Here is a 215774-nt window from a genome sequence, read left to right as displayed (position 1 = left end):
TATGGTCAGCCCTCCACCCTCCTCCACCCATATCCCCAACCACCCGTTACACATAGAGACACTGCTATGGTCAATCCTCCACCCTCCTCCACCCACATCCTCAACCACCCGTTACACACAAGACACTGCTATGGTCAGCCCTCCACCCTCCTCACCCACATCCCCAACCACCCGTTACACACAGAGACACTGCTATGGTCAGCCCTCCACCCTCCTCCACCCACATCCCCAACCACCCGTTACACACAGAGACACTGCTATGGTCAGCCCTCCACCCTCCTCCACCCACATCCCCAACCACCCATTACACACAGAGACACTGCTATGGTCAGCCCTCCACCCTCCTCCACCCACATCCCCAACCACCCGTTACACACAGAGACACTGCTATGGTCAGCCCTCCACCCTCCTCCACCCACATCCCCAACCACCGTTACACACAGAGACACTGCTATGGTCAGCCCTCCACCCTCCTCCACCCACATCCCCAACCACCCGTTACACACAGAGACACTGCTATGGTCAGCCCTCCACCCTCCTCCACCCACATCCCCAACCACCCGTTACACACAGAGACACTGCTATGGTCAGCCCTCCACCCTCCTCCACCCACATCCCCAACCACCCGTTACACACAGAGACACTGCTATGGTCAGCCCTCCACCCTCCTCCACCCACTCCCCAACCACCCGTTACACACAGAGACACTGCTATGGTCAGCCCTCCAACCTCCTCCACCCACATCCCCAACCACCCGTTACACACAGAGACACTGCTATGGTCAGCCCTCCACCCTCCTCCACCCACATCCCCAACCACCCGTTACACACAGAGACACTGCTATGGTCAGCCCTCCACCCTCCTCCACCCACATCCCCAACCACCCGTTACACATATAGACACTGCTATGGTCAGCCCTCCACCCTCCTCCACCCACATCCCCAACCACCCGTTACACACAGAGACACTGCTATGGTCAGCCCTCCACCCTCCTCCACCCACATCCCCAACCACCCATTACACACAGAGACACTGCTATGGTCAGCCCTCCACCCTCCTCCACCCACATCCCCAACCACCCGTTACACACAGCGACACTGCTATGGTCAATCCTCCACCCTCCTCCACCCACATCCCCAACCACCCGTTACACACAGAGACACTGCTATGGTCAATCCTCAACCCTCCACCACCCACATCCCCAACCACCCGTTACACACAGAGACACTGCTATGGTCAATCCTCAACCCTCCACCCTCCTCCACCCACATCCCCAACCACCCGTTACACACAGAGCCACTGCTATGGTCAACCCTCCACCCTCCTCCACCCACATCCCAACCACCCATTACACACAGAGACACTGCTATGGTCAGCCCTCCACCCACATCCCCAACCACCCGTTACACACAGAGACACTGCTATGGTCAGCCCTCCACCCTCCTCCACCCACATCCCCAACCACCCGTTACACACAGAGACACTGCTATGGTCAATCCTCCACCCTCCTCCACCCACATCCCCAACCACCCGTTACACACAGAGCCACTGCTATGGTCAATCCTCCACCCTCCTCCACCCACATCCCAAACCACCCGTTACATACAGAGCCACTGCTATGGTCAATCCTCCACCCTCCTCCACCCACATCCTCAACCACCCGTTACACACAGAGCCACTGCTATGGTCAATCCTCCACCCTCCTCCACCCACATCCCCAACCACCCGTTACACACAGAGCCACTGCTATGGTCAAAAAGAAGATACTTTTAGTCAAAGTGTCAGGATGTGAGTTTACAGGGGAGAATGTGCTGGGTGCTGTTGTGTGTTTAAATGCCTCACCTCCGCCCTATGGTCGCTCTATTCTCCTGTCTGTCTGTCTGTCTGTCTGTCTGTCTGTCTGTCTGTCTGTCTGTCTGTCTGTCTGTCTGTCTGTCTGTCTGTCTGTCTGTCTGTCTGTCTGTCTGTCTGTCTGTCTGTCTGTCTGTCTGTCTGCCTGCCTTTCTGTCTGTCTGTCTGTCTGTCTGTCTGTCTGTCTGTCTGTCTGTCTGTCTGTCTGTCTGTCTGTCTGTCTGTCTGTCTGTCTGTCTGGGGTTGATGGGGATGAGCTATCTGTGTGCTGATCGATTGCAAATGAGAGCCATTCAGAGGGAAAAGCGCCATCTGTCCGCGGAGTGTGAGAGAGAGAGAGGAAGGGAGGGAGGGGGGAGGGAGGGAAAATCAATGAGCTGTTGGAGTCTCCTCTCAATACATGTCACAACCAGACCAATTCTAAGCTGCCGAATGGGAGGTTGTGTGCATTTACATATATGATTCTCAGATAGCAGGCGGCACGTAGCCTAGCGGTTGGGCCAGTAACCGAAAGGTCGCTGGTTTGAATACCTGAGCTGACAAAGTGACAAATCTGTCAATGTGCCCTTGAGCAAGGCACTTAACCGTAAGTTGCTTCAGGGGTGCCATACCACTATGGCCGACCCTGTAAAACAACACATTTCACTGCACCTACCTGGTGTATGTGGCAATAAAACACATTTTTTGTTGTTAATTTAGGAAGCCAAATTGTTCAGGAGGTGACTCTACTTAAAGTTGTGAATTTTGGAAATTAAGTAAGCTAATGAAAAAAGACATACGCACAATTTGTTTGTGGCAGGTTGTTGGTTGAGTTGGAAGATACTATCGTTACCTTTACACTAACCCATAAATGGAGTGCAATTATTGTAACCATAAGGACAATTGGAGCATGGAGGTGTCCTCATAGAAAATTGGGAAGGGGGACCTCATGTAACCATGGCAACTTGAACAGTATCAACCATCCTAGGTAGGCGGGGCTATCTATTGTTCTTTCTGAGCTAACTAAACCCTCAATATATTTGACTTTGCATCCATCTAAAAGGAGTGAGAATCCACTGTTTCCCATGTATTTGGCCAACAGGATTGACAGTCTGAAAACACTGAAGACAAAGAGGGTTGCAAACTTGCCATCTCTTGTAAAGTAACAGATTGTCATGCCCTGACCTTACAGAGACGTTTTATTTCTCTATTTGGTTAGATCAGGGTGTGATGTGGGGTGGGCATTCTATGTTTTGTATTTCTGTGTGTTTGGCCGAGTGTGGTTCCCAATCAGAGGCAGCTGTCTATCATTGTCTCTGATTGGGAATCATACTTAGGCAGCCTGTTTTGCCACCTTAGTTGTGGGTAGTTGTCTGTGTTAGTGGCCTGTATAGCCCTAGTCAGCTTCACGGTTGTGTTTGGTGTTTCGTGTTTTGTTGGCAACATTCTTAATAAAGGATAATGTACGCTCACCACACTGCACCTTGGTCCGATCATTTCCCTGACCACGTTCGTGTTTTGTTGGCGACGTTCTTAATAAAGGATAATGTACGCTCACCACACTGCACCTTGGTCCGGTCATTTCCACCCTCCTCCACCCACATCCCCAACCACCCGTTACACACAGAGACACTGCTATGGTCAGCCCTCCACCCTCCTCCACCCACATCCCCAACCACCCGTTACACACAGAGACACTGCTATGGTCAGCCCTCCACCCTCCTCACCCACATCCCCAACCACCCGTTACACACAGAGACACTGCTATGGTCAGCCCTCCACCCTCCTCCACCCACATCCCCAACCACCCATTACACACAGAGACACTGCTATGGTCAGCCCTCCACCCTCCTCCACCCACATCCCCAACCACCCGTTACACACAGAGACACTGCTATGGTCAGTCCTCCACCCTCCACCCTCCTCCACCCACATCCCCAACCACCCGTTACACATAGAGACACTGCTATGGTCAGCCCTCCACCCTCCTCCACCCACATCCCCAACCACCCGTTACACATAGAGACACTGCTATGGTCAACCCTCCACCCTTCTCCACCCACATCCTCAACCACCCGTTACACACAAGACACTGCTATGGTCAACCCTCCACCCTCCTCCACCCACATCCCCAACCACCCGTTACACACAGCGACACTGCTATGGTCAATCCTCCACCCTCCTCCACCCACATCCCCAACCACCCGTTACACACAGAGACACTGCTATGGTCAATCCTCAACCCTCCACCACCCACATCCCCAACCACCCGTTACACACAGAGACACTGCTATGGTCAATCCTCAACCTCCACCCTCCTCCACCCACATCCCCAACCACCCGTTACACACAGAGACACTGCTATGGTCAGCCCTCCACCCTCCTCCACCCACATCCCAACCACCCATTACACACAGAGACACTGCTATGGTCAGCCCTCCACCCTCCTCCACCCACATCCCCAACCACCCGTTACACACAGAGACACTGCTATGGTCAACCCTCCACCCTCCACCCTTCTCCACCCACATCCCCAACCACCCGTTACACACAGAGACACTGCTATGGTCAACCCTCCACCCTCCTCCACCCACATCCCAACCACCCATTACACACAGAGACACTGCTATGGTCAGCCCTCCACCCACATCCCCAACCACCCGTTACACACAGAGACACTGCTATGGTCAGCCCTCCACCCTCCTCCACCCACATCCCCAACCACCCGTTACACACAGAGACACTGCTATGGTCAGCCCTCCACCCTCCTCACCCACATCCCCAACCACCCGTTACACACAGAGACACTGCTATGGTCAGCCCTCCACCCTCCTCCACCCACATCCCCAACCACCCGTTACACACAGAGACACTGCTATGGTCAATCCTCCACCCTCCTCCACCCACATCCCCAACCACCCGTTACACACAGAGCCACTGCTATGGTCAATCCTCCACCCTCCTCCACCCACATCCCAAACCACCCGTTACATACAGAGCCACTGCTTTGGTCAATCCTCCACCCTCCTCCACCCACATCCCCAACCACCCTTTACACACAGAGCCACTGCTATGGTCAATCCTCCACCCTTCTCCACCCACATCCCCAACCACCCGTTACACACAGAGCCACTGCTATGGTCAATCCTCCACCCTCCTCCACCCACATCCCCAACCACCCGTTACACACAGAGCCACTGCTATGGTCAAAAAGAAGATACTTTTGGTCAAAGTGTCAGGATGTGAGTTTACAGGGGAGAATGTGCTGGGTGCTGTTGTGTGTTTAAATGCCTCACCTCCGCCCTATGGTCGCTCTATTCTCCTGTCTGTCTGTCTGTCTGTCTGTCTGTCTGTCTGTCTGTCTGTCTGTCTGTCTGTCTGTCTGTCTGTCTGTCTGTCTGTCTGTCTGTCTGTCCTGCCTGCCTTTCTGTCTGTCTGTCTGTCTGTCTGTCTGTCTGTCTGTCTGTCTGTCTGTCTGTCTGTCTGTCTGTCTGTCTGTCTGTCTGTCTGTCTGTCTGGGGTTGATGGGGATGAGCTATCTGTGTGCTGATCGATTGCAAATGAGAGCCATTCAGAGGGAAAAGCGCCATCTGTCCGCGGAGTGTGAGAGAGAGAGAGGAAGGGAGGGAGGGGGGAGGGAGGGAAAATCAATGAGCTGTTGGAGTCTCCTCTCAATACATGTCACAACCAGACCAATTCTAAGCTGCCGAATGGGAGGTTGTGTGCATTTACATATATGATTCTCAGATAGCAGGCGGCACGTAGCCTAGCGGTTGGGCCAGTAACTGAAAGGTCGCTGGTTTGAATACCTGAGCTGACAAAGTGACAAATCTGTCAATGTGCCCTTGAGCAAGGCACTTAACCGTAAGTTGCTTCAGGGGTGCCATACCTTTATGGCCGACCCTGTAAAACAACACATTTCACTGCACCTACCTGGTGTATGTGGCAATAAAACACATTTTTTGTTGTTAATTTAGGAAGCCAAATTGTTCAGGAGGTGACTCTATGTAAAGTTGTGAATTTTGGAAATTAAGTAAGCTAATGAAAAAAGACATACGCACAATTTGTTTGTGGCAGGTTGTTGGTTGAGTTGGAAGATACTATCGTTACCTTTACACTAACCCATAAATGGAGTGCAATTATTGTAACCATAAGGACAATTGGAGCATGGAGGTGTCCTCATAGAAAATTGGGAAGGGGGACCTCATGTAACCATGGCAACTTGAACAGTATCAACCATCCTAGGTAGGCGGGGCTATCTATTGTTCTTTCTGAGCTAACTAAACCCTCAATATATTTGACTTTGCATCCATCTAAAAGGAGTGAGAATCCACTGTTTCCCATGTATTTGGCCAACAGGATTGACAGTCTGAAAACACTGAAGACAAAGAGGGTTGCAAACTTGCCATCTCTTGTAAAGTAACAGATTGTCATGCCCTGACCTTAGAGAGACGTTTTATTTCTCTATTTGGTTAGATCAGGGTGTGATGTGGGGTGGGCATTCTATGTTTTGTATTTCTGTGTGTTTGGCCGAGTGTGGTTCCCAATCAGAGGCAGCTGTCTATCATTGTCTCTGATTGGGAATCATACTTAGGCAGCCTGTTTTGCCACCTTAGTTGTGGGTAGTTGTCTGTGTTAGTGGCCTGTATAGCCCTAGTCAGCTTCACGGTTGTGTTTGGTGTTTCGTGTTTTGTTGGCAACATTCTTAATAAAGGATAATGTACGCTCACCACACTGCACCTTGGTCCGGTCATTTCCCTGACCACGTTCGTGTTTTGTTGGCGACGTTCTTAATAAAGGATAATGTACGCTCACCACACTGCACCTTGGTCCGGTCATTTCCCTGACCACGTTCGTGACACATATGTTCCTCGGCAGTTGGAAGTTATACATTTTGGAAATTGTATGAAATGATGATCTTTCATTGTATTTGAAATATGACTTTATATTTAGACCAAACCCATAGTCTGCAAAAACAATCACGAGTCTTTAGAATTTCCCTCGCCGCATGGTTCTCCTTGTTCACAACCGCGCCACAATTGTTTAGAGCACTGACAGCTCACGAGACAATTATGTAGGCCTACAGCTGAGTAGGCCTAGCTATAGTTTCAGCATGTTTCAACCTCCCATGTGAACATGCAGGTCCGGCTATAAGCATAGGTGACAAAAGCGACTCCTTCATTTTTTTATATCTATTTTTTTGTGTGTGTGGGGGGGGGACAAAGTCGGTTTTCAAAATACTGTTGAAAGTTAAAATATTAGAAGACACAGGTTTTTCTCTTGTTATGTCAATAACTGACAGTTACACATGTCACCTACATTTCTTTTAGATTGGTCAATTTGTCTAGCCAGCTATCTAAACTTGAAGTAATCATGTTCACATTACTGACAGGGCATGCAGGGCACGTGACAGAGGCCCTGACCTCCAGAGGGGCCCCCAATGATTGTGTTAGTCACTCACTCAGATATCATATTAACATGGCAAAATGTTAAAAATGGCAGAACATTTCCTGTGAAAATGCAAAAGTTTCTCTCCAGCCCAGGGCACAATGAGTAGAATAGCATGATTGATCAAATAAAAAAATATTCTCTCCACCCCATGCATGGCATAATGTGTAGAATTGCCGCAAACTTGCTTTAAAACAGCAACATTTCCTCTATGCCTTAAGGGTCCCCAAAAGTCTAGGGGAAAATGTCCTGTGAATATGAAAATGGCAACTCCAACTCTGTTTCTGAATGACTTGTTCCTCAGTTTGTCCTGCCGCACTCTCATGGCAGCTCTCAAGGCAGCTCTCATGGCAGCTCTCATGGCAGCTCTCAAGGCAGCTCTCATGGCAGCTCTCATGGCAGCTCTCGTGGCAGCTCTCAAGGCAGCTCTCAAGACAGCTCTCATGGCAGCTCTCGTGGCAGCTCTCATGGCCAGACACGCATCATCCACAAGGTCTATGACGAGGACTACTACACCCACATGATGGAGGAGTGCTATCAGCTCTGGTCTCAGCTGGAGAAAGAGGACAACGTCAAGCTGTACAGGTGAGTGGCATAAGCAAAGTATATGGTCTGTCTCAGTAAGGGGGAATCAGCGTTAATAGAACATTGTAAAAACGTTATACCAGAACACTAAGATTTGTCGCATTCAATGTGTTTCGCCAGTGTTCAAGCAGCAACTCAATCTATGTGAGCTATAGATGGATGACTTTCTCATTACCTCGCACGTCACTGAGTCACCCCAGACAGCTCCCTGCCTGCCTTTGAATGTGAAACAGGGATTTTTCAGCTCAATAAACCCCAATTCTCATTCCCAGAGTGAGGAGGGTTTGTTCTTGTAAATACTACAGCAGGATCAAAGTTAGAGCCAGCCAGTCAGAGCCTTCAACCTCTGCCTCCCCACCTAAAGCTTCCCTGAACCATTGTCTTAGTTTGAAAGCCCTTTTGGTTGTCAGTATCAGTCAGCTGCATAACACATTGATCATTATACTGTTAGATGACTGATAGATCAATCACCAGTCTTCTACCCCACCCATGTTATGTTCGCAAGGCAAGCACACAATAGCTATGAAGCTCTCTCCCTTGGAGCAGCCGTCCACGGCAGATGACTGATCGATCCCCACACTAAGGCCACCTGTGCCCTTGGGCTGGCAAAAACTGCAGCACAATGACAAATGTTGATGCTATGGCTGCGTGAATCTTTCCGAGCAATGCTTTACGCCTCTGTTGTTTCTCAGCCCTGGGGATAGACTTTGAGATGGGTTGGACGATAACCAAAAGCCCTTTGGCTACAGGCTATTCTGTGTAGCGCTATGGCCAAGCACATACATTTCAACCAGAAAACCAGCGTCACTCAGTCATCACACAGCGTGACATGGGTGGCATGGAAGCATGCATCATGTTTAAGACCTTACATGCACTCACGCTCGCATGCACACAAACACACATCAACGCACACACACACAGTGGAGAGCGAGACACACTGGTAAAATGTTCTGATGAATGGGTAAGGCCGTTAGCAGGTGTTGCCCCATGCGTCATGTCCGTTGACAAACGTTGGAGCCTTTAGAAAGCACTGTATTCATAGGGCAGGCCATCCATCAACCATACTGCTTCATTAGGGCACCCTGTGTTTCAACTTTCACTCTGAGACCCTATCATTTTAGAACATGGATTATTCTCAGTGTACTCTGTTTACAAATGGTTGTTTCTTCAGATTGCTTTCATTAGATTAGATTGTAAAAGGCCATCTGTGACCTTATTTACAGTATACTTACAAATCAAATTAAAACCAAATCAAACTTTATTTGTCAAATGCCGAATACGACAAGTGTAGATCTTACCGTGAAACGCTTACTTACAAGCCCTTAACCAACAGTGCAGTTCAAGAAGAGTTCAAATATTTACCAATAATGAGGCTATATACAGGGGGTACCGGTACCGAGTCAATGTGCGGGGGTACAGGTTAGTTGAGGTAATTTGTACATATAGGTGGGGTGAAGTGACTATGCATAGATAATAAACAGTGAGTAGCAGCAGTGTCAAAACAAATGGAAAGGTGGGGGGGTCAATGTAAATACTCCAGTGGCCATGAATGGAATACATGAAAGGAATACTTGAATGCAATACTTTAATGGAATACTTGAATGGCAGTGGAGGCTGCTGAGGGGAGAACAGTTCATAATTATGACCGGAACGGAGCAAATGGAATGGCATCAAACATATAAAAACCATGTGTTTGATTTTATTGGTCACCATCCACCCATTCTGCTCCAGCTGTTACCACGAGCCTGTCCTCCCCAATTAAGGTGCCACCAACCTCCTGTAATGTGTGGCAAGCTGTTGATTGATTGACAAGGCTTTCTGTATGTTGCAGATGTTAAGGTTCAAACCCAGTCATCACATTTCTAAGTGGTTTGAACCTGAATCTTCTATGTCTGACATCACAGGAGGTTGATTGCACCTTAACTGGGGGGGACGGGCTCACAGTAATGATTGGTTATTCATCATGTGAGCATGGATCTCTGAACCCCAATGATTTTATCTTAGGGCTAGATTCAATCCATATCGCATAAGATCCGCGTTATAGTGCAATTGAAATGTAAAGGTAAGTTCTGGTTGAGCCGACATATGCAGTGTATACCGTGAATGCAGTCTCTGTAAACGTGGAAACATTGCTTTTACATTTGAATTGCGCTATTGTGCGGATATTCCGTGATACAGATTGAATCCAGGCCTTAGTTTATCTTTATTTCCACAAATGAAATGAAGGCTGCACACTGAAACCGGTACAGGTAAGATGCTGTACGCTGACCGCACACTGAAACCGGTACAGGTAAGATGCTGTACGCTGACCGCACACTGAAACCGGTACAGGTAAGATGCTGTATGCTGACCGCACACTGAAACCGGTACAGGTAAGATGCTGTACGCTGACCGCACACTGAAACCGGTACAGGTAAGATGCTGTACGCTGACCGCACACTGAAACCGGTACAGGTAAGATGCTGTATGCTGACCGCACACTGAAACCGGTACAGGTAAGATGCTGTATGCTGACCGCACACTGAAACCGGTACAGGTAAGGTGCTGTACGCTGACCGCACACTGAAACCAGTACAGGTAAGATGCTGTACGCTGACCGCACACTGAAACCGGTACAGGTAAGGTGCTGTACGCTGACCGCACACTGAAACCGGTACAGGTAAGGTGCTGTACGCTGACCGCACACTGAAACCGGTACAGGTAAGATGCTGTACGCTGACCGCACACTGTACAGGTAAGATGCTGCACGCTGACCGCACACTGAAACCGGTACAGGTAAGATGCTGTACGCTGACCGCACACTGAAACCGGTACAGGTAAGATGCTGTACGCTGACCGCACACTGAAACCGGTACAGGTAAGATGCTGTACGCTGACCGCACACTGAAACCGGTACAGGTAAGATGCTGTACGCTGACCGCACACTGAAACCGGTACAGGTAAGATGCTGTACGCTGACCGCACACTGAAACCAGTACAGGTAAGATGCTGTACGCTGACCGCACACTGAAACCGGTACAGGTAAGATGCTGTACGCTGACCGCACACTCTAAACTATACAGGTAAAAATCACAAACAGTTTGGTATGTATTTCTTACAAATCTGTAAAAGGCATTATGGATTATATTTGCAACCTAGAAGAGGTCATTATTATTAGATGCTGTTAATTGATTGGCCTTGCACCTTTAACCCACATTGTCTCAGTGCTACTTCTAGGGTGTGATAAGACCTCCATAAAGTACAGCTCTCCCTTTCCTTTAGTGCTGTTCTGTTAATCCTTTACATTACCCCAATGAGTGTCAGACTCTGTAATGATCATTCATTAGTGTTTATCAGCAGCTAGGTAATTAGCCATTATGTACTGACCACTAATTAGGAAATACTTGATGGCTTGTACACACAATTTGGGAATACTGTATATGGCGTCAGGGAGACAAATAAACAAAGAACATATGAACTGAACAATGACATATAGCTCTCATATACCATATTTAATTCATATGCCTCGGTACACATACTACAATGAGAAAAGTAGTGTTTTTCAACAATGATAACAACCTACACAGGAATTGTTTCAAGCATTGAATTCAGTGTTTTCAGACATTGGCAAGGAGAAACACTGGAGAGAAACAGCCTAAAAACACCATCTGAAACGCTTTGTTATTTTACTGCTGCCTCGGAACAATTATCCTGTCTTGTATTGATTGAACAGATTTGTCCTCTCTTTTGTGCCGATCAAGCATAAAGCATACATTACAGCTTGTCATTAGTGGTGATAATAGATGTTTCTACAGCCGCCAAGATTACCACCATGCATTCTCATTCTGTCTGAATGTCTAGTTTCATAACATCCTATCATTCTGTCTCACAATCTGCCAGCATCAATCATTTTCTCCTTGATGTTTTGTGAAGGGGCGGTCTGTGTCTTTGAGAGTTTGCACATGTGCATAACCTTGAGTGTTTTTCCAATATACGTGTGCTAACTGTGTGATTATGAACAAACTACTCTCACAAGCCAAGGTTTCTTATATCTCAGTCATGTTAATACCTCTAACTGGACTTCCAGCATCAACAGCAGTTCTGGGAAAGACTGGTGTAGATGTCCAGCTTGGCTCTCTCAGACCCAGCTGTTACCATGTGGAGACAGACAGACAGACTACCCTTCTCTGACTGTATCATTCTGGGCCTCCTTGACCTTGTACCTTTGTACACAGAGACTTCTAGACAACTCCACCATTCTGCACAATAACTCACCTGTCACAATGCCTTGGATGCTTATATACTGTAAACTTCACTTGCACTTTCATGTATTTATATGTTACCTGATTGATACTATTCCAATTTAGTTACAAAGGTTCCTCTGTGTCAGTTTGGTCTCATTCGTTTTGAACACACCTTGCTGTACCTCACACTACAGTAACCATTCTCTTTCTCCATCACCAGGGACAGTTCCAAAACTGGGGGGCATGATTAAGGATGGACAGAAGGTGATTGACATCACACCGGGCTCTGTGGTAACGGTGACGACAGTCAGCGGGGTATACATAGCTATGAGGTTGGTGATCACAGCTGGACCCTGGGCCAACATGCTGCTGTCCCACACAGGCCTTCAGCTACCACTGCAGGAAGGCTACTCACTGTAGAACCAGTCAACTCACTACCTCTAACATGAGCTCACACTCTAAGGCACTCCAGTGGAATGCAGTCCACTACTGTCACACCAGGCATGCTATGATACGCTCCATATCTTTGATATGGTCAAACCGCACTGTCATACATGTTATGCACTAAAACACAAATAGACAGTATGGCAGTTGCAATCAAGCTTTACGTGCATGTATTTGACAACACAGGATTTAAGAAAGGATTTAAAGCAGAAAGGATTTAAAGCTCTATTCCAGAGTTCAGCATGCAACCATAAAACCCATACCCCATCACATCATTAATGTCAGTAGATAATGGCAACATTTTGTCCAACCTCAGGTCGAAAACAAGTCCAATCTCCCTAAATATAGCCTCCCTCCCCCAGGTTATAAGCAGGGGGGATGACTCGCCATAGCTCTGGTTGTTTCACAGCAAACCAAGAGGGAGAGTCTGCAGCCCAGTGATGGAACACTCTGTCTACTATGATGGATAAACAAAACAACCATTCCCATCTTTTACACAGGGTGCTACGGAGGGATCGAGCCAAGCAATCTCAGAATATGTCACCCACCCAAAAGAAAAGCTGATGAAATACTGGGCGTTATTTAAGTCGAGAATTGGAGTTTGTATTGAAATTGCATTATTTAGGATAGCGAGACGGGCCCGTGGAAGCCATGCCTGAGTGAGCACATAGAGAAAGTATGAGGTATGAGTTTGCCTCAAATACTGCTCTCTCTCTCTCTCTCTCTCTCTCTCTCTCTCTACTGAATTTTGATGGTCCCCAGAATGAGATGGCTGCCTGTAACTTCATTAAACTGAAAGCTAGCATACATTGTATCCTTATTACCAAGTGCTGGGAAGATGTGATTTGTATGAGTGTGTACGCATTGGATTAGATACAACGATGGTAATGGGTAACTAGAGGGAGGTGAGGTGGTAGGAGTGGGTGGACGGGGGAGGGAAACATCTTGCCAAGTGCAAGGATCTTCTTTCTTTCTGTCTGTCTGTCTGTCTGTCTGTCTGTCTGTCTGTCTGTCTGTCTGTCTGTCCGTCTGTCCGTCTGTCTGTCTGCCTGTTGCTCCTGTCGTTGTATTGGTTAATGTGACTCTTGCTCATAGAATGATTACAAGTTTCTAATTACGTGATTAACTGAATCATTAACCTGGGGCACCATGGGAAAACTAGTTTTTATTGAGTTTCTATTTCCCAAATTAACTCAAAGAATATCAGAATATAGATTTTACAACAGCCGATAATTAACCAGTTGCCTCTATCAGTCTCATAATCTGAACGTCGTATAGCCCTTGAATCTGCACGGACCCGGGTCCCACTAATTAATTTGTACCACACCAATCTTAATTTAATATTTATTTACTAAAAAGCTACAATGATGATTAAAGATATACATAGACAAAACACATTATAGGCTATTGATTAGAACTTAGTATAACGGGCCAACACACTATGGCGCATGTTACCCACAATGGGAATTTCAAAAGAGAGAGAAAAAGAAGTACACAAGAGAAATATACATTTGGGTGAATTTGTCAGCTATTATATTCTAACCCTAGTCTGCCTCAAACTGATGCTCTTATGGGTCAGAATATAATGATGTAATTACGTGGGGGATGATCTCCGGGGATTCTCTGGGTGGACCGTTCCGCTGTTCGATGACGCACTTCTCCTGCGCACCTCGTTGCTCGTCCTCCCGGTGTCCGTGTCCCTTTTGGCTTAGGAGTCTGTTCCCTCACCCTTTGCTCTGGAAGGGGTCTTCTGAGGACAGACAGCTCTGTAGCTCAGAGCTCACAGCATAGGAATGAAACCCTTTAGATACCACGATTCGATTGGTAGACGGAGGCTAGGTGGTTCGACTTGAATTCACCCGCTTAGACACAGCTACTCATCCGTAGCTTGGGTAGAAAAGGATTTCTTTGTCCTCAAACTTGCGTTGCGTTCTGGGTTGGTTGACTTTTTCAGATCCTGCTGCAGCTGGGGTCACGTAGTCCTGTTGTAAATTCTATACTAACAGGTTTTATACCCTTGGGTCAGAAGTGGGAGTAGCCGCCTTTAGGGCAATTCTCTGGGTGTGCCAAGTTAATGAGACAAGGGCTAGATTTTTCTCAAATCCCATTTTAGACAACTAACTTAACATTTCAACTTCCCCAAAACATTCCCTTTGATTTGGACATTTTCCACACAATGTATAATTGTATAAACATTGTATAAACATCACACATATACTAGGAAAACCCTTCATGTTATAACGTTTTCGTAATAAAGTAATCTATTAACCTTTAATAACAAAACAAAAATGACATACATTCTCATATTCCATCTATCGTCATGACCACCATTGTGGCTGACGGAAACCATTTGTTCCAAAGTCCCTTTATTTCATGTTTAATGATCTGAGGCTGGTTCTCCATAGTAACAGGACAAAAGGAATTTGTCTGTGGCCTGAGATTTACCAGGGACGTGAGGGGCCATAATACCCCCCACATCATCAGACCCCTAGATCTCTCCTCCTCTGTTGGGGTTGAGAGATAATCTGTAGGGTTGTGGTCTCCTGTAACCTGACCTGATCAAGACAGCCATGACACTCCCCTGGTTAACTAGGTGATAAAGATGAGTGTGTGCTACTGGAGGGAGAAAATCCCTGGCTCCTACAACGTCCAGCACCGCTTCCCCTGCTTCATCCAGCTGGAGTCAGAGGAGGCCAAGAATGACATCTACTGCCTCCTGTTCAATGAGTACCCAGGCCTGATGAAGGTTTGGACTTGTCGATACCATAATGTTCCACGCAGGATTCAGTGATGCATTTGCTTTAGGTCTCAAGCAAGGTTACTAAACACACAAGCGTAGTTCACCAAACCACCTCCATTACACCGTTTCCTAGTTTTATTGTGTCGAATTGAAATAGAAATAGATTAAACAGAAGTAGGGCAGCAACACTGTCTGCCTCCAGAGTTCTCCAACACTTCCGGATACATAATCACAGCAGAATTCTGACTGTGTTGCGCTTCCATTTTCTATTCCATCTCTATTTTGAGCATGATGGCGAGCCAACAGGAGTTGGGAGAGTAATAGCAGCACACGAATGCAAAGGAGATGGACAGATGGCTGTGCCATATCACATCATTCACTCTGTGGTGTAGTCAACAGTGCTTTGTAACCCATGTACTGTAGATAGATGGCTAATGCTCAGGTCAGGCTAAAGCATTTTATTTACCTTTCAAAAGAAAATGTTGCCACACTTAATTACCTTTCAAAAGAAAATGTTGCCACACTTAATTACCTTTCAAAAGAAAATGTTGCCACACTTAATTGCCTTTCAAAATAACACTTCATAAAACATTGCATTTACATGACATAGGCGTTATACTATTCTGCATACAGTTCAATACAGTTTTACATAAAAGGTCAGTTGATGTTGTTTTGATATCACACGGCCCTGAGATGGACCTTGACAAGAGGAACAGACAGACGGACCTATTAATACTCTCAGGGCTGCATGTACCAGGTGAGTATTAATACTCTCAGAACTGCATGTGCACAGTGAGTATTAATACTCTCAGCTGCTTGTACACCGTGAGTATTAATACGCTCAGAGTTACATATACACGGTGCGTATTAATACTATCAGAGCTGCATGTGCACAGTGAGTATTAATACTCTCAGAGCTGCATGTACACAGTGAGTATTAACAGTCCTGGAGCTACATGTACACAGCGAGTAGTAATACTCTCAGAGCTGCGTGTACACAGTGAGTATTAACAGCCATAGAGCTGCATGTACACAGTGAGTATTAACAGTCTTAGAGCTGCATGTACACAGTGAGTATTAATAATACTCTCAGAGCTGCATGTACACAGTGGGTATTAACAGTTTTAGAGCCGCATGTACACAGTGAGTATTAATACTCTCAGAGCTGCATGTACACAGTGAGTATTAATACTCTCAGAGCTGCATGTACACAGTGGGTATTAACAGTTTTAGAGCCGCATGTACACAGTGAGTATTAATACTCCCAGGGCTGCATGTACACCGTGAGTATTAATACTCTCAGAGCTGCATGTACACAGTGAGTATTAACAGTCTTAGAGCTGCATGTACACGGTGAGTATTAACAGTCTTCGATCTGCATGTACACCGTGGGTATTAATACTCTCAGAGCTGCATGTACACAATGAGTATTAACAGTCTTAGAGCTGCATGTACACAGTGAGTATTAACAGTCTTTGATCTGCATGTACACCGTGAGTATTAATACTCTCAGAGCTGCATGTACACAGTGAGTATTAACAGTCTTAGAGCTGCACGTACACAGTGAGTATTAACAGTCTTAGAGCTGCATGTACACGGTGAGTATTAACAGTCTTCAATCTGCATGTACACCGTGAGTATTAATACTCTCAGAGATGCATGTACACAATGAGTATTAACAGTCTTAGAGCTGCATGTACACAGTGAGTATTAACAGTCTTTGATCTGCATGTACACCGTGAGTATTAATACTCTCAGAGCTGCATGTACACAGTGAGTATTAACAGTCTTAGAGCTGCATGTACACAGTGAGTATTAACAGTCTTAGAGCTGCACGTACACAGTGAGTATTAATACTCTCAGGGCTGCATGTACACAGTGTTTATTAATACTCTCAGGGCTGCATGTACACAATGTTAACATGTGAACATCTCTGCTGCCTACTGTATCACAGTAGTGGCCATATTAAATTGACCCACAATGGCAATTTACTCTGAATCGGTGTACAATCAGTGTACCATCATCCTTTCAGTTAGACTTTTTTTTAAATGATAAATAATTAAGCCTATTTTAATATTTGATCTTCCCACTATGGCAAGGTATAGAATAGAAACATGATTAGGGTGGTTCTGGAGTTGAAAATGCAGAGAGAGAACCATTGTCCTGTTTGCCATGCCAATCACATCACATGCTGCACGACTGCATTACCTTTGGGATTCAAACTCTAATGGAAAACATCACAGACACTGAATATCATTGGAAACCACATGTCATTCCTGCACCGTAGTCAGAGTAGCCTACTGCATGGAGAATTATTAAAGCACTGTAGAGGAGAGTGGGATAAGTTGAGACAGTTTTTATATTCAGCATCACTCCATCAAGGGAAATATAGATATTGTAACAAAGATATCTACATATATTTCAGGATGTTGTGTATCCCTGTAAATTCATGTAAACATTACAGTTTTGAAAACGTAGCTTGTCCAAAAAAAGTGGTCTCTTGGCAGAACAAGTTGAGCCGTGGGACAGGGTAAATTAAGCCAACTACACATTTCTGTACTGAATGAAATATTACCACACATTTTTAAAACCATGTCTATCTTTATTTCTCAAACACAATTCAACACAATCACAATCACTTTTAGTGTTTTAATCATTTTAAGTATATTTTAACACAGGCTTAACACCTAACAAATACTTTGTACTTTTTACATAGGCCAAGCCCTGTTGTTACCTCAGAAAACGCTTCAATTTGCTCAACTTGCCATTGGCTCAACCATTGGTTCAAGTTACCCCAAGGTAAACATTTTGACTATATTAGCACACGCAGCTTCAAGGATGCACTATCTTGCTAGGTTTAGGACCTCATATTGAAGCTTATTGAGACTGAAACTGATGTATAGAACAATCTTAATTTTGTGTATGTGGATGAGCAAAGCCCAAAGAGTTTGGCTTTAAAAAAGAAATTCACCACAGAGACCAGGCACACACTCAGGTCCAGAGTGGTGCTGAACATCACAGAGCCCTCTGAACCTACTTCAACACCATGTGCTGTAGTTGTGTCTTAGAGTGCGATCTTACACGGGACAAGTCAGACAACTTTTAATTAGACAGTCTTTGAAGCCGGCTGTGAAGAGTTGAGCTTTGAGTCCAGACCTGTTTTATTCACTAATTAACGTCTTTGTGGTGCTCTCAGGCGCCAGCGGCCCTCTCTGTCAGCTGTCTGTCTGTCTGTCAGAGAGAGAGAGAGAGAGAGAGAGAGAGAGCGAGAGAGAGGGGTCCTGTCTTCTCCCTGTCCCAAAGGGCCGACGCCTGGGTCCTCCTGGCTCCTGTTCCATCTGCTCTGATAGCCGCCTCCAACAGTATTTGTGTGTACTTCATTTCCACTTGTAATAGATGCTAAAGGACCTGGCTGGCACACAGTGCAGTTGGCTGGTGAGAGAGAGAGAGAGAGAGAGAGAGAGAGAGAGAGAGAGAGAGAGTGCTACTCTATAACAGGAAGGATTAACTCCATTTGAGAAGCCACATAATCAATACAGGGGAAAGTATGAATTGAAGTGGTTTGCTTCTGAACCCATTGGTCCCTTGGTGGTGGAATCTGGAAAAGTAACCATAATAGGATGATTGTTCATCACGGACTATTAACCTGTTCCACTTGCATGTATCATATCATCAGTGTTTTAACATGTGTTCTAGTAAAGACTGTGCAGCACTGTGCTGTGTTCAGTCAGTGCACAGGGATAATCGCAATACTACAAAAAACTTGCAGCTTTTCTGCCACCTCCCCCTCCTTCTCCACTTGAGGTATCAAAAGCCATGGGCACAAGTCCTGGGGGTTGCCATGGTTACAAAGGCGCCCAGTGGGTTTGGGCATACCATCGAGGGCCCCTCACCTCTTCCAACAAAAAACGAATATCAGAGTGGCATACAGTTTGTTCGCTATAGCCCCGGACGCACAGTGCTGAGGCTTTTATGACTTCAAAGCTCGGGAGCTCTGAGACCTTTATCAGGCAGAGAGAAAACTAAAGCAAGGCATTCTTAAGCCCGGTTGACATTCAGAGTTTTCCTCCCTCCCTCAGACCCATAGCAACAAGAAGAATTCACCTCTCCTGACTACAGTGTCTGTTTCCTCATCTCACCCATAGGCTGACAGCTGACGGCATGCTCATCGCTGAAAGGAGGGAAAAATCTCCTTAATTTTGCTCTTGCTTGAGCCCACTTAAATGAATAGACGCCCTGTTATGGTCAGAGCAATAGCTTCTGTCCTCTTTAATGTGCTCCGTCATGCAGGGCTCAAACAGGCTGCCTGACTCAGACAATGGACCAGAAACACACAGGCTATTTATAGAGGCCCATTGTGGTGTTCCACAAGGTGCAGGTTATATATTTCAGTACATTATAGACTCTAGGCCAACCTGAAATTACGCCCTTTGCCCGATTTAGTGCACTATTTCCCCCCTTTATAGTGCCTATATAAAGCCTTATTAGTGCCTAAATAAAGCCTTGATAGTGCCTATATAAAGCCTTTATAGTGCCTATATAAAGCCGTATTAGTGCCTATATAAAGCCTTATTAGTGCCTATATAAAGCCTTTATAGTGCCTATATAAAGCCTTTATAGTGCCTATATAAATTCTTTATAGTGCCTATATAAAGCCTTTATAGTGGCTATATAAAGCCTTTATAGTGCCTATATAAAGCCTTTATAGTGGCTATATAAAGCCTTTATAGTGTCTATATAAAGCCTTTATAGTGCCTATCTAAAGCCTTATTAGTGCCTATATAAATCATTTATAGTGCCTATATAAATCCTTTATAGTGCCTGTATAAAGCCTTATTAGTGCCTATATAAAGCCTTTATAGTGCCTATATAAAGCCTTATTAGTGCCTATATAAAGCCTTATTAGTGCCTATATAAAGCCTTTATAGTGCCTATATAAAGCCTTTATAGTGCCTATATAAAGCCTTATTAGTGCCTATATAAAGCCTTATTAGTGCCTATATAAAGCCTTTATATTGCCTATATAAAGCCTCATTAGTGCCTATATAAAGCCTTATTAGTGCCTATATAAAGCCTTATTAGTTTACATTTACATTTAAGTCATTTAGCAGACGCTCTTATCCAGAGCGACTTACAAATTGGTGCTTTCACCTTATGACAGCCACTTTACAATAGTGCATCTAGGTCTTTTAAGGGGGGGTGAGAAGGATTACTTTATCCTATCCTAGGTATTCCTTAAAGAGGTGGGGTTTCAGGTGTCTCCGGAAGGTGGTGATTGACTCCGCTGTCCTGGCGTCGTGAGGGAGTTTGTTCCACCATTGGGGGGCCAGAGCAGCGAACAGTTTTGACTGGGCTGAGCGGGAACTGTACTTCCTCAGTGGTAGGGAGGCGAGCAGGCCAGAGGTGGATGAACGCAGTGCCCTTGTTTGGGTGTAGGGCCTGATCAGAGCCTGGAGGTACTGAGGTGCCGTTCCCCTCACAGCTCCGTAGGCAAGCACCATGGTCTTGTAGCGGATGCGAGCTTCAACTGGAAGCCAGTGGAGAGAGCGGAGGAGCGGGGTGACGTGAGAGAACTTGGGAAGGTTGAACACCAGACGGGCTGCGGCGTTCTGGATGAGTTGTAGGGGTTTAATGGCACAGGCAGGGAGCCCAGCCAACAGCGAGTTGCAGTAATCCAGACGGGAGATGACAAGTGCCTGGATTAGGACCTGCGCCGCTTCCTGTGTGAGGCAGGGTCGTACTCTGCGGATGTTGTAGAGCATGAACCTACAGGATCGGGCCACCGCCTTGATGTTATTTGAGAACGACAGGGTGTTGTCCAGGATCACGCCAAGGTTCTTAGCGCTCTGGGACGAGGACACAATGGAGTTGTCAACCGTGATGGCGAGATCATGGAACGGGCAGTCCTTCCCGGGAGGAAGAGCAGCTCCGTCTTGCCGAGGTTCAGCTTGAGGTGATGATCCGTCATCCACACTGATATGTCTGCCAGACATGCAGAGATGCGATTCGCCACCTGGTCGTCAGAAGGGGGAAAGGAGAAGATTAATTGTGTGTCGTATGCATAGCAATGATAGGAGAGACCATGTGAGGTTATGACAGAGCCAAGTGACTTGGTGTATAGCGAGAATAGGAGAGGGCCTAGAACAGAGCCCTGGGGGACACCAGTGGTGAGAGCACGTGGTGAGGAGACGGATTCTCGCCACGCCACCTGGTAGGAGCGACCTGTCAGGTAGGACGCAACTCCAAGCGTGGGCCGCGCCGGGAGATGCCCAACTCGGAGAGGGTGGAGAGGAGGATCTGATGGTTCACAGTATCGAAGGCAGCCGATAGGTCTAGAAGGATGAGAGCAGAGGAGAGAGAGTTAGCTTTAGCAGTGCGGAGCGCCTCCGTGATACAGAGAAGAGCAGTCTCAGTTGAATGACTAGTCTTGAAACCTGACTGATTTGGATCAAGAAGGTCATTCTGAGAGAGATAGCGGGAGAGCTGGCCAAGGACGGCACGTTCAAGAGTTTTGGAGAGAAAAGAAAGAAGGGATACTGGTCTGTAGTTGTTGACATCGGAGGGATCGAGTGTAGGTTTTTTCAGAAGGGTGCAACTCTCGCTCTCTTGAAGACGGGAGGGACGTAGCCAGCGGTCAGGGATGAGTTGATGAGCGAGGTGAGGTACGGGAGAAGGTCACCGGAGATGGTCTGGAGAAGAGAGGAGGGGATAGGGTCAAGCGGGCAGGTTGTTGGGCGGCCGGCCGTCACAAGACGCGAGATGTCATCTGGAGAGAGAGGGGAGAAAGAGGTCAGAGCACAGGGTAGGGCAGTGTGAGCAGAACCAGCGGTGTCGTTTGACTTAGCAAACGAGGATCGGATGTCGTCGACCTTCTTTTCAAAATGGTTGACGAAGTCATCTGCAGAGAGGGAGGAGGGGGAGGGGGAGGAGGATTCAAGAGGGAGGAGAAGGTGGCAAAGAGCTTCCTAGGGTTAGAGGCAGATGCTTGGAATTTAGCGTGGTAGAAAGTGGCTTTAGCAGCAGAGACAGAGGAGGAAAATGTAGAGAGGAGGGAGTGAAAGGATGCCAGGTCCGCAGGAGGCGAGTTTTCCTCCATTTCCGCTCGGCTGCCCGGAGCCCTGTTCTGTGAGCTCGCAATGAGTCGTCGAGCCACGAGCGGGAGGGGAGGACCGAGCCGGCCTGGAGGATAGGGGACATAGAGAGTCAAAGGATGCAGAAAGGGAGGAGAGGAGGGTTGAGGAGGCAGAATCAGGAGATAGGTTGGAGAAGGTTTGAGCAGAGGGAAGAGATGATAGGATGGAAGAGGAGAGAGTAGCGGGGAGAGAGAGCGAAGGTTGGGACGGCGCGATACCATCCGAGTAGGGGCAGTGTGGGAAGTGTTGGATGAGAGCGAGAGGGAAAAGGATACAAGGTAGTGGTCGGAGACTTGGAGGGGAGTTGCAATGAGGTTAGTGGAGGAACAGCATCTAGTAAAGATGAGGTCGAGCGTATTGCCTGCCTTGTGAGTAGGGGGAAGGTGAGAGGGTGAGGTCAAAAGAGGAGAGGAGTGGAAAGAAGGAGGCAGAGAGGAATGAGTCAAAGGTAGACGTGGGGAGGTTAAAGTCGCCCAGAACTGTGAGAGGTGAGCCGTCCTCAGGAAAGGAGCTTATCAAGGCATCAAGCTCATTGATGAACTCTCCGAGGAACATGGAGGGCGATAAATGATAAGGATGTTAAGCTTGAAAGGGCTGGTAACTGTGACAGCATGGAATTCAAAGGAGGCGATAGACAGATGGGTAAGGGGAGAAAGAGAGAATGACCACTTGGGAGAGATGAGGATCCCGGTGCCACCACCCCGCTGACCAGAAGCTCTCGGGGTGTGCGAGAGCACGTGGGCGGACGAAGAGAGAGCAGTAGGAGTAGCGGTGTTGTCTGTGGTGATCCATGTTTCCGTCAGAGCCAAGAAGTCGAGGACTGGAGGGAGGCATAGGCTGAGATGAACTCTGCCTTGTTGGCCGCAGATCGGCAGTTCCAGAGGCTACCGGAGACCTGGAACTCCACGTGGGTCGTGCGCTGGGACCACCAGATTAGGTGGCCGCGGCCATGCGGTGTGGAGCGTTTGTATGGTCTGTGCAGAGAGGAGAGAACAGGGATAGACAGACACATATTTGACAGGCTAGAGAAGAGGCTACGCTAATGCAGAGGAGATTGGAATGACAAGTGGACTACACGTCTCGAATGTTCAGAAAGTTAAGCTTACGTAGCAAGAATCTAATTGACTAAAATGATTAAAATGATACAGTACTGCTGAGGTAGGCTAGCTGCGTTGTTGACACTACCCTAATCAAGTCGTTCCGTTGAGTGTGAAGTTTCTACAATGCTGCTTTTCGGGGGCAAGCTGGCTAGCTAGCAGTGTTGGTTACGTTACGTTGCGTTAGGAGAACGACAATAGCTGGCTAGCTAACCTAGAAAATCGCTCTAGACTACACAATTATCTTTGAAACAAAGACGGCTATGTAGCTAGCTATGTAGCTAGCTACGATCAAACAAATCACACCGTTGGGACTGTAAAGAAATGAAATGAAAATTCCGCATTCCGGAATGCGACCGGAATGCGAAAGTTCTATTCAGTAGACGTTGGCTAGCTATTGGCTAGCTAGGAGTGTCTCCTACGTTAAGGACGACAAAATAGCTGGCTAGCTAACCTCGGTAAATTAAGATAATCACTCTAAGACTACACACTCTAACTACACAATTATCTTGGATACGAAGACAGCAAAGACAACTATGTAGCTAGCTAACACTACACTAATCAAGTCGTTCAGTTGAGTGTGATAGTTACTACAGTGCTACGGTAGACGGTGAACGTGTTGGGCAGATAGGAGACGACGAAATACGATAATTACGCAATTATCTTTGATACAACGACGACTATGTAGCTAGCTAAGAAGAAATTGCTAAGATTAGACAAATCAGACCGTTGTACTATAATGAAATGTAATGAAATGTAATGAAAAAGTTATACAACCTGCAGACCGAAGCGCGGATGCGACCGGCTCGCTCCAACCCGGAAATAGTTTATTAGTGTCTATATAAAGCCTTTATAGTGCCTATATAAAGCCTTTATAGTGCCTATATAAAGCCTTATTAGTGCCTATATAAAGCCTTATTAGTGCCTATATAAAGCCTTTATAGTGCCTATATAAAGCCTTTATAGTGGCTATATAAAGCCTATAGGGTGATTGAGGGCCTACCTGCCTCACTCACTGTGATTGGTTCTCCCCTCAGGTCACAGATTTAAGTTTGGCCCAATCGTTGGCAAGCTGCTGTGTGAACTGAGTCATGGGAGAAGTGCCCTCCTATGACCTCTCCCACTTCAGAATCAGACTCTTCCAAGCCCACTCCAAGTCAGCACTGTAGGATCGGGTTCGCTGGCTATAGCAACGAAGATTTCAATGCACCAAACAGCACAAAGAATAACTGAAAGATACCAATGGTCTTAACCATTTTCTCGGGAACCAGATCTTTAAAAAATGAAGAAATGTAAGGTTTTCATACCAGTGTGGCTGAATCCTACACAAACAATGGCCGCTGGCAAATAAAGACTAGCTTTTCTAGATAATCATTGAGAAATCATACTCTCATAGCCTCTACTTAGACCTGGGACCCATTCTGCATCATTTCAAACCAGACCAATAATAACAATAGTAATAATAATTTATTACATTTGTAAAGCACTTTTAATTATACAAGAATCATCTCAAAGTGCACAAAATAAAAGATAAAATAACAAAACAAACATCCATTATCTAACCACATCATGAAAGCAACAATCAAAGTCTAAGAGGAAGGCCATAATGGGAGGTCAGCTGATAGAGGTGAGTCTAAAGTCCAACTATAACATTGTTATAAGACTGTAAACGCGTTAATCTGTGACAAATGGTCTTAAACTTAAAAAACGTCACCCTTATTGGCTTGTATGATTTTATGCATCACTACCTCCTCCCTTCTCACTCCCCCGAATGAGGCCTTTTTGAAGCGAAGCACATAGTTAAAAAGACATCAGCCGGGGAACCATTTGTCTTTGCGCAGCCAGCTGTGTGTGCAGTGTGTGTGCAGTGTGTGTGCAGTGTGCAGCCTTCAGGGCTCGTGCGTGCAGTGTGTGTGCAGTGTGCAGCCTTCAGGGCTCGTGTGTGCAGTGTGTGTGCAGTGTGCAGCCTTCAGGGCTCGTGTGTGCAGTGTGTGTGCAGTGTGCAGCCTTCAGGGTTCGTGTGTGCAGTGTGTGTGCAGTGTGCAGCCTTCAGGGCTCGTGTGTGCAGTGTGTGTGCAGTGTGCAGCCTTCAGGGCTCGTGTGTGCAGTGTGTGTGCAGTGTGCAGCCTTCAGGGCTCGTGTGTGCAGTGTGTGTGCAGTGTGCAGCCTTCAGGGCTCGTGTGTGCAGTGTGTGTGCAGTGTGCAGCCTTCAGGGCTCGTGTGTGCAGTGTGTGTGCAGTGTGCAGCCTTCAGGGCTCGTGCGTGCAGTGTGTGTGCAGTGTGCAGCCTTCAGGGCTCGTGTGTGCAGTGTGTGTGCAGTGTGCAGCCTTCAGGGCTTGTGTGTGCAGTGTGTGTGCAGTGTGCAGCCTTCAGGGCTCGTGTGTGCAGTGTGTGTGCAGTGTGCAGCCTTCAGGGCTCGTGTGTGCAGTGTGCAGCCTTCAGGGCTCGTGTGTGCAGTGTGTGTGCAGTGTGCAGCCTTCAGGGCTCGTGTGTGCAGTGTGTGTGCAGTGTGCAGCCTTCAGGGCTCGTGCGTGCAGTGTGTGTGCAGTGTGCAGCCTTCAGGGCTCGTGCGTGCAGTGTGTGTGCAGTGTGCAGCCTTCAGGGCTCGTGTGTGCCTCTGCCTCTACCTATTTTCCCATGTAAACATTTGAATCACTAACCAGCCAGCTTGTTACAATGGTTGCCAACCACTTCCATCAGTGGGAATAAGAAAATAGTATAGCGAGACGCAGAGAGATCAGCGATCAGATCACCACTCAGTCTCTTGGCTCTAAGTGATTAGGAGACCATTAAACATGCAAACGCAAATATTCACCCAGCAATATTCAGGGGGAAAGGACACACTGGATCATCTATTTCCAAACATGAAGCTAGCCAGCTTCATGGTTCTGGGTCCTAGCGCCTTTTTTTGTCACAAATACAAGTTCATTTCGCTACACTCGCATTAACATCTGCTAACTATGTGTATGTGACAAATAAAATTTGATTTGATTTTATTTTATGTAATTTGGTTGAACTATCCCTTTAAGCACTTGTCAAATGATAATGATGGTCTGTCAGTGGGCATTTAGACTTTAACCTCAGGTAATCAGACATAGGCCATGTTATAGTATAGGCAGAGAAACCTGTGCTGACAGGAAAGGGGGGCTGGTGGTTCTGGAATGAATGTAGCCTGAGAGGACAAGCCACCATGAGGAACCATAAGCTCACCCTTGTTGCTGCCAATACAACATGGAGAAACAGGGAGAAATGTAGCTCAGAGAATGACAGGAAACTCACACTGATAGCAGCTTTTTCCACATCACCACACTGCTAGAAGGCGGTAACACAGACAGATAAACAAGAACTGTTTAAAAATGATCTCCTCTCAGGAGGGTTATTTGTCCTATCTGTCAGGTAGGTTCAGAGGTTAAGAATGGTGTTCCTATCAGATAGAACACCTGCCATGAATCTGAAAAGATGTGCTTAAGGGTCTTAAGGTTTTCATCTCTGATTTGCATATTCAAATATTTTTCTACCACTGCTTCAATGCCAATAGAGCGATGGCTGATCTTTTCCACCAATCAGAGCTCTGTCAGCTTCCATGTAAGATAAAACAACTAGCATAACACAGATTCCACTCAGTGTGTTTTCCTTTCATCCCCCCCCCCCCCTCTCTGTCTGCTGTCTGACCCCATCTGTCACAAGCCTTCTAAACAGGCCCAGATGTGTCAGAGTCTTAAGAATAAAAACAAACGTGTGAGAGTCAGAAAGCACAAAATGACTGTCAACTCTGAGAGTGAATGCTAGGTACAGTGCTGTGAAAAAGTTTTTACCTCCTTTCTGATTTTCTCTATTTTTGCATATTTTTATACTGAATGTTATCAGATCTTCAACCAAAACCTAATATTAGATAAAGGGAATCTGAGTGAACAAATAACACAGTTACATACTTATTTAATTAATTTAATAAACATTTAATAAATTATGAAACACCCAGTGCCCTTGTAAAAAAGTACTTGCCCCCTTGAACTCAATAACTGGTTGCACCACCTTCAGTTGTAATGACTCCAACCAAAAGCTTCCTGTAGTTGTTGATCAGTCTTTCACATCGCTGTTGAGGAATGTTGGCCCACTCTTGCTTGCAGAACTGCTTTAACTCAGCGACATTTGTGGGTCTTTTCAGATCCTGCCACAACATCTCAACTGTGATTAGGTCTGGACTTTGATTAGCCAATTACAAAACATAAAATGTGTTGCTTTTCAGCCATTTTCATGTAGGCTTGAATGTGTGTTTTGGACCATTGTCTTGCTGCATGACCCAGCTACACTTCAGCTTCAGTTCACACACGAATGACCTGACATTCTGCTGTAGAATTCTCTGATACAGAGCAGAATTCATGATTAGTTCAATGATGGCAAGTCATCCAGGTCCTGAGGCAGCAAAGCATCCCCAAACCATCACACTACCACCACCATTCTTGACAGTTGGTATAAGGTTTTTACTGCGGAATGCATTGTTTGGTTTTTGCCAGACATAATGGGACCCATGTCGTCCAGTTCTACACGCAAAATTGGACCACAATTCCTCCACCGCGATGAGCGGGACTAAATGTGGCACAACCAGTTATTGAGTGTAAGGAGGCAATTACCTTTTCACACAGGGGAATTGGGTGTTGCATAACTTTGTTTATTAAATAAATGAAATAAGTACATTTTTTGTCATTGTTCACTCAGGTTCCCTTTATCTAATATTAGGTTTTGGTTCAAAAAATAGAGAATCAGAAAGGGCAAATACTTTTTCACGGGACTGTAACCATGGAAATGGAATGGTGTGAGTAATGAGGGGTAGTCTAGGCACCTGTCTGAACTACTAACAGATAACATCTTCCTCTTCATTACCTGTTATCAAAATAGCATCAAGGTGACAACTGGAAACAGTCCCCTCATACTGAAGACCAGATGGGGGGGAAATAAGTAATGCTATAAGACATCCATAGGCTGGTTACATTTAGGTTTGTTTTCATTTAGAACACATGATAATGGAAATGTTGTGTTTACCACACGATAAGCTGTGATTTGGCCTTTAGCACGTACAGGTTGTGTTTACCACACGATAAGCTGTGATTTGGCCTTTAGCACGTACAGGTTGTGTTTACCACACGATAAGCTGTGATTTGGCCTTTAGCACGTACAGGTTGTGTTTACCACACGATAAGCTGTGATTTGGCCTTTAGCACGTACAGGTTGTGTTTACCACACGATAAGCTGTGATTTGGCCTTTAGCACGTACAGGTTGTGTTTACCACACGATAAGCTGTGATTTGGCCTTTAGCACGTACAGGTTGTGTTTACCACACGATAAGCTGTGATTTGGCCTTTAGCACGTACAGGTTGTGTTTGTCTATTAATATTCAAATGAATTTGAGTGTTTCAAGGGCTACTCTACTTCACTTAAAACAATGACCTTTTGGGTGGTAGTCATTCTGGACTTGAAAGATTAGTTTCGTAAGCATACTCCGCTTGCTTGGAGCTAATGTCATCAGTTGTTGTTTTTACAAACATAATTATATTTGACATTAAAATGCAACATTATCAAGTGTTAAATGAATCCAACGTTTGAATTAACCTCATAACTCAAAAATGTACAAAGTAACTTCTAAACTTATTGCATAGTGTGGCAAATCCATATTTTGTTCACCATTAAGAAATTAAATGTTAGATACTCCACTGTGAAGATCATGGTATAAAAAGGTCAGGTGAAACTGAGAGAAAATGCTATTTCATAATGTAAACTGAGGAACAATCCCAATGAGAAGTTAAGTAATCTTAAATACGGTGAAATCTGTGCAGTAAGTACAGTATTGTTTTGAGACCTTTTGATGACCTCACCACCATCTGTAATGTAAAAAGCATAGTCCTTTTGAGGTAAACCACTGCCATATGGTCAAGGCCCTCCCACACAAAACCCCAGAGGTGAGCATTGGCGTGGGGTCAGTCTTCCATGCAAAGCTCCAGGCTCCAAGCATGGCGTCAGTTGGCCCACCTATTTCCATGATTAACAGTATCCATGGGTTACTGAGCTGCTGGGCATCCACAATCCATCCACCCACCATGCCCTGTTAGGGACCTACGGGGGAGGAGGATGAAGCAGGAGGGCAAGGGAGAGGTCTCCAGGGCATGATGGTTGTGGGAGGTTAAAAACTCAAGGCATTCTGCCTGCCTGCAAACAGAGTGGGAGGAATCACACACATCCATGTGGTGAAGTAGTTACAGGAACTGGACAGAACAATACACATCTAGGGAAAGGCAGGGAATTCCAACTCACTGTTTGCTGCTCTTAGCCCAAGGGTGATGTTTCAATTCAGCTCATTTGATAAAGCCAGGTTGGTCAGCATGGGTTAAATTGAGAATTCAGAGGTAGGGTCGCGTTACTTGGGCGGGTCAGGAGTAAGATTTAGCCAGCTTAGGGTTGGGGTTTGGGTTGAGACTAGGGCTAGGGTTAGGGTTGTGGTGGAGGCTGGGGTTAGGGTTGTGGTGGAGGCTGGGGTTAGGGTTGTGGTGGAGGGTGGGGTTAAGGTTGTGGTAGGGGCTAGGTTTAGGGTTGTGGTGAAGGCTGGGGTTAGGGTTGTGGTAGAGCCTGGGGTGAGGGTTGTGGTGGAGGCTGGGGTTAGGGTTGTAGTGGAGGCTGGGGTTAGGGTTGTGGTGGAGGCTGGAGTTAGGGTTGTGGTGGAGGCTGGGGTTAGGGTTGTGGTGGAGGCTGGGGTTAGGGTTGAGGTGGAGGCTGGGGTTAGGGTTGTGGTGGAGGCTGGGGTTAGGGTTGTGGTAGGGGCTAGGTTTAGGGTTGTGGTGGAGGCTGGGGTTAGGGTTGTGGTAGAGCCTGGGGTGAGGGTTGTGGTGGAGGCTGGGGTTAGGGTTGTAGTGGAGGCTGGGGTTAGGGTTGTGGTGGAGGCTGGAGTTAGGGTTGTGGTGGAGGCTGGGGTTAGGGTTGTGGTAGAGGCTGGGGTTAGGGTTGTGGTGGAGAATGGAGTTAGGTTTGTGGTGGAGGCTGGAGCTAGGGTTGTGGTGGAGGCTGGGGTTAGAGTTGTAGTAGAGGCTGGGGTTAGGGTTGTGGTGGAGGCTGGAGGCTGGAGTTAGTGTTGTGGTGGAGGCTGGGGTTAGGGTTGTGGTGGAGGCTGGAGTTAGGTTTGTGGTGGAGGCTGGAGTTAGTGTTGTGGTGGAGGCTGGGGTTAGGGTTGTGGTGGACGCTAGGGTTGTGGTAGAGGGTAGGATTAGGTTCGTGGTAGAGGCTAGGGTTAGGTTTGTGCCAAAATTATGGCATAACCCTAACCTTTGTCCACATCCCAGATCAACACTAACACTGGCCTCAGACTCAACTACAAACCCTAACCCCAGCCTCCACCACAACACTAACTCCAGCCTCCACCACAAACCTAAGTCCAGCTTCCACCACAACCCTAACCCTAGCTTCATGTCCACATCCCAGTTTCACCCTAAACGTAGCCTCAACCACAACCTTAACCCTCATTTGGAATAACCCTTACTTTGGTTTATCCTACTTTTATTCTACTTTTGATCCTACTTTTCTCTTGCCCCAAGGTGCAGGAGCCTGACTCAATTTAACCACTGTTCGTCAGGTTGATGAATATGTTGAGTAGTTTGACTAATATAGCCTAAACGCTGTTGCTTTGCCTGCCTTCAGAGAACCATGGGGGTGGATGGAGTGGTTTATGATGTCATAGTTTACTCCTGAAGGGGGGATGGATAGGGAAAGGAGAACCAAACCATAAAATAAGAGCTTCAGATTAATATCCTAACAAATACTAAGAGGACTGGCCAAGTACGTATTGATGGTGCATTGATTCATTGATCTTGGTGTTTATGGTGCGGTGAGGACTGCACTGCATGGTGCAAAATGGCCGATCAATATATTTTTTGTTGCTTCCAGACAACACTGACCACCACACAGAGACAGACCAGGCAGGACCACACAGTACTATTCCTCCTGACCGTCTCCTCCCTTCTAGTTGAAGATGAAACATTATCGAACAGCTTGCATGTCAGAGGAAATGACAGTTGCGCTGGGCAGTGTGAAGTTGATGTGGCAGGGGGGTGAGAAGCAGGGGTCACGAGTCAGCCAAAACACAAGGGCCTGTCACGAGTCAGCCAAAACACAAGGGCCTGTCACGAGGAGGCCCAGGAGGAAGGGGATACAGCAGCATTTGGAAGTGTAATGAGCTTGGTGGCACTGTTGCCGGGAGACAAGGAGAACACTGAAGGCATTAGATGCTTTTAGATCTCCTTATCACCACCAAGGGTAGGAGCCATGCTCGCCTCCTATTCCCCGCCAAACCTCCCTCCTTTCCTCCCATTCCCCGCCAAACCTCCCTCCTTCCCTCCCATTCCCCGCCAAACCTCCCTCCTTTCCTCCCATTCCCCGCCAAACCTCCATCCTTTCCTCCCATTCCCCGCCAAACCTCCCTCCCTCCTTCCCTCCCATTCCCCGCCAAACCTCACTCCCTCCTTCCCTCCCATTCCCGCCAAACCTCCCTCCCTCCTTCCCTCCCATTCCCCGCCAAACCTCCCTCCCTCCTTCCCTCCCATTCCCCGCCAAACCTCCCTCCCTCCTTCCCTCCCATTCCCCACCAAACCTCCCTCCTTCCTTCCCTCCCATTCCCCGCCAAACCTTCCTCCCTCCTTCCCTCCCATTCCCGCCAAACCTCCCTCCCTCCTTCCCTCCCATTCCCCGCCAAACCTCCCTCCTTCCTTCCCTCCCATTCTTCGCCAAACCTCCCTCCCTCCTTCCCTCCCATTCCCCGCCAAACCTCCCTCCTTCCTTCCCTCCCATTCTTCGCCAAACCTCCCTCCCTCCTTCCCTCCCATTCCCCGCCAAACCTCCCTCCTTCCTTCCCTCCCATTCTTCGCCATCCCTTCATCTTATTTCTCCCGCCCTTCCTCCTCTCTCCCATTCCCCACTCTCCTGTCCCCATCTTATCCTTCCATTCCCACTATCCTTTCCTCCCCTCTTCTTTCTCTCTCTGGCAAGGGTAACTACCAAATGAGCACTATTTTGGGCACTATTTCACTATTCTAATGAATAGTGTGCTATACTGATTCAAGAGGTGGGAGTTAGTAATCTACTGGACAGAAGTGGGTTATTTTCCAGTCAGGGAAAACTAGCTCTAGCAATAGCAAAGAATCCAAGAGAGTAACCTCCGCCTCACACACATTTCAATTCAGTTCTATCTCAAAAGAGGGAGAAATATAATTGCAGGAAGGCCCCAAACGTAAAGTTTTTTAAATTAATGTAGAATTTATTTTTAATTTGCTGCCTGCCATCCAGAAACTGTGCAACACATCCCTTCCGATGTAAATCTAGTTCTACCCATTATTGCCTCTGGCTACTGTAGCTACAGTAAGAGGTGGCTTCTGCTCACGATGTCGAATGTCTGGATACCCGCTAGTTTAGGGAAGTCTTTCTGAGAACTCCCACTGAGCAGGAGGAAGCAGAATCACTTACAAACACTGGCACACATTTGACCATTTCCTGCTAGCGGGCTGTTGGTGGGATTAGCAGGGAGAAAACGGGGAAGATCTCAATTGCATACTTCTCGTATCCTCTCTCATATCCTTCTCAAAACTCATTTGAGAAGGAGACGAGGATAGAGGACGTGAGGAGTATGCAATTGAGATCTTCCCAGGTAGTCTGAAATGAGGAAGCCGTATGGTACACTGTTAAACCCAGGAAGAGGACTCTGCATGACACTCTGCTAACACAAATCAGAGTCCACCCACAGGCCTCAGCGCCAGTCCAAGAGTGTGTTCATACGTGAGACAATTAGAGCATGACATAACACTAATGTTGTGCCTTAAAACGGTTTGGCAGATAAAGACATTGGATTAGCGAGAAGCATCCTGTAGCATAGAGGGGATGCCATTCTGGAATGTCTGAATTCTGGACGTCATTGTGGAATGTCTGAATTCTGGACGTTATTCTGGAATGTCTGAATTCTGGACGTCATTCTGGAATGTCTGAATTCTGGACGTCATTCTGGAATGTCTGAATTCTGGACGTCATTCTGGAATGTCTGAGTTCTGGACGTCATTCTGGAATGTCTGAATTCTGGACGTCATTGTGGAATGTCTGAATTCTGGACGTTATTCTGGAATGTCTGAATTGTGGACTTCATTCTGGAATGTCTGAATTCTGGACGTCATTCTGGAATGTCTGAATTCTGGACGTCATTCTGGAATGTCTGAATTCTGGATGTTATTCTGGAATGTCTGGATTCTGGACGTCATTCTGGAATGTCTGGATTCTGGACGTCATTCTGGAATGTCTGAGTTCTGGACGTCATTCTGGAATGTCTGAATTCTGGATGTTATTCTAGAATGTCTTGATTCTGGATGTCATTCTGGAATGCAAATGTGGTACTTAGACATTTTCAAGAAATTATAAAGTATTACCTTGTCAAACTGGGTTTCAGGACATCAAACAAGAGCAGGCTTTTAAAACTGTTAAAGGTATTCTTCATACATAATTGTAATTTTATAAGATCTTTGTCATAATTCCTCTTTGATCTTGATGAATGAATCTCAATAAGAACATTCCCTACCAGATGGTACGATGACGAAGATCAATCAAACTGAAATAACGGCCTCACAAGCTTTCCCACTTATTACAGTCTATAATTATTTGCGATTAAGTCTTAATTCCAAACACACTCACAGGAAAAGTTTAACATGAGAAATGTACACTGTTATTTCATGAAAAATAATAAGCATAAGTGATTCATAGCTTTTTATATTTTAAATGAACATTTCAGTTTCAATTAAAGCTTCTGATGTGTGTGAACCAGATACGTCAAGCATCCATTTAGCACCTGCCATCTAGTGGCATTTTACTTGACATTAACAACCTATTAATACACATCATGTGTCAAATAAATCACTGCTAAAATGCCATGGGCATATTGATAGAAATAATTTAGTGATTTTATGTAGGCTACAGTATTTAGTAATGTTATGACTGACTAAAGGCCTATAACATGGCACAACACCAATAATCAGAGATTTACATTTACATTTAAGTCATTTAGCAGACGCTCTTATCCAGAGATGTCATCCTCTTTGCTTTTGATAATTACTCATTGGCTTGGCTGAGAGGCAGTCATTTGTGCCCTAAGTGCCCCATACCTTTTATACAAAAACAAAGCAGACCTGTCGCCCAGTCTTTAAACTCATTAACATGAGATGGAATTGGTTACTTTGTCATTTTGTCCTCGCATCTTTCCTGGAACAGAACCTCTAATGGCTGTATTTCTGATCACAGCAGGAGAGGAGCCACAGAGTTAAATGAGGGGTACAATGCATGGCACAATCTACGCCCAAATCAAAATATGAGATTGAATATTGAGCGCTTGACAGATTAGATATTGCTCCTCCTCAAATGTAAATCCATTGTCCTTCTAGCAATTTCCAGAACAATTTCTATCTTGTCAGCAATTCTCAAAGACCAGACAATTATATGACAGTGCTACGATAGAACAAGGCCCATCATAAAAATATTGCTCATTGACATTCTTCAGTTATAGTGTTCCCCTATATAGGTCCATGGAGAGTTATGTCTTGTGTGCTGTGTATTGCAGCATTTCAAAGACAATTATGTGTGTGAATGAAAAGTACAGTACATTATACTAGAGTTGTATCATATTTTAGTGCTGAAGGACATTGTGCGACCACTTTTCAAACACAGTCAACTACAATGAGAGAGACAGTGATTGAGTGGCTACTTTAGGAACTAGAGTGCAGTAGCCCTGTTGTAGAGAACATGTATCGATTCTGAACAATGGTATTTGGAAGGTGCAGGATTAAAAGGTCACCGTGGCAATGTGGGCATGGCTGTCATATTTGATAATGGTGGAAAGGGAGATGATGATTTCTGTCAATGGTTATCTGTTGGGACATACAGTAATGTAATGCTACAATGAGCGTCTACCCTTTTGTTCTTCGGCGTTAGCAGTAATTGGCTATCTGCTGCACCGTGCCTCCAGTTACATAGAGAGGTGATGATTGTCAAAGACTAACCAAGGAACCTTCATGTTTTGGTACATACAGTAATTGTAATTAAGTACAATGGGCTTCCATTGGTTCAGTTCAGTACTCGGCTACCAGTTGCATCTTGCCCCTACAGTTACGTACAGTACGTAGAATGCTAACATAATGGTGGAAACTGATGGCATTTACCGTGGTGGTTGTGGCGTCTCCCACACAGTAATCAAAGTTTCCCTGCTAATAGCTGTTGTGTTGAAGATGATGAAGAAAGCACTATGCTTCGTAATCCATTTCTCTTTGCTCTGATAATCATTTGCCATCAAAACATACACAAGAGAGGGAAAAGATTTCTTTGGAAACAAGATAAAGGCCAAAGCCAATTGAACTTGTGTTCCTGATTTGAAAGGCCTCAGAGTCAGGGTCAGTGATACTGTTGACATTTCTCAAATCTGTAGAAAACAGTGGATGCATCAGAGAACAGAATTTATTTTGATTTGCCTTTCATTAAAATACCACAATATGCCCTCCAGAAATGTTAAGTGGGAGACTATTTTCTAATGTGCATATTTAAGTCTGAAAAGACAGATATGAGCTTGGAGGCTGAAACACCAATGCAGAAAATGTCAAACAAAAACCCACAGAGAAAATACAATTACAGTCTGAGTCATCATTTATTTACAATATATTAAACTGTAATGCAAAATTACTCATAATAAGTGGTCATTTTGTTCAATAACGAAAATAAAAATATACTATTTTGAAAGCTAGCATGAATCAGTACAGATATTTATATAAATATTAATGTGTACAGTCAGCAATGTTATGTTGGCTCATTTCTTTGTTTTGCCTGGTGTTTACATGGTTTAAGAGTATCATAAAACAAGATCATAAAACAGTTTACAATTTCTTTTAAAACTCATGTTGACTGCATAGAGCAGGGTTTCCCCAACTTGGTCCTGAGCCCCCCCCGGGTGCACGCTTTGGTTTTCCCCCTAGCACTACACAGCTGATTCAAATAACCCACTCATCATCAACCTTTGATTATTTTAATCAGCTGTGTAGCGCTAGGGCAAAAACCAAAACGTGCACCCTGGCAGGCCCCAAGACCGAGTTGGGGAAACCCTGGCATTGAGGAAAAAGGTGATAGGTGTGTCTTTAAAAAGCATGTATAATACAAACGCACCAAACTTCTCCCTTCACGCAAAGTATCAACAAAATCCTTTCAGCTCCACTTGCCATGTACAGGTGGATAACACACATGTTGGCAGGCCTGCTCAATTCATTAACGCTAATTCATAAATACTAAAGAGACAGCCGAAGGGTTCAATGTAACACCAAGCAACCGTAAAAGCATGGGTCTTTAATATCTTCCTGGTTAAACTGCTGCTCTGAACAGTAGCATTGGTTCAGGACAGAATACTGATGAATCCTACATGACAAATAGGCTTCAGAGACACTGAAAAGGATTTGAATGCATTCTATCCAGTTTACAGAGTGGTGATGCAACACAGGAGGATTTAACATGCGCGTTGAGGAACCTAAATCCTCACCATGTGTAATCCAGTATGGTTTATCAGAAAAAGAAAACATGTGGGTGTTGAAGTATATATAAACTAAAGGCAAACCACCATAAAGCATGGTGTTCAATATCGTTCCCTTTGGAAAGCAAACATCAAATAGAGAGAACAAAATGAGTGAAAAGCACGAGAACAACAACAACCACAACGACAGAGAGAAGAAAGAAAAACAGCTGAGCCAAAGACTCTCACCCCAAAAGCATTTCTGCAAAGTACTTAGTTCAATTCAAGTTGAAATAAAAGGCAAGGCATTTCATAGGGTATGCTACGCTCCAACCTCCTGGAAATTCATTTTCTTGATGGCAGGACTCTCGAAAACAAATGATCTTCTTTGAAACATCAAAACAAAAAGATGGAAAAAAGAAGAGAAGGGCTAAACTTTCATCACAAAGCAGTTTGGTGCTGCAGCTCTCTTCTGTTGTCTTCCTGTTAGGAACATTATTCTCCTGCTAAAACAAGCAATACAAAACAAGCAGATGAGCCGATGAAAGCGTCTTCTTTCAGGGGGGGTGGCGCGGCGCTGCAGCCAGAATCTAAGCACAGCTGTAGAGGACCCTATGTACTGTATATCAGCGGCACTTCTCCCAAAAATAAACTCTGGTCTTTTTACCAGGACTCAGATAAGCAATAACACAGTGTACACATATACTTGATAAGCAATAACACAGTGTACACATCTACTTGATAAGCAATAACAGTGTACACATATACTTGATAAGCAATAACACAGTGTACACATCTACTTGATAAGCAATAACACAGTGTACACATATACTTGATAAGCAATAACACAGTGTACACATATACTTGATAAGCAATAACACAGTGTACACATCTACTTGCAACAAAGGCTTTTTTGGTACTTATTTCCTCTGTCTTTTTTTGTTAGATTTTTTTCTTTCTGGTCCCCCGACGCAGTGATAAAACACAAGGGAACATAGCTAGTTCTTTGGCTCAGTTACAACCATGATGACGATGACAGAGTCTAGGAAGTAGGAGACGATGGCACCAGCCAAGCAGCAGCTGTCCTCATGCAGCCAGCAGAGACAGGAGAGACAAGACATTATTAATGGAGGTGCTGTTCAACTGGAGGGGCCAGATCCAAGATGGAGACATTGTCACATGTGACTGGTGAAATACACTAAGAGATGGTTGGCCCAGTGGAGAGTGAGAGAAACCATTAGTGTTGTGTACTGTACACTGACGTACTTCTCTAGACCTTAGCAATGCAAGCTGCTTTGTAACAGTAGAATAATAATGATAGTGTATAGTATCATTGCCATGTTGCAGAGTTAGAAGAACAGTAGAGTGGTTGTGTGTGATGACAGCACCACAGGGGCCCTCTCAACATGCAGGGTTTGTTGGCTGGTGTGTGAACTATGTTGTCTCAGAGGGCTTGTCTTCGCTGTCACTGTTGTTCAGGTAGCTGCCCCGTGTGTTTCTGGAGCGGTAGGACCCTCGGGACACACCACCTTCTTTTTTTCCTTCCTCTTCTTCGTCAGATTTGTCAAAGCAGAACCGTCTTCGGCTAGGAGGACTGGAGGGAGAGAAAGAATCAATGACAGGCCCTGAGGATAGTTACACAGTGGAGCATGATCATTACCAAACATTGATCAAATGTTCTTATCTTTTATGTAATGTTACACATATTGTGCTTCAACCAACTAAATGTGCACAAACACATGGACGGATGCATACTACCATAGCTCTAGTTATAAAACTACATTTTTAGACACAAAAAAGTACACTTATTCCACAGAGAGCATGTGATGGAGTATGGTTCTGGTTTGTGGTTGAATTAATCTGCTATGCACTGTGGCTTCCTCTCCAAAAACAGAACAATGGCACACCTACAGTGCACTGCCTGGCCTCACAAGTGTAGAACAATCAAATACCGTTCAGTTTAAACAAAAAAATACCAGTGAACCTTTTTTCACTCTAATGACTTCTAAACAATAGAGCAAATCTTCCGTATGAATTGTCAGTAGAGCAACTCTGACGTACCCTCTCTCTGTCTTTAGATATTCTACCTGCCTACTGCTACTGCGTGTTTCAACCTGATGTAACATTCAAGCCCAGTTAAATTATGCAAACCTAGGGTTAATTTCTGTCAATCGTGCATCTTAAATGTACTTGCTGATTGTGTAAATCGATGCAGTGGGTCTAATTACGGCCAAAGTTAAGAGGGTTGGAGGGGGAAATCTATGGTGGCCGTCGTAATTGACGACACCTGGTATTTTCTTATTTCCGGCGCCATAAATCAGGCTGACACTTGGGTGGAGAACTAGCAAGCAGCACTATGGGTACATCCACGTGAGCTTAGCCTTTTCCTAGGCTCTAACATCCCTGCTACTAGGCGAATCGACATTGTAATGCATCCACAACACGCTTATACCCTTCTCTCTCTATCTTTCCCACCAAAATACCATAACGGAATTACAGCAGTGCAAAGCAATGTCACAACTGCCATTGAAGAGATGTAGTTGCTTTCGGATGAGTTCCTGTGAATTAAGGACCTCAATTACTTCAATTAGTATTTAGGGATGGAGTGTAATTAAAAAACAAAAATGTCTTAAGATGAACCAAGTGAAGTTTGAAGCCCTAACAGGAATAAGTAAATAATAAGTCAAAGTGATGTATTATTCATAACACAGCTGATGTTTTCAAAAAGTGACTGGGTTAGATTATAAAGGGGGGTCCTGCTGAATGTGAGACTCAGCAGAAGAGGATTGACTGAGGAAACTCTCTCTGTGGTTGGCATCATCACACCATGCAGTAGACACAGTACACACCAGGCAACACCTACTGCCAGCCTCAGTCACTGTCCGGTCTGTACAGATATTTCATCATCAGGTTGTCCACTTTCTTCTTCCTATTCTTCTCCTCCTTCTTGTTAGGAGGGGGCTGCCCCTCAGCAGGCGTCCCCGCCTCCCTCTCCCCCTCTGGGCTAGAGGCCTGGCGGCCAGGGGCTCTTTTCACGCTGTTGGTGCTTTTGTAGGAGACGGTGGAGGCACCTGAACTGGAGCCAGACTCTGAGTCAGACTCTGAATCTGAAGATGAGGAAGAAGACTCCCTTTTGGACTTCTTGTCCTTCTTCTTGGAGCTGCCCTTCCTGCTGCGGTGGTCATCATTGGAGCTGTCTGACTCGGAGCCGTGGCCCCTCCTCTTCTTCTTCTTCTTACCTTGGCTCTTCTTGCCGCTGTTGCTGCTGTGGCTGTGGCTGCGACTGCGGCTGCGGCTGTGGCTGCGGCTGTGGCTGCGACTGTGGCTGCTCATGCTGCTCGAGGACCTCCTACAGTCCACAGCCGACGCGGACCGTCTCAGACTGCTGGTGCTGCGCCCGCTGTCCACCTCCCGGTCGCCACTCCCCCTGACACTAAGCACACCCTTCCTGTCATCCTCTGTATCATCCTCTTTCCTCCCTGCCTCGGCCTCTGAGTCTTCCAGGCTGGTCCGTTTGAACTTGATGGGTTTGAAGTTCAGCACCTCGTTGATGGCCTTCTCCAGATCGGGGTCCAGGTAGTTGCGGTGGCCGACGGTGGCCGGCTTGACGTCCGAGGTGTCAGGGAGCTCGTCATCATCTCTGTAGGAGGAGCGGGCGTGTGGCGGGGGCATGGACAGGCTGCGTCCCGTGGAGGAGTGGGAGCTGTAGGCCGAGGAGCGCTCAGTGAGGGCCACGCTGTGCCTGTCCTCCATGTCATCAAACTCGCTCAGGCGGCAGCTGCGGAAGTCAGATATGCGTGAGTCAGCACAGCTCACACTGCCAGGGCTCCTGCCCCCAGAACGGCGACTGAGAGAGGTGCTGCTACGGCGGCTCAGGGGACTGGGAATGGTGTCGTCTGGGCTCAGGCCACGGCACGTGGTGGCGACGGAGGCCCGGCTGGGGACCATGGAGGACACGGTGGACTCTTTGTCGAAGTCTCCCCAGCGGCTGTCCATGCCCTTCCTAGCCCTGCTGGTGGCTTCAGTGTAGGCCTGGGAGATAACCGAGCCACGGTCATCATCGTTCCCAGTCTGGGACTTCCTCCAGGAGCTGGAGCTGACTGAGTAGGAATCATCTTGGGGTAAGGAGCCTTTGGGCTTGGCCTTACGGAAGGAGGAGATAGACTCCTGGGACTCCTTGAGGGAACTGAAGAGGGAGCTGTCGTCCCCTTTACCTCCGATGGAGTCATTGATGTTGGAGCGCTTCCTGTAGCTCAGGGAACTCATCACAGACACCGGCCTGCTCTGATCTACCGCTTTCTCTTTGCCCTCTTTCCATTCCTTACCCTCTTTCCACTCTTTCCCTTCCTCTGCGTCTACGTTTACGGCAAATCTAGACAGAGGATGGAGGCAGGAAGGAGGAGAGAGAGAGAGGGAGGAGTGGCAGGACAGAGAAACATTGATGTACATGGAGGAAGAGAAAGAATGATAGATGGAATTACATACTTAAAAGGAGAGAGATGAATGATACTTAAAACAGGAATTGGATAAGCAACAGATTGAAATCAGTAGGAAGAAAGTAAAGACAAGTAGATAGAACAACGATTCAAATGACTGTGGGGTAGAGAATGCCTGTTTGGATTCACAACGCAAGATGGACACAACAAAAACAAGACATGTACTGACTGGAGAAAAACCCTCAAACAACATGTGCTGTCTTGTCCTAATCAATTCCTTTATGCAAAATCAAAGTCTCTGTATTTAAATAGTTTAGTATGGGGGTATGCATTTGAATTTGTTGTATGTAAATGTTACACAGAATTCTAGTCAAGCATCTCATTGTGGTGAAATATGTTGAGTGATTCAGCAAGGGTGCTGGACACACACGTCCCAATTGTGTGTGTGTGTGCACGTCTTAACCAACACACAGAGCTGGGATCAAGGAACTGAGCTCTTCTGAAGAAAGGGAGGGTGACCGTGGAGACACACAGTTAAGAGAGATTTAAAAACTCTTTAAAAGTTATTCAAAGTTGTGAGCGGCTGAAGGGGGGGGGGTCGGGGTTGGGACAGTTAAATATTCTGGTAAGGAGACAAATCTATCAGCTGGCAGATACATCCATTAATCTCAGGGAGAGGGGAGAACGGGAGAGAGGAGGTGAGGGGGAGAGGGGGTGTAGGTATGCATGCCAGCTGGCATCCGGGCTTGTCGATACATCTGCCAGGGAGGCGGCTGTCATCAAGGCAGTGACAATAAAAGACAAAGAGGATAAAGGAAACACCAGTAATAATAATAATAACACCCCCCTATGTCTAGCCAAGTGTTCCCTTCCAATTGTTTTATCTGCATTGGAGGCTAAGTGCTAGGCTGGACCACGTAAAATCCTGATAGGGGATGACTGGATACTAAAACCAATTTGGTCTGCGTTGTAAGCAGGGGGAATGTGCGCATGTGCGTGTTTGGCAGTGGTGAAGATAGGACCCATGGGGAAGGAGGAAGGGGGTGCCATACTGACCTGGCACTCTTGAGGCTGCCGTCATCTGAGAGGTTCTTGGTCGAGCCTTTGTTTTTGGACAGCCAGGACTTGACCCCGTCCACACGGTCTTCCACCTCCGAGTCAGATGAGTCTCCCTCACTGTGTGGAGGGAGGGACAAAACACAACATCAGTGGGAGAAGAGAGTAGAGAAAAGTGAGGTGGGGAAGAGCTGAAAGAGAGTGATAGAAAAAAGGTATAAAGAGGAGGAGTTGGAGGGAGGGGTGAGAGAGATGGAGTGAAGTTGAGGAGAGAATGATGGAGGGAAGAGAGAAAACGACAGGGAGAGAAAGATTCTATATTGTGTTATTGAGGAACCCGAGGAGGACCACATCTATTACTTTGGAAGAGAAGCCAGCAGAAAACCACATGCACTAGATCCTAGAAGACCTAGGAAACACCCCCCCCCCTACACTGGTTATCACTGTGGCCCTGTGGTTAGTTGGAAATGGGGCACAGTGTGTCGCCCAAAGAGGGCTAAATTCCATTCACTCTGATCCAAAGCCACTCGAGTTAAGACAGAGCACAAGGAGAGAGACCAGGAATGGGATGAAGTGGAAACTGAAGAGAGTGGGCACTAAATGGAGAGATTTTCACTTTCATCGCTCTCACTTATCTATTCCCTCCACAGTCTCACAAAATTGCAGTTGAGCTCTTGACAAAATGATTTTGTGCACAGCTCGGTTGTTGAGCTGTTTTCTCTCTAAATTATCATTACGGCGTCGCCTACTGCGAAGCGTGAGGAGAAATGGAGGGTTGTTAGAAATTTGACACGGTTGAAAAGAGCATGACACTCATTAAGTGCCTTCAGAGCCCAACACTCATGTGGTGCTGCGAAATTAAGGTGTTACAGCTTAATAATAAAACTGAGACATGGCCTGGGGGTGGGGGGTCAAAATACCCACATCTGCTTTTAAAAACCTATTGTCTTGCTGTGGAGTAGAGAAAGAAAATAGATTTTCAACACTTTATTTTTATTTTATTTAACTAGGCGAATCAGTTTTTCAGCACATAATCTGGCCCACAACCACATACAGTAGCTACAATTAAAATCATTATGAGGCAGAGATACAAGAGTCTCCCCTGATCGCTGAAGAAACTATTTCATTATGGGTTTGGTCATAACTAGCCCACTCTGTTTTAAACTGTACAATAACTTCAAATACTAGGCACTAAAATGGCAGTGTTAAGAAGGGAAGGGTTGGGAGTCGAGATAAAAGCATTTCTCTAGGAGGGAGGCTGTAATCAACTTTGTCTAATAGGCCAGGCATGGCCTGCAATGTGGGGAACGTCAGTGAGAATTGTTATTGTGAGTGAGCGGCTGGCTGTCTATGGCACAGAGGCCTTGTCAATAAGGGGAGTAAACAAAGAGTGAAGGAGCCCTGGGAAAAAGGAGCTAATGTTAGCTAACCGGAGCAGACAATTCCACAGCTGTTTACTCTTCTCGTCTCCTCAGAGAGAAAAAACAAACACGTGGATTTGTGTGTTTGTTGGGCTTTGCAAGTCAACACCAGACCAGCCTCTTAAGATGAGTCTTTTATCCGTTCACTTATCTGGCAACATACTGCTTAAAAGAACTATAAGCCGCTCCAGGAATACTAAGAGCACTGATGTTGCTTTGAAGAAAGAAAAAAAGGCTGCTATTTTTTTCTCTTGACCTTGATGACATTGCTTGAGTTCCCCAGGGCAAAATTACATTAGCTATCATTATGCAAAATCAATGTCGAAACCCTCTCTACAGAATAGTCATAATTCCATTACCTCATGGAGAGAATTTCCTTAAGCACTCATTTTTTAAATTCATTTATACAAGTACAATCCTGTTGAGATTCAAATGTTTTTTTGGGGGGAGACCTATCCACAACTTGAAGGATGTGCATCACTTTCCCCTTGTGCATTTTGTCCAAGGAGGAGCCAGTGGGTAAATGGAGGCGATGTATTCAGATCAGAGGCCTTCCCTTCCCAGGCTGGGGCCAAACAAAACCGACGGGATGACGGACCCTTTGTAATCGAGCGCTTCACACATGGTGTCACACACAATTTATATCTTTGACCGCCATACCATTAGTTAAGCCGTGCCGAGAGCCCAGGGGAGGCAAACAAACACAGCGTGTGGAGGGAGACATTAATTGTCTGTGACAATCTGCCTCCAGTGGTTGTACATCTCTGTTACACACTATTACATTCATCATTAGCTCCCATGGACCCTCTTCTGCTTCCTCCGCCCTGCTCCTCCTTGGTGTCCCTGGGTGTTGATTCCCAGAATATTGGGGCTTCTATTAGGCAGCTCAGCCTAGACAGCAGCTCCCTATGGGGGTTCAACCCAGCCAGCCAGGCATACACATCTGTTCAAAACCTATTAAGACACATATGCTGGGAGAATTGCTGTGATCTCCAATGCCAGATTAAAAAGGGGAGATTGTGACGCAGGTTTGTTTTGTTAAAGCGACAGGAAAATGATTTCATCCTGACGTTGTTCATTTAGTCTAAAATGACTTGCCGCCTGTTTCGTGATCAAACAACGACAGACATGGATTACATTTCCAATCTATTTGAAAACAGAAATTAAAGCATAGCATGTTGAAATAACTCAATCCTGTGTCAATCAATAGTCTCCAATTACTTCTATGTATTGTGTGCGTGCCCATCTAAACGTGCCCATCCAAACAAAACATGTATCAAATCAGTAGCTATTAATGCCATATTACTATTACTGCCTAGTGCTGGTTATTATGATTCAATAACAAAACCCCTGGAAAGAACAGCTGGGGTCTCCCATCCAATTAATACCGAAGTTACATGAACTTCCCAACACTGTATTCTCTACTGCAGTGGTTCCTAAACTTTTTATAGTCCCGTACCCCTTCAAACATTCAACCTCCAGCTGCGTACCCCCTCTAGCAGCAGGGTCAGCTGTACCCCCTCTAGCACCAGGGTCAGCACACTCTCAAATGTTGTTATTTGCCATCATTGTACGCCTGCCACACACACTATACGATACATTTATTAAACATAAGAACGAGTGTGAGTTTTTGTCACAACCCGGCTCGTGGGAAGTGACAAAGAGCTCTTATAGGACCAGGGTACAAATAATATTATAATAATAAACAATAATTCTGCCCTTTATTTAACCATCTTACATATAAAACCTTTTGTTAATCGAAAATTGTGAATAACTCACCACAGGTTAATGAGAAGGGTGTGCTTGACAGGATGCACATAACTCTGGAATGTTGGGTTGTATTGGAGAGTCTCAGTCTTAAATAATTTTCCACATACAGTCTGTGCCTGTATTTAGTTGTCATGCTAGTGAGGGCCGAGAATCCACTCTCACATAGGTACGTGGTTGCAAAGGGCATCAGTGTCTTAACAGCACGATTTTCCAAGGCAGGATACTCTGAGCGCAGCCCAATTCAGAAATCTGGCAGTGGCTTCTGATTCAACTCAATTTTCACAGAACCGCTTTTTGCAATTTTGATGAGGCTCTCTTGTTCAGATATCGGTAAGTTGACTGGAGGCAGGGCATGAAAGCATGAATCCAGTTTGCATCATCCGTTTGGGGAAAGTACCTGCATAATTGGGCACCCAACTCACTCAGGGGCTTCTCTATATCACATTTGATATTGTCCGTGAGCTTGAGTACATTTGCTCACAAAACATCATACAATGATGGAAAGACCTGTGTGTTGTCCTTTTAATGCAGTCAGAGAAGAGCTCTAACTTCTTAATCATAGCCTCTATTTTGTCCCGCACATTGAATATAGTTGCGAAGAGTTCGGGTAATCCTCGATTCAAATCATTCAGGTGAGAAATAACATCACCCATATAGGCTAGTCGTGTGAGAAACTCGTCGTCATGCAAGTGGTCAGGGAAGTGAAAATTATGTGTCAATTCTTTGCTCCTTGATAACCAGCGCACTTCTGTATGTTGTAAAAGCGTCACATGGTCGCTGCCCATATCATTGTATATTGCAGAAAATACACGAGTTCAGGGGCCATGCTTTAACAAAGTTAACAATTTTCACTGTAATGTCCAAAACACCTTTGAAGCTGCCAGGCATTCCCTTGGCAGCAAGAGCCTCTCAGTGGATATTGCAGTGGACCCAAGTGGCGTCAGGAGCAACTGCTTGCACGCACGTTACCACTCCACTATGTCTCCCTGTCATGGTTTTGTGCCATCAGTACAGATACCAACATGAGCAGCAGCTACGTTTGGCTACATACGGACCGTTATGGGAATTCCCACGAGAGAGTAACAGTTAATGTGATTGGATGTTAACTATTTGACAAGGCTACCTGTATTTGACATTGGGTTGTTATTTCGCTGAACACAAGATAGTTTACATTTTATTTTTGTCAGTGAAACGATGCTACTCGGGAGAGAAAACTCCCCCAAATGTATTGTCCCGTTGGAAAAAAAATGGACGGTTTGAAATGTGAAGAAAAAAAAGAGGAAAAAAGTAAAGAAATAAAATGCACATTTTTATTTGGCGGACCCCCGACGGCATTGCGCGTACCCCTGGGGGTTTGGGAATACCTGCTCTACTGTAATGTACAAGTCCGTCATTAAAAGGTAGCGAAATTACGTTACCACGAGCAGCACCACAGATAATGAGATGTGAGATGCAAAACTTCGCTCTCAGACAGTCACATACAGTGTCTGTGCATGTGTGCACGAGTTTACTACATGCTGTCCACAGGACCAAAACAGCCGAAAAGTTTAACCTCACGCTTCAATGCTCTTTGTTGTTGCGGAAAATGACCGTCTACGTCATCTACGTCATTTTGCTGAGTCTACCTTTAACATTCAAAACCCTTTAACAAAGCTTTAACAAGAAGCAGCACTTTACACAATACTGCTTAACAAGGGTTTAACAGCAGAAACGTCAGTGACTGCTGTAAGGGAACATTGACATGGGACTGAAATGGCCCAGAGCCAGAGGTTAACACTACGTGTGAGCTGCTTCCCAGACTAGCAAATAGCTTTTTGTAAGACATTTGAGGGTCCTGCATTATACAGTGAGTGTGAAAGATTGATGAAGAACACACCCTTCGTCTTCCGTCGTCAGAGGCAGACAGTCACGTCTCACATCCACCCCAGAGCAAGGCTCTGAAATATTCAGTAGGCCCTGAGAGCAGGGGGTGGCCGCTGGGCACATTACGCTGTTCAAACAAGGCATAGTGGTGTGCGACAGAACCCCGGAGGTCCAAGAACTGAGCCCTGGGGGACACCACAAGGACTGACCAGCAACACATTTACCCAGCGATGGATGCTTACTACACTGTTAGGTATTATGTGTTACCCTCAGTTGAAGGGGTTACTGGATGAATAACCACACAAACACTCTGGGGAAGGGGATGTTTCATGCTTGGTTTAGAAAAGCATGTTGTCAATGGCATTCATGCAGTTCAGCATGTGGCGTCATGCAGTGAAGAGTGGAGCAAATTAGGTTATGGGGGAATAGCTGAGCCCTGGAATAACGATGCAGTATCACTGAGCTTGTTCGTTGAATGGTATCCCATAGTTCAGTCCTTATTCAGTGACATATGAACTACGTCATAAGTCCTAAACTTGAATTTATATGAGATGGCTTGAACATTGACAATAGATTTGCTGCTTGATATTGCATCTTTTCCAGTGAAGGGCAACAGACTATTCCAAAACAGCAGTTAAAACACACAATGTCAGACATGAGCTCAAGTTCCTCACGTTTTGTTCCTTCTTTTCTGATACTTTGTCACCATGTCTTGTAAACTGGTCATGATGAAGGATGACAGACAGAGACACAAAAAACAAAGAATACAAACACAAAACAAACAAAAGAAAAGTGAGACAGGAAGTTGGTAGGTACAGTCCAAGTAAACCAAAAGAACGTGATGAATAGGATAATGGTTGAAGGATCTACATCCTAAATCATTGTGGATATCATGGATGGTGGTGATGATGATGATGACCATAGAGATCCTATTAAGTATTTTAAACCCCAATTCTATGATGATGACCCTGAGTGATTCAACCGCTGCCTATTGCACCCCACATCATCCTGATCCACATCCTGTTACCGCATGGAGAAGAGTACACAGTATACTCAAACCTGACTCACAGAGCTATTTACTTCTGGGAGGAAGAGAGGGAAGAAAGGCCTTCTCCCCGGGACTGCACTCATAAACAAACCAGGCTTGGAGGGAGCACAGAGCGAGTAAATAAATAAGGAACGTGAGGAGACAGAACTCGATTTCACTGACGTAGCTTTAGCTAGCAGCCTATCTCATCAAATACAGGAGTAATATTTCAATTTAAAAAATGCCCAAAAATTAAGCCCAGCAGTTTTCAGGGCATAAATCTTTCAGAGTGTGTGAATAAGAAATGACGGAGTCTGGGGAGAGTTCTCTGATCGCTTTATCCAAAGCCTCTTTCAATGGAACATCCATCCTGACTGGGTCATTCTCTCTCCATCTCCCTCTGCTGCAAAGTTTATCTACAGTTTAACTGTGTAACAGTAGCTACTCTATATGCTGAGTGCGTGCTCTCTTGCTGACACTTGCTGTCATGAGAGGACATGAGGTAAATTCAGCAATTCTATTAAGTGAATATGTTCGAGCACTAAATAGACAACTATACCTGTTGATGAGGTCCTCGTTGTCGTCACTCTCCATCTCATCTTCGATGGCAGCCTGGAGGTCACCAATCCTCTTGAAGGCTAGTTTAAGGTCCGCCTGCAGGCTCTGATTGGCTGCCTCCAAGCTTTCAATATCCATTTCCTGTTGGAAGAGAGTGAGAAAATCTAAGCTAAGGTCCCAGCATTACACCTACATCAGACCATTTCTGAAGTCTCTTTGTCAGTCTCATTTCCCTGAATGTCTAATACTCCAGAACAATGCAAGGTTGATGGGAATTGCATCCGTTATTTAATATCTTCAAAGTGCCCCACTTTAAAAAGGCAGTCTGTACAGTGTCCCAGTCCCCTCGGCCCATTTGTGACTTTGGGTCTTACCAGCTCATGTTTCTTGCGGCTGGCCTCTCCCTCCTTCTTGGCCAGTTCTCCCATCTCCTCCTTGATATCTCTGATCTGTCTCTGGAGCCGCTTGTTCTGCTCCTTCTCCCGGGTCTCGCTGGTGCTGCGGTGATCCCGCTCCTCTGTTAGCTTCTCAAGGTTCTCCTTCAGACGGGCCACCAGGCTCTGAATGACCAACAGCAAACAGGGGCCGTGTTAGAAGAACCACTGCACTGACAGGCTATACAGTATCTGGCACAGGTCAGAGACCTTATCATGCATGCAGCTATGAGAGATACTCCATATCTAAAAGGGGATTCAGGTGAGGAAAAACCTACACTTCCTTGCCTTGAGATATTTCCTCAAATAAGGGCAAGAAACTTGGCCTACTCATTAAGTAGTGGTTTCAAATGCCATGGGTAGCAAAAAGACATGGCTAAATACGACCTTAAAAGCCCTTCTAACTCTGGATGCATCTCTACCAAAGCTGAACAATGCTTAGCCAGTCTTTCTATTATTCCAGCCAGTGCAGAACATTGAAAGATAGGAATTATCTGAGAGAGTTAAAGCAGTGTGTCTGGCTGTCTGCACATTGCTGGTAATTACAAGTCTAAAAGTTGCCAAAATGAGCAAAGATGCATTTGTCAGAAAGGCAGAAAATTGATTAAAAATGTTCCCTGGCTGTGTGCGAACAGTAACCTTTATCCTTCACGTAAACGTTTGTCGCAGAATGTAATTTGAAACTGACAGAATAACAAATTATATTGTGGAGTGAATAGAATATGAGCTAGTCCGATGACGAACAGACCAGATTTTCTAACTAACTGTGATATGCTAACAGTCCGAGCTAGAAGAAGGTTATGTGAGGCTGAACCCAGCACTGAGGGGACAAAACTTGCATGTTATAACAGAGGTGGGTGGAGGTAGTAGGAGTCAATCGTCTTGAGGAAATGGTTTTCATTTGCTCCCCAAAAAGTTGCCCATTCATCCCCTAGGCAATTCTTCAGCAATGACCTTCCACCCCCCATACACACACGCTGGGTAGGCTGCCAGGCAAAAACCAACACTCTTCCTCTAGAATGCCCCTCAGCCCCCCTGACTGCTTTCACCTCCAAGCGTTTGACCTGCGTCTTCTCAAATTCCATCTTGGTCTCCATCTCTCGGATCTTGGCCTCCTGCCTGCTGACCAGAGACTTCTCCACCATAGAAGTCTCCTGGAACTCCAGCTGGCTTTGCAGTGCCGAGAGCTAAGAGTGAAACACACGATTAGGAACATACACACAAGGCAGAGTTTTAGAATAAACAACATACCGTAGCAGCAATAAACTGATATGACAGTATATTATGTATATACAGTATACTGTATTTACAGTTTATTCGGAAGTATTAAGACCCCTTGACTTTTTCCACATTTTGTTTCGTTACAGCCTTATTCTAAAATGGATTGAATTGTTATTTTTCTCTCATCAATCTACACACAATACCCCATAATGACAAAGCAGAAATAGGTTTAGATTTTTTTCATATTTCAGAAGTATTCAGACCCTTTACTCAGTACTTAGCTGAAGCACTTTTGGCAGCAATTACAGCCTTGATTCATCTTGGGTATGACGCTACAAGCTTGGCACACCTGTACTTGGGGAGTTTCTCCCATTCTTCTCTGCAGATCCTCTCAAGCTCTGTCAGGTTGGATGGGAGCGTTGCTGCACTGCTATTTTTAGGTCTCTCCAGAGATGTTCAATTGGGTTCAAGTCAAGGGCCACTCAAGGACATTCAGAGACTTGTCCCGAAGCCATTACTGCATTGTCTTGGTTGTGTGCTTAGGGTCATTGTCCTGTTGGAAGGTGAACCTTCTGCCGAGTCGGAGGTCCTGAGCGCTCTGTAGCAGGTTTTCATCAAGGATTTCTCTGTACTTTGTTCTGTTCATCTTTCCCTCGATCCTGACTAGTCTCCCAGTCCCTGCCACTGAAAAACATCCCCACAACGTGATGCTGTCACCACCATGCTTCACCATAGGGATGGTGCCAGGCCGGACGCTTGGCATTCAACCCAGAGTTCAAACTTGGTTTCATCCGACCAGAGAATCTTGTTTCCCATGGTCTGAGAGTCCTTCTTGTGCCTTTTTGCAAACTTCAAGTGAGATGTCATGTGCCTTTTACTGAGGATTGGCTTCCGTCTGGCCACTCTATCATAATTGTTTTTTATTTAACATTTATTTAACTAGGCAAGTCAGTTAAGAAGAAATTCTTATTTACAATGACGGCCTACCCCGGCCAAACCTGGACCACTGCACTACTCGGATGCCCACAAAGGCCTGATTGGTGGAGTGCTGCAGAGTTGGTTGTCCTTCTCGAAGGTTCTCCCATCTCCAAAGAGGAACTCTGGTGCTCTGTCAGAGTGACCATCGGGTTCTTGACCACCTCCCTGACCAAGGGGCCCTTCTCCCCCGATTGCGCAGTTTGGCCAGCTTTAGGAAGAGTCTTGGTGATTACAAACTTCTTCCATTTAAGAATGATGGAGGCCACTGTGTTCTTGGGGACCTTCAATGCTGCAGACATTTGTTGGTACCCTTTCCCAGATCGGTGCCTCGACAAAATCCTGTCTCGGAGCTCTACGGACAATTCCTGTGACCTCATGGCTTGGTTTTTGCTTTGACATGCACTGTCAACTGTGTGACCTTATATAGACAGGTGTGTGCCTTTCCAAATCATGTCCAATCAATGTAATTTACCTCAGGTGGATGCCTATCAAGTTGTAGAAACATCTCAAGGATGATCAATTGAAGCAGGATGCACCCGAGCTCAATTTCGAGTCTCATAGCAAAGTGTCTGAATATTTTCTAAAACCTTAATTATGGGGTATTGTGTGTAGATTGATGAATAAAAAATGTTTTTAATACATTTTTAATAAGGCTGTAACGTAACAAAATGTGGTTAAAAGTAATGGGGTCTGAATACTATTTGAAGTGCACTGTATATATAAAATGTAACAATTTTAAATATTTTACTGAGTTACAATTCATATGAGGAAATCAGTCAATTGAAATACAGTTGAAGTCAGAAGTTTACATACACATTAGCCAAATACATTTAAACTCAGTTTTTCACAATTACTGACATTTAATCCTAGTAAAAATTCCCTGTTTTAGGTCAGTTAGGATCACCACTTCATTTGAAAAATGTGAAATGTCAGAATAATAGAGAGAGAATGATTTATTTCAGCTTTTATTTCTTTCATCACATTTACCAGAAGTTTACATACACTCAATTAGTATTTGGAAGCATTGCCTTAAAATTGATTAACTTGGGTCAAATGTTTTGGGGAGCCTTCCACAAGCTTCCCACAATAAGTTGGGTGAATTTTGGCCCATTCCTCATGACAGAGCTGGTGTAACTGAGTCAGGTTTGTAGGCCTCCTGGCTCGCACACGCTTTGCCGAAGGGAGGGTGGGGAAAGGCCTTGTAGGCATCTCGAAAAAGGAAAGTAGCAGTGATCTAGTGTTTTTCCTAAGCAGGTACTAGAGTCAATGTGTTGATAAAACTTTGGTAGCGTTTCACCAGCTACAATAAATGCGGCCTCAGGATATGTGGTTTCCAGTTTGTATAAAGTCCAGTGTAGTTCCTTCAGGGCCGTCATGGTATCGGTTTGGGGGAGAAGGCTGTGACTATAACTGAAGAAAATTATCTTGGAAGGTAATACGGTCGACATTTGATTGAGAGGTATTCTAGGTCGGGTGAACAAACGGACTTGAGTTTCTGTACGTTATCACAATCACACCATGAGTAGTTAATCATGAAGCATTCACCACCACCGCCTTTCTTCTTCCCGGAGAGTTCTTTATTCCTGTCTGCGCGATGAACTGAGAACCCAGCTGGCTGTACGGACGGGGACAGTATACCCAGAGAGAGCCATAATTCTGTGAAACAGAGTATGTTACAGTCTCTGATGTCTCTCTTGAAGGAGATCCTCACCCTGAGCTGGTCTGTTTTATCGTCCAGGGACTGAACTTAGCAAGTAATATACTCGGAAGCGGTGGATGACTAGAAGTCCACTCCAAACACCTCTTCTCTGCCGGCGGTAACTTGGAGCAGCCTCTGGGATAAGTTTGATTTTCCTGTTGGGTACAAACAAAGAATCCAAATCGGGAAAGTCATATTTCTGGTCGTACTGCTGGTGAGTTACCGCCGCTCTGATATCCAAAAGTTATTTCCGGCTGTATGTAATAACACAAAAAACGTTCCGGGCTAATAACGTAAGAAATAACACACACACACAAAAAATACTATAAAGTTGCTTAGGAGCTAGAAGCAGAGCTGACATGTCTGTCGGCGCCTTCTTGCTGATGGCCAGTTGGACTTACTGCCAAATTCTCAAAAACAACGTTGGTAGAGAAATGGTAGAGAAATTAACATTACATTCTCTGGCAACAGCTCTGGCGGACATTCCTGCAGTCAGCATGCCATTTGCACACTCCCTCAAATCTTGAGACATCTGTGGCATTGTGTTGTGTGACAAAACTTTATTGTGGCTTTTTATTGTCCCCAGCACAATGTAATGATCATGCTGTTTTATCAGCTTCTTGATATGCCACATCTGTCAGGTGGATGGAATATCTTGGCAAATGAGAAATGCTCACTAACAGGGATGTAAAGAAATGTGTACACAAAATTTGAGAGAAATAAGCTTTTTGTGCATATGCAACACTTCTGGGATCTTTTATTTCAGCTCATGAAACATGAGACAAACACTTTACATGTTGTATTTATATTTTTGTTCAGCGTATATTGTGTTATCATATATGAATGCAACAGCCTACAGTAATAGTGCTAATGTTCTCAGAACACTACTAGTGTTACAGCCAACCAATACCTTAGGCCTGAGGGCTACTCTCTATAGCCACACCAAGGCCTTAGGCCTGAGGGCTACTCTCTATAGCCACACCAAGGCCTTAGGCCTGAGGGCTACTCTCTATAGCCACACCAAGGCCTTAGGCCTGAGGGCTACTCTCTATAGCCACACCAAGGCCTTAGGCCTGAGGGCTACTCTCTATAGCCACACCAAGGCCTTAGGCCTGAGGGCTACTCTCTATAGCCACACCAAGGCCTTAGGACTGAGGGCTACTCTCTATAGCCACACCAAGGCCTTAGGACTGAGGGCTACTCCATATCCACACCAGGGCCTTAGGCCTGAGGGCTACTCTCTATAGCCACACCAAGGCCTTAGGCCTGAGGGCTACTCTATATAGCCACACCAGGACCTTAGGCCTGTGGGCTACTCTCTATAGCCACACCAAGGCCTTAGGGCTACTCTCTATAGCCACACCAAGGCCTTAGGCCTGAGGGCTAAACTCATCAAACTAAACTCATCACAAAAAGAAACGTCCTCTCACTGTTAACTGTGTTAATAATTTTCAGCAAACTTAACAAGATTCAACAACTGAGACATAAACTGAACAAGTTCCATAGACATGTGACTAACATAAATGGAATAATGTGTCCCTGAACAAAGGGGGGGTCAAAATCAAAGGTAACAGTCAGCATCTGGTGTGGCCACCAGCTGCATTAAGTACTGCAATGCATCTCCTCCTCATGGACTGCACCAGATTTGCCAGTTATTGCTGTGAGATGTTACCCCACTCTTCCACCAAGGCACCTGCAAGTTCCCGGAGTTTTCTGGGGGGAATGGCCCTAGACCTCACCCTCCGATCCAACAGGTCCCAGACGTGTTCAATGGGATTGAGATCCGTGCTCTTTGCTGGCCATGACAGAACACTGACATTCCTGTCTTGCAGGAAATCACGCACAGAACGAGCAATATGGCTGGTGGCACTGTTATGCTGGAGAGTCATGTCAGGATGAGCCTGCAGGAAGGGTACCACATGAGGGAGGAGGATGTCTTCCCTGTAACACACAGCGTTGAGATTGCCTGTAATGACAACAAGCTCAGTCCAATGACAACTTGCTCAGTCCACCGCCCCAGACCATGACGGACCCTCCACCTCCAAATCGATCCCGCTCCAGAGTACAGGCCTCGGTGTAAAGCTCATTCCTTCGATGATAAACGCGAATCCACCGCCAACCGTCACCCCTGGTGAGACAAAACTGCGACTCGTCTGTGAAGAGCACGTTTTGCCAGTCCTGTCTGGTCCAGCGATGGTGGGTTTGTGCCCATAGGCGACGTTGTTGCCAGTGATGTCTGGTGAGGACCTGCCTTACAACAGGCCTACAAGCCCTCAGTCCAGCCTCTCTCAGCCTATTACGGACAGTCTGAGCACTGTTGGAGCGATTATGCATTCCTGGTGTAACTCGGGCAGCTGTTGTTGCCATCCTGTACCTGTCCCGCAGGTGTAATGTTTGGATGTACCGATCCTGTGTAGGTGTTGTTGTTGCCATCCTGGACCTGTCCCGCAGGTGTAATGTTTGGATGTACCGATCCTGTGTAGGTGTTGTTACACGTGATCTGCCACGGCGAGGATGATCAGCTGTCCGTCCTGTCTCCCTGTAGCGCTGTCTTAGGCATCTCTCATACCTCCTTGCAGCATGCCTAAGGCACGTTCACGCAGATGAGGGACCCTGGGCATCTTTCTTTTGCTGTTTTTCATAGTCAGTAGAAAGGCTTCTTTAGTGTCCTAGGTTTTCATAACTGTGATCTTAATTGCCTACCATCTGTAAGCTGTTAGTGTCTTAACGACCGTGCATGTTCATTAATTGTTCATGGTTCATTGAACAAGCAGGGGAAACACTGTTTAAACCCTTTACAATGAAGATCTGTGAAGTTATTTTGATCCTGAAAAAGGGACGTCTCGTTTTTTGCTTGAGTTTATTTGCTAGGTATAACAATTTCCTGAATATTGACTTTGGGACATGCGTGGGCGGTCAGACGAGGCCTCTTTGTTTCATCTGAAACCAATAAAAGAACATCTAGTTTTATACCCTCCAGTCCAACTCAAGTCTTTAAATAGGCCATAATCTTTAAGGAAAGAAAAGTTGACCGTTTTAAAACATACTGACTATATAATTATTATTATGATGTGAAGTGAAAGAAACTGTCCTTTACAAGCTCCTGTATGAGGGAGCCCTTGGGAGCTGACTGACTAGGCATCAGAGAGCAAGAGAGAGTGAGAGAAAAGGGGGGGATTTGGACACGGCCCTCTTAGCCTGATGATCTCCCCCAGCGACAGCGGGGTAATTGTTCCGAGGCCAGGGTCATGCTACAACACAAATGTCCCATGTCTGGGTGCTGTTATGGGGCAACAGACAGAGAGGTAAAGGTATTACAGACTTGATCCCATACAGGGTCACCTTGATTTGACGTTGACAAGAACAGCCACAGACTGTGACCACACTACACAGCACTAGACTGAAATCACTAGGACTGAAGGGTGCATATGCTAAAGCTGGAGGCTACTAAAGTTAAACACCCGACTGGGCACCGCGACAGTCTGACAGACGTTCTCCATCTTCAACTGTCAAACGGAGTTGACCAATTCTGTTAATCTGATAGACACATCTCTCCAAAATGACACATTGATTATACCATGTCAATCATTTGTAAGGACTACCACGCAAAGAGAGGGGATATCTAGTCCTGCTCAATGAGTCTCATTATGTTGTTCTAAGTGCAGACAAAGTCCTGCATTAGGGAATAGACAGGACTATCCTATACCCTCCCGGCTAAACAACTATGTCCCAGTGAACTGTACCTTCTCCTGGACATCCTGCTTCTCCTTGAGGGCCTCCTCCAGCTGGGCTTGTAGGTCAGAGATCTGGGCTAGGTTCTGAGTTGACTACACACACACACACGCACACACACACACACACAGGTTAGCTACTGGTCTGTCTCACCGGTTTAACACTAATTTATCTCTACAGTGTACTGCGTGATGTCTCCTTTATTAGCACAGTATAACATGATATATTCTTCCCATTTGGTCTACACAGACAACAGATTGATCAACAACCATAAACAAACATGTTGATGGGGACAATGTCACAGGGACATATTTTTAAACGCACAAGCAGGGAGGGGAGACATCAATACATCTCATTGTGAAATCACTTATCAGAGATGAGTGCTTTTTCTGCTCCATGAAGCGCTCAGCATAGCGAGCCCAGGGGAACAGCTTTCTCACTTTAGACGGGATACATTCATTTGAATCTAGTGGAAGCTGATCACTCATATTTCCACCAGTGTCAGACAGACAGAGCTCACTTTTCATTTCCACTTGATAGCAATCTGCTCTACACATATACATTAACACTAAGCTGATTCCAAATACTACTTACACCATTGAAATAATGCAGAATTACCAGAATGTGACTGTGTGTGTGCGTGTGTTACCTGGGAGACAGCTGACTTGTGCTTCTTCATGAGCTCGTTCATATCCTCCTGGTCCTCCTCCATACGAGACTGCAGATCATTCTTCTCTCTCTGCAGCCTGCTCAACTGCTCCTCCAGCTGAGAGAGAGAGAGAGAGAGAGAGAGAGAGAGAGAGAGAGAGAGAGAGAGAGAGAGAGAGAGAGGGAGAGAGAGAGGGAGAGCCGGGGGGGAAAGAGAGAGATTTATAGAATGTGTAAAATAGGATGCTGACTTCTGTAACTGTACATTCAATTTTGTGAAACGTATATTGATCCAACCAACTGACCATAGAATAATTGTTTCGGGATATATCCACAATATACTCCATATGTTATAAACCATAAGAATGCTCAGCAGTACAGTTTAATATTGTAGAATCTTACAGTGGAGGCATATTACCCCTCCCACAAAGACTGTTCCCAGTCACCTGGGGTGGCAGGTAGCCTAGTGGTTAGAGTGTTGGGCCAGTAACCAAAAGGTTGCTAGATTGAATCCCCGAGCTGACAAGGTAAAAAAAATCTGTTGTTCTGCCTCTGAACAAGGCAGTTAGCTCACTGTTCCTAGGCTGTCATTGTAAATAAGAATTTGTTCTGGTTAAATAAAAAAAACGGATCAACTGAGCCAATTACCAGCTAATGCTCACAGGTTGCTCCTAACTGACTTCTGTGGGAATATCAGAGGTGTAATCCCATTTCTATAATTACTTCAACAATGCTGAGAGGGGCAGCAGGAATATGAGAGGGGCTGGAGACAGTCAGGGGATGTATTAATACATGATGAATAATGTGGATATCAGAAAAGGATCATTAATCCTTTAGTACATAGCTGAGAGATGACAGGATTTGCAGGCACAATGACATCCGTCTTGTTAACATGGGGCGAAAAACAGACCAGGGGAATGGATAATGGACTGATGAATTTCACCAAAATAGAACCAACAGAATTCCTTGGAAAGGAATTGCAAGATTTCATACTGGTATTAATACCCATTCAATGTTTATTTCCTATGTTAGACCAAATTTATACCCTCATTTCCCAAAAATATGCACAAGTAAAGTAAATATCAACCCCAACGTTGATATGTTTGTTCCTGTTGTACTTCCATGCCAGGAAAACATGAAATAAACCATAGACAATCATACCATTAAAAAATACATTGAGACTGATGAAAATCAGGTTGTGTACCGCAACCTGCAAAACATCTATCCATTCATCTCTCCCAGTATCTGTTGTTCCTGACCTGCTGCTATGTGAACTCAATTACCTTTCCCTCTCTCTGCAAAGATAATATTCACCCAATGACTGCTGTATTAAACTGGAATGGATTTCAAGGTGATATGTCTTGTTCAAGTTAGAAATGTTGATGAAACATGCCATCATGGGCAGAAATCATTTCCCTGCACTCATAATGGCAGTCGCAGTGGTCCATCTCACAGGAAGAGAGGTGAGGACGGGGAAGGAAAGAAGGAGAGAGATTCCCTCCACTGGCTTCCAGTCAAAGCTCGCGTACACTACAAGGCCATGGTGCTTGCCTACAGATCAGCAAGAGGAACTGCACCTCCCTACCTTCAGGCTATGCTCAAACCCTACACCCTAACCCGAGTATTCCGTTCTGCCACCTCTGGTCTCTTGGCTCTCGCTCAGCCCAGTCCAAGCTCTTCTCTGTCCTGGCACCCCAATGGTGGGACCAGCTTCCCCTTGAAACTATGACAGTGGAGTCCCTGCCCATCTTCCCAAAACATCTGAAACCCTACCTCTTCAAAAGAGTATATTAAATAATCCCACAGCACTCTTCCCCAACACCTTGCGTGCTCTGAATAAAAGTGATGGTGAATGTAATAGGTTAGAGGTAGGAAGGAATGGTGAACTGTACTGACAGCCTGTTTGGCTTTGGAGATATCGTCCATCTGCACATGCAAGTCCTCAATCTCCACCTCCATAGATTTACGGGCCTTCACTGCTGCCGCGCAAGTGAACTCTGACTCCTCCAGCTGAGAGAGAGGGATAGAGAGAGAGGGAGAGAGATAGAGATTTCATTTCCAATATCGAAATTCTATTGAATTCTTATTGTGATGTTTCTTGACTTTCCCAGTATCTCTGTGGTGTGTCAGTATCTCCGTGGCGTGTCAGTATCTCCGTGGTGTGTCAGTATCTCTGTGGCGTGTCAGTATCTCCGTGGCGTGTCAGTATCTCCGTGGCGTGTCAGTATCTCCGTGGTGTGTCAGTATCTCCGTGGTGTGTCAGTATCTCCGTGGTGTGTCAGTATCTCCGTGGTGTGTCAGTATCTCCGTGGCGTGTCAGTATCTCCGTGGTGTGTCAGTATCTCCGTGGTGTGTCAGTATCTCCGTGGCGTGTCAGTATCTCCGTGGTGTGTCAGTATCTCCGTGGTGTGTCAGTATCTCCGTGGTGTGTCAGTATCTCCGTGGCGTGTCAGTATCTCTACGGCGTGTCAGTATCTCCATGGTGTATCACTGGGCGAGGGTGCTAGGGGTCGTACCTACCTGGTTTTTGAGCTGGGCAATCTCTCTCTTGCTGGGGGCGTTGTTCTTCATGTGGTCCAGCATGATCTGGGCGTCGGCCAGCAGGGCCTTGGTGCGCTTCAGATCCTTCCTCAGCCTCTTCTCTGTCTCCACGTCTCTGGGGTTCACCTGGGGACAGCAGCAACACAACCAGATTACGACCCGCTCAACATATTACACCACACACTAATCACAGTACCAACAAAAGCCTGCATAATCTGTAACTATCCAGTAGGAGGGTTGACAACCACTGGACATATAACTAGTCTGGATAAAGACTGTCCAAGGTGGACTGGTAGTGGGGTGTCTGACAGTACCTGGTCCTGGGCAGACAGCAGCTTGGTCTCCAGTTCTCTCCTCTCACGTAGGACCTTCTGTTTGTCATTATACTCCTCCTCCAGCTGGACTTCTATCTGCTTCAGCTGACAACACAGGAACACACTATATGTGACCTAGGAAATGTGATCCAACTGAAAGAGACGTGTTTACATAAGTCATCGTTTATGTTTGTGCTTTGGTGACGAAACCAGCTATTTGTGGCGACTAAAGTCACACATTGTCACAACTAATCATTTGCCTTTAGTTATATAAGGTTGCCGGTTGCCGGTGTGTGCTGCCGGTGTGTGCAGTACCTTCTTACTGCAGGACTGTCTGATCTCCTCCACCTCCTCATCTTTACTCTCAATCTCCTTGGAGTGTGTCTGGCGCAGTCTCTCTGTCTCCATCTCCAGACGCAGCTTAGCCTGCACAACACAAAGACAAAGTATATATGAGTGTCATCCTCAGTAGAGTGTGTGTGCGCGCGTCTGCATGTGTGTGTACAAGTGTGTGGGTCTCTGTGTGTATATATAACTCTGTACCTGCTCCAGCATCTGTATAGTTCCGGCCTGTTCATCCAGCTCCTCTTCCTGGTCTTTGACCTTGGCCTCCAGGTCACGCATCGTCTTCTTCACTTTGGACAGCGACGCCTCATCCTTGGTCTCCTGGGACGACAGGTCCAGCAGCTCCGCCTCCAGCTGTTCTAACTTCACATTCTGCGCACACATCTCCAGGTCCTTGTCCTATAGGGAGAGAGGAGACACATTAAAACACACATATTCCTGTCCTTGTCCTATAGGGAGAGAGGAGACACACATCTCCAGGTCATTGTCCTATAGGGAAAGAGGAGACACATAAAAACACACATCTCCAGGTCCTTGTCCTATAGGGAGAGAGGAGATACAGATTAAAACACACATCTCCAGGTCCTTGTCCTATAGGGAGAGAGGAGACACACATCTCCAGGTCCTTGTCCTATAGGGAGAGAGGAGATACAGATTAAAACACACATCTCCAGGTCCTTGTCCTATAGGGAGAGAGGAGACACACATCTCCAGGTCCTCATCCTATAGGGAGAGAGGAGACACACATCTCCAGGTCCTTGTCCTATAGGGAGAGAGGAGACACACATCTCCAGGTCCTTGTCCTATAGGGAGAGAGGAGATACAGATTAAAACACACATCTACGGTCCTTGTCCTATAGGGAGAGAGGAGACACACATCTCCAGGTCCTTGTCCTATAGGGAGAGAGGAGACACACATCTCCAGGTCCTTGTCCTATAGGGAGAGAGGAGACACACATCTCCAGGTCCTTGTCCTATAGGGAGAGAGGAGACACACATCTCCAGGTCCTTGTCCTATAGGGAGAGAGGAGATACACATTAAAACACACATCTCCAGGTCCTCGTCCTATAGGGAGAGAGGAGACACACATCTCCAGGTCCTTGTCCTATAGGGAGAGGAGACACACATCTCCAGGTCCTTGTCCTATAGGGAGAGAGGAGATACACATTAAAACACACATCTCCAGGTCCTCGTCCTATAGGGAGAGAGGAGACACACATCTCCAGGTCCTTGTCCTATAGGGAGAGAGGAGACACACATCTCCAGGTCCTTGTCCTATAGGGAGAGAGGAGACACACATCTCCAGGTCCTTGTCCTATAGGAAGAGAGGAGACACACATCTCCAGGTTCTTGTCCTATAGGGAGAGATGAGACACACATCTCAGGTCCTTGTCCTATAGGGAGAGAGGAGACACACATCTCCAGGTCCTCGTCCTATAGGGAGAGAGGAGACACACATCTCCAGGTCCTTGTCCTATAGGGAGAGAGGAGACACACATCTCCAGGTCCTTGTCCTATAGGGAGAGAGGAGATACACATTAAAACACACATCTCCAGGTCCTCGTCCTATAGGGAGAGAGGAGACACACATCTCAGGTCCCTGTCCTATAGGGAGAGAGGAGACACACATCTCCAGGTCCTTGTCCTATAGGGAGAGAGGAGACACACATCTCCAGGTCCTTGTCCTATAGGGAGAGAGGAGACACACATCTCCAGGTCCTTGTCCTATAGGGAGAGAGGAGACACACAGGTCCTTGTCCAGGTCCTTGTCCTATAGGGAGAGAGGAGACACACATCTCCAGGTCCTTGTCCTATAGGGAGAGAGGAGACACACATCTCCAGGTCCTTGTCCTATAGGGAGAGAGGAGACACACATCTCCAGGTCCTTGTCCTATAGGGAGAGAGGAGACACACATCTCCAGGTCCTTGTCCTATAGGGAGAGAGGAGACACACATCTCCAGGTTCTTGTCCTATAGGGGAGAGGAGACACACATCTCCAGGTCCTTGTCCTATAGGGAGAGAGGAGACACACATCTCCAGGTCCTTGTCCTATAGGGAGAGAGGAGACACACATCTCCAAGTCCTTGTCCTATAGGGAGAGAGGAGACACACATCTCCAGGTCATTGTCCTATAGGGAAAGAGGAGACACATAAAAACACACATCTCCAGGTCCTTGTCCTATAGGGAGAGAGGAGATACAGATTAAAACACACATCTCCAGGTCCTTGTCCTATAGGGAGAGAGGAGACACACATCTCCAGGTCCTTGTCCTATAGGGAGAGAGGAGATACAGATTAAAACACACATCTCCAGGTCCTTGTCCTATAGGGAGAGAGGAGACACACATCTCCAGGTCCTCATCCTATAGGGAGAGAGGAGACACACATCTCCAGGTCCTTGTCCTATAGGGAGAGAGGAGACACACATCTCCAGGTCCTTGTCCTATAGGGAGAGAGGAGATACAGATTAAAACACACATCTACGGTCCTTGTCCTATAGGGAGAGAGGAGACACACATCTCCAGGTCCTTGTCCTATAGGGAGAGAGGAGACACACATCTCCAGGTCCTTGTCCTATAGGGAGAGAGGAGACACACATCTCCAGGTCCTTGTCCTATAGGGAGAGAGGAGACACACATCTCCAGGTCCTTGTCCTATAGGGAGAGAGGAGATACACATTAAAACACACATCTCCAGGTCCTCGTCCTATAGGGAGAGAGGAGACACACATCTCCAGGTCCTTGTCCTATAGGGAGAGAGGAGACACACATCTCCAGGTCCTTGTCCTATAGGGAGAGAGGAGATACACATTAAAACACACATCTCCAGGTCCTCGTCCTATAGGGAGAGAGGAGACACACATCTCCAGGTCCTTGTCCTATAGGGAGAGAGGAGACACACATCTCCAGGTCCTTGTCCTATAGGGAGAGAGGAGACACACATCTCCAGGTCCTTGTCCTATAGGAAGAGAGGAGACACACATCTCCAGGTTCTTGTCCTATAGGGAGAGATGAGACACACATCTCCAGGTCCTTGTCCTATAGGGAGAGAGGAGACACACATCTCCAGGTCCTCGTCCTATAGGGAGAGAGGAGACACACATCTCCAGGTCCTTGTCCTATAGGGAGAGAGGAGACACACATCTCCAGGTCCTTGTCCTATAGGGAGAGAGGAGATACACATTAAAACACACATCTCCAGGTCCTCGTCCTATAGGGAGAGAGGAGACACACATCTCCAGGTCCCTGTCCTATAGGGAGAGAGGAGACACACATCTCCAGGTCCTTGTCCTATAGGGAGAGAGGAGACACACATCTCCAGGTCCTTGTCCTATAGGGAGAGAGGAGACACACATCTCCAGGTCCTTGTCCTATAGGGAGAGAGGAGACACACATCTCCAGGTCCTTGTCCTATAGGGAGAGAGGAGACACACATCTCCAGGTCCTTGTCCTATAGGGAGAGAGGAGACACACATCTCCAAGTCCTTGTCCTATAGGGAGAGAGGAGACACACATCTCCAGGTCCTTGTCCTATAGGGAGAGAGGAGACACACATCTCCAGGTCCTTGTCCTATAGGGAGAGAGGAGACACACATCTCCAGGTCCTTGTCCTATAGGGAGAGAGGAGACACACATCTCCAGGTTCTTGTCCTATAGGGAGAGAGGAGACACACATCTCCAGGTCCTTGTCCTATAGGGAGAGAGGAGACACACATCTCCAGGTCCTTGTCCTATAGGGAGAGAGGAGACACACATCTCCAAGTCCTTGTCCTATAGGGAGAGAGGAGACACACATCTCCAGGTCCTTGTCCTATAGGGAGAGAGGAGACACACATCTCCAGGTCCTTGTCCTATAGGGAGAGAGGAGACACACATCTCCAGGTCCTTGTCCTATAGGGAGAGAGGAGACACACATCTCCAGGTCCTTGTCCTATAGTGCGGTTCACATAATGTCTAGTGCAGTGTGAACACTCAAAAAAAAACTCTGACCCCTCAAAAGAGCCCCTGAAGCAAACCGACCTGTGACCATCTCCAGAGGGGGTCTGAGTTCAGTTCGCTTGAATTCCCAAGTCCGGTTCCCTTTTTTAGGGTAATGTAATCAAAAAGCTCCCCAGGTTCGCTTGTCATTATTCCCGCACCACAGACTATCAAGGGCATTAATATAGAGTTGGTCCCATTTTGCTGCTATCACAGCCGCAACTCTTCTGGGAATGCATTCCACTAGATGTTGGAACATTGCTGTGGGGACATGCTTCCATTCAGCCACAAGTGCATTAGTGAGGACGTGCGCTGATGTTGGGCGATTAAGCCTGGCTTGCAGTCGGGGTTCCAAGATGTTTGATGGGGTTGAGGTCAGTGCAGGCCAGTCAAATTCTTCCACACCGATCTCGACAAACCATTTCTCTATGGACCTCACTTTGTGCATGGGGGAATTGTCATGCTGAAACAAGAAAGGCCTTCCCCAAACGGTTGCCACAAAGTTGGAACCACAGAATCATCTAGAATGTAATTGTATGCTGTAACGCTAAGATTTAAATTCACTGGAAATAAGGGGCCTAGCCCGAACAATGCAAAACAGCCCCAGACCATTATTCCTCCTCCACCAAACTTTACAGTTGGCACTATGCACTCGGGCAGGTAGCATTCTCCTGGCATCCACCAAACCCAGATTCATCGGACTGCCAGATGGTGAAGCGTGATTCATCACTCTAGAGAACGTGTTTCCACTGCTCCAGAGTCCAATGTCGGTGAGCTTTACACCACTCCAGCCAACGCTTGGTATTGCGAGCTTAGGCTTTTGTGCGGATGCTCGGCTATGGAAACTCAATTCATGAAGCTCCCAACGAACAGTTATTGTGCTGACATCGCTTCCAGAGACAGTTTGGAACTCAGTAGTGAGTGTTGCAACTGAGGACAGACAATGTTTACGCGCTTCAGCACTTGGTGGTCCCGTTCTGGGAGCTTGCGTGGCCAACCACTTGGTGGCTGAGCCGTTGTTGCTTCTAGATGTTTCCACTTCACAATAACAGTGCTTATAGTTCAACGGGGCAGGTCTAGCAGGGCATACATTTGACGAACTAACTTGTTGGAAAAGTGGCATCCTATGACGGTGCTACGTTGAAAATCACTGAGCTCTTCAGTACGGGCAATTCTACTGCCAATGTTTGTCTATGGAGATTGCATGGCTGTGTGCTCAATTTTATACACCTGTCAGCAATGGGTGTGGCTAAAATAGCAGAATCCACTCATTTCAAGGGGTGTCCACATACTTTTGGCAATGTAGTATATTTGATGAGAATCACATTGGGGACAAAATCAATTCTAGCTCTTAAAGGGACAGAAGTCGACATTGGGTGTACAATTTTCAATTGCTGCATTATTTAACCTGCAGTTATTCTGCTATTTATTCTCTTACCAATAATATTGACATGTTAATAGTATATTCTGATTACAATTATTATGTCTCATCTTTAACTAAATGCAATCTATTAGCTTCCAAAATGTATGTAGGAATATCTAGCTGTCCGATAACACATTCTGATGGAAGGGCTTGTCCTGCAGTGTATTGAGTGAATGTTGGAAAAAGATCTTTCTAAACATAACAATGTGAATGCAAAGAGGACACAGACCACAAAATAGGTGAAGTGAACTGGCAAAAGAGTTGAGTCCTCATCAAAAGGCAAGGGCAGTGTGAATACAAAGAGAACTGAGTTATTTTACCCCAGAGTTCACTTTAAAGAGGACTGAGATCAGTTATTTTAAAGAGGACTATGTGTGAAAACATCCTAAACACACATATCCATGTCCTATAGGTGCATACACACACAATCATTTTTTAAAAAATCATTCAAATAGCTGTGCTTGATTGAGCTTGCCATGGAGCCACTAGAATAGTCACAAAAAGTCTGTCACCTGAGACTTCGGGAAGACTCAAATTCTCAAAGTACTTGAAAGACTTCAAATACTATTTGAATAAATGTTTGGCACACACGGAGATGTGGTAGGCCAGTAGAGTACAGTACCTGCAGTTGCTGTCGTAGGCTAAACACCTCTCCAGTCAGCATGTCCTTCTCTCTGCTCAGCATCTCTCTAATATTCTTCTCCCTCTGAACCTCCTCCTGAGACAGGTTCTGCTCGGAGTCAAACCTGACACACACACAGACATGTTAATGCCCTGTCTGGCTAGACACACACCCTGCCGTGAGTCTCCTATCGACATAGAACAACAGACTCGCACGGGGGGAGTGTTTGTCATTCTGTTTACTTAGTGAACTAAAGGGGTTAGACAGCAGGGGCCTCTAACCAGCACAGCGAACTTTAGAGACCACACAGTGTGTATGTGTGTGTGTGTATATGTTTCTCCCCCCTGAGTTCCAGGAGACGTCCATGGTGAAAAAGTCTCTGGTCAGCAGGCTGGAAGCCAAGTGTGTACACACACACACACCAAACATTTGCAGTGTGGTTGCGGCATCCCAGTAAGTTTCCTAGACTTTACTGATCTCATAGATTCATTTGTATTATAAACTGGGTGTTTTGAGCCCTGAATGATGACAGCAGTGATATATCAGACCATATACCAAGGGTATGGCAAAAAATGTTTTTTTTACAGTTCTAATTACGTTGGAAACCAGTTTAATAGCAATAAGGCACCTCAGGGGTTTGTGATATATGGCCAATATACCACGGCTAAGGGCTGTATCTAGTCACTCCACTTTGCATCATGCTTAAGAACAGCCCTTAGCCTTGGTATATCGACCATATATCACACCTCCTCGGGCCTTATTGCTAAATTATATCTCCCCTACTCTGCTTCAGTGTGACATCACTCAGTGACCATTACCACAGGGAGAGCGAGAGAAAGAAACAAAGAGAGAGCGAGAGTAAGAAACAAAGAGAGAGCGAGAGTAAGAAACAAAGAGAGAGCGAGAGTGAGAAACAAAGAGAGAGCGAGAGTGAGAAACAAAGAGAGAGCGAGAGTAAGAAACAAAGAGAGAGCGAGAGAAAGAAACAAAGAGAGAGCGAGAGTAAAAAACAAAGAGAGAGCGAGAGTAAGAAACAAAGAGAGAGCGAGAGTAAGAAACAAAGAGAGAGCGAGAGTAAGAAACAAAGAGAGAGCGAGAGTAAGAAACAAAGAGAGAGCGAGAGTAAGAAACAAAGAGAGAGCGAGAGTAAGAAACAAAGAGAGAGCGAGAGTAAGAAACAAAGAGAGAGCGAGAGTGAGAAACAAAGAGAGAGCGAGAGAGAGAAACAAAGACAGAGCGAGAGTGAGAAACAAAGAGAGAGCGAGAGTAAGAAACAAAGAGAGAGCGAGAGAAAGAAACAAAGAGAGAGCGAGAGTAAGAAACAAAGAGAGAGCGAGAGTAAGAAACAAAGAGAGAGCGAGAGAAAGAAACAAAGAGAGAGCGAGAGAAAGAAACAAAGAGAGAGCGAGAGTAAGAAACAGAGAGAGAGCGAGAGTAAGAAACAAAGAGAGAGAGCGAGAGTAAGAAACAAAGAGAGAGCGAGAGTAAGAAACAAAGAGAGAGCGAGAGTAAGAAACAAAGAGAGAGCGAGAGAAAGAAACAAAGAGAGAGCGAGAGTAAGAAACAAAGAGAGAGCGAGAGAAAGAAACAAAGAGAGAGCGAGAGTAAGAAACAAAGAGAGAGCGAGAGTAAGAAACAAAGAGAGAGCGAGAGAAAGAAACAAAGAGAGAGCGAGAGTAAGAAACAAAGAGAGAGCGAGAGTAAGAAACAAAGAGAGAGCGAGAGTAAGAAACAAAGAGAGAGCGAGAGTAAGAAACAAAGAGAGAGCGAGAGTGAGAAACAAAGAGAGAGCGAGAGTAAGAAACAAAGAGAGAGCGAGAGAGAGAAACAAAGAGAGAGCGAGAGTGAGAAACAAAGAGAGAGCGAGAGTGAGAAACAAAGAGAGAGCGAGAGTAAGAAACAAAGAGAGAGCGAGAGTAAGAAACAAAGAGAGAGCGAGAGTAAGAAACAAAGAGAGAGCGAGAGTAAGAAACAAAGAGAGTAAGAAGCGAGAGAGAGAAACAAAGAGAGAGCGAGAGTGAGAAACAAAGAGAGAGCGAGAGAAAGAAACAAAGAGAGAGCGAGAGTGAGAAACAAAGAGAGAGCGAGAGTAAGAAACAAAGAGAGAGCGAGAGAGAAACAAAAGAGAGAGAAACAAAGAGAGAGAGAGAGAAACAAAGAGAGAGCGAGAGAAAGAAACAAAGAGAGAGCGAGAGAGAGAAACAAAGAGAGAGCGAGAGTAAGAAACAAAGAGAGAGCGAGAGTAAGAAACAAAGAGAGAGAAACAAAGAGAGAGAGTGAGAAACAAAGAGAGAGCGAGAGTGAGAAACAAAGAGAGAGCGAGAGTGAGAAACAAAGAGAGAGCGAGAGTGAGAAACAAAGAGAGAGCGAGAGTAAGAAACAAAGAGAGAGCGAGAGTAAGAAACAAAGAGAGAGCGAGAGTAAGAGAAACAAAGAGAAACAAAGAGCGAGAGAAAGAAACAAAGAGAGAGCGAGAGAGAGAAACAAAGAGAGAGCGAGAGAAAGAAACAAAGAGAGAGCGAGAGAGAGAAACAAAGAGAGAGCGAGAGAGAAAGAAACAAAGAGAGAGCGAGAGTAAGAAAGAGAGAGCGAGAGAGAAACAAAGAGAGAGAAACAAAGAGAGAGCGTAAGAAACAAAGAGAGAGCGAGAGTGAGAAACAAAGAGAGAGCGAGAGTAAGAAACAAAGAGAGAGCGAGAGTAAGAAACAAAGAGAGAGCGAGAGTAAGAAACAAAGAGAGAGCGAGAGTAAGAAACAAAGAGAGAGCGAGAGTAAGAAACAAAGAGAGAGCGAGAGTAAGAAACAAAGAGAGAGAAACAAAGAGAGAGAGTAAGAAACAAAGAGAGAGCGAGAGTAAGAAACAAAGAGAAGCGAGAGAAAGAAACAAAGAGAGAGCGAGAGAAACAAAGAAACGAGAAAGAAACAAAGAGAGAGCGAGAGAAAGAAACAAAGAGAGAGCGAGAGTAAGAAACAAAGAGAGAGCGAGAGTGAGAAACAAAGAGAGAGCGAGAGTAAGAAACAAAGAGAGAGCGAGAGAAAGAAACAAAGAGAGAGCGAGAGTAAGAAACAAAGAGAGAGCGAGAGAAAGAAACAAAGAGAGAGCGAGAGTAAGAAACAAAGAGAGAGCGAGAGAAAGAAACAAAGAGAGAGCGAGAGTAAGAAACAAAGAGAGAGCGAGAGTAAGAAACAAAGAGAGAGCGAGAGAAAGAAACAAAGAGAGAGCGAGAGTAAGAAACAAAGAGAGAGCGAGAGTGAGAAACAAAGAGAGAGCGAGAGTAAGAAACAAAGAGAGAGCGAGAGAAAGAAACAAAGAGAGAGCGAGAGTAAGAAACAAAGAGAGAGCGAGAGTAAGAAACAAAGAGAGAGCGAGAGTAAGAAACAAAGAGAGAGCGAGAGTAAGAAACAAAGAGAGAGCGAGAGTAAGAAACAAAGAGAGAGCGAGAGTAAGAAACAAAGAGAGAGCGAGAGTGAGAAACAAAGAGAGAGCGAGAGAGAGAAACAAAGAGAGAGCGAGAGTGAGAAACAAAGAGAGAGCGAGAGTAAGAAACAAAGAGAGAGCGAGAGTGAGAGCGAGAGAGACAGACAGACATACAGACAGACAGAGAGAGAGAGAACAGGGGAGAGAGAGAGATTGAGAGAGTACTGTGGTGTTTTACCCAGGACTTTAAAATATTTAAAGTTACAGTGAAGATCTAAGGTAGTGAGCTCGGGTTTCTTCTTCAGGTCACAGTGAGGGTGAGTGTATGAGTAATATCAGGCTGTAGTTGCAGATCTGAACGTACTGTATGTGTGTGTGTGTGATGCACACCTGTGTGTAGGTGAGTGTGTCTGCATAATAGACTCAGATAGACATTGCATCATTCCATTTGTCCTATTATGGCGTCAAGGAAAGCACAGGCAGCGCCATTCAGGACATCTTCATTTTGAAGTAGACCATTTTCTTTTTCTTCTACGGAGTTGGTAAACAAACTGAAAGGGTGCATACTGCCACCTGGAGTGTGTTGTTTGAACAGGTATAAATACAGGGTTGGCGATTTACTGCCAACTGCAGTTAAGGAATGTTTAATTCATTGGCTGATCCCTCCTGATGACCTGGATGGAATTATGTGATCCTTTCTTAACCCATTGGAAGTCCTACGCAGTTGATTACTTCAAAATGGTGAAAGTCCTCAATGGCGCTGCCCATGCTAAAACAGACTTTTGAGTACTATAGTCCTCTATCTATTTCTATGGTCTGTGTGCACATGTGTGTTTGTCGCCCTACAGAGTGTGTGCGGTATGAACTGAACTCACTTCCTCTGTTTCTTCTCCAGGTCATGGTTGCGGCTCTGCTGGCCTTCCAGGTGTAGCTTGGTGTCCTGTAGCTCAGCCGTCAATCTCTGACACTTCTTCTTCAGCTGCTGGGCCGTACGCTGCACCTCTTCACTGTCTGCCTGGAGGTCACTTAGCTGGAGGGGGACGGAGGGAGATAGAGAGAGAGATTGCTTATTTTGAAAAAAATATTTTAAATGTTACAGAGGCATGAAATAGGTCAAAGTGTCTGTTAGCTTCTGTCAAGCTGTCTGTCTGAGTGGCCGACCAGGTGAGAGAAAGAAAAGACTACTTATTGCTTCACTGCTCCTTTTACGTCTCACTGAGTGAGCGCTCAGGGAGTGTAAAGCTTTATTTGACGTTTTATGAGAAAGCTCAGAGGAGTTGTCAAAAACAGAGAAAGGGGCTGAGAAAAAGACAGAAAGAAAAGCCAGACAGAGATGGACAAAGACAGGGATGGGCAGATTCCTTTCCTCATTGCTGGGCAGGTGAGAGAAAAGGAAAGAGAGAGAGACAGACAGACCCACCAAGAGCAGTAGTCAACTACATCTTGACAACTCAGGAAGGAATGAAGGATATGAGAAGTATTTTAGCCTGTGTGCGTGTGTAAATGAGGTAGGTGTAAATCCTAACGTGCAAGTGTGTGTAAGCAGGAGGAGGTTGAGTTAGAAGTGTGTGTGTCCGATGCTGCCTTACCCTCCTCTCCAGCTGTCAGAAGTGTGTGTGTCCGATGCTGCCTTACCCTCCTCTCCAGCTGTCAGAAGTGTGTGTCCGATGCTGCCTTACCCTCCTCTCCAGCTGTCAGAAGTGTGTGTCCGATGCTGCCTTACCCTCCTCTCCAGCTGTCAGAAGTGTGTGTCCTACGCTGCCTTACCCTCCTCTCCAGCTGTCAGAACTGTGTCCGATGCTGCCTTACCCTCCTCTCCAGCTGTCAGAAGTGTGTGTTCTACGCTGCCTTACCCTCCTCTCTAGCTGTCAGAAGTGTGTGTCCGATGCTGCCTTACCCTCCTCTCCAGCTGTCAGAAGTGTGTGTGTCCTACGCTGCCTTACCCTCCTCTCCAGCTGTCAGAAGTGTGTGTGTCCTACGCTGCCTTACCCTCCTCTCCAGCTGTCAGAAGTGTGTGTCCGATGCTGCCTTACCCTCCTCTCCAGCTGTCAGAAGTGTGTGTCCGATGCTGCCTTACCCTCCTCTCCAGCTGTCGTTTGTTTTGCTGCTCAATCTCCAGCTTGTCATCAAACTCCTGCTGGAGCCTCTTCTTGGTGAACTCGATCTCTCTGATGGCTCTCTCATACTTCAGTCTCCACTCTCCCCCTAACAGACACAACATGATACAGCACAGTTAGCAGACAGGTCATGGACAGCACTACAAGAACCACACCAGTTCACAATTCAATCACAGGAGGTTGGTGGCCACCTTAATTGGGAAGGACGGGCTCGTGGTAATGGCTGGAGCAGAATGGTATCAAACACATGGTTTCCATCCACTCTGTTCCAGCCATTATTATGAGCTGTCCTCCCCTCAGCAACCTCCACTGCATTCAATATGAATATCTAGTTTGAAAGGAAGTCTGTTAGACCATGGAAGGGGTTTGCATTAGTCAGGAGGTAATGTATCAAGCTGTATTGAAGCCATATTAGAGTCGGTACTGTACTGTTATGGCCTGTACATGTACAGTATGTACTAAAGTATGTGACACCCCTTCAAATGAGTGGATTCGGCTACTTCAGCCACACCCGTTGCTGAAAGGTGTATAAAATCGAGCACACCGCCATGCAATCTCCATAGACAAACATTGGCAGTACAATGGCCCGTACTGAAGAGCTCATTGACTTTCAACGTGGCACCGTCATACAGCCACACAAGCTCACAGAATGTGACAGCCGAGTGCTGAAGTGAGTAAAAATAGTCTGTCCTCGGTTGCAACACTCACTACCGAGTTCCAAACTGCCTCTGGAAGCAACGTCAGCACAAGAACTGTTCGTTGGGAGCTTCATGAAATGGGTTTCCATGGCCCAGCAGCAGCACACAACCCTAAGATCACCATGTGCAATGCCAAGCATTGGCTGGAGTGGTGTAAAGCTCACCTCCATTGGACACTGGAGCAGTGGAAATGCGTTCTCTAGAGTGATGAATCACGTTTCACCATCTGGCAGTCCGACAAATGAATCTGGGTTTGGCAGATGCCAGGTATGCCAGCAATGTTCCAACATCTAGTGGAAAGCCTTCCCAGAAGAGTGGAGGCTGTTATAGCAGCAATGTTCCAACATCTAGTGGAAAGCCTTCCCAGAAGAGTGGAGGCTGTTATAGCAGCAATGTTCCAACATCTAGTGGAAAGCCTTCCCAGAAGAGTGGAGGCTGTTATAGCAGCAAAGTTCCAACATCTAGTGGAAAGCCTTCCCAGAAGAGTGGAGGCTGTTATAGCAGCAATGTTCCAACATCTAGTGGAAAGCCTTCCCAGAAGAGTGGAGGCTGTTATAGCAGCAATGTTCCAACATCTAGTGGAAAGCCTTCCCAGAAGAGTGGAGGCTGTTATAGCAGCAACGTTCCAACATCTAGTGGAAAGCCTTCCCAGAAGAGTGGAGGCTGTTATAGCAGCAATGTTCCAACATCTAGTGGAAAGCCTTCCCAGAAGAGTGGAGGCTGTTATAGCAGCAACGTTCCAACATCTAGTGGAAAGCCTTCCCAGAAGAGTGGAGGCTGTTATAGCAGCAACGTTCCAACATCTAGTGGAAAGCCTTCCCAGAAGAGTGGAGGCTGTTATAGCAGCAATGTTCCAACATCTAGTGGAAAGCCTTCCCAGAAGAGTGGAGGCTGTTATAGCAGCAATGTTCCAACATCTAGTGGAAAGCCTTCCCAGAAGAGTGGAGGCTGTTATAGCAGCAATGTTCCAACATCTAGTGGAAAGCCTTCCCAGAAGAGTGGAGGCTGTTATAGCAGCAATGTTCCAACATCTAGTGGAAAGCCTTCCCAGAAGAGTGGAGGCTATAGCAGCAATGTTCCAACATCTAGTGGAAAGCCTTCCCAGAAGAGTGGAGGCTGTTATAGCAGCAATGTTCCAACATCTAGTGGAAAGCCTTCCCAGAAGAGTGGAGGCTGTTAAAGCAGCAAAGGGGGGACCAACTCCATATTAATGTCCATGATTTTGGAATGAGATGTTCGACGAGCAGGTGTCCACATTACCTTTTGGTCATGTAGTGTCTCTTAAACAGGGTTTTCTATTCCACTTAAAATGTGGGGTGTTGAAAATTAAAAACAAAACACTGACACAAAATCTATTCTCCATTCAGAAGAGCCAAACAAAGACTGCTTTCGCAGTCTAGCTGGAAGTCTGTTCGGCATGCAGTCGAATATAATTTGAGGACACCTGCTGTCTTTTATAATCCATTTCTACGCCATGTCTTACAAACCTTTTGTCTCCTCATTGATTTCAGGCAGCCACATCAGTCTACAGGGTGGTCAGCTTGATTCCACCAACCAGAAACAGCCTACTTCCATCCTGATCTTGGGGTCTACCTTTGTGTGCTGGTTTTCATGGTGTTAAGTTGTCACCATGGCAACAGTGTGTGTGGTTTGGTTTTACTATCCTTGTGAGTCCTCACAAGGATAGTACAACAAGGAAATTCAGACAAGTGGGGTCATTTTGCCAGTCCCCACAAGCAAAAAGGCTATTTTAGGCTTAGGGGTTAGGTTTAGGGTTGCAATTAGGGTTAGAATTAAGGTTGGGTTAGGAGTTAGATTTAGGAGTTAGGTTTAGTTTTAGGGGTTTGGGGTTAAGGTTAGGTTAAGGGTTATGTTTAGGGTTAGGGAAAATAGGATTTTGAATGGAAATAAATGTTTTGGTCCCCACAAGGATAGTAAAACAAGCAAGTGTGTGTGCCGCTGACCTGTGTCGTCGTCGTCCATCTCTCCGTTGAGCTCGGAGGCTCTGAGGAGTCTGGTCTCCATCACCTCCATCTCCATAGAGTCCATAGACTTCTTCATCGAGTCAAACTTAGTCTGGGGAGAGAACCACAGGCCATGCATTAATACACAAACACATTATACCAAGACAGAGATAGAAATACTGACAGATAGGCCTCACATTGCTCTCACACACACACAATCGCTCATTTCTAGAAGCGAGGTCATTTGTACCCAGCCCAGCCCATCAGCATGTGCAATCTGAACAGTCAGTGGAAAAATCTATCCCAGCTAGTTGGAACACCCGGAAAAAAAACATCATGTCAAATGTCAAATAGAAAACTAAAGGCTGGGGAAGGCAGGGTCAACAATCTGATGACACCATTACGTTTCAGCCAACAGAACTGGCAAGGTCGTTATTGCAAATCAGAATCGGTTTTCCATTTACCTATCTGGTTCAAATAATGGGTTGAATGAATGAATTGTGTACATCCTACAACAGTTAAGGATGTGTAATTTCTCCTTGGCAGTGTTTACCTGCAGGTCCTTCATGTCTTTCTCCAGTCTCAGTCTCTCTGAGGTCTCAGACTCCAGCAGCTGAGAGGCCGACTCTCCTGTGTTCCTCTCGTCTGCCAGCTCCGACGACAGCTCTGTGATCTGGCATACACACAATCGCAATTAGCAAGATGGTTACACATGCACCCGGTCTTATGCATATAGTGCAATACAGTTCAACTTCATGACATACTTACAACCTTCATCTGTTCATCCTTTATTTATAGAGACAGAGCTGCTGGTACAATGTCTTCTTATATTAGTCTGCAGCGCAGTGTGTGTGTGCGTGTGTGTGTGTATGTGTACCCGGCTCTCCAGGCGGTCACTGTTGAGTCTCAGCTCGTTCCTCTCCTTCTCCACCTTCTCCAGCCTCCCTTTCAGCTGCTGGATCTCCTCCTGGGAACAGATAGACAGAACGAGAGAGGGAGGGGGAAGAGGGAAAACGTATTACAGTATTAGAGGGAGCTAAATCTGTATAGTCTATAAAGCAGGGGGAGGGAATCAAATGCAGGGGTGTAATCATTACTCCAAACAGTTGCAAAATATTCAGTTTTGCAATGAAAACTAGCATTTCTATTGGACAGATTCAGTTAGGTCCATCCCTGTTTGCTGAACCTGCCCAATATAAACGCGAGTTTCCATCCCTGTTTGGCGTAATGACTACACCCCTGATCAACAGTAGATGGAGGGTGTGTATAGTTTGTGTACTCACGTCTTTGCCACGTATCTGCTCCTCTGTGAGCTGGACCTCTATAAGGGGGCGTACTGTGGTGAACACCTTCCACCAGGCCCAGCCCTTCACGCCCTTGTTCTTCTTGATGTTCTTCTGGATGCAGCGGATAGCCAGGTCCTGGATCTGAAACGCACGCAGAGGAGCAGAGGGTTCTTACAACGAAGGAACCGGTGTGTGTGTGTGTGTGTGGGTGTTTGTGTCTGCAGTTGTCTGCCAACATATAGGATTCTTCAAGTTCTTTGACATGGATATAAATATGTATCACAAATAAGTATCAAATATGTAACTTTTGATAAAGAAAATAAAAAATGCCATTGCTTAGGGTCATTGTCTACTGGCACGTTAACGGGCACTTGCATCAAGTGTGACAATTTGGGCGAGCTAGAATCAAGACATTCCAAAGATCTTCTGGGTTTAAGAGCTGAGAAAGAGCTCTTCAGAGAATTCAAATCAAACATCAATACCACTTTGGCAGCCTGTTAAAAAGGCATTAGGAGGAGCTACATGCTCCCGCTACATGGGCATCTCCAATAAACCACCCATTATCTGGCAACCCAATTAGAGCAGCACAATGCAACCGCATCCAATGGGGTTGTCATGACAAAACACGATACGTATTTGTCACGCCATGAGAGCACCTAAATGCCTCTTAGCCATCCTAGTCACTGACTGAACAGGCATACAGGTTATGCCCTCTAAAGATTGTTTGTCATGCTTAGACCTAAACAAGTTTAACAAATCCTGTGTAGACTCAATAGGGGGGGGTCCCATTGAAAATGTCAGTGTTGATCTTTCTGTTACTCAGCCATACAGAGAGCTCATCTACACCACTAGAGGGATTTAGACTTGGATCTTGCAGCCTTTGTTTAGAAATAGGATCTGTGTGTGTCAAACAGGTATTGATGGTCTTAGAGAGACACAGGAACAGAATGTATTCCTTTCTCTTTGTCTCACTCTCCCTTTTTACTCAGACTTTTGCCTCCCCTTTTACAGAGCTCGTTTTGAGTGTCTGTGCAGCAACATGGCCTTTGCTGAGCACACAGGGCTATAGATGTAACGGATGTATGCTCTGACACACACCTGTTCCCAGTCGGGGAAGAAGCTTTGTCTTAAGGCAACGATTTAATTAGACACTATGGGCCGACTGTCTGACGGAGGAATCACCCATGTTCTGCTTCGCCATGCCGTCGCTAGTTCATTCCACAAAATGTCAAAGAGAGAGCAGGCTGTGGGCTTCAAACGCCATGCCGGATCCCTTCTATTCATCTATTCCCCCATGGTGAAGCACCGTTTCCGAGCAGCGTCACTCTTTCCCTCGCGCTTTTCTCTCATGCTTTCTCCGCCTCTTTCTCTCCCTCTCTTTCTCCCTCAAAGCGCTTTGAAAACAAAATCCCTGTGAGGGTTTGGCTCAGGCTGGGAGGACTTCAAGGTGTGGGGAGCCCCCCGGAGCAATCAAACAGACAGAGAGAGAAACAAACTAATATATATATTTTGGCAGAGGGGGATGTCAGTGTTCAGACGAGGAAGTCAACACTTGCATGGTCATGTCTTGTGTCTGAGAAATATAGGCCAAAAGTTCAAGTGTAACACCCTGCACTGCCTTGTAATCAAATGCGAGTCTGCATGCTTAGCTGTTCAATGCTGGAGAACATTTTCCTGTAAATATCAAACCAGCTTACCTCGATACGACACAAGCCTCAGATATTCACCAGTACCACCTCAACACACATTTTCCTCTTAAACATGCCTTGGCTTCTTAGCTGGAATGGTGCAAAGTCTTCACCGTGTGTGGAAATAGATACTTAATCATTGAGTTCAACTTTCAATAAAACAATATTCAACTTACTCTTTCTGTCTCAACTTCCTGAGAATCAGATGATCAAAATTAAAACACATTGAACTAAACGTAACCAGTCCAACATCTGGACACACCTACTCATTCAAGGGTTTTTCTTTCATTTTTACTATTTTCTACATTGTAGAATAATACTGAAGACATCAAAACTATGAAATAGCACATATGGAATCTTTGCACACACTTGGAATTCTCTCAACCAGCTTCTGGAATGCTTTTCCAACAGTCTTGAAGTAGTTTCCACATATTCTGAGCACTTGTTGGCTGCTTTTCCTTCACTCTGCGGTCCAACTCATCCCAAACCATCTCAATTGGGTTGAGATTGGCTGATAGCCCTTACACAGCCTGGAGGTGTGTTGGGTCATTATCCTGTTGAAAAACAAATAATAGTCCCACTAAGCGCAAACCAGATTGGAGATCATATCGCTGCAGAATGCCTTGTACTTTAGAGTAGGTGTGTCCAAACTTTTGACTGGTAATCTTTCATAACTGCTGGAGGGTAGGGTACTGTACTGTACACAGAAACACATTGTAAAGCAGAGCTTTGGCTCACAAAAGCCTTCTGATAAGTGTTCTAGAGCCAATAAGTTGTGATATTGTTCCCCTCCTGCCCCCTGGGCCTCGCAGTAGGGGTCTTCACGGATCCACCTGTACCCGAATACCTGAGAATACCCAAGACCCAATCCGGGACCGTAGCAGGTCTGGATCCAGAATTCTAAATAATGTAAAGCGTCTGGGTCAGAAGTGACATGATTGTCAGCGGTCTCGGACTTGTCCAGAAGGGCCCGTACAGATCTGAATGTGGCTGCTGCAGCAGAGAGAGACTTCTTTCCTTTATCCTGCTGCTCTTGCTTATCACGAGAGTGGAGCAAGGCGCGTGTAGCTTGTTGTTGGCCAATCATAAGTCATCAAAGCAGCAATAGGCTACAGTCATAGAGCCTCCGCATAGCAAAAGTTAGAAGATATCTAATCAATGAAAGATTAAATTAAAATGACGGAATTAAAAGTTAAAGAAGGATAGGCTACAACGACCAAAAGCCAACAGATAGGCTGCTAATTAATATTCTGAATGGCGTTGTTATTTGTAACTGTAGGATGGGAAAGCACATGTACTGTAGCCTCAATTAGCATAGCTAGCTTAACTTGCTTCTCCCGGTTTGATGTAGTCAAGACAGGTACTAAGTAAACATATTTCATGATAAATAACCTAGCTATGGCAGCTATAGGTCTACTTTAGTGCGCAGTCTCTCTTTCCCTCCCTCCTCCCCGCCTGCTAGAGCGGCTACTCTCTTTCCCTCCCTCCTCCCCGCCTGCTAGAGCGGCTACTCTCTTTCCCTCCCTCCTCCCCGCCTGCTAGAGCGGCTACTCTCTTTCCCTCCCTCCTCCCCGCCTGCTAGAGCGGCTACTCTCTTTCCCTCCCTCCTCCCTGCCTGCTAAAGCGGCTACTCTCTTTCCCTCCCTCCTCCCCACCTGCTAGAGCGGCTACTCTCTTTCCCCTCCTCTCACATTTTATCAGCTCCGGTTAATAAAGTATCCCTCACTCGGATCCAGACCAGGTCTATATGGAACGGGTCTAGTTGTCCTCGGGTCTGTCCGGGTCTCTATATTTAAAAAATATATTTAAGCATATCGGGTCAGGGTGTGAAAGCCCCAGGTCCATTTCGGAACAGGTCCAACTTTTTGAACCCACGAAGACCTCTACCTCCCAACATTACACAACACTCTCCAGTCCTGACTGACCCTCAGCCAGCCACACTGTGAGGAATGACAGTCACTCATAGTGGAGACGTTTACAACTACAACTAAACACGTCTCCAACAATGCAAACTATCAATATCCTAATCCTAAATCAAAACAAACAATCAAGGTAAACAACTTACAAAGAGAGGCAGCAATCAAATGAAACCGTCAGGACTCCTTCACAGGAGGCAGAGCAATGAAGATAAGCCCACTGTCCTTGAAAAGCAATTTACAGACAGCAACCTTGAGCCCAATAACTACCAGAGATGGGGATGGCAGGGAAGACACAGTGGTCGAATCCCAATCTCTCCAAACACACATGGACAATCCAAGACTCACATGTTACTGCCACACACGTACACATTGCATACTCATACACAGGTCTATGTTAGTTCACACATGCTAACCACTGTCTCTCCCTCACACACTCAGACAAACACAGAGACAACATACACACAGACAAGCACACACACACACACACAGACAAGCACACACACACACACACACACAGACAAGCACACACACACACACACAGACAAGCACACACACACACACACACACACACACACACACACACACACACACACACACACACACACACACACACACACACACACACACACACACACACACACACAGAGCTGAACAGATCCCCACCAGTGGATCCAGTCACTCAGTGGAGGGTGTTATATTCCTGGTCGTCTTGATCACTCTGGTGTGGTGGCGCATGCAGGGTGGACTGTTGTCATCCGCCAAACACACACACACACATACATACCCACACAGCCCTGCCCCTGCCTCTCTCCAGTCCCAGACCTCCCCCTCATGACTGGAGCAGGGATTATGACAGGCGTCTACAATAATAATCACACCCTGTAGAAAGACCAGTCCCACTGTTTACCCCCTCCAGTTGCCCCCACAACCCAACTATGCCAGCCACCAAGAACATGCTTTGACAGAAAGATTGTTGGGAAAGGCAGGGTACAGGGGCTGATGTGGCTATGCCAAATGGTTGTGGGCTACACCAGTTCATTTAGCAGACAAGATTGGCTTATAATTCTGTGGCATTATTTTTATATTATTTTATTGTATGAAGAATAAAATTGAACAAAGCTGAATAAAATTTTAATTTCTCCAAACGATAAGGGAGTGAGCACATCCTATATGTTTAATGTAGAGTTATTAATGTAACTTTAGTTGTTCTACAAACGTTGGGCTATATGTTTTCATTTTTAATACATTGTAAGGCTGCATGATACGACTAATGATGATTTCAAAAAAGTTGCTTGAAAGGCATGAGCTCTGTTTTTTGTTTTTTTGCGCAGGCTGTACACACTCCAATAGTCTCTCATTCACAATTAGACAAGCACTTGATAATGCCTCGAATTTCACGGCGACATCCCCTTTGTGGCCTAAAAAATCCATGCCTTTTGCGGCCCAGAGTGCTACGTTGTGCCCTTCTCTCTGAGTGTGCTGCGCAATCCGAAGTGCCTCTCACTCACATGGCTCTCCGTCACATGATCGGGTCTTTCTCACAGGCTACAAGTTAAGACAGACACATCGGGGATGCAACTGCGGATGTCCTTATACAATTCCGAGGTGCATGTTGAAGATATTTTTCCGTCAGCCAACAAGATGAGTAGGCAGAAAGAACAGTAAAATCCCTAGCCTATGTCAATCCCCCACTGTACGAAAGTCAACCTATTCTATTCTGTGTAATAAATAAATATTCCAAACAGTCTGGGACAGTTGTGGGTTGTGATAGATCCCAAATGAATGCAAACCTTTTATATGCAATGTGGCTGATGCAACAGATCAGAATGTTTAGCTTAAAATGTTGATAAACTACTAGGCTATTTCTTCACATATGCGCAGCAATGCGTACATGGTAGTAGCCTATAAGCGCAAATATTCCATTAGCGGAAAACACGATTATCCAAAGTGACCGGAAACGCAATTATGCATGTAATGCTTTAATTATAATGGCACATTTTTATTGTGAAAATTATCTTCCCCAAACGTGAAACTCACGCGCCACAGTCATGGCCAAAAGTTTTGAGAATGACACAAATATTAATTTCCACAAAGTTTGCTGCTTCAGTGTCTTTAGATATTTTTGTCAGATGTTACTATAAAATAATGAAGTATATATCAAGCATTTCATAAGTGTCAAAGGCTTTTATTGACAATTACTTTGAGAATTGTGTGTTTGTTCTGGTGTGGTGATTCAGGGAATGTGGGGGTCCCAGAGAAGCAGGAGGATACACAGTTCTTCAGCATCGGCTTTGAGTGTAGGCATTAGCTACCTGCACTGTGTGACGTGATCGAGCGGCAAGAAACGGTCAGTTTTACTGATCTATAGTTAGTTTTGCTCCTTTTGTCATCTAATCTGAGCTGGGCTTTGGGTTGGTAAGGACTACTTGCCCGGGTTGAGAGCGCTCACTCACCTTCCTCTTCTTGAAGGCCTGTCTGGCCAGGTATCCTCTGCAGGCAGCCTGGAACATGGTGATGTTGCGTCTGGTCTGGACGTCCCTCTGCTCCTCCAGTTTGGCCAGGGTCCCAGCTCTGAAGAACACCTGGAGAGAGATATACAGTTAGATGCTGATTAATCAGGACACTAATGCTCGGACATGGAGCATATGTGTGTGTGCAAGGTTGCACAATACTATGGAATAGGAGTATAGTAAACATACAACTTTTTCGTTTGGGGTCATTGTGGCTTACAAATGAAAAATTACATTAATTTGTTTTTACATGATTCAACGTTGCCGAGTTGGAATCCGACTAAAAATCTGCAACCATACATCGGGGATTCAGGGATTGCATATCAACTACATCATGTCCTGCTTTTACTTTGCATTTCAATGGTGTTAACAGTGCGGACGTTTAATTGAGTTGGATTACCTCAAACACTTTAGTCATTTCCATTCTCTGATCTGCTCTGGGAGATTGGGTGGGGAGCTGCTGGTGGACTTCCCTACAGTTTCTCAGGCCAGAGCTGAGAGCTCATGAAACTCTTTGAATGCTGCCTTAATTGCATTAGCATGCTAATAGTGTTCGCGGGAGAGCTATGCTTAACTTCACAAAATCCTCATTAAAATCCTTTGTGTTACCAACATATGCGGCTGCCACGGTTACAGAAAGTAAACTAACAAAGACAGGAAGTTTCTGGGGAAACTCTAAAACGACAGGGAAAGTTTATGGTGAAACTTCTCTTGGATTTAGCCATCATCTCCAGTTAGTCATAGGCACTGTGTTTTCTTCAACTAAAAAAAAAAACTATTGTGATGGTTAGTCCATAGAGTGTTTTGTTCAGATTTCACCAAGCGGCTCCTGAAGATAAGAGCTGTGGTGGTGTTATGCAGCAATTTCATCATGATGCATCAGGATTGATCTATCACAGTACTCCAGGGTCCTTAACCACCTATTATCCTCTATCAGAGGCACAGGAGGAGAGAAAACACTACCCTGCACAGACAATCAAAGCTCAGAGCTCTTAGGGAAGTGTGTGTACAGCCAAGCAAATATCACATGAAGGGAGTGGGCTGGGCACGGCAAAAACACACAGCACCAACACACCCACACTTCTCTGCCGTAGGGCAAGGCATGCAACTGCAGAGGGATGTCTTCACCTCCAGAGAATAGCACATCGGCTTGAGTTTGATACCTCTATTGTCAGGTGTAGAGGACTTTTCATACACTGTATGGGCATTCTGTTAACATACACTGTACGGGCGGCAGGTAGCCTGTGTGGGGCCAGTAACTGGAAGGTTGCTGGATTGAAATCCCCGAGCTGACAAGGTACAAATCTGTCGTTCTGCCCCTAAGCAAGGCAGTTTACCCACTGTTCCCCGGGCGCCGAAGATGTGGATGTCGATTAAGGGAGCCCCCCGCACCCCTCTGATTCAGAGGGGTTGGGTTAAATGCGGAAGACACATTTCGGTTGAATGCAATCAGTTGTGCAACTGACTAGTTATCCCCCTTTCCCTATTCCCGATGCGGTAGATTGAGTAGAACACAGACACACTATCACATCATGATGAGGAGCTGAGAGAATACTCTCCAGCCTCTGACTTTCCCACCCACCATCACGACCCGCAAGTGATGCAACCGCTGAGAAACGCCAATGGGATGTGTGATGTGTCACAGTAAAAGGCCCCGTCACACAGGCCTTCCCCCCTAGCAGGATGACCTTCTGCATAGCAATGACTGTCAGCGTGGGCGAAGGAACATGGGGAACATATTGGACCTCTTTGTCTCTGAATGCAACTCTAAAGGTCGGCTGAGGTCATTTGGGGCTTATTGTTTTGTCAGTCGTCCATTTTTCTCAGCATGATGAGAGATGGGAAGGAACGCACACACACACACACACACACACACACACACACACACACACACACACACACACACACACACACACACACACACACACAGCCAATGTCAAACTTCCCTAAACACCCTTTTCCTACTGTTTACTTCAGAACAATACTTCTCACTGTCCTCTATTCCGGAGACATTCAGAAAAAGCCTCCTATGCTAATTAGCAATTTATCAGGCTGTCTTTTACTTTGGATTTTCTCTTTTACATCTGAAAGGTTTGACTCTTACTGTGCTGATTGGTGTTTGTGGAGGGTTATCGGCGTGTCACGACGAAGCGCCACAAACAAAGAGAGCTATCGCATGCCAAAATCAATGGCTACAGGGAGCAACAGGAGGGATTTGGGGGGTAATTGTCTCCCAGTGTCGCCAACCGCCAACTAACAGACAAAGGCTGCCAGCCCAGGGAACCAGCCAGGAACCAGCGCCACAGCAGACGACCCATGATTCCAGTGAGAAGGGCATGCTGGGTAAACAGATGGTACACCAGGCAGTGGTGTAAAGTACTTCAGTAAAAATACTTTTAAGTACTAGATTTTTGGGGTATCTGTACTTAACTATTTATATTTTTGACAACTTTTACACCACTACTGTACATTCCTAAATAAAATAATGTACTTTTTACTTCTTACATTTTTCCTGACACCCAAAAGTATTCGTTACATTATGAATGCTTAGCAGGACAGGAAAATTGTCTAATTTACGCACTTGTCACGTGTGTTCCCTCTCTGGCCTCAAGGTCACCAGGCTGCTCGTTATGGAGCACACATGTCATCATCATTACGCACACCTGCGTGTCAGACTCACCTGGACTCCATCACTTCCCTGATTACCTTCCCTATATACAGTGGCTTGCGAAAGTATTCACCCCCCTTGGCATTTTTCCTATTTTGTTGCCTTACAACCTGGAATTAAAATATATATATTTTTAGGGGGGGGGGGGCGTGTATCATTTGATTTACACAACATGCCTACTGTACCACTTTGAAGATACAAAATATGTTTTATTTTGAAACAAACAAGAAATAACACAAAAAAACTGAAAACTACATACAGTAACTATTCACACCCCCAAAGTCAATACTTTGTAGAGTCACCCTTTGCAGCAATTACAGCTGCAAGTCTCTTGGGGTATGTCTCTATAGGCTTGGCACATCTAGACACTGGGATTTTTGCCCATTCTTCAATTTAAAACTGCTCCAGCTCCTTCAAGTTGGAAGGGTTCTGCTGGTGTACAGCAATCTTTAAGTTATACCACAGATTCTCAATTGGATTGAGGTCTGGGCTTTGACTAGGCCATTCCAAGACATTTTTTTTTTTCAATTTAAAGTTTTATTAAGTTTTCTTGTTTTTCAATCAATCAACCAACAAAACACATTCCACATTCACAGATGTGACAGGCTTTAAAAAAAGAAAAGGTCAAAAAATAATAATACATTTGAAAAAATAAAAAATAAAAATACAATTAAAATGAATGATAAAGTCAAATAAAAGTATTTATTTTTCTTAATCTATTTATTTTCCTTGGTGCATATATATATATATATATATACATACATAATTACATACATACATACATACATACACACATATACATACACACACACACGTACTCAAAAACTAAATTAAAATAAAAACACACAAAAAAAACATACCACTTGCAGCAGCACTATCAAGGTTCTTATCAGCTATTTCAAGCATTCGCTGAGACGATGGGCCAATAATTCGTTTTTAGGTTTTACAGTACCTTACACAACATGTATCTGCGCATTTCCCTAGTCACCCCATTCACTCTGTCCAGTTTGAAATATAGTTGAATAGTGGAGACCAGAGTCTATCAAACTTGGGCTGTCTCTTGTGGAGGTCATAAGTGAGCTTTTCAAGAGGAAGAAAGTCAACAATCTGGTCAATCCACATTTTAAATGTAGGAGGGGTATTAGAGGCCCACAATAGAAGAATACATTTCTTAGCAAAGTATGTAATAGTCATAAGCAAATTTTCTCTGTCAGGATCAAGAACAAAGTCCTGCTGGGCATTAAGAAGATAGATACACGGGGTCATATCAAACTGTACCTCTAGTATTTTCTGTGCAGCAGTATGTACAGATTGCCAGAATCTGGCAATCTCTCTACAGCTACAAAATACATGCATATAGGTTCCACTTTCAGAGGTACATCTTTTACAGTTAGGAGACATATCTGTTTTCATTCTATGGAGTCTCAAAGGAGTATAATAAAATTTGTACAAAAATTTGTAATTAGATTCTTTCATTTTTACACTGGTAGAGGAGCAGTATACCCTGTCGCAAACCTCCGCCCATAACTCATCACTGATAGGCAGACCAAGGTCCTTTTCCCAAATTATTTTCAAAGGAGTAAAGGAGGAGCTTCCTTTCTCAGAAAGGAGTCTATAGATGTAAGATATTTTGTGCTGTGACAAGAAGGGTTTCAACTTCATTCAACTGAGTTCTAAACCTCCTCTTGGAGGTAAATGAGGAAATTACATGTCTAATTTGAAGATATTTAAAAAAAATGGGATCTTGGCACATCGAATTCACTGCAGAGCTCTTGAAAGGATTTCAGTGTAGTGGTTTTCTGATGAAATTCCAAGACATTTAAATGTTTCCCCTTAAACCACTTGAGTGTTGCTTTAGCAGCATGCTTAGGGTCATTGTCCTGCTGGAAGGTGAACCTCCATACCAGTCTCAAATCTCTGGAAGACAAACAGGTTTCCCTCAATAATTTCCCTGTATTTAGCACCATCCATCATTCCTTCAATTCTGACCAGTCCCTGCTGATGAAAAACATCCCCACAGCATGATGCTGCCACCACCATGCTTCACTGTGGGGATGGTGTTCTCAGGGTGATGAGAGGTGTTGGGTTTGCACCAGACATAGCATTTTCCTTGATGGCCAAAAAGCTACATTTTAGTCTCATCGGACCAGAGCACCTGCTTCCATATATTTGGGGAGTCTCCCACATGCCTTTTGGCAAACACCAAATGGGTTTGCTTATATTTTTCTTTAAGCAATGGCTTTTTTCTAGCCACTCTTCCATAAAGCCCAGCTCGCTGGAGTGTACGGCTTAAAGTGGTCCTATGGACAGATACTCCAATCTCTACTGTGGAGCTTTGCAGTTCCTTCAGTGTTATCTTTGGTCTCTTTGTTGCCTCTCTGATTAATGCCCTTCTTGCCTGGTGAGTTTTGGTAGGTGGCCCTCTCTTGGCAGATTTGTTGTGGTTCCAAACTCTTTAAAAAATGTAATAATGGATTTAAATGGTGCTCCGTGGGATGTTCAAAGTTTCTGATATTTTTTTATAACCCAACCCTGATCTGTACTTCTCCACAACTTTGTCCCTGACCTGTTTGGAGAGCTCCTTGGTCTTCATGGTGCCGCTCGCTTGGTGGTGCCTCTTGCTTAGTGGTGTTGCACTCTGGGGCCTTTCAGAACAGGTGTATATGTACTGAGATCATGTGACACTTAGAATGGACACAGGTGGACTTTATTTAACAAATGATGTGACTTCTGAAGGTAATTGGTTGTACCAGATCTTATTTAGGGGCTTCATAGCAAAGGGGTGAACACATATGCACGCACCACTTTTCCGTTTTTTTAAAGTTTTTATTTTTTGAAACAAGTATTCTTTTTCATTTCACTTCATCAATTTGGACTATTTTTTGTATGCCCATTACATTAAACCCATATAAAAATCTACTTAAAGTACAGGCTGTAATGCAATAAAATAGGAAAAATGCCAAGGGGGATGAATACTTTTCAAGGCACTGTATGTCACTCCCTTTGGTTTCTTCCCCAGGCGTTATTGATTCTGTTTCTGTGTCATGTCTGTGCGTTGTTTGTGTTTTCTTGTTTTGTATTATGTTACGTTTATTTATTAAAACACTCACTTCCTGAACTTGCTTCCCAACTCTCAGAGCACTCGTTACAGCACCTATCAAGAGAACATCTGAACACAAATGCTTAGTTTGTAAATTGTGTCTGAGTGTTGATCTGTGCCCCTGGCGATCTGTAAATTTAAAAAGCAATAAAATCGTGTGGTCTGGTTTACTTAATATAAGACATTTTAAAATGATTTATACATTTGATACTTAAGTACATTTAAAAACAAATACTTTTGACTTTTACTCAAGTAGTATTTTACTGGGTGACTTTCACTGTTACTTGAGTCATTTTCTTTTAAGTAAAGTAAAGCTTTCTTTTAATCTTTATTTTTACTCAAGTATGAAAATTGGGTACTTTTTTAAATCACTGCTCCCAGGCAGAGATAGAACACCTTGGGCCTGATTTAGACTGTGCTAAGCCTTCACACGTATTGTCAGCGTCACTTGCCATAACACTTTTGCGAAGCATTTATTAATGGTTTATACATAGTTCATTATTAGTTTACATATTCTCTCCTAATGTAAGTTCTCTTAAGTTTTGAGACATAGATAATGTGTGTTTTGAGATGCAGTGTCTGTCTCTGTGTGTGTGTGTGTGTGTGTGTGTGTGTGTGTGTGTGTGTGTGTGTGTGTGTGTGTGTGTGTCTTACCCTGCTCAGGCCCATGTGGTAACTGCTCTTCTCCAAGTCCAGAGACTCCAACAGCTCCTCCACAGCCTGAAACAAACAGATGGACAGACAGATCAATGAAGAGAACGGACAAACAGACAGACAGTGCTTTGGTAAAGTCAGCTCCCCTCTGTCGTCGCCCCAAAGGACTGCACATAGCGTCATAGCAACAGGCACGCTCCCCTAACATCAGCCTATCCAACAGGAGACTGCAGACCAAAACAACCAGTGAACAAAGCTACAGCTAAGGCACCAAGCAAGCTATCTGTAACCTCCCTGTCTCTGTTTTTACACTGCTGCTACTCACGGTTTATTATCTATGCATAGTCACTTTACCCCTACTTACATGTACAAATTACCTTGACTAACCTGTACCCCTGCACACTGACTTGGTACCGGTACCCCCTGTATATAGCCTCGTTATTGTTATTTTATTGTTGCTTTTTTAAATCCATTTTTTACTTTAGTTTATTTAGTAAATATTTTCTTAATTCTATTTTCTTAACTGCATTGTTGGTTAAGGGCTAGTAAGTAAGCATTTCACGGTAAGATCTACACCTGTTGTATATAGGCAAATGTGACAAATAAAATTAGATTTGATTCAGGTCACTACTGTGACAGAAGTCTAAATATGGACTGTGTACTGTATCTAAATCAGTCTCTGGAGAGGCAGAGGGTCTTTAACGTTTGAGTACAAAGTTAAGTTGGAACACAGCTGTAGCCTCGAAGGGAGGGAGTTGAACTGAATTAGCTGTTTTAAAGTAACTGTCCAGTGTTTCCAGAATTCAATGAAATATGACCTAGAATGAACTATAATGAGTGAAATAGTTTCTTCCAAAAAATTGTAATAAAGTATGTTAAAAAGCAGTTTTTCTGTGTTCTCCTCCCAACAACAGAATGATGTGGGTGTATACTGGTCATTAAAAGTATTCATATGAGTAGCCCACTGATTGGCCAGCTTATCCTCATCAGGAGAATGACATCCTCTCAGAGGAAATGGCAAGCATTTGTTAAACAGCCTGTATGAGGCGTTTTTTTAAAGTATTTATTTTATTTATGGTTTGGCCACAAATACGATTATAGGATGAGTCAACCACATTATTTGGGTTTGAGCTAAAAGAATACTAACTTTTAAAAGTGGACAGTTACTTAAAGGACTTTTGACAAAGATGATCTCAGCAAGAGTACTGGGTCTGGTAGGTAAACAGACTCAGTGGAGGATGAAGTCACTACAGCCACAGTAACACAGCAACAGTAAAACAGCTACAGTAACACAGCCATACAGCCCAAACTAAGAGGAAGTGACAGACAGGCTTCCAACTCTGAGAAAGGGTGCTTTGTTTGAGTTCTCTATAACTCCCTCTCTCCCTCTTGGTTTATCTATCCTCAGAGAATGAAGTACCTTTTTGTCCATTCATTATTTCAGAGCAGGCTATTCTTCCTTTGCACGTCTCCAAGGAGTCTGGTTTCCTCTTTAACTCTTCCATAGCTCACTGTATGTTTTAGCTGTGACAGTGGACCTCTTTAACTGCCCTACTTCAAAAACACAACCTCCTTACACAACAATGAAAATAACAGCCAAGATACTGTCTATTCCATTTCTTCAATTCCAGCTACATCGGTTTCAGATTTCTTTTTGCTAGACTCATAACTTTTAACCACACATCTGAGTAGGTAGGGTAGGTTAATAGCTTTTTAACTATTACACTATACAGTTGGTACTGAAGACAGAGAGAGCGGAAGAAGAGATGAAGGGGAGGACAGAGTTAGAGAGAGCGAGAGAGCTCTCTGTGCTGCACGTAAATAATCAGTACACCAGCCATATGCTGCCAACCAGTGTAATCATAATTAATTACACACAAGAGCAGATCTAGGAGGGGGGAGGGAGGGAGAAGAGCGGGAGGCTTTTATATTATCACTCGTTTACGAGGTGGAGGGAACGTCTCGACACTCACCCGCTTCTCGTCTGTGACGATGTAGTGGCGCCCGTGCTTTTTGGTCAGGTGGGGTGCCAACACATCGAATCGGCGACGGAATTCAGAGAACACCATGTGATCAGGGTAACCTTTTTGGAAAAGACAGCACAAGGTCAACATTTATTTAATAATTTTGATTAATTATACAATTCAATAAGAAGAATTAAGGGGGAAAATGTCCCTCCCATGACTCAGCTTGACTTGTGTGGTGTCCCTCCTATGACTCAGCTTGACTTGTGTGGTGTCCAGTCCTACCTTGCCTGTAGATGCGCAGCGCGTCAATAATCTTCGATCCACGGAGCTGAGCCCTCAGAAGGCCCACATCCAGCTGCATGAGGCCTGAGTCGCAGCTTTCTCCGTGGGCCACACGCGGCTCCCCACCCACCCCCACCGCATCTGCCTTGGGCAGTAGGCAGTGGACAAAGTGAACTCTGGACCTGCGTACTGTGTCCAGCAGAGCATCCTGGAGAAACAAGAGGACAGGGAGTTAAAGAATTTCCACTCACACACAAGCATAAAAACAAAGACTTAAGTTTGTGCACATTTGTATGTATAAATATAAATGTTTATATACAGTGGCTTGCGAAAGTATTCACCCCCTTGGCATTTTTCCTTACAACCTGGAATTAAACTGGATTTTGGAGGGGTTTGTATTAATTGATTTATACAACATGCCTACCACTTTTAAGATGCAAAATATTTTTTGTGTGAAACAAACAAGAAATAAGACAAACAGAACTTGAGCGTGCATAACTATTCACCCCCGCAAAGTCAATACTTTGTAGAGCCACCTTTTGCAGCAATTACAGCTGCAAGTCTCTTGGGTTATGTCTCTATAAGCTTGGCACATCTAACCACTGGGGCAAAACTGCTTCAGCTCCTTCAAGTTGGATGGGTTCCCCTGGTGTACAGCAATCTTTAAGTCATATCACAGATTCTCAATTGGATTGAGGTCTGGGCTTTGACTAGGCCATTCCAAGACATTTAAATGTTTCCCCTTAAACCACTAAAGTGTTGCTTAAGCAGTATGCTTAGGGTCATTGTCCTGCTGGAAGGTGAAACTCCATAACAGTCTCAAATCTCTTGAAGACTGAAACAGGTTTCCCCTCAAGAATTTCCCTGTATTTAGAACCATCATTCCTTCAAATCTGACCAGTTTCCCAGTCCCTGCTGATGAAAAACATCCCCACTGCATGACGCTGCAACCACCATGCTTCACTGTGTTTGCTTATTTTTTTCTCAAGCAATGTATTTCTTTTGGTCACTCTTCTGTAAAGCCCAGCTCTGTGGAGTGTACGGCTTAAAGTGGTCCTATGGATAGATACTCCAATCTCCGCGATGGAGCATTGCAACTCCTTCAGGGTTATCTTTGGTCTCTTTGTTGCCTCTCTGATTAATGCCCTCCTTGCCTGGTCTGTGAGTTTTGGTGGGCGGCCCTCTCTTGGAAGGTTTGTTGTGGTGCCATATTCTTTCCATTTTTTAATAATGGATTTAATGGTGCTCCGTGGGATGTTCAAAGTTTCAGATATTTTTTTATAACCCAACCCTGATCTGTACTTCTTCACAACTTTGTCCCTGACCTGTTTGGAGAGATCCTTGGTCTTCATGGTGCCACTTGCTTGGTGGTGCCACTTGCTTAGTGGTGTTACAGACTCTTGGGCCTTTCATGTGACAGATCACGTGACACTTAAATAAAGTCCACCTGTGCGCAATCTAACTAATTCTGTGACTTCTGAAGGTAATTGGTTGCATCAGATCATATTTAGGGGCTTCATAGCAAAGGGGGTGAATACATGTAAATGCACCACTTTTACATTTTTTTTTTTTTAGGTTGTAATGCAACAAAATAGGAAAAACACCAAGGGGGATGAATACTTTTGCAAGACACTGTACAATCAGTCCATATATATTTGGACAATGACCAAGTTATTATTATTTTAGCTGTCTACCATAGCATATTGGAAATGAAATTAAATAATGAATATGAGCTGAAATCAGCTTTAATTTTAGGGTATTTACATCCAAATTGGGTGAACGGTGTAGGAATTACAGCACTATCTAAATGTGGTCCCCCTTTTTAAGCGACCAAAGGTAATTGGACAATTGCCTGCTCAGCTGTTCCATGGCCAGGTGTGTGTTATTCCCTCATCCGTTCATTTACAAATAAGCAGATAAAAGGTCTTGAGTTGATTTTTGGCATTTGCATTTGGAATCTGTTGCTGTTAACACTCAATATGAAGCCCAAAGAGCTGTCACTGCCAGTGAAGCAAGCCATCATTAGGCTGAAAAATCTAAATATACCCAACAGAGAGACAGCAAAAACAATAGGTCTGGCCAAATCAACTATTTGGTACATTCTTAAAAAGAAAGAACGCACTGGTAAGCTCAGGAACACCAAACGGCCCAGAAGACCACAGAAAACAACTGTGGTGGATGACGGAAGAATTCTTTCCCTGGTGAAGAAAAACCCCAGTTGGCCAGATCAAGAACACCCTGAAGGAGTGAAAGTCGAGAAGACTTCACCAGAGTAAATACAGACAGTTTACCACAATATGTAAATCATTGGTAAGCCTCAAAAACAGGAAAAACAGATTCGTTTGCCAAACAACATCTAAAAAGCCTGTACAGTTCTGGAACAACATCCTATGGACAGATGAGACAAAGATCAACTTGTACCAGAATGATGGGAAGAGACGAGTATGGAAGAGGGAAGGAACTGCTCATGATCCAAAGCATACCACCTAATCTGTGAATCATGGTGGAGGTAGTGTTATGGCGTGGGCATGTATGGCTGCCAATGGAACTGGTTCCCTTGTATTTATTGATGATGTGTTTAGGGCTATATTATCTGCTCAGATTCAGCCAAATGCTTCAAAACGCATTGGATGGCGCTTCACAGTGCAGATGGACAATGACCTGACGCATACTGCGAAAGCAACCTAATACTTTTTAAAGTATTGAATCCAATTGAGCATGCATTTCACTTGCCGAAGGCAAAATGCCTCAAGGACAAGCAGCAACTGAAGACAGCTGCAGTAAAGGCCAGGCAGAGCTTCACCAGGGAAGAAACCAAGCATCTGGTGATGTCCATGGGTTCCAGACTTCAGGCAGTCATTGACTGCAAAGGATTTGCAACCAATATTAAAACTCACAATTTAATTTATGTTAGTTTGTCCAATTTACTTTTGAGCCCTTAAAATTGGGGGGACCACATACAGAAAGTGCTGTAATTCCTACACCTTTCACCCGATTTGGATGTACATACCCTCAAATTAAAGCTGAAAGGATGCACTTTCAGCTCAGCTCATGATAATAACTCAATGTCCAAATATTTTTGGACCTGACTGTAGTTATATTTGTATAACACTTAATTGTCATACAAAGATCCTAAGAACAACTCGGACTTAAACCCTCTCAAAGAGGTAGGAAGAAACATTGAGAAAAGACTCCGCTCCACTCACCACTTGCAGTTTGATCTGGATGCAGAGGCTCTTCTTCTTCACGGCAGCCATGCCGGTTGTGAAGGTCTTCCTCATGCTAGTGGCTCTGCGGAGGGCCAGCTGAGATCCCCCCTCCAACCCTGCGATAGAGCCAGACAGCACTGTGGGCCCTCCACTACGACTAGAGAACAGACTGCTGATGTTCTTCCTGTTAGAGAGAGAGACAGACAGACAGAGAAAGAGCGAGAGACAGAGACAAAGAGGTAAGTATATTTTCTTTGAAAAAGTGCTACTATGGAGAACAATCAGTGAATTAAATGTGTACTTCTGTGAGTCCTGCAGCAGAGTGGCAGCATTCTGGGAGGCGGGGTTCTGCTTGGCGTGGCTCAGCCAACCCTGAGCATCGTACTCCACCCAGTCCGTCCCGTGGCTGTGGCCCAACAGGAAGTGATGCGGCTTGTCGCTCTTCAGGAGCAGGGCGTGTCCTTTGTTGTCCCCCTGGTCAGGGCCGTAGTAACTGAAGAGTCTCTCCAGCAGAGTGTCCTCAGAGCCCCCTGGCTGCACAGCCTCCTCCTCCATCAGCCACAGCAGACCTCGAGCCTCATCTGTCCTCGCCAGGGTGCGTACCTGGGAGCCCCACAGGAACACACACACAGGTTAGAGAGGTGGGGATCTATCACTTGAGTCTAACACAAACACAAGTGAAGCAGCTGTGCAGAAAGCTTAGGGCCACAGCTCAGTCCAACATGCAGGTGCAGCATTCACAATAACCTCAGACACTCACATTAGACCACCACAGCACAGAGATGCTCACCCATCTCCACTCCACCAGTCATCCACGGCTCCTGTCATCCATCCAATCATGACATTGTTAACTCCATACACACCAACACTCTCCAAAACCAATAAAGCAACCTAGTGTCTCCTATTTTTTGTACTCATGGTGTTAAAAGTCCCAACACGGCCTTTATCCCTGGCCCAGTGTTGCCATAACATTACACCTGCTTAGCTGTGACACTTGTAGAAACTTCTAATTATGCACCAGCAGTGTTCAAATGGCCTAATATGATTCAACATCTCTGTTGTACATTTCTGTCACAAAACAAGTCATTTTGTAAAGGCAATCGTAACGTTTGGTAAATAAGAATCTATAAGAAAGATGAGTCTTTGCCAATGGCTTCCTCATTATAGAGCTGGTACACAAATCCACTCCTGGGCAGTGGAGCATTTAGAAACCTTGCTCTCTGACAGTCCACGTTGATAATGAACGGTGTTATTAGTCTATGTGAGAGTGTAGACTCTTTGGTGGACTCATTACATCTCTCTGTGGATGAAGGGAGGTGCAGACAGGGCTACTTCACAAGCAACTGAAACTATAGCCTTTTTTTTTGGCCAATTTAATTATTAAACTGCTAGAAGCACTGCAGATATGTTGTACTGTGTTGGTAGCAGTCAACTAATTAACTGCAAAGTCAAGTAAATCTCAGATCCTTTTCAGAGAGAGATGAGAGATCATAACCTCTTATTCAGAACGATCCTATGCCTTTACAGTATTTGACACTGCAGGCTGGAGGTGGATGACCTGTGGATATAACTTGGAATCTAATATTGCATTTTGTCAGGCGCTCTTCATTTGGATCTATAGCTCTGTTGATCTTTTCTTGATGTTATTTTTGGGGAGTTTGAGCTGGTTTCCAATAAGTCTGCCTCTGTTTCAATGCTGTTTGTTTGCTTGTCTGACTTATATCCGTGTTTGGCCCTGTGTGCACTCACTCATTCATACACACGCACGCAAACCCGCACACACACTAACACAAAACAGTTATTTACTTTTGTCTCAACTTTCGATCAATTCCTGTGTGACCCCATCCTCATTCACTGTTGATCTAATTATGGTAAACGTCACTTTCGCGGGCCAATACACATCAATGCAACACATTCCTGTTAATAGTGCGTGCCATGCAGTCGTCTCATAAATAAACTGAATTAGAAGCCAACCCTGTCTGAAAAAGGCTCTCAACTCAACGAGGGGGAAAGGAATCAAACTTGACTGTAATTAATGAATTTGATGATGTGAGATTAATTATAAAAAAGAAATTGGTAGGATAAAAAGAAATAAAAACAAAAGAACAAACAATCAAAAAGTTAATTGGATGGAGGTAATAATCCTGACATGGTTTATACACAGTCAAAAAGTTCAAGACTCAATTTGAATTAGGGGAGCAAAGAAGGGTAAGTGTAAGAGTAAGTAAGACTGTGTTTAACCCCACGTAACGCTCATAGCATGATGAAATCCAAGATAAAGTCCACAAGCAAAAGGGGCACAGAGAGATTCTCCTTACCAGCGCTTGAGTAGATGCTTGGTCTATAGCTGCTACAGACATTGAGGTACTGGACTCTATGTCATCTAATGCAAGCTCTATGTTTTCCTAGATGGGAACAGAGGGGTTGGTTAGGTGTGATTGGAGTCAGTGATTTTCAGATCTGCTTATGTAAGAGTCTATAGAATGACACATTCTGACAACAATGACATTACAATCAGAGAAGCTAAATCAGTCCTATGTTGTTTTCACACTGAAACAATACAGGGTAGGGGGGCAATATTTTCACCTCCGGATGAAAAGCGTGCCCAAATTAAACTGCTTGCTACTCAGGCCCATAAACTAGGATATGCATATAATTAGATTTGGATAGAAAACACTCTAAAGTTTCCAAAATTGTTAAAATAACATCTGTGAGTATAGCAGAACTGATATGGCAGGCAAAAACCTGAGGAAAATCCAACCAGGAAGTACTATTATTTTGAAAGGCTGTTTTTCCATTGAAAGCCTATCCACCATACAAAGACTTAGGACCCAGTTCACAATCTCTATGGCTTTCGCTACACGTGGCCAGTCTTTAGGCATTGTTTCAGGCTTTTACTCTGAAAAATGAGGGAGATACACCCCTTTCAATGAGTGGGCAGTGGAAATTTCCAGACATGAGCCAAGGCGTGTGATCGGGTGCGCGCCTTTCTTGTTTCTCCTTTTCTATTGACGAAGCTTTTGTCCGGTTGTAATATTATTGATTATTTATGACAAAAACAACCTGAGGATTGATTTTAAACATCGTTTGACATGTTTCTACGAACTTTTATTGTACTTTTTAAAAACTTTTCTTCTGGATGTTGTGAGCATGCATTGTGTCTTTGGATTAATGATCTAAACGCACCAACAAAACTGAGGCTTTTGGACATAAAGAGGGACATTATCGAACAAAACTAACATTTATTGTCTAACATGGAGACCTGGGAGTGCCACCAGATGAAGATCATCAAAGGTAAGTGATTCATTTTAACGCTATTTCTGACTTTTGTGACACCTCTCCTTGGTTGGAAAATGGATGTATGGTTTTCTGTGGCTAGGCGCTGACCTAACATAATCGCATGGTGTGCTTTTGCCGTAAAGCCTTTTTGAAATCTGACACAGCAGCTGGATTAACAAGACGTTTATCTTTAATCCTATGTATACAACTTGTTTTTTTCATCAATGTTTATGATGAGTATTTCTGTAATTTGATGTGGCTCTCTGAAATTTCACCGGATGTTTGCTTGAGACAATGATTACTGTACATAACGCGCCAATTTCAACTGAGGTTTTTGGACATAAAGATGAACTTTATCGAACAAAACACACATTTATTGTGTAACATGAAGTCCTGTGAGTGCCATCTGATGAAGATCATCAAAGGTTAGTGATTAATTTAATCGCTATTTCTGACTTTTGTGAGCCCTCTCCTTGGCTGGAAAATGGCTGTATGGTTTTCTGTGACTAGGCGCTGACCTAACATAGGATTTACACGAAGTCTATCTTTAAAATGGTGTATAATACTTGTATGTTAGAGGAATTTTAATTATGGGATTTCTGTTGTTTTGAATTTGTCTCCCTGCAATTTCACTTGCTGTTGTCGAGGTGGGACGCTATCGTCCCACTGGTGCCAGACAGGTTAATGACATTTATGATTTTCTTTCCAGACAGCCATCTCTTTAGGGAAGTTTGAAAAGAGAGGGAGAGATTTGGAGAGTTTAAATCATTGTTAGTAAGAATACTTCTACTATGTAATGGTGAAGGTATTTGTCAGTGTTGTATATCTCTGTATATCTCTGCACCTCCTTATATCTCTCCAGCTCCTGTACAAAGGTGCGTTCGTGGAAAAGAGTCTGCAGGCGCTCCTGGGCGTAGTTGTGGCACAGCTCCTCGAAGGTAGCACCACGCTGCCGCTTGGCCATGCGAGGGTTCTGGAAACCCGGTGTGTCCACGATGAGCAGAGAGCACAGTGAGTGCTGACTGGACTTCAGAGCTCTGACACACGATACAAAGGATCAGACATGCAGACAGACAGACAGACAGACAGACAGACAGACAGACAGACAGACAGACAGACAGACAGACAGACAGACAGACAGACAGACAGACAGACAGACAGACAGACAGACAGACAGACAGACAGACAGACAGACAGACAGACAGACAGACAGACAGACAGAGAGAGAGACAGACAGACAGACAGACAGACAGACATGGGTTAGAGCAAAACGTACAAATGCAGAGAGCGAAAGGGAGGACTGAAAGAGAGAGGGAGGACTGAAAGAGAGAGGGAGGACTGAAAGACAGGGGGAGTGAGAAAAAACAGAGAGATAAATAGTGGTAAAGTAAGAAATATGAGAAAGAGGAAAACAGATAGATGAGCCGACAGACCTGTTGACAAGGGAGATAACGAGGGTGAAGAGCTCTGAGTACAGGCCTGAAGCCATGGCCTCCAAACAATCCAGGGCTGTGATCTTAGAGCCTGAAAGAGAGAGAGCGAGTGAGAGAAAAGGAGTTATGAGTTAAAAAGCACATCCATAGCCTTTAGTTTCTCATTGTATTCTATTTAGTTCATTCTACTTCATATTGGAGACTGGTAGTCTCTGAAGGTCCCTTACCTGAGCTGTCTCCTGCGCCGACCTCGTCGGGCCCCCCACGGAAGGAGGTGGACCTCTGCATGGGCCCCTTGGCCTGGTGCTTAAAGATGGAAGAGGAGAGCTCCTCCAGGGTGCAGCCCAGCAGGTAGGCTGCCTTCTGGGCCCACTCATGACGGGCAAACTGCTTACGGCCAGCTGGGGACCAGGGACAGAAGTTTCAGAACTTTCAACTGCAAAAGCTTGTGCCCAACCCAGCCTTTGAGGAAAAATAACATTTGCACCCCTAATAACAGGCTATTAGAATTAACTCAATGATCTCTTCCATACTGTAGCTCAATGATAAACACATTGCTTTTATGGCTAAGTTGGAGCATTGTGTTTTCTATCATAGCTTTTATGGCTAAGTTGGAGCATTGTGTTTTCTATCACAATAAAGGTACGTTAATAAACGCTAACAAACAACTCCATGTCTGCAGTAAAAATACTTTATTTTTACGCCCTAAGCTCTCGCGCTAGCCACTTTCCCTTGGGGGAATCCCCGTCAAAACCAGATGCATAACACTAACGTTGCCTTCTCAGCCTTCGATTTAGCTTGAGGGAGCAAGTTAAGAACTTTGATCACTTGTGAGGTTGATATGACCCACAATTCAATCCAATCTGTGGTCACGTGTCATACTCCGGTGTCTGAGGTATCACATTTAACCAACACAGCTGCATTTTCTGGCATTTCATTCTAATATTGTGATGCTAGCTTGCTAAAAAATATATAAACATTACCAGTCAAAAGTTTGGACACACCTACTCATTCAAGGGATTTTCTTTATTTTTAACATTTTCTACATCAAAACTATGAAATAACAAATGGAATCATGTAGTGACCAAAAAGGTGTTTTATATTTGAAATTCTTCAAAGTAGCCACCCTTTGCCTTGATGACAGCTTTGCACACTCTTGGCATTCTCTCAACCAGCTTCACCTGGAATGCTTTCCAAACAGTCTTGAAGTAGTTTCCACATATGCTGTGCACTTGTTGACTGCTTTTCCTTCACTCTGAGGACCAACTCATCCCAAACCATCTCAATTGGGTTGAGGTCGGGTGGTTGTGGAGGCCAAGTCATCTGATGCAGCATGTTGGTGTGTTGGGTCATTGTCCTGTTGAAAAGCAAATTATAGTCCCACTAAGCACAAACCAGATGGGATGGCATATCGCTGCAGAATGCTGCGGTAGCCATGCTGGCTAAGTGTACCTTGAATTATAAATAAATCACAGACAGAGTCACCAGCAAAGCACCCCCACACCATCACACCTTCTCCTCCATGCTTCAGGGTGGGAACCACACATGCAGATATCATCCGTTCACCAACTCAAAGACACGGCGGTTGGAACAATAAATCTCAAATTTAGACTAAATTTTCACTGGTCTAATGTCCATTGCTCGTGTTTCTTGGCACAAGCAAGACTCTTCTTATTATTAGTGTCCTTTAGTAGTGGTTTCTTTGCACCAATTCGACCATGAAGGCCTGATTCACGCAGTCTCCTCTGAACAGTTGATGTTGAGATTAGAGGCCGACCAATTAATCGAAATGGCCGATTAATTAGGGCCGATTTCAAGTTTTCATAACAATCGGTAATCAGCATTTCTGGACACCGATTGTGGCCGATTACATTGCACTCCACGAGGAGCCTGCATGGCAGGCTGACTACCTGTTACACGAGTGCAGCAAGAAGCCAAGGTAAATGGCTAGCTAGCATTAAACTTATCTTATTAAAAAAATCTATCTTAATTAACATAATCACTAGTTAACTACACATGGTTGATGATATTACTAGTTTATATAGCTTGTCCTGCGTTGCATTTAATTGACGCGGTGCCTGTTAATTTATTATTGAATCACAGCCTACTTCGCCAAAAGGGTGATGATTTAACAAGTGCATTCAAATCAAATCAAATCACATTTTATTTGTCACATACACATGGTTAGCAGATGTTAATGCGAGTGTAGCGAAATGCTTGTGCTTCTAGTTCCGACAATGCAGTAATAACCAACAAGTAATCTAACTAACAATTCCAAAACAACTGTCTTATACACAGTGTAAGGGGATAAAGAATATGTACATAAGGATATATGAATGAGTGATGGTACAGAGCAGCATAGGCAAGATACAGTAGATGGTATCGAGTACAGTATATACATATGAGATGAGTATGTAAACAAAGTGGCATAGTTAAAGTGGCTAGTGATACATGTATTACATAAGGATGCAGTCGATGATATAGGGTACAGTATATACATATGCATATGAGATGAATAATGTAGGGTAAGTAACATTATATAAGGTAGCATTGTTTAAAGTGGCTAGTGATATTTCCCATCAATTCCCATTATTAAAGTGGCTGGAGTTGAGTCAGTGTCAGTGTCAGTGTGTTGGCAGCAGCCACTCAATGTTAGTGGTGGCTGTTTAACAGTCTGATGGCCTTGAGATAGAAGCTGTTTTTCAGTCTCTCGGTCCCAGCTTTGATGCACCTGTACTGACCTCGCCTTCTGGATGATAGCGGGGTGAACAGGCAGTGGCTCGGGTGGTTGATGTCCTTGATGATCTTTATGGCCTTCCTGTAACATCGGGTGGTGTAGGTGTCCTGGAGGGCAGGTAGTTTGCCCATGGTGATGCGTTGTGCAGACCTCACTACACTCTGGAGAGCCTTACGGTTGAGGGCGGAGCAGTTGCCGTACCAGGCGGTGATACAGCCCGCCAGGATGCTCTCGATTGTGCATCTGTAGAAGTTTGTGAGTGCTTTTGGTGACAAGCCGAATTTCTTCAGCCTCCTGAGGTTGAAGAGGCGCTGCTGCGCCTTCTTCACGATGCTGTCTGTGTGAGTGGACCAGTTCAGTTTGTCTGTGATGTGTATGCCGAGGAACTTAAAACTTGCTACCCTCTCCACTACTGTTCCATCGATGTGGATAGGGGGGTGTTCCCTCTGCTGTTTCCTGAAGTCCACAATCATCTCCTTAGTTTTGTTGACGTTGAGTGTGAGGTTATTTTCCTGACACCACACTCCGAGGGCCCTCACCTCCTCCCTGTAGGCCGTATCGTCGTTGTTGGTAATCAAGCCTACCACTGTTGTGTCGTCCGCAAACTTGATGATTGAGTTGGAGGCGTGCGTGGCCACGCAGTCGTGGGTGAACAGGGAGTACAGGAGAGGGCTCAGAACGCACCATTGTGGGGCCCCAGTGTTGAGGATCAGCGGGGAGGAGAAGTTGTTGCCTACCCTCACCACCTGGGGGCGGCCCGTCAGGAAGTCCACTACCCAGTTGCACAGGGCGGGGTCGAGACCCAGGGTCTCGAGCTTGATGACGAGCTTGGAGGGTACTATGGTGTTGAATGCCGAGCTGTAGTCGATGAACAGCATTCTCACATAGGTATTCCTCTTGTCCAGATGGGTTAGGGCAGTGTGCAGTGTGGTTGAGATTGCATCGTCTGTGGACCTATTTGGGCAGTAAGCAAATTGGAGTGGGTCTAGGGTGTCAGGTAGGGTGGAGGTGATATGGTCCTTGACTAGTCTCTCAAAGCACTTCATGATGACGGAAGTGAGTGCTACGGGGGCGGTAGTCGTTTAGCTCAGTTACCTTAGCTTTCTTGGGAACAGGAACAATGGTGGCCCTCTTGAAGCATGTGGGAACAGCAGACTGGTATAGGGATTGATTGAATATGTCCGTAAACACACCGGCCAGCTGGTCTGCGCATGCTCTGAGGGCGCGGCTGGGGATGCCGTCTGGGCCTGCAGCCTTGCGAGGGTTAACACGTTTAAATGTCTTACTCACCTCGGCTGCAGTGAAGGAGAGACCGCATGTTTTCGTTGCAGGCCGTGTCAGTGGCACTGTATTGTCCTCAAAGCGGGCAAAAAAGTGATTTAGTCTGCCTGGGAGCAAGACATCCTGGTCCGTGACTGGGCTTGATTTCTTCTTGTAGTCCGTGATTGACTGTAGACCCTGCCACATGCCTCTTGTGTCTGAGCCGTTGAATTGAGATTCTACTTTGTCTCTGTACTGACGCTTAGCTTGTTTGATAGCCTTGCGGAGGGAATAGCTGCACTGTTTGTATTCGGTCATGTTACCAGACACCTTGCCCTGATTAAAAGCAGTGGTTCGCGCTTTCAGTTTCACGCGAATGCTGCCATCAATCCACGGTTTCTGGTTAGGGAATGTTTTAATCGTTGCTATGGGAACAACATCTTCAACGCACGTTCTAATGAACTCGCACACCGAATCAGCGTATTCGTCAATATTGTTATCTGACGCAATACGAAACATATCCCAGTCCACGTGATGGAAGCAGTCTTGGAGTGTGGAGTCAGCTTGGTCGGACCAGCGTTGGACAGACCTCAGCGTGGGAGCCTCTTGTTTTAGTTTCTGTCTGTAGGCAGGGATCAACAAAATGGAGTCGTGGTCAGCTTTTCCGAAAGGGGGGCGGGGCAGGGCCTTATATGCGTCGCGGAAGTTAGAGTAACAATGATCCAAGGTTTTTCCACCCCTGGTTGCGCAATCGATATGCTGATAAAATTTAGGGAGTCTTGTTTTCAGATTAGCCTTGTTAAAATCCCCAGCTACAATGAATGCAGCCTCCGGATAAATGGTTTCCAGTTTGCAAAGAGTTAAATAAAGTTTGTTCAGAGCCATCGATGTGTCTGCTTGGGGGGGGTATATACGGCTGTGATTATAATCGAAGAGAATTCTCTTGGTAGATAATGCGGTCTACATTCGCAAAAAAAGCAGAGTCGTTGCACCAATATGTACCTAACCATAAACATCAATGCCTTTCTTTAAAATCAATACACAAGTATATATTTTTAAACCTGCATATTTAGTTAATATTGCCTGCTAACATTTCTTTTAACTAGGGAAATTGTGTTACTTCTCTTGCGTTCTGTGCAAGCAGTCAGGGTATATGCAGCAGTTTGGGCCGCCTGGCTCGTTGCGAACTGTGTGAAGACCATTTATTCCTAACAATGACCGTAATTCATTTGCCAGAATTGTACATAATTATGACATAACATTGAAGGTTGTACAATGTAACAGCAATATTTACACTTAGGGATGCCACCCGTTAGACATAAAAACGGTACGGTTCCGTATATATCACTAAAAGAATAAGTTTGGTTTTCGAAATTATAGTTTCCGGATTTGACCATATTAATGACCTAAGGCTCGTATTTCTGTGTGTTATTATGTTATAATTAAGTCTATGATTTGATATTTGATAGAGCAGTCTAAGCAGTGGTAGGCAGCACCAGGCTCGTAAGCATTCATTCAATCAGCACTTTTGTGCGTTTGTCAGCAGCTCTTCACTGTGCTTCAAGCATTGAGCTGTTTATGACTTCAAGCCTATCAACTCCCGAGATTAGGCTGGTGTAACCGATGTAAAATGGCTAGCTAGTTAGCAGGGTGCGCGCTAATAGCGTTTCAATCGGTGACGTCACTCGCTCTGAGACCTTGAAGTAGTTGTTCCCCTTGCTCTTTTGTGGAGCGATGGGTAACGATGCTTCAAGGGTGGCTGTTGTCGATGTGTTCCTGGTTCGAGCCCAGGTAGGGTCGAGGAGAGGAACGGAAGCTATACTGTTACACTGGCAATACTAAAGTGCCTATAAGAACATCCAATAGTCAAATGTATATGAAATACAAATGGTATAGAGAGAAATAGTCCTATAATTCCTATAATAACTACAACCTAAAACTTCTTACCTGGGAATATTGAAGACGCATGTTAAAAGGAACCACCAGCTTTCATATGTTCTCATGTTCTGCAAGGAACTTAAACGTTAGCTTTCTTACATGGCACATATTGCACTTTTACTTTCTTCTCCAACACTTTGTTTTTGCATTATTTAAACCAAATTGAACATGTTTCATTACTTATTTGAGGCTAAATTTATTTTATTGATGCATTATATTAAGTTAAAATAAAAGTGTTCATTTAGTATTGTTGTAATTGTCATTATTACAAATAAATAAATACATTTTAAAAATCGTCCGATTAATCGGTATCGGCTTTTTTTGGTCCTCCAATCGGTATTGGTGTTGTAAAATCATAATCGGTCAACCTCTTGTTGAGATGTGTCTGTTACTTGAACTCTGTGAAGCATTTATTTGTGCTACAATTTCTGCGTCTGGTAACTCTAATGAACTAATCCTCTGCAGCAGAGGTAACTCTGGGTCTTCCTTTCCTGTGGCGGTCCTCATAAGAGCTAGTTTCATCATAGCGCTTGATGGTTTTTGTGACTGCAGTTGAAGAAACTTGAAAAGTTCTTGAAATATTCCAGATTGACTGACCTTCATGTGTTAAAGTAATGATGGACTGTCATTCATCTTTGCTTATTTGAGCTGTTCTTGCCATAATATGGACTTGGTCTTTTACCAAATACGGCTACAGTATCTTCTGTATACCACCCCTACCTTGTCACAACACTGATTGGCTCAAACACATTTTGAAGGAAAGAAATTCCACAAATGAACTTTTAACAAGGCACCACTGTTAATTGAAATGCATTCCAGGTGACTACCTCATGAAGCTGATTGAGAGAATGCCAAGAGTGTACAAAGCTGTCATCAAGGCAAAGGGTGGCTACTTTGAAGAATCTCAATATAAAATATATTTTGATTTGTTTAACACTTTTTTGGTTACTACATGATTCCATATGTGTTATTTCATGTCTTCACTATTATTCTACAATGTAGAAGTAAAAATAAAGAAAAACCCTGGAATGAGTAGGTGTGTCCAAACTTTTGACTGGTACTGTATTTGACATTGATTTTAGAGTTGGCAAATTGGCTTAGTCTCGGAGTGAGAATCCAATAAAACGTAGCTAGCTTCATACACATACTTTTTGGAATTCTGAAATCTATTGGAATAAATGACGAAACTATAAAACTAGCTAGCCTGCTAATATGGGTAACTGTAGCTAGCTAGCTACGTTAGCTTGCTAGGTACATAAATAGCTTTAGGTTGGTTGTTTTTAAGCTCAACTTCAAGATTTCCATCAAGGACGTTGCCTCTCTGATCATCACTCTCCTTCGCTTGGGCAAGGGACATTTAAGGTACACTCGGCTGAGGGTTTAGGGCCGAGGGCTGTCTACTTTGAGTTTGGACTGCAGCCCATCTTTTGAGCTTTGAGGCCTCCTCTACCAAGACAACCCTGAGAATAGACTGCTAAGCACTGTTAGCTGGTTTGACAACAACTCTCTGCCCCCCCCATGTTACTGGCTCCGTGTGGCGGATCACCCCCACTGTTTTCTGGAGTGCTTTCATAGCGACTCAGGCAATATGGTCGCCTCTAACCTCTCATCAAACAACACTCTACCACAGAGTCCAAGAAGAACATTCTAGACTAGAGCGACAGAACACAGAGAATCAAAACAATGTTCTGACACAAACAACTAGAAAGTTCCCCTGTGGGTTGGGGGGGACCAAACAGGTTAAAATGAACAAGCTTTGCTTTTACTTTGGGTCTGAATAATAATAACAGTGCTGTTGAATTGGAAGTAGGCGACATGGAGAGACATCAGACAGAGTGCTTTAAAGGACAACAAAGTTCTGATTCATGAAGCAACGTGTGAGTGAGAGAGAGAGGGAGAGAGAGACAGAGAGAGAGACAGAGAGAGAGACAGAGAGAGGAAAGAAAACAATAAAAATGCTAATGACAGAACGTCTGGGTAGAATGATAAAGGCATTAAGAAAGACGACATATCTACAAGACTAAGTTAGAAAATAAGAAAGAAAGAAGAGCTTGGTTTTAATGTTGTTTGTTCCATTACCTTCGCCAGCCTCTGCATGTCAAGGGCGCAGCATGCAAACATGCAAGTAGAGAGAGGGGTTAGAAACACAGTTCATGTATTAACAATTGATATTTATCACTGGAGAACAGACATGTTATCATACACTGAGTCACAAAACATGAAGGACATCTGCTCTTTCCATGACATAGACTGAACAGGTGAATCCAGGTGAAAGCTATGATCGCTTATTACTATTGTAAAGTGGCTGCTCCACTGGATGTCATAAGGTGAATGCACCAATTTGTAAGTCGCTCTGGATAAGAGCGTCTGCTAAATGACTTAAATGTAATGTAAATGTTATTGATGTCACTTGTTAAATCCACTTCAATCAGCGTAATTGGAGGCGAGGTGACAGGTTAAAGAAGGATTTTTAAGCCTTGAGAAAATGGAGACCTGGATTGTGTTTGTGTGCCATTCAGAGCGTGAATGGGCAAGACAAAATATGTAGGTTCCAGGCGCACCGGTTTGTGTCAAGAACTGCAATGCTGCTGGGTTTTTCACGCTCAACTGTTTCCTGTGTGTATCAGGAATGGTCCACTACCCAAAGGAAATCCAACAAACTTGACACAACTATGGGAGGCATTAGAATCAACATGGGCCAGCATCCCTGTGGAACACTTAACACCTTGTAGAGTCCATGCCCCGACGAATTGAGGCTTAGTCCCCTCCTGTACTCGTTGTTCACCCACGACTGCGTGGCCAAGCACGACTCCCAACACCATCAATAAGTTTGCTGACAGCATAACAGTGGTAGGTAGGCCTGATCACCAACAACGATGAGACAGCCTATAGGGAAGAGGTCAGAGACCTGGCAGTGCGGTGCCAGGACAACAACCTCTCCCTCAATGTGAGAAAGACAAAGGAGATGATCGTGGACTACAGGAAAAGGAGGGCCCCCCCAACACTCCCCCATTTACATCGACCCAGCTGTAGTGGAGCGGGTCGAGTGTTTCAAGTTCCTTGGTGTCCACATCACCAACAAACTATCATGGTCCAAACACATCAAGACAGTCGTGAAGAGGGCACAACACCTTTTCCCCCTCAGGAGACTGAAAAGATTTGGCATGGGTGCCCAGATCATCAAAAAGCCCTAGAGCTGCACCATCAAGAGCATCCTGACCAGTTGCATCACTGCATTACCACCGCCTGGTAAGGCTCCTTAAGAGCTTCTACCCCCAAGCCATAAGACTGATGAACACTTTTTTTATTTTTAAAACCTTTATTTAACTAGGCAAGTCAGTTAAGAAAAAACTATTATTTTCAATGACGGCCTAGGAACAGTGGGTTAACTGCCTGTTCAGGGGTAGAATGACAGATTTGTACTTTGTCAGCTCGGGGATTTGAACTTCCGGTTACTAGTCCAACGCTCTAACCACTAGGCTACCCTGCCGCCCCAATTAATCAAATGGCCACCGGACTATTTACATTGATTTGTTCTGAGGGAAAAGGGGATAGCAACTCAATATTAGTAAGTTATCCTTAATGATTTGTACATTCAGTGTATATTATAGCTCTAACACCATCCATGCGCTGAGGTCCAGGCAGGAGAACCATGTGAGTGAAGATACCATGGGCATGCTCAGAGGAGGAGATACCTGCTCTGGTCCTGGAGAGCTGCAGTTTGTTCCAGCCCAGGTCTAACACACATACATCTACTAATCATGATCTTCAAATTAGACCGTGACTAGTTTTCTCAGGTGCGTTGGTGCAGGGCTGGAACAAAATCCTGCAGTCCCCAAACACTGGCGTTGGCCACCCCTGTTGTCAAGAGTAAATTGTGCTAAGGGACCAAGGAACACAAGGAGGATGCTTAAAATCACCTCTGCAGAGAGATAGGGGAAACCTTCCTTTCTTCCAAACCCTTCACCCTTTTAACAGGTATGGAAAAGAAAACATTATAGTTTGAAGTGAAGTGTTAAATAGATGGGTGGAGGCTAATCCTTTAGTTCCCACAGAGTTGATCAACAGTACACACTGCCCTCTGCTGGTAGAACCAACCCCTGCTGTGGAACCAATCTGCTCATGAGAGCAAGTAGTAGTAGTTGTGGTAGTAATAACAGTAGTAGAAGTAGTGATGGTAGTAGTAGTAACAGTGACAATAGTAGGAGTAGTAGTATTAGTAGCAGTGGTAGTATTAATAGCAGTAACGTAGTAGTAGTAGTGTTAATATTAGTAGTAATTATAGTAATAGTAGTAGTAGTAGTAGCCATAGTAGTAGTAGTAGTAGTAGTAGTAGTAATAGTAACAGTAGTAGTAGTAATAGTAACAGTAGTAGTAGTAAATATAGTAATAGTAGTAGTAGGAGCAGTATTAGTAGTAGTAACGTAGTAGTAGTAATAGTAGTAAGTATAGTAATAGTAGTTGTAATAGCAGTAGGAGAGGTTTTAGAAGTAGTACTACTAGTAGTAATAGTAGTAGTCGTCGTCGTCATCATAGTAGTAGTATTAGCAGCAGCACTAGTGGTAGTATTATTAGGAGCAGTAGTAGCAGTAGTATTAGTAGTAGTATACTGAACAAAAACAAACGCAACATGCAACAATTTTACTGAGTTACAGTCAGTGGTGTAAAGTACTCAAGTAAAAATACTTTAAAGTACCACTTAAGTAGTTTTTTTGGGTATCTGTACTTTAGTTTAGTATTTATACTTTATTTTTAACTCTTTTTAACTCTTACTTTTACTTCACCACATTATTCCAATAAAATAATGTAATTTTTACTCCAATCATTTTCCCTGACACCCAAAAGTACAGGAAAATGGTTCAATTCATGCATTTATCAAGTGAACATCCCTACTGTCTCTGATCAAACTATGTTTGAGTGTGCCCCTGGCTATCAGTACATTTTAAAAAACAAGAAAATTGTGCTGCCTGGTTTGCTTAATATAAGGAATTTGAAATTATTTATACTTTTACTTTTGATACTTAAGTATATTTAAAACCAAATACTTTTACTCAAGTAGTATTTTACTGAGTGATTTTCACTTTTACTTGAGTCATTTTCTATTAAGGTATCTTTACTTTTACTCAAGTATGACAATTGGGTACTTTTTCCACCTCTGGTCACAGTTCATATAAGGAAATCAGTCAATTGAAATAAATAAATTAGGCCTAATCTATTGATTTCACATGACTAGGCAGGAACACAGCCATTGGTGGGCTGGGATGGCATAAGCCCACTCACTGGGGAGCCAGGCCCAGCCAATCAGAATGAGTTCTTCCCCACAAAAGGGCTTTATTACAGACAGAAATACTCCTCAGTTTCATCAGCTGTCCGGGTGGCTGGTCTCAGACCATCCTGCAGGTAAAGAAGCCAGATGTGGAAGTTCTGTCCTGGCGTGGTTACACGTGGTCTGCGGTTATGAGGCCAGTTGGACGTACTGCCAAATTCTCAAAAATGACGTTGCAGATGGCTTATGGTAAAGAAACAAACTGGCAACAGCTCTGGCGGACATTCCTGCAGTCAGCTTGCCAATTGCAAGCTCCCTCAAAACTTGAGACATCTGTGGCATTGTGTTGTGTGACAAGACTGAACATTTTAGAGTGGAGTTTTATTGTGCCAAGCACAAGGTGCACCTGTGTAATGATTATGCTGTTTAATCAGCTTCTTGCTATGCCACACCTGTCAGGTGGATGGATTATCTTGGCAGAGAAGAAATGTTCACTAACAGGGATGTAAACAAATGTGTGCACAACATTTGAGCAAAATCATTTTTTTGTGCATATAGAACATTTTTGGGATATTTTATTTCAGCTCATGAAACATGGGACCAACACATTACATGTTGCGTTTAAAGTTTTGTTCAGTATAGTAGTAGTAGTAATAGCAGTAACAGTGTCGGTAGTAGCAGATGGGGAGTGGTGTGAGAGAGAGATAGAACGAGAGAGAGTCAGAGAGAGAGAGAGAGAGTGCGGGGGAGGGAGAGAATAAAACATAAACAATTTGAGAGAACAGACAGTAGGGACACGACAGAATGTGTGAGTGAGTGCAAGCATGGCAACTGTTGTTGACATGAGACTGGTCTACCCCCAGCGCACCACCCACCCGCTTCATGATTCCACCCAACTCAAAACCCTGCTGCAGCCCTGTGAATAATGAAAGAGAAGCAGCACACACACACGCACACAGAGAACACAGTCCATGGAGACGGGGCAGTCTGGAGTCTAATGATTCTAAAAAGTTAATTACCACATTCGTCTAGGTCTGTGACTGCGGGGGAGGCAATATCAGAGAGCATGAATAAACATTCTCTAGACTAGCAGCACAGAGACACAGATATTATATCTGTCTTTATTAACATAACAGAAATATCTGCACACATTCAACACTCCAACAGTTTTATAAATTAAACAAGTTGAAAGGACTTTGTGCGCAGCGAGAGAACACAGTTAGCGCTCCTCTCTCGGAGGCCTAGTGAATGGCTCGGCGTGTGGCCTGTTCATATCTTTCAACTTATTATTTCATTAAAACCACTCATGGATGAGAAGCAAATGTAATTTACGACCCCATCGCACTTCATTTGAGTATGTATTCCTTATCTCTGGGAAATCCCACACACGCACACACACACACACACACACACTTGAAGTCGGACGCTTACATACACTTATGATGGAGTCATTAAAACTCGTTTTTCAACAACTCCACAAATGTCTTGTTAACAAACTATAGTTTTGGCAAGTCGGTTGTGCATGACACAAATCATTTTACCAACAATTGTTTACAGACAGATTATTTCACTTATAAATCACTGTATCACATTTCCAGTGGGTCAGAAGTTTACATACACTAAGTTGACTGTGCCTTTAAACAGCTTGGAAAATTCCAGAAAATCATGTCATGGCTTTAGAAGCTTCTGCCAGGCTAATTGACATCATTTGAGTCAATTGGAGGTGTACCTGTGACTTCATTTCAAGGCCTACCTTCAAACTCAGTGCCACTTTGCTTGACATCATGGGGAAATCAAAAGAAATCAGCCAAGACCTCAGAAAAAGAATTGTAGACCTCCACAAGTCTGGTTCATCCTTGGGAGCAATTTCCAAAGCCTGAAGGTACCATGTTCATCTGTACAAACAATAGTACGCAAGTATAAACACCACGGGACCACGCAGCCGTCATACCGCTCAGGAATGAGACGTGTTCTGTCTCCTAGAGATGAACGTACTTTGGTGCGAAAAGTGCAAATCAATCCCAGAACAACTGCAAATGACCTTGTTAAGATGCTGAAGGAAACCAGTACAATAGCATCTATATCCACAGTAAAACGAGTCCTATATCGACATAACCTGAAAGGCCGCTCAGCAAGGAAGAAGCCACTGCTCCAAAACCGCCATAAAAAAGCCAGACTACGGTTTGCAACTGCACACGGAGACAAAGATCGTACTTTTTGGAGAAATGTCCTCTGGTCTGATGAAACAAAAATAGAACTGTTTGGCCATAATGACCATCGTTATGTTTGTTGGGGAGAAAAAAAGCGTGTGCGAGCAAGGAGGCCAACAAACCTGACTCAGTTACACCAGCTCTGTCAGGAGGAATGGGCTAAAATTCACCCAACTTATTGTGGGAACTTGTGGAAGGCTACCCAAAACGTTTGACCCAAGTTAAACAATTTAAAGGCAATGCTACCAAATACTAATTGAGTGTATGTAAACTTCTGACCCACTGGGAATGTGATGAGACATAAAAGCTGAAACAAATCATTCTCTCTACTATTATTCTGACATTTCACATTCTTAAAATAAAGTGGTGATACTAACTGAACTAAGACAGGGAATTTTAACTAGGATTAAATGTCAGGAATTGTGAAAAACTGAGTTTAAATCTATTTGGCTAAGGTGTATGTAAACTTCCGACTTCAACTGTACATTCATTTTATGTATCACTGAAAGCTTTATAAGAGATCCCTGGTGGGCGCAGCAAACAGTGAGAGGACACGATCAACCTGCCCCTCCTCCACCTCCTCTTCCAAACTCTTGAAGGGATACTTTGGGATTTTGGCAATGAGGCCCTGTATCTACTTACCCAGAGTCAGATGAACTTGTAGATACAATTTTTATGTCTCTGTGTCCAGTATAAAGAAAGTTATAGGTAGTTCTGCGAGCCAATGCTAAGTAGCAGTCATTGCGCTAACGCTAGATAGCAATTGCGATTGCACTAGTTAGCGAGACATAAAAATGGGTGAGACATAAAAATGGTATGCATGAGTTCATCTGACTCGGGGGAAGTTGATAAAGGGCCTCATTGCCAAAATCCCAAAGTATCCCTTTAACATCCACTCTACCCCATTTCTACCTCTCTGGCTGGCATGTTGGAACTGCACTTTAACTTACACTACTAACTAACACACACTTATAGCATCCTAACATGGCTGGATTACTGCAGAGTTCTCAGTCAATTAGTTCAACAGTGAGTAGTGGAGTGGACCAGTAGAGATCCTACAGTGAGTAGGACAGGGTTAGGGGTCCTTACCTTTGGTGGCCCCTGCTGCCCCCAGGTGGTAGATGGCCCCCAGGATGAGCCACAGAGCCCTCTGCTCCTCCACTGAGATGCCCAGCACCTTCATGGCAGCCTGCAGCTTGGTGAACTGCTGAGATGACTTCTGTTTGTCCTCCGGCTACAAGGAGGGAGGGAGGGAGGGAGGGAGGGAGGGAGGGTGGGAGGGAGGGAGGGAGGGAGGGAGGGAGGGAGGGAGGGTGGGAGGGAGGGAGGGAGGGAGGGAGGGAGGGAGGGAGGGAGGGAGGGAGGGAGGGAGGGAGGGAGGGAGGGAGGGAGGGAGGGAGGGAGGGAGGGAGGGTGAAGGAGTGAAGATGAGGGGCACAGTTAAGACAGTTTTCCAGTTGTCTTACACAAAATTCAGAAAAGGACATATAATACACATAATAATAAGAACATAATAACAGCATTTTACTTTAGACTGAGGCACAATTCCAAATGCGCTGTTCTCTGCAAAGTGGTTAAAGTGCAGCTCCGTTCTGAGAGGAAACAGGGGAAATTAACAGGTTGAAATCACAGTAAATAGCTAGTTTACGCCACAGGTTTAACATGAGAACAGTGCTATATACACAAGACCAAGCTTCTGCAATCTACTGCAACCACCCACTTCAATTCAATCCCAATTGAGAGATGGTAGAGGGCTCACCTGAGAGTGCTGTCAGCTCCGGACATCATGTAGTAGAAGACGTTGAAGGTAGACTCAGTCTCCGGCCGTTTGGTCACTCTCAGCTTCTCAAGCAGCATGGTCTTAGGTACAGGAAGAGGATAACAAGATGTCAATATGTGTGTGTGCGTATGTCAGTGTCCATGACCGTGTGTGTGCGTGATACTGCCTACCTGTATGGATGCGGAGGCCACCTGGCCAGCCTGGTCGAAGTCCAGAGAGACAATCTGAGAGAAGCGGCTGGCGTTGGTGTTCATGGAGGTGGAGCTGTTCCCAAATGCTTCCAAGATGGTGTATACTGCCTGCCACTTCTCTCCTGCAGGGATGGAGGGAGAGAGGGCGGGAGGGAGGAATGGGGGAACAGTGAGGGGGACAGAGGACTGTTAGAGAACAGCTTTATTTATTTAAAATATCATGTCAGTGTTTTGGCATTTCACATTCAATACTGTTCTATTTGTGAGGGGATTAGACTACCATGTTGTGACTTACTTTGATAATCATGTTATGTCATGTCAGTTAGGCTTTGTCAATTATTCTCTTAGTGAAGTTCCTTTCCCTCTTTTGAGATTAAGATGAGCAGGAACGCCTCATTACTTAAAGAGTAGGGCTACTAGTCAGACTCACTTAACCCTAATTGCTCCTGTAAGTTACTCTGGATAAGAGCTTCTGCTAAATGACTCAAATGTAAATGTAGGTATGTGAAACTTACACCTAGTAGCCAAAAGTATGTGGACACCCTTTCAAATGAGTGGATTTGGCTATTTCAGCCACACCCGTTGACGACAGGTGTATAAAATTGAGCACACCGCCATGCAATCTCCATAGACAAACATTTGCAGTAGAATGGCCCGTACTGAAGAAAACTACAACTGACCTGACTTTCAACATGGCACTGTCATAGGATGCCACCTTTCCAACAAGTCAGTTCAGAAAATGTCTGCCCTGCTATAGTGCTGCCCCGGTGAACAGTAAGAGCTGTTATTGTGAAGTGGAAAGGTCTAGGAGCAACAACGGCTTAGCTGTGAAGTTGTAGGCCACACAAGCTCACAGTACAGGACCGAGTGCTGAAGCGTGTACTGTGTAAAAATCGTCTTTCCTCGGTTGCAACAATCACGACTGAGTTCCAAACTGCCTCTAGACGAAACGTCAGCACAATAACTGTTTTTCTGGAGCTTCATGAAACGGGTTTCCATGGCCGAGCAGTTGCACAATGCCAATCGTCGGCTGAAGTGGTGTAAAGCTTGCCACCACTGGACTCTGGAGCAGTGGAAACATGTTCTCTGGAGTGATGAATCACACAGTGCGACGGACGAATCTGGGTTTGGAGGATGCCAGGAGAACGCTGCCTGTCCGAATGCATAAGGCCAACTGTAAAGTTTGGAGGAGATTGATTAATGTCCTTTAGTTCCAGTGAAGGGAAATCTTAACGATACAGCATACAATGACATTCTAGATGATTCTGTGCTTTCAACTTTGTGGCAACAGTTTGAGAAAGGCTCTTTCCTGTTTCAGCATGACAACCGACCGTGCACAAAGTGAGGTCCAAGCATAAATGGTTTCTCGAGATCAGTGTGGAAGAACTTGACTGGAATGCACAGAGCCCTGACCTCAACGCCATCGAACACCTTTGGGATGAATTGGAAAACTGACTGCGAGCCAGGCCTAATCGCCCAACACCAGCACCCGTCCTCACTAATGCTCTTATGGCTGAATGGAAGCAAGTCCCCGCAGCAATGTTCTAACATCTTGTGGAAAGCATTCCCAGAAGAGTGGAGGCTGGTATAGCAGCAAAGGGGGGACCAACTCCATATCAATGCCCATGATTTTGAAATGAGATGTTGAAACTAACAGGTGTCCACATACCATGTAGTGTATATAGCCTGCTGCACCTTCCATAGAAGCTCCCCTGTTTAACAGTCTAGTCTAGTAGTGGCTGGATTCTGGAGCTCTCATTAGCCCCTTACAGCTAACCAGGAGAAGCTGAGGAGTTGATAAGCTTTGCTAATTATCCCCCAGCTACACAGGGCATCATTAGGGAATCCCCTCATCCATCACGCACGCACACACATGCACACAAATGCACAGGAGCACATACTCACATGAACACACCTGGAATACTGAGCCAACCACAACCGATCCTCGAATCAAAGTTTCGAAGCCAGCTTCCATCAAGCTGCCCCTCCCTCCTCCTCTCCCAAATTCTCAGTAACACCCCTACACTCTCCCCCATGGCTGGCTGGCTGGAAACTGTTGAAACTGCTCTTTATCCCCTACTAACTAACACCTACTGCACCTGGCTGGATTCTCAGTCAGTTAGCTGACACTGATCTAATCAGTAACAACTCAGTGAATGTCCTCCTGTGTACAAACACATGCACATTATGCGCTTAATTATATATTAGGTTATTAAGACAAATGACCTATGGAGTAATTAAGTGAATTTATGCCACCATGGTCATTAGGTAACACTTAAGTAATCAAGCCACCATCTGGAAGGTGATTATAACAGTCCTTCAACATGCTTTACATTTCATTTAATGACAAAAATCCCTGAATATTAGCTTTACTGCTTGCTGGGTGAAAAGGAGTCCAGGACCAGGCCAAAAACAGAGCGGTTAACTCCTCATAGCCGAGGACTCTCTCACCAGAGAAGATCTTTCCGGTGCTGCCAGCGATGGAGACCAGGTACTGGACCAGGTGTTGACAGTTGGTGGTCTTGCCGCTACCGCTCTTCCCCAGCAGCACGATGGACTGATCCTGACGCGTGGTCAACAGGTTCCTGTAGGCCGACTGAGCCACCGCGTAGATGTGAGGTGCCGTGTCCTCTCGCCTGCACCCCTTAAACATGTGCATCACCTGATGGGACCGAGGAGAAGGAAAGAGAGCGAGAGAAGAGATGGGGGAGAGAGAGGTGCACAGCAGTTACTCCTGTATGGTCCTCAGAGGGGCTTTGTGTGTGTGTGTGTACGTGCGTCCTTAAAATTGCCACATTCCCAGCTAAGCACCCTGTCTGTAAGGTCTAATGGGTAGTCGTTTTGTTATGAGTGATGAGAGTTAAGTAGATATTACAGACTACAGGCTTCCTCAATACTCTAACCTCTAAATCTCATTAGGATAATTGGATTTCATTGTCATGTTGTGGACCTCTGAAGACTTCCCTCTCTATCCTCCTAGTCATCTCTCCTGTTTTAATTCATCCATCCTCCTCTCCCTAACAGCAAATACTATGACATAATAGCAAGGAAATGCACAAACAAGAATAGCATTAAGTAGCATGCATGAAACCACTCTAACAGAGAATAAACCAGAATCATGTCAGTGGAGTGGTACAGATATGTTCTCAAAGGTCACGAAATGTGCGTCTGTCGGTATGTGCGTGTGTGTGTGTCTGTGTGTAGATATGTATCTGCTGTGTGTGTGTCCTCTCTCCTCACCTTCTCTGAGTACATGGAGGGAGCGCTGAGGGGATTGATGATGACCATGTTGGGCCCGGCGTGTGTGTGGATGAGGTTTCCCCCATAACGCTGCCGCAGGGAGTGCATCACACTGGACTCATTGAGGTACTGCAGCGAGGCCAGGTCTTCAGAGCGGTCAAACGACGGGGGGTTCGCCTGGGACAGGAGCAAAGGTCAAAGGTGAACGATTAATGACTGAGGAGTGTTGTAATACTAGAGCTTTATTAAAGGTACACTCAGCAATATGAAAACATCATACATACTGGGACTCTGGTTGTCTGAAGTGGGACTGCTCACAGAAATGACCAACAACAGAATTCAAATCTGCCAAGATTACCACCATGCCTTTTGATAAGTTTCTCCAGGTTGCCTACACCTATTTCGTCTTTTCAGATTGATCTAAACAAAGAGCACTTTATAGGGGTAGAGGCTAGGGGTCCATTTGAGACTGGCAATCTCACTGGTAATGTCTTGAGTTTCACTGAGGAGTAATATTAAGAGAAGTCGAGCAGCGATTTAGTATGCCACACCGTGACTTGCCACCAGGAACCTAATGCCAATTCTTTGACGCAATTAAATCAGATGTCTCCCTCCAACCTCAGACAGGTCCCAGTTTGCACTTCCTTAATCAAACAGATTCAAATGTATGATTAGACAGTGACCTTGACGCTTTGAAAACACTAACTGTTCAAAGTCACTATTTTTATCAGTTCACCCTACGAGAGTTAAATGACAGTCTATAACACCAGGTGGGGATTTCTCCTGAAAGCAGAGCAGACATCCTCTAGTCAAGGTCTTGGAGACAGCATGTTGTGAATGACGGGAGGTTTTTGATGCTTTGTGCCAAAACAGTTTTTAAAGTTTCCTGTCACTGATCTCTCTGTGATTCGGGCCTGGTGCCATGTCTGTGTGATTCACCTGATCGAGGCCTGCAAAACTCACACCTTTTCCCCTCTAACCTGTCCCCCTCTCCACAGACGTCCCACAATCTCCTGTGCCTGGGCTGACCATCTGTGACTGCTACACGCTCCAGACGGGCTGACTGACAAGTGCAAAGACCCCCTCCCTCCTTCTTGGATCTTTCCCCTACATGCACCCCATTGAAGGTGTAGTCCCCCCCCCCCCCCACCTTCTCCACGTCATCCTCGTCTACGTCCAGGATTGTCCCGTCATGTTCCAGTTTGATCTTCACCTTCCCCTCTGGCAGGGAGCCCGCCTCAGTCTTCAGCAGTGTCGCTATGGACACACACAGACAGACAGACAGACAGACAGACAGACAGACAGACAGACAGACAGACAGACAGACAGACAGACAGACAGACAGACAGACAGACAGACAGACAGACAGACAGACAGACAGATACACACACACAAACTTATTAGGATATAACTTATTGGTTGGCGTGTGCACAGACAGTTTCAGGAAAAATCAATAACCCATAGTTTAAAAGCAATGGTAAAAATGAGCAGGGCCCAAGCTCTGCATCCCTCCTGGTCCAACTTACCCAGGGAGAAGCCATCCTTGTGGACCAGCCAGACCTTCTCTGAGCCGTACCATGCCTGCTCTGTGGCTATCTGCTCCTCTGTCTTCACCTGGAAGAGATTGTGGAGAAAACCACAGTCACACACAGCAAAACAATGACCTTAGGCCATGTCAGCTTTCACTGGGCCTTTCTGTGGCTGAAGTAGATATCACAGAGAGGCTTTAGACTTGAGAGGACATGTGCTCCCTACAAACACACCTGTTCACATCAATAACATTCACTCACATGTGTTTAAAGTAGCTGGTTGAGAGCTTATAGCATGTTACACAATTATGTCCAATAGCATTGGAGATAATGGGCTGACAGTGGGCATGCAGTGGACTTGCTAATAGTACATGTTGTGATGAAAGGCAGAGTGCTGGAAAGGCTGGTGGATCAGGCAGAGATAAAAACACAGTTCAGAGTCCCAGATCACAGAGCCATTTCTCCAGCTCAGCTCTGCTCGGCGTGTCGCCTAGAAACGCCTGACCGCTCCGTGTTACCATGCTTGACCTCCCCAAAGCCTCTCACACTCCACTGGACATGCTCCTTCCGGCTGTGTGTGTGTGTGTATGTGAGAGTGAGAGTGAGAGTGAGAGAGAGAGAGAGAGAGAGAGAGAGAGAGAGAGAGAGAGAGAGAGAGAGACAGAGAGAGAGAGAGAGAGAGAGAGAGAGAGAGAGAGAGACAGAGAGAGAGAGAGAGAGAGACAGAGAGAGAGAGAGACAGAGAGAGAGAGAGACCGAGAGAGAGAGAGAGAGACCGAGAGAGAGAGAGAGAGAGAGAGAGAGAGAGAGAGAGAGAGAGAGAGAAAGAGCAGGAGGCAGTGACGTCTGACAGAGGACATTAATTATCAGTGAACTGAATCTGGTCAAAGACACTGTTGGATGCACATCACTGTCACACACAGCATGGTGGGTGAGAGATGGGGGGAGTATGAGTGGAATAAATACACAATCCACAAGCACAGCAACACAACACACAACGAATTCTAGGGACTGACTTGAAGGATGACAACAAGACATTATAAAGTAAAACATAAACACAGGGGATAAAAACATATGTAATTCACATAGTGTGAAATGTAGGCCTATATAACTTATTTCTAATAATGTATAATCAGGCACAATCTGGTGATGTTTTTTGCAGTGTCTGTCTCTTTGCCTCCTTAATGGAGAACTGACGTCATGCAATGACATCTACACGAGACAAAATGTGATGATATGACTGATCATGTGGAATCCAGACAACCACGTATCTTTAGTGCCATCGAAAAAGCTTCATTTTGAGTGCTGATTTCCCCCTGAAATGTTTCTAATTAGGTGAAATATGGCCAAAGGAGTGCGGGTGGCTTGGGTGTGCGTGAATACTATGCAGGTGTGTTTGGTGGGGGGAAAGGGTGAGGGGTGACACTGCAATGGATCACAACACACAGAGTACACAGCACTCCAGGGGTCGGTGGTGGGAGTGGTGAACGTGGGAGGTGGAGGGGGTGAATTACACACAGGCACAGCAAAGGCCAGACCTTGGGTTGTTGGGCAGCGGCGTGAGACGCCTGAAGGATGGCCACGGGGTCCTCGTCCACCTGTCCCTGGAGGATGGCATGCATGAGAGGAGGGGTCAAAGGTTATAGTTAGAGAGTAGCTACAGTGGAAAGAAGGGAAGCAATCCACCAATCAACACAAAACATTAAGCATCATCCTTCATCACCTGCTGGAATAGACAGATGTATATACAGGGGACAGAGAGAGTAATGCATAGTGGTGATCCTGGTGGAGAGAGATATCCCTACAAACTTTTCACTTATGGACTGAATGAACACGGCTTGAGCCAAAATCAGGCTTGTTGGCTATTACCCACTGTCCATCTGGTCCAAATGAAATAGTAACTAATCCTTAATTATTCTCAAAAGTGTTGTTTTGAGACATACATTGAAAACATTATCAGACATTATCAAACCAGTGTTTTACCATTTGAAGTAACGAGCACGTTATGTAAGTCATCACGGTTATGACCAGGGAGGAATGTGGAGAAAAAACTGGGGGATGGCAAAGAACAAGGAGACTCCACTGGACATGCTCCTGAGGGGGGGTCAGGCTCTATGTCTGTGAGATGAGCTAATCATGTCATAAAGGGGAGACTGTGAGAGCAACGAGACAGGAACACCTGACAGTCATAAATCACATACAGACATGATAACCCCCCACCCACTGCCATTCACTCACACAGCGACTGGACACCACAACGGGAAAACTAACATGCGGCCATCCATTCCACTGCCATGCTATTGACAAAAGAAAAACTGCACATTAAAGTCCTTTGTCTGGGTTGGTTTGTCAGTTTCCATGCAGTTCAAGGTCTGTTTGATTTCCCTTGAGACATCTAGACACTATCACTGTTTAATATGGTCTGTGTTCCAAAAACAGGAAGGGCAAGCAAGGACTGAACCAGGTAATATCAGGGACAAATATCAGAGAGTTTGGGGTCTGAAACAAATGAGGAAGAGCAAACACCAAGTACCATTACAGATCAACCTTACAGACAGGCAGGGTGAGAGAGGGGTAAGTTAGAAGAGGAATCTAGGCTTACACTCCAACACGCCACACAAACACACACTCCAACCAGGCCTCCAGAGGGGATGCCTGGGGGCCACACTACCTGAGGGGGGGTTGGGGCCGGAGACAGGAGCGGAGCTGAGGCACGAACCACCGGCTCCAGCTAGCCATACAACCGCCACAGAAAGATGCAGCCAAGCACCAATTAGAAAGAGGGAGGGAAAGAAAGATAATGTTTGACAGGTGACAAAACAAGAATGGAAAAAGAAAGCAGCATAGACAGAAAATTAGTTCAATTAATTGTGAACATGAAAATGCAGTAACTCAGTCATGCATGGATATGGTTGCCTGACGACTCAAATGGGATTCTTCCACTGCTCTATGTTCGATACATACTTCAGTCTGAGACTGCCATGAATGAAGTCATTTGTAGTGATGTCAAAATTAGGGATGTAGTGAAAAAAAAAGGCATTGCCGATTGTTCCATTTCTAACTAATCAGGCTCTGGCCTAATCCATCAGTTTCTGTATTTGCGTTCTAGAACTCGTCGTGGAGGTACTAAGATCCAAATTCATTGTGGAAAAGAAACTAGCGTCCGTGGGCGTGGCGTAGCATTTGGCTGGAGCAAGACGTTTGGGTAGCCAAGCAATGGATATGGCCCAAATGAATAAATCTGTACTTTAAATTAAATGTGCCAAAAAATTAAATGACAAATGACTATTAGCTATCATCATAAAGATTGAACATCCAGTGAAGAACAGAAAGAGAGAAAGAGAGATAAAGAGCATGATGAAGAGCATTCATGAAAAATAAATAGGCACCTCTAAAACGCATTTATGGAATGTTAATGTGTCCTGTTAAAATGAATGAAGGAAAGAAAGTAAAGATTAAACAAGTGAAACACATGAGAGGAGAAGCATGTATCTAGGCAGTCCAGAGGGAGTGGAGATAATAGAGAGATGGTGAGCGGGAGAAAGATAAAGAAATAAAGAAAGAAATAGAGACGAGGGAAGGTGGGACTTTACAGGCGCAGTGAAGATCCTCTCCAGGCGTCTATGAGCCTCTTCAGTGGGACTGAGTGGCACCTCCTGGAGGTCAGATCACCAACAGGTTGCGCTCTGAAACTACTACTCAAAGCGCACTATTCTAGCAGACCACATTCAACACTGCTTCATAGACAACAGAAATGTGTACTTTTTTTCATGCTATGAGATGTTCGCTAGATGCCGTGCCAATCCTGAACTCACACACACTTGGTTACAATACCTCATGTCCACAGCGTAGCAACAGTGACCTGTGTGAATGCTGTGGGGCACACCAACACACACACATACACACCTTTTGGGTAATGTTTGGGGTAATGGTTGATGAATTGTTCTGCGGTGAAGCCTTCTCAATGGGAACAGAGGACAGGGGAGAGGCTGCCAAAGCCTTCACCTTCAAAATTGTACACACAGATACATCCACGAGCACAAGCACACCGTAAGTAATGTACACACACATACAAGTAGTCCATAAGTTAAAGAAATTATACAACCATGCTGAACAAACCCACAACAAGCCATGCTCCAGACGTCCAGAGTCTAGCTAAGGTTGTGAGCAAATCAACAGTCAACTTGGATGTGAAATTATTCAGATCTCAAAGCACAGGGCGAAGCCAAACAAAACTATAACTAGCTTGGATAACAATACACAAGCAAACTTTAGCCTTAGACAATTATAGCAAATTCAGATAGTCACTGCAGCGGTCAAAGCCAGCCTACGGTCAGCTAGCCAAGTAAACAAAGACCCTGAGAGGCCCGTAATAGCCAAAACTCAGCGAGAATCCAGCAAAAAGACCAAAGCTTTTCAACATATCTGGTACCTGCAAAATGTATAGATAGTTCTCTTATCCCAAAGCCTGCCAAAGTGGCTGCAGCGCAGCTTTGAACTTTATTTCCCAGAAAGACAATGTCACTATCGGTAATTAGCTCTGCGGGTCTCCCTGGAACTCCAGGCCACAGCAACAGAACATTCCACCCCGATATGCTTTTTCCTCCTTTGGAAAACCCCCCCACAGGCTAACCTCAATAAACAATGTTCCCAAGCTGCAGATGACAGCAGGGTCTCTTGGGTTGAGGCTGGAGGGAAAAAGAGCTACTGAACTTGTTGTTTGTTTTGGTGGAAGCTGTTTCAGCAGCCCTGGCGTCTCAGAGGAGAGAGATGTGAGGAAGGAGAGCTGTGTGAGACAGGCTCCATCCCCCATGAGAGACTCAGAGAGAGATGGAGCTGGTATCAGAGCATCAAACACAACAAAGGCTTCAGCCCCATGAAACTGCACCCTTAGACAGACTGAGAAATAAACTGACTCTGTGCAGATGAGAAAGTTCTGAAGAAGCAAATGACTTCAATAGGGAGTTGAGAGCAACTTGGTAGGCTGGGCCCATCGTAGCACCAAAATGGAGCTGAAACTCTGCTAACAAGTAGAGACCTCAACAAGATAAGTGAAGTTAGTTAAAATTACACCCCACACACACACAGAAATGACTGGAGTTATCATAGAGATGCAAAAAGTGCTGTTTGTGCATTAGCAATTAACATCCGGTTTTTCACACAGTGGTCTCAAAAGTGGTCCATGCAGTGTGGACAGTAGGCCTTACCTCAGGCTTCTTCACGGTTGGCTGTCTGGGGGGCGGGATGAACTCCGGTGGTGGAGAGAGGGTACTCGCCTTGGGAGTGATGACTGCAGGAGGAGGGGAGAGAGCCGAGGACTTGGGAGGGTTAGGGTAGAGATGCGAGGCCTTGGGGTCTGGGACGAACCCTGCAGCGGAAGTACTGGAGGAGGACTTGGAGGTGGGAACGGATGCTGAAGGGGGAGTGACAGGGGAGGATTTATAAGAGGGGACAAAACCAGCAGATGGGGAAAGGGGTATATATTTTGGGACTGGTATGAACCCGGCAGGTGAGGACATATGGGTCGATTTTAGTGGTGGGATGAAACATGGCGGGTGAATGGCTGGAGAGGATTTGGGAGCTACAGTGATAACTGAAGGAGTAACAGCAGTGTATTTTGGTGCTGGTGAAAACCCTGCTGGAGGGGAAAGAGGGGTAGATTTTGGTGCTGGTACAAACCCATTTGGTGGGCAAAGGGGGGCTGATTTTGGTGCTGGTACAAACCCATCAGGTGGGCTAAGGGAGGCTGATTTTGGTGGTGGAATGAAACCTGCGGGAGGGGAGAGTGAGGAAGGCTTTGAGGCAGGGATGAAGCCTGCGGGTTCAGACTTGGAGGGAACCAAGGTCAAAGTAGAAGCAGTAGGAGGAACTTTGGCAGGTGCCGCCAACACGGGAGTCTTATCTTCCGGTTTTGAAACTGGGACGACTTTAGGGCTAGATTTAATATCAACCAACTTTGGACTTTCTTTTTCCTCTCTTTTCACCGCTTCCTCCTGTTTTTTTTCAGGTGGCCCATCTTTGCGTGTGCGAGGGCGGTCCCTGGTCCTCCCGCGGACCATGAGGCTGGCCAGCCCAGCTGATATATTGTCCTTCTCCTCTGTCTTGATGGTGTCGTGCTTGAAAGAGAACAGTGGAACCTTTGGGACCTTGGGCACAGATCTTAGCACTTGCGATAGCACCAATTTAGGAGGTTCAGGGGCAGGTTTGGTAGGCTCAGGAGCTGGAGCATACTCCTCTTCTGCAGGTAGTACCTTCCTCACCACTCGACGTACCACCTTCACTACCTTCTTGCGGGTAAGGCTCTGATCATCGTTGTCCAGGTCTGGCTGGTTGGCACTGCCGTTGGCAGAGCTTCCATTGACGGCACTTCCATTAACAGAACCGTTGGGCTTGCTGTTCCCGTTCAGCACAGGCTCAGGGCTAATCATGGAAGCTCTGAGTGGGTCAGGGCTCCTGAAGCGTTGTGCTGGCATCTGGATCGGAGGCACTGGACTTTTGAAGCGTTCAGGGACCTTTACATCCCTGCGTACCCTGGGTGGTGAGGGACTCCTGACCCTGACCCCGGGCAGTGTCTTGGCCGGCTCAGGGCTTATACTGCAGAGTAGGCCCCTGCCAGGCTCCAGACTAGGCACGGACTGGGAGCGGATACTCATACTGCCACTGTCGCTGTCTGACTACTCACACAACAGGGAGGGAGAGAGCAGAGCAGCAAGACACATGAGGAGAAACCAGAACAGACTTAAAGTAAACTCACGCAGTTCAGCTTAAAGCCTATGCAAACTCCAATTTTGTTACTCAACCAAAACCCTTATCTGAGCAGCCCTGTGTTTGTCTGGATCGTCTGATAGTGTATGTATGGTTGACCAAAGAGATCACAGGTCCTAAGCATTAGCAGGATTGTGTCTACTGTGCTTGTTTGCTCTCCTGGACAGGCATGCTGTTATGCTCACCCAACTGCCACATGCCTGCCCAGGTCCTGAAATAGAACAGGATGAGTTGATATGAGAGGTGGTGCGTGGAGGTTTCAGACTGAGATAGCAGAGGTGTCTATGGGTGATGACTTGGACCCCTCTCTGCACTGGAGCACCGCGCTTCTAATGAAAGAGCTAATGACACACACACCTTCGCTCAGTTGCAGCTGCTATATCCCTCAAACACACACACCTGTGCAGAATCTTTCTCCCAGCTGCATATCACACGCTAACACTGTCCTTCCTAACCTCACTCCCCACACTAACTGAGCATCGTGCCAAACACACTGTCCATCCTAACCTCACTCCCCACACTAACTGAGCATCGTGCCAAACACACTGTCGTTCATAACCTCACTCCCCACACTAACTGAGCATTGTGCCAATGACACACATTCCTATCTCTCCCCTAGTATTTTACACTTGAATATCCCTGCCTTCCTACAGACCTTGTTATATCCCAGCACATTACACTGCCCTCCACAGACAGAGCCTACCTCCACCTAAGAGGCTAACCAACACTTCTGAAGGAAAGTAACACTTGAATGCAATAATAACCTGCTTAGTGTCTCATCTTCCCCTCCTCCTATGCTCCAGTCGCTACAGTACCTGACATGGCTCCATGGCTCCCAGGGGGGCTTAGCCGTGGATCCCTCCAACAAGGGCGGCTGAGTGCTGGGGACGCAGCCTGTGGGATGCCGGCAGGCTGGGGATCAAGGCCTGGTTTCCTGCTGGTTCTCTGCTGTTCTTCTGTCACTCTCCCTGTCTACATCGCTGCAGAGTAAGTGTTAAAGACACACCGTCCTCTTTCGCCCTGCGCTGAACACTGCCTGGCTCAGCACATCAGTCTCACTACAGTACCCGGCGAGGGAACATCATCGCCTGGCTCAGCACATCAGTCTCACTACAATACCCGGCGAGGGAACACTGCCTGGCTCAGCACATCAGTCTCACTACAATACCCGGCGAGGGAACACTGCCTGGCTCAGCACATCAGTCTCCCTACAGTACCTGGCGAGGGAATACTGCCTGGCTCAGCACATCAGTCTCACTACAGTACCCGGCGAGGGAACATCGCCTGGCTCAGCACATCAGTCTCACTACAGTACCCGGCGAGGGAACATCGCCTGGCTCAGCACATCAGTCTCACTACAGTACCCGGCGAGGGAACATCGCCTGGCTCAGCACATCAGTCTCACTACAGTACCCGGCGAGGGAACATCGCCTGGCTCAGCACATCAGTCTCACTACAGTACCCGGCGAGGGAACACTGCCTGGCTCAGCACATCAGTCTCACTACAGTACCCGGCGAGGGAACATCGCCTGGCTCAGCACATCAGTCTCACTACAGTACCCGGCGAGGGAACATCGCCTGGCTCAGCACATCAGTCTCCCTACAGCACCCGGCGAGGGAACATCGCCTGGCTCAGCACATCAGTCTCACTACAGTACCCGGCGAGGGAACATCGCCTGGCTCAGCACATCAGTCTCACTACAGTACCCGGCGAGGGAACATCGCCTGGCTCAGCACATCAGTCTCCCTACAGCACCCGGCGAGGGAACATCGCCTGGCTCAGCACATCAGTCTCCCTACAGTACCCGGCGAGGGAACATCGCCTGGCTCAGCACATCAGTCTCCCTACAGTACCCGGCGAGGGAACATCGCCTGGCTCAGCACATCAGTCTCCCTACAGTACCTGGCGAGGGAATACTGCCTGGCTCAGCACATCAGTCTCCATACAGTACCTGGCAAGGGAACACTGCCTGGCTCAGCACATCAGTCTCCCTACAGTACCCGGCGAGGGAACACTGCCTGGCTCTGAACATCAGTCTCCCTACAGTACCGAGGGCACAGTGTGTGAGCTCTCTGACTGGGAGAGGGAAAAGGTCAACTGTGGTTCGCTTTGCAACCAAGCTGCATTAGAGAAAACTGGATATTTGGAAGATATTCTGAAACTCTTGAAGGGCAATATAAGTTGACAAGAAACATACTTGTTTATTATCAAAACCAATAGCCTTCATCAGGGAGTCAGACTGACTTGCCTAGTTAAATAAAGGTTCAAAAAATACATAAATAAATAAACACGTTGGTTTTAATAATAAAGTATCGTCCCCCAAGAGTTGCTGAATATCTTTTATATTTGTGCGGATGTTGCATATTATAAACTGCCTGTTTGTTCATCTTTAGGCTATGTTGGGATATGGCTGCAATTCCCACAGCGAGGCAAGAAACTGTCATTTGAAAATAAAGGAATCATACTATTTACAAAGCAATGATAGAAGCCAAACACAGCGTGGAACACCAGGTGTTTGTTGTGCAATTAAAAAGTGCAACAGTCTGTGACATTACATCCAGAACAGAAAAATAACAACGCTCTTCCACGTTGTGCCTGTTTTCACATCGGCTTGTTAATGAGTAACTGTCTCCTATTGTGGCGAGAAAGACACTTGTCTGGTGTCAGGAGCTACCAGGGTGTGTGTGGTTCCAATGGCTCAGTTGGTTGAAGCACAGTACTGCTGGCAAACCTCCAGGTAAGAGACCAGTGGCGTGACAGGTACATCTCAATAGTCTGAAGCTTCCTCTCCTCCTCTGTGAGGTTACCATAATGGACTCCAATCCCCAGAAACCTGTGATCCCCTTAGTCACACACTCAACATTCCTGCTTAATGGGATACTTCAGAATTTTAGCATTATCTACTTTCCCAAAGTCAGATGAACTTGTGGGTACCATTTGTATGTCTCTAAGTCCAGTATGAAGGATGTCAGAGGTAGTTTTCCAGTCATTGCGCTAACGCTAGATAGCATCTTCCTTCACACTGCCAAAATCCCGAAGTATCCTTTTAAGCCTACAGCAGGGCTATTTAATTCCGGTCCTGGAGGGCCGAAACACTTCTGCTTTTTGTTTCTACCTGGTAGGTAATTGCACTAAATCAGTACCTGATTAGAAAAAGAGGATGCAAACCAGAAGTGTTTTGGCCCTCCAGGACTGGAATTGAATAGCCCTGCTCTAAAGCTTCACAACATGAGAACGATACCAGTCAACTTACACCCTGGTTTGAGGTCTTGGAGCCTGGTGGTCTGACCTCTTCTTTGACCTAAAGAGTTCGGTAAGACAAGGGACTGAGGTCAAAACCTAGGACACTTAGAAGTGGTCACTCGCCAGGGGTACTTGCAGGAAACACTCCCTCACTGCACAACATGCAAAACATACACCATGCTGCAAACCTGGATGTATACTATGTGGAAGCGCTAACTTACCATACCACACACCACACAGTGTCTATTTAAACGTTAAGGCTAATATTATTCACAGACACTAATCTGTAGCCACAAAGGAACATTAATATGGCCCATTTTGATGTAATAGTGATACCTGAGAACTACAAGGCCTGCTTAAAAAGGCTTTGGGTTTATTTTGATGTATTTATCACTATGATCTTTTATTTTGGGTAACGTTTCGGGGAGGCATCCGTTTACTGTGGAGCTACAGGATGTGTTGTGATGGTCAAACAAAATGGCAGTCAAACAAAACCAAATCTACAGCCAGCATGGCAGTCAGAGCTCCCCCAGAATAAAGTATTTGAAGCAATATCACGGACCTCGTTATTTTGTCAAAGCAAATGACTCCAGTCAAGGTTTTTTCACGGTGAGTCAAACACTGACATTGGATCATGCATCCAATGACAACGGTTACTTTTAGCACACAGTCAGAAAACCACAGCAGAGGCATGGCTGTCAGACCACAAGTGTTCAACGACGTGACACTCTCAAGCCACAAAATGGACTCTTAGTGCAGGTGTGATACATGCAGGGCACACATTTCTACAGACACCAACGTAACCCACCCCATGTCCCCACACCAACGTAACCCACCCCATGTCCCCACACCAACGTAACCCACCCCATGTCCCCACACCAAAGTAACCCACCCCATGTCCCCACATCAACGTAACCCACCCCAACGTGCTGTGAGGAAAACTGAACAGGACTTCCCTTTTGCTCCCAGAAGGAAAAGCGCGATGAGAATGCCATGTTGGCTGCACTGATGTCATGAGCTGTGCAGGATGAGGGGGGAAGAGGGGGAGGGCAGGAATGGAGAGAAGTGCTGACCAGATGGATGGATCTTCACAATTGAGGCCAAAATCACAGTTTTTTCACTCTAGGGGCCGTAACCCGTGGGATAGTGAAAGACCACGTGTTGCAGGAAGTGAACTGATCAAGTCTAGGGTACAAAGAAAAGCAAGAGACACAACAGAGGGATAAGGGCTCTCCTAAATATACATAAACATACATAGCTACATGCATGAACATATGATTTGTGTGATTTGTGGCACACAAAAAGTATCTAGGAAATGTTGATGTCATCACAGTAAAAAACAAACAGAACACCAATACATAGACATGACCTCAGGGATATTTCTATAAAGAAAACATTCAATGCCAAATACCAGACTGTTGAGAAGCTGCAGTGAGGCGAGTTACAGCACCTCCCTGTCCCTGCTGAGAGTATTGAATCTGTGGGTTAAGTGGGGGCCTTTACTCATAATCACATCTGGCTGTTGCTCAAACATGGTGCCAACCAAGACAGGCCCTGTTCCCCCAGACCCCCTTCCCCATGCCCAGGCCTCCTGTCCCAAGGCCTCCTGCACCATGCCCAGGCCTCCTGTCCCAAGGCCTCCTGCACCATGCCCAGGCCTCCTGTCCCAAGGCCTCCTGCACCATGCCCAGGCCTCCTGTCCCAAGGCCTCCTGCCCGTTGCCCTGGCCCCCTGCCCAGCCCCATGCCCAGGCCCCATGCCCCCTGCCCAGCCCCATGCCCAGGCCCCCTGCCCAGCCCCATGCCCAGGCCCCATGCCCCCTGCCCAGCCCCATGCCCCCTGCCCAGGCCCCATGCCCCCTGCCCAGCCCCATGCCCAGGCCCCCTGCCCAGGCCCCATGCCCAGCCCCATGCCCAGGCCCCATGCCCAGGCCCCATGCTCTACTGTATGTCTGTGTATGAGGAGCAGCCCTGGTCCTAATCCTCCCCCCAGAACAGAGAGCTTTAGTGGGAGTCAGTCAGTCTGTAGCCCTGGCTCCGGCTCTCCCACAACAAGCTCTAATGTGTCTATAATAGGGGGGGTTGCTGAGGTCTGCTGTGGACACTGGACAGGCTCGGCCAGGCAGGGGCCAGGGAGACAGGACAGGGCTTTTTTTTAGGAGGAGCCACGTGGGCATAACGCCTCAGAAGCCAACTTCAGGTTGTACAGCCAGGTTGACTCTCTAGTTCCCTCTCAACACACACACACACACACACAACTGTACACGCATACATATATAAACACTGTTTACACAGAGACACACAGTAAAACATGTACAAAAACACCATCACAAACATGCACAGTGAGCCATCTAACCTGGATATAGCATGGTAACTGACACTCTCAGGCAAATGTGACTCAGCCACTGCTTTGGGAGAACACCAGTGGACTTAGCTAACAATAACAGAACAAAGCCGTATTGACAATACTGAATCAGTGCAGTAAAGAGATAGGGCTATGCCCAGAGATAATGACAATAAAAGCTGAGGGACAGACTTTAATGTCTATTAGTCACTGTGAAACATGACAACTGCCTTTGACTGACTCGGACAATAAAAGCAGAAATGTACATAGCCTGATAACAAAGCTTATTGGAAACGTGGTTTGATTTCATATGACAAGGAAGAGGGACAGTCATCTCAGGGATCTACAACTCAACCAACAGTGACAAAACAACACTGAACTTGAGTAATCACTGGTCCACTGAGAGAGAGTTAGAGTTAGGGCAGCCAGTTGGTGTTGACAGAGGAAACAGCACACACTCTTTCTGCATCTCAGATCCACTTTGTACTGTAGACTAGGGTCAGGCTGGTCCCCCAACAACAGAAAAGGGAAGTCAACCCACAGATGGCACCCTACACAGGAAATCGCAGGATAGCAGACCCATTTTCCACAGATGCAAACTTGGTAAACGTTGTTCTTCAATAGGTTCTCTCTCAACAGTTGGTCAGAACAGTAGAATTTCCACAAAATATAATGGGTCAGCATTGCTAATAGCATAGCTCACTATACCAAGTACCAACACACACTGAACAGTTAACGTGGCTTTTCCAACAGGGGCAAGACTCAAAAGACACAAAGGCTCCATTCAACTTCTTTTCAATCTGCCTATGAAAGCCAATTCCAAATAGCTACCATCACAGCCTTCCTGGCAATCACACTCCTTTCACTTCTACTATTACAGAATTCTACTGGCACACATGCTAAAGCACACACACACACACACACACACACACACACACACACAACACACACACACACACACACACACAGATCAAACCAAATGAACCAAGTTACATTGGCTAGCACTACACCAAGGTAGAGTGCCTAGCATCTCCAGAGCCAAAATGGCTCCCCTTAGCTGAGCTCAGTTGCAGAGAGCGATGGCTAGCCCCCAACACTTTCAGCCCTAAAAATAGTGTTACCCATGGTAGAGACGGCACACTCAGCCTACAGATTCCTCCACAGAAGACCTATTGCTTTCCCCCAACAATCCTGGAACCACGGCTCCTCCTTTACCTGCTGTCTTCTGTGTAGGTGAATAGTGTAGAGTTAGGTTTGGTAGATCCAATCCTTCCCTGACCGAAATAAGCCCTTAAAACATTGAGCGGTAACGGGGGTTCAACACAGAGTTAGTTGAGAGTGTGTGAAAAGGCTGAGATAGCCGGCAGACTCACGTCACACAGGGCACAGGCTCGGGAGAGGAGCCCCCTGATAGGCTGACTATTCTCAGAGAGACAAGGCAGGGACAGCTGTCACGATACTAGGGTCCAGGCGGTTAAAAATAGCTCCCCAGAACCAACACCGCTGCCACCAATACCTCCCCTGGTTCCCTGGCTAGCCCCCCACCCAACCCTCAAGAATTCAGGCCAACTAGCAGCCCTCTCTCTCACGACAATTGCTGTCTCCTCAATTGCTCCGTGAGGACCCCAGTCAGTATATGTGTGTGTGTGTGTGTGTGTGTGTGTGTGTGTGTGTGTGTGTGTGTGTGTGTGTGTGTAAACCTCTGTCGTGACTTATTTGAGGAGTGATGTATCTCTGGTAAATGTACTGTAATAAAGTGTTTTGTTAAACAACAACAAAGACAGTCTACTCTGAGTGTGTGTCCTACATACCTGAAGGTACATGTGTGTTTTGATTATGAGGGAAGCGTAGTCTTTTCTCCTGTGGTCTGCAGGTCTGTCTGAGGCTGGGAGTTGCAGAATGAAATGCGGAAGAGGAGAAACAGAGGAGAAAACCAGAAGCGCTATGACACGGGGCACAGGAAATGATACGGGGCTTGGTGCCTCCCTCACTCTCACACCAGGGAAGAAGCATGCTGTAGAGCACACTGGGTACAACATTAGGTTTGAATCCTCACACATTGTCTCTCTTTCGATGAGGGGAACTGTATTAAATAGTCAACAAGTAAACACATAGTGGTACAGTGTCACTAAGGGAAGAGGCACAGAATACCATACCTTGGCAGGCTCCAGTCTATTATCTACTCACACCCTCTTAACAAAACAAGCCCTCTGGCCACTTAATATAATATCCAAACTCCTCATTATAGTACTATTCTCAATGTCATATCCCTAAACACCACTAGAGGGCAACACTTCCTATTCAAGGAAGGCCTTGTAAATGTATTCAATGCCCTCACATAGCCACTTGGGGGAGTAAGAACACTAAATATAAACCAGCCTGTATGTTGTGTGACTGCAGCAGCAGCACAAAGACAAAGAGCTGATTCTTCACCAATCATAACAAACTGCCGTCACTCTCCAGAGGAAGAGAGGAAACTAATCCCAATCATGTGCGCCACAAAAGCTTAGTAATAGTATGACACAAGGCTAGGCGGTGTGGGGAGTGAGCTGAGGGGAATCTGGGCAGATCAGTGTTGTACTGTATACTGGACAGGCGTTGCCTGCAGTGCTGAGGGAGAGTGCTTCTAGAAGCTGGCCAGGGAGGTGTGGTTGGATGAAGGGTGGGAACTGCTGCTCAAGGCTGAATTTAGAACATGGAGAATAGAAATACAGTGATGTAACTGAGTTTGTGTGTGTGGTTGCATGCTACGTAAAATCCCAGGACATCTACAGTATTAGGACAAGCCTTCTCGTCTTGTGCACCAGTGACATGGAATAGTCTACAATCCATGCTTCATCTAGATATGTTAGTGCCACTGAATGAACTTCTCATTTTGATGTGTGTGTGTATGGGTGTGTATTAATGCATAATAACCTTATAGATCACTGGTACCGTATAGTACAGATAGACCTATCTGATTTCATGACATGAGCATTGTAACAGCAAATAGAAGTTGTTTCAGGGAACACTGATGGTGAGTGAGAGAGCGGTCCGGGAAGTGTGTCCACTGGATGATGTGTGTGACGGCGCTCCCATCCTGCTGTACGCATGGCAAACAGTAGGATCCAAGAGGAAATGAAGGTATGAGTTTGTCAGCTGGGAATAACAGGAATAACATGCTGCCTATGACACGCACAGAGGTGGAATGTCCAACCCCCTCGACACTCAACTGCATGGTATTCAACACAATATGCCCTATATTTCACAACACACATTTTCATTTCAAAAACAAAATCTGAATTACATTTGATTAAAATTCCTATCAATTCAGAGAATGAATCCGTCGGTCCCCCTCACGACGAATTCCAATTCAGTTGACAGGAATGTAAAATGAATTGACCCATGCTCTGGTAGCACGCACGCACGCACACTCGCGCACACACACACACACTATGATTTCCTCCCTAATCCCTAGTCTTCCAGGTTGATTGGTGTGTATGAACCAGGATGGGAAGAGAAGAGTGCTTCTGTAACACTGTGACCATCTGCCGCTCAGGCCTGTTGACAGGAGAGCCTATCCTATCGAGGAAGGGTATTAGGGAATAACACAAGTCATCGAGGAATGAACCCTCTCAAATCAGTGCCAAACACACTAGTTTTCCAGCGCTGTAGGTCAGTTGTGTAACATGGTCATAATAACACAGTCCTCTAGGATGTGTAAACGTCCCTGGCTCCTAACAGTGACTGACGTCCCCTGAGGGAGACACCCAGGGACTAACCTAGTTGTCTGTCATCAGACATGTCCTGGCCAGCCTCGACATGTCTCCCATCATATACAGACGAGTACAACTGAGGGCTGTGCCATATTATGGCCAAAATATAATATCCCAACATTTTTCTTGTTTTTTACGGTATGGCTGTGCTTTTGGTTTTAAGGTTCTTAATGTTTTATGAGTAGGGCATGACCCTAGGATGACAACAAATAAATTATACATGGTTTTAATGGGCTTTCTCCATTCTAATTTTATACTCAACCAAACTAGATGAAAACTGAAAGTGAAGTAGTCCAAATTGTAGAACTTGTTGTTTTAGACGGTATTGTAAAAATACATACCGTTATGTGGATCCATATCAGTATACCATTACACGGATCCATATCAGTATACCATTACATGGATCCATATCAGTATACCATTACACGGATCCATATCAGTATACCATTACACGGATCCATATCAGTATACCATTACACGGATCCATATCAGTATACCATTACACAGATCCATATCAGTATACCATTACACGGATCCATATCAGTATACCATTACACGGATCCATATCAGTATACCATTACACGGATCCATATCAGTATACCATTACACGGATCCATATCAGTATACCATTACACGGATCCATATCAGTATACCATTACACATCACCTCTAATCCAAGTCCTCTACCATCACACACTTTACTCATCTTTCACATTACTACAGAAAGAGACACACACACAAAGTCTACATAAGCCCACAAACACACGCTGTTGTTTGTTTAAGGTTTTGTCTTTAAAAACTCCCAAAACACTGACTCAAACAAAGAATAGCCACAGCCAATACAGTAATTAACTAAGGCACAATGATACCCTTTATGGTAATCAGAGGAAAAACATTAGCTCACACACACACACACACACACACACACACACACACACACACACACACACACACACACACACACACACACACACACACACACACACACAAACACTACCTTGGCAGGCTCCAGTCTATGTTGAGTGTTCTCCTGGCCCATAAGGCAGGTGTTATGAAAGCTATAATATGAAACCAAATCGGTCTTCAGCAGTCCTTATGGAGACCATGATGTTATGTTCAGAATAGAGCTCACTATCTGTCAGCTAGTCAGTCCTTATGGAGACCATGATGTTATGTTCAGAATAGAGCTCACTATCTGCCAGCTAGTCAGTCCTTATGGAGACCATGATGTTATGTTCAGAATAGAGCTCACTATCTGCCAGCTAGTCAGTCCTTATGGAGACCATGATGTTATGTTCAGAATAGAGCTCACTATCTGTCAGCTAGTCAGTCCTTATGGAGACCATGATGTTATGTTCAGAATAGAGCTCACTATCTGCCAGCTAGTCAGTCCTTATGGAGACCATGATGTTATGTTCAGAATAGAGCTCACTATCTGTCAGCTAGTCAGTCCTTATGGAGACCATGATGTTATGTTCAGAATAGAGCTCACTATCTGCCAGCTAGTCAGACAAGACAATAGAGTATCCTCCCTTGTTCAACCCCTCCCTGTAAGTCACCTAGGTTATAATGATGCCAGCCTGGAGTAGAGGGTAACTTCTGGCTCTTGAAGGCCACTCTGGCCAGGGCTGCTTGTTTAGATAATGTATGCAAACAGCCCTCCCTCCCCATCCCTGTCTCTCCATCTCATAGTCATATTAAGAGAAGCCTCCTCCTGTGTACACACACACAAACACAGACACACACAGCCTCTGGGTCCTCTCCTCTCTGGGCTCTTGGCCTCAGAGGAGAATCTATTCTTAGCAGCACTGCAGTGTACAGTACACATCCCTGGCGTGGCTAACACAGACTGATAGCATCTCTTGAACTGGGAGGAGACACACAGTCACTGACTGTCTGGGTTTCATGGATTTAACTTGTGATTACAAAGCTCAGAATGACATCAGAGATAATGAAGAATGGGGGTAGAGAGGGATTTAGAGTGTGTGTGTGTGTGTGTGTGTGTGTGTGTGTGTGTGTGTGTGTGTGTGTGTGTGTGTGTGTGTGTGTGTGTGTGTGTGTGTATCACAGAACTTGAGACAGAATGTGTGATGCGTACCTGGCATCCATTGCTCATCCCCACACAGCGCCTATGCAGCTGGACCGCCACAAGTCTGACCTTGTTTTGACCTACTGTAATGAACACAAGTGGCTATGGAGAAACAGATCAAGTGCCCACATTTTCCATCCCTTATAAGACAAGTGCTGAAGCGAACAAAAAAACCTAACGGCAACAATAGCATCATATTTTCTACATTCCAATGTATTGAGCAGTCTGTGCCCTCACTATCATAAACACAGTTGATGCCTTTGTACACTTCCCTGCTAATGTTAACCAATGTGTCTCAAATCCACATGACAGCGAGTCCATTAGGAACCATATACTGTACATCAGCACCACTAATCCATAGGAGTACACTGCATTAGAGCTGAGCCCAAATACTTCCACACAGGGCTGTATGTATGTACAGTATGTATGGGTGGGTAGTAGACAGGCAGACAGACAGACAGGCAGACAGTAGCAGACAGACAGGCAGACAGACAGGCAGACAGTAGCAAACAGGGAGGCAGACAGTGGCAGACAGGCAGGCAGACAGACAGTGGCAGACAGGCAGGCAGGCAGACAGTGGAAGACAGGCAGGCAGTGGCAGACAGGCAGTGGCAGACAAGCAGACAGAGAGACAGAGACTGACATCTGGTGAGACTTTGTTGCATAGAGAGAGACCACGCCTGACTGGGCTCAAGTCACCATATCTCCACTGTGATCCAGGGTGGAAGATCTAGGTCACTGTCACACACACACACACACACACACACACACACACACACACACACACACACACACACACACACACACACACACACACACACACACACTAAAGACACAGTTATTCACTCACATACTAAAGAGGCACACACACACACACAAACCAGTCCTAACCCCTCCTCACAAAAGGAAGCCAGGCGAGCACACAAGAAGGCTCTTAGCCCGCCAGTGTGAACACACCAAGCCTGATCAGAGCAGGAAGGGTCAGAGAGGGCAAAGGCAAGCAAGCCATTACACAACCTTGGCATTTAACCCTATATGTACAGAGGTTAAATATATTCATGACACTTCATTTGTTTGATATGCAACCAGAGAAGCCATGGGCTATATTCTTTTAAAAGTGGTAATTGACATCTGAGATACCCAGTCAAGTCAAAGAATATATTGTTCAGTAAGTAAAGTAGCCTATAGTATTATACTGCCCTCTAGTCTAGGAGAATAGTACAGAACAGGTGTTTAGAACACACAAAGTCAATGAGAACTCTCTCCAGACTAGTGCTCCTCAGTTGGAGATAAATCTCACTTCACATGGCTTGGTCAGCCGGGTGATCAACTGGTCGATCTCCAAGGCATTCCTAGTCAATCACCAAACATTTCAGTAAAGGAAAAAAAACGAAATGTATCGTTTCGCCCTGTTGGCGATAGGTGCACTTGATTCAACAGCACTAGTGCCGGGAAGGCAAACTGTTCCCATTTTGAACCATTTCATGTGTCTGAAGGTAGAACTCCGCCTACCTGGCAGGCCCGCTGGCCAATCAGATAGCTCATATCACAGCGTCTGCACGGTTTCCTCGAGCCATAGACTGTAAAAATAAGCCCCTAACACAGCAAAGTTGATACTGTGAGATTTCAAAACATTTAAAACCGGACTAGAAAGAGACTCAACGGATACAGCAAACAGCTGCTGTTTTTATCAGTAAGTTCATGTTTAAGTTGTTGTTCAGCACTGTCAACACTTTGTTCAACAGTTTTATAAGTCATAAAACGTATGTTCTATCCACATCCACTCACACTACAACCAGTACTGCAGCTGTAATGAATGACTACAGCCAAGTGTTCCCATAAGCTTGTGTTGTTATTATTGGCTTGTGTCTTTTTTAATATCGTGGAAAATGTCACTTTCTCTGGTCATTGGAGTAACAACGTGAATTGGTGCATGAGGCAGAAATAATGCAGTGCGACTTGAGTTTCGCCATCAGCTGGAAGACTGTCCCTTTTTCTCAGCGGATGGAGGGGCGAGCGAAGGGACTATGAGTCGGGTAAGAGGCAGTTTCACTGCTACTCCCTCCCCTCAGACTGACCATCAGATGCTGGCCACCAGTCCAGTAAATAAATTATACGCAACAAAAATATAAACAAAACATGTAAAGTGTTGGTCCCATGTTTCATAAGCTGAAATAAAATATCCTAGAAATGTTCCATTGGCACAAAAAACGTATTTCTCTCAAATTTTGTGCACAAATTGGTTTACATCCCTGTTAGTGAACATTTCTAATTTTCCAACATAATCCATGCACCTGACAGGTGTGGCCTAGCAAGAAGCTGATAAAACAGCATGATCATTACACAGTTGCACCTTGTGCTCTCCCAGGCCCAATCATGGCTGCGCCCTTGCCCAACCATGTGAAATCCGGAAATTAGGGCCTAATGAACTTATTTTAAGTGACTGATTTCCTTATATGATCTGTAACTCAATAAAATCATTGAATTTATTGCATTTATATTTTTGTTCAGTATATTTATATTTATTTATTATGCTCACTCAGCTGTGCCTCACAAGTAATACAACACATTATAAGTCTGATCGTATGTGTGATCATACCTTCATGTTATTAAAATATAATTTCAAAATGGTCTGAGAAGAACACCATTGTCAGGGCAATTCAAGCATAGCCAATATGCAGTGATAATGTATTGGCCTATAGCCTACTGCACAAACCTCAGTGCTACAGAACTGTTTTTCATTGGTTAATGTTGCATAGGCTTATGTTTTTTAAGAATGTTTAAAAACAATCTGAGCGGTAGATCTCTAACCAATGAGATTGGCCAGGTCAGTTACAGCTAGGCTATAGGCCAGGTCAGTCACGGCTAGGCTATAGGCCAGGTCAGTCACGGCTAGGCTATAGGGCAGGTCAGTCACGGCTAGGCTATAGGCCAGGTCGGTTACAGCTAGACTATAGGCCCGGTCAGTCACAGCTAGACTATAGGCCAGGTCAATCACAGCTAGACTATAGGCCAGGTCAGTTACAGCTAGACTATAAGCCAGGTCAATCACAGCTAGACTATAGGCCAGGTCAATCACAGCTAGACTACAGGCCCGGTCAGTCACAGCTAGGCTATAGTCCAGGTCAGTCACAGCTAGGCTATAGGCCAGGTCAGTCACAGCTAGGCTATAGGCCAGGTCAGTCACAGCTAGGCTATAGGCCAGGTCAGTCACAGCTAGGCTATAGGCCAGGTCAGTCACAGCTAGGCTATAGTCCAGGTCAGTCACAGCTAGGCTATAGGCCAGGTCAATCACAGCTAGACTATAGGCCAGATCAGTTACAGCTAGGCGATAGGCCAGGTCAGTCACAGATAGGCTATAGGCCAGGTCAGTTACAGCTAGGCGATAGGCCAGGTCAGTCACAGATAGGCTATAGGCCAGGTCAGTCACAGCTAGGCTATAGGCCAGGTCAGTCACAGATAGGCTATAGGCCAGGTCAGTCACAGCTAGACTATATGCCAGATTAGTTACAGCTAGGCTATTGGCCAGGTCAGTTACAGCTAGGCTATAGGTCAGGTCAGTTACAGCTAGGCGATAGGCCAGGTCAGTCACAGATAGGCTATTGGCCAGGTCAGTTACAGCTAGGCTATAGGTCAGGTCAGTTACAGCTAGGCTATAGGCCAGGTCAATCACAACTAGGCTATAGGCCAGGTCAATCACAGCTAGACTATAGGCCAGGTCAATCACAGCTAGGCTATAGGCCAGGACAATCACAGGTAGGCTATAGGCCAGGACAATCAATAGGCACAGGTAGGCTATAGGCCAGGTCAATCACAGAGGCTATAGGTCAGGTCAATCACAGCTAGGCTATAGGCCAGGACAATCACAGGTAGGCTATAGGCCAGGACAATCACAGGTAGGCTATAGGCCAGGTCAATCACAGCTAGGCTATAGGCCAGGTCAGTCACAGCTAGGCTATAGGTCAGGTCAGTTACAGCTAGGCTATAGGCCAGGTCAATCACAGCTAGGCTATAGGCCAGGTCAATCACAGCTAGGCTATAGGCCAGGTCAATCACAGCTAGGCTATAGGCCAGGTCAGTCACAGCTAGGCTATAGGTCAGGTCAGTTACAGCTAGGCTATAGGCCAGGTCAATCACAGCTAGGCTATAGGCCAGGTCAGGGCTGACGTCAGTAGACACAGCTGTGTTCAGCTGTTAGCAGAAGGGTTGCACACACACAGTACTACAGAACACACTTACAAGAACACTCTCCTCCATTCTTCCTACCTCCTCTTCTCCTCTCCTCCTCCCCCTCTCATCTCTCCTCCCCTCTATAGCCCTTCCTTCTGGGTACAGGCACTGCAATGCCACAATCGCTGCTTGTTTCCATGGCAGCCAGGACAGGCAGGCTAATTCTACGTGGCTGCTGTTGTAATCTCTGTGGAATGTGGCCTCTGACCTCTGACCCTGTGTGTCAGGGGAGAAGTTCTATAGGGTCACGAGCACATCAACAGCCAATCACATTCTGCTCTGTCAGCTGGGATGGGTTGTGCTGGGGTGGCCGCTCAATAACTAGACAAATGAGCAACATAGATCAGGGGTTGGGGGTAGGAGTGGAGAGAGAGGGCACAACATCAATATCTTTTAACATGGCCAAGCCCTCAGGGCCAGTTATGCGCTTGTAAATTTAAATTCCAGCTCTGCCTGCCTACACTAAACATATAGGCACAGTATAGTTTAGGGTAGACTGTTTTACAATGTGTAATAACACAGTCAATAATTACTGTCAATAGTAATAATGTGTCATCATAACAATCTAATGTGTGTGTAATGATCATTGGTCATCAGTCTTACTGACAGAATGTAATATAGTATGTAATAATGGGTGTACATTTGGGTTAGAACCATGTGACAGGTTACAGTGTCTGTGATCAAGCAGAGTGAGGCTACAGAGACCTTTAAAAGCTCCTTTTCTCAATGTCCCTCACATGTTGTTGTTTATGATTATTAGGAATGCAACACACATACGGTCCCAAGCCAAGTTACAACTATAGATTATTAGGAATGCACACACATACGGTCCCAAGTCAAGTTACAACTATAGATTATTAGGAATGCACACACATACGGTCCCAAGTCAAGTTACAACTATAGATTATTAGGAATGCACACACATACGGTCCCAAGTCAAATTACAACTATAGATTATTAGGAATGCACACACATACGGTCCCAAGTCAAGTTACAACTATAGATTTAAAAAGCCAGAGTCTTCCTGTGTCCTGTATAGTGGTCAGTGATGGACTTTGGTGATTGTAATAAGATTGTTCAGCATAGCTGTGTGTTGGGCCAAAGTGATTAGCTTTACAGTCTCTAGGTTTGTTAAGTTTAGTAGGGAAATATTAAACTGGGAGATGGGGAGAAAATGAGAGGGAGTGTGACGGTATGAACACACTCACATAGACCAACATGTGTGCACACACAGGCACTCACACACTAACATTCATAACAGGCACACACACGCACACAAATAAAGCTGGGGGCAAAGAGTATCTCCACCTCACTGGGACAACTCTGTGCTCAAGCTGCCTCATCAGACAGGTCCCAGGGGTGAGTAAACACGCACAAACTCACAAACACACACACTGCATGTGTCTGATGGTCAAAGTCCCATAACGAATCCATTGTCATTTGTTGATCCTGTCTGGAGCTGTGCAGATCATGCACCTCACAATAAGAAGCGGATGAATATTGGACACCCTAGCAGCACATGAGCAGTTGCTTACGTAATATTTCCCCACACACACAGAGCACAGACGTCATTACGGGAGTTGTCCTTAGGAGTAGTCACTCAGAGATGTTAGACTGACATTACATTAAGGAGTCTAACAGGATGTCACTCAGAGATGCTAGCCTGAAATTACATTACAGCATGTCACTCAGAGATGTTAGCCTGACATTACATTACAGCGTCTAACAGCATGTCACTCAGAGATGTTAGCCTGACATTAAATTACAGCGTCTAACAGGATGTCACTCAGAGATGTTAGCCTGACATTACATTAACAGGAGTCACTCAGAGATGTTAGCCAGGATGTCACTCAGAGATGTTAGCCTGACATTACATTAGCATCTAACTGTCACAGAGATGTTAGCCTGACATTACATTACAGCGTCTAACAGGATGTCACTCAGAGATGTTAGCCTGACATTACATTACAGCGTCTAACAGGATGTCACTCAGAGATGTTAGCCTGACATTACATTACAGCATCTAACAGGATGTCACTCAGAGATGTTAGCCTGACATTACATTACAGCGTCTAACAGGATGTCACTCAGAGATGTTAGCCTGACATTACATTACAGCATCTAACAGGATGTCACTCAGAGATGTTAGCCTGACATTACATTACAGCGTCTAACAGGATGTCACTCAGAGATGTTAGCCTGACATTACATTACAGCATCTAACAGCATGTCACTCAGAGATGTTAGCCTGACATTACATTACAACATGTCACTCAGAGATGTTAGCCTGACATTATATTACAGCGTCTAACAGCATGTCACTCAGAGATGTTAGCCTGACATTACACAGCAGAGATGTTAGCCTGACATTACTATGTCACTCAGATGATGTCAGTCTAACATGATGTCACTCAGAGATGTTAGCCTGACATTACATTACAGCGTCTAACAGCATGTCACTCAGAGATGTTAGCCTGACATTACATTACAGCATCTAACAGGATGTCACTCAGAGATGTTAGCCTGACATTACATTAAGGAGTCTAACAGGATGTCACTCAGAGATGTTAGGATGTCACTGACAGGAGTCTAACAGGATGTCACTCAGAGATGTTAGCCTGACATTACATTAAGGAGTCTAACAGGATGTCACTCAGAGATGTTAGCCTGACATTACATAAGGAGTCTAACAGGATGCTCAGAGATGTTAGCCTGACATTACATTATCTAACAGGATGTCACTCAGAGATGTTAGCCTGACATTACATTACAGCGTCTAACAGGATGTCACTCAGAGATGTTAGCTAACTGACAGGATTACATTACATTAAGGAGTCTAACAGGATCTTGACATTACATTACAGCAACTAACAGGATGTCACTCAGAGATGTTAGCCTGACATTACATTAAGGAGTCTAACAGGATCTCACACAGAGATGTTAGACTGACATTACATTACAGCATCTAACAGGATGTCAGAGATGTTACTGTCACTCAGAGATGTTAGCCTGACAGAGATGTTAGTTAGCCTGACATTACATTACAGCAGTCTAACAGGATGTCACAGGATGTCTGACTCAGTCTAACAGGATGTCATCAGAGATGTTAGCCTGACATTACATTAAGAGATGTCTAAGGAGTCTAACAGGATGTCACTCAGAGATGTTAGCCTGATAACAGGATGTCACTCAGAGATGTTAGCCTGACATTACATTAAGGAGTCTAACAGGATGTCACTCAGAGATGTTAGCCTGACATTATATTAAGGAGTCTAACAGGATGTCACTCAGAGATGTTAGCCTGACATTACATAACAGCATCTAACAGGATGTCACTCAAAGATGTTAGCCTGACATTACATTACAACATGTCACTCAGAGATGTTAGCCTGACATTATTAAGGAGTCTAACAGGATTACAGAGATGTTAGCCTGACATTACATTAAGGAGTCTAACAGGATGTCACTCAGAGATGTTAGCCTGACATTACATTACAGCGTCTAACAGGATGTCACTCAGAGATGTTAGCCTGACATTACATTACAGCGTCTAACAGGATGTCACTCAGAGATGTTAGCCTGACATTACATTAAGGAGTCTAACAGGATGTCACTCAGAGATGTTAGCCTGACATTACATTAAGGAGTCTAACAGGATGTCACTCAGAGATGTTAGCCTGACATTACATTAAGGAGTCTAACAGGATGTCACTCAGAGATGTTAGCCTGACATTACATTACAGCGTCTAACAGGATGTCACTCAGAGATGTTAGCCTGACATTATATTACAGCATCTAACAGGATGTCACTCAGAGATGTTAGCCTGACATTACATTACAGCGTCTAACAGGATGTCACTCAGAGATGTTAGCCTGACATTACATTACAGCGTCTAACAGGATGTCACTCAGGGATGTTAGCCTGACATTACATTAAGGAGTCTAACAGGATCTCACTCAGAGATGTTAGACTCCTTGCCTGACATTACATTACAGCATCTAACAGGATGTCACTCAGGGATGTTAGCCTGACATTACATTAAGGAGTCTAACAGGATCTCACTCAGAGATGTTAGACTCCTTGCCTGACATTACATTACAGCATCTAACAGCATGTCACTCAGAGATGTTAGACTGACATTACATTACAGCATGTCACTCAGAGATGTTAGCCTGACATTATATTACAGCATCTAACAGGATGTCACTCAGAGATGTTAGCCTGACATTATATTACAGCATCTAACAGGATGTCACTCAGAGATGTTAGCCTGACATTACATTACAGCGTCTAACAGGATGTCACTCAGAGATGTTAGCCTGACATTACATTAAGGAGTCTAACAGGATCTCACTCAGAGATGTTAGCCTGACATTACATTAAGGAGTCTAACAGGATGTCACTCAGAGATGTTAGCCTGACATTACATTAAGGAGTCTAACAGAATTACATTGATTGACTGCCCTGTGCTGCTCACACACACACACACACACACACACGCACACGCACACGCACACGCACACAACCTCAGTCCCCTCCGGCCACCGTAATATCCGCTCAGATTGTAAACAGTGACCTGGTCCCAACAAGGGCTTCTGTTACTGTAGAGCAGGGCTTCCCAGTAGACGGCCCGCAGGGCAAACTCACAACACAGGTGATTTTATTTGGCCCTCCTAAGATTTTTGAGATTTTTTAAATCATAAAAAATATATTATAATAATTTTCATGTTGGAAATAAGACTGTAAAATGACCAGGAAATCAGATCCGAGTGATTTTAATTGAGGAAATCTGTTACCAAGTATTCCCACACATAAATGGTGCCGGAGATGATGGCTGACGTTTTACGTGCTCCTAACCAACTGTGTTTGTAACTTATTCTGTACATAATGTTGCTGCTACCATCTCTTATGACCGAAAATAACTTCTGGACATCAGAACAGCGATTACTCAAGAGTCGTGGCTGAACGAAGACATTATCAACATACAGCTGGCTGGTTATACGCTATATCGGCAGGATAGAACAGCGGCATCTGGTAAGACAAGGGGGGCGGACTATGTATATTTGTAAACAACAGCTGGTGCACGATATCTAAGGAAGTATCAAGGTTTTGCACGCCTGAGGTAGAGTCTCATGATAAGCTGTAGACCACACTATCTACCTAGAGAGTTTTCATCTGTATTTTTCGTAGCTGTCTAGGGTTGCAAAGGGTCGGAAACTTTCCGGTACATTTACGGAAATATTATATTGGAAGTTAAGCCCTGGAATTTGGGGAATTTTGCTTAAATTCATCAAAAAAGTTAGCTTATAACAGTGAACCTTTTTTGTGGGATACACAAGGCAATTCTAGGTCTTGTGGCATATTGTGGTTAAACTATCCCCAATTCAATGGAAATGCAACCCTCTGCATGCACAGTGTACTCTTCCATCACATGTACAGCTGTTTCTCAAGATCTTGCACACTAACGAGATGCTATTGAGCCCACACTATTACACTGTCTGAGCCAAGGACTACAAGCTTTCTGGTAAGTTTTGATTACAATACTGGGTGGGGTGAATATATTTTACATACAGCAAAGTGTGTTTAAATAACATGTTAACAATTTCTGCTAGTTAGTTTTTACCATGTGGGTTTTAGCTTGCTTGAGCCTGCTAACTGAGGAGTGTTAACTTCTTGGTGACAGGGGGCAGTATTTTCACATCCGGATTAAATGCATGCCCAAATTCAACTGCATGCTAACCATCCCCAGCAGATAAGATATGCATTTATTAGTAGGTGTGGATAGAAAACACTCTGAAGTTTCTAAACTGTTTGAATCATGTCAGATTTTTTGTTGTTGAGGTCACTCTCTTTTCAATGAGTTTTCATTGGAAATCCAGATTTCTAAGGGACCTTCTTGCAGTTCCTACCGCTTCCACTGGATGTCACCAGTCTTTAGAAATTGGTTTTTCCTTTGTGTAATGACGAAGTAGCCCTGTTCAAAACGAGGGTCACTTCACACCAAAGCAGTAACCCTGTTCAAAACGAGGGTCACTTCACACCAAAGCAATACAAGGGTTGAAAAAAACTCAAGACCACCTTTACTCCACACACAGAGACATATACAAAGCTCTCCCTCGTCCTCCATTTGGCAAATCTTCTATCCTCCTGATTCCTGCTTACAAGCAAAAATTAAAGCAGGAAGCACCAGCGACTCTGTCAATAAAAAAGTGGTCAGATGACGCAGATGCTAAGCTACAGGACTGTTTTGCTAGCCATGCCACATGTTCCAGGATTCTTCCAATGGCATTGGGGAGTACACCACATCAGTCATTGGCTTCATCAATAAGTGCATCGATGACATCGTCCCCACAGTGACTGTATGTACATACACCAACCAGAAGCCATAGATTACAGGCAACATCCGCACTGAGCTAAAGGCTAGAGCTGCCACTTTCAAGGAGCGGGACTCTAACCCGGAAGCTTATAAGAAATTCCGCCTTGCCCTCCGACGAACCATCAAACATGCAAAGCGTCAATACATGACTGAGATCGAATCGTACTACACCAGCTCCAACGCTCGTCGGAAGTGGCAGGACTTGCAAACCATTACAAACTACAAAGGGAAGCACAGTCAAGAGCTGCCCAGTGACACAAGCCTACCAGACAAACTAAACTACTTCTATGCTCGCTTCGAGGCAAATAACACTGAAACATGCATGATGTTCAGGACAACTTTGTGACCAATTTGTAAGTCGCTCTGGATAAGAGCGTCTGCTAAATGACTTAAATGTAAATGTAAATTACGCTCTCCGCAGCCGATGTGATTAAGACCTTTAAACAAGTCAACATTCACGAGGCCGCAGGGCCAGATGGATTACCAGGACGTGTACTGCGAGCATGCGCTGACCAACTGGCAGGTGTCTTCACCTCAACCTCTTCCTGTCCCGAGTCTGTAATACCAACATGTTTTAAGCAGACCACCATAGTCCCTGTGCCCACGAACACTAAGGTAACCTGCCTAAATGACTACCGACCAGTAGCACTCACTGTAGCCATGAAATGCTTTTAAAGGCTGGTCATGGCTCACAACACCATTATCTCAGCTAACCACGGTTTATGGTCATCAGCTATCCTTTAGCTTGAAAATCTATCGCCAGTTTTGTACGGCGCAGCGCGGCTCGGAACGGAACATACCGGACCAATTTTTCTCTCCATGTCCCTGGATTTCAACCTCTAACTCTGGACATTCATACCTGGATTTCACAGCTAGCTAGCTGCTATCCGTGTGACTATCGGCTTTTGCCGATTCCGGAGCAAACATCAATTATTCCGGAGCTAGCCAGCTGAAGAGTTCCATCAATCACTCCTGGGCTACAATCACCTATCCGGACCCGTTTTACTGCCTACGCGGAGCCCCACCGGGCCTTCACAACTGGACTGACGACGTTATCTACCCGAAGGAGTTATCCAGCTGGCTCCTCCGTCACGACGTTACCTGAACCCCCATCTGCGGCCTGCTAACCGTTAGCTGTCTTATCGGCTGCTATCTGAATAGACAATCGGACAATTTATTTATTTATTTGTATTATTATTTTATTTTTTTCTTCTTGGGCCTCTATAACTATATCTATTGTTTTTTGTTGTTGTTTGATTTGGATTAATCCCCTCTACCACACGGAACCCCACTAATCTACTGACGGAACGCAAGAGGTGGCTAATAACAGACCTCCATCCTATGCTAGCTTGCTACCGATGGCCTGGCTGTGACCCCCAACCAACCTCTCTACTCACTGGACCCTTTTGATCACTCGACTAAGCATGCCTCTCCTTAAAGTCAATATGCCTTGTCCATTGCTGTTCTGGTTAGTGTTTATTGGCTTATTTCACTGTAGAGCCTCTAGTCCTGCTCGCTATACCTTATCCAACCTATTAGTTCCACCACCCACACATGCAATGACATCTCCTGGTTTCAATGATGTTTCTAGAGACAATATCTCTCTCTTCATCACTCAATACCTAGGTTTACCTCCACTGTATTCACATCCTACCATACCTTTGTCTGTACATTATACCTTGATGCTATTTATCGCCCCCAGAAACCTCCTTTTACTCTCTGTTCCAGACGTTCGAGACGACCAATTCTTATTGCTTTTAGCCGTACCCTTATTCTACTCCTCCTCTGTTCCTCTGGCGATATAGAGGTGAATCCAGGCCCTGCAGTGCCTAGCTCCACTCCTATTCCCCAGGTGCTCTCTTTTGACGACTTCTGTAACCGTAATAGCCTTGGTTTCATGCATGTTAACATTAGAAGCCTCCTCCCTAAGTTTGTTCTATTCACTGCTTTAGCACACTCTGCCAACCCGGGTGTTCTAGCTGTGTCTGAATCCTGGTTTAGGAAGACCACCAAAAATTCTGAAATTTTAATCCCAAACTACAACATTTTCTGACAAGATAGAACTGCCAAAGGGGGCGGTGTTGCAATCTACTGAAAAGATAGCCTGCAGAGTTCTGTCCTACTATCCAGGTCTGTACCCAAACAATTTGAACTTTGTACTTTTAAAAATCCACCTCTCTAAAAACAAGTCTCTCACCGTTGCCGCCTGCTATAGACCACCTTCTGCCCCCAGCTGTGTTCTGGACACCATATGTGAAATGATTGCCCCCCATCCATCTTCAGAGCTCGTGCTGCTAGGCGACCTAAACTGGAACATGCTTAACACCCCAGCCATCCTACAATCTAAATTTGATGCCCTCAATCTCACACAAATTATCAATGAACCTACCAGGTACCTCCCCAAAGCCTTAAACACGGGCACCCTCATAGATATCATCCTAACCAACTTGCCCTCTAAATACACCTCTGCTGTCTTCAACCAAGATATCAGCGATCACTGCCTCAGCGATCACTGATCTCCACTCATCCCTGTCAAACGCTTCCTGAAACACTTCAGCGAGCAGGCCTTTCTAATCGACCTGGCCGGGGTATCCTGGAAGGATATTGACCTAATCCCGTCAGTAGAGGATCCCTGGATATTTTTTTTTTTAAATGCCTTCCTAACCATCTTAAATAAACATGCCCCATTCAAGAAATTTAGAACCAGGAACAGATATAGCCCTTGGTTCTCCCCAGACCTGACTGCCCTTAACCAACACAAAAACATCATATGGCGTTCTGCATTAGTATCGAACAGCCCCCGTGATATGCAGCTGTTCAGGGAAGCTAGAAACCATTATACACAGGCAGTTAGAAAAGCCAAGGCTAGCTTTTTCAAGCAGAAATTTGCTTCCTGCAACACTAACTCAAAAGAGTTCTGGGACACTGTCCATGGAGAATAAGAACACCTCCTCCCAGCTGCCCACTGCACTGAAGATAGGAAACACTGTCACCACTGATAAATCCACCATAATTGAGAATTTCAATAAGCATTTTTCTACGGCTGGCCATGCTTTCCACCTGGCTACTCCTACCCCCGTCAACAGCACTGCACCCCCCACAGCAACTCGCCCAAGCCTTCCCCATTTCTCCTTCTCCCAAATCCGTTCAGCTGATGTTCTGAAAGAGCTGCAATATCTGGACCCCTACAAATCAGCCGGGCTAGACAATCTGGACCCTTTCTTTCTAAAATGATCTGCCGAAATTGTTGCCACCCCTATTAATAGCCTGTTTAACCTCTCTTTCGTGTCGTCTGAGATTCCCAAAGATTGGAAAGCAGCTGCGGTCATCCCCCTCTTCAGAGGGGGGGACACTCTTGACCAAATCTGCTACAGACCTATATCTATCCTACCATGCCTTTCTAAGGTCTTCGAAAGCCAAGTCAACAAACAGATTACCGACCATTTCGAATCTCACCATACCTTCTCTGCTATGCAATCTGGTTTCAAAGCTGGTCATGGGTGCACCTCATCCACGCTCAAGGTCCTAAACGATATCTTAACCGCCATCGATAAGAAACATTACTGTGCAGCCGTATTCATTGATCTGGCCAAGGCTTTCGACTCTGTCAATCACCACATCCTCATCGGCAGACTCGACAGCCTTGGTTTCTCAAATGATTGCCTCGCCTGGTTCACCAACTACTTCTCTGATAGAGTTCAGTGTGTCAAATCGGAGGGTCTGCTGTCCGGACCTCTGGCAGTCTCTATGGGGGTGCCACAGGGTTCAATTCTTGGACCGACTCTCTTCTCTGTATACATCTATGAGGTCGCTCTTGCTGCTGGTGAGTCTCTGATCCACCTCTACGCAGACAACAGCATTCTGTATACTTCTGGCCCTTCTTTGGACACTGTGTTAACAACCCTCCAAGCAAGCTTCAATGCCATACAACTCTCCTTCCGTGGCCTCCAATTGCTCTTAAATACAAGTAAAACTAAATGCATGCTCTTCAACCGATCGCTACCTGCACCTGCCCAACATCACTACTCTGGACGGCTCTGACTTAGAATACGTGGACAACTACAAATACTTAGGTGTCTGGTTAGACTGTAAACTCTCCTTCCAGACCCATATCAAACATCTCCAATCCAAAGTTAAATCTAGAATTGGCTTCCTATTTCGCAACAAAGCATCCTTCACTCATGCTGCCAAACATACCCTTGTAAAACTGACCTTCCTACCAATCCTCGACTTTGGCGATGTCATTTACAAAATAGCCTCCAATACCCTACTCAACAAATTGGATGCAGTCTATCACAGTGACAATCCGTTTTGTCACCAAAGCCCCATATACTACCCACCATTGCGACCTGTACGCTCTCGTTGGCTGGCCCTCGCTTCATACTCGTCGCCAAACCCACTGGCTCCATGTCATCTACAAGACCCTGCTAGGTAAAGTCCCCCCTTATCTCAGCTCGCTGGTCACCATAGCATCTCCCACCTGTAGCACACGCTCCAGCAGGTATATCTCTCTAGTCACCCCCAAAACCAATTCTTTCTTTGGCCGCCTCTCCTTCCAGTTCTCTGCTGCCAATGACTGGAACGAACTACAAAAATCTCTGAAACTGGAAACACTTATCTCCCTCACTAGCTTTAAGCACCAACTGTCAGAGCAGCTCACAGATTACTGCACCTGTACATAGCCCACCTATAATTTAGCCCAAACAACTACCTCTTTCCCAACTGTATTTAATTTATTAATTTATTTTGCTCCTTTGCACCCCATTATTTTTATTTCTACTTTGCACATTCTTCCATTGCAAATCTACCATTCCAGTGTTTTACTTGCTATATTGTATTTACTTTGCCACCATGGCCTTTTTTTGCCTTTACCTCCCTTATCTCACCTCATTTGCTCACATCGTATATAGACTTGTTTATACTGTATTATTGACTGTATGTTTGTTTTACTCCATGTGTAACTCTGTGTCGTTGTATGTGTTGAACTGCTTTGCTTTATCTTGGCCAGGTCGCAATTGTAAATGAGAACTTGTTCTCAACTTGCCTACCTGGTTAAATAAAGGTGATATAAAAAAATAAAAAATAAACCCTAGATCCACTCCAATTTGCATACCACCCTAACAGATCCACAGATGATGCAATCTCTATTGCACACCACACTGCCCTTCCCTTCTGGAAGTTATAATTAAGTCTATGATTTGATAGAGCAGTCTGACTGAGCGATGGTAGACACCAGCAGGCTCGTAAGCATTCATTCAAACAGCACTTTCAAGCATTTTGCCAGCAGCTCTTCGCAATGCTTCAAGCATTGCGCTGTTTATGACTTCAAGCCTATCAACTCCCGAGATTAGGCTGGTGTAACTGATGTGAAATGGCTGGCTAGTTAGCGGGGTGCGCGCTAATAGCGTTTCGAACGTCACTCGCTCTGAGACTTGGAGTAGTTGTTCCCCTTGCTCTGCATGGGTAACGCTGCTTCGAGGATGGCTGTTGTAGATGTGTTCCTGGTTCGAGCCCAGGTAGGATCGAGGAGAGGGACGGAAACTATACTGTTACATTGGCAATACTAAAGTGCCTATAAGAACATCCAATAGTCAAAGGTATATGAAATACAAACGGTATAGAGAGAAATAGTCCTATAATTCCTATAATAACTACAACCTAAAACTTCTTACCTGGGAATATTGAAGACTCATGTTAAAAGGAGCCACCAGCTTTCATATGTTCTCATGTTCTGAGCAAGGAACTTAAACGTTAGCTTTTTTTACATGGCACATATTGCACTTTTACTTCTCCAACACTTTGTTTTTGCATTATTTAAACCAAATTGAACATGTTTCATTATTTATTTGAGGCTAAATTGATTTTATTGATGTATTATATTAAGTTAAAATTAGTGTTCATTCAGTATTGTTGTAATTGTCATTATTACAAATACATTTTTTTTTTAAATAGTCTGATTAATCGGTATCGGCTATTTTTTGGGTCCTCCAATAATCGGTATCGGTATTGGCATTGAAAAATCATAATCGGTTGACCTCTAATAGAGAGGCATATGTGATCGTATCCTAATCAAGGTTTAAAATGATTCTGTTTTTGTCAAATACTATATCTGTTTGGGATTCTTGCGGTTAAATTTGCAGTATACAAATGATTTTTAACTATGTTCTGACCCCCCGACCATCCGCTCAATGAAAAAAATCATACCATGGCTGAATGTAAATGGTGGACTCCTGCTGTAGTGTCATTCTCAGTCGGAGTGTCTGTTACCAAACAAACACACGGGTATGAAATCTTATTGCTTGTACAACTACAGGGGTCTACTGTCTGAACTCTGAAGCCAAGCTGCCCAGAGGGGCTGGCTACCTACGGTTTATCTTTCAAGGGGGCCATCAAGGGTGTGTGTGTGTGTGTGTGTGTGTGTGTGTGTGTGTGTGTGTGTGTGTGTGTGTGTGTGTGTGTGTGTATGTGTGTGTGTGTATGCAGGCGTGCGTGTCTGTGTGCATGTAAATGATCTACCACTGTGTGACATGGTGGCTTGCTTCTTCATTTTCAGTTCCGGTGCCTTATGAACCTCCCAGCTTCTAATCCCAACGGATCTCCTGACTGTATGTGTGTGGAAACAGGAAGGAGACACGCCAGGCCAGGATTCTCCTGGGCCTGTGTGTGGACAAACCTCCCCTGAGTGAGTCTGATCTGATTGAGATGTCATACAGTCCACCCAGTCTGTTTGAGGGACCGTCCGTCTGTCTGAGAGTTATCTTAAAATAATAATATCTCAGAAACGCAGGGGGGAGGAGACGTGAAGAGGCCCGTTACCATGGAAACTAACGTGCTAGTGCAGTGCAGACTCAGCAGTGACGATGGAGCGTTCTGCTGTGTCATTCTGTTTCTGCAGTCCTGCCTGCTGCCTGTGTGACTGTGCACGTCACTAGAAGTCCCTTTATCAACAGAAGAAAGTCGAAAAAAGGTGGGTAAATACTGAACGGCGGTGGAGAAGGAAGGTCAGAGAGAGTGATATAAACACGTTAACAACGCTAATTTAGGTTAACAGGAGTGTAAAAAGTTGATTCTGTCATAGGCTGTCATGGTGAGGTGATGACAGCAGGCCATTACTGGAACAGAAGCTGTAATTGCAGCAGTCTGGGTTTTCATCTCCTATTTCTCTGTCTGTGATTAAATACTCTTCTCTTTCCTACATTTTTCTCTGCCTGCGATGAGACTACACCCGCTCATCTTCCTCTCTGTGTCTTTGCCTGACTAGCTTCTCCATTATTCAGTCAGCCTGCAGCAGCACTCGTTAAATTATTAAGAGAAGGAGGAAGAGGACACAGATTCTAGAGCCACTCTACTCTGATGTACAATGGTTCTAGAGTTCTGTCTCTTTATGTTCATAGGTGGAGATCGGCCCTAGCCCAGCATAGCCAATCATCAACTCACTACTGAGCTACATGGAAACCCACTTTAAACAAGACCTTGGTACACAGGAAAGTAGAGCAGACCACTGTTGGTTAGTGGAGACTAGAGAGGTAGGGCTATAGGGCTGACATCTCACTGGTAATATGGGGCTGGCATCTCACTGGTAATATAGGGCTGGCATCTCACTGGTAATATAGGGCTGGCATCTCACTGGTAATATAGGGCTGACATCTCACTGCTGGTATACGGCTGACATCTCACTGGTAATATAGGGCTGACATCTCACAGGTAATATAGGGCTGACATCTCACTGGTAATATAGGGCTGACATCTCACTGCTGGTATACGGCTGACATCTCACTGCTGGTATACGGCTGACATCTCACTGGTGTATAGGACTGACATCTCACTGGTGATATAGGGCTGGCATCTCACTGGTCATATAGGGCTGGCATCTCACTGGTCATATAGGGCTGACATCTCACTGGTAATATAGGGCTGACATCTCACTGGTAATATAGGGCTGGCATCTCACTGGTCATATAGGGCTGGCATCTCACTGGTAATATAGGGCTGACATCTCACAGGTAATATAGGGCTGACATCTCACTGGTAATATAGGGCTGACATCTCACAGGTAATATAGGGCTGACATCTCACTGGTATTATAGGGCTGACATCTCACTGGTGGTATAGGGCTGACATCTCACTGGTGGTATAGGGCTGACATCTCACTGGTCATATAGGGCTGACATCTCACTGGTCATATAGGGCTGACATCTCACTGGTAATATAGTGCTGACATCTCACTGGTAATATAGGGCTGACATCTCACTGGTGGTATAGGGCTGACATCTCACTGGTGGTATAGGGCTGACATCTCACTGGTGGTATAGGGCTGACATCTCACTGGTGGTATAGGGCTGACATCTCACTGGTGGTATAGGGCTGACATCTCACTGGTGGTATAGGGCTGACATCTCACTGGTAATATAGGGCTGACATCTCACTGGTGGTATAGGGATGACATCTCACTGGTGGTATAGAGCTGACATCTCACTGGTAATATAGGGCTGACATCTCACTGGTGGTATAGGGCTGACATCTCACTGGTAATATAGGGCTGACATCTCACTGGTGGTATAGGGCTGACATCTCACTGGTGGTATAGGGCTGACATCTCACTGGTAATATAGGGCTGACATCTCACTGGTGGTATAGGGCTGACATCTCAGTGGTGGTATAGGGCTGACATCTCACTGGTGGTATAGGGCTGACATCTCACTGGTGGTATAGGGCTGACATCTCACTGGTAATATAGGGCTGACATCTCACTGGTGGTATAGGGCTGACATCTCACTGGTGGTATAGAGCTGACATCTCACTGGTGGTCAAGAATGATGGGAGGATGTCTGGGTGGACAAGTGGGTAAGTAACCATGCTCATAGCTCTGTACCAAGCACACACAGTCTCTCTACTCACTCCCACCCATGCAAAGAGACCTCAGCCTCTACAACGCAGCACAATAGTGTTGTCTGTAGAGCAGCCTTGAGGTCCTCCTCTCATTGCTTCCAGGATTCGGAGAGATGTATTTAAAGCAATTAAGGAGTCATGTCAAGTTCATACTGATGCTGAAATGTGGTGAGATTTATTTAAATGTTTTCAGTAAACCATCCAGACATAGCTACTACCAGTGAGTGAGTGGTCTGATTTAAGGGAAGTTGATTTAAGGAAGTTCATAATAAAATATAACAATAGCAAACGGAGTACGACTGGTGATTTAGGGGTTTGAAAACCCGGGCTTCTACAGGACCTACAGTATAGGGGGAACTATGTCTTCCTCCTTGATGATAATGTAGGCATAGTTGCGTTTATATTTTTGTAATTTAGCAGATGCTCGTATCCAGAGAGACTTACAGGAGGGTTAAGTGCCTTGCTCTAGGGCACGGCAACATATTTTTCACACAGTCGGCTTGGGGATTCAAACCAGGAGCCATTCGATTACTGGCCCAATGTTTTTAACTGCTAAGCTACCTGCCGCCCTAAACCAATGTAGGCCACCTGGTAAATAACGTCACACTGAAGTGGAAAAAGCATGTTGAAATTGTATTTATATTTTTTTATTTATACACATTTTCCTCATTGAGATAACATCACTTTTCCAAGTAAGACCTGGTCCAATAGCAGCAGGTGTCACGGCCGTCGCTGGAAGGAGACCAAGGTGCAGCGTGGTGAGCGTACATTTTCCTTTTATTTAAAATGTCGCCAACAAAACAACAAACGAAGACACAACCGTGAAGCTTACAGGGCTATAGTGCCACTAACAAAAGTCAACTACCCACACTGAAAGAAGGGGAGGGGGGGGAACGGGCTACCTAAGTTTGATTCCCAATCAGAGACAACGATAGACCGCTGTCCCTGATTGAGAACCATACCCGGCCAAAACATAGAAATAAAGAAACATAGAAATCAAAACATAGAATGACAAATTTCTTGTAAACAAACTATAGATTTGGCAAGTCGGTTAGGACATCAACTTTGTGCATGACACAAGTAATTTTTCCAACAATTGTTTACAGACAGATTATTTCACGATATCACAATTCCAGTGGGTCAGAAGATTACATACACTAAGTTGACTGGGCCTTTAAACAGCTTGGAAAATTCCAGAAAATTATGTCATGGCATTGGAAGCTTCTGATAGGCTAATTGACATAATTTGAGTCAATTGGAGGTGTACCTGTGGATGTATTTCAAGGCCTACCTTCAAACTCAGTGCCACTTTGTTTGACATCATGGGAAAATCAAAAGAAATCAGCCAAGACCTCAGAAAAAAACATTGTAGACCTCTACAAGACTGGTTCATCCTTGGCAGCAATTTCCAAACACCTGAAGGTACCACGTTTATCCGTACAAACAATAGTACGTAAGTATAAACACGCTGGGACCACGCAGCCATCATACCGCTCAGGAAGGAGACGCGTTCTGTCTCCTAGAGATGATCATACTTTGGTGCGAAAAGTGCAAATCAATCTCAGAACAACAGCAAAGGACCTTGTGAAGATGCTGGAGGAAACGGATACAAAAGTATCTATATCCACAGTAAAATTAGTCCTATATCGACATAACTTGGAAAGGGCGCTCAGCAAGGAAGAAGCCACTGCTCCAAAACCGTCATAAAAAAGACAGACTACGGTTTGCAACTGCACATGGGGACAAAGATCGTACTTTTTGGATAATCCTCTGGTTTGATGTAACAAAAATATAACTGTTTGGCCATAATGACCATCGTTATGTTTGGAGGAAAAAGGGGGAGGCTTGCAAGCCGAAGAACACCATCCCAACCGTGAGGCACGGGGGTGGCAGCATCATGTTGTGGGGGTGCTTTGCTGCAGGAGGAACTAGTGCACTTCACAAAATAGATAGCATCATCAGGTAGGAAAAATATGTGGATATATTGAAGCAACATCTCAAGACATCAGTCAGGAAGTTAAAGCTTGCTCGCAAATGGGTCTTCCAAATGGACAATGACCACAAGCATACGTCCAAAGTTGTGGCAAAATGGCTTAAAGACAACAAAGTCAAGGTATTGGAGTGGCCATAACAAAGCCCTGACCTCAATCCTATAGAAGATTTGTGAGCAATCTGAAAATGTGTGTGCGAGCAAGGAGGCCTACAAACCTGACTCAGTTACACCAGCTCTGTCAGGAGGAATGGGCCAAAATTCACCCAACTTATTGTGGGAACTTGTGGAAGGCTACCCAAAACGTTTGACCCAAGTTAAACAATTTAAAGGCAATGCTACCAAATACTAATTGAGTATGTACACTTCTGACCCACTGGGAATATGATGAAAGACAAAAAAGCTGAAATAAATCATTCTCTACTATTATTCTGACATTTCACATTCTTAAAATAAAGTAGTGATCCTAACTGACCTAAGACAGGGAATTTCTACTAGGATTAAATGTCAGGTATTGTGAAACTGAGTTTAAATGTATTTGACTAAGGTGTATGTAAACTTCCGACTTCAACTTTATATAACATCACTAAAATCTAAAACCCCCAGTAATGTACATCATACCAGCTCCTTCCTGGCCTCAAAAGAAAAACAAGCCTTATGCCGGTAATAAAAACCTATTTTCAGCTTGAGTTTCCTTATCAAGTTCTCTAAATGCAGAGTGAAGCTCAGCTTATCAACCCACACACCCAAATATGTGTACACTTTAACTTGCTCTATAGTATTTCCAGCCAATGTAGCAATGACATGATTAGTAACATGCCTGGCAGTGAAAATACCATTGCATTTTGTTTTACCTGAATTTAGAACCAGCTTTAAATCATACAGATTTTGTTGTATGTTAAATGATCTTTGGGCATTTTCAAAAGCTAAAGATAAACTACTACCACATGAATAAAGAACAGTATCATCTGCATAAAAATGAACATCTGCTGTTTCAATAAGATCCCCAATGTTGTTGACATACAAAATGAACAACAGTGGGCCCAAAATTGAACCTTGCAGAATACCTGAGCACACCTCTATGGACTCAGATACACATTGTGTACGATTTGGTAATTTATTAACCAATCTAGAGCACCAATCTAGATATAGGTCATTTATTAACCAATCTAGAGCATGACCAGTAATTCCACAACAATGTTGAAAATGTATACAGTGAACCACTTCAAAACCACAGTAACGTTGGCAGTGGCAATGACAGCAAGCAAGTCTGTTCTACATGGTCTACCAGCCAATGTCATTGTTCAAAGCTCAAGTGCAATTAGACATTAATGTTCCTTATCACTGATTCCAGAACAGATTCAGACTAGGCCGTGGAGATTAATCAAATGGTGTATGAGCTGACAGATCTGGGGCAGCGCCAGCAGCACTTACTGTAAGACACTGATTATCATACCATTTTTAATAGGGGGGAGACACTCTGTCAGAGACAGACAAGCCATATGCGGATCATGGAGGAGGAGGAGGAGGAATTCTGCTCCCAGTTATCCAGGGTGTTCTGTTGTGCTGCACCCCAGGCAGGTGTTGTGAAACAGCAGCCATGACAGGATAGTGGTGTGCTGCTCTGACTTGCACAGTAACAGGATTTTTTTATTGTGATAGACGTCAGCTAGCGTACTGGTATGATTCAACGTGATGTCCCGTGCAGTAGGGAAAGGAAAGGGATAGGTCTAATGTATGTGTTGCAAACGGTGACTCACCATGACTAGTGGTGTTGTATGGATTACAGTTACTATGTGTAATGATATTAAAATTAACTCTCACATGTATTTGCTTGTTACTTTGAGCCTCTATAAGAGCATCTACAGAACAACGAGAGGCAGCAAGTAGCTGAATATAATATCTATTGTTTACAGGAAACTCATTCAACAATTTTAGATTTAAGTTGTGTGAAAATAGGACTGTGCAAATTGTCCAAACAGATCCGCAAGGTAGATGGATTATTTTAAATATGTTATTGGACCATAAACGGATTTGGCTCATTAATCTATAAGGTCCAAATAATGAAGAGGGGACTCTGGGATGCTGGCCTTCTAGGCAGAGATCCTCTGTCCAGTGTCTGAGTTCTTTTGCCCATCTTAATATTTAATTTTTATTGGCCAGTCTGAGATATGGCATTTTCTTTGCAACTCTGCCTTGAAGGCCAGCATCCCGGAGTCGCCTCTTCACTTTTGACGTTTTAGACTGGTGTTTTGTGGACACTATTTAATGAAGCTGCCAGTTGAGGACTTGTGACGCATCTGTTTCTCAAAGTAGACACTCTAATGTACTTGTCCTCTTGCTCAGTTGTGCACCGGGGCCTCCCACTACTCTTTCTATCCTGGTTAGTTTGCGCTGTTCTAGTAAGGGAGTAGTACATAGCGTTGTATGAAATCTTCTGTTTCTTGGCAATTTCTCGCATGGAACAGCCTTCATTTCTCAGAACAAGAATAGACTGACGAGTTTCAGAAGAAAGGTCTTTGTTTCTGGCCATTTTGAGCCTGTAATCGAACCCTCAAATACTGATGATTCAGATACTCAACTAGTCTAAAGAATGCCAGTTGTATTGCTTCTTTAATTAGAACAACAGCTTCAGCTGTACATAATTGCAAAAGGGTTTTCTAATGATCAATTAGCCTTTTAAAATGATAAACTTGGATTAGCTAACACAACGTGCCACTGGAACACCGGAGTGATGGTTGCTGATAATGGGCCTCTGTATGCCTATGTAGATATTCCATAAAAAGAATCTGCCATTTCCAGCTACAATAGTCATTTACAACATTAACAATGTCTACACTGTATTTCTGATCGATTTTATGTTATTTTAATGGGGAAAAAGTGTTTTTCTTTCAAAACAAGGACATTTCTAAGTGACCCCAAACTTTTGAACGGTGGTGTACAGAATTTACATGTGGGCGAGGATATTGGATATTTTATCAAAGCCTATTAGATAAACTTGTTTTTAACCAGGACAGAAAAACGTATAACTGACTTTTCCAACATAACATAGGTTTAGCAGACCCCTTATTGTATGGGACACTTCTTTGGGGTAGGGGGCAGTATTTTCACGTCCGGGTGAAAAGCGTGCCCAAAGTAAACTGCCTGTTACTCAAGCCCAGAAGCTAGGATATGCATGTTATTGGTAGATTAGATAGAAAACACTCTAAGGTTTCTAAAACTGTTAAAATTATGTATGTGCGTGTAACAGAACTGATATGGCAGGTGAAACCCTGAGGACAAACCATCCCTCCCCAAAAGAAATTCAGCTTTCCACAATTTTCAATGGCTAGTACTATAAATATCAGCCCAAGTCCTCCCAAATTGCAGTACCTAGGCTTCCACTAGATGTCAACAGTCTTTAGAAAGAGTGTCAAGCTGGTGTTTGGAAAAATAACCCAGATATTGTAGTTTATCTAGGTCGCTCCCATTTTGGCTGTAGTGTTTCCAAGCGCGTGGAAGAAAGCGCGTTCTTTCTTATTTATCTCCGGTAATGAACATACTATTCTCCGTCTTAAATTTAATTGTTTATTTGCGTATTAGGATACCTAAGGTTTGATTATAAACGTTGTTTGACTTGTTTGGAAAAGTTTATTAGTAACGTTTGGGATTCATTTCGTATGCATTTTGATGGAGGGAAACTAGATGGATTATTGACTGAAGCGCGACAGCTAAACTGAGTTTTTATGGATATAAAGAAGGACATTATCGAACAAAAGGACCATTTGTGATGTAACTGGGACCTTTTGGAGTGCCAACAGAAGAAGATCATCAAAGGTAAGGCATTTTTTTATAGCGTTATTTCGGACTTTCGTGTCGCACCTGCCTGGTTGAAATATGTTTTTCATGTGTTGGTATGCGGGGCGCTGTCCTCAGATAATCGCATGTTTTGCTTTCGCCGTAAAGCCTTTTTGAAAACTGACACGGCGGCTGGATTAAAGACCAACATTGGTTTAAGAAAATTGTGATAAATAACAAAGTACACCAGTTTAATTTAATGACAAAAAAATTGACAGCTGTGCCATACAGGTTGCAAAATAGTTGGGAAGAGATTTTCAATGTTTCGATTCCATTGCACATGGTTTATGAACTGATACACAAAAGAACGCCAGATTCAAAAAAAAAAATATTTCAATAATTATACTAAATATTTGCAAGGAATATAATTATATACAGTGCATTCGGAAAGCATTCAGACCCCTTGACTTTTTCCACATTTTGTTACATTACAGCCTTATTCTAAAATGTCTACACACAATACCCCATAATGACAAAGCAAAAACAAGTTTAGAATTTTTTGGCAAATTGATCAAAAATAATAAACTGAATTATCACACTACAGAGGGTATGCGTACGGCCCAGTACATCATTGGGGCCAAGCTTCCTGCCTTCCAGGACCTCTATACCAGGCGGTGTCAGAGAAAGACCCTAAAAATGGCCAAAGACTCCAGCCATCCTAGTCATAGACTCTTCTCTCTGCTACGCATGGCAAGCGGTACCGGAGCGCCAAGTGTAGATCCAAAAGGCTTCTTAACAGCTTCTACCCCCAAGTCATAAGAGTTCTGCACAGCTAATCAAATGGCTACCCGGACTATTTGCATTGTCCCCCCCCCCCACATTTACGCTGCTGCTACTTTGTCTACTCTGTCACTTTACCTCTACCTACATGTACATATTACCTCAAATAACCTGTGCCCCCGCACATTTACTCTGTACTGCACATTTTTTATTTTAGTAAATACTTTAACACTCTTAAAACTGCATTGGTGGTTAGGGGCTTGTAAGTAAGAATTCACCTGTTGTATTCGGCGCATGTGACAAATAAAATTTGATTTAATTTGAGTGGCCAGACGAAAGCCACTCCTCAGTAAAAGGCACATAACAGCCCACTTGGAGTGTGTCAAAATGCACCTAAAGGACTCTCAGACTATGAGAAACAAGATTCTCAGGTCTGATGAAACATTGAACTCTTTGGCCTGAATGCCAAATTCCTGAATTCCTCACATCTGGAGGAAAACTGGCAACATCCCTACAGTGAAGCATGGTGGTGGCAGCGTCATGCTGTGGGGATGTTTTTCGGTGGCAGAGACTAGGATTGATTGAGGGATTGAGTCAGGATTGAGGGAATGATGAACGGAGAGATCCTTGATGGAAACCTGCTCTAGAGCGCGCAGGACCTCAGATTGGAGTGAAGGTTCACCTTCCAACAGCACAATGACTCTAAGCACACAGCCAAGACAATGCAGGAATGGCTTTGGAACAAGTCTCTGAATGTCCTTGAATGGCCCAGCCAGAGCCCGAACTTGAACCTGATTGAACATCTCTGGAGAGATCTGAAAATAGCTGTGCAGAGACACTCCCCATCAAACCTGACAGAGCTTGAGAGGATCTGCAAAGAAGAATGGGAGAAACTCCCAGAATACAGGTGTGCCAAGCTTGTGGTGTCATACCCAAGAAGACTCAAGGCTGTAATCGCTGCCAAAAGTGCTTCAACAAAGTACTGAGGAAAGGGTCTGAATACTTATGTAAATGTGATAATTCAGTTTATTATTTTTAATAGATGTGCAAAAATGTCTAAAAACCTGTTTATATACATATGGGGACTACAACCATCCCTGCTCTGCAGATTTTGCTGTGAAGAGACAGAATCATTAGATCATTTGTTTTGGTAAAGTCCATATGTAGCATGTTTTTGGTCGCAGGTTGAGGAATGGCTGAAGAATTGCAACATTTACCTGGAGTTAACTCTGCAGATAGCACTGCTGGTAGATCTGAAAAGTCATAGTCAATTGATCAATAATATAACAATAGTCTTAGCAAAAATGTTATCTTTCATTTACAATTTGTAGAAACTATGAGAAAAGAAAGGTTCAGAACCATCAAAACTGGATGGTGTTCAGAGATAGATGCGAGGGGTTGAGAGGAGCTGAGTGGGACATAAAAATAAAACTAATGTAAATTATACTGTGTCCGTCCAGAGCTTTTGTGAAATATCACGTCACAGTTGAAAAAGATATGGCAAATAGGTCTTCAGAGATAGTTGGGAGGGGTTGAGGGTAGCTGAAGAATGTGACTAAAAACAAACAAAGGATAACTAACGTAAAATATATTGTGTCCGTAAAATGTATATACTATGTACATATACGCTGGAAGTAGAAGCCTAAGTGTTGTTGTCCATTAGTTCACTCCAATTATGGGAGGGGTGGTAGGGTTAGGGGACAATAATAAAATATATATATTCATATAAAACATTTGGGGGATTGGAAATGATGCAGACAATTACATTGATAGAAGCCACAATCTATTTTCAATATTAAAGCTGATCCACCCCCTAAAAAAAAAAAAAAGTCATTATCATTTCAATACCACACCCTATGATGTGGTGGCCATGTACGTACTTACAGAGCAGCAACAGCCAGCCAGCAAGGCAGCCAGGCAGACAGGCCCAGCACAGGGAGGAGGTTAGCTGCTATCCCACCATGTGTTGTCAGTCAATTTATCCTTTGTTTACCTTCCGATTTCCAGCAACCCATTTAACGCAGCAACACCACCCTCCTTCTTATCAACCCAGTGGTGTCTAATCCCCAAATGTGGAAAAGCAGCAGAGATTAACTATTACAGTACGACATCTCACTGACAGACACGAGAACATCTAGCCTCCCATTTAATGTGGCTAGTTAGGTATGGTGGGGTTTATAGTGGAGAGGGGGATGGTGGGGTTTATAATGGAGAGGGGGTTGGTGTGGTTTATTATGGAGGGGGTTGGTGTGGCTTATTATGGAGAGGGAGTTGGTGGGGTGAGGAGGCTAGTTAGTTATGGTGGGGTTTAATATGGAGAGGGGATGGTGGGGTTTATAATGGAGAGGGGGTTGGTGGGGTTTAATATGAAGAGGGGGTTGGTGGGGTTTATTATGAAGAGGGGGTTGGTGGGGTTTAATATGAAGAGGGTTGGTTGGTGGGGTTTATTATGGAGAGGGGGTTGGTGGGGTTAATTATGGAGAGGGAGGTTGGTGGGGTTAATTATGGAGAGGGGGTTGGTGGGGTTTAATATGGAAGAGGGGGTTGGTGTGGTTAATTATGGAGAGGGGTTGGAGGGGTTTATTATGGAGAGGGGGTTGGTGTGGTTAATTATGGAGAGGGAGTTGGTGGGGTGAGGAGGCTAGTTAGTTATGGTGGGGTTTAATATGGAGAGGGGGTTGGTGGGGTTTATTATGAAGAGGAGGTTGGTGGGGTTTATTATGAAGAGGAGGTTGGTGGAGTTAATATTGAAGAGGGAGGTTGGTGTGGTGAGGAGGCTAGTTAGTTATGGTGGGGTTTAATATGGAGAGGGGGTTGGTGGGGTTTATTATGAAGAGGGAGGTTGGTGTGGTTAATTATGGAGAGGGAGTTGGTGGGGTGAGGAGGCTAGTTAGTTATGGTGGGGTTTAATATGGAGAGGGGGTTGGTGGGGTTTGAAGAGGGAGGTTTGGGGTTAATTAGAGGGAGGTTGGTGGGGTTTATTATGAAGAGGGAGGTTGGTGGGGTTAATATGAAGAGGGAGGTTGGTGGGGTTTAATATGGAGAGGGGCTGGGGTTTAGTTGAAGAGGGGGTTGGTGGGGTTTATTATGAGAGGGGGTTGGTGGGGTTTATTATGAAGAGGGAGGTTGGTGTGGTTAATTATGGAGAGGGAGTTGGTGGGGTGAGGAGGCTAGTTAGTTATGGTGGGGTTTAATATGGAGAGGGGTTGGTGGGGTTTATTATGAAGAGGGAGGTTGGTGGGGTTAATTATGGAGAGGGAGTTGGTGGGGTGAGGAGGCTAGTTAGTTATGGTGGGGTTTAATATGGAGAGGGGGTTGGTGGGGTTTATTATGAAGAGGAGGTTGGTGGGGTTAATTATGGAGAGGAGTTGGGGTGAGGAGGTTAGTTATGGTGGGGTTTAATATGGAGAGAGGGGGTTGGTGGGGTTTATTATGAAGAGGAGGTTGGTGGGGTTAATTATGGAGAGGGGGTTGGTGGGGTTTATTATGAAGAGAGGGGTTGGTGTGGTTAATTATGGAGAAGGAGTTGGTGGGGTGAGGAGGCTAGTTAGTTATGGTGGGGTTTATTATGGAGAGGGGGTTGGTGGGGTTTATTATGAAGAGGGGGTTGGTGTGGTTAATTATGGAGAGGGAGTTGGTGGGGTGAGGAGGCTAGTTAGTTATGGTGGGGTTTAATATGGAGAGGGGGTTGGTGGGGTTTATTATGAAGAGGGAGGTTGGTGGGGTTAATTATGGAGAAGGAGTTGGTGGGGTGAGGAGGCTAGTTAGTTATGGTGGGGTTTATTATGGAGAGGGGGGTTGGTGGGGTTTATTATGAAGAGGGGAGTTGGTGTGGTTTATTATGAAGAGGGGGGTTGGTTAGCTAGTTAGCAGGGTGCGCGCTAATAGTGTTTCAAACGTCACTCGCTCTGAGACTTGGAGTAGTTGTTCCCCTTGCTCTGCATGGGTAACGCTGCTTCGAGGATGGCTGTTGTCGATGTGTTTGAGCCCAGGGAGGAGCGAGGAGAGGGATGGAAGCTATACTGTTACACTGGCAATACTAAAGTGCCTATAAGAACAGCCAAAAGTCAAAGGTATATGAAATACAAACGGTATAGAGAGAAATAGTCCTATAATTCCTATAATAACTACAACCTAAAACTTCTTACCTGGGAATATTGAAGACTCATGTTAAAAGGAACCACCAGCTTTCATATGTTCTCATGTTCTGAGCAAGGAACTTAAACGTTAGCTTTCTTACATGGCACATATTTCACTTTTACTTTCTTCTCCAACACTTTTTTTTGCATTATTTAAACCAAATTGAACATGTTTATTTGATGCTAAATTGATTTTATTGATGTATTATATTAAGTTAAAATAAGTGTTCATTCAGTATTGTTGTAATTGTCATTATTACAAATACATTTTAAAAATTGGCCGATTAATCGGTATCGACTTTTTTTTGTCCTCCAATAATTGGTATCGGCGTTGAAAAATCATAATCGGTCGACCTCTAGTCAGAACCGTCCAGAGTAGTGATGCTGAACGGGCGGGCAGGTGCAGGCAGCAATCGGTTGAAGAGCATGCATTTAGTTTGACTTGCATTTAAGAGCAGTTGGAGGCCACAGAAGGAGAGTTGTATGGCATTGAAGCTTGTTTGGAGGTTTGTTAACACAGTGTCCAAAGAAGGGCCAGAAGTATACAGAACGGTGTCATCTGCGTAGAGGTGGATCAGAGAATCCCCAGCAGCAAGAGCGACATCATTGATGTATACAGAGAAAAGAGTGGGCCCGAGAATTGAACCCTGTGGCTGATTTGACACACCCATGAGAAGACTGCCAGAGTGTCTGGAGGTCAACAGGCCTTATCTGATTTGACCTTGAGCACTGAACTCTCGGAAACCAGATTGCATAGCGGAGAAGTGTTTCGAAATGGTCGGTGATCTGTTTGTTAACTTGGACCTTTGAAGAGGGGGATATGTCTGCAGCAGTTTGGGTCTAGAGTGTTTCCCCCAGCTTTCCAATCTTTGGGAATCTCAGACGATACGAAAGAGAGGTTGAACAGGCTAATAATAGGGGTTTCAACCATTTTTTAAAATATTTTTTTTTAAATTTGAATTTTACCCCTTTTTCTCCCCAATTTCGTGGTATCCAATTGTTGTAGTAGCTACTATCTTGTCTCATCGCTACAACTCCCGTACGGGCTCGGGAGAGACGAAGGTTGAAAGTCATGCGTCCTCCGATACACAACCCAACCAGCCATACTGCTTCTTAACACAGCGCGCATCCAACCCGGAAGCCAGCCGCACCAATATGTCGGAGGGTACACCGTGCACCTGGCAACCTTGTTTAGCAGCGCACTGCGCCCGGCCCACCACAGGATTCGCTGGTGCGCGATGAGACAAGGACATTCCTACCGACCAAGCCCTCCCTAACCCGGACGACGCTAGGCCAATTGTGAGTCGCCCCACGGACCTCCCGGTCGCGGCCGGTTACGACAGAGCCTGGGCGCGAACCCAGGGACCCGGGAGGCCTGGTTTCAACAATTTCGAAGGATAATTTTAGAAAGCGAGGGTCCAGATTGTCGAGTCTGGGTGATTTGTTGGGGTCTAGATTTTGCAGCTCTTTCAGAACATCAGCTATCTGGATTTGGGTGAAGGAGAAATGGGGGAGGCTTGGGCATGTTGCTGTGGGGGGTGCAGGGCAGTTGACCGGGGTAGGGGTAGCCAGGTGGAAAGCATGGCCAGCCGTAGAAAAATGCTTTTATCGGTGGTGACAGTGTTTCCTAGCCTCAGTGCAATATTCAGCTGGTAGGAGGGGCTCTTATTCTCCATGTACTTTACAGTGTCCCAGCACTTTTTGGAGTTTGTGCTACAGGATGCAAATTTCTGTTTGAAAAAGCTAGCCTTAGCTTTCCTAACTGCCTGGTATATTGGTTCCTAACTTCCCTGAAAAGTTGCATATCGCGGGGGCTATTCGATGCTAGTGCAGGACGCCACAGGATGTTTTTGTGCTGGTCAAGGGCAGTCAGGTCTGGAGTGAACAAAGGGCTTTATCTGTTCCTGGTTCTACATTTTTTAAGATGGTGAGGAAAGCACTTTAAAAGAATAAAGTCCTGTTATCTGACCTGCTGTGAAATGATAGGAGAGTGATTCACAACATAAACCCTAGAACACTCTTACTCACACACCTCTATTGGGTAATTGCATGTAATGGGGGCATTAGAGAAAAATGTCCACAAGCTTGATCCGTAGCAGACTGTGCAGCCAAAAGGTTACAATAAACAGATCAGAGCATCAGGAATCAGAGGAATTCAAACTAAATATCCAACTCTAACCACAATCCCTATATATGGGACCGTGTGGACTCACTGTGGAGTAAAGGAAACTCAATCTCATTCAGCCCCCGGGAGACAAAAAAGCATTCCATTCCATCCTTTCACTCTAAGTTGTTTCTATTCTGAGGAGCCTTAAAGTAAGTTAGAGTAACACAATGTATTCCTACCTGCTAATAGATGGTGAGGTTGAATAGACTGGTTAGTGTTGTATAAGGCTGCTCTGAAACTACTGCTGTGTTACAGGCTTGGGTGTGTTTGTGACTCATGCCATCTGTGATGGAGCAGGGGGTCCACACACACGCACACACACAGCAGTAGTCAACATGCAGGAGGCAAGGTAGACGATTGCATGACATTTCTATCAGCTAGCTGCTGACAGGCAGAAATTCTTGTTGTTCTACTGGTCATTACACTGTCATTACTCTCCATCAATCAGCCTGTAGACCACCAAATCAACCCTTCATCCATCCCTCCATCCTTCCTCCCTCATTTAGGCCTGATGAACCAGTGTGTGGGCTGGTCTCTTCAATGCCCGGCGTACAGATCAGAGAGAGGGCTGACGGGAATGCTGCGAGCACAGAGGAGCCATTCTGTGTCTGCCGTAAGGATCACCGCAGGTCAGCAGCCAGGGCCAAAACAAGGCCTTGTACCCGGGACACAGGGGGGACAGAATAATGTATGCATGCATCACATGAGCAACATGTTAATGGAGAGCTCCGTCTGTCTGTGTCTGAGAGTGGACTGTTCCATGATGCCACAGAGAGGGGGTGTCAGAGAGAATGTCCATTGGGAGTTAATGAGGCGGGGGGTTTCCAGGGAAGGCCTCAGCCTAAGTCCTGGGGAGGGAGGAGACTGAGGGGGTTGGGGGATAGACAGGATGGGTAGGGTCTGATTGCAGCCAGCCAGTCGGCCCGTCACAGGGGGACCAGGGGCCAGGGGAATATATTCTCATGACATGGATGAAAGGTCCATCCTGGGAGGAAGCAATGTCTGCTCTAATGAGACTGGAGGCAAGAGCCACAGACTGACCTGGGGCCACTGGGGGCATGGCTGCTCTAACGAGACTGGAGGCAAGAGCCACAGACTGACCTGGGGCCACTGGGGGCATGGCTGCTCTAACGAGACTGGAGGCAAGAGCCACAGACTGACCTGGGGCCACTGGGGGCATGGCTGCTCTAACGAGACTGGAGGCAAGAGCCACAGACTGACCTGGGGCCACTGGGGGCATGGCTGCTCTAACGAGACTGGAGGCAAGAGCCACAGACTGACCTGGGGCCACTGGGGGCATGGCTGCTCTCCACTCCGCTCCCGGCCTTTCTCTCCCTCTTCCTCCACACACTTCCCCTCTTAATTGAGAGCTTTGTGAATGAAACAACAGGTGGCACAAACATCCAGGGAATGAGGAAGGAAGTCAATGTACTCATGCTGCCAGAAGGAGTCAAAGATGGTGGTCGGTCAGTTGGCAAAGATAGTGGGGTGAGGTTATGGTCACAATCTAACAAATCTAACAAAAGCTTTATCTGGATGGTCTCACAAGTGAGACCCAGTGACTGGGTTAGAGAACGGTTTGAGGCCAAGGTTTCAACACTAAATGATGTGGGTTAAATACATGACTGATTTACTCAGTCATCTGTGTGCATTCTACCTCCAACTCTGTTGTTCTACATACCAGACATCAAAAAACGTATTCTCTTTCACTCCTTCACTCACTCCCTTCTCCTTCCCCTTCTCCTCCTTTGCATAACAATCTCCAGGGACTGGGTCAGGAAGTGTCATGTTTGTACCAAAAGCAGATTCCATAAATACCAGAGAGGAACTTCAGGGAGAAGCCTGCTGCCCTACTTCCTCCCAGTCATTCGGTAAGACCAGACGGTTGACTGGTGGATAGAGGCAAAGAAGTTTGAACTCCTACCTGGCTGTGGTAGTTAACGGTACAATCTACAATACTGATGTTCAATGGTAATTTACTGTAAATGAATCAAACCCATTGATTCTGAAATGTAGGTTGTCTTTTTAACCGCCTCTATGGAACAGCCAGGACTCTCTCACAGCCTCCGCTCCTTCCTATCTCTCTCACAGCCTCCGCTCCTTCCTATCTCTCTCACAGCCTCCCCTCCTTCCAACTCTCTCACAGCCTCCGCTCCTTCCAACTCTCTCACAGCCTCCGCTCCTTCCTATCTCTCTCACAGCCTCCGCTCCTTCCAACTCTCTCACAGCCTCCGCTCCTTCCTATCTCTCACAGCCTCCGCTCCTTCCTATCTCTCTCACAGCCTCCGCTCCTTCCTATCTCTCACAGCCTCCGCTCCTTCCAACTCTCTCACAGCCTCCGCTCCTTCCTATCTCTCTCACAGCCACCCCTCCTTCCTATCTCTCTCACAGCCTCCGCTCCTTCCTATCTCTCTCACAGCCTCCGCTCCTTCCTATCTCTCTCACAGCCTCCGCTCCTTCCTATCTCTCTCACAGCCTCCGCTCCTTCCAACTCTCTCACAGCCTCCGCTCCTTCCTATCTCTCTCACAGCCTCCGCTCCTTCCAACTCTCTCACAGCCTCCGCTCCTTCCAACTCTCTCACAGCCTCCGCTCCTTCCAACTCTCTCACAGCCTCCGCTCCTTCCAACTCTCTCACAGCCTCCGCTCCTTCCTATCTCTCTCACAGCCTCCGCTCCTTCCATCTCTCTCACAGCCTCCGCTCCTTCCTATCTCTCTCACAGCCTCCGCTCCTTCCAACTCTCTCACAGCCTCCCCTCCTTCCTATCTCTCTCACAGCCTCCCCTCCTTCCAACTCTCTCACAGCCTCCGCTCCTTCCTATCTCTCTCACAGCCTCCGCTCCTCCTTCCAACTCTCTCACAGCCTCCGCTCCTTCCTATCTCTCTCACAGCCTCCGCTCCTTCCAACTCTCTCACAGCCTCCGCTCCTTCCTATCTCTCTCACAGCCTCCGCTCCTTCCTATCTCTCTCACAGCCTCCGCTCCTTCCTATCTCTCTCACAGCCTCCGCTCCTTCCTATCTCTCTCACAGCCTCCGCTCCTTCCTATCTCTCTCACAGCCTCCGCTCCTTCCCTATCTCTCACAGCCTCTCCTTCCAGCCTCCAGCCTCCTTCCAACTCTCTCACAGCCTCCGCTCCTTCCTATCTCTCTCACAGCCTCCGCTCCTTCCTATCTCTCTCACAGCCTCCGCTCCTTCCTATCTCTCTCACAGCCTCCGCTCCTTCCTATCTCTCTCACAGCCTCACAGCCCGCTCCTTCCTATCTCTCTCACAGCCTCCGCTCCTTCCAACTCTCTCACAGCCTCCGCTCCTTCCATCTCTCTCACAGCCTCCGCTCCTTCCAACTCTCTCACAGCCTCCGCTCCTTCCTATCTCTCTCACAGCCTCCTCTCTCCTTCCCTATCTCTCTCACAGCTCCTTCCCTCTCACAGCCTCCGCTCCTTCCTATCTCTCTCACAGCCTCCGCTCCTTCCTATCTCTCTCACAGCCTCCGCTCCTTCCTATCTCTCTCACAGCCTCCGCTCCTTCCAACTCTCTCACAGCCTCCGCTCCTTCCTATCTCTCTCACAGCCTCCGCTCCTTCCAACTCTCTCACAGCCTCCGCTCCTTCCTATCTCTCTCACAGCCTCCGCTCCTTCCATCTCTCTCACAGCCTCCGCTCCTTCCTATCTCTCTCACAGCCTCCGCTCCTTCCAATCTCTCTCACAGCCTCCGCTCCTTCCTATCTCTCTCACAGCCTCCGCTCCTTCCTATCTCTCTCACAGCCTCCGCTCCTTCCAACTCTCTCACAGCCTCCGCTCCTTCCTATCTCTCTCACAGCCTCCGCTCCTTCCTATCTCTCTCACAGCCTCCGCTCCTTCCTATCTCTCTCACAGCCTCCGCTCCTTCCTATCTCTCTCACAGCCTCCGCTCCTTCCTATCTCTCTCACAGCCTCCGCTCCTTCCTATCTCTCTCACAGCCTCCGCTCCTTCCAACTCTCTCACAGCCTCCGCTCCTTCCTATCTCTCTCACAGCCTCCGCTCCTTCCTATCTCTCTCACAGCCTCCGCTCCTTCCAACTCTCTCACAGCCTCCGCTCCTTCCTATCTCTCTCACAGCCTCCGCTCCTTCCTATCTCTCTCACAGCCTCCGCTCCTTCCTATCTCTCTCACAGCCTCCCTCCTTCCAACTCTCTTCAGCAATCTCTCTCACAGCCTCCGCTCCTTCCTATCTCTCTCACAGCCTCCGCTCCTTCCTATCTCTCTCACAGCCTCCGCTCCTTCCAACTCTCTCACAGCCTCCGCTCCTTCCTATCTCTCTCACAGCCTCCGCTCCTTCCTATCTCTCTCACAGCCTCCGCTCCTTCCTATCTCTCTCACAGCCTCCCCTCCTTCCTATCCTCCAGCTCCTTCCTTCCATCTCTCTCACAGCCTCCGCTCCTTCCTATCTCTCTTCCTTCCTCACAGCCTCCGCTCCTTCCTATCTCTCTCACAGCCTCCGCTCCTTCCTATCTCTCTCACAGCCTCCGCTCCTTCCTATCTCTCTCACAGCCTCCGCTCCTTCCATCTCTCTCACAGCCTCCGCTCCTTCCTATCTCTCTCACAGCCTCCGCTCCTTCCTATCTCTCTCACAGCCTCCGCTCCTTCCTATCTCTCACAGCCTCTCTCTCACAGCCTCCGCTCCTTCCTATCTCTCTCACAGCCTCCGCTCCTTCCTATCTCTCTCACAGCCTCCAGCCTCCTTCCTTCCTATCTCTCTCACAGCCTCCGCTCCTTCCTATCTCTCTCACAGCCTCCGCTCCTTCCTATCTCTCTCACAGCCTCCGCTCCTTCCTATCTCTCTCACAGCCTCAGCTCCTTCCTATCTCACAGCCTCCGCTCCTTCTCTCTCACAGCCTCCTCCTTCCAGCTCTCTCACAGCCTCCCCTCCTTCCTATCTCTCTCACAGCCTCCGCTCCTTCCTATCTCTCTCACAGCCTCCGCTCCTTCCTATCTCTCTCACAGCCTCCGCTCCTTCCTATCTCTCTCACAGCCTCCCTCCTTCCTATCTCTCTCACAGCCTCCCCTCCTTCCTATCTCTCTCACAGCCTCCCCTCCTTCCTATCTCTCTCACAGCCTCCCCTCCTTCCTATCTCTCTCACAGCCTCCCCTCCTTCCTATCTCTCTCACAGCCACCCCTCCTTCCTATCTCTCTCACAGCCTCCCCTCCTTCCTATCTCTCACAGCCTCCCCTCCTTCCTATCTCTCTCACAGCCTCTCCTCCTTCCTCTCTCCCCCATTTCTACTCCCACTGCTAGACCACAAGCAGAAATGCAATGACTTCAAAAAGCTAACTCTCTCTGGCCCCTGAGGATTTACAAGCCAAGATGTGTTCCCATGCATCTCCACGCTGATCTGATGTACAGTACAGTCCCTGGAGAGGATTTACAATCCTGTTATGTGTTTTTAATTTCTGAGAATATAGGCATTATACAAATCAATGTCATATGTGTAAAAGGGTATAGATTTACAGCGGTATTATTCCACTATATTCCATGTGAGAACACCAATGCCTCAAATAGTTCCTTCATAAGTCAATTATTATGTGCGGTAGAGAGGGAGTTTTCAGAAAGTGCAGAGTTTTCAGAAGGAGTCTGTATCTCTCCCGTGATGGAGGCAGTCGGTTTCACATTGCTGTTCTGTTAGTCAGGCCTGAAGCGCTCATTTCCATGGAATCCTTGTGTAACCTGCATGGGCAGCTACATGTCAGACATACTGTATTCAGACTCTCCTCTCCTCCCACACATCAGGACTACTTCTACTGTAGAACAGGGGGTGTCTAGCCCAAGAGTTAGGCTATGTACAGTACACCAGTACAGAGAGGTATAGTAGTGATCCAAAGCAGACTGTGTCTCAATACTCTCCCATTTCTCCTCTTGATCTCCTCTGTCTTTGTCTGTGTGCAAATATGTTACCGTCACCGATCATCACCTATTCAGAGGCTATGAAGGAAAGCCCGTGTTAGACCAATCAGAGCATCACTTTACAAGTTCCGTTATGGTTCTGGGACCAGATAACTAGTCAATGGAGCAGGAAGAGTACAGTACAGTCCAGTTTACAACACACACTACACAGACACTGACCCAAGGAGGTACAGTACTGTACTGCACAGCCCTTGAACCATGAATCAATCTGGCTGCCAGTTCCTGTGGCAGGCTTTCCTGTCCAATCTCTATTGCTTCCTCCTATGCACACTTGGGCCCAACACACCCCATGCAGCTGTATTAACACACACACACACACTTTCCCAAAGGTTTAATAGCGGTAAAACCGGGGAGCTTCATTTGTAAGCATGAAGTTGTAAGGTGACCCATTTCTGATACGTCCCCACCATTCAGGAACGGTGCCAGGAGGCAAGCTGTGATATCACGAGTAGGATTACACTTCCAGAGGCAGGGAGGTGTTGTATGGGGAGGGAGGTTGTAGGGGGTTCATAACACAATCTCTGAATTAAGCCTAAAGGTCATATTTTGATAGTGTAGTTAGCATACTGATATAGCTGGCTATAGAATCTTTCCTACTAATGAGGACTGGTGTTACAACACACTTCAGAATAATGGTATTAAGACTTAACTTGAGCTCGGTGCCAAATTAACCAGAGCGCTATACAAGTTCATGACCTCGAGCTCAGTGGGAGGCACTCTCTAAGTAATAAGCATGATGGGAGCAATGAGGCAAAGAGGAGTGAGTTCATATCATGTCCTTCACACAGACTCAGAGCTCACAGCAGCCCTGTCAACAACTCACGCTGGCACCAAGGGGAAAATACTACAGGCAGGATATACTGAAGGTCTCTCTATCATCCAGTCAACCAGTCAGTACTGGTGCATAAGTCTCTTTTTAAGTGGAATGAAAAACACAAGAAAGTCACTTTCCAACGGGAAAGGGGGGGGGGGGGGGGGGGTCTGGAAAAAGTATGTTTGAGTTCCAAAATGTTGAGAAGGTTTAGATCAAATGGGAGCCAATTAAATCAGGATTGCTTCCTGAACGGAGTCAAATAACATGTCAGCATCACGGGTACCTTGTAATGAGGTGTGTGTGTGTGTGTGTGTGTGTGTGTGTGTGTCTAATGTGTGCTAAAGCATACCAACACGAACATGTAAAGACTGTGACAAACACACAGGCACCCACACACCAGCAAGGCCCTGTGGACGGTATGCATCGATTCTGTCGTTGTAATCTATTTCAAAGCAAGCCAGGGAACCGAGGGAACACACAGCCCCATGCTTTAGGGCACCTCTCCACACTACAGAGGTGGTGAACTGAGGGCACACACAGCCCCATGCTTTAGGGCACCTCTCCACACTACAGAGGTGGTGAACCGAGGGCACACACAGCCCCATGCTTTAGGGCACCTCTCCACACTACAGAGGCGGTGAACTGAGGGCACACACAGCCCCATGCTTTAGGGCACCTCTCCACACTACAGAGGCGGTGAACTGAGGGCACACACAGCCCCATGCTTTAGGACACCTCTCCACACTACAGAGGAGGTGAACTGAGGGCACACACAGCCCCATGCTTTAGGGCACCTCTCCACACTACAGAGGAGGTGAACTGAGGGCACACACAGCCCCATGCTTTAGGGCACCTCTCCACACTACAGAGGTGGTGAACTGAGGGCACACACAGCCCCATGCTTTAGGGCACCTCTCCACACTACAGAGGAGGTGAACTGAGGGCACACACAGCCCCATGCTTTAGGGCACCTCTCCACACTACAGAGGTGGTGAACTGAGGGCACACACAGCCCCATGCTTTAGGGCACCTCTCCACACTACAGAGGAGGTGAACTGAGGGCACACACAGCCCCATGCTTTAGGGCACCTCTCCACACTACAGAGGAGGTGAACTGAGGGCACACACAGCCCCATGCTTTAGGGCACCTCTCCACACTACAGAGGAGGTGAACTGAGGGCACACACAGCCCCATGCTTTAGGGCACCTCTCCACACTACAGAGGAGGTGAACTGAGGGCACACACAGCCCCATGCTTTAGGGCACCTCTCTCCACACTACAGAGGAGGTGAACTGAGGGCACACACAGCCCCATGCTTTAGGGCACCTCTCCACACTACAGAGGTGGTGAACTGAGGGCACACACAGCCCCATGCTTTAGGGCACCTCTCCACACTACAGAGGTGGTGAACTGAGGGCACACACAGCCCCATGCTTTAGGGCACCTCTCCACACTACAGAGGTGGTGAACTGAGGGCACACACAGCCCCATGCTTTAGGGCACCTCTCCACACTACAGAGGAGGTGAACTGAGGGCACACACAGCCCCATGCTTTAGGGCACCTCTCCACACTACAGAGGTGGTGAACTGAGGGCACACACAGCCCCATGCTTTAGGGCACCTCTCCACACTACAGAGGTGGTGAACTGAGGGCACACACAGCCCCATGCTTTAGGGCACCTCTCCACACTACAGAGGAGGTGAACTGAGGGCACACACAGCCCCATGCTTTAGAGGAGGTGGGCACCAGCCCCTCCACACTACAGAGGCGGTGAACTGAGGGCACACACAGCCCCATGCTTTGGGCACCTCTCCACACTACAGAGGAGGTGAACTGAGGGCACACACAGCCCCATGCTTTAGGGCACCTCTCCACACTACAGAGGAGGTGAACTGAGGGGCACACACAGCCCCATGCTTTAGGGCACCTCTCCACACTACAGAGGAGGTGAACTGAGGGCACACACAGCCCCATGCTTTAGGGCACCTCTCCACACTACAGAGGAGGTGAACTGAGGGCACACACAGCCCCATGCTTTAGGGCACCTCTCCACACTACAGAGGAGGTGAACTGAGGGCACACACAGCCCCATGCTTTAGGACACCTCTCCACACTACAGAGGAGGTGAACTGAGGGCACACACAGCCCCATGCTTTAGGGCACCTCTCCACACTACAGAGGTGGTGAACTGAGGGCACACACAGCCCCATGCTTTAGGGCACCTCCTCCAGAGGTGGTGAACTGAGGGGCACACACAGCCCCATGCTTTAGGGTGGTGGTGAACTGAGGGCACACACAGCCCCATGCTTTAGGGCACCTCTCCACACTACAGAGGTGGTGAACTGAGGGCACACACAGCCCCATGCTTTAGGGCACCTCTCCACACTACAGAGGAGGTGAACTGAGGGCACACACAGCCCCATGCTTTAGGCACCTCTCCACACTACAGAGGAGGTGAACTGAACTGAGGGCACACACAGCCCCATGCTTTAGGGCACCTCTCCACACTACAGAGGAGGTGAACTGAGGGCACACACAGCCCCATGCTTTAGGGCACCTCTCCACACTACAGAGGAGGTGAACTGAGGGCACACACAGCCCCATGCTTTAGGGCACCTCTCCACACTACAGAGGAGGTGAACTGAGGGCACACACAGCCCCATGCTTTAGGGCACCTCTCCACACTACAGAGGAGGTGAACTGAGGGCACACACAGCCCCATAGGGCTTTAGAGGGCACCTCTCCACACTCCCACAGAGGAGGTGAACTGAGGGCACACACAGCCCCATGCTTTAGGGCACCTCTCCACACTACAGAGGAGGTGAACTGAGGGCACACACAGCCCCATGCTTTAGGGCACCTCTCCACACTACAGAGGAGGTGAACTGAGGGCACACACAGCCCCATGCTTTAGGGCACCTCTCCACACTACAGAGGAGGTGAACTGAGGGCACACACAGCCCCATGCTTTAGGGCACCTCTCCACACTACAGAGGAGGTGAACTGAGGGCACACACAGCCCCATGCTTTAGGCACCTCTCCACACTACAGAGGTGGTGAACCACACAGCCCCATGCTTTAGGGCACCTCTCCACACTACAGAGGAGGTGAACTGAGGGCACACACAGCCCCATGCTTTAGGGCACCTCTCCACACTACAGAGGTGGTGAACTGAGGGCACACACAGCCCCATGCTTTAGGGCACCTCTCCACACTACAGAGGAGGTGAACTGAGGGCACACACAGCCCCATGCTTTAGGGCACCTCTCCACACTACAGAGGTGGTGAACTGAGGCACACACAGCCCCATGCTTTAGGGCACCTCTCCACACACTACAGAGGTGGTGAACTGAGGGCACACACAGCCCCATGCTTTAGGGCACCTCTCCACTACAGAGGTGGTGAACTGAGGGCACACACAGCCCCATGCTTTAGGGCACCTCTCCACACTACAGAGGAGGTGAACTGAGGGCACACACAGCCCCATGCTTTAGGGCACCTCTCCACACTACAGAGGAGGTGAACTGAGGGCACACACAGCCCCATGCTTTAGGGCACCTCTCACACTACAGAGGAGGTGAACTGAGGCACACACAGCCCCATGCTTTAGGACACCTCTCCACACTACAGAGGAGGTGAACTGAGGGCACACACAGCCCCATGCTTTAGGGCACCTCTCCACACTACAGAGGAGGTGAACTGAGGGCACACACAGCCCCATGCTTTAGGGCACCTCTCCACACCACAGAGGTGGTGAACTGAGGGCACACACAGCCCCATGCTTTAGGGCACCTCTCCACACTACAGAGGTGGTGAACTGAGGGCACACACAGCCCCATGCTTTAGGGCATCTCCTCACACAGGTTCCACACTACAGAGGAGGTGAACTGAGGGCCCCCATCTAGGGCACCTCCACACTACAGAGGAGGTGAACTGAGGGCACACACAGCCCCATGCTTTAGGGCACCTCTCCACACTACAGAGGTGGTGAACTGAGGGCACACACAGCCCCATGCTTTAGGGCACCTCTCCACACTACAGAGGAGGTGAACTGAGGGCACACACAGCCCCATGCTTTAGGGCACCTCTCCACACTACAGAGGAGGTGAACTGAGGGCACACACAGCCCCATGCTTTAGGGCACCTCTCCACACTACAGAGGTGAACTGAGGGCACACACAGCCCCATGCTTTAGGGCACCTCTCCACACTACAGAGGAGGTGAACTGAGGGCACACACAGCCCCATGCCCCTCCACACTACAGAGAGGTGAACTAGGCACACAGCCCCCTTTAGGGCACCTCCACTACAGAGGTGGTGAACTGAGGGCACACACAGCCCCATGCTTTAGGGCACCTCTCCACACACAGAGGAGGTGAACTGAGGGCACACACAGCCCCATGAGGGCACCTCTCCACACTACAGAGGAGGTGAACTGAGGGCACACACAGCCCCATGCTTTAGGGCACCTCTCCACACTACAGAGGAGGTGAACTGAGGGCACACACAGCCCCATGCTTTAGGGCACCTCTCCACACTACAGAGGAGGTGAACTGAGGGCACACACAGCCCCATGCTTTAGGGCACCTCTCCCACTACAGAGGAGGTGAACTGAGGGCACACACAGCCCCATGCTTTAGGGCACCTCTCCACACTACAGAGGAGGTGAACTGAGGGCACACACTCCCCCATGCTTTAGGGCACCTCTCCACACCACAGAGGAGGTGAACTGAGGGCACACACAGCCCCATGCTTTAGGGCACCTCTCCCACTACAGAGGAGGTGAACTGAGGGCACACACAGCCCCATGCTTTAGGGCACCTCTCCACACTACAGAGGAGGTGAACTGAGGGCACACAGCCCCATAGGGCACCTCTCCACACTACAGAGGAGGTGAACTGAGGGCACACAGCCCCATGCTTTAGGGCACCATGCTTTAGGGCACCTCTCCAACAGAGGAGGTGAACTGAGGGCACACAGCCCCATGTAGGGCACCTCTCCACAACAGAGGAGGTGAACTGAGGGCACACACAGCCCCATGCTTTAGGGCACCTCTCCACACTACAGAGGAGGTGAACTGAGGGTGACAGCCCCATGCTTTAGGGCACCTCTCCACACTACAGAGGAGGTGAACTGAGGGCACAACAGCCCCATGCTTTAGGGCACCTCTCCACACTACAGAGGAGGTGAACTCTGCACACACAGCCCCATGCTTTAGGGCACCTCTCCACACTACAGAGGTGGTGAACCGAGGGCACACACAGCCCCATGCTTTAGGGCACCTCTCCACACTACAGAGGAGGTGAACTGAGGGCACACACAGCCCCATGCTTTAGGGCACCTCTCCACACTACAGAGGAGGTCTGAGGGCACACACAGCCCCATGCTTTAGGGCACCTCTCCACACTACAGAGGAGGTGAACTGAGGGCACACACAGCCCCATGCTTTAGGGCACCTCTCCCACTACAGAGGAGGTGAACTGAGGGCACACACAGCCCCATGCTTTAGGGCACCTCTCCACACTACAGAGGAGGTGAACTGAGGGCACACACAGCCCCATGCTTTAGGGCACCTCTCCACACTACAGAGGTGGTGAACTGAGGGCACACACAGCCCCATGCTTTAGGGCACCTCTCCACACTACAGAGGAGGTGAACTGAGGGCACACACAGCCCCATGCTTTAGGGCACCTCTCCACACTACAGAGGAGGTGAACTGAGGGCACACACAGCCCCATGCTTTAGGACACCTCTCCACACAGAGGAGGTGAACTGAGGGCACACACAGCCCCATGCTTTAGGGCACCTCTCCACACTACAGAGGAGGTGAAGAGGCACACACAGGTGAACTGAGGGCAGGCACACAGCCCCATGCTTTAGGGCACCTCTCCACACTACAGAGGAGGTGAACTGAGGGCACACACAGCCCCATGCTTTAGGGCACCTCTCCACACTACAGAGGTGGTGAACTGAGGGCACACACAGCCCCATGCTTTAGGGCACCTCTCCACACTACAGAGGAGGTGAACTGAGGGCACACACAGCCCCATGCTTTAGGGCACCTCTCCACACTACAGAGGTGGTGAACTGAGGGCACACACAGCCCCATGCTTTAGGGCACCTCTCCACACTACAGAGGAGGTGAACTGAGGGCACACACAGCCCCATGCTTTAGGGCACCTCTCCACACTACAGAGGAGGTGAACTGAGGGCACACACAGCCCCATGCTTTAGGGCACCTCTCCACACTACAGAGGAGGTGAACTGAGGGCACACACAGCCCCATGCTTTAGGGCACCTCTCCACACTACAGAGGAGGTGAACTGAGGGCACACACAGCCCCATGCTTTAGGGCACCTCTCCACACTACAGAGGAGGTGAACTGAGGGCACACACAGCCCCATGCTTTAGGGCAGCCCCTGCTCTTCACACTACAGAGGAGGTGAACTGAGGGCACACACAGCCCCATGCTTTAGGGCACCTCTCCACACTACAGAGGAGGTGAACTGAGGGCACACACAGCCCCATGCTTTAGGGCACCTCTCCACACTACAGAGGAGGTGAACTGAGGCACACACAGCCCCATGCTTTAGGGCACCTCTCCACACTACAGAGGAGGTGAACTGAGGGGGCACACACAGCCCCATGCTTTAGGGCACCTCTCCACACTACAGAGGAGGTGAACTGAGGGCACACACAGCCCCATGCTTTAGGGCACCTCTCCACACTACAGAGGAGGTGAACTGAGGGCACACACAGCCCCATGCTTTAGGGCACCTCTCCCACTACAGAGGAGGTGAACTGAGGGCACACACAGCCCCATGCTTTGGGGCACCTCTCCACACTACAGAGGAGGTGAACTGAGGGCACACACAGCCCCATGCTTTAGGGCACCTCTCCACACTACAGAGGTGGTGAACTGAGGGCACACACAGCCCCATGCTTTAGGGCACCTCTCCACACTACAGAGGAGGTGAACTGAGGGCACACACAGCCCCATGCTTTAGGGCACCTCTCCACTACAGAGGAGGTGAACTGAGGGCACACACAGGCTTTAGGGTAAAACTACAGAGGAGGTGAACTGACACACAGCCCCATGCTTTAGGCACCTCTCCACACTACAGAGGAGGTGAACTGAGGGCACACACAGCCCCATGCTTTAGGGCACCTCTCCACACTACAGAGGAGGTGAACTGAGGGCACACACAGCCCCATGCTTTAGGGCACCTCTCCACACTACAGAGGTGGTGAACTGAGGGCACACACAGCCCCATGCTTTAGGGCACCTCTCCACACTACAGAGGTGGTGAACTGAGGGCACACACAGCCCCATGCTTTAGGGCACCCTCCACACTACAGAGGAGGTTAGAGGCACACACAGCACACCTGCAGCCCCATAATTTAGGGCACCTCTCCACACTACAGAGGTGGTGAACTGAGGGCACCTCTCCACACACAGAGGAGGTGAACAGCACACACAGCCCCATGCTTTAGGGCACCTCTCCACACTACAGAGGTGGTGAACTGAGGGCACAGCCCCATGCTTTAAGGCACCTCTCCACACCAGAGGAGGTGAACTGAGGGCACACACAGCCCCATGCTTTAGGACACCTCTCCACACTACAGAGGAGGTGAACTGAGGGCACACACAGCCCCATGCTTTAGGGCACCTCTCCACACTACAGAGGCGGTGAACTGAGGGCACACACAGCCCCATGCTTTAGGGCACCTCTTCACACTACAGAGGAGGTGAACTGAGGGCACACACAGCCCCATGCTTTAGGGCACCTCTCCACACTACAGAGGTGGTGAACTGAGGGCACACACAGCCCCATGCTTTAGGGCACCTCTCCACACTACAGAGGTGGTGAACTGAGGGCACACACAGCCCCATGCTTTAGGGCACCTCTCCACCCTACAGAGGTGGTGAACTGAGGGCACACACAGCCCCATGCTTTAGGGCACCTCTCCACACTACAGAGGTGGTGAACTGAGGGCACACACAGCCCCATGCTTTAGGGCACCTCTCCACACTACAGAGGAGGTGAACTGAGGGCACACACAGCCCCATGCTTTAGGACACCTCTCCACACTACAGAGGAGGTGAACTGAGGGCACACACAGCCCCATGCTTTAGGGCACCTCTCCACACTACAGAGGAGGTGAACTGAGGGCACACACAGCCCCATGCTTTAGGGCACCTCTCCACCCTACAGAGGCGGTGAACTGAGGGAACACACAGCCCCATGCTTTAGGGCACCTCTCCACACTACAGAGGAGGTGAACTGAGGGCACACACAGCCCCATGCTTTAGGACACCTCTCCACACTACAGAGGAGGTGAACTGAGGGTACACACAGCCCCATGCTTTAGGGCACCTCTCCACACTACAGAGGAGGTGAACTGAGGGCACACACAGCCCCATGCTTTAGGGCACCTCTCCACACTACAGAGGAGGTGAACCGAGGGCACACACAGCACAATGCTTTAGGGCACCTCTCCACACTACAGAGGAGGTGAACTGAGGGCACACACAGCCCCATGCTTTAGGGCACCTCTCCACACTACAGAGGAGGTGAACTGAGGGAACACACAGCCCCATGCTTTAGGACACCTCTCCACACTACAGAGGAGGTGAACTGAGGGCACACACAGCCCCATGCTTTAGGGCACCTCTCCACACTACAGAGGTGGTGAACTGAGGGCACACACAGCCCCATGCTTTAGGGCACCTCTCCACACTACAGAGGTGGTGAACTGAGGGCACACACAGCCCCATGCTTTAGGGCACCTCTCCACACTACAGAGGTGGTGAACTGAGGGCACACACAGCCCCATGCTTTAGGGCACCTCTCCACACTACAGAGGAGGTGAACTGAGGGCACACACAGCCCCATGCTTTAGGACACCTCTCCACACTACAGAGGTGGTAAACTGAGGGCACACACAGCCCCATGCTTTAGGGCACCTCGCCACACTACAGAGGTGGTGAACTGAGGGCACACACAGCCCCATGCTTTAGGGCACCTCTCCACCCTACAGAGGCGGTGAACTGAGGGCACACACAGACTCATGCTTTAGGGCACCTCTCCACACTACAGAGGAGGTGAACTGAGGGCACACACAGCCACATGCTTTAGGGCACCTCTCCACACTACAGAGGAGGTGAACTGAGGGAACTGACACACAGCACAATGCTTTAGGGCACCTCTCCACACTACAGAGGAGGTGAACTGAGGGCACACACAGCACAATGCTTTAGGGCACCTCTCCACACTACAGAGGAGGTGAACTGAGGGCACACACAGCACAATGCTTTAGGGCACCTCTCCACACTACAGAGGAGGTGAACTGAGGGCACACACAGCACAATGCTTTAGGGCACCTCTCCACACTACAGAGGTGGTGAACTGAGGGCACACACAGCCCCATGCTTTAGGGCACCTCTCCACACTACAGAGGTGGTGAACTGAGGGCACACACAGCCCCATGCTTTAGGGCACCTCTCCACACTACAGAGGTGGTGAACTGAGGGCACACACAGCCCCATGCTTTAGGGCACCTCTCCACACTACAGAGGTGGTGAACTGAGGGCACACACAGCCCCATGCAGAGGTTTAGGGCAGCCCCATGCTTTCCACACTACAGAGGTGGTGAACTGAGGGCACACACAGCCCCATGCTTTAGGGCACCTCTCCACACTACAGAGGAGGTGAACTGAGGGCACACACAGCCCCATGCTTTAGGGCACCTCTCCACACTACAGAGGAGGTGAACTGAGGGCACACACAGCCCCATGCTTTAGGGCACCTCTCCACCCTACAGAGGCGGTGAACTGAGGGCACACACAGACTCATGCTTTAGGGCACCTCTCCACACTACAGAGGAGGTGAACCGAGGGCACACACAGCACAATGCTTTAGGGCACCTCTCCACACTACAGAGGAGGTGAACTGAGGGCACACACAGCACAATGCTTTAGGGCACCTCTCCACACTACAGAGGAGGTGAACTGAGGGCACACACAGCACAATGCTTTAGGGCACCTCTCCACACTACAGAGGAGGTGAACTGAGGGCACACACAGCACAATGCTTTAGGGCACCTCTCCACACTACAGAGGAGGTGAACTGAGGGCACACACAGCACAATGCTTTAGGGCACCTCTCCACACTACAGAGGAGGTGAACCGAGGGCACACACAGCCCCATGCTTTAGGGCACCTCTCCACACTACAGAGGTGGTGAACTGAGGGCACACACAGCCCCATGCTTTAGGGCACCTCTCCACACTACAGAGGAGGTGAACTGAGGACACACGCAGCCCCATGCTTTAGGGCACCTCTTCACACTACAGAGGTGGTGAACTGAGGGCACACACAGCCCCATGCTTTAGGACACCTCTCCACACTACAGAGGAGGTGAACTGAGGGCACACACAGCCCCATGCTTTAGGGCACCTCTCCACACTACAGAGGAGGTGAACTGAGGACACACACAGCCCCATGCTTTAGGGCACCTCTTCACACTACAGAGGTGGTGAACTGAGGGCACACACAGCCCCATGCTTTAGGACACCTCTCCACACTACAGAGGTGGTGAACTGAGGACACACACAGCCCCATGCTTTAGGGCACCTCTTCACACTACAGAGGTGGTGAACTGAGGGCACACACAGCCCCATGCTTTAGGGCACCTCTTCACACTACAGAGCGCTCTTCTCTACTATTTTACGGGGGTTCCTCTAGGTCTGACTGAGGTTGTTGTTTTTCACAGTCCATATTAAATATTCAAAATGTACCAAAATGGCTTCCAGACAGTTTAGAACTGATGCCAAGCCAACCGGAAATACCAGAGCCCAAAGAAAGAGAGGAATGGGGCAGACAGAGAGAGGGAGGGAGGAGTGTAGAGGGAGGGGTTTGGAAGAGGGAAAGGGGGAGAAACAGAAAGCTACTGTAGATTGAGAAGAAGAGCCCAAGAACACAAGGAGAGGGAGAGAGAGAGAGAGAGAGAGGTTGCAGGGTGAGGGAGAAAGAAGGAAAGGACAACTAGGGGTGAAGCGAAGGAAAGTAGGAAAGGAAAGGAGGAGGAATGGGGAAGGAAACAGGGTGGAAACAGGGTGGAAAGGGGATGGGAAGGAAAGGGGATGGAACAGGGATGGAACGGGATGGAAAGAAAAAAACAAGACAGACAGACAGACAGCCCGCCACTGAACTGTAATATTGCACCAAGATAAAGCCAAATGGAGCCAAATCAACTCAGCCTTTCTAGAGACAGAGTGAGTGTTTCAATTTGATGAAGAAGATCTACTGTATTGTGTAGAAATCTGTGAATTCTAACAGCCAGTGAGCTAGCGAGTGTTTGAGGGGTTAACTCAAGAGGGGGCAAAGTATAGCCCGCTGGGCACTTCAATCCGGCCCACAAGGCATTCAAAAAAATGTAGTTACAGTCTTGTCCCATCGCTGCAACTCTCATTCGGACTCAGAAGAGGCAAAGGTCGAGAGCCGTGCATCCTCCGAAACACCATACACCTGGCGACAGTGTCAGCATGCATGCGCCCAGCCCGGCACAAGAGTCACTAGAACGCGATGGGACAAGGATATCTCGGCCTGTCAAACCCGGACGACGCTGGGCCAATTGCGCACCGCCTCATGGGTCTCACAGTCTCAGCCAGCTGTGACACAGCCTGGGATCGAACCCCTGCGATGCAGTGCCTTAGACCATTCCAGATACAGCAGGGGTTCAAACTTTAGAACCCAGTTCCTACATTTGAATATAAAAATGTATTTTAGCAAACAAAACTATGCTACATTTTATCTCTGGGTTCCTCAGGATGACAAATCAGAGATAGATTACTGAATGTAAGTACATTATTTACCTTCAGAGATGAATGTTTCAAACCAAGTGCTGTGATAAAAGTGTTGTTGTTGTGTACTCCCTTCAAACAATAGCATTGTATTTTGTCACTGTAATAGCTACTGTAAATTGGACAGTGCAGTTAGATTAACAATAATTTAAGCTTTCTGCACATAGACATGTCTATGTCCTGGATATTACTTACAACCTCATTCTAGTCACATTAGCGCACGTTAGCAACAACCACCCCGGTATAGGGACACCGATCCAACAACCGCCCCGGTATAGGGACACTGATCCAACAACCGCCCCGGTATAGGGACACCGATCCAACAACCGCCCCGGTATAGGGACACTGATCCAACAACCGCCCCGGTATAGGGACACCGATCCAACAACCGCCCCGGTATAGGGACACCGATCCAACAACCGCCCCGGTATAGGGACACTGATCCAACAACCGACACCGATCCCGGTATAGGGACACCGATCCAACAACCGCCCCGGTATAGGGACACTGATCCAACAACCGCCCGGTATAGGGACACCGATCCAACAACCGCCCCGGTATAGGGACACCGATCCAACAACCGCCCCGGTATAGGGACACCCATCCCATAGAGGTTAAAGAAGCTTAGGTTGTTCCTTCTACACAGAATCCACCAGAGGTGACAATGAAAACAAAACCTGAAACAATTCTGTAGTACATTAGGGGTGGGACTGCAGGCCTGCATGATGGGACTGAAAAAGAAGTACATATCCCTGCAAGGTGAAGATATATCTGCACTGTACCCATTAACTGTTACGTTTTGCAACCCACTCAGCATTCTCTCATTGATCACTATGGCCTTTCGGAGCATATTGTTCTCTAGTGAAGTTAAACACTAGACAACAGTTTCTTCTAAACAAGCTCCCCACTGTACTCTTCCCTCTCTCCACTATACTCTTCCCTCTCTCCACTATACTCTCTCCACTATACTCTTCCCTCTCTCCACTATACTCTTCCCTCTCCCCACTATACTCTTCCCTCTCCCCACTATACTCTTCCCTCTCTCCACTATACTCTTTCCCTCTCCCACTATACTCTTCCTCTCCCACTATACTCTTCCCTCTCCCCACTATACTCTTCCCTCTCCCCACTATACTCTTCCCTCCCCCTCTCCCTCCCCACTATACTCTTCCCTCTCCCCACTATACTCTTCCCTCTCTCCACTATACTCTTCCCTCCCCACTCCACTCTTCCCTCTTCCTCTTCTCCCCACTATACTCTTCCCTCTCCCCACTATACTCTTCCCTCTCCCCACTATACTCTTCCCTCTCCCCACTATACTCTTCCCTCTCTCCACTATACTCTTCCCTCTCTCCACTATACTCTTCCCTCTCCCCACTATACTCTTCCCTCTCCCCACTATACTCTTCCCTCTCCCCACTATACTCTTCCCTCTCTCCACTATACTCTTCCCTCTCTCCACTATACTCTTCCTCTCCCACTATACTCTTCCCTCTCTCCACTATACTCTTCCCTCTCTCCTATACTCTTCCCTCTCCCCACTACTACTCTTCCCTCTCTCCACTATACTCTTCCCTCTCCCCACTATACTCTTCCCTCTCTCCACTATACTCTTCCCTCTCTCCACTATACTCTTCCCTCTCCCCACTATACTCTTCCCTCTCTCCACTATACTCTTCCCTCTCCCCACTATACTCTTCCTCTCCCCACTATACTCTTCCCTTCCCACTATACTCTTCCCCTCTCCACTATACTCTTCCCTCTCCCCACTATACTCTTCCCTCTCCCACTATACTCTTTCTCCACCTCTCCACACTATACTCTTCCCTCTCCCCACTATACTCCCTTCCCTCCTCTCCACTATACTCTTCCCTCTCCCCACTATACTCTTCCCTCTCTCCACTATACTCTTCCCTCTCTCCATTATACTCTTCCCTCTCTCCACTATATTCTTCCCTCTCTCCACTATACTCTTCCCTCTCTCCCACTATACTCTTCCCTCTCCCCACTATACTCTTCCCTCTCTCCACTATACTCTTCCTCTCTCCACTATACTCTTCCCTCTCTCCACTATACTCTTCCCTCTCCCACTATACTCTTCCCTCTCCACTATACTCTTCCCTCTCCCACTATACTCTTCCCTCTCTCCACTATACTCTTCCCTCTCTCCACTATACTCTTCCGTCTCCCCACTATACTCTTCCCTCTCCCCACTATACTCTTCCCTCTCTCCACTATACTCTTCCCTCTCCCCACTGTACTCTTCCCTCTCCCCACTATACTCTTCTTCCCTCTCCCCACTATACTCTTCCCTCTCTCCACTATACTCTTCCCTCTCCCCACTGTACTCTTCCCTCTCCCCACTATACTCTTCCCTCTCCCCACTATACTCTTCCCTCTCCCCACTATACTCTTGCCTCTCCCCACTGTACTCTTCCCTCTCCCCACTATACTCTTCCCTCTCCCCACTATACTCTTCCCTCTCTCCACTGTACTCCTCCCTCCCTCCACAAAAAACTTTGGGCCCAATCACAAAATAATAACCATTGCTGGAATTGTTCCTCAGCCTCAGAGCAGAGCAACACAGCATGGCCAACTGGCCGTGGTGGAATGTGGCAGAAAGTTCCCAGAAGGCTTTGTGTTGCGGGTCAGTGGCATGGCAGGCCAGTCCTCCAGAGCTGTGTTTAGTACACAGAAACACACCAGGCCGCTCCCAAGCAAAGCCGTCTCTGCTCGGCTGACTTCACACTGACAACAAACAGCACACAAACAGCAGCATGGCTAGAGAAGAGCTGGTTGGGCTAGTAGTGGGACTGGGACACACTAGTTAGTCAGTGGAGTGTTTGTGGCAGTGCGTCGTTACTGTAGTGAGGCGCTTTTGTTTTGTTCCTATGGCAGAGATGCTCTACTCTGCTCTGCTGTTCTGTTTCAGGCTGGGGATATAGGGCTGTGAACAACAAGGCCTCTCCAGGACAACAGAGGAGATGTCCTGCTGTCCTGTTTCAGGCTGGGGATATAGGGCTGTGAACAACAAGGCCTCTCCATGACAACAGAGGAGATGCTCTGCTGTTCTGTTTCAGGCTGGGGATATAGGGCTGTGAACAACAAGGCCTCTCCAGGACAACAGAGGAGATGCTCTGCTGTTCTGTTTCAGGCTGGGGATATAGGGCTGTGAACAACAAGGCCTCTCCAGGACAACAGAGGATATGCTCTGCTGTCCTGTTTCAGGCTGGGGATATAGGGCTGTGAACAACAAGGCCTCTCCAGGACAACAGAGGAGATGCTCTGCTGTTCTGTTTCAGGCTGGGGATATAGGGCTGTGAACAACAAGGCCTCTCCAGGACAACAGAGGATAGATGCTCTGCTGTTCTGTTTCAGGCTGTTCTGTTTCAGGCTGGGGATATAGGGCTGTGAACAACAAGGCCTCTCCAGGACAACAGAGGAGATGCTCTGCTGTTCTGTTTCAGGCTGGGGATCTAGGGCTGTGAACAACAAGGCCTCTCCAGGACAACAGAGGAGATGCTCTGCTGTTCTGTTTCAGGCTGGGGATCTAGGGCTGTGAACAACAAGGCCTCTCCAGGACAACAGAGGAGATGCTCTGCTGTTCTGTTTCAGGCTGGGGATATAGGGCTGTGAACAACAAGGCCTCTCCAGGACAACAGAGAAGAAGACAACAAAGGGGACTGTAGACTCTCCAGGGATTACCCATAACCATTCTAGGTGTATTCAGCATAGATGCCATTCGGAAAGTATGGCTTCTTCCACATTTTGTTATGTTACAGCCTTATTCTAAAATTGATTAAATGTGTTTATCCCCTCATCAGTCTACACACAATACCACATAACGACATTGCAAAAACAGGTTTTTAGGAATGTTTGCAAATTGATCAAATTAAATAAACAGAAAAAAATTAAATTTTATTCAGACCCTTTATTCAGTACTACCCTGGGGCGGCAGGGTAGCCTAGTGGTTAGAGCATTGGACTAGTAACCGGAAGGTTGCAAGTTCAAATCCCTGAGCTGACAAGGTACAAATCTGTCGTTCTTCCCCTGAACAGGCCATCATTGAAAATAAAAATTTCTTCTTAACTGACTTGCCTAGTTACATTTAAAAAACTTGTTTTAGCACATTTGGCAGCGATTACAGCCTTGAGTCTTCTTGGGTATGACGCTACAAACCTGGCACACCTGTATTTGGGGAGTTTCTCCCATTCTTCTCTGCAGATCCTCTCAAGCTCTGTCAGGTTGGATGGGGAGAGTCACTGCAGAGGTATTTTCAGGTCTCTCCAGATATGTTCGATCAGGTTCATGTCTGGGCTCTGGCTGGGCCACTCAATGACATTCAGAGATATGTCCCGAAGCAACTCCTGTGCTGTCTTGGCTGTGTGCTTAGAGTCATTGTCCTGTTGGAAGGTGATCCATAGCCACAAGCCTGAGGTCCTGAGTACTCTGGAGCAGGTTTCCATCAAATATCTCTCTGTATTTTACTCTGTTCATCTTTCCCTCAATCCTGACTAGTCTCCCAGTCCCTGCCCCTGAAAAACATCCCCACAGCATGATGCTGCCACCACCATGCTTCACCGTAGGGATGGTGCTAGGTTTCCTCCAGACGTGACGCTTGGCTTTCAGGCCAAATAGTTCACTCTTGGTTTCACCAGACCAGATAATATTTTTTATGATCTCAGAGTCTTTAGCTGACTTTTGGCATCTACAAGCAGGCTTTCATGCGCTTTTTACTGAGAAGTGGCTTCCGTCTGGTCACTCTACCGTAAAGGCCTGATTGGTGGAGTGCTGCCTTCTCCCCCGATTTCTCAGTTTGGCTGGGCAGCCAGCTCTAGGAAGAGTCTTTGTGGTTCCAAACCTCTTTTTTTAAGAATGATGCCTCTGTGTTCTTGGGGACCTTCAATGCTGCAGAAATGTTTTGGTACCCTTCCCCAGATCTGTGCCTCGACACAATCCTTTGACCGAATGGCTTGGTTTCTGCTCTGGAGGCGAAAGGAACGCACACCTGTTTAGGCGAGGTGCTGGCTAGCGGAGAAGAACACTTGAAAAAGAAAAGGAGAGCCGCACAATGTCCAATGTTTCAACAGACAAGCTGTCTTCATCAGGGTAGAATGACAAACACTGCAGGTCACTAGTTTATAAAGTGTCAAAGGACACAGGTGGGTTTTGCTCTGACATGCACTGTCAACTGTGGGACCTAGACAGGTGTGTGCCTTTAAAAATCATGTCCAATCAATTAAATTTACCACAGGTGGACTCCAATCATGTTGTAGAAACATCTCAAGGATGATCAATGGAAACAGGATGCACCGGAGCTGAATTTTAAGTCTCATAGCAAAGGGTCTGAATACGCATGTAAATAAGCTATTTATGTTTTTTATGAATATGCAAAAATGTTTTTTTTATTTTTATGTTTTCGCTTTGAGTGTAGATTGATGACGATTTTGTTTTATTTCATCCATGTTAGAATAAGGCTGTAACGTAACAAAATGTGGAAAACGTCAAGGGGTCTGAATACTTTCCGAATGCACTGTAGATTAAGCCAGTGTGTGTGTGTATATGTATGTTTGTATTGCGTGCATGAGTATGTATACACATGTGTGTATGTTTGTGTGTGTTGCCCACATCTGGTACACAGCTGTGGGTGGAGAGACTAGCCCCAGTCCTAGACAACCTCTCCGTGGGCACCACTGCAGTAACAGGCCATGCTGCGTCTTTACAAGGTAGTGAGTCTCCTCTCCTCAGCAGTCTCCTACCTCCACTGTGGAGAACTAGCCAGCTAGCCTGGGGCCCACCCAGACAGGTCACAGAACAACTCTTCTCACAGGGAATATTATACCGAGTCCAGAGAGGCCTATTAAAAAGGCACTGGGCCTCATCCACATACTGACTCACAACGTTGCTCTACAGTCACAACACATCTAGAAGGACTGGAGAGGAGGAGAGGAAACGGCAGCCATGAAGCTATTAAACTAATGTGCATCATAAAACCCAGACATAAACAATTGACTAATACATTTAATAACATACGGGGGAAAAAATGTTGGATCCCTTATCCACTTTGGACCATGGACTGAAATGACCCCAGCTGGGCTTGGTTGGGGTTGGACTGTGGACTGAAATGACCCCAGCTGGGCTTGGTTGGGGTTGGACTGTGGACTGAAATGAACCCAGCTGGGGTTGGTTGGGGTTGGACCGTGGACTGAAATGAACCCAGCTGGGCTTGGTTGGGGTTGGACCGTGGACTGAAATGACCCCAGCTGGGCTTGGTTGGGGTTGGACTGTGGACTGAAATGAACCCAGCTGGGCTTGGTTGGGGTTGGACCGTGGACTGAAATGAACCCAGCTGGGCTTGGTTGGGGTTGGACTGTGGACTGAAATGACCCCAGCTGGGCTTGGTTGGGGTTGGACTGTGGACTGAAATGAACCCAGCTGGGCTTGGTTGGGGTTGGACTGTGGACTGTGGACTGAAATGACCCCAGCTGGGCTTGGTTGGGGTTGGACTGTGGACTGAAATGAACCCAGCTGGGGTTGGTTGGGGTTGGACCGTGGACTGAAATGAACCCAGCTGGGCTTGGTTGGGGTTGGACCGTGGACTGAAATGACCCCAGCTGGGCTTGGTTGGGGTTGGACTGTGGACTGAAATGAACCCAGCTGGGCTTGGTTGGGGTTGGACCGTGGACTGAAATGAACCCAGCTGGGCTTGGTTGGGGTTGGACTGTGGACTGAAATGACCCCAGCTGGGCTTGGTTGGGGTTGGACTGTGGACTGAAATGAACCCAGCTGGGCTTGGTTGGGGTTGGACTGTGGACTGTGGACTGAAATGACCCCAGCTGGGCTTGGTTGGGGTTGGACTGTGGACTGAAATGAACCCAGCTGGGCTTGGTTGGGGTTGGACTGTGGACTGAAATGACCCCAGCTGGGCTTGGTTGGGATTGCTGAGTTTTTTTTGCGTGTGTAGAGTTTTCAGCGGTATCTGCTGAGGAGACAGGAGAGAGAGGAGCAGATGTAGGCTACATGTCAGGATGCTGGCGTGGCGTGGCGTGGCGTGGCATGGCGTGGCGTTTGTTATTGCTCAGGTTTGACATGGATCCAGGTACAGTAAATTCAGGATGACTTGGGTTAAGCTCTGAAAGAAGCTCAGGGAGAGCAAAAAGTCCTGTTTTAGAGAAATGGGCAGCTGATGCCAAGAGCTGTCAATCATGGGAGGAGGAATCCGGTTTCTAAAAGTCCTACAAACTGGCATCCTCAAACAAGTTACCTGCTGTATTTTGCCTAGGTTGAGAATGAAATCCTATGCATTCACACATGAGCCCATTGTCTGGGTGGACCCCCAGCCTTATCCAGGGCCAAAATAGACCTAAGTATCTTGTTTGTTCCTGTGAACCGCAATGCTTTATCCCTTCTCCCCATCTTGGTGCTCCTTGCAGGATATCCTGTCTACATGAGCCACTGACTGGGAGCTTCCTGTCTGTCTGGGGCACTGGTAAATCACCATCTGTGTGTGTGTGTGTGTGTGTGTGTGTGTGTGTGTGTGTGTGTGTGTGTGTGTGTGTGTGTGTGTGTGTGTGTGTGTGTGTGTGTGTGTGTGTGTGTGTGTCAGAGCATACTCCCTGACAGCCTCCTGACCTCCTCACATTCCTGAGCTATGGAAGAGGAGAATTTCAACATGTCATTCTCTGCCAAGGAAAGTTGGACGTAAAAAATGTTGGGAAACTTTAAAAATAGAAAAACACCCACACACTCAGCCCCTACTCAACCCTAGCGCCCGACCGACCCCCCTGCTCCAAGAGCTACTTGGCTCCAAGAGGATGGAGGATAGAGGGTCATACTGTAAGGGTCACAGTAGCCTCCAGGGGACATATTTCTATACAGTTACAGTAAACTTCCTAAACAGCACAAGTACTGGAATGACTTATTTCTCTCTGTGACTTTCAACTAATTAAATATTGCGCATACGTCCATATTGTGTCCCTACGGTACTTGGGACAGCTGTGGTACAAGCCCATGTTCCCTACTCTAGGCTTGACAACAGTCTTTCATCCACACGGCTAAGGTGTCTGCCCTGCACACTGGATATTTCTTCATTAACTTTTAGTTGTGTATGAAACAGACTCTGCATTGAATGTCTAATTACCATGGGTCTGGAAAGCCATTTCAGAGTGCTTATAAATCTGGAGACGAGAGTAGAGCAGCTGCTTGTGTCCCTGTGAAGTGTGCCTCCATTACAGCCTTTGTTGAACTGAGAAATGACCGTTCTGTTGGTTCTCCTTCACTTGAACGGATGACCCGACTGTACAAGCTGTTAATGTTTGTTTTAGAAGACAAAGGGATGGAGAGCTGGCCTGCTGCTTAGTGAGACTGGAACATATAAGGAACATATAAATCAGTAAGGGACGCACACAGAAACGCACCCACGCACGCACACACACCTCAATAAGCCCTCATTTCCTGTTTGCGTGATGGAAACAGAGCACTCGGCCACTTAGTTAAAAAACTATCTTATCCACACTGTGACTCAAAGGGGCTTTTCCGAAGAAACCAACTCCAGGGCCCAGGGAGGGAGGGCCCACAGTCCCAGAGTCACTCTCCATTCTTTCTTTTTCTCCCAAAAACTCCAGAGAACAACATGTGGCCAGAACACGGCTTGCTGGGGCAGATTAGCCTTTCATTAGGACTTTGTGTCACAAGGGCCCTTGAATCTCAGCCAATTGAGGGACACAAACAAAAAGCTCCAAATTGGCTTCCCCCCCTTAGGGGACAGGACTGCTCGCTACGTGATAGAGCTACATGACAAGCGATAACAAAGACTCAGTATTGTGAGTGGGCATCAGCTGAAAGACGAGAGAGGAGAGGGAGAGTGCTGGCAGGGATGTGGGACAGGAACGGAGCAGGGTTGATTGCAGAAAACTAAGAAGTCACTAAATTAATTTAGTCTTAACAGCTCCAACAAGGGATTGGGGGATTCCCAAGTATCGATATCTACAAATTATACACTACCGTTCAAAGGTTTGGGGTCACTTAGAAGAGTCCTTTTTTTGAAAGAAAAACACTTTCTTTCCATTAAAATAACATAAAATCGATCAGAAATACAGTGTAGACATTGTTAATGTTGTAAATGACTATTGTAGCTGGAAATGGCAGATTATTTTTATGGAATATCTACATAGTGATACAGAGGCCCATTATCAGCAACCGTCACTCCTGTGTTCCAATGGCACATTGTGTTGTGCTAATCTAAGTTTATCATTTTAAATGCTAATTGATCATGAGAAGACCAATGGTGGAACAAACTCCCTCACGACGCCAGGACAGCGGAGTCAATCACCACCTTCCGGAGACACCTGAAACCCCACCTCTTTAAGGAATACCTAGGATAGGATAAAGTAATCCCTCTCACCCCCCCCCCCCCTTAAAATATTTAGATGCACTACTGTTCCACTGGATGTCATAAGGTGAATGCACCAATTTGTAAGTCGCTCTGGATAAGAGCGTCTGCTAAATGACTTAAATGTAAATGTAAGACCTTTTTGCAATTATGTTAGCACAGCTGAAAACTGTCATTCTGATTAAAGAAGCAATAAAACTAGCCTTCTTTAGACTAGTTGAGTATCTGGAGCATCAGCATTTGTGGGTTCGATCACAGGCTCAAAATGGCCAGAAACAAAGACCTTTCTTCTGAAACTCGTCAGTCTATTCTTGTTCTGAGAAATGAAGGCTATTCCATGCGAGAAATTGCCAAGAAACGGAAGATTTCATACAACGCTATGTACTACTCCCTTCACAGAACAGTGCAAACTGTCTCTAACCAGAATAGAAAGAGGATTGGGAGGCCCCGGTTCACAACTGAGCAAGAGGACAAGTACATTAGAGTGTCTAGTTTGAGAAACAGACGCCTCACAAGTCCTCAACTGGCAGCCTCATTAAATAGTACCTGTCTCAATAGTACCCGTCTTCATTAAATAGTACCAGTCTCAACGTCAACAGTGAAGAGGCGACTCTGGGATGCTGGCCTTCTTTGCTAAAATTTCTAAAAAACTGTTTTTGCTTTGTCATTATGGTGTATTGTGTGTAGATTGATGAGGGGAAAAAAATATTTAATAGATTTTATAATAAGGCTGTAATGTAACAAAATGTGGAAAAGGTGAAGGTACCTGAATACTTTCACAATGCACTATATGCCAAACTTGCCAAACGCTATCATGAAAGTCGTAAACTTTGTGTTTATCCTTGATGATTCATAATCAAGTGCACCTTGTTTTAAATGATCAAATAAACAAATCTAAAAAGCAGTACAAATCGTATCGGCACCTTAGTATCTTGCTAATATGGTATTGTGAGGTCCATGGCCATTCCCAGCCCTACTCCAAAGCACACTTCTCAGGGTGTTGACTGCATCATCATGATCTGTCAGATTGAGACTCTAACCCTCTCACAGCAGTGGAAGTCAGTCAGCGCCTGGGATCTGATTCTGATCTACTCTCCCTGTTTCTGCTCTGGGAGACAGCAGTGGGTTAGCCTACACTACACAGGGAGGGAGGCGCAGAGCCAGGAAAAGTACAAAAGGGGGAGGCTGGCCTCAAACTGAACAGCACAGCAAAGTCCTTCTTTGTTTATTGGTAAATTCCAAAATAGAACAATGCCGAAAATTCCGGAGTGAGGCAGAAAGGAGGGGTGGGGGAGTGGGAGGGGTTCTGCGGTGCTACCATGTCACCCATTTGTGAGAAAAGCATATTTTGGGGGAATGGATCATTTCCCCAGTGTTTTTCAAATCTCTCCAAATTTCTCAGTAGCCGGCCATGTCTTCTCTCTGTAGTTTAGACAAGTGTGCTAAGACAAGCTTGTGCCTTGCTATTCCATGTCCTTTCACAGACTAAATAACAACTAAGGGTTCTCCTATGGGGACAACCGAATAACTTTTTTAGAACCCTTTTTTTCTAAGAGTGTAGGCTTTTCACCTATGCATTAAGACTGACCCATTTGATGCCCTTAAGCTTCAAAGAGCCAATTATTCCGGGCTGAAGGTCAGATACAAAAATCAAGAGGAGCAGTGTGGTGTTGGGTGACAACAAACGTGGTCATGAATTGGTAGTGTATGTGTGACCATTTTGTAAACCTAGTTTTTAGGCACAGAGTATCCTTCAAGTATCATAACACTCCCTGACCGCAATCAGACCACTGTCTGCCACCTAATCAGGGACAAGGCCTACCACACTACACACACACTTGCAAGTATACAGACACACACATAATTGCACACACACACAATCCAAAACACACCCTTTTCACCGCTGCACAACAATCCACTATTACACTGGAACAGTAACATAACCATCTTACTAACCAACATCACAAACATCCAGTCCACAAGATTACAAACAAGGACTTGGCTCAGAGCACTGCGGTTAGGTCTAGCTGTTGGAAAATTCTTGGATAGGAATATCATTTTCAAAAGATTAAAAAATATATATATATTGATACATAACTTATGCAGCAGTATAACTATTTGCAGATGACTGAACAAACATGATACATTGTCTGCTGTTCTTGAGTGATTACAGGACACGGTGAACACACACACAAACACTTTTTATAGCAGTGTAATAAATGGATATCATCACAAACAGATTTCAATTCCGACTGTTGCAAGTTAGCATGAAGAAAGTGTGGCCCATCTTCTCTAACCCTAATGTGATTAAGGAAGTCTTATCCAACCCCCCGCCACCCACACACACACACACACACACACACACACACACACACACACACACACACACACAGCTGGAGTTGTTTGCCTCGACAACACTTCCTCTGTCTGAACTCTGAACTGGACAGCAGTTCCCGAACAGTAGCCTGTTCACACAGACACACTTTCTACTTACATCAGCATGCAGACATAGTGTTTGAAGAACACACACGTACCCACACTTGCTTACGTATCTACGCTCACAGAAGCTGAAGCCCGGGCAGAACGGCCTTCTTATCTGATAAAACCAACAAGCAGACCATAAAATACAAGATTAGCCACAACAGCTTCCATTTGATATCAACCGGGTGGTCCGGCCAGAAGTCGACTCCGTCCACCACTCCATGTTGCCCTTCAACATCTGTGGCTGGGCTGCACACATCAAGGTGACATTTCTACATCAAGCCCAGACACCCACAAGAAAGCATGGCTGAAACCTAAACATTACAGAAGGTATATAAGGAGAGGAAGAAACATGGCAAGAAGAGTCTCATAAAAGCTGCTTCAAGCCGTCAGAGCTGTGGTAAGTTCGTCACTAACGTTTCCCAACAGAACATATATGTTCTGTAATTGTTTTTTTACTCTAAGAGTTTTCTGTTAGTTCATACAAAAACCAAACTGGACATGGGTTGAAGTGCGCTGTGGAAACAATGAGAGACTTAAGTGTCTGGGCCACTCCATAGGTTAGGCCACCTGTAAACAAGTTGTGTGGGAAGTGGGAGGGAAATGTGCTTGTTTGTTAACAAAAGTGATCACCATCAGACAGTTCCAAAGTTACAACACCCATCATGCTAAAACATGAAAAAAAACATTGGCATTGGTGACTCACTCCACCATTTAACAACACTGACTTTCCACACACCCACACCAACGAGTGTGATATGTTGGGTACAATTCAACCCTACAGTATAGAAGAGCCAAACCAGCCCGTGGGTTGCCTCTCTAGAAGTTGTAGGTCTGAATAGAATGTCTATCTAGGTGATAAGTAGAGGAGTGATTTGGGGTAACTTACATCCTGGGCCTCTCGGCGCTGGCCGTCTGTGTTCCTCAGCCAGCAGCGGCTCAGCTCACTCAGCTCCAGGATGGGCTGCACCTTCAACCTCACCGTGTCCCCAGACTGACGGATCATCTCCACAATCTCGTCCCTGGTCTTGTTCTCCACGTTTCCCCCGTTGATCTCCACAAGACGGTCTCCCGGCACCAGCCCCAGGGCCAGGTCCTTAGTGCCAGCCCCGGGCTCTGCAAAGTGCACCACCCTCCGGTAGACCCCTCCGTCGGCTCCGCGGTCCAACATGGTGGTGCGGCGCAGGGAGAATCCGAAGTCACCCGTGTTGCGGCGCTGGAGCTCCAGCTCCCGTGGCTCCGGAGACTGTGGAGGGATGACAACCGGGAGCCTCAGGTCAGCAGGGAAGGTCTTTTCCACCACCTCAGGGATGCGAGCCATCTTGACCGGCACTGGCCAAGGTGCTGGCCCGACCCCCACCCCCAGCTTCTGCTGCTGGAGGCTGTGCTTACTCTGCGGGTCGAACACCTTGTTCTCCACCTGCGGGGACGGAGCAGCTGAGTTCTGTCCCGAGAGCGTGGAGGTCTCCGAGGGGCTCTCCTCTTTGCTCCTCTGGGAGAAGGAGAAGCGCTTCATGACCTGAGAGGAGTTGTGCTTGGCCATCGAGCCAAAGTGGGCCACGCGGTCTCGCACCGAGCCCCGGTCCTTGTCCAGACAGCCGCCCCCCTCGCCCTTCAGGTCATCGGTGGAGCTGGCAGCGCTCAGGCCGTCTGCGTCCAGCACCATGCTACTGCGGTTGCTCAGGCCGTCTGACTCGATGTCAGTGAGGCTGAGCTCGTGGCTGCTGGCCACCTTGATGGGGATGGGGTTGGAGATCTCCAGCTTGTTCTTGGAATCCCGCTTGGACTCTCTCTTGAGGTTGAAGAAGCCACGCCTCATGCTCATCTCCTCCAGGCTGCGCAGCTCCGCCGCAGACATCCTCTCCTTCTTGTCCTTCTTATCCTTCTCTTTCTTCCCTCCATCCTTCTCCTTTTTGATCAGACTGAACATGGTGGTGTGCCTGCTGTGTTGCTCAACACAGTGGGTCCTACCGGTTTGGCTCCTGTTTTCTCAGGCAAGGGGGATTTTTCCATACAGAGGCAGAGGTCCAGTTTTTTTGGGGGGTGGGTCTAGTCTTTCGTAACCTCCAAAAAGGGGTTAAGCTGCCACTAGTTCAAATGCCCTGTGGGAGAGAAAAAACACCTTCAGTCGACCTTCACATCTGGCATGACAGAATGAGAAACAGCGCTCATTATGTTTCATAAATACAATTATAAACTGGGCAGTGGTATAACAGACCGTATACCACGGGTATGACAAAACATTTATTTTTACTGCTCTAATTACATTGGTAACCAGTTTATAATAGCAATAACTCACCTCTGGGGTTTGTGATATATGGCCGATATACCATGGCTAAAAGCTGTGCCTATGAACAGCCCTTAGCCGTGGTATATTGGCCATATACCACACCCCCTCATGCCTTATTGCTTAATTAGATCACACACAATATATCACTTCCGTTGCAGAGGACGAGTGAGGAATTTGTCGAAGAAAATAAAATTGTGCATTTAATAAACACCATCTTTATTTCTCGAAACCAAACATCTTTCTAAGCCTTTTGAGTAGGACTATAGATAGAGCAACCCACATCTTAAGACTTTGCAACAGACCATTACCATGCCACACAAAACACTAGCCGATAAAGTGAACATGTAAAAAATATTACACACATCACAACCAAACAACAGTTTAAGTGATCTTGGCAAAATAGACAACATTCCTAGTGTAACGGATGTGAAACGGCTAGCTAGTTAGCGGTGGTGCGCGCTAAATAGCGTTTCAATCGGTGATGTCACTTGCTCTGAGACCTTGAAGTAGTGGTTCTTGAAGGGCTGTGGCTTTTGTGGAGCAATGGGTAACGATGCTTCGTGGGTGACTGATGTTGATGTGTGCAGAGGGTCCCTGGTTCGCGCCCGGGTATGGGCGAGGGGACGGTCTAAAGTTATACTGTTACACTAGCCTCCATTAGAGCTGCATTTGCTCAAACATCAAGGAAGATCTTTTTGCCAAAGAGACACTCTCAACATACTGCAGAAAGTAGGCAGGACTTTCCCAAAATCTGGGTTTTATTACTATTTTTCTGCCTCAGAGGAGCTACCCCTCTACATCGGGTAGCATTGCACGGAATCCCAAACAGCCTAAGGCTTCAAACCCAAATGATGTAGTCTAGGCCTAAGCTATATTTCAGTCTCCATTTTATATGTGTAAATCACATTCAATGTAAGCCAAACACCCAAATAGGCTTATACCTACCTCCTCTACCTGAGTGATAGAAGACATGTTGAAGGTGAAATAACTGTTTAGCCTAACTGTTGTTCCAGTGACGGATGGGGCGCTAAAAATGGGTCAGAATCTACACAGTCCACTCTGGTAGTCACTGGGTGTCATTGGTGTCAAAGTTCCAGTTCTATCTGATGTTCCCAGAATTCCCAGCAGCAGGAGACCCCTACATCTAAACAAGCTTCAAGCTAAAAGAAAGTGACTTTTTAAATCATTAATAAGAAGATATATTGATGGAAATAGATGTTTAATAATGGTATAGTTACATATAGCTCACTATTTTGCATCCTGTGAGCAAAAAAAATATGCCTGCATGACGCTCCTTAAGCTTCATTCTGAGCTGAAAAATGTCATACACTTTCGTGGTTATAGCCAAGCTTCCTTGTTGCTACAGATGTTTACACTTTTTTTCCAACACCGCAGGGATGCTATGGGAACATCATTTTGCCACTTACATCAAGGCTTTTCGTTACAACAATGAAATGCAGCTGAAATAGTTGGCACGCTCCACTACGCTAGCGAGTGAGGTGTCATCGTTCCCCATTCACTCAATGGACAGGGAGGACAAAAAGCGAGAAAGCTACTAATACTAGCTAGCCAGCTAGCTGATGTCACATTGGGAATTATAATGTTTTACAGGCCATTGTTAACTATAACTGTAAAGTAATTTCCTCTAAATCTGTCTGTCACAGAAAAGCCCTGGCTACAAGACTTTATTGAGAAAAGTGATATTCTGAAACTACCAATATGCCTTTAGTAAGCTTGCACGATTAGCTGGCAGCCCAAGCCTCTGTTCTTTGCCCACATTCATTCTGGTGTAGCCTATCAACTAGGCTAGCTAGCTGCTACATCCCTGTGAACATATTTTGGGATTTCTGAGAGACTTCTATCTATAGCTATCTAGCTAAGCCATTCTGCTTTCAATGTTTAGCTCAAATTGGTGCATCGAATCATTTTGAGATATTCTAACATATTCATGAAATGATGGATGACTCACCGTTTGCGTGTGTTCTTCCTCTGCTCTGTGTCGGTGGGTTGACACTGGTGCGTTCGAATCGGAGGGAGCTGTATTGATGGGTGCAGCTCGCACTAGAAAGCAGCTGCGTTGACTGTATATGATTAGCTAGATGACTGGTTACAGCACGCATGCAACATCACTGAAAATATATCGAATAGTGATTCCTGCTGGCCAGTTGGGTTTATTGCAAGTTGGACACATATGAAAGATTACATTATCACTCTATGATGATAGATTTCTATTGGTTGCAGTAGCATTTTATATTTTGTGGGTAAAGTATTAATACATACACAGTAAATAATCTAGGAGTGACTGGTTTGTTTATCTGGGATTCATTCCAACCGAGCACTATTAAGCACCAGTTGGTACCAGTTTACCAATAGGCCTACTTTTATCACTGGCCCAAGCTTTTTGGGGTCCCTAAGCAGGATCCTGTTTAGGGTTCCCCTTCACAGTTTGTGGGGTGCCCCTGGCCATTGAGGTGGGCCCTAAGCAGTTGATTATTTTGCTTATAGCACTGGCCGCCACTGTGGTGTCGGTTTACCAGTAGTGGAAATTCACACCACACCTTCGCTCATGCGCAGTGAACTGTTTGCCTCTATGTTTGGCTGCTGCATCAACTGCAAGCCTGGAAAGTGAAAACATTATGCATGGTAGAGTCATAAACTATAAGGTAAGTTATAACACACTTTAATTTGAGAGCTGGAGGTGCAGAATCCCTCTGGTAACCCCATAGGGTACGTGGTGCAGAAGTGGCACCCTTACCTGCCCAAACTCACTGTGCAGAACAAGAGGAGAGAGCCCCAGCTTAAGATCCATGGTGCATGTGTTGTCTGTCAATGCTGGTCAGATGTAAACTTTGATGTGAGGTCTCTGGATGAAACAGTGAAGGTGAAGGCGGTGATGCTGGGAGTGTAGAAATGTAGAGGAGACGGATCACATTACCATCCCTATAGGTGACATTTTCTGCCCACTGAACAACATCAGGATTAAAATTAAACAAAAACTGTATGAGTTGACAACTTCCATGTTCCATCCATTGATGCTCAATGTAAAGCATGTTGAAATTTGAAGTTAATAGAATGTTAAAGAGATCATCTGGGATATTACCTGCTGCATATATTCACTGAAAAGCAGGGTTACTATGTTCCGTTGTCCTTTGTTTGCTAAATCATAAGTTGTTAACTGAAAGTGTGTTATTTTAATTATGAGTTTCAAATAAAGTCTTTAGTGCGGACATCAACCTTGATTCCAGAGCCTATGTACCCTGAGACTCCTCTTACCTATGGTCCTTAGCAGTGGCCTCTCCCCAGGCCCTTCCACACACTTAGGGTAGTTTATCACTCTACCAGACTCTGCAGCGGCTTTGAGGTGTCACCTTGCACCACACAGAGTAGAGAATTTGGTACCTGACAGAATTTGTAACTTTACCGAAGCAACCTTTCTTGTTCAACAATCATGCGTTATAAATCTGTGACTATTTATGTGTATTGCTCAGTTTACTGAACTCTAGTTAATTAATCGCCTCCTTATAAGGCACATAGAAAGGTTTCAAATGACATCACACTGGAAGACTATAACACAGTTTGGTCCTGATTGCACAATTCTTTTGCTCAATGAAAATGTCCTCCAAAGTAACAGTGTTGTGTACCTATTGGCAGTTTCTATTGAGGGCTTTGTTTTAGAAGTCTGGCAATAACTTTGGTATAAAAAAATCCCAAAGTAGAAAAAAATAGTATAACACTGCTATTGTCATCACGCTGTCCATGGTACTGAAATGATGTGCATTCTAATGTCTGCAGCTTTGTACATTTCCTTTTAATTAATCGATTGTATTACTGTAGCCTACCTAGAAGGTGCACCTATGATAAATTATACATAAGAAAAATAGAGTCCAGTAAAAAAACACTTTCAGTATGCACAAAAACCTTACAGAGAGGATAGGAAACAATTGTCAGTAAATCCCCCATCAATATTCTCATTGATTTATTTCACACCCAAGGGTTCTCATAGTCCATTAAGAGTAGAAAGTGTGGGAGTAAAAGTTCATTTGGGATTTTAAGTTATTTATTTTCATAAAGTCGATGGGGAAGCAGGCTCCCAGCAACACAGCCTTCATCTTCACTTCCAGTTCCATAGGGAATGAGATTACAAAGTTATCTGCATCTTGACAACTTCCTGCAGCAATCCAACTCATTTCTTACTGATCTTCCCCACCACGTTTTCTCATCCAGGGACTCCTCTCAATCTGCATGGTGAGTTTAGTGTAGAAAGGGTGCCAGTTCTGCACCACGTACCCTATGGGGTTACCAGAGGGATTCTGCACCTCCAGCTCTTGCAGGTAGCAGGGGAAGCAGCAGGAGTCGCACCTCAAAGGGTGTATCAGGGTCATTGCTTCCTGTCCCAGGTTGTCCTGGATGTGAAGGGTGAAAAGTAAAGGCCGGGGCCGCAGAACTGTAGAGTGCAGCAGTCATTCTCCTCTGCTACAGCAAACACTTGCTGCCCGACACTGTTCTTTACAAGGTAGTTAGTATTCACTCACCAGTCCAGAACCACTTCAGCCAGATTAACTTTCTGGTGGTCGAGGAGCTAGTCGATCTGAGTCAGTTATTCCAATCCTGGATGGCAGGCTAGTGGTCTGAGAAGGGCAGGCATCAGCACAAGAGCCTGAGGGGGCACAAGGCCTGGGGGTAGTGGGACTCCGGGAATCATGGGGCGGGGTAGAGGCCTGAGGGTAGTGGGACTCCGGAGCTCATGGGGCGGGGTAGAGGCCTGAGGGTAGTGGGACTCCGGGCTCATGGGGGTGGGGTAGAGGCCTGAGGGTAGTGACACCCTGGGAATCATGTATGCAGGGTAGGAAGCATTAAGGCCATGTGGCACCAATGTCATGGCCTCAGTCATGATCGCCTGTCCTAAGCCAGTGCCAATCAATCCAAGACCTTGGATGGCCATGGAAATAATGCACTTTCATTTCTGAAAATAGCTAAACACACACCAAAAATGTCCTTTTATATTTTCAAAATCAGCAGGTAGCCTAAGATAAATGCAAAACAAAGAGTTTAGGGAGTATATTGCCTACTGCTTTTCGAGAGAACTTTGAATAATCCTTCATTTCAACAAAAGGTAAGTAGGCCTAATCAAGTGTAGTACACAGCATGCCAGACTAGACCAGCTACTGTAACTGTAGGCATAAGCCTACCTGCTTTGATTTGATTTATTATTAGTGTCTTGCATCTTCAGAATGCCCAGCTCACTTGAGCAATGGGGTTATAAAACACTGGCAGTGTGTTAAACTATTTTTTTGCAGTAGAAAAATAAAATTAACATACATCACTACCTGTTTGTCCCGCAGTGTTCTGATGTGGATGACAGACACAGGTAGCCTATAATACTTTGCATCATACTCAACCTAGCCTTCAGCAAGGATGTTTTTAAGAGCTCTGGATGTGTTTTCTTAGTAACATCACTATATATCTGTATATTCATTATCTTGTTGAAATGCACAGATTGATTTAACATGTAGCTACACTTCGAGTAGTTTCCTGATGAAAATGAATAGGCTGAATGACTGATGTATCAGATTAATGATCTGCTAACCCGTGACCAGCTACTCTTCTCTTCCTTAGACTGTGTGGATGTAGAAAGGACCTTTGGTGCGCTCCAACACAAGTGGGTGCGAAGTTTCGATTTTTGTTCCCTCTCCGAAGACACGCTGCATGTACCTCTCTATGGTATACTCGCAAGACCGATGCTGGAGTCGAGAAGCAGGTACGGGAGTTGACATTTAATTAGGAACAGACAAAGAGCAAGACAGGAACAGCGTAAGCACACGGATACACAACGACAAACAACAATCAATGCAGCAGCGGGGAACAGAGATGGGGAACAGAGACGGGGATCAGAGACGGGGAACAGAGACGGGGAACAGAGACGGGGAACAGAGACGGGAACAGAGACGGGGAACAGAGACGGGGTAATAAACAGGTGATTGAGTCCAATAATACACTGATGCGCATGACTGGGAAAGGAAGGTGTGCGTACTGATGGTGGCAGGAGTGCGTAATGCTGGGGAGCCTGGCACCTTCGAACGCCAGGGAAAGGGAGCGGGAGCAGGCATGACAGTACCCCCTCCTCAGAGGGGCGCCACCACCCACCTGGGCGAGCCTGACAGGCCTGCCGAGGCACGGACGCTGGACAAACCAGCAGGGCGTAAAATCCCGACAAACCGGCAGGGACATGGAAGCCTGGCGAACCGGCTGAGGCGTGGGAGCCTGACGACCCAGTTGAGGTGTGTCAACCTGAGGATCCCGCTGGACCATGGGAGCCTGAAGATCCGGCTGAGGCGTGGGAGCCTGACGACCCAGTTGAGGTGTGTCAACCTGAGGATCCCGCTGGACCATGGGAGCCTGAAGATCCGGCTGAGGCGTAGCAGCCTGACGAGCCGTCTGGGGGTAAAAACCTGACGATCCGGCTGAGGACGTGGGATGGGCGCCTTCCGAGCCAACCGGGGCAAGAAACCTCCCAAGCTTAGGCACCCCCGTATGGAAGGTCAACATGTTTAAATTGTCTTATCCGGACACGTCTGAACACTTGCAACTATCATTTATCACTTGCTTTTTTCAAGTGTCAAAAGTCATTTTTTTGTACATGTGATTGTTTGCCTGTCTAGTGTGTGTTTACAGGTGATTTGAACACCTGTTATGATCATTTTTCACTTGCCTTTTTAAAATGTCAAATGTTATTTTTTGTACACGTGATTTTTTCACCTGTCCAGTGTGTTTACAGGTGATTAGAATGTTTGTTCAATACACCTGTTCTGTGTGCTGATGTTGATGCTCTAACTCAGAGACTCTGTCTAGAGTCTCACCCCAGAGATATGGGCTGAGGCTGACCCAGGTAGGGGGGCCCGACCCCCAGAGGGGGGTGCCTACCTCCGGCCACGGCCACCAGGGGGCACCAGTACATCCAGCCAGCTCCCTGAACCAGGGATATGAGGGGAGAGGGCTGACGTCGACCAAGTGAAGGGGCCGTCCCCCAGAGAAGGGGGCCAACCTCTGTCCATGGCAACCAGGGGGCGCCAATACGTCCACATAGCTCCCTTCCTCAGGAATATGGGGGGAAAGGGCCAGAAATCTGAGGCAGACCCAGGGAGAGGGGGCAACCCCCGCCCAGAGCCACCAGGGGATCCACTACATCCACCTAGCTCTCTACAGAGGGCCAGAGAGGGATGAGGCCAACCCAGGTAAAGGGGGGCCAACCCCCGGAGAGGGGTGCCGACCCCCACCCACGGCCAAAAGGGGGTGCCACTACAACCAGCCAGCTCCCTGCACCAGGGAGATGGAGGAGAGGGCCAGAGAGGGCTGGGGCCGCCCCAGGGAGGGTGGGGGTGTCCCCTTTAGAGGGGGGCTGACCCCCTGCCCTCGACCCCCAGGCGGCGCCACTACATGCACCCTGCTCTCTTCACCAGGAAGAGAGGGGGGAGGCAGCCAGAGAGGGATGGACAAACCCAGGGAGGGGGGGCCGACCGCCAGAGAGAGGGCCCATCCCCTGCTGCTGCTCCAGTTTCAACTGTTCTGCCTTATTATTATTCGACCATGCTGGTCATTTATGAACATTTGAACATCTTGGCCATGTTCTGTTATAATCTCCACCCGGCACAGCCAGAAGAGGACTGGCCACCCCACATAGCCTGGTTCCTCTCTAGGTTTCTTCCTAGGTTTTGGCCTTTCTAGGGAGTTTTTCCTAGCCACCGTGCTTCTACACCTGCATTGCTTGCTGTTTGGGGTTTTAGGCTGGGTTTCTGTACAGCACTTTGAGATATCAGCTGATGTACGAAGGGCTATATAAATAAATTGGATTTGATTTGATTTGCCTGTGGCCACCAGGGGGTGCTACTAAATTCACCCAGAGAGGGCTGGGGCTGAACAAGGGAGCCGGAGCCAATCACAGGGCAGTAGGCACTAACTCCGCCATGGTTCGTTCGACAGCCTATAGGGTGATAAAATGCGTTTTTGTATTATTCTTTTTTTAAATTATTGCCGAAAATGTGTTATTTGGTAATTACAGGCTTAGAAAATGTTATACGTTTTGTTCTATGAGATAATCTTCATCGGCTAACGTTACATTTAGTTTTTTAAAGCATTTATGCACATAAAGCACATAAAGGCTTCATAATTGATAAAGGTCATGTTAAATGACTGATATTATCTCATAGAAGGAAACGTATATGATCTCCTGAGCCCATCATAACCTGACCTTATTTTCAGCATTTTGTCATATTTCTACCAATATTACATTTACATTTTAGTAACTTAGCAGACACCCTGATAATATTTTACTAAATACATATACTGGGACATCTTTTAGCATTTTCCTCACAGTATCACACATTTTCAAGCTTTATTAGTCTTATTACACCAATTATTTACAGGATCAGTGGGTCCCCGTCGGAACATTTGAGCTAACGTAGGCTAATGTGATTAGCATGAGGTTGAAAGCAACAAGAACATTTCCCAGGACATAGACATATCTGATATGGGCAGAAAGCTTAAATTCTTGTTAATCTAATTGCACTACCCAATTTACAGTAGATATTACAATTAGCTTAGCGTCATCTGGGTTAGGGAGGGTTTGGCTGGTAGGGATATCCTTGTCTCATCACACACTAGTGACTCCTGTGGTGGGCTGGGCGCAGTGCATGCTCACCAGGTTGCCAGGTGCACAGTGTTTCCTCTGACACATTGGTGAGGCTGGCTTCCGGGTTAGATGCGCGCTGTGTTAAGATGCATGGCTTTTGACCTTTGTCTCTCCCAAGCCCATACGGGAGTTGTAGCGATGAGACAAGATAGTAACTACTAACAATCGGATACCACAAAATTGGGGAGAAAAGGGGGTACATTTGTTTTTTAAACAAAAAAATAAAAATAATAAACCAATTTGGCACATTTGGGCAGTCTTGACACAACATTTTGAACAGAAATGCAATGGCTCATTGAATCAGTCTAAAACCTTGCACATACACTGCTGCCAACTAGTGGCCAAAAACTATATTATGCCTTGACTCCTAAGTCATTTTAGGCAAACATTTGAAAAAAAGGGTCCGATCCTTAAGAGGTTTTAATTTATGCCCCGAAAAATCTATTTAGTTCCTCCACATTCAAACAAATGGCGGCCAACTTGAAAATAGGTTGTTGTGACTGATTTTACATTAAATCTATGATGACTCTATGAAACTTTTCAAATGGGTGTCCTTGTTCTGTGGGAAGTTTGGTGTAGTTATCATCTATGGTGCAATGTGATAATAAAGCACATCCCAGAGCTGCCCATTCTGTCTCATCAATGTATAGCAAAATGCACACAGGTATGATCTTTGACTCCCCCCCCCAAGGTGGACCCATGGAGATGTCATTAACATTCCAATTATTTTATACATGATTTCATGCCTCAAGTTAATAACATATCAAGTGCCTTATTTTGCAAAGATTGTTCTCTGATAATACAAAATGACATTACATATCCTCCATCCTGTTGGTCCAAATAACCAATGCCAGTTTATTTATCTATTTTTTTTATTTCACCTATATTTAACCAGGTTGACCAGTTGAGAACAAGTTCTCATTTACAACTGCGACCTGGCCAAGATAAAGCAAAGCAGTGCGACAAAAACAACAACACAGAGTTACGTAGATTTATTGGATATTTCAAACTTTTTTAACAAATCAAAAACTGAAAAATTGGGCGTGCAAAATTATTCAGCCCCTTTACTTTCAGTGCAGCAAACTCTCTCCAGAAGTTCAGTGAGGATCTCTGAATGATCCAATGTTGACCTAAATGACTAATGATGATAAATACAATCCACCTGTGTGTAATCAAGTCTCCGTATAAATGCACCTGCACTGTGATAGTCTCAGAGGTCCGTTAAAAGCGCAGAGAGCATCATGAAGAACAAGGAACACACCAGGCAGGTCCGAGATACTGTTGTGAAGAAGTTTAAAGCCGGATTTGGATACAAAAAGATTTCCCAAGCTTTAAACATCCCAAGGAGCACTGTGCAAGCGATAATAAATCTACCAAGACCTGGCCGTCCCTCTAAACTTTCAGCTCATACAAGGAGAAGACTGATCAGAGATGCAGCCAAGAGGCCCATGATCACTCTGGATGAACTGCAGAGATCTACAGCTGAGGTGTGAGACTCTGTCCATAGGACAACAATCAGTCGTATATTGCACAAATCTGGCCTTTATGGAAGAGTGGCAAGAAGAAAGCCATTTCTTAAAGATATCCATAAAAAGTGTTGTTTAAAGTTTGCCACAAGCCACCTGGGAGACACACCAAACATGTGGAAGAAGGTGCTCTGGTCAGATGAAACCAAAATTGAACTTTTTGGCAACAATGCAAAACGTTATGTTTGGCGTAAAAGCAACACAGCTCATCACCCTGAACACACCATCCCCACTGTCAAACATGGTGGTGGCAGCATCATGGTTTGGGCCTGCTTTTCTTCAGCAGGGACAGGGAAGATGGTTAAAATTGATGGGAAGATGGATGGAGCCAAATACAGGACCATTCTGGAAGAAAACCTGATGGAGTCTGCAAAAAACCTGAGACTGGGACGGAGATTTGTCTTCCAACAAGACAATGATCCAAAACATAAAGCAAAATCTACAATGGAATGGTTCAAAAATAAACATATCCAGGTGTTAGAATGGCCAAGTCAAAGTCCAGACCTGAATCCAATCGAGAATCTGTGGAAAGAACTGAAAACTGCTGTTCACAAATGCTCTCCATCCAACCTCACTGAGCTCGAGCTGTTTTGCAAGGAGGAATGGGAAAAAATGTCAGTCTCTCGATGTGCAAAACTGATAGAGACATACCCCAAGCGACTTACAGCTGTAATCGCAGCAAAAGGTGGCGCCAGAAAGTATTAACTTAAGGGGGCTGAATAATTTTGCACGCCCAATTTTTCAGTTTTTGATTTGTTAAAAAAGTTTGAAATATCCAATAAATGTCGTTCCACTTCATGATTGTGTCCCACTTGTTGTTGATTCTTCACAAAAAAATACAGTTTTATATCTTTATGTTTGAAGCCTGAAATGTGGCAAAAGGTCGCAAAGTTCAAGGGGGCCGAATACTTTCGCAAGGCACTGTATATAGAATGGTGTCGTCTGCGTAGAGGTGGATCAGAGAATCACCAGCAGCAAGAGCGACATCATTGATATATACAGAGAAAAGAGTCGGCCCGATAATTGAACCCTGTGGCACCCCCATAGAGACTGCCAGAGACAGGCTCTCCGATTTGACACACTGAACTCTATCTGAGAAGTAGTTGGTGAACCAGGCGAGGCAGTCATTTGAGAAGCCAAGGCTATTGAGTCTTGCCGATAAGAATGTGAAGACGGCTGCACAGTACTGTCTTTTATCGATGGCGGTTATGATATCATTTAGGATCTTGAGCGTGGCTGAGGTGCACCCATGACCAGCTCGGAAACCAGATTGCATAGTGGAGAAGGTACAGTGTGATTCGAAATGGTCGGTGATCTGTTTGTTGGCTTTCGAAGATTTTAGAAAGGCCGGGCAGGATGGATATAGGTCTATAACAGTTTGGGTCTAGAGTGTCTCCCCCTTTGAAGAGTGGGATGACCGCGGCAGCTTTCTAATCTTTGGGGATTTCAGACGATACGAAAGAGAGGTTGAACAGGCTAGTAATCGGGGTTGCAACAATTTCGGTGGATCATTTTAGAAAGAGAGGGTCCAGATTGTCTAGGGATTTGTAGGGATCCAGATTTTGCAGCCCTTAAAGAACATCAGCTGTCTGGATTTGGGTGAATGAGAAGCGGGGGGGTGCTTGGGTAAGTTGCTGCAGGGGAGGCTGAGCTGTTGGCCGGGGTAGGGGCTTTCCAGTTGGAAAAATGCTTATTGAAATGATCGATTAGTGTAGATTTATTGGTGGTGACAGTGTTTCCTAGCCTCAGTGCAGTGGGCAGCTGGGAGGAGGTGCTCTTATTCTCCATGGACTTTACAGTGTCCCAAAACATTTTGGAATTAGTGCTACAGGATGCAAATATTGGTTCCTGACTTCCCTGAAAAATTGCATATCACGGGGGCTATTCGATGCTAATTCTGAACACCACAGGATGTTTTCGTGCTGGTCAAGGGCAGTCAAGTCTGGGGTGAACCAAGGGCTATATCTGTTCTTAGTTCTACATTTTTTTAATGGGGCATGCTTATTTAAGATGGCAGGAAAGCACTTTTAAAGAGCAACCAGGCATCCTCTACTGATGGGATGAGGTCAATATCCTTCCAGGATACCCAGGCCAGGTTGATTAGAAAGGCCTTCGTTTGACCGCGGAACCATCACCCACGCAGGCAATGAGGCAGTGATCACTGAGATCCTGGTAAGAAGAACAAATTCTTATTTACAATGACGGCCTACCCCAGACGACGCTGGGCCAATTGTGCGAAGCCCTATAAGACTCCCAATTACGGCCAGATGTGATGCAGCCTGGATTTGAACCAGTTGCACTGGGATGCAGAACTTCCTGCACTGGGATGCAGTGTCTCAGACTACTGCATTTTTATTTTTTATTTCACCTTTATTTAACCAGGTAGGCTAGTTGAGAACAAGTTCTCATTTGCAACTGCGACCTGGCCAAGATAAAGCATAGCAGTGTGAACAGACAACACAGAGTTGCACATGGAGTAAAAAATTAACATATTACATTTACATTTAAGTCATTTAGCAGACGCTCTTATCCAGAGCGACTTACAAATTGGTGCTTTCACCTTATGACATTAACAAGTCAATAACACAGTAGAAAAAAAATGGGCAGTCTATATACAATGTGTGCAAAAGGCATGAGGAGGTAGGCGAATAATACAATTTTGCAGATTAACACTGGGGTGATAAATGATCAGATGGTCACTCGCATCACTCGGGAGCCCCAATAGCACATTTCAGACACGAATGCAACACAATGCACTTCACATGAAAAAACGATG

At 46.0% G+C, this 215774-nt stretch overlaps 1 protein-coding gene and 1 pseudogene across 15 annotated transcripts; both read right to left on the bottom strand.

Annotated features, from left to right (window-relative positions):
* Positions 1 to 36185: 36185 nt before the first annotated feature.
* LOC115116778 (unconventional myosin-XVIIIa-like) lies at positions 36186 to 204855 on the bottom strand. 15 transcript variants are annotated; one of them, XM_065024364.1, is made up of 45 exons: positions 129482 to 129573; positions 124670 to 126136; positions 123369 to 123467; positions 122134 to 122193; positions 121001 to 121066; positions 119460 to 119547; positions 119084 to 119190; positions 117934 to 118110; positions 117145 to 117355; positions 114673 to 114815; positions 114482 to 114582; positions 114251 to 114314; positions 113812 to 113956; positions 107326 to 107337; positions 99539 to 99712; positions 99312 to 99402; positions 98723 to 98915; positions 96918 to 97004; positions 94901 to 95202; positions 94597 to 94783; positions 91391 to 91598; positions 91115 to 91224; positions 89142 to 89207; positions 82663 to 82791; positions 76600 to 76743; positions 76194 to 76283; positions 75870 to 75989; positions 75317 to 75428; positions 72615 to 72742; positions 71413 to 71567; positions 67121 to 67244; positions 61295 to 61495; positions 61067 to 61177; positions 60752 to 60856; positions 60417 to 60563; positions 59793 to 59906; positions 57898 to 58014; positions 57260 to 57343; positions 50668 to 50805; positions 49559 to 49744; positions 49186 to 49325; positions 48274 to 48318; positions 42546 to 42665; positions 39917 to 41425; positions 38557 to 38647 (listed from the first exon to the last, which is right to left on the bottom strand). In XM_065024364.1, the coding sequence occupies exons 2-44, from the start codon at positions 126113 to 126115 to the stop codon at positions 39925 to 39927; spliced, it is 8148 nt and encodes a 2715-aa protein (XP_064880436.1). In that variant the 5' UTR covers positions 126116 to 126136; positions 129482 to 129573; the 3' UTR covers positions 38557 to 38647; positions 39917 to 39924. The 15 variants fall into 15 exon arrangements, with proteins under 15 accessions (XP_064880448.1, XP_064880449.1, XP_064880452.1 ...); XM_065024367.1 differs by lacking the exon at positions 123369 to 123467 and adding an exon at positions 123056 to 123118 and having other exon boundaries at positions 129482 to 129572; XM_065024365.1 differs by having other exon boundaries at positions 38560 to 38647; positions 39903 to 41425.
* Positions 204856 to 206793: 1938 nt separating this feature from the next.
* LOC115137749 (phospholipid scramblase 2-like) lies at positions 206794 to 207431 on the bottom strand (annotated as a pseudogene).
* Between the last annotated feature and the right edge of the window lie 8343 nt (positions 207432 to 215774).

Source organism: Oncorhynchus nerka, linkage group LG11 (genome assembly GCF_034236695.1).
Source record: "Oncorhynchus nerka isolate Pitt River linkage group LG11, Oner_Uvic_2.0, whole genome shotgun sequence".
Taxonomy (NCBI): Eukaryota; Metazoa; Chordata; class Actinopteri; order Salmoniformes; family Salmonidae; genus Oncorhynchus; species Oncorhynchus nerka.
The sequence above is the reverse complement of the archived record's forward strand: the minus strand, read 5'-3'. Positions and strand labels throughout refer to the sequence as shown.

What these genes read in the sequence shown, in the direction of transcription:
- LOC115116778 (XM_065024364.1), bottom strand. Translation starts at nt 126,115, where the DNA reads ATGAGTATCCGCTCCCAGTCCGTGCCTAGTCTGGAGCCTGGCAGGGGC. An exon ending in TGGCCTCCGCATCCATACAG is followed by an intron (nt 114,583 to 114,672) that starts GTAGGCAGTATC and finishes CCTGTACCTAAG; the next exon opens with ACCATGCTGCTTGAGAAGCT. An exon ending in TTGCCCAGCTCAAAAACCAG is followed by an intron (nt 59,907 to 60,416) that starts GTAGGTACGACC and finishes CCTCTCTCTCAG; the next exon opens with CTGGAGGAGTCAGAGTTCAC.